This window comes from Chiloscyllium punctatum, chromosome 8 (assembly GCF_047496795.1).
Source record: "Chiloscyllium punctatum isolate Juve2018m chromosome 8, sChiPun1.3, whole genome shotgun sequence".
Classification (NCBI taxonomy): Eukaryota; Metazoa; Chordata; class Chondrichthyes; order Orectolobiformes; family Hemiscylliidae; genus Chiloscyllium; species Chiloscyllium punctatum.
In genome coordinates this window covers 66,895,350-67,148,735 of record NC_092746.1, presented here as the reverse complement: position 1 = coordinate 67,148,735, position 253,386 = coordinate 66,895,350, and the positions used below count along the sequence as shown (strand labels likewise).

Sequence of the window (253,386 nt, the reverse complement as noted above, 5' to 3'; positions counted from 1 at the left end):
CTGATCTTCCCTCTCTCTAACATCTCTCCTGTAAGAAACTGTGTTGGATTTTTCCTTTTTTTTGCCAAGGTGTGTTTATAGCGATTGTTGCAAGTAGTTGGAACAGCATCATTAAGTTGGGATATTCTGTGGAGTTTTTGGATAGGTTAAGTTATTCTGTATTTTGTTCTCTTTTGTTAACGTTACATTTGGTAATCTTGCAACTAAACACTGTTTTGTTTAACGTGTTAGGCCAGCTGCATCACTCCCAGAATATCCAAATGATACCTGCTTAAAACAACTTGCAAAGTTACTCAAAATGATTTGAGGGGGTCCGGCCTGGTCCATAACAAAAGAGGAGATGGTCTCGGGCTACAATATGATATTGACCTTCTGGCAAATTGGGTATAGCACTGGCAGATGGAACTTAATCCTGGTAAATGTTAGCTGATGCATTTTCGAAGGAATTACAGAATATATGGCAGCTCCCCAGGGAATACTGAGGAACAAAGATATGTTGGTGCACATGTCCATAGATCCCTGAAGGTGTCAGCAGAGGTGGACAGGCCAGTGAAGAATACATGCCCTCATTAGTCAGGGTGTGGACTACAGGAGAGGAAAGTCTTGTTGCAAGTTTACAGAATATTGGTTAGTCTACAGATGAAATACTGTTTGCAATTCCATTTGCCACACTATTGGAAGGACATGATTGTATTGGAGATGGTACAGAGGAGTTCCACCAGGATGCTGTCTGAGATGAAAAGTCAGTTAAGAGGAGAGGCTAGATAGACTGGGTTGTTTTCCATGGAGCAGAGGCTGAATTGGGGGAATCTGACTGAGATATTCAACATTATGAGAGGCATAGATAGGATAAATCAAAAAGAAATTTCCCCATGGCAGACATGCCTGAGATCACAGAACGTAAGTCGAAGGTGAGGAGCGAATGGTTCAGAGTGGATCTGAGGAAATACTTTTTACGCAGAGGGTGGTAGAAATATGGAATGCATTGCCTGAGAGGATGGGGGATGGCAGGTACTCTCGCAACATTCAAAAATCATCGAGATAAGCACTTAAAATGCCAGGGCATATTATGCAATAAGTGTAAGTACATGGGATTAATGTTGTTTGGTATTTGTTGGTTTGCGTTGAAATGATGAACCAAAGGAATTAATTTCTATGCTGTATGACTCTACCACTAATTGTAAATTCCTTCAGCACTGGAGAAAAAACTAAATCTGATCAGGGACTTATCAACCTTCAATCCAGTTAATTTTTCAAGTACTGCCTCTATACTAAAAATAATTTGTTTCAGTTCCTAGTTTCACAGATCCCTTGGTTGCTGAATATTTCTGGTTAATTTTCCATTACTTCTTCTTTAAAGACTAACTCAGAGTAACAAATAAAATAAATAACTGCAGATGCTGGAGATCGGAAGCAAAAAAAAATTGTTGGAGAAATTCAGTATGTCTGGTAGCATCAGTGAATAGAAAGCATAATGAATGTTTCAAGCTGGTAACTCTTCTTCAGAACCCTGCTTTCTTCTGACAGATGCTGCCAGACTTGCTGAGCAGCCTGCAAACCTGCCAATAATTTCTGTTTTTGTTTGTGAATACAGAATAACTGTATAGTTTCTCTCCTATTTCCATATTCCCCAGTATAAACTTTTCTATTGTCACCTGTATTGGGCTTCACCTTTGTTCGAGCTCATTCTTATTTGTTTTATTCCGAAAGACGTTTTTATACATTTGTGTTTTCCATTGGCTTGCATTCATACTGGTTTTTCCCTTTCTTAACCAGGGTTTTAGTTCTCCTTTGGTAGATTCTAAATTGTTCCCAATTCTCAGATTACTCTTTAGCTGGCATCATAGCAAATCACTTTTTTGATCTAATGCAATCTTTAGCTTCTTTTGTTAATCATGGCTAATTAACGTTTCACTTTTGGGGTTTGTGTTTAAAGAAATGTATATCTGGCTACAATGTATTATTTCTTTTAGTACTAGGCACTGGATGTCTGCTATTAAATCTTTTGGATTACTTTCCCAATCCACCATAGCCAAATTTACCCCTATATCTTCCCAATTTCCTTCCTTCAGGTTTATCACCCTCCTCATTTCAGAATAAATTATATCATATTAAAACATGGTTGCTATTTCCCAAAAGTTATTTATTAGTCTTTTCTCATTACACAACACACCAAGAAACAGGAAATCCTAATTGCCTTCTCAATGTGCCCAACTTGTACACCAGGAATGCATCCTCCACAGCTTACTGTTGATGTGGTTTACATGGTCTGTGTGGAAATTGAAGTTGCCCATTATTACTATATTACCCACATGCACCTCTAATTTCCTGATTTAAACTATACCCAAAATTACAACTGCAGTTTGTTACTTTATAAACAACTTCCCCAAGCTGTTTCTTAGCTCCACTGAAACTGATTCTACATTTTGATCCTCAATCTAAAACCTTCCCTAAAATCTTGTCCCTTATGAAGAGTGCTATCCCTCCTCCTATTCCTTTTTGCCTGTCCTTCCCAAATGTCAAATCTCCTTAGGATATTAAATTGTCAATGTTGGTCGACTCATCTCTATAATTGTAATTAAATTAAACCCTAATTTGTGTAATAAAATCATCAACCTTTTTGCAATAGGTTCTGATAAAATGCCTTTAATTTTGTTTTTCTGATTCTGCTTGTCATAGGGTGCCGAATCTGTATAAATATCAGTACATAACTATAGGTAGTTCTCCTAAAATAAGCATTTACTAAACGCGATCTGGTTGTTATGCAATTTGTGAATTGCAGACCTTTTTTTAATAAAGCGAACTCTCATTCGCTGTTACGCAATTCCATCCCCGGATGCAGGTTTGCTTGCTGAGCTGGAAGGTTCACTTCCAGACGTTTTGTCACCATACAAGGTAACATATTCAGTGGGCCTCCGGGCAAAGCACTGCTGATAATTCATGCTTTCTATTTATTTGTTTGGGTTTCTTTGGGTTGGTGATGTCATTTTCTGTAATGATGTCATTTCCTGTGGTTATGTTATTTCCTGTTCTTTTTCTCATGGGATGGTAGATGGGGTCTAACTCGATGTTTTTGTTGATAGAGTTGCAGTTGGAATGCCATGCTTCAAGGAATTCTCGTGCGTGTCCCTGTTTGGCTTGTCCTAGGATGGATGTGTTGTCCCAGTCAAACTGGTGTCCTTCCTTATCTGTATGTAAGGATACTAGTGAAAGAGGGTCATGTCATTTTGTGGCTAGTTGATGTTCATATATCCTGGTGGTTAGTTTTCTGCCTGTTTGTCCAATGTTGTATTTGTTACAGTTCTTGCATGATATTTTGTAAATGACATTTGTTTTGCTTGTTGTCTGCATAGGGTCTTTCAGTTTCATTAACTGCTGTTTTAGTGTGTTGGTGGGTTTGTGGGCTACCACGATGCTAAGGGGTCTGAGTAGTCTGGCAGTCATTTCTTAGATGTCCTTAATGTTAGGGGGAGAGTGGCTTTGGTTTCTGAGTGTGTTTTTTCTGCTTGTTTGAGTTTGTTGCTGAGAAATCGGCAGACTGTGTTCATTGGTGTTTTCTATAACATGGCATCACACAGGAACACAACTACCGTGTTACAGGAGAACTACCTGTAGTATGTTTAAAACAAAGATAACTAAATGCACTTATTAGATACAACACAATACATAGATTGAAACATAGTGAAGGTAAAAATAACTGCAAAGTTTTATATATATATAGATATATCTGCACCATATACTTTAAAAAAAAAGTAACTTCCTCCTTTAGTTGCTTAGGATAAGTCTAAGCCAATTTTATTCTGAAGCTGATGACTTCAAAGCTTCTTCAGGAACATTTGACCTGGATTTAAGTCATAAAAATGGATCTCTTCCAGGAGTATTAAAACCATAAACCCACGATGATACTTTTGATCTCAGTCATATGGCTATTCTCACTTAAAACAAAAATTTCTTTCTTTGACCACAATTGCTAGATTAAGCCAAATAACTAAATTTAAAAATTTGTTAAACATTGATATCCCTACAATAAGGCCAGTTGGGGCATTTCAGGTATTTACATGAATGTCCAAACTTGAATAAGGTGCCAGAGGATGTTGCCATTCCTCAGCACTGATCCAGTGATAAAAACAAATTTATATTCTGTGAAATATTGAGAAATAAAAATTTGAAAAGATTACAAGAGCAACAACAAACATTAATGCAATACCATAAAAACATTGGTCACTTATTTTGAACATCAACAATAAATCACAAATATAATTCTCAGAGTTTCCTGATTTTATTTAAGTTGCAATTTTGGATATTAGTTATCAAAGAATCATAGATGATACAACACAGACGGAAGCCATGTTGCCAAACTGCTCTTTCAAAGTGTTTCACTTTACTGCTTTTTCATGTTAGCTGAAAACTTTGAAATTGTGCATTGCACACCCAAACCCAGGCCATTGTTCTTGTTACATCAGATGTGAGAAAAATGGCAAGGATTACACAAATCTTTGTTGTGATGCAATTCATCAGCAATAGCCTGGAACTACAAGTAAAAGTGTTTCTTACAGGTGAATTGCACAGAACTATATGGTCTTGTGATAGGGCATATGTAACTATGATATGTGTTCTATTTAGGAAACAATACCAATTACAGGCTTCAATTACAATTGTAATTACAATTGAACAGGGATATAAACGCAATTGAAAAGTCCATTGGAATGTTTACAAATGACATGTCACGGCAGCTTAAATAACATAACTCTCAAGAGTCAGGCCATTGAAAAGTTGAACAAAGAACATTTCTTTCAACATATTTCAGTTGTGCTGTTGGTGGGTATGGGAATTCAAAGCTATTGGTGCTAATAAAACTCCATCTAGTGGCCAGAGTGAGCCAGATATGAGCATAGCTGAATGGGAGACAGAGGGCAGCAAGTGCTGCTGGGAGGAAGCAAGCAGAATGACATAAACACTAGAAATAAACGATTTAAGTCTACAATGAAAAGTTTTGAAAAATAAAAGTGAAGATTAGGCCAACAGAGGTGACAGAAGGAAAAGACATTTGCCATAGTTTAATTGAGAAAGATGGAAAACAATCAACAGGAGAAGGACAATAAGCAAACAATAAAAGGAATGTTTTATGGGAAATGTTATGGTCTGTGAGAGGTAACAAGGATAACTGTGCCAGAAGTATGTAACAGGCTGAGGCCTGAATCTATTTCAGAAGGCAATGTGACCTGTTACACAGAATAATTAAAACTAATCTCATTTATAGTTTTACATTGAAAATTAACACTGAAGAGCTTTCTGAAAGGGGAGAAGATGAGATAAATCCAAGCAATTTCCTTTCTATTTCTTTCCTCTATGTGAAAAGCTTGGAATTAAGCTTGTATGCTTTAAGAATTGTCACAAGTGTGTCACAGCAGCCTCTGAAGTATAGTTACTTTTTTAAAAATTCCATGAACATAGAACATAGAAAAGTACAGCTCACAAGAGGCCTTTTGGCATGTGATATTGTGCCAAGGATTAATCCTAATCTAAAATAAAATAACCTAACCTACGCACACCTCAGTTCACTGCTGTTCATGTGCATGTCCAGCAGTTGCTTAAATGTCCCCAGTGACTCTGTTTCCACCACCACCGTATTCCATGCATTCACAACTCCCTGCGTAAAGAACCTAACTCTGACATTTCTTACTAATATCTTAAAACTATGACCCCCATGCCAGTCAATCCTGCCCTGAGGAAAGGTCTCTGGCTATTGACTCTATCCATGCCCCTCATTGCCTTGTATACCTCGATCGGGTCTCCTCTCTTCCTCCTTCTCTCCAGAGAGAAAAGTCCGAGCTTAGCAATCTCTCTTCGTAAGACACGCCGACCAGTCCAGGCAGCATCCTGGTAAACCTTCTTTGTACCCTCTCCAAAGCCTCCATATCTTTCCTATTAAAGGCGACCAGAACTGGACACAATATTTCAAGTGTGGTCTCACCAGGGTCTTGTAGAGCTGCAGCAAAACCTCACAGCTCTTAAACTCGATTCCACTGTTAATGAAAGCCAAAACACCATATGCTTTCTTAATAACCCTATCCACTTGGGTGGCAACTTTGCACTTGAATACCAAGATCCCTCTGTTCCTCCACACTACGAAGGGTCCTGTCTTTAATCCTACATTCAGCATTCAAGTTCGACCTTCCAAATTGCATCACTTCGCATCCAGGCTGAACTCCATCTGCCATTTCTCCGCCCAGCTCTGCATCCTGTCTATGTTGCGTTGCAGCCTGCAATAGCCCTTGATACTACCAACGGCACCTCCAACCTTTGTGTTATCGGCAAATTTACTAACCCACCCCTCAACCTCCTCATCGAAGTCATTTATAAAGACTACAAAGAGCAGAGGCCCAAAAACAGAACCCTGCGGGACACCACTCACCACTGACCTCCAGGCAGAATACTTTCTATTTGCAACCACTCTCTGCCTTCTGTCAGCCAACCAATTCCGAATCCAGACAGCCAAATCTCCCTGTAACGCATACCTCCTGACATTATGAATGAGCCTACTATGGGGAACCTTATTAAATGCCTTGCTGAAGTCCATATACACCACATCCACTGCTCAACCTTCGTCATCCTGTCTCGTCACCTCCTCAAAGAACTCAATAAAACTTATGAGGCCCTGCCCCTCACATAGCCATGCTGACTACCTTTAATCATGCTATACTTTTCCAAATTGTCATAAATCCTGTCCCTCAAAATTCTTTCCAAAACTTTGCTGACCACAGACATAAGACTGACTGGTCTGTAACTGCCAGGGATTTCCTTATTCCTCTTCTTGAAAAGAGGAATAATATTCACCTCCCTCCAATCCTCCGGTATGACTCCCATGGAGAGTGAGGAAGCAAAGATCTTCACCAGCAGCTTAGCAACCTCCTTTTTCACTTCCCGGAGCAGCCGAGGATAAATCTGTTCTGGCCCTGGGGACTTATCAATCTTAATGTTTGCCAAAATTCCCAGCACATGAACTTCATCAATCTTGACCTGGTCAAGTCTGTTTCCCAGCTCCTCAAAGTTCTCATTCACAACAAGGTCCCTTTCCTTAGTGAAAACTAAAGCAAAAAAACTCATTTAGGGCTTCCCCTCCACACACAAGTTCCCTACGCTATACCTGACCAGCCCTACCTTCTCCCTGATCATTCTCTTATTCCTCAAGTATGAGTAAAATGCCTTTGGGTTCTCCCTAATTCCTCCTGCCAAGCCTTTCTCATGCACCTTCCTGGTTCTCCTCAGTCCATTTCTGAGCTCCTTTCTAGCAAGTCTGTAATCCTCTAAAGCTGTGTTCGATCCTTGCTTCCTCCACCTTACGTAAGCTGCCTTCTTCCTTTTGACGAGAAGCTCCTCTGTTCTCGTCATATAAGGCTCCTTAATCTTACCCCTTCTTGACTGTTAGCATTGTTGAGAAGCCTGTCATTTGTTGCCCATCCCTAATTGACAAGATTGTGGTGAGCTACCTAATTAAGTCGCCAGAATCCCTCTAGTATCGGTACACCCATAGTAATGTTGCATGTCACCAAAATACAGTCTGGGTATCACTGTAATACAAGAGTATGATAACAAAAGCTGCTCTGCACACTAGAATTTTTGTTGACTTGCGGAGCGCTTATCTCTATCAAGTTTTAAACAACAGGATCAATCAACCTGGTTTCATAACAAACATTATTATTAGTTTAAAATCAACATAAAATTTATTCAATAAAGATGCAGTAATATTAATATATAGTCAGTATTGTAGAAGTATAAACATGTATTCCTCCATATAGTAAAAAGTGAGGACTGCAGATGCTGGAGATCAGAGTTGAGAGTCTGGTGCTGGAAAAGGACAGCAGGTCAGGCAGCATCCGAGGAGCAGGAGAATCAATGTTTTGGACATAAGCCCTTCATCAGGAATGCATAAGCCCTTCATCATTCCTGATGAAGGGCTTATACCCGAAACATCGATTGTTCTGCTCCTCGGCTGCTACCTGACATGCAGTGCTTTTCCAGCACCACACTCTCTATGCTTATTCCTCTAAGTAGCCCCAAAATACATGGAGAAACAAACATGGAAAGAAAAATACAAACAAATTTACTGTGGAGATTGGCTTTCTGAAAAAGAAAAGACACTTTGGCAATGAGTAATTCTGAAAGGCAAAAGGACAAAGCATAGAATATTCTGAGATCAGATGCCATTTATTCTGGCTGGTGTGGTCAAGTCACAAATCACGCACATTCGTCTTTAAAGTTTTACAGATGGCTTGATCAGAAAATACAACCTTGCGCTATTTCTTCAATCACTCTTTCAAAAGAGCAAATGGCACAAGAGAAGAGTTTTCTTTTCAGAAATGAGAGCAATCAACCAGGCAGCATATTTCTTTAAGCAGGCTTTCCTGTAAATCAGCTTGTTTTTAACACACTTCCCTGCAACTAAACCAGATAAAACAAGAACATTTCCAATAATTTTGAATCATCCATTGCTAGTCTGACACTTGCCCTTATATTAAACCTGCTGAATATTTTTGCTTCAAGCTTTTTGTGGTGAATTACTGCACTTGCATCTTAGGACTGTAATGCTTTGCCTGTAAAACAAAGACTACCTCAATTTTGTGTTCAGGATGATTCTGACCACTAATGGTCTTTCCCTTCAATTCTGACTAAACTTAATAACATCTGATCTCCTTGGTGCTCTATTTAGTTGAATTATGCCTTAATCATAAGGGCAACTACTTCTATTTCTTCCCTGGCATTTAGAACTTCAAGTATAATTGGATCAAGATAGTGAAGAGGCTTTCACGAAACTGGGACTGAGCATCAGTGAGTAGGTTATTTGTTAATGGGTAGCAATCAATGGTACTACTGATGACTCATTTTGCTGAAAAGAAAGAGGTTGATTGGGTGACATTTGGCCAAATTATATTTCTTCTCAATTTTTGTGAGCAGTAAACGTCTGGCCAAATTCCCATTAGTTTGATGTACACTTTGTCTCTTAGAGATTAAGGTGCAGAACACATTCAGTATGTGAAAATATGATCATTCTTTCCTGAACACCAACATGAAAATAAAACAATAGGAAGCCGAAACTCCTGAATAATAGGTGTGTACATGTACATTCTATTTTTTAGGGGTCCTTTTTATGCCCATCATTTTTGGGATAAACTGCTGGTCTACAAATGAAATGATTTATCATACCCATTGCCGATTCCTTTTAGTGTTTGCTCAACTAATATCAGGAACTCATGTGATTGAATGTTGTGATAGCCAGAACATCTAACCTCATAAAGCCAGCATTGACTCAATCTGCCATTTTCACTCATTAATTTTAAAATACACCACACTGAGTGAGGAACTATGGCATCTGGTTGCTCTGTGCTGGACATCAGATCTATCATTACATTAATGTGCAATATCACCAGGTCACCTTCCAAATCAATTTGAAAATTATGACTCTTGGTATTACACTATGATTGACACTCTTTGGATTTTTTTATTTAAAAGCTTTTAATCATAAAGGTCCTTTTAATCTATAGTATTTCCTTGACTTTTAAATGGTTTTTCTGCTGAATGTACACCTGCAATAATACCTGGAAAGTTGGTTTGTTGTTTTCTATCAAAACCAGCTCATGCCCTATTCCAATTACGGTGAATGAAACAGCCTGAGTACACAGACTGTCTGTTTCCAGTGAGAGTGAAAAGCAAGAACTTCCAAGTGCCAGATCTCTGAATCTAAGGAAGCATGTATAAAACATAAGATTGAAAAGAAATGAAGTGCTTGCAAGTTATATATGGAATGAAACTAACAATGAATTAGGGCACGAACAGCAGCACTTTGGATAAACTCAATTTTATTGAGAGTAGAGTTTATTAGGTCAAACAGGAGTGTTAGAATAATCAAATCTAGAAGAAATATGCATAGGGGAATATTTCAGAGCTGAGTGATGCTGGCATTTTGAAGCCAAATGATACTGAAAAGTTGGAAGTGAATGATCTTGGTCCATTGCCAATTAAGTGATATATAACTTTTAGATTCCAACAGTACTGCCCTGCAGGGAAACATAACAGTCAACTTTCACATAACAGGATTCCACAAAATAAAATCAATGATCAAATAATCTGCTTCATTGATATGGGTTGAGGGATAAATGCTGTTTGGGACTGCAGAAGAGCTCACTGAGAACTGCATGGAAGTCAAGGATTCATAGAGATGTACAGCACAGAAACAGATTCTTCAGTCCAACTTGTCCATGCTGACCACATATCCTAAATTAATCTAGTCCCATTTGCCAGTATTTGGCCCATATCCCCCTAAACCTTTCCTATTCATATACCTATCCAGATGCCTTTTAAATGTTGTTTTTGTACCAGCCTTCACCACTTCCTCTGGCAGCTCATTCCAGATAGAAACCACTGTCTGTGTGAAAAAGTTGCCCCCTAGGTCCCTTTTAAATGTTTCCCCTTTCACCTTAACTCCATAGCCTCTAGTTCTGGACTCCCCCACACTTGGGAAAAGATCTCAGTTATTCACTCGATCTATGCCCCTCATGTTTTTATAAAACCCTATAAGGTCACCCCTCAGCCTCTGATGCTACAAGAAAAACAGCTCCAGCCTATTCAGCCTCTCCCTATAGCTCAAACACAACAACCCTGGCAATATCCTTATAAATCTTTTCGTAACCCTTTCAAGTTTCACAACAGTCATCTTATAGCAGCAAGGCCAGAATTAATCATTGTACACCAAACGTGACCTCACCAGCTGTACAGGTCACGTTTGGTGATCACATCAGTGACACATCTCTACAGTTGGTTAAGAAAGAAATGCCCCTGTTCCTAGTACTGCTAGAGACTCCCTAATATTCACATCTCATTAATAGCTAATCTTACCTCATTTCGAAGCAGCTCTTTATTCTCCTCTCCTTTCCTGAGAAACAGGACAGTACCAATTCTTGTCATGAAAGTCAGAATGGTTACCCCAGGCCACAGCTCGCTGTTTGCTTTTCTGGTGCTATATCCAGTTGCACTATCCTATTAGAGGGGTGCTATGGTGGCTTCCCTTCCATGTGGGTGCATACTGACAGCAGTTTGTCACCCTGAGATGAAGGGACACTTGGATTAAGGTCAAGATCTGTCAACCACCTCTTGCTTTGCCACTGGTGTTGAACATCAATTACTACAGCGATACAGTGCAGATCTGTGAGCATATCTGGCAGGTATTGAATGTGCTGGAGCTGTGTCTACATGGAAGTTACCAAACTGACTGTGGAGGCAGTCAAAGCATGTGTGTCAGAGACAGAACTGGACTGATAATGTTGGTGGACTCCTCCATCCTTCAATCCAGTTTACCAACTGCCTCTGATAAATCTGCCCGCTGTTTGCTGAGTCTTTCTGTGTGCTTTGACGAAGGCATGAATGGCCGAGACTATGGGGTTGTCTTTTGTACAGTGCAGGGCAAGTACCTGGTCTCTAGCAGTACTAGGAACAGGGGCATTTCTTCCTTAACCAGCTGTAGAGATGTGTCACTGATGTGATCACCAAACTGTGCTCCCAAATCTATACAGATGGAGAACCCACCAAGGTAAACATCTCTGAGCTGGTGGAGGGTTCGAGTGAAAACCTTGATGTTGCATCCTCAGAGGATTGAGTGGTTTCCTCTTCAGATGGTTGAGCTAAGTGTGGATGACATTGGCTTCTTACTTGCTCCACGTTGCAGGTTCACAGTAGTGCCTGCATAAGAGGGAAACAGTTGTGAAAAATAGGTAAGGCTTGTTCAGAATGAGTTAGCAATGGCATTATTGGGAGAACAGTGCAGCACAACACAACAAACCAAACTCAGTTGGTTATTCATGGAAGTCTCAGCATCCATACGTGAGCAGTTATCCTCTTCTCTTGTCAAGTCCATTTTTGTGTGATCTATGAATTTACTCATCAGACATTCCAGATTAATGTCCATTAATGTACACAATAATCAACAAAGAACTCAGTGTCAAACCCAATGATAAATCATTGGGACCTCTAGGCAAGAAATTAACTTTCGGTCATCACTGCCTACCTCCTATCACTAAACAAATTGCGGACACAATCATCCTTCTTTTCTCCAATGAGAAAAGACCTAGCTCCCTCAACCTTTCTTCATAAGACGTATCTTCCAGTCCAGGCAGCATCCTGGTAAATCTCCCCGACCCCTCTCTAAAGCTTTCACATCCTTCCTATAATGAGGCAACCAGAACCAAACACAATATTCCAAGTGTGGTCTAACCAGGGCTCTTTAGAGCTGCAGCATAACCTCGCAGATCTTAAACTCAATCCCCCTTCTAATGAAAGCCAACACACTATGTGCCTTTTTAACAATCCTTTCAACTTGGGTGGTATCTTTAAGGGATCTATGGACATGGGACCCCAAGATCTCTCTGTTCCTCCACACTGACAAGAATCCTGCCTTTAACTCTGTATTCTGTATTCAAGTTCAACCTTCCAAAGTGAATCATTTCATACTTTTCCAGGTTGAACTCCATCTGCCACTTCTCAGCTGAGTTTTGCATCCAGTCAATGTCTCGTTGTACCCAACAACAGCTCTCCACACAATCTACCACTTCACTAACCTTCGTGTCATTGTCAAACCTACTAACCCATCCTTCTACTTCCTCATCCAAGTCTTTTATAAAAATCACCAAGACCAGAGGTTCCAGAACCAATCCCTATGGAACACCACTGGCCATCGAGCTCCAGATTGAAGACTTTCCATCAACCACCACCCTCTGTCTTCTATGGGCTAGCCAATTTTGTATCCAGACAGCCAGATTTCTCTGTATCCCTTACCTCCTTACTTTCTGAATGAGCCTACCATGGGGAACCTTATCAAAAGCCCTGCTAATATGCATATACACCACATCCACTGCTCTACCTTCAACAGTGTTTCGTCACATCCTCAAATAATTCAATAAAGCTTGTGAGGCATGTCCTGCCCCTCACAAAGTCATGCTGACAGTTTCTAATCAAACTATAGTTTTCCAAGTAATCATAAATCTTCTGTCTCAGAATCCTCTCCAATAATTTGCCTACCACAGACGTTAGACTGACTGGTCCGTAATTCCCAGGATTATCCCTATTCTCTTTCTTGAACAAGAGAATAATGTTTACACCCTCCAATCATCTGGCACTTCTCCAGTGGACAGTGAAGATGCAAATATCATTGGCAAAGGTGCAGTTATCTCTTCCCTGACTTCCTGTAGTAACCTTGGGTATATCCCATCTGGCCCAGTGGATTTATCTCTCCTTATGCTCTTCAAAATTTCCAACACATCCTTCTTCTTAACATCAACCTGTTCAAACATATCAGTCTGTTTCACACTGTCCTCAGAAACACCAAGGTCCCTCTCAGTAGTGAATATTGAAGCAAAGTATTCATTAAGGATCTCCCCTACCTCCATCACTCCAGCTGCAAGTTCTCCCCACTATCCCTGATCTGGGCCATCCTGTTATTCCTCACATAAGTGTAGAATGCCTTAGCGTTTTCCTTAATCCTAACTGCTAAAGCTTTCTCATGTCCCCTTCTAGCTCTCCTAAGTCCATTCTTCAGTTTCTTCCTGGCTACCTTGTAACCCTCTACAGCCCGGTCTGATCCATGCCTCCTTAACCTTAAGTAAGCTTCCTTCTTCTTCTTGACTAGATGTTCTACATCCCTTCTTTCATCCTACCATCCTTCCTTGCCTCAGTGGGACAAACCTGTCCAGCGCTATCAGCAAGTGCTTCCTAAACAATTTCCACATTTCTGTCATGCATTTACCTGAGAACATCTGTTCCCAATTTAGGCACCCCAGTTCCTGCCTAAAAGTATAGTAATTCCCCCTCCCCCAATTAAATATGTTCCCATACCGTCTGCTCCTATCCCACTCCATGAGTATAGTAAAGGTCAGGGAGTTGTGATCACTATCACCGAAATGGACTCCCACTGAGAGATCTGACACCTGGCCTGGTTCGTTGTCAAGCGCCATATCCAACATGGCCTCTCCTCTCGTCAGCCTGTCTACATATTGAGTCAGGAACTGTTCCTGGACACACATGACTAAAACTGCTACATTCAAACTATTTGAACTAAGGAGTTTCCAATCAGTATTAGGAAAGTTAAAATCACCCATGACAACAATCATCTGGCACTTCTCCAGTGGACAGTGCCAGATGATTCCCTCTGCACCTTTCCAAAATCTGCCTCCTAATCTGCTCCTCTGTGTCTCTGTTGCTAATGGGATGTATGTAGAAAACTCCCAATAAAGTGATTGATCTTTTCCTGTTTTTGACTTCCACCCATATTGACTCTATAGACAAACTCTCCTTGGTGACCTCCCTTTCTGCAGCTGTGATACTATCCCTGATTAGCAATGCAGATCTACACATAGAGCCTCAATTGAGGAACCTTTGAAAATATCAGACCTCATTATTGCAGTAATTGACTCCTTGTCCAATGTTGTGACACCACCTCCTCTTCTCGTCCCTGCCCAGTTTTACCTGAACTTTCTGTCTAATGGTGACCATTCCAATTGCTTATTATCAGGAAAACTCCATCTGGTTTACTAATGTCCTTAGGGAAAGAAATATGCCATCCTTACTGGTCAGGCCTGCATGTAACTCCAGAACCGCAACAATGTGGCTGATCCCCATAACCTTTGATTCCCATACCAGTTAAAACTTGTCATAACTCAGCCTTGAATATACTTAATGTTCTTACCTCAAAAGCCCCCTGTGGAAATGAATTGCCTCTGCCTTAAATGAGTAACTATTACAGGGATTGTGTCCTCTGTTCTTAGATTCTTCCATAAAGGGAAAACAACTCCTCTGCAGCTATCATGCCAAACCGCAGAAATCTTATATGATTCACTAGGTCTCCTCTCAAATTTCTAAGTTCTAGTGAATACAAGCCCAGTCTACTCAACTTCTCCTCATAAGAAAATCCCTTTTTCACTCCCAACTCCCATTATCACCTTTTCCTAGCTATGACCAATTCTGAAGAAGGGTCACTGGACCTGAACATTAACTCTAGTTTCTCTCCATAACTGCTGCCAGACCTGTTGAGCTTCTCCGGCCCTATTGTTTTTGATACCGTTCACTTTCTTCAACACCTGTTGCACCTGCATGCTTCCTTTAAGCAGCTCGTGCATGACAATCTCAGGACTCATTACACCTCCCCCTTTCCCAATCTATCACCATTCAGGTAATAATCTGCCTTCCTGTTTCTGCTACCAAAGTGGATAACTTCACATTTATCCACATTATATTGCATCTGCCATACATTTGCCCTCTATTAAGTGTGTCCAAATCTCTGAAGCATCTCTGCATCCTCTTCATTGTTGATCCTGCCACCCAGCTTTGTGTCATCTGCAAGCTCTGAGACAACACCTTTATTCTACATCATTAACATATATTGTGGATAGCTAGTGTCCAGGCACTGATACGTGCAACACCTCACTAATCACTGCCTACCATTCGGAAAAAGACCTGTTTATTCCGACAGTTTATTTCCTGTCAGCCTACCGGTTCTCTCTCCATGTCAGTACCTTTACCTAATCCCAAGTGCTTTAAATTGTACATGCTAATCTTTTAGGTGGGACCTTATTGAAAGCTTTCTGAAAGTCCAAACAAACTACATTCACTGGCTCCCTCTCATCTCCACTAGTTACATCCTCAAAAGAATTTCAGTAGGTTTTCAAGCATGATTTCCTTAACCATGCCGTCTGATCTTGTCACTGTTTTCCAAGTGTCTTGCTTTAAACATTCTATAATAGACCATGGAAATTGTTTGATTTCCATTCTTGGATATGGTAATTTCATCTAATTTATCAAATTCTCCCTCTCCTTCTTGGTATCTTTCATACACCCTGCCCTGTATCCCACATTTTAAATTGTTCAACCACCAGCAGCCATGCTTCCAGTTTCCTTCATTCTAAACTCTGACATTCCCTTGCTAAACACCACCCTCTTTAGGCTGATATTACGCCCTGTGGCTCGGTGTCAACTTTTTAAAAAATAACACTTGTCAATCTCTTTTTAATATTAGGGTAGCTAATGTGACAATTTGTATAATTGGTAGTCACAGGTGTGGTGCGGCAAGACTGAAGGTTGGCTAATCTGGTACCACTATTTAAGAAAAGTGGTAAGGAAAAGCCAGGGAACTATAGACCGGTGAGCTTGACATCGGTGGTGGGCCAGTTGTTGGAGGGAATCCGGAGGGACAGGATTAACATGCATTTGGAAAGACAAGGACTGATTAGGAAGAGTCAGCATGGCTTTGTGCTTGGGAAATCATGTCTTACAAACTTGATTAAGTTTTTTGAAGAAGTAACACAGAGGATTGATAAGGGCAGAGAGGTGGAAGTGATCTATATGGACTTCAATAAGGCATTTGACAAGGTTCGTCATAGGACATTAGTTAGCCAGGTTAGATTTCATGGAATAAAGGGAGAACAAGCCATTTGGATACAGAACTGGTTTGAAGGTAAAAGACAGAGGGTGGTAGTGGAGGGTTGCTTTTCTGACTGGAGGCCTGTGGCCAGCGGAATGCTACAAGGATCGGTGCTAGGTTCACTACTTCTCGTCATTTATATAAATGATTTGGATGTGAAAATAAGAGATATAGTTAGTAAGTTTGCAGATGACACCAAGGTGTAGTGGACAATGGAAAAGGTTACCTCAGAGTACAACAAGATCTTGATCAGATGGGTCAATGGACTGAGGAGTGGCACATGGATTTTAATTTAGATAATTGTGAGGTGTTGCATTTTGGAAAAGCCAATTAGAGCAGGACTTATACACTTAATGGTAAAGTCGTGGGGAGTGTTGCTGAACAAAGAGAACTTGGATTGCACGTTCGCAGTTCCTTGAAAGTAGAGTCACAGGTAGATAGGATAGTAAAGAAGGCATTTGGTATGCTTTCATGTATTGGTCAGAGCATTGAGGGAGTTGGGAGGTTATTTTGTGGCTGTATAGAACATTGGTTCGGCCACTTTTGGAATACTGTGTGCAATTCTGGTCTCCTTCCTATTGGAAGAATGCTGTGAAACTTGAAAGGGTTCAGAAAAGTTTTACAAGGATGTTGCCAGGTTTGGAGGATTTGAGCTATAGAGAGATGCCGAATAGGCTAGGGCTATTTTATCTGGAGCGTCGGAGACTGCGGTTTATAAAATCATAAGGGGCATGGAGAGGATAGATAGACAAAATCTTTTCCCTGGGCTGGGGGAGTCCAGAACTAGAGGGCATAGGTTTAGAGTGAGCAAGAAAAGATATAAAAAGGACCTAAGGGGTAACCTTTTCACACAGAGAGTGGTGTGTGTGTGGAATGTGTTGCCAGAAGAAGTGGTGGAGGCTGGTACAATTGCAGCATTTAAAAAGCATGTGGATGGGTATATGAATAGGAAGGTTATATAGGGATATCAGCCAAGTGCTGGAAAATGAGATTACATTGGGTTGCGATATCTGGTCAGCATGGATCAGTTGTACTAAAAGGTCTGTTTCCATGCTGTACATCTCTATGACTCTATGTCCTGGACTATTAAGCTGCCTGGCTTCTTCTCCTTCAACCATACCTCTGCCTCTGTTAGCAATGGCATCATATCTCCATGTGTTAATCAGTTTCATCAACTGATCTGCCTTACTCACAAGACTCCTTGTTTTAAATAAACACCATCAGACCTTAGAGGTAAAAACAATGACTGCAGATGCTGGAAACCAGATTCTGGATTAGTGGTGCTGGAAGAGCACAGCAGTTCAGGCAGCATCCAAGTAGCTTCGAAATCGACGTTTCGGGCAAAAGCCCTTCATCAGGAATTGAGCTCCTTTGTGTCTTCACTTGACAGTGTACAATCTGCCAGACTGACCTGGCTTTTTTTTTTACATTTACATCATTCACTATTGTACTTCCACTCTATATCTCATTCTCCTGACAATTGAGTTTAAACCCCGCAAACAACATTAGCTCCCCACTCCCTGTAAGGTGTGGTTATGTGCAACCTGTTGGGCTTTTTCAAGTCCTATCTTTGCCAGAAGCAGACCCAGTGGTCCAGGAATCTAAAGGCCTCCCACCTGCACCAACCCTTTCACCACACATTCAACCACACTGTACGCAAATTCTTATCATTATTATATAGACTTCCACAAGGCATTGACAGTGATCTAGTGATTACAATCTTTGAGGAGCATCTAAGATTTCCCTCATACTCGAGGATGTGCAACACTCATGTCCTTTAGGGAAGGAAACTGTCATCTCTACCTAGTCAGGCCTACATGTGACGCCAGACCCACAGCAATGTGGTTGACTCTTAATTGCGCTTCGGGCCATTACGTACGGTTTGTAAATGTTGGCCTGGCCAGCAAAGCCAACAACCCATCAATGAATTAAAAAACACAGATGGGACAGAGCTCCTGTTTAGTTGAAAAAAAGCTCTTACACTAATTTCAGCCAAGTAGAAAATTAATTAAGTTTTCTTTTGAAAAGAACTGAGAACTCTTACCTTTCCTTACTACAGCTGTGAAGTGGGCAAAAACAACTCATCCATTACCTAACAATCAGCTAACCGCTTTGCATTGCTACCACTTGTGCACCATTTTTAAATTGTCGAGGTTTCTGTTGGCGTCAAGCTTCTGCTTCAACTGAGCTCGATTTGGACCTTGCTCCTCAATTTTATTGGGAAGCTCTATTGGTATTGTTCACCTTCAGGTTAGCTCCACTCCCCTGCCATCTTAACTGGCCCCTCTTCAGGTCAAAGTAGACTAGAGACTGGAAAAGTCTTATTTACATCCTGAGTCACTCAGGTCTGCTGTCCTAGTCTGGTTCACTGTAATTTGGACTTCTGATCCTTTGACCTTTTTCACTGGGCAGACTACAAAGAGTTACTAGGATGCTACCTGGAATAGATGGTTTTAGTTATAAGGAGAGGTTGGGACTTATTTCCAAAGAGTGTAGGATACTGAGGGGTGACCTTCCAGACCTCTATAAAATCAAGAGAGGTATAGATAATGGTAGATAGCCAACACTTTTTCCCATGATATGGAAGTCTAAAATTAGAAGGCATAGTTTTAAGGAGAGAGGGGAGTGATACAAAAGGGTCCAAAGCGACAAATTTTTCACACAGAAGGTGGTGAGTGTTTGGAATGACCTGCCATAAGTAGTGATGGAAGCAAATACAATTTCATCATTTAAGTAGCATTTAGACAGATACATGGATGGGATGGGTATTGAAGGATATGGACCAAGCATAGGCAAGTAGGACTAGTTTAGTTGGGAAAACTAGGCGGCATGGGCCTGTTTCCATGTTGCAGGCCTCTATGATTCTAAATAATGAGATATGACTTGATAATTGTCTTTGAACTGTTTTGAGGCTGCAGTTTTGGTTTTGGTAATGACAGGTTTCAAGAACGGAACAGAAGATATCTTATGCACTTCAGTTTTACTGAAGGTGAAGTAAATTTGGCCTCCAGCTGAGTATCCCGTTTCTCCTCCTTCCTCTTGGAGCAACTTACCCTGCTCTGTGTGACCTTGCTTCTTTCTCCCAGTCATGGCAGTTTCTCAAAGGAAGGTATACTAGCACATTAAAATAAAACAAAGGAAAAGAACGGTCAATACTGATGATCTAAAACAGTAGAAATCACAGGAGACGGTCTGAACTTAAGAATCCACTTAAATAGCACTGGTGATATTGGTGTCTCCTTCACTGAAATGAGGCCAATTAAAACTTAATTTTATTAAGATTTTTATTAAGTGGCAGCACAGGACTGAGAGCTCAGTGGCCGACTGCAGCACTTAATTCTCCGCTCATATAAGCTTTCTATTTTACAATTTGGTGGCTCTTCAGCGAGATGCTGTTCTGTGCACTTCCCATTGGAAGTATGCACATACAACTGAGATTTATTTTGACATATTTCATGGTTGCATGGTGCCTAAAAATGGTTACTACACAGCTCAATTTAACCCCTATACTGTTAAAAGTTAACAGTACAGAAAGTTAAAACATTCAGAAATCATAGTTCCTTGCACCATGCTTTTCAACTGTTGCCTGGTGGAGCCTATAAATTGACATCTTACATAGAACTTCTTCAAGCAGTGAGAAATAGAAGATAGTACATTACTGAAATGAGGAATGCTGCACAATAATTCTTCTGCCATCTAATAGTTTTGAGTATAAATTACATTGCAAAGAGCTGTTTTTCTTCATAATACTAATCTAATATATATTTTTCAAGAAATAAAGCTTATTAATTTTTAAAAATAATTAAAATTATTCTAAATAAAAACTGAAGTCTGCTTGGCCATTGAATTAGATGTGGGAAGCTTGGGACTTCCTGCCTATAAAGAACTCAAAATTAAGCATGTATATAAAATCTCTTAATATCTTCCCACTCTTAGTGCAAGCCCATTTCAACATTCCCCTCCTTTGACTCAAATGATCTGTTCTGAAACCTGATTGTTCAGATGCAGCAAAAATAAACTCAAGCAAACTATCTGCAAATCAAAAACCCTGAGAATTACGTGTTCTCATTTTGTAGATTGAAGGTGACCAATTAGCAGGTTCATGTAAAGTTAGCCTTTAAGTATTAGAACCTAATTTTTTTGTCTGTATATGGCTTTTATTGTTTTCGACAGCTCACTTACGAATTGTTACTTGCCAACATAGGACTATAAAGTGGTACCTGTGTCAACCTTCTGAATTTACAAACCTAGTAAAGAACTGGAAAAGATTATGAAGTCTTTCTGGTTGAATTCAAAATTATGAAGTTTAAATAAGGAAATGTAAATGTGAAATATTTTAAAAGAAATTCAAATTTACAATAAGTACAACTACTAAAGCTTAATATTATTTCTGCAGTATTTTTGTTTCTAGTATTGATTTAATTTAGATTACAGTAAAACCATTTCCATTACTTAAATGCATTTAATATTATATTTGGAACCAAATAATCTGGTTGAGAAATGTGTTTCCCTGAACTTCTAAGACGTAAGAAGTTCATTAGCCTGAGAATAATGGTGACAACAGCATGGTTAAATCAAACACCTTTATTAAATTATTAGAACATACAACAGTACAGTACAGGAACAGGCCCTTCAGCCCACCATGTCTGTGCCGACCATGATGCTACTCTAAACTAATCCTATCTGCCTGAACGTAGTCCAATACACCTTATTCTTTACCTGTTAATGTGTCTGTCTAAATGCATCTTAAACATTGCTATCATATCTTCTTCTATCACATCCCCTGGCAGCATGATCCAGGCACCTAACCTCCTCTTTGTAAAACACTTGCTTTGCACATCTTCTTTTAACTTTCCCCTTCTCACTTTAAAACTATGCACCCTGATATTTCACATTCCTACCCTGGGAAAAGACTTTCACTATCCACTCTATCCATACTTGAATCAGGTCACCATGCAGCCTCCAAAGTTCTAGCAAAAACAATCTAGGTTTGTCAACTCTCCTTATAGCTAACACACTCCAAACAAGACAATCTCTTTTGTACCCTCTCCCAAACTTCCACATTCTTCATATAGTGTGGAGATAAGAACTACACACAATATTCGAAATGGCTCTAAAGGTTTACACAGTTGCAACATGACTTGCCAAATTTTATACGTAATGCCCTGACCGATGAAACAAGCCTGCCATAGTCTTTGTTACCACTTTATCCACTTATGTTGAGACTTTCAGGGAGCTATGGACTTTGGACCCCAAGATCCCTCGATATATCAATGCTCCTAAGCATCCTGCTGTTTACTGTATACTTTCCTCATGCATTTAACCTTCAAAAATACATCACAACTCACGCATGTCTGACTTAAACTCCATGTGCTATTTCTTGGCCTAACTTTCCAAATGATCTATATCCTTTAACAACCTTCCTGATTATCCACAATTTCACCAATTTTCCTGTTGTCTGCAAACTTACAAATTGGATTGCCTATATTTTTATCCAAATCATTTATACGTATTACAAACAGCAAAAGTCTCAGCACTGATCATTGCGGAATGCCACCGGTCACAGACCTTCTGTCAAAAACACCACTCCACAACTATTTTGTCTTCTATGACCAAGGCAATTTTATATCTAATTTACCAACTCACTGTGGATCCCAGGCCACTTAATCATCTGACCAGCCTACCATGAGGGACCTTATCAAATGCTTTACTAAAGTCCATGTGGACAACATCCACTGCCTTACCCTCATCAATCATTTTCATCACTCCCTCAAAAACTCTATCAGGTTTGTGAGACAAAGCGTCCCCACAAACAAAGTTAAGCAGGCTATCCCAAATAAGTCTCTTCTTTTCCAAATATGAATAAATCCTGTCCCCAAGAATCTTCTCCAATAATTTGCCTACCACTGATATAAGGCTCACCAGCCTATAATTTCCTGGATTATCCTTGTTGCCCTTCTTAAACAAAGGAACAATATTGGCTCCAGTCAACTGCAGCTGAAGGGGATAAAAATATCTCTGTCAATGCCCCAGCAATCTCCATCCTTGCCTCCTTCATTATCCTGGGGTAGATCCATTAGATCCTGGGGAATAAATAATCTTAATGTTTTGAAGACATTCAACACCTCCTCCGTAATATCAATATGCCCCAGAATATCAAAATATCCCTCTCTAATTTTACCATCATCCAGGTCTTTGTCCTTGGTGAATACCAATGTACTCATTAAGGTCCTCACCTGTTTCCTCAGGCTCACACATAAATTCCTCTTTGGTCCTTAAGTGGATCTACCTTTCCCCTTGCTCCTAAGAGATGTATTTAATGCCATGGGCATTCTTAATCTACTTGCCAAGGACATTTCATGGCACCTTTTAGCCCTCTTAATTCCTTGTTTGAATCTTTTCTGCTTTCTTTATATTTCGCAAAGGCTTTATCCGATTTCAGTTTCCTAAACCTTACATTTGTTTCCTTTTTTTGACTAAAGCCTACTCTACTATTACTTTTTTTCCACCTCATTTTATTTCTCTTGTCATCTATGGATCTCAAACTTTGCCATCCTTAACTTTCATCCTCAAAGGACCAATATACAAACAATTTTAATATTTTCTAGAGAACATACAACTACACATCCGATGGTCAGCCTGATGACTGCAGATATCTTAAAAGTATTCTTGAGGGGAACCTTCTGGACTTGATGCACTAGGATTTCCCTGAAATGTTGGAACTTTCTTTTGCCATCACATTGCCTAGGGAATTTCCAGATTTTAGGTATTGTGCATGTATCCTTATCTTTACATATTTTAATACACTTTCTAAGATCTCATGCAGAATCTCATTATTAGGTCATATTGTACCAAAAGTGTGTGACAAACTTCATTGTCATGCAAAATTCCAAATGAGTTTTGATTAGTTCAACAATATATGAAAAGAGTGAGCACTTTATCACATTTGCAATGAACAGTTTGTTCAATGTAGTCTCAATCAAAACACCTTATAGGTCAATACTTCTTCCTGACTTGACTGAGTTTTCTGTCTTGGTGTTCAGAAACACACACTTATCAGTCATTAATCGTTTCCTTACCCAAATCTCCTTTTCCTCTAAAATACAATCAAATGCTGCAGTACTTGAAATTTTTGCAAGTTTGTATTTTATGACTGGTGTTTATAATTTAATGGTTTCTGTCATGCAGTCTACAATGCAAAACACAAAGAATTATAAATTTATCTTAAACTTCAAGAACGGTAGGGTGACAACGGTGTCAAACATTTATTCAGTACACCTAGAAAACAACAATATTTATCATAGAGTAATAACAGAGTAATCACAGAGTCATCAGAAAAATTAGCCAAGTACACTAATGCAGGTGGGTAATTATTATTTACTGAAAGCTTGAGATTTGCAGAAATTTCAACATGAGGAAGCTTGAGTGCAAAGATTCAACAAATAGTGAATGTTGAGCTGTAGATGAACTGACTAATATTTAGAAACTGTTGAGAAGACCAAACACAATCTGTGGAGAAGGAAACAAAGTCAATGTTTCACATTGATGACCTTTCATTACAACTCAAAATGTTAGAGATGTAACTGGTTTAAAGCAAACGTTCAGAAGCAGGGGTATGGGGGAGGGGAGTAAAAGAAAAATGGGAAGATCTTTGAGAAGACAGAAGATAGCAAATGAAAAAAGGATTTGGTATAAGTGAAAATTGGCTATTATCTTTCTTACATTTTCTGCTGGGTGTACAAAGTATTTTCACATTTTGTTTTTAACTCAAAATGAAGTTCAATAAAAGCTTTAGAAACAAGATTTCATCACCTGATTGGGCACTTCACAGACATCTCAATATTGACTTCAACAATTCCAGAATATAACTATTGTTCACATTTTTCAGATGCATCTGTAATGATTCTGCTTTTGTCATTTATACCTCCTCTAAACACATCTTTTGATTGTATACATGTTCCAATACCATCTATTTTTGACTTGTTGTATCATGCCTAAATTAATATGAAAGTCTAATTCTTATTTAAGTTAGAAATATAGAATCAGAGAATGATTGCAACACAGAATATGCTTGGCCTGTTCGTGCTGTCTCTCTTAGAGAACCTCAGCTTAGCCCACTCTACTATCACTTTTCTTTCGATCTCATTTTATTTCAGATGATAATCACAATTGCCTCCACTTTTCAATCTTAGCCACTTATCAGGAATGAAAGATTTTCCTAATGCCTCAATTGTTCTTTGCGATTCACTTTCTATCGGGTTCTGGACCCTTCTACTAAATACGAAGTTCCTCTCCACAAACTATACTCATTTGGTTTAAAGACTTCTTACACTGTTCTCTACTATAAGTAGAAATAACCCCAACCTCTCAATTATGAGATATGGGAAAAATAGTGTTACTTCTGTTGTGGTAGTAGTTGGGGTATTGGTGGCCATTGGCTGTTGTATCATACCCTGTATACGAGGGCTCACCCAAAGACTGATTGAAACAGCCTTGATGAAACAGATGCCCCTAAAAGGGAATCAGGCAGAGAAACTTTATCGACTAAATAATGAGGGGATGAGTGAGACCAAGATGGATGAAATCTCCGGAATGATGCTTGCGAATTTCGGGGGCGATGCTTAAGAGAAAAATTGCAGAAGATAACAAATGGTAATTAAAGAAAAAGGGGAAATTGTGGGATATGGGAAAAATAGTGTTACTTCTGCAATTCCATTTACTTATACAAAGTAAATGATCTCACACCAGTGTGTAATTGTTTTAGCCAAGAGCTGAGTCAACAAGAATGGAAACTATGTGGAGAAAATACATAATTGTTTTTGTATTAGCTAAAATTGTATGCCAGAATGAAACGTGACTGCAAAACAATGGTAGATATTACAGGCGAATAGATAAGATGCTGTGAGGGGAGGAAGTTAAGCTAGATACGCCTGTACAAACAGTAGGTATAAACATCTGTTTCCCACTTTTAAGAAACACAGGAACAAACCCCAATTAAAAGGGTCATAAGGATCAGGGGAAGGTACAGACGGGGGGAGTAGATAATGGTGAAGAAAGAATATGCCTAACAATGACCTATAGCGGGATGAGGTCAAACGGCCTTGTGAGGCCAGAAATAAGCATTTTGTCACAGACAAGGCCGGATAAGGCAAGAGATAAACAGGAGTAATGGGTGCCGGTCTTAGGGAAGTGGAAGATGTAAACAGGGGAGGAGCAATGTAAAACAAAAGAAACCAAATTATATAAATGTTGTGTATTAATTGAATTTGGGGTGTGTATGTCCCTTGCCTTATAGACACTGGACATCGCACCCTCTTGCAAGAGTAAAATAAAGGGCACGACTGATTCAGATTTTGTCTCAGACTGCAATTATTGAAGTGTGTGAGCTTTGTTTCTCATAAATGGGGGCTTGTCCGGGATATTCTTCCATCGCCAGGGGGAGCGGCTGGCCTTGGACACTGGGAAGACGCATCCTGTTCCCAATTGAGGAGCGGTCTCGTGTCCTGGTTTGGTCCACTCCCTTGGGCGACTGGTACAGATCCCACAAGAGAGACAGTGATAGGAGGTCGATAGAAAATACGGCGAAAAGGGGCTAGGCAACTCTGTGCACAGACCAAGGTAAGAAACCTGACTTTTAAGTATTGCCTTGGTGGCCGGGAAAAGGGGTATTTAGTCGCTGAGGGACTGGCGAGGGCCCCGGGAAATGGGGGTAGGCAGAGTAGCTGTCACGGAGTAAAGGAAGATGAAAAAGTCCCTGGTAACATTTCTCCTGAAAGTCCGTTGGGGAGGTTGTTGTGGGAATGGACAAGCAATACTTGTACAAGGGCAAAAGATAAAAAGAAAATGATTAAATATTGTTGTTTAGTATGGACCAAAGACCCAATCCTTCGTCCGGCTGTCTTCTGGCCAAAGTATGGCTCGGACGAGGATTGGGTCTGTCAGTATTTAGATTTGTATGTGAATTTTAAAAAAACCTTTTAGTCAAGAGGAGGCAGACTATGCATCCTGTTGGAAGGGCAGTTTGGGAATGATGGTAGTAAAGACAAAGGATTCCCCCTCTGCCCCACCTAGTTACTGGGATCCTCTTGGCTGTTTGCCCCCGCTGTACCATAAACTCAGGTTAGGTGAACATGGGGGAGGAGGAGAGACAGACAGACAGGGACAGGGAACAGATGATTCACAAGAGGAGGATGAAGGGGCGGTGGACGGGGATGTTGTTGTTCCTGACCCTCAATACTCAGCAAAAGAAAGGAAAGCTACAGTAGATGTAGAGGTGGCCTCTGGAGGATCTAATCAAAGCCTAAGGGGGATAAACAAAAAAAAACGGAAGAACGTAACGACTTAACCCCTTCGGGAGGTACTAATAGGGTTTGTAAGTGCCCCCATCACCAGTGGGGAGGTCAGAACATTTAAAAAGGAAATGAAGGTCCTGGTTGAGGATCCAGTGGGGTTGTCTGACCAAATTGATCAATTTTGGGGGCCCAGTCTGTATATGTGGGCTGAGTTAATGTCTATTTTGAATATACTATTTACTGGGGAAGAAAGGGGACTTATATGGGGAGCAGCCATTAAAATATGGGACAGGGAACACCCGATTGGAGATGTGGATGCTGGACAGGGAGAGGTGAAGTTTCCCCTCAGAGACCCCCAGTGGAAAAACCAAACCTGGAGCATAGAGAAGAAATGAGGGAATTGAAAGACCTGATTCTAAAAGGAATAAGAGAGGCAGTTCCAAAGTCACAGAATTTGACTAAAGCCTTTGAAGTTAGACAGGAGAAAGATGAGACTCCCTCAGCTTTCTTACAAAGATTAAGAGACTCAATGCAGAAATATTCTGGAATGAACCCTGAAGACTCAGTGGTACTTTTGAAAGTACATTTTGTGACAAAGGCATGGCCAGACATGCAGAGAAAGATACTGAAGATAGAAGGGTGGAGTGAAAAACCATTAGATGAATTGTTAAGAGAGGCACAGAAAGTGTTTGTAAAGAGAGAGGATGAGGAGACAAAAACAGAAGGTGAAAATGATGGTAGCTACGGTTGATGAGGTAGTTAAGAAAAGAATGGAACCAATAGTGAGCAACCGGAGGGGCGGGTGGCAGCATGTAGGACAGAGAGGAAGAGGGAGAGGGAGAGGACAAGGGGGAGCATTTGATAGAGGGTTTGAGTGACAGGGGCAGAGATAGAGGTCGCCACAGGCAGGATGCTATTATTGCGGAAAGATAGGGCATTTTAAGCGGGACTGTCCTGATCTACAAAGGGAAGAAAGGGCAATTCCACTTATGAATTTTGATGAAGAATAGGGGTGTCAGGGGTTCCTGCCCTCGGGGGCCCACCAGGAACCCTTGATAAACTTGAAGGTGGGACCCTATAGGGAAGAGATAGTCTTCCTAGTAGATACGGGGGCAGCACGGTCATCGCTGAATTTGAAACCAAAGAAAGTAGAACTATTGACACGGTCAATTACTGTTTCGGGGGTAAAAGGGGAAGGATTTACTGTTCCAGTATTTGAACCTATGATGATAGAAGGTCCTAAGGATGGGGTCACAGGGGAACTGCTGTATATCCCTGATATAGGAAGTAACTTACTAGGGAGAGACTTAATTATCCTCTTAGGACTGGAGATTGGAATTCAGGAAAAATAATTAGTTGTACAAATGGCAATGTTGACAGAAGATGTGGAGAGAGAGACGGACCCTATTGTATGGGCTAGAGAAGGGAATCGTGGAAAACTACAGATCCCTCCCCTTCTAATAAATTTAGAAAGGAAAGGGGACATTGTCTGTGAGCGACAATATCCCATTTCCACAGAAGGTAAACGAGGACTGCAGCCAGTAATTGAAGGACTGATTAGAGATGGACTGTTGGAGCCATGTACGTCTCCTTATAATACCCCAATTCTACCAGTGTGGAAATCTGATGGAACTTATCGATTGGTGCAGGATTTGAGAACATTAAATCGAATGGTACAGATCAGGCACCCAGTGGTGCCAAACCCCTATATGTTATTAAGTAAGATCCCTCATGACCACAAAGGGTTTAGTGTGATAGATTTAAAGGATGCTTTTTGGGCTTGTCTCTTGGCGGAGGAAAGTAGGAATTTGTTCGCCTTTGAATGGGAAGACCCCAAGACAGGGCGGAAACAGCAATACCAGTGGACTGTGCTCCCCCATGGGTTTACGGAATCCCCGAATTTATTTGGACAGATGTTAGAACAAATATTGGAGAAATTTAGCAGCCCCAAGGGGACTACCCTGTTGCAGTATGTAGACGACCTCTTAGTAACAGGAAAAAGAAGAGAAAGAGTAGTAGAAGCTACTAACAAATTATTGAATTTCCTGGGCCAGCAAGGACTGCGAGTATCTAAAAACAAACTACAATATGTGAAGCAAGAAGTGAAATACTTGGGACATTTAGTTAGTGAGGGAAAGTGAAAGATAAGCCCGGAACGGACAGAGGGAATAGTGGGGATGCCACTGCCCAGAACTAAACGAGAGTTACGCAAATATTTGGATCTAACGGGATATTGCAGATTGTGGATTGATTCCTATGCTCAGAAGACTAAGAAATTATATCTCAAACTATTAGAGGGGGAACCAAAATGTCTAAGCTGGGATGATGAGGAAAAAGAACTAGTTGAGGAACTCAAAAGAGATCTGATCCATGCCCCTGTGTTAGCCTTACCTTCCCTAGATAAACCTTTCCACCTCTTTGTTACTGTAGATAAGGGAGCGGCTTTGGGAGTATTAACCCAGAGGTGGGGAGGAATGAGACAGCCAGTAGCATATCTTTCGAAGCTATTGGATCCAGTATCCTGGGAATGGCCTGAGTCTGTGCAGGCTGTGGCTGTCACTGCACTGTTGGTGGAGGAAAGCAGAAAGCTTACATTTGGGGGAGCCCTAATAGTAAGCACCCCACCCACACCAAGTGAGAACGATCCTAAACCAAAAAGCTGGGCGATGGTTGACAGACTCGCGGATTCTGAAATATGAGGCAATATTAATAGAAAAGGATGATCCAGTGTTGGTCACTGACAATTGTTTAAATCCAGCTGCCTTTCTTTGGAAAGGGGAAGGAGACTCTCCTCAGAATCCAGGGCACGACTGCTTTGACATTATAGAATACCAAACTAAGGTCCGCATGGACCTGAGAGATGTTCCACTTCATGCAGGGGCTAGACTTTTTATAGACGGATCATCCTGGTTGACTGAAGGGAAAAGACATAATGGGTATGCAGTCGTAGACGGGACAAAAGGTAGTGTGGTGGAGACAGGAAGGTTGCCAAATGGGTGGTCAGCTCAGACCTGCGAACTCTATGCATTGGAAAGAGCCCTTAGGGCATTTGAAAATAAAGAGGGAATAGTATACACTGACTCTAAATATGCATTTGGTGTTGTGCACACTTTCGGAAAGATATGGCAGGAAAGAGCTGGGGGATCAATAGCTGGGGGAAGGAATTAGTATATGAAGAATTGATTAAACGGGTCTTGGAATCCCTATTACTCCCCCGAGAAATAGCAGTAGTGCACGTAAATGGCCATCAGAAAGGAAATGAACCAGAAGTTAGGGGGAATAGATTAGCCGATGAAGTGGCTAGGGAAGCCGCCCTGAACCCACAAGAAGTGGTGATTCATTCCCTAATACCTACTGTCCCAGGTCCTAGGGAAGCTCCTATATTTACTGAAAGTGAAGAAAAAGAATTGAGAGATTTAGGGGCTGTAAAAACAGTAGATGGGCATTGGAGGTTACCTGATGGAAGGGAAATGTTAAACAAAATGATGATGTGAGAGATTATGGCCATCCTACACCAAGGCAGTCATTGGAGTGTACAAGCAATGTGTGATTTAGTTCTTAGGGAATATGGATGTAAAGGAATATATACAATTGCTAAACAAATATGTGAGGGATGTGTAATATGCAGAAAGGTAAATAAGAAAGCCTTGAGAAAACAGACCCCGGGAGGAAGAGACCCAGGATTGAGACCCTTCCAGAGTATACAAGTAGATTACACTGAACTACCCAGAGTAGGAAAACTAAAATATAAATTGGTCATAGTAGGTCATTTATCCGGTTGGGTTGAGGCATACCCCTTAACTACTGCCACTGCGAGTGGGGTGTCTAAAACAATATTGGAGCACATAATTCCCCGGTATGGGCTAGTGAACCATATAGATTCCAACCAAGGAACTCATTTTACCTCTAAAGTGTTACAGGGGGTAATGAAAGGGTTGGGAATTTCCTGGGAGTTCCATACTCCATGGCACCCGCCATCATCGGGAAGGGTTGAGAGAATGAACCAAACACTCAAACGACAGCTCTCTAAATTGATAATAGAAATCAGACTCCCTTGGACCAAATGTTTACCTATAGCTCTCTTGCGAGTACGAACAGACCCAAGGAAAGATTTGGGACTATCCCCCGATGAAATCTTATTTGGATTACCTTACCTGGGAACGAATGGAGACTTGCCAATTCCTGAAACTAAAGATTTGTTTTTAAAGAAGTATATACTGGGCTTGTCCTCCTCTTTGTCTTTCCTCAGGAAACAGGGTTTATTGACACAGACTCCACCCCTTGAATTCACCATTCATCCCAGCCAGCTGGGCGATTGGATCTTAGTAAAATCATGGATAGAGACTAAATTGCAGCCGGACTGGGAAGGGCCGCACCAGGCTCTTTTGACTACCGAAACGGCAATAAGGACGGCGGAGAAAGGCTGGACTCATTACACTCGGATCAAAGGGCCAGTGGACCCTCCAGTTGAGGAAGAAGTCTGGACAGCCGAATCAACGCAAGACCCACTGAAACTCAGACGAAAGAGACTTTGAGTAACTGATTATACAGTGACGACGTGACAGCGGGATTATTTCTGAAAGATTGTATATTAAGTCTTTTTGTGCTTCAGCATGATGTTTAGAATACTGGGAATGCTTAGAGTTATGATGCTCGCCCTCTTATTATTGGGATTTTGTCAAATATCATTTTCATATGTACTATTAATGATTCCTGAGTCTGCTAATCCACAAGTAATAGACGCTGATGCAGGCAGCTTAGTAAATTGTGGGGATGTAGATAATCAGAGACAGTACCGCAGCTCTGAGATACATCTTAAGTCCTATGGGGATGGCTTTGGGGATGGTACTTGGTATAACAGTACACTGGGCCACCTTCTGACCAGCTCGCGATTGTCCCGATAAAAAGTGTAACCCAATATACCTAACAATAAAGAAAACCACATGGCACGAAGCAATTCTGGGGGGTGGGGGGAGGCACCTATGAGATACAATTAAATGAAACATTTGGGATAGAAATGAAAGCAAAGGGAAGGATTTCTTGGGCTGTTGTTTTCGAATTAGCATAGGACAGGGAAAATGGGTAGAACTACCGGGTAATAAGATACAACCTTTCACCCCTCCCGATGATCCTAAAGTAGTAAAAATTATAGAGGTAAAGGATTTGAAACAGTCAATTGAAATAGAAACTGGGTATGGGGATGCAAATGCCTGGGTTGAATGGGTAAAGCATATAAAAAGTCTGAACAAAAGCAATTGCTATGCATGTGCCTCCGGTAGGCCAGTGGCCCAGGTGGTTCGCTTTCCGCTTGGGTGGAAGCGAGACAGGAAGGGCATGAAATGTATGATAGCCCTGTATCAGGATGAGACTGCATAGAATGGTAGGAATTGTACCTCCCTATCTCTGATGTTCCCTCCCTTGGAGAAGAAAGATGCAAAAGTCCCCCCCCCACATTTTCTGCTGCAGTTGGAAATCATACGTCGTGTGTGCGTAGACGAGGTACAAGTTGGTCGAGAGATTTGGGGGAGCTGAAATTATGTACAGAGATTAAGAATGTTACTGAAATGGAGAAGGGAGGGAACTACTCAACACTAAAGGTTCCCCGAACGGATCTGTGGTGGTACTATGGAGGCAAAATATTGAGACCCACGCTGCCTCCGGATTGGAGAGGGATATGTGCAATTGTACAATTGGCAATTCCATTTACCCTGACATTTGAGAAGGAAAAGATAGTAGGGAAAAATGGAAGGGGTAAGAGATTACTGTTAGACACTTCTTTCGATGACAGGATTATCTCGATTCGGTAGGAGTCCCTAGGGGAGTACCTGATGAGTTCAAGGCTCGTAACCAGATTGCAGCAGGCTTTGAGTCAGCTCTCTTTTGGTGGGTAACAATTAATAAAAATGTAGATTGGATAAATTACATTTTCTATAATCAAAAGCGATTTATAAATTATACAAGAGATGCGGTTAAAGGAATATCAGAACAGCTTGATGTGACAAGTAGGATGGCATGGGAAAACAGAATGGCCCTTGACATGATTTTAGCAGAAAAAGGGTGTGTGTGTGTGTGTGTGTGATGTGAGGAGGAAGCTGTTGTACCTTTATTCCTAATAACACTGCACCTGATGGTTCAATTACTCGGGCCTGAAGGGGATTGACTACCTTAGCAGAGGAACTGGCTGAGAATTCAGGAGTAGACACAACTCTCACGGGATGGCTTGAATCATGGTTTGGAAAATGGAAGGGGGTGGTGGTTTCTATCCTTACTTCCCTGATAGCAGTAGTCGGGATATTGGTGGCCATTGGCTGTTGTATCATACCCTGTATACGAGGGCTCACCCAAAGACTGATTGAAACAGCCTTGATGAAACAGATGCCCCTAAAAGGGAATCAGGCAGAGAAACTTTATCGACTAAATAATGAGGGGATGAGTGAGACCAAGATGGATGAAATCTCCGGAATGATGCTTGCGAATTTCGAGGGCAATGCTTAAAAGAAAAATTGCAGAAGATAACAAATGGTAATTAAAGAAAAAGGGGAAATTGTGGGATATGGGAAAAATAGTGTTACTTCTGCAATTCCATTTACTTATCCAAAGTAAATGAACTCACACCAGTGTGTAATTGTTTTAGCCAAGAGCTGAGTCAACAAGAATGGAAACTATGTGGAGAAATACATAATTGTTTTTGTATTAGCTAAAGTTGTATGCACGAATGAAGCGTGACTGCAAAACAATGGTAGATATTACAGGCGAATAGATAAGATGCTGTGAGGGGAGGAAGTTAAGCTAGATACGCCTGTACAAACAGTAGGTATAAACATCTGTTTCCCACTTTTAAGAAACACAGGAACAAACCCCAATTAAAAGGGTCATAAGGATCAGGGGAAGGTACAGACGGAGGGAGTAGATAATGGTGAAGAAAGAATATGCCTAACAATGACCTATAGCGGGATGAGGTCAAATGGCCTTATGAGGCCATAAATAAGCATTTTGTCACAGACAAGGCCGGATAAGGCAAGAGATAAACAGGAGTAATGGGTGCCGGTCTTAGGGAAGTGGAAGATGTAAACAGGGGAGGAGCAATGTAAAACAAAAGAAACCAAATTATATAAATGTTGTGTATTAATTGAATTTGGGGTGTGTATGTCCCTTGCCTTATAGACACTGGACATCACACCCTCTTGCAAGAGTAAACTAAAGGACACTACTGATTCAGATTTTGTCTCAGACTGCAATTATTGAAGTGTGTGAGCTTTGTTTCTCACACAATGGAATCATTCTAGTAATTATTTTCTGTATCCTGCCAATGCCATCAAATTTTCCAAAAATGTGATGTCCAGAGACGTCGTCGTCGACGTAAAATTATAACTTCTCCGGCCTCCACAAATTGGTATTCGATCTGCTACTTTCAACATCTGCCGTTTTGATAGCAACTTCTGACATCAAGGTTTTTTTTAGACATTGTTTCAATTCTCATAAACCCTGTCGCTCTTCGCCAATTCTGAAAAGTTCAAACACTACAAATTAAGCGGCGATAAATCTACATGATCTACAAAAAGCAGCGCGGAAGGTTCAAAACTATCAGTGCCCCACTCTTGAAATTAGACCGACACCGAACATCAGACTGACACGTTCATAGCTCATCTTGAATTTTATATTTTATAATCTTTCAATCTAATCGCAGGGGGACAGCTCCAATCCTTAAGACTTCCGATTTTGAAATAAGGGAACAAGAGTGAACTTATTAATTCGGATCCCCATTCCAGGAACTGAGAATCCAGTGTTGGTACTGACCACTTTATTTCCCTCCCTCTCTCCCTCCAACTTTAAACATTTTGTCCGTTAAACGGTTCTTCATTCAACAAAATGGCGCCCTTCGCATTCCAACTTCACCCCACGAGCCTGTTGACTGAGAGAGCGGGCTAGCTTGGACTCTACCAACAAGGGATACACTGGCATCCGACACTTTATTAAAATTAAACAATTAGCATTTTGAATGGATGTTATAGTGTTTCACTTTGTAACACGTTTTTGGATTTATTATGAGTGCACTGACTACTTGTAGAGACGTTAAACAGTTATTAATCTTCGGATGATTTGGTAAAAGCGCTTGGACTACCCCTGCTGGATGGTGTTGAATGGATGCAGCATATAAATAGTAGGCGTGACGGAGGCGCCTCTCGCCGAACGTCTGGTTTGTTGGGCGGCTGTAGTGGATGTAATTGAGGAACATGGCTGAAATGGTAAAAGCAACAGGCGGGAAATAACTAGCGATCAGTCTCCATGTTGACTAGGTGGTTGCCATAATATGTTAGTTAACTTTTAATTTGATACAAGCTAGTAGTCGCACATCCTTAGAGCACGTGCCATGTTCTTGAGAGCCGCGGGAGACAGTGCCGTCTCTCGACGCCGTGAAATGGCGGTTTGGACTCGTGAATATTCTTCGGGTTCGCGACGATAAATTGTTGCGAGGCTGGAGGCTGTTGGGGAGATTTTTTTTTAATTTTGTACACATAGTCCCACCTCATTGACTTGAGGTTTTAGTTTAGTTTTGAAACTAGTTGTTCTCTAACTCTTGTAAATTTGTTACTTTTTTGTAACTTGTCCGGTTAGCCAGTGCCACGTCCATCATAAACACGTTCATAAATTGATTTCTGGCCTTTGAGGAATATCCAGGGGCCGCCGATTCCATCATGTTTACAAATGCAACACCGTTCACACAACTGGATTTGTCCTGACCAAGGAAGAGGGTTGAGAATAGGAATGGGGAGTCCAAGTTATTTAAATTGGATGACATAGATATTTGGTTTGTTTTATCCATCCACGTCGCTTTAAATCAAAGTGCGAATTCGTCCTGATGAAAGCTCCGCCTGGAGTCATTTTAGCTCACGAGAAGTCATTTGCCCCATGTCGACTCATCCAACAGGAACAGAAAACACCATTACGTCTCGTTATTTCTTATTGAGTGAAAAGTAGACTTTTACAAATCTGACGAAATGGAAGACCACAATGAGATTGCATATGATTTGGAAATTCTCACCTTCTGCTATCCATGCTCAGCCTTTGATATATTGGACATAAGCCAAGCAATTTTGTTATCACCTTTGCATCAAAGATTATTATTAACTGACAGAAAAGAGTACGTATGAATTAGTTTGGCAAGATGTGGTGAATGGGATTTTGTAGCTGTTTGTGTTGGGGTGTCTATTTTTTAAAGTATGCATCAGTGACTCGGATGGGGAGGGGGAATGTCTTGTAGATAAGTTTGCAGTTGACGCCATGATAAGTAGGAAAGCATGGTGTAGACGACATAAGATTATAGATAAAGATGGGTTCGGTAGTTGGGCAAAAAAGCTGGCAGCAAATGAGATGAGAAATGGTGAAATTATTCACTTTGGTAGGAAGAATGAAAAAACATAGTGTTACTTAAATGAGAGTGATTGTAGAATTCTGGTGTGCAAGTTCCAACATTAACATAAGATACAGCATATAATCAAGAAGGCTAATGGGCTGTTGCCTTTTATTACAAGAGGAATGGAACATAACTTAAAAGTAGCATCTTTGTTTTATGTAGAACATTAGTAAGAAAACATCTCATACTGTGTGCAGCTTTGGTCTTATTTAAGAAAGAAGGTAAATAAGTTGGAACTGGCAGGGAGGTTTATTACAACTGGAATGAATGAGTTGTCTTTTGAGGATGGTTTGAACAGGCTGGCTTGTTTAAAAGAGGGAGGTTAACTTGATTTGAAGTATTAATGATCCTGAACAGTCTCAATAAAGTAGATGTTTCCTCTTGGGTGAATCCAACACTTTAAAAAAAGGATTACCTTTTTAGGGTATTTTGAGGATTGTGAAACTTTGGAAGCAGGATTACTAAATATTTTTACGGTAAAGGTGTAAAGAGCAGGGAAATTGAAGGCTATTGTACTTAGTTGAGAATGTGGATTTTGAAATAAACAGATCAATTATAACTTTAATGAATGTCACAATAGGTTTGAGGGGCCAAATATTAAGGCATGCTTAGTCCTTGGGTGACATCTGACTTGTGCTAAGGCTTAGAAATATGATTTAAGCATTTATTTTTTCTGTGCTCACTTGTAAAGTTCCAAATCTATGAGCCCTTTTGACTACTTTTCTGTTGCTCTTGTAGTCATTTCTATACTTTCTGTAAAGCATAATCTTTCAGAGAAAACTATATCTCTTTCACAAATTTTTATCTCCTTTCGCCTGTCACTTATGTTGTCCAGTTTGCAGTTATCTACTTTTCATGCCTCTTGACTCTTTTCCTATATCCTAACTGAAATTGGTGTAGCCATGGTGGTTCAGTGGTTAGCATTGGCTGCCCCACAGCTCCAGGAACCCAGGTTTGATTCTAGCCTTTGGTGAGTAGCTTGGTGGAGTTTATATATTCTCCCCGTGATCTCTTCTGAGTGCTGTGGCTTCTTCCCACAGTCCAAAGATGTGCAGGTTGGGTGGATTGGTTATGCTAAATTGTGGAGAGAAAGTGAGGACTGCAGATGCTGTAGATCAGAGCCGAATATGTGTTCCTGGAAAAGCGCAGCAGGTCAGGCAGCATCCAAGGAGCAGGAGAATCGACGTTTTGGGCATGAGCCCTTCTTCAGGAATCAGATGAGTGGCGCTAACTGAACTGTAGTTTTAAAAGGTAATATATGGGGGGGGGGGGGGAGAAGAAGTAGATGCAGAGAGGTTTAACGTTTATGTGGCTAAAATTTGTGATCTAATCAAGACTAGATAGTGGATAAGAATTCAGGAGAGTTTGACAAGTGGGTATAGAGGTAAAATGTTGCAAGGCTGTGGAGAGTTTTAAAGATCGTGTAACTGATGGGGTGGGAGGGAGCAATGTTGAAATAGACTGAGCAAAAAGCATTCTAAGGTCTTCTTCCCAAACTTTTTTTCCTCATGAATCCATTTTGTTGCTTGAACGTTGTGAAAACCCTGCCAGATCAGTTCCACCATAGAATCTCTAGCAAAAATGCCATCCCGTATTCCCAATTTCTCCACCTCAGCCATATCTGCTCCCAGGAGGATCAGTTCCACCATAGAACACACCAGATGGCCTCCTTCTTTAGAGACCGCAATTTCCCTTCCCACGTGGTTAAAGATGCCCTCCAACGCATCTCGTCCACATCCCGCACCTCCGCCTTCAGACCCCACCCCTCCAACCGTAACAAGGACAGAACGCCCCTGGTGCTCACCTTCCACCCTACAAACCTTCGCATAAACCAAATCATCCGCCGACATTTCCGCCACCTCCAAAAAGACCCCACCACCAGGGATATATTTCCCTCCCCACCCCTTTCAGCCTTCCGCAAAGACCGTTCCTTCCGTGACTATCTGGTCAGGTCCACACCCCCCTACGACCCACCCTCCCATTCTGGCACTTTCCCCTGCCACCGCAGGAACTGTAAAACCTGTGCCCACACCTCCTCCCTCACTTCTATCCAAGGCCCTAAAGGAGCCTTCCACATCCATCAAAGTTTTACCTGCACATCCACTAATATCATTTATTGTATCCGTTGCTCCCGATGTGGTCTCCTCTACATTGGGGAGACTGGGCGCCTCCTAGCAGCGCGCTTTGGGAACATCTCCGAGACACCCGCACCAATCAACCAAACCGCCCCGTGGCCCAACATTTCAACTCCCCCTCCCATTCTGCCGAGGACATGGAGATCCTGGGCCTCCTTCACCTCCGCTCCCTCACCACCAGACGCCTGGAGGAAGAACGCCTCATCTTCCGCCTCGGAGCACTTCAACCCCAGGGCGTCAATGTGGACTTCAACAGCTTCCTCATTTCCCTTTCCCCCACCTCATCCTAGTTTCAAACTTCCAGCTCAGCACTGTCTCCTTGACTTGTCCGACCTGCCTATCTCCATTTCCACCTATCCTCTCCACCCTCTCCTCCTTGACCTATCACCTTCATCTCCTCCCCCACTCACCCGTTGTACTCTATGCTACTCTCTCCCCACCCCCACCCTCCTCTAGCTTATCTCTCCACGCTTCAGGCTCACTGCCTTTATTCCTGGTGAAGGGCTTTTGCCCGAAATGTCGATTTCGCTGCTTGTTGGATGCTGCCTGAACTGCTGTGCTCTTCCAGCACCACTAATCCAGATCTGGGATTGTGGCAGGGACAAAGGCTGCTTAGTCCACAGGATATTTAAGAAAAATGTGACTAACTTCTGTTGAGGTAAACTGTCAATATTTAAAAGGGCTTTGTGGCTGTTAGCAGTTGGTCAGAGTTTTATGGAAGTCATTGTTGTATTGGAGATTGTAACCCACTTTAGGAAGTTGCTGGGGAGAAAGGTGGCAGTGAGTGTGTGTTGGGCATTGAGATTGGATGTTGAAGAACAAATAAGACTTGATGTCACATGACCAGTATGGAAGTAGTTGAGAGAAATAACTTGTCTGTATGTATAAATGGAGCATTAATATGAGCATTGATGTAGGTGATGTCAGGGGACAAAATGGAAAGGACAGTTGTTGCAAATCTCCAGATTGATGCCAGAGCAAATTGAAAGAGTAAATAAGACTAGACAGTTGAATGTACAGTTCATAGTTTAGTATGGGAGAAATGAATTTTAATTCATGGGTTAATTTAATAACAACAGTGCTGGCAAAAGAGGGAGCTGTATTGTTATTGAGGCCTTTGCCTAAATTGTGCTAGGGCCTGTGTTCAGGTGAATAGAGCATATTTAAATATATTAAATGGTAAAAAGACAACTGTTTTAATGGAGAGAATTGTAGACTGTTGCTGAACAAAGGGATCTGGGTGTCCTTGTACGTAACCAGCAGAAAGTTGGAACAGTACGAGGAGGATGAAAATGAGTGGAGGAGCAATCTTGTTACAGCTGTACAATGTATTGGTGAGCCCATATCTAGAATACTGGAATTTTAAGGATACTTGCATTAGAAGCAGTTCAGATGGGGTTTACTAGGCTTATTCATGAGATGAGGGGCCAGTTGTATAAAGAGATCATTGAGTACTGCTACATGCACAGTCTTGTTAGGAATGGAGTTCCAGGACTTTGTTCCAGCAATAATGAAGGAATGGCAAGATAGTTTTGAGTCAAGATGGTATGCAACATGGTGGTGTTCTCAGGGAAAGACGAGACGAGACTTTCACCAGAGAATTTATGGCCTCTGACATGCTCTGTGGCTACATTATTTCTGTGGCTTCTCTAGTTTAATTTCTGGTCAGTGGTAGTCCACAGGCAAGTGGAGAGCTCTGTGGTAGAATTGGGTTTTATTGTCACATGTACTAGAGTATGAAAGTACAGGAATAATGTGAAAAATGTAGCATGTCACCACACACAGCACTATCTTGGGTACAAAGTGCCTGGTTACAAATTTTAGGTACAAAAAAAGAGAAATAAAGAAACAGCTAAAAATGCAACATTAGTTATTTATAAATTAGGAAAATAAAGTTAAAAGATCAACATTACTGCCCTTCTATAGCCTGCATTTGTTCCACACTGGGCTTTCCAGCACGTTAGGTTGACCCTACTAGACTTGCAAGCTGTTGACTGCCATCGATGACAGGCTGACTGCTTCAGGCCCCAGTCTGCTAGCAGCCCTGCTTGGTAATGTTGTAGAATGTCAGTGGATGATAGTCATAATTGGCACTTGTGTGGCATGAATGTTGCTACTTATGAGCTCAAACCCTGATGTTGTCCAGGTCTTGCTGTGCAGGGGCATAGTCTGCTTCGGTATTTGAGAAGTCATAAATAGTGCTGACCATTGTGCAATCATAAACAGACATCACCACTTCTGACCTTTATGGCGAGGAGGTTTGATTTGATTTATTGTCATGTACATAGTTCACTGAAAAGTTTTGTATGTTCAATGCAGGCAGATCATTACCATACAAAGTGCATTTAGGTAATAGAATAGAATGAAGAATACAATGTTACAGTTGCAGAGTAGGCACATACACAGCAAGTTCAACAATTAAATTTAAAATTTGAGCTTCATTCAGAAGTCTAATAGCAGGGAAGAAGCTGTTCTTGAATCAATTGGTATGTTAATTAAGTTTTTGTACTTTCTGGCTGATGGAAAAAGTTTGGAAAAGATTCAAACTGTTGTGGGAAGTATAGATGGAAGGCTAGTTTGCATGATGGACTGGGCTACGTTCACAACTCTCCTGGACAGAGTAGTTTCCATGCCAAGCTATGATGCAACAGGATAGAATGCTTTCTCTGGTGCATTTATGAAAATCTGTAAGTGTTATTGTGGACATGCCGAATTTCCTTAGTCTCCTGAAGAAGTTGAAGCATTTTCGTGCTTTCTTGACTGTAGCATCAACATGGGTGGACCAGGACGGATTGTTGGTGTTCATCACTCCTATGAACCTGACACTCTCGATCATCTCCACTTCGGTGCAATTGGTGTGCCCTACACAATGCTTCCTGAAATCAGTGACCAGCTGTTTCGTTTTCCTCATTGTTGAGGGAGAGGTTGTTGATGATGCAGGTGAAAATAGTTGGTCTGAGGATACTACCGAGGGGCTTTTGTAGCACAGTACCATTGTCACTACATCTGAGCCAGGAGGTCTTGAGTTCAAGTCTGACCTGCTCCAGAGATGTGAAGTAGCAACTCTGAACAAATTGAGAAAATACGTAGTTTCTCAAGACTAACTAGCTCCTTTGCTCTAAACCTTTTGATTGGAAGGTTTTAAAAAAAGAGTATTTGTTCCTTTTGGCATCAATTAGTGCTGCATGATTTTGACAGTAAGGTAAAATCATATGAGCATAAATTCAATACGATTTGAAGTTCAGGTTTATGCTAACGCAGTCATTCCAACAGATGGCAGTTTATTGACCGAAGCATTTCAACCTGGCCTGTCGGATTGACACTTGTTTGCTATAATTGTTTCAGAAAAGTGCCATTACTAAAGCTTGCTGTCTTCTGGGACCTAAAAAAAATGAAGGGATAACCAGATCTGAAGTTAAGACAGATAAATGTCAGGTGATGCTCTTGGGCAAAACAAAAAGGCAAGGTAGTACATGATGAACAGTACGACCCTGGGAAGCATTGCACAAGAGAGACCTTGATATGTGTATTCACCCTTCCCTTAAGATATCATGATAGGTGGATAAAGTGGTGAAGAAGGCAGTTGGTATACTTGCCTTTATTAGCTGAGGCATTGAGTTTAAGAGCGGGGAGGTTATGTTTCAGTGTATAAAACATTGTTTCGACCAAGTAGAGTGTAGTTCTGGAATCCTCTTTATAAGAGGAAGATGATAGAACTGTAGGCATTAGAAGAGAGTTACCAGAATATTGCTTGGTCTGGAGAGTTTATGAAGGGAGATTAGACAGACTGGTGCTGTTTTCCTTGAGAATGAGAGAGGATGTGATTGAGATGTATAAAACTGAGGTGCATAAAAAAAGATAGACAAACTTAGCTGTTGGTGGAAGGTCAGTGACCGGAGGCTTAGATTTAAAATAAGGGACAGAAAGTTTAGAGGAGATGAGGCAGTTTTTTTCACCATTTTTGTTTCCTCGTAATATTTCTTTTACATTAGATTAGTTTCCCTACAGTGTGGAAATAGGCCCTTTTGCCCAACAAGTCCACACCAACCCTCTGAAGAGTAACCCATCCAGACCCATTTCCCTCGAAATGCACCTAACACTATGGGCAATTTAACATGGCCAATTCACCTGGACTGCACATCTTTAGACTGTTGGAGGAAACTGGAGCACCTGGAGGAAACCCATGCAGACATGGGGAGTGAGTGAATGCAGAAGAAAGAGGAATGAGACATGATGAGCAAGTTGATACTGGGCCAGAACTTGTATCTGGCCTTGTGTTTCATATTGCTGTCCACATTTTGAAATGTTTACATTGGCTTCCTCCAAGGAATTGAAATCTGATTTATGTGCATTTCTGCACTGGGTCCTGCTTTTGAATATTTTTGCCATCTTGTTCATGTAAAATCTGATATGGAAGTTGCTCGGGACACTTGGTGTCAACTGCATAAATAGTTGAGTAGTTTGATTAGACGTGTAAACTCTCAAAGTGAATACAAGAAGACTAAGTAATTTGCACAGATTAAGTAATGGAGCAAGAATGTGGCAACGTTGAATATACTATGTGCAAGTGTGAAGTTTGCCACTTAGATAGGACTAATTGAAAAGCAGATTTCTTTGAAATTGTTGGGAAAAGTTACTATTTATGTGCAGGTTAGGGGCATTTCTTTTGTCTGCCTGTTCTGGATGCTTTAGCATATACATATTCTTCTTGGCCACCGTTATCCCTTCCGTGAAGTGGAGCTCATATCCGTATGATTCTTGGGCATCAGCATCTTCAGCTCTGGTGTTCTAGAGCCCAATCTCCAAATAAGGATTGGATGTTTAGGATCGAAGTTGTTCGCATTTCAATCGGGGCTGCAAATCTTTCCAGCCTGCCCTAGAGAGCTGATGAGTGTATCCAAGTTCGAGATTGATAGAATTTTATTATGTGAAGGGAACTGAATTGTGGAAAAACTAAGTTTAGGTCAAAGATTGACCATGATCTAAACTCACTGATGTAACAGGCTTAAACACCTCAATGACACATGTATACTCCTCTTCATTGTTATGCATAGCTCTTAATTGTTTCTGGTATCAGTTTCTGAAATTAGTGTCTGCATGGGATGCAGCAAAATGTATGAGGGCTTTCCCTAAGTGAGCAGGAAATGTGAAGCCAATAAATCTTTTTTTGTGGTGTAGTCCTGTAATTGTGACTTTGGAAATGGTATGGTAGTACTGTCTTATTTTTGTATATCCCTTTAATGTGTGATATCGTCAATGTCAAGTCTTTACAGGTGCCAAATCTGTATAATGTAGCTGATTTGGCACGTTGGGTGGTTGTTCTCTAGTGATCCTCTTGGCACCTATCTCAGCACTCTGGCTATTTTTCTTGCCGTTGTCTATATGTGCATACCCACATTTCTGTTGGTATCTCCTAATTGGTTTTAACTTCTGGTTCATTTTATTTGGCAATATGCCCTTTGGATGTTATTTTTCCTATGTGAAGCTGCTGCAACTGCAGAATACCACAGGTCAGTGTTAGGGCATCACCTATTTAAAATCTGAATCAATGACTAGGATATAGGGCTGAATGTATGGTATGCTGACAATGCTAAGGTGGTAGGAATGTAGAGTTGTCAGGAGGAGGTTGAGTGTTTGCAAAGGGGTATAAGTAGGTTGAATGCGTGGGCAAAACGTTGTCAGAGTATAATGAGAAGCAATGAACTTGTCCACTTGGCAGGAAAGGTATAGTATTTCAAAAGAGAGATTGCAGAACTATAGTACAGAGGGATCTGGGTGTCCTGATATAAATCTCACAAATGTAGTAAGTACAGAAAGTAATTGGAATGTAGATTCAAAGTTGGAGGTTTTTTTTGCAGGACAAAAAGAATGTAAAAGAAAATTTTACTGCAGCTTGGTGAGACTGCATCTGAGTACAGTTTTGGTGTTCTATTTGTTCTGTTTGTTCAGGGAAGGTTCACTTGACTCTTTGGGATTATCTACTGAGGAAAGATTGGACAGACTGGACTTGTACCCACTGTAATTGAGAGATGGTCTTTATTGAAACATAAGACACTGTGGGTGAATGCGTGAAGGTAGTTTTCTCTTTTGGGGAAGCTGGAGCCTGAGGAGACAGACAAGAATAAGGGATCTCCCTTTTAAGCCTAAAATTAGAATTTTCTAACTGGTGATCTGTGGAATTCTCTCCCCCCCCCCCCCCCCCCCCACAAAATAGTGGAGAATGTTATTGGATTTATACAAGGCTGAGAGAGATTTTTTTCATAGACCACAGAGTTGAGAGCGCAAAGATGATTTGAGACCGCATCCAAATGAGCTTTAATCCTACTCAATAGCAGAGTGGACTAGAAGTATTGAATGGCTTAAAACTACTTTAAAGTAATTTCTTCTCCTGTGTGTTATTACATGGGGATAGTCTGTGTATTTGAACAGATAATCAATTGTTTTTGCTTTCCTACATAAACTATTTTGCTGCAAGGCCACTGATTTCAGATTAGCTGACTGGATAACAGGAGATAAATTTGTAATTCCTTTTGCTGGCTTTATCTTGGATATTTGTTATTTTCCTGCTACACATTGTCAGTATTGAAACATTGGTGGATAATCTGGTATGAAATAGGGGAGAGCATTTTAATGTGGTCAACATGGATTTGCAAAGGAAAATTTTGACTAAAAGTTTGAGCCACAGGAATGTTTACATGAATTTTTCAGGTGCTATTAAACTCATTTATTGGACAAATGAAGGAATAAGATAAATAGAATGGAACTGCATGGTAGAGCGATGCTGAAAGGCTAATATGAATCATGACTTTTTTTGAGGTGATATTGTTACTGATTCCTTTTAAGGATGCTGGTGGAGAAGGGGCTAGGATGTAGAGTTAGCTATTGATTAGTGAACTTTGAAGAATAGAATGAATGGGTTAATTGCACTGAATTAGCTGCATCAGTAAGGATTTGATAGTTTGTGTAAACTATCTTGAGGGAAGACTGAGTGGTGGAAGCAACAGCCGACCTTTATAAACTGTCACTAATATTGAAAAACATCATGAGACATCTTAGAGGTATTACAGAGAAACTTTGACTTGAAGAATGAGATCTTAGGACAAGTGACAAGTGTTTATTCAGAGATAAATTTGATGGAATTTCTTAGATTAGAAGAAGAACTGAGATTTAGGAAGATGATTTGTGCTTGATGTCTAGACAGCTGAACACACAATCACCATAGCTGTGCTAAGCATCAAGAGCAATGCGAGTCTGGATGGTCTTGACTTTAATGCCAGGAGTGTAATCAGTTTGACTCATGAGTTAAAGATGTGAACTGACACATGGAAGTATGATCTTGCCATCACAAAACATGGTAGAGGGAAGGGTAGGACTGGCAACTAAAGATTCCAGAGTGGAAAATCTTTAGGTGGGGGGGAGGGGGGGGAGGAAGAAGAGAGAGAGAGAGAGATGATATAAAAGAGGTGGAATAACACTAAGGAATGATGTTTACTGCAATAAGAAGTGATATTTTGGAAGCATCTTCAAATGAAGCTTTGTGGTAGAACTTAGTAATGTGACTGCCACTTTAACATTACTGGGAATGTATTATAGGCCGCCCAAAATGTCAGCAGGAAATAATGAAGCAAATATGTAACCATTTCAGAGGTGTGTAACAATAATTATGGGGCAGTTATACTAGGGGATTTCAACTTTCCGAAAGTAAATTAGTATAGTCGTAGTGTTAAGGGTTTAGAGGAAATGGATTCCTTGAAATGTATCCAAGGGAGTTTTTCTTTGTATCAATATGTAGAAGGCCTAAGGGTTGGCTCAGTGCTAGATCTGGTTCTGCGGAACAAAGCTGGACAAGTATTTGGTGTGGCAGTGGGGGAGCATTTTGGCGATAGCAAAACAGTATGATTCAGATTTATTCTGGACAGGGAGAAAGGTGGCCTTCAAAAGATGGCTTTGGATTGGGGGCAGATTTTATTAAAATAAGGCAAGATTTGGCTATAGTTGACTGGGAACAGTTCCTTGTGGGTCATTGTACAGCAGTGCCATAGGGGAGGAGTGGGGAGTGTCTTCAAAAAAGAGAGCCAGGGAGAATACAGGTCCAACGTATATACTTTAGGGGGGGAATATATGAGCAATAAGTTCAGGGAACCCTGGATGTCCAGGACAATTTAAGACTGGTTGAGGAAGGAAAGAAAGCTTTTAGCAAGTAAGAAGGGAGCAATTTAACTGCAGTCCTGGAGGGATGTAGGAAGTGGTGAAGGGAACTTAAGCAATTGGAGCAGAAAGGGGGCATGACAAAGGATTTGTGAATAAGATTAGAGAGACTGCTAAGATCTTTTTATAAATACATTAAAAGTAACAGGTTAACCAGGGAAAGAATAAAGTAATAAAAGTAAAGACTGCAGATGCTGGAGATAAGAGTCAAGTGTGTGGTGCTGGGAAAACACAGCAGGTCAGGCAGTATCCAAGGAGCAGGAGAATTGACATTTTGGGCATAAGCCCTTCATCTGGACTGGCTGATGAAGGGCTTATGCCTGAAATGTTGATTCTCCTGCTCATCTAATGTTGCCTGACCTGCTGTGCTTTTCCAGCACCGCACTCAGGGAAAGAATGAGCCCATTAAGGACCAAGGGGGGCAATCTGTGAAGCCGCAAGAAATTGTAAGGGTGTTGAATTAATACTACTTTTTGTTCTTCATTATGGAAAAAGAATGTAGGTATGGAATTCAGGAAAAGGGACTGTGGGAAATGTGCACAATTTGACAGGAAATGGAAAGGTGTTGGATGAATTGCATCCTAGACTGTTGTGGGCAGCGAGGCAGGAAACTGCACAGGCTCTGAATAACTTTTAATTGCTCTCTGGCCACAGGGGAAGTGCCACCTGACTGGAGGACTGCTAATGTAGTTTGACATTTCAAGAAAGGTGATAGATATGAACCAGGAGATTACAGATGGTGTCTCCTGTCAGTGGAAAGGGAGCTATTGGAAGACATTCTGAAGGAGAGAATGAACATCCACTTAGAAAAACATAGGTTAAATAGGGATAGTCAGCATGGCTCTTTGAGGGATGACATGCCTAACAAATTGTTAGAATTATTTGAAAATGTGATCAAGTGTGTGGGTGAGGGAAGTTCAGTTGGTGTAGTTCATATGGATTTTATCAAACTTTTGACATGTGGAACTGAGAAGGTTCAAGCGCATGGCATTCAGAGAAACCTGGTGCGATGGACCAGAAAGTAGCTGCTTAATGTGATAGGGTGGAGGTATAAGGCTGTCCAAATGAATAGGGTCTGGTGTCCAGCAGTGTATCACCAGACTCCGTACTGGGATTGTTTGTTATATACATAAATGACAGATGAAAATTGTGTATGGGGGGGCGGGGGCAGTGTTAAGCAAATTTGTAGATGTCAATGATTGGCAGGATGGTTAATTGGTGAAGGAGGTGGTAGGTTATAGAAAAATATAGGTGGGGTTTGTCAGATGGCAGAGCCATGGTATTTAACCCTTGTAAATGTGAAGTGATGCACTTTGGAAAAAGAAACAAGATGAGAGCATATTTAATGAATGGCAGGACACTGGGTAGCTCAGAGGACCAGAGCGATCTTGCTAATTCGCAAATCCCTGAAGTTGACAGAGCAAGTGAAGAGGATAGTTAAGGAGGCATAAGGGAAAACTTGCTTTCTTCAGTCATAGCATACAGTGTAAGAGCAAGGATGTAATTTTGGAGTTGTACAGAGCGTTGGTCAGGCCACAAGTGGAGTTATATGATTATCTCACAACAAGAAGGATGTGAAAGCACTAGAGAAGCTTTAGAAGGAGTTCTTCAGTGTTTCCAGGAATGGAGCAGTTGAGCTCTAAGGTGGGACTAGATGACTTGGATTGTTTTCTTTCTAGCAGAGAAGGCTAAGAGGGGACATAATTGGGATTTTTAAGATTATGAAGGGTATGGATAGGGTGAATAGGGAATGACTGTTCCTCTTGATTGAGGGGTCCATCATGAGGGTGCATAGATTTAAGGTAACAGGCAGGAGATTGAGAGGACTTGAGAAAAACTCTATTCCACACAGTTGGTTATGGGAATCTGGAATGGACTGCCTGGGAAGTAGTGGAGGCTGGAAGCTAAACCTTGAAATAATATTCAAGGATGTGTGACATGTGTGCTTTTAGTGGTAGTTATTGTTGGTGGAGACTCAATTGGCTGAAAGGCCATTTCTGTGCTGTATGACTGACTTCATGACCATGGGGTGGGATGCAGGAAATCTGGGATTCACAAGAGGCCAGAATTGGAGCAGTGTAGAATTACCAGAGGATTGAACGGTTTCACAAAGGTAGTGTTGAAGGTATTGAAGGACTTGAACACTGATAATTTTTAAATTTAGGGTTGTGCTGAACATTGAATAAATAGAAATAAAAATATTAAGTGCTGGAGAAACTCAGCAGGTCTGGCAGCATCTCTGGAGAGAGAACAACAGAGTTATTGTTTCAAGTCCATTACAACTCTTTGGAACTCATACTGCAAATTTGACCCTGAGCTTCTGATCTCCCATTGTTTTAATTGTGCCTCACTCCCTCTGACTTCTCTGCTTTCTGCGGTGTTTTAGTAAAGTTTAGTGGAAGGTGGAATAACAGCAATTTCCTTTTATATCAAGCTCTTAACAAATACCTGGACTCAACATAAGCAAGCACTAATTTCAGGACATCATCTAAGCTCTCTTCAAATGTTGTTTATTCTATTTTTTTCCTATTATATCTTCCCAACCCATCTGTTTCATTACTTGCCCCATTCCCATCTCTAAGTACCCATGTCTTGTAACCTCACCAGCTGTTCATCCAACACAATGTCTTCGCATTTGGTTCTTAACCCCTTATGCTTTCCTGCTATCCAGTGCAATTTATACCTCATACTCTACCCCACCCTCAACCTTGGTCCATGCCACTGCACTTGCTTAAAATCTATTACATCTATAACTTTAACTCGTTCTGATGAATGAACAGTGGAAACATTGGGCTGAATTGTAAGGGTGTTTTTTTTGCTGAGTCTTTGTTGCGTCATAGATGTTTATCACAGTAGGGCCTAGTGGGTTTTCTTGTTTTACCTTGCCAAATTCTTCTTAAGTGCCTACCACTATGTAATGCCATGCCATGTGATTTCTGTTTCACCTTTCCATACACCATTCTTAGAACTCCCAGTGAAGAGCCCAGACAAACTCTTTCAGTCAGGAGTTACTCTGCACTGTTTCTGAAATTTGTCCTAGACTGTTATGTCAGTACCTTGCTTTGTGGTCAGTGATCTGGAGATCCTGCTGGATAGAATGGAGCTAAGCATGACTTCCTCTTTTCATCGTTGACTTTCCTCTCATTATCATTCTTCTGGAGTCCAAAGTGGGCTGATTATTAATCATTTGCCATTGTGAAGTTTCCCTTATTTTGTGAACTTTGAGGTTTTCCAGGTGAGAATTTAACCTCCATGGGGAACTGCTTTTGAGTTTCTCCTGTAACATCTCCTTTAAGATTATTGATGTTCCATTTCAAATTGGTGAGCTGAATAACCGACTGAATGCTATTTCCTTTCCTGTGACAAACCCTACATAGTCTGCCTGTTCTCTTTCGCAAGATTCTAAGTTTCTGCCTCTGTGTTGAATATAGTTTCCTTGAAACCAAGCAAATGGTCTGCTAGAAACCTTTTCTGTTGAAACATAACCTTATAATTTTAAGTGTCTGGAAATTCATCTTTATTTTCTCCTCACTTCTTTTGGTTTGAGTTCTAAGCAGGAATTCTTCACTTAACTCCAACCTGAATGGTTGAGTCACACTTTTCATCACCTCATGTTTCTGAAATTGGAATTTGTGCTTCATTGAGTTTTTTCACAGCATGAGTTTTCGTTCATATGCACGCACTCGTGATCTCCTTTCTTGAGTCTCCAATATCCAGTCAGTTCTTCAACAGTCCCATTCATTTTAGTTCCCAATCTCTTGTTAATTCATTTCACACAGCCCATAATCACCTTTTCAAAACTGTTTTAAGTCTGTGGTAATCCGATTTCTTTGTGCAAAGTCATTGATTTTGGGGTGAAGATAGATAATTTCTTTGAAGTTTGCTTCACATATAGAAGGTGGTTAAGGCATTTACAGCACTTGCCTTCATTGCTCAGACATTGAGTAGAGGAGTTGGGAAGTTATATTGATGTACAGGGTGTTGGTGAGGCCTTTTCTGGAGTACTGTTTGAGTTATAGTCACCCTGATGCTATAGGAAGACTATTATTAAACTGGAGAGAGTTCAGAAAAGATTTACCAGGGTGATTCAGAGTGGAGGGTTTGAGTTATGGGAGGAGACTGAATAGCGTGGGACTTGTTTCACTGGAGGGTAGTAGGTTGAGGGCTGACCTTGTAGAGGTATATAAAATCATGAGTGGTTTAGATAGAGTGAATGGCAGGTGTTCTTCTCTCAACTTAAACTTTCGGCCCCGAGTCTTGAAATCCCCCACCCTAGGGAAAAAAGAATTTAAAAAGAAATGAGGGGAAACGTTTTTACACAGTCATTAGTGTTTGGAATGAACTTCGTGGAAGTGGTGGATAATGGTTCAATGATGCAATATTTAAAAGACATTTAGATAAGTATGTGAATAAGGAATGTTTGGAGGCAAATGGGCCAAGGATGGGTAGGTAGGACTAGTTTAGTTTCGGGTTATGGTCTAATTGGCTGGTTGGACCGAATAGTCTGTTTGTGCTGTATGACTTTGACTCTAAAGCTGCCCATGTTGATTTCCCAGTACAGTGTAGCATACGTAAACCTGAAATTTTGTTTGTTTAAAAGTTGGAAAGTTCCATTGAACCTGTTTTGAATTCCCTGGATCCAAACTTGGCCCCCAACTTTGTAATGATCAATGTTGGGGAGCTGTAAACAAAACTAAAAAAAATTGTCAAACATTCCCTATACAAAGAAATTACCGAAAAGATTTAACTTTACATTTCTGTTAAATATAATCAGATTACATTTAAATTAGACATCAGTTAAAAGGTTAAAATATGGTCAGTACAAACTATAAAACCATACATGGTAGCACATAAAACAAGCCATCTTGTGATTACAAGTATTGGAAGCTCTCCTTGTACAAATATGACACCGCAGGTAATCTGTCTTTCTAATTCCGCCTCTGGTGAATTAAATCTGTTTTCTCACTGAATAGATTTGGTCCTCCCACCACCTGAAACAGCAGCTCCACTCCCCAATTTCTCTCTGGTAGGTTCACAACAATCTTGATGGTACAGATTGCCAAGGGACTCATTTTTAGCTGACTGCTTTAACAAGTTCTGTTAAACAGCCTGGTCTGTTTTGTCAAGTCTGGAACAGTAATAGAATTGTCCAATTCACGATCCCTATTCTAAACTAGTCTTACCTTATTGTACATACTGTGCTACACCACAACTTAAATCACTCTCCTGTCTTACCCTACTGTAGCTTATTTTTCTCTTGCTATAGAGCGACCCCTACCTCTTGGTATTGCTTTCAGTTCAAGGGTGCAAGGTTACATGACCCATGTAATCCAAGAAGGTTACAATTGATTTTGTTATAATTGATGCAAACTCTCTAGTTTAAGTTATTTTTACAATTACAGATTCCAGAAAATTGAGGTTTTCGTCGCCAAGAAGTTGGTCAGTAGTTACCATACAAACCGTTACCTCTGAAGTTGCTATCACTGATCACATCACATCTTTAAAAATAATTCTTTTGAATTCCTGCTAAACTTTTTGTTGAAGTATTCCTTATCCATTGTGCCATCAGCAAAAATGGGATCCCGTTTCTTTTGTTACTTATTCCAACTGCTCATAATCTTGTGAATTTCTACCTAATCTCCCATGTTCCAAGATGACCAATCACAAGTTCTCTAACATAACTTTGTAACTAAAATACTTCATTCTAGGGCCCATTATGTTCAATCTCTATTCTCTCAAGAAACTTCGCATCCTCCCTAAAACTTGATAGCCAGAACTAAATGCAGTATTGTGGACTAATTGAATCTTTCTAAAGTTTTAGCATAAATCCTTTGCTTTTCTTGGTGATAAGATCTGTGGTGCACAGGTTCAAGTTTTAAATTGGGGCAAGATGAATTTTGTTGGAGCTTTCAGGGGTTGATTGGATTAGATTGTTTGCAGGCAAAGGGACCTCCAAGTGGGAGGCATTTAAAAGTGAGATAGCTAGAGTTCAAGGTCGTCTTATTCTTGAGAGGGTGAAGGGCAAGATTGGTAGGAATAGGTAACCCTGTATAACTGGAGATATTGAGACTTTGACTAGAAAAAAGTAAGAGGCATATCCTGGGTACAGGTAGCTGGGATGAAGGGAATCACTGGAAGTATACAGGGGATATAGGAGTTTACTGAAGAAGGAATTCAGGAGGACAAAAAGGGGGCAAGAGTTAGCCAGGGCTGAGAAAATTAGGGTGAATCAAAAGGGATTCTTTACATATATTAAAGGAAAAAGCCTAACTAGAGGGAAATGGATCTCTCAAGGACCAAAGTGGACATGTCTGTGTAGAACTGCAAGGGATGGGTGAGGTCCTCAATGAATATTTCTCCTGTGTTCACCATGAAGAAAGATGAAAACTTGGGTAAGTTAGTGGTGATATCTTGGGGACAGTCTATATCACAGTCGAGGAGGTGTTGGACACATTAAAATATATGAAGATGGATAAATCTCCTGGACCTGACCAGATGTATCTAAGAACACTGCTAGAGGCTAGAGAAGAAATTTCAGGGGCCCCGTCTGATATTTTTGCATCATCGTTAGCTGCAGGTGAGGTCCTGGAAGACTGGAGGTTAGTGAATGTTGTGCTCTGATTTAAGAAGGGCAGCAAAGAAAAACCTGAACTATAGACATCTGTAGTCTGTAAGCTACTTGAGACGATTCTGAAAGATAAGGTATGCATGCATTTGGAAAGACTGGGTTTGATTAGGAATTGTCAGAATGGCTTTGTATGTGGGAGATCATGCATCGCAAATTTTGATTGAGTTCTTTGAAGTAACCAGGAAGGTTGACGAGGGCAGGGTGATGGATGTAGTATATGGATTTCTGTAAGGCCTTTGAGCTTTCACATGGAAAACTGCTCTGGAAGGCTACATCACATGGAATCACGGGGGAGCTGGCAAATTGGACATTAGGTTTGGTAGGAAGCAGAGGGCAATAGTGGAAGAATGCTTGTCAGACTGGAGGCCTATACTAGTAGAGTGCCTCAGGGTTTGATGCTGGTCCCATTACTGTTTGTTATCTATATCAATGATTTGGATGAGAATGTACAAGGCATGATTAATGAGTTTGCATATGGCATGTTATTGTGGACATGAGAAAGGTCATCAGTAATTGCAGCAAGACCTTGGTCAGCTGGGGAATTGGGCTGAGAAATGACAAGTGGAGTTTTATATAGATAAGTCAAATCAACACAGGAGTTTCATGATGAATAGTAGATCCATAGAGTGTAGTGGAATAGAGGGAACTTGGAGTTCAGGTGCACAGAGCCGTGAAGAAAGCTTTTGGCATGTTTGCCTTCAGTCAGGGCATCGAGTAGAAGTTGGGCAGTTATGTTGCAGTTGTACAGGATGTTAGTGAGGCCACATTTGGGGTATTGTGTTCAGTTTTGGTCATCTTGCTATAGGAAGGATGTTATTAAAGTGGAAAGAGTACAAAAGAAATTTACAAGGATGTTGCTAGGACTTAACAATCTGAGTTATGGGAGAGGTTGGATGAGCTAGGACATTTTTTTTTCTTTAGACATTTGTGGGGAGGGGTGAGAATCTTTAGAGGTGCATAATAGGGCATGGATAGGGTGAATGTACTTAAGTCTTTTTCCCCAGGGTTGGGGAATCAAGGATTAGAGAACATCAGTTTAAGGTTAGAGGGGAGAGAATAAATGGGAATCTGAGGTGCAATGTTTTTTAGAGGGTGGTAAGAATATGGGCTAAGCTGCCAGCGGAAGTAGTTGAGGCAGGTATGTTAACAGCACTTAAAATACATTTAGACACAATTGATAGGAAAGGTTTAGAAGGATATGGAGCAAGTGTAGGCAAAAAGGCTCCGCATGGATGGACATTTTAGTTGACATGGACCAGTTTGGACCAAAGGGCCTGTGTCAGTGCTGTAGGACTCTATGGAATTTCTGTCATTTAGCAGATTCCTCTAGTTGGGAATTTGAAAACCACTGTTTGGGCTCTTTGTTCCCATCTTCGGCAATTTCATAAACCATCAGTCAGTTGGCTGGCAGTCACTATAAATAAGCTATTTAGGGCAGCTTTCTGGATTTCTGGCCGTTTGAGCTAAAAGTAATTTGAATTCTGGCAGATTTCATAGATGATGATGAATCTGCCCTTCAAACAACTTTTTTTTTTGATAGTGTGATTGATAACTGCTGAAAACATCAAGTTTTAACTTTGTTTTCAAGAGAGTTGTGTGTTCTTAGTTAGGTTAGCATTAATTAGTTCTTGCTATTTTTCCTGGAGAATGTGGTGGTGAGCTGACACCTTTAACTGCTGTAGTTCTTGGTTGCACAAATTCAGAGTTCTAGAGTTTTGTCCCAGTGACTGAAGGAATGGCAATATATTTTCAAGTCAGAAGCATATTTTCAAGAAGTCAAGAAGCATAGTCTTGTAATTTTCTCGAATGTCAGGGGATATATCTTTCTTTTCTCCTCACTATATGTAAATACTAAACAGGAATTCTTCACTAAGTCAAAGTTCTGTGGATGTTGGAGATCTAAATCAAAAGTTAATTACTAGCGACACTTGAATGGTCTGGCAGTGGGCATGGGAGGAAATCAGAGTTAATGGTTAGTCTGATTCACTGGACTTGAAATATTTACTCTGCTTTCTCCCCGCAGATGCTGCCAGACCTGAGTTTTGTCAGCCATTTGGTGGTTTTGGAAAGGAACTTGCAACTGGAAGGGTTCCCATTGTTTGTTTGTTAACTTTTTGATGGTAGTGGCTCTGGTTTGCTGAGAACCTTGCTGAGATACTGCAGTGGATCATGTGGTTAGTACACAGCTGCACATGAGGGCTGTTGGTGGACGTGTGAATTATTTTAGGTATGAGTGTTGCAGCTGCAATCACCCAAGCAAGAAGAGAGTATTACTTCTGACTCGTGCCTTGTATGTGGTGGATTTTCTTAAGCCAATTGACAATAGTTACATGGTCACAGACAAACTTTTAGTTTTGGTGTTAAACTTATTTTAGCTTTTAGTTGCAGGATTTTTCTTGATTTCATGTTTGAACATAATGCGATGCTAGAATTGAACCCATCTCCCCACAAGCATTTAGCCTGAGATGCTGGATTACTAGTCCAATCACATTTCCACCACCCCACCATCTTCCCAGATTTATCTGGTCTCCACACCAAAACTCATCCAAAAAAGCTTCCATTCTAGTGTGATCACTAAATATGCCTTATACCACATGTATTGATTGTTGTCTGGGGTACTGGAATTGCAAACATCATGTGCAGCCAACTGTATCTCCTGAATAGCATCCTGAGTATAGTTTGATTTAAAAACTAAAGCTTTCATCAGCTTCACTTGCTAATAACAATCATTTTCTATCAATAAGAGGAATGACTTTTGCCTTGGAAAGTTTTGGTAAAATGTCTTCATTGGCTTGCATGAGGTAGTGAGATTCTTCAGAGTTTCATTGAGTTCGTTTGGATCAATGCACTGTTTTCCAGTTTTTCTATCCATTGTTATTGTATAGCTAATTTAGTTTATAGGAGCTGTTACTTCTATGATTACTCCTTTCTTTCTAGCTCTTCAGACTTTCAGGTTGGACTTGGTTGTAGCTGGAGCTGTACATACCCTCAACAAATGATACATTTGTCTCTCACTCTCATCTACTTCAAGATGATATTCACCAGGAAGATATCCAAGACATGTGAAAATAACTTGTAATCTTGGATGAATTTGATAATCAGTGAACTAGTGGACTGTAAAATGCTGTAATTATTTGCTGGCAAGTTAAGGGTTACTGGTCCAAGCTTTTGACTTGGTCCAGTTGAAGATTTTGATTTAATGTCTACTATTTGGAAGCCCCTATCTGTTTTTTCCCTAGTGTGTAGTGTTTATCTTGCTCTCTTGAATCTACATCCTATCATAAAGGGTGATAGGGTTCCATTTATAGATCATCTTAAATTACTTTGCAGAGATGTGTTGAAGCTCTTGATGTTGCACAGAACGTCAATGTCTCTCTGGCACTTGAACTTCACTTGATGTTGTTCTTTTGCAATCATCATTCTAACAGTAAGAAACCCAGTTATCACCTTTTAGACCTGATGAAAGCCACTTGCATTATGTAATTATCAGAAACATCAGCTGATATTGCTCCAGCACCTATCTTTATAGGTGGCATAATGTATCCAGGTGATGGTAATGCTGAACAACACAATCTAAAGTGAGACCTAACTTGGTGATATCTAATCATTTTTTAAATCTTTGCAATTTTGTTAAAGTAGTGGTCAGTAGTTCTTAAGCTGTCAGCGTTTCTTTATGAAAAGTGCATGTGTGTTATTAAGAAAATGACATATACCTGCACATGATAAGACAATTTGGAAAGATTGTATCATAAGTGTCAAAAATGATTCTCACCTTTGGTTCCTACATTTTTCTTTTATAGGCACTGAACCCCAGTGAAGTGTCACTTCTATTTTCATTTAATTTCCTAATGAATTGGCAAGATTGCAAATATCTTGTTGACTGAAGTTCTATACATTCATTAATTGTGGCTCTTCCTCTGTTCTGTTCTTTTCTTTCTCTCCGTTCTTCCTTCCCACTCCTTCCTTTTTATCTTTGGCATTTGAGGTTCAAAGCATGTCCACCCCTTTTTTTAAAAAAAAAATCTGCAGCTCCCTTTTTTTACTGCTTGATGAGATCTTTGCTGCAATTTATTTTTTTAGCCCTTTTTCCCCAGCAGTGATAGCAGAGTTGTAACTGTTTTATTTGTTCAGATGTTTTACATATCCTTGTAGCTAAATTCCAGTTTTATCTTAGCTGCTTTATTTTTCATTTCAACAGGAATAGAGATTGCCCAGCCATGTTGACTCTGTTATTCAATGTTGTAGACTGCTGTTTGTTTTACTACTTCCTTGCTATTCCTCTGAGTAAGGGCTGTCATCTTTGAAAATCCACACCATTTTTCAGCTGCATCATTCTGACCATAAGCAGAAATTAGCAAGGTTTGAGAAGATTTGTAGCTCAGGTTGAGGTTCTGGATGTAAGTTTGCTTGCTGAGCTGGAAGGTTTGTTAATAAGCAGAAATTTCCCACCCTCCGAATGGTATGGGCAGTGATGAGATAGTTGGAAGAATATGGCAAAATGCAGTTCTCGACTTTAAGGAAAAAACATGTCTGAAGCAGAAATAGGCAATCTATAAAATGTTACCTGCGGACCACAATTCACAAGTACAGTCCAAGGTTTCATAGGTTGCATAGTGGCATGCTGTTGCATTGCTCATATGTTGAATTCTAATTATTTCAGTGTTCTCCAGTGTGCACCAGTGTTGTGTTTCTCGGACAATAGTGTGGGGAGAGGAGGTGTCAATGATCATGCCACACTTCATCTCCTACTATATGTGTGCACTGTGGCATACAGCAGGATAAGGTATGTTTGTCAGGCCTCCATGTTCCAATGTATCAAGGGCTTATAATAAACTCGCGTTGTGACTGCTGACAAGAATCTACGTTGTTGTGGTTCTGTTCGCCGAGCTGGGAATTTGTTGCAAATGTTTCGTTCCCTGTCTAGGTGACATCCTCAGTGCTTGGGAGCCTCCTGTGAAGCGCTTCTGTGATGTTTCCTCCAGCATTTATAGTGGCTTGTCTCTGCCGCTTCCGTTGTCAGTTCCAGCTGTCTGCTGGGTCCAGAGAACAGCCAGGGAATTCCTAGAGGCACGGCACTCATCCACAGATTCAATCAATAAGCACATCGACCTGGACCCAATATACCGACCACTGCAGCGGACAGCTCGAACTGACAACCGGAAGCGGCAGAGACAAGCCAGTATAAATGCTGGAGGAAACATCACAGGAGGCTCCCAAGCAATGAGGACGTCACCTAGACAGGGGACGAAACGTCTGCAACACAAATTCCCAGCTCGGCAAACAGAACCACAACAACGAGCACCCGAGCTACAAATCTTCTCCCAAACTTTGAAGAATCTACATTGTTTCTGATAATTGTCAAATAGGATGATTTGAAACATCACCAAAGGATCTAGGCACTGCAGGTGTAATTGTGGCTGCTGCTTTATAAATGGTCTCAGATATTGAGGAGAACTGGACACATCTGCAGCACCAGCAACTGTAGTGGCTGCAATTAATGTCAAAATGAAGATATGCACTAGAAGGTTCCCTTGGGATGCGGAGAAAGTGAGGAGACTCCCAGTCTTGCCTTCTCTTCTATCAGATGAGCAAAGAGAAGTATTGCTGTCCAAAGAGGATGTCCTGAAGCTCTTGACAAAACTGTTACCCAAGCATTCCAGGTGCAGGCCCTAAATATTATATGCATTTTGTTGAGAGCTCTATATTATGACACAGCTGATCTATTTAATATGAAATAGCTCCATTTGGCTAATGAATAGGAAACACATTTTTGTGAAAAAGTGACATGAGCTTCATGTTCAGTAATGAGTGATATTAGGATATGGAAACTTTTACTTTTTATGTTCAATCTATATGTTGACAACTCCTTAAGTGGTATATTCCTCCAGTTCAATTTAGAATACAGAACCCACCTCTGTCCTGAGAATTCTTTATTCTTTAAAGCTTCTAAGAACTTTTAAAAATCTTGTTATAGTACAAGTGAATTTTTTTAAAAAAGTCTTGAAATTGCTATTTGCTCACTTTGATTTTGTCCATTTTAAATTTTCATTCATGTAATGATAGTAAAAAGTCAATAATTTCTAATGAAACCGGGAGGGTGCCATTTCGCATAGTCTTGAATGTAGATCTGAATGCATCTAAAATGGTAAAAGTCATTTGAATATCAGCTGAGTGTATAAAAGTACCTACTTAGTATTGAGTGTTTGCAGGTTTAGTTTTAATTGAATCATTTTCTAATTTACATTTCAACAGCATAAAATAAATTCTTAAATACTTAATATTGCTCATCAGTCTACTATGATTGAGGATTGGCTGTCTGACAGAAGGCAGAGAGTTGGGATAAAAGGTTCTTTTTTGGAATGGCAGCCAGTGACAAGCGGTGTCCCACTGGGTTGAGTGTTGGGGCCGCAGCTGTTCACGTTATATATTAATGATCTGGATGAAGGGACTGGGTGCATTCTAGCGAAGTTTGCCGATGATACGAAGTTAGGTAGACAGGCAGGTAGCACTGAGGAAGTGGGGAGGATGCAGAAGGATCGAGGCCGTTTGGGAGAGTGGTCCAGGAAATGGCTGATGAAATTCAACGTGAGCAAATGTGAGGTCTTGCACTTTGGAAAAAAGAATACAAGCATAGACTACTTTCTAAACGGTGAGAAAATTTATAAAGCCAAAGTACAAAGGGATCTGGGAGTGCTAGTCGAGGATTCTCTAAAGGTCAACATGCAGGTTGAGTCTGTGATTAAGAAAACGAATGCAATGTTGTCATTTATCTCAAGAGGGTTGGACTTTAAAAGCAGCGATGTGCTCCTGAGCCTTTATAAAGCTCTGGTTAGGCCCCATTTGGAGTACTGTGTCAGTTTTGGTCCCCACACCTCAGGAAGGACATACTGGCACTGGAGCGTGTCCAGCGGAGATTCACACGGATGATCCCTGGAATGGCAGGTCTAACATACGAGGAATGGCTGAGGATCCTGGGATTGTACTCATTGGAGTTTAGAAGGTTAAGGGGAAATCTAATAGAAACTTACAAGATAATACATGGCTTGGAAAGGGTGGACGCTAAGAAATTGTTTGTTAGGCGAGGAGACTAGGACCCGTGGGCACAGCCTTAGAATTAGAGGGGGTAAATTCAGAACAGAAATGCGGAGACATTTCTTCAGCCAGAGAGTGGTGGGCCTGTGGAATTCATTGCTACAGAGTGCAATGGAGGCCGAGACGCTAAATGGCTTCAAGACCGAGATTGATAAATTCTTGATGTCACAAGGAATTAAGGGCTACAGGGAGAATGCTGGTACGTGGAGTTGAAATGCCCATCAGCCATGATTAAATGGTGGAGTGGACTCGATGGGCCGAATGGCCTAACTTCCACTCCTATGTCTTATGGTCTTAAAGTACTAACTTTATTTTTGAGGGATAAGGAAAAATACAATGCAAGCCCATTGTTTGTTTCTGTTATGGTTTACCATTTTCCTTTTTAACGACATGAGCACTATCTAATTCTCTTGCGCAAGCCAGTTGTCCTTATGCCCTTTTTACAAGCTTGACTGAATTTAGTGCTATCATGTTGAATTACTATAGTTTTGCCTTATGGGCATACAAGTAAATGGTTAAGGCTGTTGAAGCTTTTTCACCCGTAAGACATTCGTAAACAGAATTTTGTTTTTTTTTAAACTTTAATCATCCCTTTGGTAATGAAAATGCTTCCTTACCCTGTTCGCTGCTAGATACTAAAAGGTTACCAAGATGAAAATTAAAGCCAGTTGTGAATTGAAGATCCTTACGAATATCTAAACAGCTTTCCTTTATTCGCAGTCCGGAAGAATCATTGAAGCACAAGACAGTGATGCCAGTCAGGAACTAGAGGGTCAGTCGTCCGCAGCACCCACAGTGAATCGCAGATATGTATTGCCAAGTGGAAGAATCATGCCCAACACTATTTTTGTTGGTGGAATTGACTTTGAGGTATGCTGTGATCTAATGTTTGTTTTATGTTAGTTAATAGATTGGAATTTTAATTGTGCAACAAATTGTAAACATGTTTGCGTTTGCGTTTGCATTTGCATTTGCATTGTTCTACAGGATAATGTACAGTTTAGTACCCTGTCGGGTTGTAAAGGTTTGTCTGCTTAATTCACTTACCTAAATTTTAGGGTAGTAGAAGTACTACTTCACACAACTGAAAAGTTGATAAGTACTTAATCAACATAATTGTGTATTATTACTTGCATGCAATAATTAGTATAAATATATTGCATGAAAGCTAGAGATGTAAAATTCTGTCATAACAAAAATACCCATTCAAAATGTTGAACTACTGAGCAGATCTGGCAGCATTGGTGGAGGGAGAAATGGAGTTAACAGTTTTAGGTCTGTGTTCTCACTGACTTGAAACAATTATTGATGTTTCTCTGAGTTGCTACCAGCTTAGGTAAGTAAGTCTGGTAGCTGAGCATTGTGGAGTATCTGTGCTATTTTGCTTTTTACATTTTAAATGAATAAGTCACCATAGTCCTATCACACTGTGTAGATGTATTGTCAATCAAAAGGGCTGTTTATCTTGGATGGTGTCAAGCTTCTTGGTGTTGGAGCTGCAGTCATCCAGAAGTGCTGAGAATTCCATCGCACTTCTGACTTGTGCCTTGCAGGTTGTGGCCCTGCTATAGGAGGGATGTTATTAAATTGGAAAGGGTGCATAAAAGATTTACGAGCATGTTACTGAGACTGAAAGATTTGATTATAAGGAGAGGCTAGTCTTTTTTTTTCCCCCTGGAGTGTAGGAGGTTGATGGATGATCTTTTTAGAATTTCCTAAAATCATGAGGGGCATTGAGAAGGTTGAACAGCCAAGGTCTTTTCCCCAGGTAGGGGAGTCCAAAGCTAGATAGCATAGTTTTGAGATCAAGGTGAGAAAGTAAAGATTTAAAAGGGTCCTGAGGGGCAACGTTTTCAAACATGGAGTGGTGCGTATATGGAACGAACTGCCGAGGGAAGTGGTGGATGTCGGTCTAATTACAAATTTAAAAGACATTTGGACAGGAACATTAATAGGAAAGGTTTAGAAGGATATGAGCGAAACGTAGGCAAATAAGATTAATTCAGTTTGGAAAACTTGGTTGGTTTGGACTGGTTGGGCTGACGTTGTTTTCATGCTGTATGTCTGACTCTGACAGCTTTAGGAAGTCAGAAGGTGAGTTGGTTGCTGTATTCTTAACCTCTGACCTGTTGTTGTTATCACTTCTTAGATGCTCATCCTTTTTTTTAGATTAGATTACTTGCAGTGTGGAAACAGGCCCTTCGGCCCATCCTGTTCAATGTCTGATGAATGGTAACTTTCAGGTGTTCATCATGGGAGATGGTCGCTGTCAACTGGAGATGGTTACTGTCTGCCATATGCATAGTGTGAATGTTATTTGTCACTTATTGGCCGAGCCTGGATAATGTCAAAGTCTTGCTGCATTTGAAACATGAAGCGCTTCAGTATCTGACGAGTTGTGAATGGTGTTGAACATTTATGTAATAATTGGTGGACATTCCCACTTCTGACCTTGGAGAGAAGCTGATTAGTGAAACGCTGGCGATAATTGAACCTAGGACTGCATTATTTAGAAAAAGTCCTGCAGAGATATCCTTAAGCTGAGATGATTGACCTCCAACAACCATAGCCATCTTCCTCTGTCAGGCATGACTTTGCCCAGCAGAGTTGTCCTGCTGATTCGCATTGACTCAGTTTTTGCTGGGGCTCCTTGCTGCATACTTGTTCAAGTGCAGTTTTGATGACAAAGGCAGTCACTCTTACCCCACCTCTGAAATTCAGCTTTTATGTCTTTTTGAACTAAGGCTGTAATGACGTCAGGAGCTGTGTCCCTGGCAGAACCCAAACTGGGCGTCATTGACGATGTTACAGCTGAACAGGTGCTGCTTGATGGGACTGTTGTTGACACCTTCAAATATTTAGCGATCGACTAGATTGGCCAGGTTGGATTTTTCCTGCTGTGTCTACAGGTCCTCTTGGGCAATTTTCCACATTTCAAAAAGTGTGGCACTGGAAAAGCACAGCATGTCAGGTAGCATCCGAGGCGCAGGAGAATCGATGTTTCGGGCATCAGCCCTTCATGGCTTATTCTCCTGCACCTCTGATGCTGCCTGCCATGCTGTGCTTTTTCAGTGCCATGCTTTTTGACTCTGATCTCCAGCATCTGCAGTCCTCACTTTCTCTTAATTTTCCACATTATCTGATCAGTGCCAGTGTTGTAGCTGTACAGGAGCATGTTGGCTAAAGTTGTAGCAAATTCTGGAGTGCAATGTTCAGTACTATTGAAGGAATGTTAGTGGCTTTTACAGTATCCAGTGTCTTCTGGTCAAAGGTATGCCCCAGATTGTTGTTGGTGGGCAAATTCAACAATAGGAACATCATTGAATGTCAAGGGAATGCAAAAAATGTAATGCGTAAACCAATTAACATTTTATATGTTTAATTTTGGAGTTAGAATTGCAGAAGAAAAGTTGAAGCTTTTCATTTTTCATACACCAGGACCGATACAAAAATGCCAGATTTGAAATTGGACAGTTTGTACTGCCTCCCTTTTTAAATACCATTTCTGCACGCAGTGAGAAAATTACAAGGGCATGTAGCAAATATAATGCAGTTTTCATGGTGAACTGCATATTTTTACAAACTTAAACTACATTGACAAACCTAGTTTGGAGAGTAGGTTCTTGCGATGCATTTGGAATAGCTTTCTGATACTAGCTCGGGCTGACTTCATTGTAATTCAGTATGGTGGAGTGGAAAAAAAATTATTTTGACTTAGCTTTACTTTGTGCAGCAACGTTTCTTATTTAAAACTATGAAATCCTGTGACTTCATTCTCTTGGGAAGTAATTGAGGTTTCTGATTTTTGTCCACTTTCAACACTTAATTGGCCCATAACTGGATCTAAATGTTGTTTGTGCTTTAGACTCTTCGACCAATTTTATTCAGGTACAATATTTGTGAGATAAATATAAAAGGTCAGAGTCAAATTGCAGTTCAAAGCAATTTTTCTTTTTCCATACACAATAGACACAAGGGGCCATGTGGAAGAATGTTATGTAAAAGTATGCTCCTTTTATGATTGTAAAAACTCCAGATTCTTGAATTAATCATTGTCAATTGCAGCATCGAGTCTTTGTCGTAATTGTTGTCTAAACTACTATTGGCTAATAGAGTAAGGCCAGGTACTATCCATACAGTATCCATGCAGTTTGGGGCAGCATGTTGGCTCCATGGTTAGCACTGTTGCCGCACAGTGTAGGGACCTGAGTTCGATTCCCAGCATGGGCGACTGAGAGTGAAGTTTGCACATTCTCCCAGTGTCTGCGTGGGTTTCCTCCGGGTGCTTACCGTATGGGTGAATTGGCCATGCTAAAATTGCCATATTTTCAGGGATATGTACGTTAGGTGCATTAGTCTGGGGTAAACGGAGAGCAGTAGGGGAATGGGTCTGGGTGGGTTACTGTTCAGTGGGTTGGTGTGGACTTGTTGGGCGAAGAGCCTGTTTTCACACCGTAGCAATTTTGTATCTGAAATCTGGCCAGGTTGTCTCTGTGTGTGTGTGTGTGTGTGTGTGTCTCATACTTGACAAACTAGTTGGATTTTCCAAGGCAAGTCTGGGCATGTCCTTGTGCAGATGCTTTATGACCTGTCCTGAAAATCCTACTTATTTTGTATTCAGGCCTAACCTTAAAGGTCCTGGGCTGTCTGACCAAAGTAGTAAAACTGTGGAAATCGTTTCCAAGATTATAAGTCAGTTCGTTTAAGAATGCAGAAATGGGAGTAGGCCATTTGGCTTGCCTCACCATTGTAGATTGGAATCATTTATCTCCTCTATTTCTTTTTTTGCCTTATCTCCATAATCCTTTTTAGTATCATTTGTCTCCATAAACCTATTGATTTCTGACTAGAAATAAAATCAGAAAATGTTGGAGAAACTCAATTGTTCACATCTGTGGGGAAGAGAGAAAAGCGTTAATGTTTTGAGTCTTTTATTACTACTTCAGAACTGAACGACGCTTAACTTATCACAGTGTGATGATGCATTATGTGACAATGATGGCTGGTAATTAAAATAGTGATTTTATGCAATTGACAGAGATGGAGGAGGAAAGTGGAACAGCTGGTGAGGATGCTCCGAGCAGAAGATGAATGAAGTACTTAATGGTGTTAAGGAAGAGATTGAGATGTAACATTGATGTGGATGATACATGTGAAATGGACAAAGTAGTCACTACAGAAAGAAAAGCTAACAAGATGCTGTCACTCGGGCATTGTAATCAAAATGGAGGACAAATTATGTTTTGGAGTATTTGAACTTAATGTTGAATACTAGACACTGTAAAGAGTCTAAGTGGAAAATGAAGTGGTGTTCATTTATGTTGTTTTGAGCTGTATTAGAACTGTAACAGGCCCAGAATAGAAGTAGTTGCGTGGAATTATAATGTATTGAAAGACAAGTGAATGGGAGATCAAGTTTGTTCTCGAGGTGTTCTGCAAGGTAATTATGCAGTCTGCATTTTGATCTTAACACCTTTTTAAAGGAGGCCACATTGTAAGTAGCACATACTTGTTTTTCTTTCAATCTTGTTAACTGTAACACGTTACTTCATTTGGAAGGTGCGTTTGAGGCGTAAAACCATGAGTATTATGAAAGTGAAGGCTGAAACTATACTTTGAGTGAATGCTGTTCTGCACTGAGAGCTTACAAGCACCTGTGTCATCTGACTAGATAAGTCTGAGTGTACTGGAAAATTGAAAATATGTAACGTCTGGCTGTGAAATGGATACCTGAGGTGGTGGTGGTTTTGACAACAATTCAAATTTAACCAATCAGTTTAAATTATGTCCCAGTTTTATGTTTGCCAACATTGAACCAATGAGACTATCAGATGTTGAGGGTATTTTCAAAAAAGGCAGGCATAAGACTGAGCAACTGCTATTCGAGAGAGACCCAAGACATTGAAAAATTCTCTATATCAAATGTACTTTTTCATATGAAACATACTCACAGTAGAAGAAAGAAGACAACCCAGGAAGATCTTCAGCTGGAAGAAGAAAGACACTGAAGATGACAGCTGCTGTGTGGTTTTGAAATTAAATTGATGTAATTTTAATAAATGTCTTATTGAAACAATATATTGTTGTAGAATTGGAGGTAAGTAATAAGCAGTTAAGAGAAAGGGGACGCTTAGAGTTGGGAATTGTTGTGTAGTGTTCACTTTTACAGTTAAAGAATAAATTGATATTTTCTTCAGTGGAATTTGGGTGTTCTCTATCACTCATGTTTTAACCGATACGAGGCAAGGTGAGCTTTTCTGGGTGTCTCATTTAATTAAGGCTGGTTCACCGCTGTGTCGTAACTGGATGAACAAGGTGATATTACACCTTTTGCAATTGCATGAGAAGGCAATGAAGGCACACAGGCTCTTGTTACATTGGCAAAGCCCCAGTTGCCCCCTGTATAAATAAATAATTGATAGGCAATTGACACTTGAAATGTGACATCATCAACTGGGAGGGTGTGAAGTCATTTGGTGTCATTGGAGAAAATTGCCAATACTTATCATTTGATGAACATGATGACAAGGTATTTCAAAGAATGTCAGTTAAGTCAAATGGATTGAGATGTGAAAAGAATGAATAAACAAACTATTTTTTATATTTGCAAGCTATAAATAGTAGATTAGCACAAATGGAATTCTGCTATTTTCTAATGATGGAACACTCTGAAAGTAAACCAAAAGGAGGACATAAAACAGCAGTTAAAGGATCTGCGCAGGTTACGTACTTGGGCGATGAAGTGCTACAGGCAAATAATGTCGGGGATGATGTAGAAGTTATCCACTTTGAGGAAAAAGGATTTTAGTTTTGAAAAAATGGGAGACAGCTAAAGAGGTTAATACTCAAAGGAATTTTGGGACTCCTTTTGTGTGCAAGGTTAATTGGTGTAGTCAATAACTTAGAAGAAAATAGTATGGTAGCCTTTATTGATTGGGGAATGTAGTATAAGAGTAATGAAGTCTTGCTGCCATTGAATAGAGAATAAAGCAGAACATTTTGGAAGTATGCAGTGGATCAAGTAATGTCAGAGAGTGGATTTGGGATGTTTCTCTCTTCCACTGCTGAATGTCTCTAGTATTTTCTGTTCTTATTTCAGATTTGGAGCATCCAGAATATTTTGTTTTGCAATTACATCGGCCTTTGGCGAGTGTACACCTGGAATATTAGTCTGTTTTTTTTTGCACAGAAAGAGGCCCTTTAGTACATTGTGGAAGTGTTTCCAAACTGAGATCTAGTGGTATAGATGCATAGTTTTTTGAAAGTGGAGTTGCAGGTAGACTGTGGTGAAGAAGACATTTCGCACACTTGCCTTCATTGGTCAGAACATGAGTATCTGAGTTGGAATGTCATGTTGCAGTTGTACAGGACATTTGTGAAGCCACTTTTAGAATACTTCATACAATTCTGGTCATCCTTCTGTAGGAAGGAAGTTGTTAAACATGAGAGGGTGCAAAAAAAAGGTTTACAAGGACGTTGTCAGGCCTGGAGTGTTTCAATTGTACAGAGAGGCTGAATAGGTTGGGGTCTTTTTCATTGGAGTGTCAGGCTGAAGGTTGATCTTAATAGAGGTTTATGCGTGGCAGGGATAGAGTAAGTGGCTAAAGTCCTCTTCATAAGGTAGGGGAGTTCAAGACTAGAGAGAAGGTTTAATGTGAGAAGGGGAAAATATAGAATGGACCTGAGGGGTAGCTTTTTCATGCAGAGTGGTACATTTCTGGAGCAAGCTGTCACAGGAAGTGATGGAGACTGGGACAGTTACAACATTTAAAAAAAAATCTGGATGGGTATATGAATAGGAGAGTTTAGAGGGATGCGGGCCTAATGCTGGCAAATTGGATTTGGTCAGTTTGGGATATCTGGTCAGTGTGGACGAGCTGAAACATAGGGTCTGTGTCTGTGCTGGTCAGCAGACCTCCAATTATTGTAATCCTGTTTTCAAGCAGTTGCCCCATAGCTTTGTATGGTAGGGTGTTTCAAGTGCTCTTCTAAATATTTCTTAAATGTCTTGAGGGCTCCTGTTTCTAACATCCTTTTTCAGGCAGTGAGTTCCAGATATCTACAGCCCTCTGGGTGAAGACATTTTTCTGCTCCCTTTGAAACTCCTGCACTTTCCCTAAAGTTGTGCCCCCTGCTTATTTACCCCTCTACTGAAGGTTTCTCCCTGTCTGTCCAACCCCTGTCATCTTAAACCATTCCTCTCCCCAGCATGCTCCAGCCAAACTTAAAGCTAGACTCACCTGCGAAACTGAATTGTGTCTGCTGTGTGCTCTATTTTATAGAGATATGGCTTCCTGCTGCTACCTAATGAAGGGCTCCGGCCTGAAACTTTGATATTCCTGCTTCTTGGATGCTACCTGATCTGTGCTTTTCCAGCAACACCCTCTCAACTCTAATCTCCAGCATCTGCAGACCTCACTGTCTCCCTACTGCTTCACCTGACTGTGCCTCACAACTTGAGGGTTTTGCAATCCACTGGGTAGACTGTGTGGCACCCTTGGGTAAGGCAAAAGGCAAAGAGGTCTACTGATCAACGCTGCTTGGTCCTCAGATGTGATGACCCTGGTGAGATACTGCTCCTTCTACACCTAGAATATCTCACGGTGAAGTACTGCCCCAACTATCTGCTGTGGGAGTTTACTTTTGCTATCCTGACAGTTTACATCCCATGCAGAAGTGAAGAGCGCGCTTAATGAAACTTACTCTGCTGCAAATATATTTGAGACGGAATATTGAGAGACCTTGTTCTTTGTAGCCAGTGACTTCAACCAGGTCAACCTAGAGTGTGCTATCAAGACATCACGTCCCTGTCCCATCAGAGGTGCAAACACCTACCACTCTATTCCTCACCTGCATTTTGATAAATCAGGCTACTAGGCTGGGCTCCTCTTGGCTTACAAGCAGAAACTGAAGCGTGAGGATCTGGTACAGAAGGTGGTCCAGAGATGGTCTCAACTAATAGAGGAGCTCCTATGTGACTCCTTGGAGTCAGTGGATTATTTCATGTTCAGGAATGCAGTGGTCAATTTAAATGTGTGCTACTTTGTCCAAGACAACAATCTCTTCCTCACTGTCAGCAAAATGAAAGAGATGGTCGTCGATCTTATGAGGTGGCTTGGAGAACATGCCCCTGTCTGTATCAATGGTGCTGAGGTGGAGGTGGACAAGAACTTGAAGTTGCTAGCAGTAAAGATCACCAGTAGTCTCTCCTAGTCCATCCATGTCTAAACGACTGCCAAGAAAGCACACCAACGCCTCAACTTCCTTAGAATGCTAAGGAAATTGTGTCCACAAGGACTCTTAGCAAATTTTAGAGATGTACCAAATAAAGCATCCTATCCCAATATATCACAGCTTGGTATGACAACTGTTCCGCCAAGACCATAAGAAATTAGAGTTGTGAATGTAACCTAGTCCATAATGCAAACCAGCCTTCATTCATTTTACTCCATCTACACCACTTGCCTTGGGAAAGCAACCAACATTATCAAGTATCTCTTCCACCCCTGCTATACTCCTGTCTTCCATGGAGTAGAAGATGCAAAAAAAAATTTAAAACTCATACCAACATATGTAAGAACAGCTTCTTACTTGCTGTTTCAGACTTATGGTTGGACCTCTTATATATTAAAGTTGAGCTTTCTCTGTAGCAGTAACACTTCATTCTGCATTGTGTTCTATTACCCTGTTGTACTTGTGTACAACATACAAAACAATACTTTTCACTGTATATTGGTACATATGACAATAATAAATCAAATCAAAATCTAGTCTGCCTTCATATATAAATTTCTCCAGGCCAGGTAACATCCAGGTGAATCTCTTCACCTTTAGTATAGTCACCATCCTTCCTATAGTTTGGCAACCAGAAATGCACAATGTGTGAGCATACAGCTCCATTACAACTTCCTTCCTCTTGTATTCCTTTGTTTTGCTTAATAAAGGCAAATGTGCCTTAAAGGCGGCAGGGCACTTAGATAAGATGTTTAAGGAGCTTTGGACATGCATACCAAGACCCCTCTTATCCTCTGTACTTTCTAGAGTCTTAGAGTTCCATGTGTACTCCATTTATCTCATTTATCCTCCAAATTTCATTCCTAATGCTTGATAATTTAAGGAACAGGTCCTCAAGGGTTATAATCTTGAGCCACATGCAAATTGGTTTGGGGATAAAATTAGAAAGTAAATACATGTCTAAGGTAGTAGTATGTGAAAGAGGAGTTGCATTTCATGGGGCATTGGCATCAATTTTGGAACAGGACGGATCTGTACCGATGGGCGGTTTCCAACTGAATCAATCTGGAACCAGTGTTCTCGTAAAAAGGATAAATAGGGTGGTCACTAGGACTTTAAACCGGTGAGTTGAGGGAAAAGGAAAGGGGGGAAATGGCAGGAGGTATGATGGTAAATAAGGTAAGCTGGAGTGTTTAACTAAAAGGCAGATTATGAAAGTAGTAAAAAGGAAGGATAACTCCGGAGATGATATTAGATGATGTAAATCATGGGGATATGATAACTAGCATAAGACACTTTACCTGAATGTGCATTTGTAACTAGGCTGATGAGTTAATGGCACAAATCATGAATGAATATGATTTAGTGGCAATTATGGAGACATGGTTATAGGATGGTCACGAATGGGAGCTAACTATCCAGGGGTATCTGACTATTTGGAAGGACTGACAAGAAGGTAAGGGAGGTAGTGTGGCTCTGATATTCAAGGATGTCAGGGCGGTGCTTAGAGATGATATAAGTTCTATCGAGAATAAATTTGAATCCATTTGGATGGAAGTTAGAAATTCTAAGAATAAAATGTCACTGGGCATATTCTATAGGGCCACCAAATAATAATATCACATTGGGGTGGGCAATAACTGAAGAAATAACTAATACCTGTAAAAATGGTATGGCAATTATCATGGGGGATTTTAATCTACATGTCGAATGGTGGAACTAGCTCGGTCAGGATAGCCTTGAGGAATTTGAGTGTATCAACAATAGTTATCTTGAACTGTATGTAATGGAACTGATGAGGGAGCAAGCTATCCTAGATCTGGTCCTGTGTAATGAGACAGGAATAATTAACAACCACATATTTAGGGATCCTCTTGGTTGAATTTAGCATAAAAATGGGGAGTATGAAGATAAAATCCAATGCCAGGGTCCTGTGCTTAAACAAGGGAGACTACTATAGGATGAGGGAGGACTTGGATAAAGTAGACTGGAAGTAACGACATTATGGTGGGACAGTTGACGAGCAGTGGATGACTTTCAAAGCAATTTTTGAAAGTGCTCAGCAAAAGTATATTCCAGTAACAAGGAAGAAAAAAGCTAATCTTCCATGCGTGTCTAAGGGAATAAGGGAGGCTATCAAATTGTCAGAGTAGGCGTACAAAGTAGTCAAGATCAGTGGGGAAACTAGAAGATTAGGAAAGCTGTAAAAATCAACAGAGCCACAAATAGAGCTGTAAAATAAAGAAAGGTAGCACATGAGGAAAAAGCACCGAATGTAAAGACAGCAAAAGTTTCTATAAATATATAAAACGAAAAAGTGGCTAAAATAAACATTGGTCCTTCAGAGGATGAGAAAAGGCATTTAGTCGTGGAATAGGATACGCACCAAGGCGCAGCTGGGGAAACCGCAGACTGAAATTGCGCAGGCGGCCAAGAAGACGGACATCCAGATCTCGACCAAGTTGGCACTCATCGCCCCCATGAAGGAGCTGAGGGAGGGAGAGGTGCCAAAAATAGTGATAGGATTCCTACATCATTGAGTGGGATCGAGCTGTGAGTTACTTGGACACTGGGTGGGAAGTGAGACTCTGAGGGCTGAGACTCGAGACATCCGAGCAAGGTGGGAGTGTTTGATGCAGGCGTGGCCTGAATGAGAACTCCAGCTTGTGTCCTTGGGCTAGCCACCTGTATGCACACGTTTGTGACTCAAACCCCACAAAACGTAGTGCAATCTGCTTGATTGCCTGGCTTGCTGATCCTTTTCCTTAGTGGGCAGCACCACTGCCTCACAGCGCCAGAGACCCAGGTTCGGGTCCATCTCTGGCGACTCTGTGAAGTTTGCACGTTCTCCCTGTGTCTGCGTGGGTTTCCTCCGGGTTCTCAGGTTTCCTCCCACAGTCCAAAGGTGTGCAGGTTAGGGTGGATTGGCTGTGCTAAATGGTCCTGTGGTGTCCAGCAGTGTGTGGGTTAGCCATGACGCAATGCAGGGTTACAGGGATAGGGAAAGGGAACAGGTCTGGGTGGAATGCTGTTTTCAGGGTCAGCATGTAAGGGATAGGATTTATGCACATCTGGATAAGAATGATGTGATCAAGGATAGTCAGCATGGTTTTGTGAAGGGCAGGTCGTGCCTCACAAACCTTATTGAATTCTTCGAGAAGGTGACTAAGGAGGTAGATGAGGGGAAAGCGGTAGATGTGGTATATATGGATTTTAGTAAGGCGTTTGATAAGGTCCCCCATGGTAGGCTACTGCAGAAAATACAGAGATATGGCATTGAGGGTGAGTTGGAGGTTTGGATTAGGAATTGGCTCTCTGAAAGAAGACAGAGGGTAGTAGTTGATGGCAAAGGTTCATCTTGGAGTGCAGTTACTAGCGGTGTTCCGCAAGGATCTGTTTTGGGACCATTGCTGTTTGTCATTTTTATAAATGACCTGGAGGAAGGGTTAGAAGGTTGGGTGAGCAAGTTTGCGGATGATACGAAAGTCGGCGGAGTTGTTGACAGTGAGGAAGGATGTGGCAGGTTACAGCGGGATATAGAGAAGCTGCAGAGCTGGGCAGAAAGGTGGCAAATGGAGTTCAATGTAGCTAAGTGTGAAGTGATTCACTTTGGTAAGAGTAATAAAAAGATGGATTACTGGGCTAATGGTAGACTACTTGGTAGTGTGGAAGAGCAGAGGGATCTTGGTGTCCATGTACACAGATCTCTGAAAGTTGCCACCCAGGTAAATAGTGCAGTGAAGAAGGCATATGGCGTACTGGCTTTTATTGGTAGAGGAATTGAGTTCCGGAGTCCTGAGGTCATGCTGCAGTTGTATAAGACTCTGGTGCGGCCGCATCTGGAATATTGTGTGCAGTTTTGGTCGCCATACTATAGGAAGGATGTGGAGGCACTGGAACGGGTGCAGAGGAAGTTTACCAGGATGTTGCCTGGTATGGTAGGAAGATCCTATGAGGAAAGGCTGAGGCACTTGGGGTTGTTTTCATTGGAGAAAAGAAGGTTTAGGGGTGATTTGATAGAGGTGTACAAGATGATTAGGGGGTTAGATAGGGTTGACAGTGAGAACCTTTTTCCACGTATGGAGTCAGCTATTACAAGGGGGCATAGCTTTAAATTAAGGGGGGGTATATATAGGACTGATGTTAGGGGTAGGTTCTTCACTCAGCGAGTCGTAAGTTCATGGAATGCCCTGCCAGTAGCAGTGGTGGAATCTCCCTCTTTATGGGTATTTAAGCGGGCATTGGATAGGTATATGGAGGATAGTGGGTTAGTGTAGGTTATGTGGGCTTTGATCGGCGCAACATCGAGGGCCGAAGGGCCTGTACTGCGCTGTATTCTTCTATGTTCTATGTGCTTGATGGGCCACATGGCCTGCTTCCACACAGTAGGGATTCTCCTTCTACAAAGTGCTGTTGTGGCGCAGTGTTAATGTCCCTGCTTCTGGGGCAGAATGCCTGCATTCAAATTCCACCTGCTTCAGAAGTGTATCATAACATGTCTGAACAGGTCGACTTAAAACAGGCAATACCTCTATCGTACTCGCCCAGCCCAGAGTTAACTTGACACTTCACCTAGGCCGCAGTCCGATAATATTTCTGAACAGAATGTTCTGGGTTCAAATCCCACCACTGGACTGGATGGAATTTTAAATTAATTGAATAGAATCTGGGGTTGAAAGCTAATCTCAGTAATGGTGGCCGTGACAACTGTCATCGATTCTTGTTTTTAAAAAAAAAGAAATCCATTGCAGGCTCTCTCAATGGGGTTGGACATCTGCCAGCCTTACCTGGGCTGTGCTTACACGTGACTCCAGACCCCACCGCGATAGGGCTGAGTCCTAATGGCCCTCTGAAATGTCCTGAGCTGGGCACTCAAGGGGCAATTAGGGACGGACACCGAATGCTAGTCTTGCCCAGTGATAGGAAGTGGTGGAGGCTAGTACAATTGCAATATTTAAAAGGCATCTGGATGGGTTTATGAATAGGAAGGATTTGGAGGGATATGGGCCAGGTGATGGCAGGCTGGACTAGATTGGGTTGGGATAAATGGTTGGCATGGACGGGTTGGACCGAAGGGTCTGTTTCCATGCTGTACATCTCTGACTATGAAGTAGCTGAGGCATTGAATATGTATTTTGTTGGTCTTCACAGTGGAGGACACAAATAACATGACAGTAATTGACAAAGAGATTAAGGTAGGTGAGGACCTGGAAACTGTCATTATCACGGAAGTAGTAGTATTGGGCAAGCTAATGGAGCAAAGGATAGGCAAGTCTACTGGCCCTGACTAAATGCATCGCAGGCTACTAAAGACTTGGCAGGAGAAATAGCAAGTGCAATAGCTAGTGAATTTTGTAATTTTCCAAACGTTGCTGGACTCTGAGCAGTTCCAGCAGATTGGAAAACAGCAGATGTGATGCCACAGTGGACAAAAAATGGAGAATTATTGACTGGTTAGCTTAGCTTCTATAGTAGGGAAGATGCTTGATTCTATTATCAAAGAAGAAATGGCAAGGCATCTAGATAGAAATTGTCTTGTTGGGCATGTGCAGCATGGGTTCATGAAGGGCAGATTATGCAAAACTAATCTTTTGGCATTCTATGAAATTATGAGCATAGTGAACAGCAGGGACCCAGTAGATGTGTACCTAGATTTGAAAAGGTCTTCAGGGTGCTACACAAGATGCATGGCATTATGGGTAAAGTATTAGCATGGATCAAGAATTGGTTGACTGACAGAAAGCAAAGAGTGGGGATAAATGATGCTGTTTGGGCTGGCAGTCAGTAACAAGTGGAGTGCCACAGGGATCAGTGTTGGGACCACAATTATTCACAATTTACGTAGATGATTTGGAGTTGGGGACCATATGTAGTGTATCAAAGTTTGCAGATGACAATAAGATGAATGGCAGAGTGAAGTGTACTGAGGACTGTGAAACTTTGCAGAGGAACATAGATACTTTGAGTGGGCAAAGGTCTGGCAGATGGAATGCAATGTTAATAACTGTGAAGTCATTCATTTTGGTAGGAGTAACAGTAAAAAGGGCTATTGCTTGAATGGTTAAAAAGTTGCAGCATGCTGCAAAGTAGAGCAACTAGGTGCCCTTGTGCATGAATCACAAGGTTGGTCTGCAGGTACAACAGGGCATTAAGAAGGCAAGTGGAATTTTACCCATCATTGTGAGGGGGGTTGAGTTTAAAAGCAAGGAGGTTATGTTACACCTGTATAGGGGGCTGGTGAGGTCACACCTGAAGTACTGTGTGCCTTACTTCAGAAAGGATGTACTGGCATAGAGTAGGTGCAGAGGAGGTTCACTAGGTTGATTCCAGAGTTGAGGGGGTTGGCCTGTTATGATGAGTAGACTGGGATTATATTCATTGGAATTTAGAAGAATGAGAGGGGGGATTCTTATAGAAACAGAAACACATAAAATTTATGAAGGGAATGGATAAGATAGATTTAGAGAGGATGTTTCCTTACTGGCAGGTGAAATTAGAACGAGAGCATAGCCTAAAAATTAGGAGGAACAGATTTGGGACTGAATTGAGAAGGAACTTATTCACCCAAAGGGTTGTGAATCTGTGGAAATCCTCGAAGTAGTTAATGCTGCATCAGTGAATGGCTTTAAAGCTAAGAGATTTTTTTTTGAACAATGAAGGAAGTAAGGGTTATGGTGAGAGTATAGGTAAGTGGGGCTGAGGCCTCAAATTTCAGCCATGATCTTATTGAATGGTGGAACAGGCTTGAAGGGTCAGAAGGCCAACTCCTGCTCCTCGATCTTATGTTCTTACTTAAAATGCATCATCTCTGATTTTTCAAGATTAAATTTCAATTTGTTGTTGTTCATACCAACTGCCTGGCCCATTTGTATCATACTGTTGTCTAAGGCTTGCTTCCTTACTATGTACTGCACCATCAGTTTTTGTATTCTGTCAATTTGGTGATCGTACCTTCTGCATTCATCTCGAGATTATTAAAGTGTACATCAAAATGCAAAGGCCCTAGCACTAAATCCTATGGTTTGACATTGAACATTGGTTACCAGTCACAAAGCAACCTTTTAACCATCATCCTCTGCTTCCTGTCACTAAGCCAATTTTGGATGCAGAATTGCCCTGGATCTCATGGGCTGTTTGTTTCTTAACCAGTTTGAAGTGTGAGAGCTTATTGAAGTCTACGTAGATGACACCAACTGCACGATTCTTGTCTATGCACCTAGTCATTACTCAAATATATTGAGTCAAATTTGTTAGAAGTAACATTTAGACAATTTTATACAGTTTGGATTTCTTCGGCTAAGGAAGTATATAATTCTCTAATGAGTCATAGAGTCAGAGATGTACAGCATGGAAACACACCCTTAGGTCTAACCCGTCTATGCCGACCAGATATCCCAACCCAGTCTAGTACCACCTGCCAGCACCCATCAATGTTGGGGAGATGGCTAAACAAATACTGCAGGAGACCTGGAAGGAGAGGAGAAAAGATCAACACAATCAACATCCCAGAAAAAGGGTCATTGCCTGAAGTGCTTATTCGAATAATTGAATGACTTATTGCTTTCACAACAGAGACGTTAATGTTATTCTACATCTACCCACTTGGATAGGTCTACTGTTCTCTTTAGGAAGCTACTGCCTTGCTCTGCTTTTCAGAAAAACAACAACCTCTGCTCTTTCTCTCTTGTTCTAATTTTTGGAATTGTTCATCTTGGTTACTGCTGCATAGATTTCGAAAAATATCTTGCCTACTTATCCTACCTCCCTCTCTGCTACATGGAAAATAATTACTGGATTAATTGCTAAGTTCTAAGTTGTCTTGATTGCATGGAGAATCCTATTAGTACTTTTGGAAAGAATTAAAGATCACTGTGAGGATCAGGCAGGAGACCAGTGTCATCTTTGCCTTACTACATTATAGGGTAGTATACCTGGAATTGCTTTTGTAAAAAGGGGTGCAGAAACTTCCTTGTTTGAATAAAAGTCTAGCTTTCTCTCCATACCATAGATTGCTATCCTTTATTGAGCATACTGTTTCCTAACACATGCCTCTTGAGAATTCCAATTTTGACCATAAAATCTGTGATTAGCAACATTCAAGATACTATACAGAAATTCTATTACCCCAAAAATTGGAATTCTGCTTTGGGTGGGACAGAAAAAATAAATTATGGCATGCTGAAGCATGGTATTTTGAAAATGTGGAAACTTAAGGCATATTGGTCTATGCAGTTTTTACAACTGAAAGCTAAGTAGATTCTCTACTTGACTGCCTGTTTGGGTGCAATAGTATCCAGGACCTGAAGACGTCATCCTGCAATGTTCAGTTTTCTTTCTTGGCCTTGAAAGTATTGCAGACCCCAAAGTTTAACAATGAGGTTATTTAATTTTGTTTTTTAGTAAAGCACAAATATTTATGCTGTTCTTTTTTTTTCACCAAGAATTCATAGAGTCTTCAGATGGAATAAACTATATTTTATTCTATTACAGATGGGTGAAGATGAGATGCGAGGTTTCTTCACTAGGTATGGTGCTGTGAAACAAGTTAAAATAATTAGCGATGGAGGTGGTGTTTCCAGAGGGTAAGATATTCATTAACTAATCAAATGTATTCTTGCTCATGAAGTTTTGTTTTAGTCCTTTAGTTTGAAATTTAATTTTGTGAATAGTTTGGCAAAAGTAGTTATTTGCCAGGTTTTTGGACTTCATCAGATTAAGATGCTGTTGAGGGAAAAAGTGATGGGCATGTTCATAGAATCTGCTATGTTCACTTTATACTTAGAGGATTAATTTTAATAGTTTCCCATGGTTTGAGCTGAATGTAGCTAATGGCCTAGCAACATTATCACTGGACAGTTAATCTAGAGACCCAGGCAATGTCAAGGGGAACCCAGGTTTGACTCCTGCCATGGCAAATGGTGGATTTTGAATTCACTAAAAATCTGGAATTAATTGTCTAACGATGACCATGAATTCATTGTCAGAAAAGCGTATAGTTCATAAATATCACTTAGGGAAAGAAACTGCCATCCTTAGCTGGTATGGCCTACATATGATTCCAGATCCACAATGATGTGGTTGACTAACTTGCCTCCGGATAGTTAGAGGGCGTGCTGTAAATGCTGGCCTAGCTAGTGATCCCCTTTTATCTCCTGAATGAATAAAATAAACTACATGCCTTGTTCCTCTATATCTGTAACCTTGACTGGATGTTATGAAAATATAGGACCAGAGTTAGAAGTCTCTGGGGGAAGAGGGTGGGGAGATTTCATTTGTTATGAACCCTGTAGGAAGCACCATTGAATAATGTTCTGCCACGGGAGATTGGGCAGTTAGGATTTGAATTTTTTAATATATATTTATATATATGAATCAGGTGTGCCGTTAAGCCCTTTTGAACATTCTCTGCCACTTGGTAAGATTGTGGTTGATCTGATTATATGTCTAATCCGCAATCTAATTTAGCCCGATAGATACTTTTAATCAATCTGTTCAGAAGTGTTGATTTCTGGAGCAGGTAGGACTTGAGCTTGTGCTTTCCAACTCCGGTAGGGACACTATCACTTCATCTAAGAGTCCTTGCTTACCCCTGATAATCTTTCAACTGCATGTTTAAGAATATAATCAATTTGTCTTTCACGATATTCAAGGACTCTGCTTCTTCGCTTTGGATCCGTTTTCTCAAATGTAGTGCCCTCTAGCTCCATACCAGTTAACATAACATTAAGCAGATATGAGAATTAACTGTTGGTCAGAATGTTGTGGAAAAGGAGAAGTTTTGAGAACTGGCAGATAAGGGGAGCAGATGGGAAAGAAATTGAACCTGAATATCAGCTGTGACTGTTTTGGATGCGAGACGAGGCTCGATGGACTGTATGGTTTACTCAATTTTCACGTGAGAGGTTTACTGAAAGTACTGTTTTTGGCTGTTAAGTTAATTTCTCAAATGTGTTGAATTATTCCCTTCATCAAGGTTTGAATAATAATGCGTTCTAGATTCCCTTTGCTTTCCTATTCTGGTATTAGCTCTAACATTTTACTTTTGTCTTCAACTTACTTTTTTACTAGCTGCAGTTTTATTCTGCAGCAATAAAATCTAAAGATGAGAATTTCTCTTGCATTCCGAGAGGTGGAAAGAATTTGAGAAGGAATGACCCGGAAAACGTTTTCAGATGTAGGGCCTCTTGACTCAGTTAAAGCTCCCTAACTGAGCAAGCAGTAATTACCTGTGCTTTCCAAATAAAGCAATGATTGTGACGTGATGTTATCTCCTTGGTTCATACCTTCATGTTCAGCAGTCAAAGTCAGCTTTGTCAGTGGTCAAGAAAGTTAAATTTCTAAATTTCATGCCATCAAATCATTCCAAACCATTGCTGCTGATTTCTTTCAAGATGAGGAGGAACTGGTGTTGGACAGTTAAAAATCACACAACACCAGATTATAGTCCAACAGATTTATTTGGAAGTATTGTCTTTTGGAACGGTGCTCCTTCATGAGGTGGTTGTGGAGCATAAGATCATAAGACACAATTTATAGCAAAAGATTAGTGTCATGCAACTGAAATGATATACAGAGGAATTTCGATTATCAGAATATCAATTATCCGAATTTTGGATTCTCTGAAGAAGATCTCAATAGAAACATTACATCAAAGAGGTATTTCAACACTGATTACGACTCTGTGACTCTAAAAGACGTAGAGATATACAGCATGGAAACACCCTTCGGTCCAACCCGTCCATGCTGACCAGATATCCCAACCCAATCTAGTCCCACCTGCCAGCACCCGGCCCATATCCCTCCAAACCCTTCCTATTCATATGTCCATCCAAAAACTACTAAAATGTTGCAATTGTACCAGCCTCTACCACTTCCTCTGGCAGCTCATTCCATACACGTACCACCCTCTTTGTGAAAAGGTTGCCCTGTAGATCTCTTTTATATCTTTCCCCTCTCACCCTAAACCTATGCCCTCTAGTTCTGGACTCCCTGACCCCAGGGAAAAGACTTTGCCTATTTACCTATCTATGCCCCTCATAATTTTGTAAACCTCTATAAGGTCACCCCTCAGCCTCTGATGCTCCAGGGAAAACAGCCCCAGCCTGCTCAGTCTGTCCCTGTAGCTCAAATCCTCCAACTCTGGCAACATCCTTGGAAATCTTTTCTGAAACTTTTCAAGTTTCACAACATCTTTCCGATAGGAAGGAGACCAGAGTTGCACGCAATATTCCACCAGTGGCCTTACCAATGTCCTGTACAGCCGCAACATGACCTCCCAACTCCTGTACTCAATACCTCTGACCAGTCAAGGCAAGTATATCAAATGCTGCCTTCACTATCCTACCTACCTGTGACTCCACTGTCAAGGAGCTATGAATCTGCACTCCAAGGTCTCTTTGTTCAGCAACACTCCCTAGCACCTTACCATTAAGTGTATAAGTCCTGCTAAGATTTGCTTTCCCAAAATGCAGCACCTCGCATTTATCTGAATTAAACTCCATCTGCCACGTCTCAGCCCATTTGCCCATCTGGCCAAGATCCTGTTGTAATCTGAGGTAAACCTCTTCGCTATCCCCTACACCTCCAATTTTGGTGTCATCTGCAAACTTACTGTCGTGGAAGTTAAATCTACTTGACTCAACTGTTAGCAAGAACAAAGAAAGGAGCTTTATTTAAATTCTGCAGAATTGACCCAGTGCATTCAGCTAGATGCCTCAACGTAAGGCGTACCTGAGCATAGTTCAGATACTTGCTTTATACTGTTTCTTATCATGCTCTCAAGGGCAAAGACTGGGAAAACTCAAGTTGTTCTCTCATCCCCTGGTCTTGGATATAACTGTGTCTCAGCTTTTGCTGAGTTCGACTGTCGCAAGATAGAGTTGAATGTTTACAAAATTCAAACTGAGACAAGCTGGCTGCAAACCTCAACAATGTATTGTTTACAAAGCTCAGCACAGCATTAAATTTTAGAAAAGCATTCTCTTTCAAATTTCACAGTAAATGGAAAATTAAGAAATTTTACATTACACTTACTCTTTGTACCTCTTATGCTCACATCCAAATCATTTATGTAAATGACAAAACGTAGAGGACCCAGCACCGATCCTTGTGGCACTCCAATGGTCACAGGCCTCCAGTCTGAAAAACAACCCTCCACCACCACCACCCTGTCTTCTACCTTTGAGCCAGTTCTGTATCCAAATGGCTAGTTCTCCCTGTATTCCGTGAGATCTAACCTTGCTAATCAGTCTCCCATGGGGAACCTTGTCGAACATCTTACTGAAGTCCATATAGATCATATCTACTGCTCTGCCCTGATCAATCTTCTGAGTTTTGTTTTGAGGAAGTAACAATCAAGTTTGTGAGACATAATTTCCCATGCACAAAGCCATATTGACTGTCCCTAATCAGTCCTTGTCTTTCCAAATGCATGTACCTCATGACCCTCAGGATTCCCTCCAACAACTTGCCCATCACTGACGTCAGGCTCACTGGTCTATTGTTCCCTGGCTTGTCCTTGCCACCCTTCTTAAACAGTGGTACCACATTAGCCAACCTCCAGTCTTCTGGCACCTCACTTGTGACTATCAATAATACAGATATCTCAGCAAGAGGCCCAGCAATCACTTCTCTAGCTTCCTACAGAGTTCTAGGGTACACCTGATCGGGTCCTGGGGATTTATCCACCTTCATGGGTTTCAAGACATCCAGCATTTCCTCTTGTGTAATATGGACATTTTGCAAGATGTCACCATCTCTTTCCCTACAATCCATATCTTCCATATCCTTTTCCACAATAAATACTGATGCAAAATACTCACTTAGTATCTGCCCCATCTTCTGCAGCTCCACACAAAGGCCACCTTGCTGATCTTTGAGGGGCCCTATTCTTCCCTAGTTACCTTTTTGTCCTTAATGTATTTGTTTTTGCAATTTTGCATTTTGATTGCAATGACTAAAAATGAACTCTGCTTACTCAAGTGCTGCTGAGAACAGTTCTGGACATTGATGGGAGCCCAGGCATCGTTTCCAAATGACGTGACCCCCTACCTTGAGAGGGAGGGTGGGGTGAGTTCGCGCACGGTGTGCTGCTGCCTAGATTGCTGAACGGGGAGCAGACGTGGCAAGTGCTCATTGTGTCAATCCCATTGACCTGATTTTGGGGGTGGGGGGCTTCAGCAATGCTGCAGGTCCCTTACACACAAGATTGTCTGCTCAGAAAATAACCCTGAGACAGCGGAAGCAAGGCGAGCAGAGCGAGGAAAAAGGAAACTGCAGAAAACTCTGAGCTCCAGAAGAGAGGCATTGAATCAATTGACCAAATAATCAATTATCTGAGCAAAATAGTGCCTGCCCATCTTGTTTGGATAATCGAGGATCCTCTGTACCGAACAAACCTGGATTGTTGTTAAGTCCGTCATGTTTTAGTATGGGTTGCAGGTTTTGGTTCTTAAATATTTAAATCCCAAACTACTTTCAAGTCACTTTCTTGAGAATTTAAGGTTTTATAACAAAAAGTGACATCTCTGCTCAAACGATGCATTGAAGGTGTGAGGTCACATTCTGTCTGCATCCCAATCTTGAGTCAGACTGGTTCTATTACCAAAGTGGAATTTACAAAATATTACATTTATTGACTGCCTGCAGATTCTGGTTTTTTTTTTGAGGAAAATAGAATGTGTCTGCAAACATATTCACCCTATAGACTTCTGTGTGCATGAGCAAGAGAAAGTGTGTGTGTGTGTGTTTGCATGTTTGAAGGCTTGGTAAATTGTGGGTGTGATGGGAGTCTAAGCCTGTCAGAGGGCATGGGTACAAGTGTGGCGGTTGCATGAGAGAGGGTCTGCATGAGTGTGAGAGTATGTAAGAACATGTGCTTGTGTGAGTGGGGTCACCTGTAGTGGGACATGAACCCAAGGTCTTGTTTGAGGCCATCTTCATGGGTACCAAATATGGCTATCAGCCTGTGCTCAACCACTGAGTTGTTACCTGTCCCAAAGTTGTTCTTGGAGGATGGTCACCTGAAGATCTGAGGCCAGATATCCCTCACTGCTGAAATGTTCCCTAACTGGAAAGGAACACCCATCTGATGGTGGTTGCAGTGTCCATTCATCTGTTGTTGTAGCGTCTACCTGATCTTACCAATGTACCATGCCTTGGCATCCTTGCAATCAGCGTATGAGATAAGCAGTGTTGACAGAGTCAAATGAGTACCTGGTGTATATATGGTGGGTGGTGTCTGAACAGTAATGGTGGTATCAGTGTTGACCCTGACACATCTTGCAATGGTTGACGTGACAGGATTGCTGAAGGCTGGGCAGTTTGCTGCGAACAATCATCCATTTAAGGTTTGGCAGTTGCTTTAAAAGGCGAAGTGGAGGTATAGGGAAGGTCTTGGCGAGGTGCTTATCCTCCTTGATAACGTGTTGCAGGCTGCGAGGAGCATGGCATAGTTTTTTGGCTCCCAGGAAGTACTGGACAACAAAGGGTACCCTGTCTTGTTGCAGCCGGCCTGTCTGTCTCCTGAGGAGGTCATTACAGTTTCTTGATGAGTTGAGCTACATATCCCCCTCTTATGAGGGCAGGCTTGAGCACTATCACGTGTCCATCACAGTCCTCTTCATCCAAACAGATCCTGTGTGCATGTAGGGTGTGTCTGTAGGGGATGACTGTTTTAATATGTTTGGGGGTAGAAGCTAGAGAAGAGTGGCATTGTGAGGTTATTCTTGGTAAGTCTGATGGGATGACTCTGGACTCTGAAGAGGAGTCACTGGAACAACTATGCAGTGATATCAACGAGTTTCATCCCATCATTAGACTTACCATGGACTACCCTTTAGTATCTGTCTTGTTCTTGGACACGTGCATCTCCATCAAGGATGGGCACACCAGTACCTCACCCTACCGCAAGCCCATGGATAGCCTCCCATTGATACACTTGTCTAGCTTCCACCCTAAACATACTAAAACAGCCATCCCCTACGGACAAGCCCTATGCATGCAGAGGATCTGTTCAGATAGGGAAGAATGTGACGGACACCTGATGGTGCTGAAGGATACACTCGTAAGAACAAGGTACGATGCTCAACTTATCGATTGCCAGTTCTGACATGCCTCAGCAAGAAATTGACCTCCTCAGGAGACAGACATGGATTGCAACAGATGGGGGTACTCTTACTTATCCAGTACTTCCTGGGAGCAAAACAGTGTTCTTTGCAGCCTGCAACATAATATTGACGAGGATGAGCATCTCACCAAGATCTTCCTTTAAACAACCATCAAACCTTAAACAGACGATTGTTCACAGCAAACTGCCCAGCCGTCAGGACAGCATTGACCACAGCACTGTATGACCCTGTTATGGCAACCACTGCAAGACGTGTCAGTGTGTCGACATGGACACCACCCACAGTGTACATGGCAGATACTCTTGTGACTCAGCCAACGTTGCCTATCTCATACGCTGCAGGCAAGGATGCCCTGAGACAGGGTTCATTGGCGAGACCAAGCAGATGCTACGGCAATGGATGAATGGACACCACACAACAATCACCAAACAGGGATGTTCCTTCCCAGTCGTGGAACATTTCAATGGTCAGGGACATTTGGCCACGGATCTTTGGGTGACCATCCTCCAAAGTGGACTTTAGGATAGGCAACAATGCAAAAAGGCTGTGCAGGGCCTGATAGCCAAGTTCGGTACCCATGAGAATGGTCTCAACCTGGACCTTGGGTTCATGTCACACTACAGGTGACCCCACTACATTACACGCTCACGCAGACCCCCTCTCATACATGCATATGCAACTCCCGCACTATCGCCCATGCGCACACCCTCTGACAGGCTTATACTCCATCACGCCCACACACACCTACTCATTTACACTCTTGTGCGCTCTCACACGCGGGCACATACACATACAAGTCTCTGGGTGAATTTATACTTGCCGATACATCCTGTTTTGCTCCACAAATGTGCAATCTGCAGACAGTTAATCCATGTAATATTTTATAAATTCCACTTTGGAAATAAAATCAGTCTGACTCAAGATTGGGATACAGACAGACTGACTTCACACCTTTAGTGCATTGTCTGAGCTGAGATGTCACCTTTCGTAATAGAACATTAAATTATCTCTGGGAGGTGACTTGAAAGAAGTTCTGGAATAAGCCTGCAACTTATTCTAAAAGATGAAAGACTTAACAACAATCCAGGTTTGTTCAATACATCATTTCAGTTGCATGACACTGTAACCTTTTGCTATAAATTGTGTCTTATGATGTTATGCTCCACAAACACCACATGAAGGAGCAGCACTCAAAGCTAGTGCTTCCAAATAAACCTGTTGGACTATAACGTGGTGTTGTGATTTTTACTGATTTCTTTCAAATAAGTCTATATGCTGTGATCTTAAAACAGTGATTAAAAAAAAGTTCTTGCTATTTCCTGTTCTCAAAAGCTCACAGATACCACGATACTTCACCAGATGCCGTTTTCCTGATTGCAGAGTATAGATGGTTTGCTGGTGCTCATTTGAGCACCTTACCCTTAACCCTTCTTAATTTTTAGGCACATTTGTTATCACTGTCCAGCCTGATGTTTTCCAACGCTTTTCCATATCTGTCTGGATTTATCCGAATGATTTCAGCCCCAACTAAGTGAATATTCTCAGCATATCTCCAGGAAATGTTTCTTGTTCCTATTTACCATCGTCAAGATATCCTGTGGACTTATCTTTGACCCCTTTCACATTATTCATTTTTGCACGTCGATAGTATCACTGCATGTACTGGTCACTTGCAGTTTGTTTGCTGATCATACTCCCCTTGCTTCTCTCAGTTTTACTCTGAATCCCCAGTTTCCTGCAGGTTCGCAAGGCTGCCATCTTGACTCCATGTCTTGCCTCAATTCCACTTTCCTGCCTTTCCCCCAAACCCCTTTATACCTTATTGATTCAAAATATGTTTATAGCCTGGAATATCCTAAGCAGTCCAACCTTAATAGTTTTCTGCAGAAAAGAATTTCATAGATTTACTACCCTCTGAGAGAAGAGTTGAGGAAGAATTTATTTTAAATGGGTGATCCCTTACTGAGATTATGCCCCTGGTCCTAAACTCTGTCTCATAAGGAGAAACAACCTCTACATCTGCATTGTCAAGCCCTTTCCAAAAATGCATGATTTCTGTCTCCCCCTCATATTCATTTCTAAAATGAATTGCACTGCCAATTTGTTCAAATTTATGGAGCCTTCAGGGCTTATAGAGGAGCCAAGTGTTACGGCCATATTATTGGGTCTGTTTATCTCTGTTACATAGTGGATACTTTGTTTAATTAAACAAGAACCGTCAAAAATCATTTTAAAAAGTACAGTCATAGAACAAACCCTTTGATCTAAGTAGTCCATGCCAACCATGTTCCTAAACTAAACTAGTCCCACTTGCCTGCATTTGGCCCATGCCATTCCAAACCTTCCTTCTTGATGTACTTATTTAAATGTCTTTTAAATATTTTAACTGTACTTGTATCCACCACTTTCTCTGGCAGTTCATTCCACATATGAACCATGCTGTGTTTTTAAAAAAGCAAAGTTGCAGCCCGTCCTTTTTTTAAAAATGTTTTTGCCTCTCTTTAAAAATATGCTCCCTAGTTTTGAACTGCTCCCACCCAAGGGAAAAGTCTTGCTATTCACCTTCTCTATGCTTCTCATGATTTTATAAACTTCTATAAGGTCAGTCCTCAACCTCGTATGCTTTAGTGAACAAGTCACAGCCTATCCAGCTCACCTTTATAACTCAAACCTAACATCTTGGACTGTTTTCTGAACCTTTTCCAATTTAATAATATCCTTCCTATAGGGCAATCAGATCTGTACACGGTGCTCCAGAACTAACATCCTTTACAACCTTGCCTTGATGTCCAAACTCCAATACTCAAAGGTCTGAACAACAAAGGCAAGCGTACGAAATGCAGCCTTAACCACCCCATCTACATGTAACACAAAGTTCAGCAAATTACATACCTGAATCATACCTGCACATTCTCCGTGTCTGCATGGGTTTCCTCTGGGTGCTCTGGTTTCCTCCCACAGTCCAAAAAAATGTGTAGGCTAGGTGATTTGGCACTGCTAAATTGCCTGTAGTGTTAGGTGAAGGGTTAAACGTAGGGGAATGGGTCTGGGTGGGTTGCTCTTCAGAGGGTCAGTGTGGACTTGTTGGGCCGAAGGGCCTGTTTCCACACTGTAAATAATCTAATCTAATCTAATCTGAATCCTTGGGTCTGTCTGACAGCCCTACCATTAATTGTATAAGTTCTACCTTTGCTTGCTTTATTAAAATGCAATATTTTGCATTTATCCAAATTAAACTACATCTATCACTCCTCAGCCCGTTGACCCAATTGATCAAGATCTGTTTGTAATCTTAGCCTTCAATGTCCACTGTACCACCAATTTTTTTGGTGTCATCTGCAAATTTACTGACTATATCTCCAAAGTTAAATCCTAATCATTTATATCTAGTAGAAAGTTTGTTTTCTGTCGCCCAGACTGGTTTGCAGTGCTGTCATTTTTATGTAAGGATGTTGGTCCATTTGTTTCTTATTAGACATTTTTCCTGAGGTTCTCAGTTTGGTTTCAGCCTTCCTCATAATCTCAAGTACTTGTTGGACACTAAGATCGCCAATTTAACTTATTTGCCCTGAGCACGCTATTTAACCATTTAGTAAATTTTAATCCAACTTTGATTCTGGCACCCATGATGATCATGACAGTTATTTACCTTTTGATTAAACCATGATGTTTAATGTTTCCAATTTTTGTCCCCAATTCCATTAAAGATAAGTGATTAAAAAAATCCTGGATATGATCTGACAGTATTTGACTTTCTATTAGAACTAGATAGTTAATTTCTAATATGTATTAAGTACAGAGGCAAGGAAAGCAGTGGAAAATTGGGGATGGGCGTATGTGCAACGTCTGTAAATGGGTCAAAAGCAGGACTGATTAAGATCAAAGATGCTGGTGCACAGTAAAAGACGTAATAAAACAAATGTATTTTGTGAAGTAGTTAGAAAAACGGAAATCACCAACAGCTGCCATCCCAAAAAGTAGTTAAGTTACAATTTGAAATTAGTGATGTCAGAAGACTGGAAGCAATAAAGTTGCTCATTTGGAATATGAGATACTATTAACATTGCTTCTGTTGAGCTTTGTTGGAAAATTGTTGCAAGTCAGGGACCGGAGTCTAGGACCTGGGTAGGTTGAAGTTTAAATTGACAGTATTAGAAGCTCAGGAAAATCCAGATTGTGAACCATTTACCCAGTTTGTGTAGTGCTTAGTCCCGATTGCAAAGGAGTGTGTATGTTTTGGACAAATTAATATGTGTACTAAACTGCAATATTTACTTGTTGAACTCAGTGTTTGGGCACCGGGATATGAGAAGGCAGGTGATTAAAAGGGCAAGTGCTTTATATCCAACACTTGCATGCAAAGATGTTGATGGAGGAGTGAACCACAGTCTTGTAGGAGAATCTGTCTTTTCAGAAGCCTGAAAAGCAAAAGGCTGATTTGTATGGTGTTGGCAATGGTCCATTGAGTGCAGAGGTGAGTAGGGCAGTGGCCTCAGGATTGCTTTTCTCTCTTGTCTTCAGAATTCCCAGTCCACCCAGACCCCTTTGTTTGGCCTCCTACCTTTTGGATATTTTTATTATGCTATCGGTAATTCTCATCAGCTAGTTCCACTTCAGTGGTCCCCTGTGAAATGTACATCTCTCTGAACTTGTAACACTGTTTTATTAGGTCCATCCCTGTCACCATTTGACTTGTTGTCGAGAGCAGCGCCATTGTTTACCAAATCCCCAATTTCTCTGAAAGGCTTAATTCCACTCTTGCAATATTTTGGACCATGACTCCTCCACTTAATACCATGCCATCATTTCTTTGACTCCAATTTTTTTTGTGAACTCTTCATTCATCTCCTGTTCTGGAGACTGTCTGTGTCTGTCTGTTCCCCAGCCCAGCCTGCTTGCTGCTGCTCCTCAAGCTCCAAGATTGGGGTTTCCAGAGTGCACTGATTTGTACCAGCTTGTTCTTATCCAAGAAAACTGACGTATCCCTATCTCAACTATTTTGACTTCCATTCGACAATTGGATTTCTGCTGACATCCTCTGCCACTTTAATATGTTCATCTATCAGACAATCGCCATTTCACAAACTCCGAGTGCTGGTTGGTTTATTGTGCAGCAGTTCCTTGGTTCTGACAGTTGGCTTATGTAGTGAGATGTGGTATGGTGAAAAATACAGGAGGCAGATGCTTCAGAGGCGAAGGAAATTCTGATTTTATTAAAACAAGCCCAATTGAAAGTATGTACAATAACTGAAAATAATGAATATTTCAGTATTACGGATCAAGTGAAGTAAGACTTATGACGGCTAACTAGCACCCCATTTATCCCCCTCAGCCCTGACTTGGTACTGTAGGTTTAAAATTAGAGCTTTTAATTTCTGGGTGATGGGAAAAGGAGGAGAAAGAGAAAACACTAATCCTACAGTCCTATCCTGCATCCCTTCCCCAGGGGTGCCCTGCACCATTGGTCCCAAAGCCCACCCTTCCTACCCTATCTGAGTTGGGACAGAGGGTCTCTGACCTTATGCTGACCCCTGAAGTGGCTTCTGTTGCCTTGGACGGTGGTGGATGTTGCTGGTGCTGCTTCAGTCATTCCTCTGCTCTCTGGTTGCCTCTCGTTGAAATGCAGAGGTTCATGGATGAGAAGATTGTTTACTCTCTTTTCCCGAATCTGTGATGCTTGGTCTGTGATTCACTGTGACTGGCTGTGGCTGATTCTCTCGACTCTGTGAATTGAAGCTCCCCAGCTATGCTGAATGTTGGTTCCCCTCATCTCCCATCAAATCTGGATTCAATTACTGAGCTGCTGTTCCTCTTCTTGGGCCTGAACAAGCCTCCTGATTATTAGATTGAGATATGAATGCTTCTCTGATTTAAAGTGAATGGGTTTCCAATAGTTATGAATGTTCAGTATTTGTCTTGGATGGATGTAGGATAAAATTTTACTGGTAGTGTGAAGACCTTCAAATTCAAGGCAGATATGTTTGCATGTAGTACAATGGTGTGGAATGTTGAGTATCTCTGTCTGAGCAAACTGATCAAAACTTGAATGGCTTTGTAATTTTGAAGGCTCCAGAATGTCTGTTGTTTGTTCTGCAGGCTGGTGTTCGTTGCCTTTAGCTGAGGTATTTGTGGGGGTCTTCCTTTAACTTTAGCTAAACTCTTGTGCCAGACAGCTTGCATATTGCCTAGTCTGTGTCAGCCAGAGAGCTCAATGAATCTTAGTTCAAATGTGAATTCCATGAACTCCTTCCCAAGTTCAAAGGGTTTTAGTCCAGGGTATGTAATGGGGACTTTTTGCCCCGTTTTACTCCAAAGACCAGCCTTTACACCTATCCACTATGACATCCTTGGAACATCTTCACTACTTCCTTAATTGAAAACCTCCTAAGTCTCATCCATCACCACACCCCAGTAGTGGCTGAAGTTTCCTTACTGAAGACCATCTTTACTTCAAATTAAGTGCTATTTCAGGACCTTGTGTGGTTCCTAACTTTGCATTAAATATTTTTTCTTCCAGCCGTGTTCCCATTTTTGCACTTGGGTTAATTGTATGTGTATCCCACCTTGCTCTTGCCCAAAGTGGAAAAAAGTAATTATTTTTGATCCAGTTTTAATGTTTTAGCTCATGATATGATTAGATTAGATTAGATTAGATTCCCTACAGTGCGGAAACAGGTCCTTTGGCCCAACAAGTTCACACCGACCCTCCGAAGTGTAACCCACCCAGACACACTCCCCTATTCCCTACTAATGCACCTATCACTATGGGCAATTTGTCATGGCCAGTTCACCTGACCTGCACATCTTTGGACTGTGGGAGGAAACTGGAGAACCCAGAGGAAGCCCACACCGACACTGTGAGAACGTGTAAACTCCACACAATCGAGGCTCCACACAAGGCTGTAGAATCCATATCTAACACTGTTTCCTTGACTTCTGTGCTTACAAATGGAAGGCTGAGCCTTTTGATCATTGCTTGCCTTAAACTTGTTGACTTCTGCAGCTATCTGGATTATACTGTATTTCATTTGCCTGGTTTCTCTGCCAGGTCTGTACTGACAATGTCAATTTACGAATTGTGGTTCAGATATGTTCCTTTTAGAGTCATAGAGATGTACAGAATTGAAACAGATCCTTCGGTCCAACTCGTCCATGCTGACCAGATATCCCAACCCAATCTAGTCCCACCTGCCAGCATCCGGCCCATATCCCTCCAAACCCTTCCTATTCATATACCCATCCAAATCCCTCTTAAATGTTGCAGTTGTACCAGCCTCCACCACATCCCCTGGCAGGTCATTCCATACCTGTACCACCTTCTGTGAAAAAGTTGCCCCTTAGGTCTCTTTTATATCTTTCCCCTCTCACCCTAAACCTATGCCCTCTAGTTCTGGACTGCCCCACCCCAGGGAAAAGACTTTGCCTATCTATCCTATCCATGCCCCTCATAATTTTGTAAACCTCTATAAGGTCACCCCTCAGCCTCTGACGCTCCAGGGAAATCAGCCCCAACCTGTTCAACCTCTCCCTAAAGCTCAAATCCTCCAACCCTGGCAACATCCTTGTAAATCTTTTCTGAACCCTTTCAACTTTCACAACATCTTTCCGATAGGAAGGAGACCTGAATTGCACGCAATATTCCAACAGTGGCCTAACCAATGTCCTGTACAACCTCCCAACACCTTTACTCAATACTCTGACCTATAAAAGAAAGCATACCAAATGCCACCTTCACTATCCTATCTACCTGCGACTCCACTTTCAAGGAGCTGTGAACCTGCACTCCAAGGTCTCTTTTGTTCAGCAACACTCCCTAGGACATTACGATTGTGTATAAGTCCTGCTAAGATTTGCTTTTCCAAAATGCAGCACCTCGTATTTATCTGAATTAAACTCCACCTGCCACTTCTCAGCCCATTGGCCCATTTGATAAAGAGGATTTTTCCCCTTGGTTGGATGTGGGGTGGGGGCGTCCACTTGCCACTTCTCACAATCAGTCCACTCTCTCCAAGAACTGTAAGTGACTCTCCTATGTCCTCGTTCTCCATATTCTGAGCTTCCTTGTTCATTTGATTATTTTCTGACAACCTCTGCATGAAACCACCAACAAAGACTTAACCTGCCCTTTTCCTCGACCATTCTGAAAGGACTAAACCCTCTGTGACATTCCAGTTCTTTCCTCGATTATTTCCAATATTCCCTCCCTGTCACTTGCAAGCACAGGAAGTTTTTTTTTAAATCTCCAGCCTTACTGCCTCCAAACACAGTTCAGATCTACTCCTTTCAGCTCACTATATTATATAATATCAGCAATGGCTTAGTTGGTAGCACAAGGGGGCATAGCTTTAAATTAAGGGGGGGTAGATATAGGACAGATGTTAGGGGTAGGTTCTTCACTCAGCGAGTCGTAAGTTCATGGAATGCCCTGCCAGTAGCAGTGGTGGACTCTCCCTCTTTATGGGTATTTAAGCGGGCATTGGATAGGTATATGGAGGATAGTGGGTTAGTGTAGGTTAGGTGGGCTTTGATCGGCGCAACATCGAGGGCCGAAGGGCCTGTACTGCGCTGTATTCTTCTATGTTCTATGTTCTATGTTCCTCTGAGTGGAGGTTATATGTTTAATTCATATTGCAGACAATTCACCATAAGAGTGCAAGTTGACAGACCAGTGTAATACCGAAGGAGTGCTAGCAAATATTTATCCCTCAATCGATATTCACCATCTAATTTTTATCACATTGCTAAAAAAAAGATGCATTTTCTTGAAGCTTTTTGACTTTGCTTCCAAATTGCCTTGATGACAATGCCCAAGTAAAGGGAAAACAGCATTAAGGCTGTGAGATGAGTATGATTTCTGAAGAAGGGCTCATGCCCGAAACATCAATTCTCCTGCTCCTTGGATGCTGCCTGACCTGCTGCGCTTTTCCAGCAACACATTTTCAGCAGATGAGTATGATTACCTGGCAAGTCGACACTTGGTAGAGATGTTACCAGAATGAATGTGCCAATTAATTGACAAATGTTCCTTACGTTTTAAATCAGACATGTTGACTTTTTTAATGCAGTTGCCAAAGGAATAAACCAAAAAATTCGGTTGCATTGAAACAGACCAGTGAATATGTTCTTTATTTCTGCAAAGAGCAATCTTCATGTATTAATATGCAGCTTCCAGTGTTGTACGACAAGCCTGACTGACTATCTTGAATTGGTTGTCAACAGAACCCTTTGCATTCTTGGACGACATTTGTTACATAATCCTAATAACCATATCACATTGAATGTTCAAGGTTTTTGCATATACAGTGTGTGGTTGAGTACAGTCAGTGCATTTCTTATTTCAAAATTTAAACTATGCATAGTAGATCTATTCTTAGAAGATAGTCTCAACAGCAAAGAGCTTTTTGTACACGTGTGTCTTGAATTTATAATAGCAAGAGTATTTTAGTTTTATTCCCAATATTTTGGAGATCACTAAACAAAAAAAAACCCAAAAAATGGATGCTGGAAATCAGAAATAGAAATTGCTGGAAAACTCAGCAAGTCTGGGAGCAGAATGTTGATGAAAAGTTTCAGAAAAGAAACTATAGGGAGTTGCTGGAGAGACTGAATAAGCTGCGGCTGTTTTGCCCGGGACATTGGAGGCCAGGTGACCATATAGAGTTTATAAAATCATGAGGGACATGGCTAGGATAAATAGACAATGTATTTTCCCTGGGGTGGGGGAGTCCAGAATGAGAGGGTATAGGTTGAGGTTGAGGGTGAGGGGAAAGGTTTAAAAGGGACCTAAAGGGCAACTTTTTCATGCAGAGGGTAGTGAGTGTGTGGAATGAGCTGCCAGAGAAAGTGATAGAGGCTGGTATAATTGCACCATTTAAAAGGCATCTGGATGAGTATATGAATAGGAAGGGTTTAGAGGGATATGGGCCAAATGCTGGCAAATTGGACTAGATTAAATTAGGTTATCTGAACATGGACGAATTGGACCAAAGGGTCTGTTTCTGCACTGTACACCTCTGTGACTCTATAATTGACGATCAGTCGTCATGAACTGGCATATTCTCTGTCGCAACGCCATTTCTAGTGAGCTTACTAGCCAACCAATCAGCAGTCTCCTTGTATGATAAATGTTGTCCTCCCTTTATTTCTTGAGAATTGTCCTGATGATGCAAGATGAAAAGCTTTGACAAAACTTATTTTTTAAACGATATTTAATTTGTGTGCTATTAAATGACTAGTCGTTATTATAAAGCATTTGCACTGCATGTAGGTTGAATTCTGTCTTTCCTTTATTAGAACAATCACTGTAGTTCAGAGCTGCTGAATTGGCTAGAAAGTTCTTTGGTCGTTATGAAGCAAACTTTATAAAGGTCTTTTATGTGTAGCTTACAGTATGAGCAGACTAAACAAATTGGGTTACTGCCTTTTGGAACACCACTATGCAGTCTACAAGTGTGATTTGAGCTTCCAGCTATTTCTGTCATTTTAATTTTTTGCTTCACCTATACCCTGGCCCCCATTGTCTCGTAGACTTCTAATGAAGATCAATATAGTCTCATCTGACCTTTTCATTTGGGCATTTTATTTCCAGACTTTACTCTGTTTAAACCGTTTCAGGTCATAGTCGCAGCACACTCCGCCCCCAACATTTCTCAGATGATAGTTGTTGGTAATTGTGCAATTTCCATTTATGCTGCCTCTCTGCATATCTTTGTCACTTTGCTTGTTTTCTCCCCTCTTATTCATCCCCTGTACCTTTTCCCTGTTTTATTAAAACTGGCTTTACCTATCTAATGTTTTTTCCCCCAGCTCTGACGAACTATTATTTACCTAAAATGTTAATTCTCTCCTTCTCTCCGCAGATGCTGCCTGGTGTACTGAAAATTGCCTGCATTTTTTCTGTTTTCATTTCAAAATACCTAATTGGCCGTGATATGTCCTGATGTTGTGAATAGTGCAATAACAATGCCAGTCCTTTCCTTCTCATGTAGTGTGTATTTTTATGTTCAGATATGGCTTTGTCTCATTTCACAATGATGTGGATATACAGAAGATTATTTCTGAAGTAAGTGGATTTTATTCCTTTAAAAATAACCATAATGTTAACAATTAACTGTGGTTTAAAAAGCCTAAGACTTGTTGATTTTTTTTGGCAAATTACTATAACATTGAAAAGCTTGTTGTTTGGTTTAATATTTTCCAGTGCCATCCTCATCAAGATACACTTTCATACAATCTTCAAATAATTTTACTTTGAACTTGCTTCCTCTGCGGACTCAGACTTGAGATTAGAGGCCAAAAATGGTAGCAAGAAAATTTTAATTTGATCAATTTGTCACTTTTCATATAAAAGGAAAAGAAATTATATCCAAATTCTGGTGGGAGTTTCCCACAATGCCCTTTGATGTATTTATGAGGGAATGTATAAGCTCATCTCAATTTTTTTTCAGAAGGAACTGGCCTTTCTATCAGGATGACTCAGATTTCTTCCTTTTTAGAAAGGATTTTGAAACTTTAAGGGATTGTCCATTGAGTCTGCTGGCCACCTGAAAATGCTGTCCATTTTATCCCATTTCCTGACTTTATTTTTCATATAGCCCTACAAAATATTCTCCCGAGTATTTATCACATTGTCTTTTACAAAAGACAATGTTTGAGTCTGTTTTCATCACTCTTTCAGAGCTAATGCTCCACACCTAATTTTTTTTGAGAAAAAGAGCCTCTGGTTTTTGTTTGCTAATTATCTTAAGCTTGGGATCCTTTGATTACTGATCCTCGTGTTCTGGAAATGCATTTTGAAAACCCTTCTAAACCACTTCATAACTTTGAACATGCCTGTCAAATCTCTCCTCAAAGGACTGCTCTTGCAAAAATGACCTCAATTACATGGTTTCTCTATTTTAAAAATAAATTTCCTCTGCACCTTTGCCAAGGCTTTGGCATCCATCATAAAGTATGGTGACCAGAATGGGCACACTACTCCAGCTGGGACCTCATTGTGTTTTTTTACTAAAGTTAAGCATAACTTCAAAATTTTCATTTTGAGGGCAGCATAAGCCAAGATGCATGGGGAAATCTGCTTCACCTTTTACTTTGAGTTTGTTTAGTTGCAGGTAACTCTCTTAAGACAGTTTAGTTACTTAAACGAGGTATAGCTCCAGTTGCTGTTTGGAAGCCTACTTGCTGTTTGGAAGTGAGTTCCAGGATTTTGACCAACTTAAGGCATGGCGCTGCAGTTTCAAGTTAGGATGGTTTGTGGCATGCACAAGAATTAGTCTAGAATTTTACAGCATGGAAAGAAAGCCTTAGGCCCATTCGAGTCCACATCAGGCATTAAACACCTATCGACTCCAAGTCCCATTTGCTGACACTTGGTCAGTAGCACACAACTTGCATGTTGTACTGGGTCCCATCTCTGCCATCCTTTCAGGCAGAGAGTTCAAGATACCTGCTGCCCTCCAGGTTAAAAAAATCTCTTCCTTTTTTAAATCTTCTCCTGCCTTTTGTCATAAATCTATGGTCTCTGGTTATTGATCCCTCCACTAAGTTTTTTCCAATATACCCAAGTTATGCCCTTCATAATTTGGAACCCTCTCTGTCTTGTCTGCCTATAAGAAAAAAACCAACGAGGCACAAGTGAGGACTGCAGATGCTGGAAACCAGAGTTTAAATCGGAGTGGTGCTGGAAAAGCACAGCAGGTCAGGCAGCATCCGAGGAGCAGGAAAATCAACGTTTCAGGCAAAGGTCCTTCATCAGGAAAGGGCTGATGAAGGGCGTTTGCCTGAAACGTCGATTTTCCTGCTCCTCGGATGCTGCCTGACCTGCTGTGCTTTTCCAGCTCCACTCTGATCCCAACTGCCTATCAGAAAAACCAATCCCAGCCATTTTATCTACTTTCGAAATTAATGTTTCAGTCCAAGCAACATTCTGGTGGATCTCCTCTGCAATCTTTCCATTATTTCTGTAAAGTGACAAGCAGTGGGTGGCATGGTGGCACAGTGGTTAGAACTGCTGCCTCACAGCGCCAGAGACCCGGGTTCAATTCTCATCTCAGGCAACAGTCTGTGTGGAGCTTGCACATTCTCCCTGTGTCTGCGTGGGTTTCCTTCCGGTGCTCCGGTTTCCTCCCACAATCCAAAAATGTGCAGGTTAGGTGAATTGGCCATGCTAAATTGCCTGTAGTGTTAGGTGAAGTGGTTGCTCTTCGGAGGGTCAGTGTGGACTTGGGCTGAAGGGCCTGTTTCCACACTAAGTGATCTACAAGTGAACTGCGCGGTATTCCATCTGTGTGACCTAACTAACATCTTTAGTAGTCATGTGTCTGTGGGAATTGTTCTTCTAATTAGCAGAGATTGTGGGTTTGGATTGTACTGTTGAAGTACCCTTACTGAGTTGCTGCAGTGCATTGTTTAGATGGTGCACACTACCATTTAAGGGTATACGTATTTAAAGGTAGTGGATGGGTTGCCAATCAAGCTTTATCTTGGATGGTGTCAGTTTTCTTTATTGTTAGAGCTGGACTCCTCTTGGAAGGTCAAGAGTTTTCCTTGTAAGAGTTGTTGGTGGAAAAGCGCAGCAGGTCAGGCAGCATCCAGGGAACAGGAGAATCTACGTTTCAGGCGGCTTATGCCTGAAACGTTGATTCTCCTGTTCCTTGGATACTGCCTGACCTGCTGCGCTTTTCCAGCAACACATTTTCAGCAAGAGTTTTCCTTCACAGTCCTGACTGGTATCTCTTATAAATGGTGTCAGGAGGCGAGTCTCTCTCTGCAGAATTCCTCACCTGTGATCTGCTCTTGTAGATACTCCATTTTTACAGTTGGTCCAGTTCAATTTCTAGTCAGTGATAATGTCCAGGATACTTAAGGGCTTCAGCACTGGTGATGCCATTCACCATTGAGGTGCATTAGTTTGACTGTCTTGTTGGAGCTGGTCATTGCCTAGCACTTCTATGGCAATGAAAGTTATTTGTCACTTAGTCCTAACCTGGATGTTGGAATACACACGAGCTGCTTAGTACCCAACTAGTCATGAACAGTGCTAAACATTGTGTAATCATCAGCAAACAGCCCCACATCTGACAGTATGTTGAAGGAAAAGTCATTGGACTAACTGTAGATGATTGGGCAGAGGGTGTGACCCCAAGGAATTCCTACTGTGATCATGGAACTGTGATGAGCCATCAGTGTACTTCATCAAAAGCAAATGCAGCTTTCCTTGAGTATGGTGATCATAGCTGCCCAATGGTCTATGTGTGGCCTTAACAAAGCACTATGTATTTGTAGCAAGATATTTGTTCCTATACTCCAATCCCCATGCAATGAAGTCATCATGACATTGTTCCTGATTGATTACTGCATCAGGCTGCTAACATTTTGTGTTCCTTATGAGGCCACACTTGAGTTTCTTTGACCATCTGTATCTAAAATTCCACAGCTTTTTGAAAACAGATCTGCTTTTGTAATCTCCCTATCAAATTGCATAAACTCTCACTTTGAAACATTTATTGTTTGTCTGTCTTTTTATTGCCTTGCTCACTTAACCTGCCTACACACCTGTGTACCTCACTGTGCCCTTTTTGACTGGTTTACATTTCTACATAGCTACTTATTGTCAGCAACCTTAAACAGAGATGGGGAGCAATGTACCAAAGTTATTCATATATTGTGTACAGTTGAGGCCCCAGCACTGACTCTTACTAGACTTCCGTTTTGCATGGGAATTGGACTACAGGAATAAATAAATTTTGGATACAAATATATAGCCCTTTTAGTGAGGCTATGCCTGGATCTCAATGCACAGTCTGACAACTTCATAATGCCCCAGTCCAGCTGGTCTTTGCCCCCAGTCCATTAACCAATCTTTTATCCACGCTAATTTGTTTCCTGTAGTTCCATGAGGAACTGAAGAAGGGCTTATGCCCGAAACGTCGATTCTCCTGTTCCTCGGATGCTGCCTGACCTGCTGCGCTTTTCCAGCAACACATTTTCAGCTCAGTGTAGTTCCATGAGCCCTTACTTTGTCAGTAATATTTTTCTGTGACAGCTTATTGAATGCCTTTTGGAATTCCAGGTATCCCAAGGATGAATAACTAGGGAAACTGATAAAAAGGAGTAAATATTAATTTTTCAACCCCTAAAGCGATGAAGGTTCATAACACAATTTTTTACGCCTGTGTTCAGTTAACCTTGTGTAACTATGATGCTTTACTCTTCCTGTCACACCATATATAATGCAATTCTGCTGCTTCAGCTAAGGCATGCTCACATGCTCTTGTTTGATGTCTTTTAAGTTAAGATGTGGAGGTGCCGGTATCGGACGGGTTTGGACAAGGTTGTATGATTTTTGGCCTTTTAAGTTTTATAGAGTCTCAAGGTCTTGAGAGAGACTGCTCCATTCGAACTTGTGCAAGGATGAATTCTATCATTTGCAGTGGAGGCAGTGTGTTTCCTTTCTTCACGATCTAGCTTGTGGGCCAGCTTCAGTTTATTGCTCTCCAGTAGAGCAATATCAGTTTGCTGATTTAGCAATGCATTCTAAGACTACAATACATCTGTAATGCTTGCAATAAGGTCAGCCAGCTGGACGTCATTAAATGAGTTTACTAATTGGAGTTATTAATCTAGTCCAATCAGGGAGCCCTCACTAACTCTCAAAGGCTGAGTGTCAGAGATACTAACACTCTGGTAAATGACTCTGAACGAGGCAGAACTAAATTCATCAATTGTTCATATTTAAAGAAAAGTGAGACTTTGTGACAAGATACTAGCCTCTGGGCAGTTATTTCAGTGGCGACAGGAGTAAAGCACGATCCTGAAGCAACCCTCTTACAGCAGTCAGAATTCGGGTAAGCATTTCTTATATCAATTTGTTTAAGAAGTTTGACTCATTAAACTTGCTTCCAAGGACTGGACATAGTATGTGGAAGGAATGCATTATCTTTTCTGTACAAACAATATTTTGGCAGATGAAAAGTGAGTAATTCTCCTAACAGCCTGTGGTGTGACAGCTTTATTTTTCAGGAGAGTAATGTTCCCTATGGCACAAGATACTAAAACATTTCAACAATTGATGGACCTAGTTAAGGAATATTATAACCCTAAGTTACCTCTAATTCTGAGACGCTACCACTTTTATTCAGTAATTTGAGATCCAGGGTAATCCATAGAGATTTTTGACTAGATTAAGATGATTGGCAGAAGCCTGTGACATTGGTTTAACCCTTGAATAAGATGTTTAAGACAAGGCAAGACTAACTGATATGTGGAATTAATGATGTAACTATGGAGTAGAAAAAATCCTACTAGTTTGAAGCTTAACTGGACTTCAGCAGGCACTAGATCTAGCTTTAGCATTGGAAAATGCAGCATATGGGTTGCAGGAGACCCTTGTCAGCCTGAGCTTGGGGATCACCACTTGAGTGCAGACAATTGCTTAGCCTCACTCCGGACATACCCTGATCAGAAGGACTGTAGGTCAGCCCACAACAATACCCCAAAACAAAGCCAAGTCTTAGCCAAAAGGTTAAAATTTTCTTCAAGATCTGGGCTGGTAAGCCATTGTTGTGTTGCCAGTATTATGGACTGAACAACACAAGAGTCCTATACATCTAAATTGAGTAAAATAACTCTGGCTGGTATCCAGGACAGTTCATATCCTGGTGAATTCGCCTGCATCTAATTTGGAACAGTTAAGTTACTTAGCATCATCAAAATCAGAACCAATCAAGATAAGCGTTCAATTAAATGATCATGCATTTCAAATGGAAGTCGACACCGTCTGTATCAGTGATCATGGAACCAGTGTTTAATAACACTGACTTTAGATGCCAGTATTTAACTTTGCACAAGGCCTTGACCAGGCTGAAGACCTGTACCGGAATCTTTACAGAATAAAAATATAACTTCAGTTCTGATCTCTTCTGAAAAGCATCTGGTCAGTTATCAGTCCTGAGCCTGATAGGGCAAAACCTGTTTGAGAGAGATTTGCCTCAACTGGAAGAACGCTTCTCAATTAGAAAATGAATGAGTTGATTTATTGTCACATGTACCTAGGTATTGTTTTGTTTGCAGTACAGGCAGATCATGCCGTAGAAAGATCGTAGGGTGATAGAACACAGCAAGGGATACAAAGTTACACAAAATTGTGCAAAAAGCAGGATCAGCATGAGATTTGAGAGGTCCATTCAGAAGTCAAATATCAAAAGAAGCTGTTGAAACTGTTAGTGTGTGTGTTTCAGCTTTTGTATTTTCTGCGTGATGAACGAGGTTGCAAAAAACTATAACTAGGGTGGGAAGGGTCTTTGATTACTTTGGCTGCCTTTTTGAGGTGACGAGAAGTGTACATGAAGTCAATGGGTGGAAGGTTGGCTTGTGTGAAGGACTGGACTGTGTCGCAATTCCAGTTTCTTATAGTCCTGGGCAGAGTACTTGCTATGCCAAGCCGTGATGCATCCAGATAGAATTCTTTCTACGGTGCATCTGAAGAAGTTGATGAGTGTCCTTATGGACATGTTGAATTTCCTTGGCCTCCAGAGGAGGAAGAGTCATCATTATGCCACCTTGACCGTTGCATCAACGTGGGTGGTCCAGGACAGATCTGTAATCATCGCACCTAGGAAATTGAGGCTCTCAACTATCTTCATCTCAGCTCTATTCATGTAAATAAGGATGTGCCCTCCTTGTTTCCTAAAGTCTATGATCAGCTCTTTCAGTTTTGCTGCTGTTGAGGGAGAGATTTGTTGTTTTTTTTTATACCATGCCACCGAGCGCACACTCTTTGCTGGATTCTGTCTCATTGTTTGAGATCTGACCGACAATAGTGGTGGTGTCAGCAAACTTGTAGATGGAGTTTGGATGAAATTTGGCCACGCGGCTGCAAGTGTACAGGGAGTATAATGGGCTGAGCACGCAGTCTAATGTGATGTTAGTGTTGAGCATTGTCGTGGAGATGGTGTTGCTTATTCTCACTGGGATCTGGGGGTCAGGATCCAGTTGCAGTGGTTGGAATAGAGACCTAGGTCTCAGAGTCTGGAGATTAATTTGGTTGGAATTAGTGTTGAAGGCGGAGCTGCAGTCAATAAGTACGCACCTGATGTAGGTATCCTTGTATTCCAGATATTCTAGGGATGACTGTAGGGCCAAGAAGATGGCATCTGCGTTGGACCTGTTGCAATGGTAAATGAATTGCAAGGGATCAAGCCAGGTTGGGAGACTAGAGTTGACATGAGCCATGACTAACCTCGCAAAACACTTCATAATTATGGAGGTCCGAACCATTAGGCAGTAGTTATTGAGGCACATTGCATGTGTTTTCTTTGGTACCAGGATGATGGTCTTGAAGCAAATGGGGACTTCACATTGTAGCAAGGAGAGATTAAAGATGTCAGCGAATACTCTGGCCAGCTGGTGTGCATAGCCAGGCACTCCATCTGGGCCAGTGCTTTCAGTGAGTTCACTCTTGAAGGCTGATCTGACAACTGCAGTAGTAACTGAGGGAGCAGATGCATCTGAGGCTAGTGGTGTAGGTGACACCATTTTGCTGGTCTTTTGTTCGAACAGAGTGTAAAATATGTGAGCGTATCAGGGAGGGCTATATTTTTGAACTGACTCAGTGTTTCAGAATTAATGACTGGTGCTGCCTATTCTACAAATTGGACTGTTTTACTCATTTGTTCATTTCCAGGTGCTCTGACTTCTGCCCGTAAGGCTGTGAAGTCCTCATTAAATACCCAGAAGATCTGAAGGGCTTTTGCCTGAAATGTCGATTTTACTGCTCCTCGGATGCTGCCTACACTGCTGTGCTCTTCCAGCACCACAAATCCAGGAAGATCAAAGGCCTAGCAGAGGAGTACGGCTACCTTGTGTTTTGACAAGGAAGCTGTTCCACAATTCTGCAAGGCCCACTCAGTGCTGTTTGCCTTAAGGGCAAAAATAGAGGCAGAAAGCTGAGAAGTGAAAGAATAATCACAGCAGCCCAATTTGCGGAATGGGCAGCACCGGTCATATTGATTTTGAAGCCTGATGGGTTGGTTCGCCTTTGTGTGGATTTTAAGCAAACAGTAAATCGCTTTTTGCAGTAAATACCTAATCCCTCACATAGCGGATTTGTGTACCAAAGCTGGCAGGGGATGCAGTCCTTCATGAAGTTGGACGCCATTTAGCCGAGAATTCCCAGAAGAATGCTGCAATTAATATACATACATTTGTATGAGACTGCCATTTGAGGTATCATCAGCCTGTTCAGTTTTTTAGCAGATGATGGAAATGTTTTACAAGGTCTACCTCAGGTTGTCATTTACCTATATAATGTCCTAATAGCAACGAACACTAATAATGAACACCTTGATATCATCCTAAGGTGTTTTCTGAAAGCAGGCGTATGCTTGAGAAGGGAATAATGTGTTCTAGACCTCACAAGTGACCTACTTAGGACAGAGTTGATAAGGCAGGGTTATGGCATTTAAAGATAAAGTTAAGGCAATGTAAAGGTGCCCTGGCTCCCACGTCTGTCCAGGAGTTCAGGTTATTTCTTGGGCTGGTAAATTATTCTGGAAAGTCATACATAATCTTGGTATCCATCCTGGCATCTTTGCATCAACACTCAAAAATGAGTCAGCCTTGGAAATGGCCGCATAGACAAGCCTGAGCATTCCATGAAGTAAAGAAACAGCTAGCATCCTCAAGTGTTTGCACGCCATGATCCCAAGAAAAATCTAGTATTGACATAGGATGCCTCCCTGTACAGCAACAAAGTTGTATTAACTCTGAGGTGGCCCAATGGAGGGGAACATCCTATAGTTTATGTATCCAAGACTTTGGCTAATGCAGCGCGTAAATATGCCTAGCTAGTCAAAGGAGGATTGGCAGTCATATTTGGAGTCAAGAAATGTCACCAACTCCTTTTAATATATGAAAATTTGTGATAATCATGGACCACAAATACCTGCTAGGTGTGCTTGAAGAGGACAAGACAGTCACCAACTCCTTTTAATATATGAAAATTTGTGATAATCATGGACCACAAATACCTGCTAGGTGTGCTTGAAGAGGACAAGACAGTGCAATCCAAAGCTTTGTGCAGTGTTCAATGGTGGGCTGTATTAAATGCTTCTAACTATAAGTTAGAACATCATCCTCTGGGAGGCAGAGTAATGAATATGGATGCATTGAACTGCCTCCTATTCACAGTTACGCCACTGGTGGTATCCCCAGTGGAAAAAAGCTGACAATATCTGACTTTGGACACAAAGATCCAGTCCCTTCAAAACTGAAACAACTGATATTGATGGGGTAAAGCAAAGGACTGTCACAACTAGAATTAAAACCTTTTTGGAACTGGAGAGACACTCTAACAGTAGAGGATGGCATATTGTTATGGGGAGCCAGAAGGATTGTTCTGAGTAAATGTTGCTGTCAAATATTGGCTGAACTCCTTCAGGGCCATTCAGAAGTTTCCAGACTGAAGATGTCATTGGCGGATAGGATCAAGGAAAACCCTAAAGCTTTTTTAGGTATGTCAGGAACAAAAGAATGGCCCTGATCTTACATTAATCAAGGATAGTAGTGGGAAGTTGTGGAGCCAGAGGAGTTAGGGGAAGTGCTAAATGAATCTGGTTTTTGTCAGTATTCACACTAACAAAAAAGACTGGTCAAGGAGAAGACTGAGATACATGCTACCTACACTAAACTGGATTGAGGTTCACAAGGAGGAGGTGTTATCTATTTTCACACTTTCCAGAATTGCTAAGTCCCCTGGGCCGGATGGGATTTATTCTAGGATTCTCTGGGAAGCAAGGGAGGAGATTGTTGAGCCTTTGGCTTTGATCTTTGTCGTCATTGTCTACGGGAATAGTGCCAGAAGACTGGAGGATAGCAAATGTTGGCCCCCTGTTTAAGAAGGGGAATAGAGACAACACTGGTAATTATAGACCTGTGAGCCTTACTGCGGTAGTGGGTAAAATCTTGGAAAGAGTTATAAGAGAGGGGATTTAGATTCCTCTAAAGGAATAATTTGATTAAGCATAGTCAACACTGTTTTGTGAAGGGTAGGTTGTGCCCCTCAAATGTTTGAGTTCTTTGAGAAGGTGTCCAAACAGGTGGATGAGGGTAAAGCAGTTGATGTGGCATATGTGGATTTCAATAAGGCATTTGATAGGGCTCCCCATGGTAGGCTATTGCACAAAATAAGGAGGCATGGAATTGAGGGAAATTTAGCCGTTTGGATCAGAAATTGGCGAGCTAAACAAAGACAGAGTGGTGGTTAATGGGAAATGTTCATCCTGGAGCTCAGTTACCAGTGGTGTGCCACTAGGATCTTTTTTGGGGCCATTGCTGTTTTGTCATTTTTATAAATGACCTGGATGAGGGTGTCGAAGAATGGGTTAGTAATTTCTGGATGACTCTAAGGTCACTAGAATTGTGGATAGTGCTAAATGATGCTGCAGATTACAGAGAGACATAGATAACCTGCAGAGCTGGGCTGAGAGTTCGCAAATGGAGTTTAATGTGGGAAAGTGTGAGGTGATTCTCTTTGGAATGAGCAACAGGAATGCAGAGAACTAGGCTAATGGTAAGATTCTTAGTAGTGTCGATGAGTAGACAGATCTTGGTGTCTATGTACATAAATCCCTGAAAGTTGCCACCCAGGTTGATAGGGTTGTTAAGAATGCATATGGTGTGTTAACTTTTATTCATAGAGGGATTGAGTTTCAGAACCATGAGGTCGTGTAGCTGTGCAAAGTTCTGTTGCAGCTGCACTTGGAGTAATTGCTTACAGTACTGGTTACCGCATTATAGGAAGGATGTGGAGGCTTTGGCAAGGGTTCAGAGGAGATTTACTAGGATGTTTCCTGATATGGAGGGAAGGCCTTCTGAGGAAAGGCTGAGGGACTGGAGGCTGTTTTCGTTAAAGTGAAGGAGGTTGAGAGATGACTTGAGACATACAATCAGAGGGTTAGATAGGGTGGACAGTGAGAGCCTTTTTCCTCGGATGGTGGTGGCTTGAATAAGGGGACATAGCTTTAAATTGGGGGTCATAGATATAGGACCAATGCCAGGGGTAGCTTCTTCACTCCGACTAGTACGTGTGTGGAACACACTACCTGAAACTAATAGACTTGCCAACTTTAAGGACATTTAAATGGTCTTTGGATAGTCATGTGTAACACAGAGGACAAAGTTTGGTATGGAATCACAGAAATGACCCCACAAGGCTAAGATACATGGTTGCATGAGGTCCAGACCAGTGACTGATAAAGTTTGGGTAAACGTGACTGTTCTGAACAAGATATGAACCATATGAAAGTTGTGAATTCACAGACTGGGGGAGTAAAATTGCCCTGCCCCTCTGAACCTTCAGAAAGGCTGCTGGAACCTGTGAGTACATCCACTCAGTGTTACCAAGTCCTCTGAATCCAAAATGGGCATGATGAAGTAGCCTTGGTCACCAGAAAAGGTGAATGAAATTCTACAGAGGCAGGCTCCTTTTTTTTTAATATGCCACCCATCTCAGATGCTGAGTTGGAGGAAACTGACCTGGTGCTAAAACTCCCCAGGAGGCTCTGCAAGAAAATACATGTCCTCTGTCTATGAATTTGGAGGGATATAGTGATTGTAACCAGGGTGGCATGGTGGCACAGTGGTTAGCACTGCTGCCTCACAGTGCCAGAAACCCGGGTTCAATTCCCGCCTCAGGCGACTGACTGTGTGGAGTTTGCACGTTCTCCCTGTGTCTGCGTGGGTTTCCTCCGGGTGCTCCGGTTTACTCCCACATCACAAAGATGTGCAGGTCAGGTGAATTGGCCATGCTAAATTGCCTGTAGTGTTAGGAAAGGGTTAAATGTAGAGGTATGGGTGGGTTGCGCTTCGGCGGGTCAGTGTGGACTTGTTGGGCCGAAGGGCCTGTTTCCACACTAATGTAATCTGTAAAAAATCTCTAATCTTTAAAATGAGTTCGCTGATTGAGTCTGTTAATCTGGTCCATTCAGTGGACTCCTGGATGACATAAAAAGATGACTATCAAAGATAGTACTGCTTCAGAGTAAGGTACCAGAGTGTCACGAAGTCAAAGACTGTTTACACTAAATGAAAAAGAGACTTGGTGACAGGATACTGACCTCTGGAGTTATGTCAATGCCTTCTGGTTAAGATGCACAGAGTAAATGGCACTCACTTAATTGTTACAATTAAATTTCACTGACTTGGCCATTTTGTGCATTCATATAGAGTCATAGAGAGGCCTCCCTTCGATGAAACACTGCTGACTTTACCCTATTTTATCTTATACAAAGAAAATTACAGCACAGGAACAGACCCTTTGTCCGGCCAAGCCTGTGCTAATTCAGATCCTCTATCTAAACCTGTCGCTTCTTTTCTAAGGATCTGTATCCCTCTGCTTGACTTAGAAAGCAACAACACCCCAAGATTTTGTGGATTACCCAAAGTACGCAAAGCAGACATACCGCTTGGACTCATTAGAGCACTCCCTGGAACGCCATTGTATAAACTGGCAAAATAACTTCAACAGAAACTGCAGCATCTTTATCATCGGATCCAAGCATTCCATACAATCATCATAGGACTTCCTTGACAAGATCAAGAACCTAAATGTCGACAAGGATGAAGCATTGGTCTCATTTGATGGAACTGCACTGTTCACTTCAATTGACAAACTCTAGCCAGGGAGACAATAGCCAATCTCCTGGATAAGCAGAACAGACAACATGGGGAACCGATCCACTAGGAATGCATACTCCCATTGCAAGTGTGCTTGACGGCACACTTCACATTCAGCCAAATATATGAACAGATCAGTGGCACATCTGTGGGCTCACCCATCTCTTGGCTCATAGCAAGAACTGATATCTTTGCAACTTCATCCGCAAATGCCTAGCAGACAGACAATGTGATGAGGATGTACCACGACCTAACTCATTAGCCACGCTTCCTTACATAAAAACATCTCTGAACTGACTGTCAAACTTCTCCGACCACTGTGATTAATGACAGCTCATCAACTGACAACCATGCTCCAATTCAACAGGAACAAAGACCCTATACCCACCATGTGTAAGACATATGCAATTTATAAGATTACATGCAAAAACTGCACGTTATATATGGAGCAAACAGTCCACTAGCAATCTGCATCCATGAACACCAACCAGTCACTAAATGCCACAATCAGCTCTCACTCTTAGCCGCACGTACATATGATGGGCTGCAAATTTGACTGGGACAACACAATGGCCATAGCACGAGCCAAACCGAGATCAGTCAGATAATTTCATGGCACTTATCAATGGACTCCATCAGCAAGCACCTGGACCCAGTATACCAGCCACTACAACTAGCAACTGGAAGCAGCAGGAACTGAATCAAATAAATTCCAGAAGAGAGAATACGCCAGCGCTTTACCAGAGGCTCTCAAACACTGAAGATGTCACCTAGACAGGCGACAAAATGTCTGCACATCAACTTCCCAGCTCGATGAACATACCCACAACTCCCACTATGGTCTTTCAACTTCTGTGGTTCCTCGATTCCACCCACGCAGATTCTATGCCATCTGATCATTGATTTCATTTCATTTTTGCTAACAATGGCAATCCCACCCCCCTGTCCATTTGTCTATCTTTTCGATAAGACGCGTATCCTTGAATATTCAACTCCAAATGCTGTTTGCCCTGCAGCCATTTCTCCATGATGTCCACCACATGATACCTGACAATTTCTATCTGCACCACAAGCTCATTTACCTTATTCCCTAAACTGAATGTGTTCAGATATAACACCTTCAGTCTGTATTAACCATCCCTCTTTTTGACATCAGTTTGTCCGGCGTGCTTGAAATTTGACTGATAACTCTTTCCATACACTGTCCTATTTATATCTGTGCTGGAGATTTTAACCTCTCCTGCGTTCTCTTACCACCTCCTTTTATTGCTGATGGAGATGAGTGTTCTCCAAAATACCATTCCCTAATTCTTCAGTGATGTTATAGCCAAATGGTGCAGCTGAAACACGCGTTATCTCAGAACTACATGTAAATGTTTTGAAATTTTTGTATTTTTTTGCCTGGTGCGTAAAGGGGAGAGTAACTGACTCGGGAGGGAGGCTGATTCAGTTGGCTGCTTTCCTGAGGCAGCGGGAAGTATAAATAGAGTTTGAATGTTGGCCTGGGCTGTGTTCACAACTCTCTAATACCTTGCAGTCTGGGGCAAAGCAGTTGCCATACCAAGCTTTAATCCGTCTGAATAAGATGTTTTCTGTGGTACATAATTAAAAATTGGTAAGAGTCATTGCAGACATGTCTTCTAATTTCATTTGCCTTCTAAGAAAGTAGAGGCATTGGTGTGTTTTCTTGACAATAGCATTGACTTGGATGGACAGAAAAGCTTGTTGATATTTACTCCTAGAAACTTTAAGTTCTCAACCATCTCCACCTCATCCCACTGCGCGCGCGCGTGTGTGTGTTTGTTTGTTTGTTTGTTTGTTTGTGTTTGTGTGTGTGTCAGGAGTATAGTAAGAGGCTGAGTACACAGCCTTGTGGGGACTGGTGTTGAGGATATTCGTGGAGGAGCTATTGTCACCTACTCTTACTGACTGCAGTCTGTGGTTCAATAAGTCAAGGATACAGTTGACTAGAGGGGAGCTGAGTCCTAGATCTCGGAGTTTAGAGATGAGTTTGGTTAGAATCATGGTGTTGTAGTCCAACGAATAGGAGTTTGATGTAGGTGTCCTTGTTATCCAGATGGTATCTGTCATGGACCTGTTTTGGAAGGTGAATCCTAGAGGATCAAGGCAATCTGAGAGGCTGGAGTGCCATTACTAACCTTTCGAAGCACTTCATAATGGATGTCAGAGCTGCTGGACAGTAGTAATTAATTAAGGCAACAAAAATAGAAATTGCTTGAAAGTCTCAGGTCTAGCATTATCTGTGGAAAGAAATCATAGTTAACATTTGTGTCCAGTGACCCTCCTTCAAAACTCTTATTAGTCGTTAAGGCATGCTGCCTGATTTGTCTTGTGTGCTCAGGTTGCTAGTCGTCGGCTTGAAGGTAATGGTTGTGAAAAGTAATGTGGTAGAGTTTGTTTAATATGGTCGAATGAGGAATCAATGGAAGACTACACACAAGTTGGACGTGAATGTGCAGATAAGTGTACTTACTCATGGCTTCAATGCAAAATTACATTAATGATTCAGTCAGAACAGGAAAAGCAGAAGACAATGCTACTATCATTTTGTTTTGTAACAGTAGGGTGTTTGTTTTCACTTGCTGACACCTTGCTGTACATCGATGCAGCAAACGTCGTTCACTCTTGCTTCTACTTCCTTCAGTGTCCAACCTTAGATTTGCCTTTTGAACTACTGGAATTTGCTTTCTATTGTGTGCATCTGCAATTTTGGATATCAAGCCACAAGTAAAATGGAGAATGAGCACCCTGCATTAAAATGTGATATTGGAGTCCTCCCTGCTCTCCATTTGCTTTGCAGTTAATGTGTGCCTGTATGCCTCTGTTTATCAAGTCATGGATCCTGTCGGCCTTTTTTAAGAATTATATAAACTCACCTTGCTACCTTTTAAAGACTGCTATGTGTGGACCTCTCTGATTCTTCTGTGTCTTATTCACAAACATACCATTTAATTTAATTGTCTCAACTTGTCATTTCTACCAAAATGGATCATGCACTTCTGTTTAAGTACACTAGCTTAATGTCTATTTCAACAACCTTTCTGTCTCTCCTTGAAGTTGATAAGGACAAGTCTGTCACTATCATCCGAAGTTGTTCATTACGTTTTAGGTTTTGTCGTCATCAAATCCGGGTCTTTTAAAATATCAGGGTGAAAATTTCTGTATTTTATCATTAATACTAATTGTTGGTGTTTAACTCCCAAATAAATGGGAATTTGGATTTTGATTGTGAGTTGTTTTCTGATGATACTTTTTCTCTGACGGTCAGTTGAATTTTCATTCTGATTTGCAGAAATATGCTGATTTCATCCTTCATAAAAGAAGGTTGTGACCTGAAACATTGTGCTAGATTTTCAGGTTGGAAGCGGAGGTTAGGAGATGGAAGTTTTCCTTATTGTGATCATGATTTTGTCTTGAAATTGCTCAGAGGTGAGATTTTGCAGGGCCCCAGCTTTTAAAAGGCTTAAAATTGGGTTTGCCACTTTAAAGTGTTAGCCTAAGGGGAAATAGGAGCACTTTGGTTGAGAGAGGGACAAGGTTGGTAGCTTAAAGTTCCATGATATAGGTATTTCAGGTAAGAGAGGGGAATGTAAGAGAGGTGGGGTAGGGGGCATGTTTGCGTTAATGATAAGGGAGAATATCACAACAGAGGGAGGACACTTTGGAGGACTCAACCTGTGAGGCCATATGGGTAGAGCTCAGGAATAAAAAGGTTGTAATCACTTTGACTGGATTGTACTGGAGACCTCCCAACAAGTGATAGAGGAACAAATGTGGACACATGGGAAAAGTTAAAAACAAATGGGTGATTTTAACTTGCCTTTTATTGACTGGGACTTTATTAGTGCCAATGGTTTGGATGGGGGTGTTTTTGTTAAGTGTGTTCAGGATGTTGTTTTAAAACAATAGGTATAGTCAAAATAGGGAAGGGGCCATAAAGACGTTGTATTGAGGAATGAGCCCAGCTAGGTGATCAAAGTTTCAGTGCCGAAGTATTTTGGAAACAATGACCATAATTCCATAAGTATTAAATCTCTTATGGATCAGAGCAAAGGTAGTCTTCAGGTGTAAGTATTAAATTGGGGGAAGGCTAGCTATCACAATATTGGGCAGGAACTAGGAAATATGGATTGGCTGTTTGAGGGTAAATACACATCTGTCATGTGGGAATCTTTGAAAGGCCAGTAGATTTAACTTCAGGACTAGCATGTTCCTGTGAAAGTGAATAATAAGGATGGCAAGGTCAGGGAACCTTGGATCATGAGAAGTTGCCGGGAGGATAAAGGAAGCACGCATTAGGAAACTGATGACAGACTGAATCCTTGAAGAACAAAGAGCAGGAAAGAATTCTAACAAGGAATTAAGGCTAAAACGGGCCATGAAATGTCTTTGGCAAACAGTATTAAGGAAAATCCAAAGATATTTTATACATGTACAGAGCAAGAGGGTAGCTAGGGAAAAAGTAGGTCCACTCTAGGAGAAAGGGAATTGGTGCATGGAGTTGGAGGTAGTGGGTGAGGTTTTTAAAGAATACTTTGCATCAGTATTCACAAAGGAGAAGGATATGGTGGATGGTAAGTTTTGGAAGAGGTACATTGATTTTCTGGGGCATGTCAATAGGAAAAAGGTTTCATTACTGTTACCTCAGTCGATGTCCAAGATGCAAAAGCAATGAGAAAAGATGCAACAGGGCTGTCATGCTCACTTGAATGAACATATGCAACTTGTATCACTTGGTGAATAGTGAAGGAGGTTGAAATTACTTCAAATTACTTTGTAAACTCATCTTGGCTCCAAGCCATTGTTCCCCCACCTGGCCCTCCTCTTCCCCCACCATGCTGCTATGTCAATGTCCATGAAAATTAACAAAGCTAACCATGACATTGAACTCAAAATGCTGTCATTTTTTTCAGAAAAAGTCAGGATTTCTGTCTTTTCCCTGATGTGATAGTGGCCTATTGTGGAAATGGAAGAGGAACTGCTGGCCACCCCACCCAACCTGTTTTTCCAGCCATGCCTCAGAGCCATGAAAATCCAGCCCATTACACACACTTGCTACAAACGCATTTTCTGTTTCTCCACATTAACAATATTTTGTTTGAGTTGGTTATCTTCGGGCACTTAATTTTGAGTTAAGTAATTCAAAAATGTGTACTCCTACTTCTGTTTTTGTATTGTAGCTTGTGGGTTTTTACACATTCTTGGGCTTAGATTCCTGTGGAGGTGTGGAGACTTGGCAAGCATTTGAAAAACGATGAGCAGGACACTATTAGGGGATGGGGTGTTATTTACATGAGGGAAACCCAAATTTCAGGCAATTTCAACTGCTGCGGCCAAACAACGTATTTTCATGTTAAAGTCCTTAACTTGCACTTTAAGAGTAAATGTAAATATTTCTGGACACAATGTCAATAGTGTAATATTTTAAACTGATGTTATTTAAATAGCCAACTGTTTAAACATTTGAAAAACAAATGCTCATATCGGTGAGAGTTGAAAATAATTAGTTATTGGTATATTTGCTCATCCTTGTTGCAGATTCTTAATGCTACTTTCCACAATCTATAATGGACAGGGCAGAGGGGTGTGGTGTGTGTGGAATTTGCTAGCTGTTTTTTTTGAAAACTGTGGATTGTGGCACACTATTCCACATCACACAAGTCTGACCAAGAGACTCTCCTTGTTCTTAATATTTACCATATGCTTATTTCAAAGTTAAAAATCTCACAACACCAGGTTATAGTCCAACAGGTTTATTTGGAGGCACGAGCATATGGAGCGCGCTCCTTCTTCAGTTGGTGGTGGAGGTTAAGATCATGCTCACAGAATTTATAGCCAAAGGAGTCCAGTGTCGTCGAGATGTGATACAGTAAACAATCTTAGATTGCAACTTTCATCTTTTATAATGGGATTTTCTGGTTTTTGTTCTTTTTGATATGTAAATTCCAGAACTACATTTAAATTACATTCTCAAGGTAGCTCAGGTTTTTAACAAGTGTGAAGTCTGTCTGTGTCCCAATGCTATGTCAGACTGACCAAACACTCTGCATAGTTCTACAGAGTTTTATATGGATTCATGCAGCAAAATAAAATGTAATTCTGCAAAAACAAGTTCACCCTATAAGCGTGTGTGTAAGCTTGGTTAAATGTGAGAGGATGTGTGTGTCGATGTGAGTACAGGGGTGTATGTATGTGCGTATCAGAGTTTGTGTATGAGGGAGGGTCTGTGTGGGTGTGTGAAGGAGAGTGTATAGTGCAGTGGGGTCACCTGTAGTGTGACATGAACCCAAGGTCCTGGTTGAGGCCATTCCCATAGATACCAAACTTGCTATCAGCTTCTGCTCAGCCAAGACTGAAGTCAGTCTTGGAGGATGGTCACTCGAAGGTCCAAGGCTGAACATTCCAGACTGAGGCCAAATGTCCTGTACTGCTGAAGTGTTCCCCGACTGGGAGGGAGCACTCCTGCCTGGTGATTGTTGGGCCATGTCCATTCATCAGTTGGCGTAGTGTCTGCTCCGTCTTGCCAATGTACCATGCCTCCGGGTATCTTTGCCTGCAGTGTATGAGAGAGACCACGTTGGCCGAGTCACATTAGTACTTGCTGCATACATGGTGGGAGTATCCCCACGTGTCATGTTGTTACCCGTGTCAATACTTTGACTCGTCTTGCAGTGGCTGCTGTGGCAGGGTTGTACGGTGGTGGTGGTCTAAAAGCTGGGTAGTTTGCTATGAATCGTAATCTGTTTAAGGTTTGATGGTTTAAAGGTGAGAAGAAGAGGTGTGGGGAAGGTCTTGGCGAGTTGCTCATAGTCATCGATAATGTGTTGCAGGCTGCAAAGAACTTAACTTAGTTGTTCAGCTCCCATGAAGTACTGGACAATGAAGGGAACCCTGTCTGTTGCAGCCTGTCATCTCCTCTCCTGAGGAGGTCATTCCAATTTCTTTCTATGGAACATTGGAAATGATGGTTGATGACTTGAACATCATACCCCGTTCTTATGAGGGCATCCTTGAGCACTTTCAAGTGTCATCACGTTCCTCCTCATCCAAGCAGATACTGTGTATGCGGAGGGCTTGCCTGTAGGTGATGGCTGTTTCAATATGTTTTGGGTGGAAGCTAGAGAAGTGCAGCATCGTGAGGCTATCTGTGGGTTTGTGGCAGAGTGAGGTACTGAGGTGCCCATCCTTGGTGGAGATGCATATATCCAAGAACGAGACAGGTACTAAAGAATGGTCCATGATAAGTATGGTGGTGCGATGAAACTCCATGGCATCACTGTAGTTGTTTCAGTGACTCCTCACCATGGGTCCAGAAGAAGAAAATGTCATCAGTATATCTGGTGTATAGTGCTGATGGATGTCCTGTGCAGAAAAGATGTATTGTTCAAATTTGTACATGAAGATATTGACATATTGGGGTGCAAATTTGGTCCCCATGGCCGTTCTATGTGTCTGGATAAAGAATTGGTTGTCAAAGGTGAAAACGTTGTGGTCTAGATAAAGCGGATGAGTTGTAGTATGGTGCTCAGAGATTGGCAGTTGTTGGTGTTGAGTACTGAGGCTGTTGCCCCGTTGCTATCATTGTGGGGGATGCTGGTGTAGTGTGTTGAAATGTCCATTGTGACAAGGAATGTTCCTGGTTCAACTGGTCTGTGGGTGCTGAGTTTCTGTAAGAAATCTGTAGTGTCGCAACAGAAGCTGGGGGTCCCCTGTACAATTGGTTTCCAGAGGTTCTCACAGCGGGTCCCATTGCCTGATATGATGGGACGTCCAGGTGTGTTGACTTTGTGTATCTTTGGAAGGCAGTAGAAGTCGCCTTCGTGAGATTTTTTTTTCCCAAAAATATACTTTATTCATAAAATAATTTGATGGCCTGTACAGTTGGTCATGCCATACATATATAAACACTTTGCATATAGAGATCAGAATTTATCATTTGTATATACAGGTCTGTACATTTATCAATCATATCCATATATTTTGCTGAGGCGTCAGCAGAGCCCAAATGACTGAGTGGGCCCCCTGTTCTTCTCAGACAGGCAGATATTACACGATGGTCTTTCCCCACTGTGCATCGGTGGCTGCTGCCCCAAGCTTCAGCGCATCCCTCAACACTTAGTCCTGGACCTTGGAATGTGCAAGTTTGCAACACTCAGTCAGGGTCAACTCCTTCAGCTGGAAGATCAACAGGTTTCGGACCGCCCAGAGCATCCTTCACCGAGTTTATGATCCTCCAGGCACAATTGATGTTCGTCTCGGTGTGCATCCTGGGGAACAGACCCTAGAGCACAGAGTCTTGCGTCATGGCGCTACTTGGGGCGAACCTCGACGAACACCACTGCATTCCTCCCCAGACTACTTCTGCATTGGCACATTCCAGAAGGAGGTGTATGACAGTCTCCTCTCCTCCCCCGCAGCCGCTTAGAGGGCAGTGTGCATTGCGGGAGAGAGCCCATGTGTGCCTAAAGGATCTCCAGGCAGATCTCTTCTCACCACCAGCCAAGCCATGTCTTGGTGCTTGTTGGAAAGTTCTGGCGATGAGGCATTCTGCCAAATGGCTTTGACCGTCTGCTCGGGGAACTGCTCAAAAGGATCCGCCCTCTCCTTTTCCCAAAGGGTCTCAAGGACTCTACGTGCTGACCACTTCCTGATGGACTTGTGGTCAAAGGTGTTTTTCTTCATAAACTTCTCCACGAAAGACAGGTGATAAGGAACAGTCCAACTACTCTGAGCGTTCCGCGGCAGTGAGGCCAGGCCCATCCTTCGTAACACTGGAGACAGGTAGAACCTCAGTACGCAGTGATACTTGGTGTTTGCGTATCGGGGGTCCATACACAGCTTGATGGGTCCATACACAGCTTGATGCAACCACACGCAAAGGTGGCCATCAGGATGAGGGTGGGATTGGGTGTGCTTTATCCCCCGTTGCCCAGATCTTTATACATAGAGTCCCTTCAGACCCGGTCCATCTTTGATCTCCATATAAATTGGAAGATGGCCCGGGTGACTGCAGTGGCACAGGTTCTGGGAATAGGCCAGACCTGTGCCACGTATAACAGCAATGACAGTGCCTCACACCTGATGACCAGGTTTTTTTCCTGCGATGGAGAGCGACCGTAACTCCATCTGCCCAGATTCTACCTCACTTTGCTGATACGCTCCTCCCAAGACTTGGCGCACGCCCCAGCACCTTCAGGTGGTCGGTCCTGACGGTGAAGGGGATCAGGGATTGGTCGGCCCAGTTCCTGAAGGCATGGCCTCGCTCTTGCCTCGGTTGACCTTGATCCCTGAGGCTTGTTTGAACTGGTCACATATGCACATGAGTCCGTGGATGAATTGTGGATCCGAGCAGAAAACGGCGACGTCATCTGTGTACAGGGAGGCCTTAACCTGCAGGCCCCCACTGCCGTGAATAGTCACCCCCTTCAGGCTCACATCCTTCCTGATGGACTCTGCAAACGGCTCTATGCAGCACACAAACAAGGCGGGAGCGAGAGGACAGCACTGCCTGACTCCAGATCTGACCTGGGAAGCTATCTGATTCCCACCCATTGATGGAGACTGACAATGTTGGTGTAGAGCAGTCTGATCCAATTGCAGATTCCCTCCCCAAAGTGCATTTTGGAGAGAACATCTCTCATATATGTGTGTGAGATCCTGTCAAAGGCTTTCTCCTGCTCCAGGCTGATGAGGCAGGTGTCCAACCCTTTGTCCTGCACGTAGGCGATCGTATCCCTGAGGAGTGTGATACTCTCCGCCATCTTCCTGCCCGGTACAGCACAGGTTTGGTCAGGGTGAATCACTGACCCTAGAGCAGACCTGACCCAGTTGGCGAATACCTTTGACAGAAGTTTGCAATCTGCATTCTATAGTGAGATTGGTCTCCAATTTGAGTTCCTCCCTCTTCCCCCTTCCGCTTGTAGATGAGGGTGATGATGCCTTTCCTCATGGTATCTGCCCGAAGCATACTGACATTCACCTCCAGCAGGTCCTGGCCAATCAAGTCCCATAGAACAGAATAGAGCTCGACCGGTAAGCCGTTGCTTCCAGGAGTTTATTCTTTGAGGGACTTGGTCAGCTCATCCAGAGATAGCAGTTGGTCCAGCCTCTCCCATGTTCTGTTGTCTAAGACCTCCGTGATCGAGGACTGGGAGGCCAAGCTGTCGGTTGGCTTCGCGTCATACAGACTGGCAAAAAAGGATTTGCTGATCCTCATGACGTCAGCCTGAGATGACGCTATCGAGCCATCTTCTTCCTTCAGGCTGCTGAGCGTGGAGCTCTCTTTATGCACCTTCTGGAAGAAGAAACGTGAGCATGTCTTGTCCTGCTCCACTGAGTGGACCCTGGACCAGAAGATTATCTTGGAGGCCTCTGAGCCAAAGAGCGAGGCTTGCTGGCCCTTCACCTCCTGGAGTTCCTCCGTGACATCAACCCCCATCGTCTGCAGCAGGAGCAGTTCTGCATACTTTCCTGGTGCTGAGACTGTTTTCCCCGCCCCCCCCCCCCCCCCCCACCTCCTGAACACCTTTTGAGGATGAAGAACCTCTTGATGTTCCGTGAAGTATATGGGATGAGGGCGTGTAGGGAACTCTGAAGGACTGGATCCAAAGTCCTGATCAATATTTTTAGTTCACTGGTGTGTGTTTTGGTCGGATCGACCGGTAGTTGCCTCTAGTGTTCCTGGTTGTTCAGTTGTTGGTACACTTTGCAGTAATCTGTTCTATTCTGAATGACTGTGGCTTCCCCATTATCAGCTGGTTTGATGACATTGTTGCGATTGGTCTGTAGAGCGTGGATGGCGTGTTGTGTTTGGGTGATGTTTTGCTCTTGTGGGTGTGGCTTATGAATCTGGCATTCAAACATTTCCTGACTGCGCATATGTGTCAAGCCCAGGGCAGCGACTTTCCAATGGGGTCCAAGTCAACGCCTCTTTTGGTCACTTCTCTGTGGATCCCTGTGATGACTCTTCTAGTTTGGTGGAGTCATTGAGATCACTGCTGGCATTTTGAAAGAATTAAGAGTTTCATTCATCTAATGAGTTCTTCTGTGTCTGCTGCTAGACTCATGGGGTCCATTTTTAGTGGTGCGGTAGAAATTGAGCCCTTTGCTATAAACTTCAATCTCTTCCAGTTGAGGGGTGTGGTCCGAAAAGTCTGCTAAGTCCCCTAAGTTTGTAATAAGATAACAAAGTTTTGCAAATTGATATCATAGATTATGAGCACCTCATGTGTCATGCAGTCTGCAGTTGGAGTTGAATCTGAAGGTTCTTGCTCTATGGCAGAGATGCTACATACTGCAGCCCAAGGTGCATTATTAAGTGCATGATGGGATTTTAAACATTGTTTGTTATTTATTCAGGGGATGTGAGCTTTGCTGTCTAGTGCAGCATTTTCTTTTTAATTTATTCACTCATGGGACATGAGCATCTCTGGCTAACCAGCAATTTAGTGCCTGTCCCTTGTTGCCCTCAGGAAGGTGGTGGTCAGCTACCTCCTTGAACAAGGAATTCCAAACTTTTGGCCCCTGGAACAGATTTATTTTCAAATTGCAGTGAGTGGCTTGCAGAAGAACTTTCAAGTAAGAGTGTTCTCTTGTATCTGCTTTCTTGTCCTTAGTGATGGTTGTGGTTTGGAAAGTGATGTCTAAGGAGTCTTGGTGAATTTCTGTAGTGTACCTTGATACCACTGCTGCTGTTGTGTTATTGCTGGTGTTGGGAGTTAATGTTTGAAAATGTAGGGTTGGCTATGCTCCGTTGGACTCTGTTGCTGCTCTTGTTTTATTGGAGTCTGTTAATTAGGCAAGTGGAGCATATTCGATTATATTTTGATATATGCCTTATGCATGTTGGACAGACTTTTGGAATCGGGCAAGTTGATGCGAAGTTCCTTGTCTCTGACCTGAGTCATGAAGTTATACAACATGGAAAAGGACCCTTCAGTCCAGCTAGTCCACGCCAGCCATGTTCCCAAACCAAACTAGTCCCACTTGCCTACACTTGGTCCAAATCCCTCCCAACCCCTCCTATTCAAATGCAGGTTGTTCTGCTATAAAGCAATAGTTGTGTTCCTTTGCAGCAACGTGCTATGGAAAACCACTACAGAAAAATCGTGTTGTAGAAGATCGCTAATAGACAATCACTATACCCGTTCAATAGAAAAGCTGCATTCCTGATGAAGGGTTTATGCCTGAAACGTCAATCCTTCTGCTCCTCAGATGCTGCCTGACCTGATGTTCTTTTCCAGCACCACACTCTCGACCTCGTTCAATAGAAAGGTTGTGTTATCCAATGTCCACAATTTATCAGTCACATGATAGCCAATTGATGCTGATGAAACCTGCACTACAGCAGAACAACCTGTACTTACCCAAATGTCTTTTTAAACCTTGTAACTGTACCTACATGCACCACTTTTATTGGAAGTTTATTCCTTTCACAAACCACTGTTTTTAAACACAAAATTGCTCCTCCTGCCTTTTTAAAATCTTTCTCCTCGCAAAATAATGCCTCCTAGTCTTGAAATCCTCCACTCTCGGGAAAACAACATCTGCCACTCAGCTTATCGTGATTTTATGAACCTGAATATAAAATCACCCATCAACCTGCTATGCTCCAATGAAAAAGGTACACGCTTATCCAGGTTCTTAACTCAAACCTTTCATTCCTCCTGACAACATCCTGATTAATCTCTTCTGAACCTCCTTCAGCTTAATAGTATCCTTCCTATAACTGGGTGACCAGATGTGGACAGAATATTTCAGAAGAAGTCTCACCGCTGTCCTTTTATATCCAGGACATAATGTCCCAACTCCTCTCCCCAAAGATCTGAACAATGAAGGCAACAATGCTAAATACTGCCTTAACCACCTTATCTATGTGATGCAAATTTCAAGCAGTTATAAACTTGAAATTCTAGGTATCTGTTCTACAACACTAGTCAAGGCTTACTTTTAATTGTAAAAGTCCAGCCCTTGTTTGTTTTACCAAAATGCAATATTTTGCATTTATCCAAATTAAACTCCATCTGTCACTTCAGCCTATTGACCCAATTGATCAAGATCTTTTTGTAATCTTAGATAACCCTCACTATCCACTGTATCACCACTGAGGATGTCACCTAGACAGAGGACGAAACGTTTGCAAGACAAATTCCCAGCTCGGCAAACAGAACCACAACAACGAGCACCCGAGCTACAAATCTTCTCCCAAACTTTGAACTGTATCACCAATTTTGGTGTCATCTGCCAACTTATTAACAATGCCATCTATATTCTCATCTAAATCATGTATATAAATGGCAAACAAAAGTGGATGCATCACTGATCCCTGTAAAATGTTGCAGGTCACAGGACTACATTCCAAAACACAAGCCAGGACCATCACTGTCTCTTGTCTTTGAGCCAATTTTGTGTTCAATTGGCAAGCTCACCCTGAATTCAGTGTGATCTAACTTTATGCATTAGTCTACCATAGGGAAACCTTGTCAAAGGTTTTACTGAAGTCCAAGTTAACAGCATCAACCACTGTGCCCTCATCAATCTTCTTGGTCACTTCCTCCAAGAACTCAAATCAAGTTTGAGACACTACTTCCCTCACAAAACCATGCTGACTGTCCCTAGCCATTCCTCTCCTCACCTCTCCAAGTGCATGTAAATCCTGTCTTTCAAAATTGCCTTCAATATCTTACCAACTATCAAAGTCAGGTCTACAGTTGCCAGGCTTCTCCTTTCAGCTCTTTCTCAATGAAGGCGCACAATTTGCGACAGGTTGTTCAGTTACAACGCGCATTTAGTCAATGCGAATTTGCTATAACATTGACGAATTGGGGATGTTGTTTCTAAAGCATAAACGTTTGAAATGTGTGTTAGCTGTAACGCGATTACATTGCCAACACTTGAAGCGCTGTTTCTAAAGCGTGATTTTTCTGTAATGCAGGGTTGCACAAGAGTGCAACCATCGTGTTACAGAAGAACTGACTGTACTCGCCAAACATTCAGCACCTCACCTGTAGTTAGAAATGATATAGATATTTGTGCAAGGGGCTATGCAATGTCTTGCCTTACTTCCCACAACCTTCTGGGATAGTCTAGATCAGGTCCCAGAAATTTATCCACATTTTGTCTAAGATCTCCAGCACTGTAATGTGAACTGTTTTCAAAACATCAGTATTTATTTCCTGGAGTTCTCTAGCCTCCATTTCTTCACAGTAGAAACTAACATAAAATATTCATTTACTATCTGTCTCATCTCCTGAAATTCAACACAAAGATGACCTCTTTGATCTTTGAGGGGTCCACTTCTTTTTCTCGCTCTCGCTCTCTAGTTGTTTGCTTGCTCTTAATGTACTTGTAGAATCTCTTTAGGTTATCCTTAACCATACATGCCAAGGCCATCTCATATTCCCTTTTTGCCTTCCTTATCTCCCTCTTAAGAATGCCCCTATACTCTTTACTGTTCAAGAGATCCATTTGACGTCCGCTGTCTGTATTTGTGGTTTTTAAAAATTCGTGACTAGCACTTCAATATCCTTCATTCATCTGTAATCATACGAGCTTTACCTTTCATTCTAACAAGAACATAATGACTGAACGCCGGTTATCACATTTTTGAAAGCCTTCCCCTTATCAGATGTCCCTTGACCAGTGAGCAGTTGATTCCAACTTTTGAAAGTTTTTTTTAATCATACCATTAAAACTTGGCTTACTCTAATTTAAAAACAAAACTTGAATTTTTATGGAAGGCTTATCTTTTTCCATAACTATTTTAAAACAAGTAGAAATCTGATTACTAGACTCAGTGTTCCCCTACTATCACTTGAAGGGCTTTTGCCCGAAATGTCGATTTTCCTGCTCCTCAGATGCTGCCTGACCTGTGCTTTTCCAGCACCACTCTGATCTAAACTCTGGTTTCCAGCATCTGCAGTCCTCACTTTTGCCTCAGTGTTCCCCTACTATCACTTTAGTCACTTGGCTTGTCTGTATTACACAGGAGGTCAGGTTTTGCTCCTTCCCTGGTAGGAACATCTACATTATCAGGTTTATTATTTACCTGTCTGCATCCACAGGCTAGGAATCCTATGGCAAGTATATCACCCCCTGGCTCCGCAATGGCTGTCCACTATGTATAAGACTTACATCAGGAGTGTGATGGAATAATTCTCACTTGCCTGCATAAGTGTACCTTCAAGAACACTTGAAAAGCTTGACACCATTTATGAACAAGTTGCTGGTTTGATTGGCAGTATATATGTAAACATTCTTTCCCTGCGTCACCAATGTTCAGTTGCAGTACTGTGTGCTATCTACAAGATATACTACAGTAGTTATCAAGGTTCCTTTGACAACAACCCACGGGCATTGCCATCCAGAAGGACAAGAGCAATGAATACATTAGAACATAGGCCTGTACTGTGCTGTTACATTCTTTCGGCCCTCGATGTTACGCCACACTATGAAAATATCTGATGCCCATCTAACCTAATCTATTCTATTATTATCCAGATGTATGTCCAATGCCCATTTAAATGCCCTTAATGTTGGCAAGTCTACTACTATTGCAAGCAGGCAATTCCACACCCCTACTACTGAGTGAAGAAACTACCCCTGATATCTGTCCTAAATCTATGTCCACTCATGTTAGCCTTCACTATCCAAAGAAAAAGGCTGTCACTGTCCACCCTGTCTAACCCTCTTATTATCTTACTCATCTGAATTAAGTCAACTCTCCACCTTCTCTCCACCCTCCATGTGTCACCTTAACAAGTGGGTGACAACTTTCAGGAACACCAGGATACCGAGATCTCTCTGTTCATCTTACACTGCCAAGTATTTTACCATTAGCTCAGTGTGCATTCCTGTTATTACTTCTGAAGTGAGCTACCTCACACTCTTTTCTGCATTAAACTCTATTTGCCACCCCTCAGCCAGCTCTGCATCTTCTGTATGTCCCTCTGTAACCCACAATATTCTTTGGCACTATCCACAACTCTGCCTACCTTTAGTGTCATCTGCAAATTTACTAACCCATCCTTTTATGCCCACGTCCAGATCATTGAAAATGACAAACCGCAATGGCCCCAAAAAAGATCCTTGCCCCTGGTAACTGAGCTCAAAGATGAACATTTCCCATCAACTACCACCCTCTGTCTTTGTTCAGCTAGCCAATTTCTGATCCAAACCGCTAAATCGCCCTCAATCTCAAAAGTCTGCATACTGTGCAATAGCCTACAATGTGGAACCTTATCAAACGCTTTGTTGAAGTCCATATACATCAACATCAACTGTTTTACCTTCATCCACCTGTTTGGTCACCACCTTGAATAACTCAATAAGGTTAGTGAGGCACGACCTACCCTTAACAAAACCGTATTGATTATCTCTAATCAAATTATTCCTTTCCAGATGATTATGAATCCTATCTCTTAACCATAAACAAAGTAAGGTTCACTGGCCATTAATTACCAGGGTTGTCCCTACTTCCCTTCTTTAAACAAGGGTACAATACTTGTTACACTCCATTCTTCTGCCACTACTCCTGTTGACAATGATGACTTAAAGAGCGAAGCCAGGGGCTCTACAATCTCTTCCCTGGCTTCCCAGAGAATCCTATCTGGCCACAGGGGTCTTGCCTATTTTCAGATCTTCCAAAATTACTAAAACCTCCCCTTTGTCAACCTTAATCCCATCCAATCTTGTAGCCTGTATCTCCGTATTCTCACTAACATTGCCCTTTTCCAATGTGACTACTTATGAAAAGTATTCATTAAGTGCTTTCTGTATGACCTCAGATTCCACACAACTTTCCACTACTATCTCTGGCCCTAATCTTACTCTGGTCATTCTTTTATTCCTGATATACCTATAGAAGGCTTTTAGTGTTTTCCTTGATCCTATCTGCCAACAGCTTCTCATGTCCCCTCCTGGCTCTTCTTAGCCCTATCTTTAGATCTTTTCTGGCTAACTTATAACTCTCAAGCCCCCTAACTGAGGCTTCACGCCTCATCCTCACCTAAGCCACCACCTTACTTTTGACAAGAGCTTCAACTTCTTTAGTAAACCATGGCTCCTTCTCTCGACAACTACCTCCCTGCCTGATAGGCGTATAATTATCAAGGACCTGCAATAGCTGTTCCTTGAATAAGCTCCATACTTAAAAGTGTGTCCATTCCCTGCAGTTTCCTTCCCCATCCTAAATCCTGCCTAAAAGCATCGTTGCCTTTTCTCCCAGTTTTACCTCTTTCCCTGCAGTACATACCTATCCCTGCCCATTGCTATTGTAAACATAACCGAATTATGGTCACTATTGCCAAAGTGCTCACCTACCTCCAAATCTAATACCTGGCCAGGTTCATTCCCCAGTACCAAAGCCAATATGGCATCTACTCTTGTTGGTCTGTCTGTATACTATGTCAGAAAATCCTCCTGCACACATTGAACAAAAACTGGCCCATGTAAACTACTTGAGCTCTAGTATTCCTGGTCAATATTGGGGAAGTTAAAGTCCACTGTTACTCTCACTCCTCTCTAGAATTATCTTTGCTATCCTTTCCTCTACATCGCTGGAACAATTTGGAGGCCGATAGAAAACTTCCAATAAGGTGACCTCTCCCTTTCTGTTTCTGTTAGTACATTACCTCTCTAAATCCTGTCCAAGGCATTCAATAGCCTGACTTGGAAATATTGTTGCCACTTCAATGTTGTGAAGTCATCATAGGGACGTGAATTGACCATTGAGTCCTTTGAGACTGTTCCATCATTAACGGAAATCATGGCTGATCTGTGGCCTCACTCCATATACCTGTCTATGGTCCATATCCCTCAACATCTTTTGTTATGTGAATTTACTGTAATGCAATTGACAAATTGAGGGGACTGTTTCTAAAGCGCCAACTTTTTTAAAGGCCCAATTAGTTTCAATGGCGTTGCTATTACACAAGTTTTTGTAATATGGGATTGCATGAGAATGGAACAACTGCAGTGAAGCATTACTGAACCTGTCTATCTCAGATTTAAAATTAACAACTGATTATGCATCTACTGCTGTTGTGGAAGAGAGTTCCAAACATGTACCACCATTTGTGTGTTTAAGTGCTGCTTAACATTTGTCCTAAACAGTCTGGCCCTAATTCTCAGACTATGCCTAGTAGTTCGACAATTACCAACCACTGGAAGTAGTTTATCTTCATTTATTCTGTTAATAACTTAAAGGATTTGATCAGATCACCCCTTAAACTTCTAGAGAAAGCAGGCTTAATTTGTATAATTTCTCCTAATAACTTAAAATCCTTTCAACCCCTGAAATCAAGGTATCATTCCGGTAAGTGTATGTTGTACTCTTGGAATACCCTAGAGTTCCCTTCTGGGCAGCATTTTGAGAGTAGTTAAATTACATGGACTGCAGTGCTTCAAGAAGGCAGGTTACCACTACTTCCCAAGAATTACTAGAGAAGGGTGACATATACTGGCCCAGCCAGTGAAGTATATCATATAAATGAATAATTTTTAAAGATCCTGTTTAATTAAGTGCACCTATTGAAGAAAAGGAATTTCCTGTCACTTCTGTTTGATGCAAAATATGTTGTGCCTCATTTAAATGTACCTTGGGTTATATTAATAGAGCTAATTTTTAAACAAAAATCTGTTTTTGTCATAACTTAGGCTTCAAGCTTGCTCCCTTCTATTTGACTTTCTGGAAATTGGTATTTTATGCAGTTCCAAGCATTGTGGAAGTAACTTAACATACTTGACACTTCAAAATCTTGGACTATTTAGCTTTCTTTTATTTGTAGAATCGTGGTGACGTTTAACCAGGCAAAAATTTAAGTTTGACAATACTGACTAAAATTTGATTACTGTGACCTTTTTATTGAATGCAAATCATCAGAATAGATCATCCATTCCTCGACAAATGCCATGTTTTGTGGTGCACTGAAATTATCGGTTGATTGGCTTTCTTTTTAGTCTCAGATCAGCTTCAAAGGGAAGAAGTTGAAGATAGGACCTGCAATTAGGAAGCAACAAGATTCATGTAAGTGGAGTTTTAGTTTATCATGGTGGCTGAAATTTAAATTGTTTTATTTAAAAGTGATGAAGACTATCACCTGAATCCTTGATTAGGATGAAGTGCTTTGGTCAAAGTAATGGTTTTGATTCAGACAATCCCTGCCCCTCTGTTTTGAAAGGTTTGCTACTGTTACTGTCTATCTCTTGGTAATGGAGTGTGCTGATCCCAACAATGCATCATGTAATAAAGTTCAAAGTATATGCATAAGTGGGTTTGCATCTTGTACATCAGGCTGCATGTTATGGTGTTTTACACTCCTTTGTTTTAATAAAAACATTCTTGATATTTTACTTATTTTTTAAAAAAGTGCTTGTTTACAGCAGTCTCTTATCTGACTGCTTTTCAACTCTTCCTGAGTAATAATGGAAGCATGCTCAAGTTTCTGTTATGGTCACTGGCAAAAGCTGATTTTCTGTTGTGATGACAGCTAGAAGATTTTTTGTTTGTTCTTTAACAGTAACTCAAGTTTATTACAGTTCTATTAAGCAATCAATTTTAATACACTTGGGTGAGCAAATAAACTGGAAAGGTAAAAGACAGATTTCCATGTTTCTAATTTAAAGCAGATTAAAAAGCAAGTAAAACAAATATTTGGTGAATTTGATAAAATATCTCCTGTATGGAATACACTAACTATGCCTCAGTGTCACTTGTGGGAATCATAGCATTTTGCTAACCTTATGAATTATATTCATACACTTTTTTTAATATTCATTTTTTCTTATCAAGATCCTATTCATTTGGTTCAGGCAAGACCAGCTCCTCTAATAACATCACCGACTCCTTGTGTGTGCCAAAATGCCGACACATATTTTCAATCACCTGGATTTCCTGGGTCAGCTCTTCAGTATGTACAAGTAAGTTAAGAGCTGTTTTTGTGTACAAAATTTAACTCCATTTGAACACCTACTGCTTTACATATGAATTTTGATTTAGGTAGTGTATTTTTAGAAAATAATTCTGGTTATATGATTGGAAGGGGTTTGAAAAATCCAGAAAAAATATTCTGCAAATGTGTGAAATGAACATCTTTATGATTCTGTTGTCCTTTATAATTCACAATTAAAGCACATTACAAAGTAAGTAAGCAAATATTTGGTGAATTTGACAAAATATCTCCTATATGGGATACACTAACTGTACCTCAGCATTACTTGTGGGGACTCGTAACATTTTGCCATCCTTGTATGAATTAAATTCATGCACTTTTAAGGTTCTTCATTTTTTTTCTTACCAAGATCCAATTCATTTCCCACAATTAATGGGAAAGTTTTTAATTCATGGTTAACCTGCATGTTTAGCTGATCCTAATTTCAAATGAATGTTTTCTTAACAGTAATTATGACTTAAAGCGCAGAATAAGTTTCGGCATCGAAGTAAACTCCTGTATAACTTGATTTTACATAATCATAATGAGAGCTAGTGTTCTTCACCCATATCAATGTGGCATTGTCTTGCTCACATTTAAGTTGTGAAGGATGGTAATGTAATGACAATACTTGTTTTATTTATTTATAGGATGTGGGTGATGCCTGCTAGGCCAGCATTTATCACCCTTTCCTAAAAGCTCAAACTATTGACTTGTAAGGCCATTTCAGAGAATAGTTAAGAATCAACCACATTGCTGTTGGTCTGGAGTCATATGGGAGTCAGGTGGAACAGGCTTGAGGGGCTGAACTCCTGCCTTCTATATGTAGAGCAGACCAGTAAGAATAGTAAATCTTTCTTTCCTAAAGGACGTTGATGAACCAGATAGATTCTTTAAAATAATGACTAGTGGTTACATGATTGCTATTAGTTGATTTTTATTTTTGAAGTTGTTTCACTGATTTTATAAAATTCAAACTTCTTCATCTCTCATGATAGGATTTGAATCCATGACCCCAGAACCTTAGTCTTGGGTTCTGGATCGTTAGTTTAGTGACATTCCCTTCACTCTTATTAATTACTATTTTCTATTTTTGTCATTTCATCAACATTTTAACTGAATTTCTGTAAATTATGTTGAATAATTTTTTCCACAGTTACTAGTGAACATAACTGTTTTTTTTAAAAAAAAAGTGCTGTCCGATGTATTCATTTTGTGGGATGTGGGTGTCACTGGCTGGCTAGCATTTATTGCCCGTCCCTAGTTGTCCTGGAGAAGGTGGTGGTGAGCTGCCTTCTTGGACTGCTGCAGTTCACCTGCTGTGGGTTGACCCACAATGCCATTAGGGAGGGAATTCCAGGATTTTGACCCAGCAGTAGTGAAGGCAATATATTTCCAAGTCAAGATGGTGAGTAACTTGGAGGAAACTTGAAGGTGATGGTGTTCCCACATATCTGTTGCTCTCCCCTTCCTAGATGGCGGTAGTCATGGGTTCGGAAGGTGCTGTCTGCGGAGCTTTGGTGAATTTCTGCAGTGCATCTTGCCGATAATATGCGGTGCGACTACTGAGTGGTGCTGGAGGGAATTGATTTAGTGTCAATCAAGTAGGCTTTGTCCTGGATAGTGTCAAGCTTCTCCAGTGTTGTTGGGGCTGCACTCATCCAGGCAAGTGGGGAGTTTTCCTTCACACACCTTATTTGTGCTTTGTAGATGGTGAACACATTTTCAGGAGGTGAGTTACTTGAGGCATTATTCCTAGTCTCTGATCTGCTCTTGTAGCCACTGCATTTGTGGTGAGTCCAGCTGAGTTTCTGATCAATGATAACTTCCAGGATGTTGACAGTGAGGGATTCAGTAATGGTAACACCATTTGAGTGTCAAGGGACAGTGGTTTGATTGCCTCTGATTAGTGATGCTCATAGCTTGGCATTTGTGTGGCACAAATGTTACTTGCCACTTGTCAGCCCAAGCCTGGATATTGTCCAGACCTTGTTACATTTGGATAAGGACTGCTTCAGTATCTGAGGCATTGTGCAATCACCTGTGAACATTCCCACTTCTGACCTTATGATGGAGGGAATGTCTTTGAAGCAGCTGAAGATTGTTGAACTGCAGTACCTTTTGAAGCCCTGCAGAACTCATCCTGGAGCTGAGATGACTGATCTCCAACAGCCACCACCATCTTCCTATGTGTCCAGTATGACTCCAACCACTGGTGAGTTTGCCCCGATACCTATTGATTCCAGTTTTGTCAGGGCTCCTTGATGCCACACTTGGTTCAATGCTGCCTTGATGTCAGTCACTCGTCCCTCTCCTCTGGACTTCATCTCTTTTTTTCCCCCATATTTGAATTAAGGCTATAATGAGGTCAGGAGTTGTGGCCCTGGTGGAACCCAAACTGGGTGTCAGTGAGCAGGTTATTGCTGAGTAGGTGCCACTTGATAGCACTATTGATTACACATTCCATTGCTTTACTGTTGATGTGAGAGTAGACTGATAGGGTGGTAATTGGTCGGATTGGATTTGTCCTGCTTTTTACATACAGGACGTACTTGGGCAATTTTCCACATTGTCGGGCAGATGTCAGAATTGTAATTGTACTGGAGCAACTTGGCTGGGGGAAATAGCAAGTTCTGGAGCACTACTGCTGGAATGTTGTCAGGGCCCATAGCCTTTGCAGTACCGAGTGCCTCCAACTGTTTCGTGATATCTTGTGGAGTGAGTCAAACTGGCTGAAGACTGATATCTAGAATGTTGGGGATCACTGGAGGAGGTAGAGTTGGATCATCCACTCTGGTTGAAGATTGCTGTGAAAGCTTCAGCCTTATCTCTTGCACTGATGTTCTGGGCTGTTCCATCATTGAGGTTGGTTATATTTGTGGAGCCGTTGTTTAATCATCCACCACTATTCACGACTGGATGTGGTAGGACTGCAGAGCTTTTAACTAATTCGTTGATTGTGGAATCGCTTAGCTCATTCTATCAAATTGGTGACTATTTCAGTCAGACCTAATTTTTAAGGCTATACTGACCAATTACTTGAGGCTGGAAGCATGAAGGTTTTGAGAGGTCACTAAGTGGTATTCATCTAATGAGAAATTTGTCTTCATGTTTAAGTTTGTTTAATTTAGTATTTTGCCTGTTCCAGCACTTCATGTAGGATAAGAAGTTGGAAGAGAGGAAGGAAATGCGTCTCTGGATCATTCACAGCAAGTGGCATCAGGTTGGTGCCAAGGGTCTGCTGTCAAGCTCATTAGAAAGTGATCATTGTGAATTTTTTTTAAAAGGCTGCTATACTAGTCTAAATCCAGACATGGAAGCAGAAATCTGTCAGCCAGGGAACCTGTGCAGTAGAAGGCAAAGTAACCAGGAATAGCAGTGATGAGGAGCTATTGCCTTGAGGTACCAGAACTGCTGAAATTACCTGGGCATGTTAAAGCGATAGTTAAAAGAAAAGGCTTAGACCCTCAAGACAAATGCAATTTACATATGCGGTATGGGTGTGGGGAGCTTTGGAGTTAAAACAGCCAACTATTGTTGGTAGCAGTGAAGGTGATAATGGTTTTAAAGTTTTTTGTGTGGATGTAACATTTTGGGTCTGTGGTGAGCTAACCTTTGTGAAATCACTGAAGAGAACATAGCAGGGCGCGGTTGATGACACTTTCCATCAGTTTACTAGTCAAGAGTAGGTGGGCAGTAATTGAGTTGGATTTGTCTTGCTTTTTGTGCGTAGAACATACTTGAGCAATTTTCCACATTGTCATGTTCACGCCTGGTAAATCATACCACGCCTGATTTGTGCCATGCAGATGGTAAACCAGCATTGCTGAGGCAGGAGATAAGTTACTCTCTGCAGAATTCCTAGCCTCTGATTTGTAGCCACAGTATTTGTATGTCTAGACCAGCTCGGTTTATGGGCAGTGTTAAACCCCAGGATGTTAATGGTGGGGTCTTGACAGTGGTAACACCAAAACGATAATATTGAGGGATGATGGTTTAATTTTCTCTTGCTGGAGATGTTTGTTGTTGGACACTTGTATGGTTTACTTGTCAGATCAAACCTGTATCCAAGGAGTTGCAAATGGTAATGAACATTTGTGCAATCATCAGTGAACATTACGTCTTCTGACATTTATAATGGAGGAGATGTTACTGAAGCCGCCAAAGATGTTTGGGTCCAAAGGAACTCTTGTAGAGAGACCTTGGAGCTGAGACTGACCTCCAGCAAACAAATATTTTTTTTGTGATTGGAATGACTCAAACAAGTGGAGTGTTTTACCTCCATTCTCAATGACTCTATTTTTTTTAGGAATCCTTGATGTGACACTTTGTGTGGCCTTGATGTCAAGTGCAGTCAGTCTCTCCTCACCTCTACAACTTGTCCCTTTTGTCTTCATTCATAGATGGATTTTTAAAAAAAGGTCTGGATCTGAGTGGCTATGGCAGAGCCCACATTGAGTGTCTGAATCCTGTCATCATATCTGCCACCTCCAGCAGGGTTCGACCACCAAATGCATGTTCCTCTCCCTTCCTTCCACTTGCAGCATTCCACAAGAACTGTTCCCATTGTAACACCCTAGTCTAATCCTTCTTTGTGCCATTCCTAATGCTGCCTCACCTTCCCAGGCAAGCACAGAAGGTGCAAAGTTTGGCCTTTCATTTCCTCACTTTCTATGGTCTCAAACATACCTTTCAGGTGAAGCAGTACATTACTTGTACTTCTTGCAATCTAGTCAACTGTATTTGCTTTACAATGTGTTTTCCTTTAGATTAGTGAGATCAAATGAAGTTTGGCTGACTACCAAAGCTTGGTAGAGCACTACTCTGTAAGAATGGCCCGAAGAACCAAAGTGAAGCACAGCACAGGAATAGGCCCTTCAGCCCTCCGAGCCTGTGCCGATCATCATGCCCTAACTAAATTAACGATACAAACCTGTTAAGGGCAGAAGGTTTTATGCCTGTATTCCCTCCCTATTCATGTAACCATCCAGATGCCTGTTAAATGTTGCTAACATTCTTTCCAGCTGTGTATTCCAGGCTCCTATCAGTCTTTGCATGAAAACCTTCCCTCTCTCATCTCTCTCAAACTTTCCCCCTCTCACCTTGAGCCCACGCCCCCTTGTAATTAAAAGTTCACCCTGGGGGAGAAAGCCTTTGACTATCTACCCTATCTATACCTATCATAATTTTGTAGACCTCTATCAGGTCTTCTCTCAGTTGCCCTCTTTCCAGTGAAAATAATCTTAATCTTAACCTTTCCTTATTGCCTGTTCTCATGGATATTGGCTACATTGTGGTGAACCTTCTCTGCACACTCCAAAGTTTCCACGTTCTTCTGATTTAGTTGTGGCAACCGGAACTGCATGCACTAATCCAAATGCGGCCTAACAAGGGTTTTACGTAGCTGCTGAGAGTGTGTTGCTGGGAAAGCGCAGCGGGTCAGGCAACATCTGAGAACTAGGACAATCGACTTTTCGGGCATAAGCCATTCATCACGATGAAGGGTTTATGCCCGAAACGTCAATTCGTCTGCTCTTCAGATGCTGCCTGACCTGTGCTTTTCCAGCAAAACACCCTCCACTCTGATCTCCAGCATCTGCAGTCCTCACTTGCTCCTTTTTATGTAACTGCAACATGTTTTGCCATCTTTTATACTCCATGCCCTGGCCACTAAGGCAAGCGTGCCATATGCTGCCTTAATCACCTTGGCCACCTGTGTTGCCACATTTCGGGAACTGGAGACCTGCATACCCAGATCGATCTGTATGTTAATGTTCCTAAGAGTTCTTCCTTTTCCACTATAATTCCCACCTAATTTTGATTGTCCAAAATGCATCACATTGTGTTTGTCTGGATTAAACTTCATCTGCCATTTTTGTGCCCAAGTAACCAATCCATCTATATCCTGTTGACCCTGATCTTCTATTTCATTGCTATTCGAATCAGCCGTCGCACACTCGTGCTAACATTTCCATCTTGGGTGTAATTCGGTTTTACAATGAAGCTCATTGCAAGCTAGAGGATTGGCACCTCATTTTGCATTTGTGTGTTTTTCAGTCTCCCAGACTGTGTATTTGGGTTCAACAACCTTTGTAGCATGATCTCTGCCCTCCATTCTGACTAAACTGTACTCACCCACCAGCATTTTGTATCATCTTCCAGCTCTGAAGAAGAGTCCTATCATGGAGTTCTAACTCCATGTTAATTGCTTCTGTCCCTGTAGATGCTTCCATTTTCTGTTTATATTCTATGTAAATGCAAGATGTTTTGTACTTAAAGTATTTTTAAATTTAATCATCCACATGTAGAATTTATTTTTCTATCCTGCAGACTTATTCATATCCAAGTCCTCCTGCAGTGGCATTACCACAAGTACAAATGGGATATCCACATCCTGCATATAATTATCAGGTGAAATTTAATATTGTACAATTTAACCTCTGTTTTGTCTAGTTTAAATGATATTTAATATCTGAACCTTTTGGCAATATAAATCTCAACAAGGGAAGCAGAGACATTTTGCAAAATAGATTTACTTGTTTTTTTTCTCTCCAGTTGCGAAACCATTACTGTGCCAGATTGGAGCCTGGGAAGGGTTAATGGGAACAATGGGGAGATGCTGGGTATCATGACTTTTTTTAGTGATTCAACCAAAGCTATTAGAAAGTGGAACAAATACTGAGAATGCTGGAGAAACTCAGCAGATCTAACAACATCTCTGGGGAAAGAGAGTAAGTTCATACTTCAAGTCCTGTATAACTTGTCAGGCTGTCTCTCTTCTCCATAGATACAGCCAGCTAAGTTTCTGCAGTAGTCTGTTTCGGGTTTCCAGTTTCTGCAGTGTTTTGCTATCTAATAGCAACGTGAACAAAATTATTGTGTTAATAGCAGAATATTGTGGATTGCTGGCGATCTGAAATAAATACCAATGCTGAGATTTTTGGCAAGTCTGACAGCATCGGTGGTTAGAGAAACCAGTTTTAAGGTTTTGAGTCCAATGACTTGAAACTGAAGGCTAGTCATTGGACTTGAAAACATTAACTCTTGCTGTGTCCACACAGGTGCTCTTAGACTTTAGTTTCTCCAGCTTTGCTAGGTGTTTGTTATCTGAACTAAATCTTAAATACCAATATAATTAGTTATTTAGAAATGGAATTTGTTTAGTTTTTGTTACTGGTCATTGGTATGGGTGGCATGGTTGCTGTGGAGGCATGTTGGATCCATGGTTAGCACTGCTGCTTCACAGTGCTAGGGACCCGGGTTCGATTCTCGCCTTGGACAATTGTCTGTGTGGAGTTTGCACATTTTCCCCATGTCTGCATGGGTTTCCTCCCACAATCCAAAGATGTGCAGGTTAGGTGAATTGGCTGTGCTAAATTACCTATAGCATTAGATGCGTTAGTCAGGGGTAAATATAGGGTAAGGGAATGGGTCTGGGTGGGTTACTCTTTGGAGGGTTGGTGTGGATCTGTTGGGCCAAATGGCCTGTTCACATACAGTAGGAAATCTAATCTATAGTTTGAACAATATCTTCTGAGCAGAAGAGTAAAGAGTATACTAAAATTTATCGAATGGTTTTTTTGAGAAATGCATTTATTGTGGACAGATTTTTGTTTTAAGAGTCTAGTTTTCCAACATTTTTTTAATCGAATCGTAGATGTTTATTCCACAGGAAGTCTGGTCTTTTTCTGTCTGTTCTTTGGTAGAGTAATTCTCCTTGTCTAATCTTTTTCCATAGCTTTGTATCTTTCATTCTTCAAATATTTAAATTTGCACAGAATCTAGTATTTAACCCTCATAGTTTTGTTTATATTTTTCAGGAAGTTTACAAAATGTTACTTTCAGTAGACTGCTACTTTCAATTCATTCAGATAAAATTTTATGGGTAGAATATTCAGGATCCACCAAAGGTTTTAGAGCAGATGGGGGAACGTAATTGAGTGGAACCCAAATTTTATGTTTCCCGAGAATGGGTTAAACTTCTGTTTATTGGTTCTCAAAGCTTTCTGGTGTGTTGGCCTTCCAAAACTATTGTAGGATCTGTTTTGTGTTCATTAACATGTCACGAATGCTTTTTAGAGTAATTCCAGCGTGCTGTGATATTCATAGATGTAATTTTGTTAGCTAAAAAGGAGAAGTGTTTGTATGGGTGTAGTCACATCTATGAAAATACAAGATGTGCACCTGTAGGTTAAACTGCTTTCTTCAAGCTATCGTTAGTAAAATGTTAATCCTTTACTTGGCTTCTTCAGAAACCAGTTTAATTTATGCAAACACTTCCAGTGCTGGGGGTGAGGATTTCCATGTTCAGCAGTCATGAGAAGATGCATTGATAGTCAAGCTTCTACATTTAAACACTTTTATAAAATGAATAATGACTGCTGCTAATAATTCACACATTTGAAACGGCCATTGGCTCAATGAGATAATTCTGACTGGCACAGATAAGCATTCCTTAACTTTAAAAAGGTGCGCAACCTAAAAAGTGGAGTCAACAAAAATTATTTGCAGAATAGTGGGCTGGGTGCAAAAGAGAGTAGGAGATTGCAGTTCAAAAGTCGTTAGTGAAACTGCAAGAATCCTGGAGGATGAAGGCAGTAGGCTGGGATAAGGAGAGAATCTCAAAGAATCTGGGCAACAGGGACAGTTAAGAATGGGCAATTTAGTGAGGATACTTGCTGTTTTAGGAAAAAAAAACAAATTGAATAGGGATGATGTAAAGGTGTGGCCTATCATGGGGATTTCTAATGGAATGTGACTGACGCATAAGAATTGGAAAAAGAGCCAATAGTGACAGGAGGATAGAGGGGACATTAGAAGTTCATCGGCCACTTTTTTGGGGTCTGTGTTGTAGACAGGAAAGAAATATATTCAAGCGGGAGGGTACAAGGGTGAGATAATTGAAAATAAAATAAATTCATCCATGTAGTTTTCTAATGAAGATGTACTGATAATGTGCAGTGAGCTGTTTGCACAACTTTAGCCACAGCAAACATCCCAAAGAAGGTACTACCAGTAACTGGAAAAACGTCTATTGTGTGACCATTTGTTGATGCCATTACGTTAAAGAGAAGCATTCACTACACGTTTAATGGCAAATAAGATGTAAAAATTAAGAATAGTAATTCCTCCTTTCAAAACTCAACTGGAAAATTGTGTGTCAACTCTATCAGCTGTCCAGAAGTACGTTTGAGTGTACACCACAGGAAATCAGTTTAGTTTGTCTAGATCTCCATGGAACAAGATAGCCACGCTGCCATAACTCAGGTTGACATTCATTGCTGAGTTCCCGTGGATTCAAGGAGCCATTGACTGTATGCGTATGATGTTCAGAGTTCCACGTCAGCATCCAGCCAGATTTCTGAAGTGGCAAGTATTGTACACCATCAACTTTCAGCTTATTTGAGGCCACAGACAACAATTCCTGAAGGTTTGCACCCGCTTTCCAGGGATCTGTAGTAGTCCTTGCATTCCGCACAACTCCTAGGTTCTTTGAATGTTTGCCCAGTGGCATCATCACTGAGTGACAAGGCATGCCCAAGATGGCACGGCTAACGACAGTTGCGAAAAACCCTTGAAATGATGGACAACAGTGCTGTCGTGCTGTTTCCTGCATCTACTAGAGTAATCATAGAACAATAAATGTGTTTTTCAAGATGTTTTGTTTCCTGAATCACGGAGGGTGCCCTGCAGCATTTGTTGGACAAGATTCTAGTATTGTCTGTTGAGCACTGCTCAATTTGGCTCAAAGACTTGTTGATAATTTAAGGTGGAGATGTAGCAAATTTCTTGGATTTTTTGGACAAGGGAAGAAAGGAGTTTCTGAAGGGGCAAATGCTGATTTTGAAGAAGTCAAAGGAAAAGTGAGACAAAGTAGACAGGCCTGTGATAATGTGGTTGTGGCTAGATTGCAAATTAATGTTTTTGTATTAACTTTTCTGAACATTCAGCAGTAATAGCCAGTTGGAATGCAGAGGTGTTCCTGCTTTACAGGAAATGCTTGTTTTCCAAGTGTGGAGCTTTCAGATATGGTGCTATACATATTCTGTTATTTCGTTCCTGTGTTACGAATGAATTCCTGTTCAGTTTGCTGGTCAGTGGACATCATAGAATCGTACAGAACAGACGATGACCTTTAGTACATTTGAGTTTCCATCGACAAAATCTGCCCTAAATCTACACCAGTACACTGCACTCTACACTTCCAGCACTTGACCCATATCCCTGCATATTATGAAATTTCGAGTGCTCGTGCAATACTTTTTAAGGTTGAGATTTCCACTTAAACCACCCTCCTAGGCAGGGCATTCCAAATTCCCACCACTGTCTGGGTGAAAGTTTCTTTTTTTTTTCACTCAAATTTCTGCCTTTCACCTTAAAGTTATGCTTCCTTTTTATTGACCCTTCAACTTAACAGTATGGAGGTTTGCAGGCTTGAGGACTGCAGGTAAAAATGCTGTTCTAGTTTCCAGTGAAATTCTGTACAGAGGTCGACATTTGTGTACCCAAAGTGACTTCAATGTTTGAATCTTTCTCTTCCTAATGCAATATTATGGTGCATCTTCGCAGCTGCACCTAAGCCTCAGATGACTTTGGTAGGATTTCTCAGGTTGCTCATACTATAAGCACTCTAGCTGTTAGGGGTCTCTTGCACACATGAAGGGGCTCCTCTGGATTGTCCCGAGAGGACCATCTCTGGGTGTCTCCATGCCGTTGAACAGTGGCACCTCCCTTCACCCTTGAGGGAGTTTAAGGTCCTTCTGCACTTGTCCCTAGGTCACTGACTCTTTGAATGCATTTATACTCGTGTGATGTATTGGAAGTCAGAGGATATATCTGACAGCTTACTGATTGTTCTGATATTTTTTGGCAGTCCATAGTGGCAGCCGCCCACTCCACAGAGACTGCTTCAGCATGCATGCTGGAGCCATAGCACCAGACGGAACTTAGGCAGATGCTTCTGTTTTTGTTCCAGTCCACGTGATCTCTGCCTCTGCCAGTGGTTCCACTGCTTGTCTGTACATCTCCATCAGCCCTTTAATGACAGAGTCTCAAGGTTTATTATCTGTACTGAATTCAGTAGGGGCCTGTTTGTTGTGAGAGAGACCTCAACCATTTCTATCTCCTCCACTTGTGAGCTTTTGTCAGTGCTGTGTTCGTAAGAATGTGACCCCAGACTACTCTAGATACCTTTCCACTGAATATCTCTGTCTCTATGCTGGCAAAAGATTGGATGGAATGTTGGTTTTCCTGAATATTCCTTTTTCTATTGTGCACTTTGCATGTGGGGCTGTGATCAAGAGGCTACAAAGACAAACAAGTATTTGAGTGTCACAAAATGCCCCTTTCACCCAAGGTTTCATTTTAAATGTTGCAGCTGGACAAGTGATTGGGAGTAACCTTTTATGGAGGAGTCCTACCTAGCTGTTGGTAGATATTCAATCTACCCTTCAGCACAGATGCACTCCCCTCTCTTTGCTGCCTGATTGTTGAAAGTGGTGAGGATCTTTGTCACCCATTCCCAATCTCCCCTTCTCCTTGCTATATGAAGGTATGAATAAAAGAGTTAAACCTTGCTACTTTCAATTTTTTTCCCTGTTCCTTCCCTCCTCCAATTATTTTAGCAAGCTGCAGATTAGTATGGCAGATATCATTTGAGGAATAAGATTCCACCATAAAATAAGTGCTTCTGATAAATTGAGATCAAATCTGTAGAATATGTGCTTTACACTGAAGTAAAAGCCAAGCTGTGTATGCTGCAGATGTTATATGAAGGAAGTGCGTACTAGAAATTCTTGGCAAATTTGGCTGCATCTGTGGGGAGAAAAGCATTGACATTTCAAGTCCAGCAATCTCCTCTTTGGAACTGAAGAGCGCTGGAAAGAGATGGAATATCAATGGTGATTCTGTTCCCTGATGTACTAACATTTACCTGGATGATGCTGAGCACCAGCTTTAACATTTGCTCCTATTCCTTGCTGGGCATGACACCATTGCTGAAAATTGAGTTGCTTTCAGGACTGTCACTGATCTCCTCTTGTCCTAAGAGCTTCCCATCTAATAGATGCAGTCTGTGTAAATTTGGAAACTCTCTTCACAAATCCTCAACTAGGACTGCCCTGGAAGATTCTTGCATTATTTCAGCCCCACTGAATTTATTTCTTCTCATTCAGTCTCTTCCCACAAACATTTGTGGTGGTTCTTGACACTTTTGCTGCTTCACAATTTCCAGATTCCTTGGCCCAGTTGCTACTTCGTTGCAATCCATTCAACAATTCCACATCCTCAGTCAGGATTGTCTGAAGGTTATTTGCTCCAACTTTGAAAGGAGGCCTGAACAATCTTCAACCATCTCCATCCCCTGCCAGTTTGAGCTTGTTCTCACTTTGACCAGTTTTCCCTTTCACTTGTCACTTTCTCTAAATCAGCTGTGTGGCGATAGATACTAACATGTCTATGGTTATGTGGAACATTTCTCTTGGGCCTTTTCTGGGCTGTAGATCTTGGACTCTATCAGCCCATTGTATCCACACTGGTCAAAAACAACCACCCTAAAGTATTGTATGTCTTGCCATCGTAAGTGTGCGTCTGAATTCTCAAATGTTACGAGATTTTCTGCTTCTACCACACTTGCAGGCAGTGAGTTCCAGATTTCCATTATCCTCTGGTTGAAAAAAATGCCTTCGCATCTCCTCTAAACCATCTGCCTCTTAACTCAAATCTGTACCACTGGCTATTGATTCCTCCACCAAGGGGAATGTTTCTGTCTGCCCGTCATAGTTTTATACATCTCAATCATGTCCCCTCTTGATCTCGTATGCTCTAAGGAAACCAAAATGAGTCTGTCCAGTCTTTTCTCAGAATTGAATGTCTCTAGCCAAGCAGCGTACTAGTAAATCTTCTCTGCATCCTCTCCAATGCTATCACATCTCTCTCCTAATGGTTCCACAACTACACTCAAACTCTAGCTGTGGTCTAACCAATGGTGTATACATTTCCAAAGTAACTTCCCTGCTCTTCATCTTGATGCTTCAGCAAGTAAAGGCAAGTATACCGTATGCCTTCACCACTTTATCGACCTGTCATAATATCTTTTAAGGGACTGGTATATATGCACACCAAGGTCCTTCTGAAACTTGGTACTTCTCAGAGTCATACCGGTCATGTTGCCTTGTTTCTTGTTCTTAAGTGCATCAACTTGCGTTGATCTGGATTGAATAGTCCCTTTTTTTTCTGGGTCATCTTTAGAAAAAAAGCAAAGTTATTAGTCAGTCCTTTGTAAACAGTGGTAGCAGACATCTGTCAGTAAGATTCCTGTATGAAAACTGATATTTTGTTTCCAGTCTTATCTGCAAATAGAGGAACTAATTTTGTTTATTCCCCAAAGCTGGTGAGAATTTGGAGTATGAATTTTCTGTTAATCTGGTATGGGCTTTGTCCACTTGAAGCTATCACCACCTCTCCAAATTGCCTAAATATGTTGTGTAAGTATAGGTTGGTAACACCTGAAGAATGTGTGCTCATCAATCTGGAGGTTATTTGGCCAAAATCATAAGAAATTGCCATATGGATTGCTTTTCTTTCTTCATCTAGTTTAATCTCTTGTACATCACATTGCTTTATTTAATTTTATTTTTTACAAGACTTTCAAGTTCCCCTTCTACGACCTGTTTTCATGCAGAAGGATACATAAAATCTTTGCTAACATTGGATACCCCATAAGTTTCATCCAATGCCTGTCCAACAGAGAACACCAAGAAGACACTACCTACCAACACACTGGTCACCCTACCCTGTGTGGAGAACTTATCAGAATTAACTGCCAGACTGTTACAACTACTAGGTATTAGGTAGCACACCAACTAACAGTCACTACTTACCAGGACAAAGAACCCCATATCCACAACATGGAGGACCAATATAGTATACAAAATCCCTTGCAACAGCTGCAACAAGCACTACATCGGACAAACAAAGAAAACTAGCCATCTGACTTCACCAACACCAACTGGCAATTGAACGACATGATCGAATCTCCCTCATGCAAACCTAGAGGGCAATCAATTCAACTGTGACAATGTCCCCATTCTCGGACACGCTAAACAGGGACACTCCATAGTGTTCTTGGAAGCCTGGTTTTCATTCAAAAAAAGCCATCAAACACACAGGCCCCGTGTACAAACCACGACAGAGAAGACCTGGAAGTGACACTCACTCCAATAGACTTGACCATACAAAAGTCAAGCAGGACAGAACAACACTTCGTGGAAGTCGCACTGGTGATGTTACCCAACGTGGTAATGAAACGTCTGCCTGATAACCCTGCAGCTTGGCGAGTTAACCAACTATCTGCGATATACAGACTATTAGTTTCTTTTGGCCTCAGTGCCAGGGACCCAGGTTCAATCCCTGCCTCTGGTGACTGTGCAAATTCCACATAGACATTCTCCCAGTGTCTGTGTGGGTTTCCTTTGGGTGCTCCGGTTTCCTCCCACAATCCAAAGATGTGCAGGTTAGGTGAATTGGCCATGCTAAATTACCCGTAGTATTAGGTGTATTAGTCAGGGGTAAATATGGGGCATGGATCTGGGTGGTTTACTCTTCGGAGGGTCAGTGTGGACTTGTTGAGCTGAAGGGCCTGCTTCCATACTTTAGGTAATCTAATTTAATTTAATGTAAATCTAATTACAGGCAGCAACACAGTGGCCACCAGGAGGTCAATGGAGATGGATGATGCCTCAGGTGATGGTAACTGATAAACTGGTTAAATTTTTAAACAAACAATATTTATTCACTTATGGAAGATGGCATAATTCTGCTGTTTATTTGTCGAGTTTATGGTAGAAAATAATTAGTTATGTCAGTTAGCTTAGTTACCCAAGATTGGAAGCTAGTTAAGTACAGGGATTATCTAATACATAAAGGTTAACATAGAAATAATATGTATTACGCTTTTTGTGTTAATAGAAAATTAGTTAAGGGTGTTGGCATTAGTTGCTCCCCATATTTCGAGCTTAGCTTCATTTCAGCGCTATGGAATGACTGAAGTTATGGAAGCCTGTTTATATTTATTACTTATACAGTTTATGTAGAAAATGGCAAATACAAGTAAACGAATCGCAATTGTAATACACTCATCTGGAATTGAATATATTTCATAACACTACATCATTGCATTTAAGTAAAATTGTGTTACTACACCACTAACTTCTAAATTGGGGGAAGGGCAATTTTGACAGTATTAGGCAAGGACTTTCAAACGCTGATTGGGGGCAGATGCTTGCAGGTAAAGGGACAGCTGGGAAGCCTTCAGAAATGAGATAACGAGATTCCAGAGAGAGTATATTCCTGTTAGGGTGAAAGGAAAGGCTGGTGGGTATAGGGAATGCTGGATGACTAAAGAAATTGAGGGTTTGGTTAAGAAAAAGAAGGAAGCGTATGTCAGGTATAGACAGGATAGATCGAGTGAATCCTTAGAGTATAAAGAAAGTAGGAGTATACTTAAAAGGGAAATCAGGGCAAAAAGGGGACATGAGATAGCTTTGGCAAATAGAATTAAGGAGAATCCAAAGGATTTTTAACCAATACATTTAAGGACAAAAGGGTAGCAAGGGAGAGAATAGCATCCCTCAAAGATTAGCAAGGCGGCCTTTGGGTGGAGCTGCAGAAAATGCGGGAGATACTGAACGAGTATTTTGCGTCAGTATTTACTGTGGAAAAGGACATGGAAGATGTAGAATACTGGGAAATAGATGGTGACATCTTGAAAAATGTCCAGATTACAGAGGAGGAAGTGCTGGATGTCTTGAAACGTATGAAGGTGGATAAATCCCCAGGACCCGATCAGGTGTACCCTAGAACTCTGTGGGAAGCTAGGGAAGTGATTGTTGGGCTTCTTGCTGAGTTATTTATATCATCGATAGTCACAGGTGAGGTTCCAGAAGACTGGAGGTTGGCTAACGTGGTGTCACTGTTTAAGAAAGGTGGTAAGGACAAGCCAGGGAACTATAGACCAGTGAGCCTGATGTCAGTGGTAGACAAGTTGTTGGAGGGAATCCTGAGGGTCATGATGTACATGCATTTGGAAAGGTATGGGCTGATTCAGGATAGTCAACATGGCTTTATGGGTGGGAAATGATGTTTCTCAAACTTGATAGAGTTTTTTGAGGAAGTAACAAAGAGGATTGATGAGGGCAAAGTGGTGACTGTGATCTATATGGACTTCAGTAAGGTATTTGACAAGGTTCCCCATGTGAGACTGATTAGCAAGGTTAGATCTCATGGAATACAGGGGGAACTAGCCATTTGGGTACAGAACTGGCTCAGAGTTATAAGACAGGGTGGTGGAGGGTTGTTTTTCAGACTGGAGGCCTGTGACCAGTGGAATGCCACAAGGATTGGTGCTGGGTCCTCTACTTTTTGTCATTTACATAAATGATTTGGATGTGAGCATAAGAGGTCCAGTTAGTAAGTTTGCAGATGACACCAAAATTGGAGGTGTAGTGGACAGCAAAGAGGGTTACCTCAGATTACAACAGGATCTGGACCAGATGGGCCAATGGGCTGAGAAGTGGCAGATGCAGTTTAATTCAGATAAATGGGAGGTGCTGCATTTTGGGAAAGCAAATCTTAGTAGGACTTATACACTTAATGGTAAGGTCCTAGGGAGTGTTGCTGAACAAAGAGACCTTGGAGTGCAGGTTCATAGCTCCCTGAAAGTGGAGTCGCGGGTAGATAGGATAGTGAAGAAGGCGTTAGGTATGCTTTCCTTGATTGGTCAGAGTATTGAGTACAGGAGTGGGAGGTCATGTTGCGGCTGTATAGGACATTGGTTAGACCACTGTTGGAATATTGCATGCAATTCTGGTCTCCTTATCGGAAAGATGTTGTGAAACTTGAAAGGGTTCAGAAAAGATGTATGAGGATGTTGCCAGGGTTGGAGGATTTGAGCTATAGGGAGAGGCTGAACAGGCTTGGTCTGTTTTCCCTAGAGCATCAAAAGCTGAGTGGTGACCTTAGGGGCTCACAAAATTTGAGGGGCATGGATAGGACAAATGGACAAAGTTTCCCTGGGGTGGGGAAATCTAGAGGGCATAGGTTTAGGGTGAAAGGGGAAATAGACCTAAGGGGCAACCTTTTCACGCCGAGGGTGATACATATATGGAATGAGCTGCCAGAGGAAGTGGTGGAGGCTAGTACAATTGCAACATTTAAGAAGCATTTGTATGGGTATATGAATAGAAAAGGTTTAGAGGGATATGGGCCAGGTGCTGGTAGGTGGACCAGATTGGGTTGGGATATCTGGTCGGCATGGACGGGTTGTACCGAAGGGTCTGCTTTCGTGCTGTACATCTCTATAATGAAATTTAATTACTTTTGTGCAGGCCAATTGATGGGATATGTTTTTCTATTGCTTACAAAGTATTTAGATTAGAATATTCAAGTGCAAATTTTATTGCTGAGAAAGCTGTTTGGTTATAATGGAGCAAGGATGTTTTCTTAAATTTATTCGTAATATGTTTTGTTTAAGGCCAACAGCATTCCATCCAAAACCTGTATGATTCTAATTATTTGGCATAGAAAATGAGTTGGTTTGACAAATTTTGGATTGGATATTCAAATAACTTCAAAGAGAGAGGCTATTTCTTTGTAGATGAAAAAAAGTCTGAGTTTCGAATTTACATTAGTAGAAATGAAAAATAGGCATCTGAATTACAGTTGCAACTTTGTTTTCCTCTTCAAAGTCCAGGGTTGAATTTGACAATAATCATCGTTTAATTTGGAAGTATTGAGTTCTTAAATTGATGTGAATAGCTTAAATTTAGATCATTTTAGTTGAACTTAATTTACTGTATAACAATTCCTTACATTGTTTCTGTGACTATACTCTAAGAATGCTTCAATGCAAAGAATTAAAGTTTATTTGTAATTTTCCCCCTCGTAATTAGCCTACCGCAGGGACCTATGTAAACACCCCATACCCTGAAATGATTAACCCAGGAACTGTGTTTGTGCAGAGAGAATGTGATGCACAACAGACTCCATCTTCACCTCTAGACACAGTTGAAAAGGTAATCAACCAACTACAATTTTTTTTTTTGAAGCAGTGTGTGTTTGATTCCTATGTGAAAATATTGCCAAAATTATATGGAGAAATTTCCTACATAGTTGATCATCTAAGTGTTGTGGGTAGGCTTCTGGGAGTGGAGGAAGTACTGTTTCCCTTTTTAAAATTTTTGTCCTGTTAATTTTTTACATAAGTTTTGCTGTAGTCTGAAGACTGGCCCACAAATAATGACATTTCAATCCAGATCAATCCATCGACTTTGTTGCCAACTACACAACAAGGGGAGATCCTCATACATGATAATATATTTTTGGTATGTACATGAGTATAGTGAAAAGTTCACAACTTGCCATTTATGGTGCCATCTTAGGTTCTGAGGTACCAAGGTACAGATTCTTGAGTAAAATTCTTGGGCGGGGGGGGGAGGAAAAGAAAAATTTCAGCATTACAGAATCTTCAAAAGTAGAAAATCATAGTAATAAATTAGAAAAATGGAGAAATAAAAAGTTCAGAATAACAATCCTTCCACAATGTAATTTAAAGTAAAGAAAGAAATTTTTAAAAAAGAGAATTTAATCTATTTCATGGCTCAGAGGAATCCTCCCACCCAGAGTTCAGATGCCAAGCTGCATCCCATCGATGCTGAAGAAAAGCCACAGAGTCGTAGTCTGACGCTGCTGAAAACCACCGTTAAAAGGAATCCCAGGCCTCCACCAAAGCTGCCAAAAGGAATCCCAGGTTGGTCATTTGAATCCTGGGCCCGAATCTACCTTGCCTTCAACGTCGCTACCAAAGCAGCATAGTTGAAGAACCCACCAGAATGTAGCCATGAGGAATGGCCGGATCGACATGGATTCTCCGCTGCAGTAGCTTTTCTGAGCTTTCTTCCTTAAACGAAGCCGCCAAGAGGCAGTAAGATGAACTTGATGTTTGAAAACTTTTTTTTAACAGTATGCAACAGGCCTGGTGATAGAAGTAGATGGACCAGTAGCCCCAACCCTTCCTACCATGCCGCTGGCATGCAGTTAAAGCTAGTTGAACCAAACTTGCTTCCATTTTTTTGTGACGAGCATTACTCTGGCATTGTTGAATTTCCTTTTTGATCTCCATGGTCTTCAGTTTTACTAGGATGGTGCTTATTGTGAATGCTATTTTGTCATCCAAGATAGATGTTTTCTGTTCTCTGGCATTCAGCTGTAGTGACCATGCATATCAAGATTGTGAATAAGTGTCTTGTGTTAGTGTAGGAGTGTTTTTCCCTGGTAGGGAATGAAGGCTCAGGAGGCAGGCAGGTGGAAGTTTATTAATGCAGAAACTGTTTAAAGCAAAGAGAGGTCCAAAGGATCTTCCCTGAATCTGGCCTCGATGTATGAACTCCATTATTTGCTTAATCTTTTGCTCAGATCAGAAGATAGATCAATGAAACACACACTTACTGTAAAAAGTAGTATTCTTATACATTTCTGTACTACAATGATTACGTACAATGGTCTAACTTCAGTCCTTCCCTCCTAATCCATGCACCCAATCTGGTAAAACACCTAGTCAGTAATAGACATCCATCTGACCAGTCTCGGCATCCATGACCACTAGGTGTTTACCAGCCATTCCAATGTCTAGTCCCTGGGATCTCTATATGCATCTTATTCATTCGCATTCCAATGTCACAGGCCATGTTCCCTTAAATCTGTTTCAGACTGGCTTATCTCTTGAGGACAGCTTGAATTCTATTATTGATTGTATTCCATTTAATTACTCCCTTTTACTTACCACTGTTTTAATCATACACGTAAAAATACAAAAGCCATTTAGTTTTAACTAGTTGCTGTAAGATTTGTAATATTGATTTCTGTTCTGAAGTTAGTTAAGATCAGGTGTAGCTATATTTACTCTTAGTACTCTTGTGATTAATGTCTGTGAATAATTTATTTTGTCCAGGGCTAATGATACTTCCTAAAGCTAATTAACTTTCACACATAGGCATAAATGTTTTGGTTACATGTATCTGTGTTTATGTTGGAGAATCTCTAACTAGAAACTATTGCTTAAAATTTCAGAGTAATCAAGGCATAACTGTTTACTATGAAATAGCTACCTGTTGTTGCAGTAGCTATTCAGGGCATTTAGCATGCTATTACCAGTTGCACCTGGTGTTCACTGCTTCGTGATGTAATAATTCTTTCATTTAGTTGATCTGAGAACATTAGCTTGTTTGTCTCAGGCATATTCTTATCATAACTGTTCAGGATGTATGCCACTCAAGGCCCCCTTTACTGGCTTTAGAGTAGTTTGTTCAAAGGTACCATTGTTTTCTTTTCTTAAAGGCTGGGACAGACTGTTAGTCTTGTTCATCTTCTTGCAGCCATCTTGTGTTTCTTTTGTAAATGTATTTATTAGCAAATGTTTTTTAACTTTACAAACATATAAAATTATTGAAAAATACAATCAATATCATATCAGTATAATAAAATGAAAAAAAACACCTTACAGCTACTGTCTACTAACTACTAATCTACCCTATAATATAAGCAACACCAAAAAAAAAGAAAAAAGGCAAAAAAACCCCACAAAATACAGAACAGCTATGCTCAGCGCAAAGCTCCTAAACAAAGGAATGGGAGCATTGTATACATACCCGTATTAACTCAGGAGACTCCCTCCAGGGCCTAGGGCTTGACAAATCTAACCATCCTGGTTAAACAAACACCCTAGTTAAGATAACTGACAAATCTATATCCAAATAACTCCAGGAGGGCTGCCAGGTCTTATAAAAATGGTCTGTTGTGTGGTGCACCATGTTTGTTAAAAAAAAGTCCGAGGAAATGTGCTCCATAATTAATTTTTTTGCCATCCCAGCAAGCCCGGCGGGTTCGCAGACGCCGAATTCATCAGAATATTCTTCCGTGCACAGTATGCAAGAATGAGTTTCTTCCTAAGCCCATCTAAAGATGGTAACTTTGGTAGACCTAAGAGGAGAGATATTGAGTCAACTTGACTTCAGTCCTCAATACTCTCCCTATCTTTCCTGCCACAGCGCTCCAATAAACATTGCTTCTGGACATGCCACCGGTTCAATGGGTAAGAATACCTACACTTATTTTGCATATGGGGCACACTGAAGTTGCCCCTTTTTAAAACTTTGCCAGACAGTCTGGTGCCAGATGAGCCCTGCGCAGAATTTGTAACTGCATAGCGCATGTCCTGTTATAGTTTGGGATCTTTCGACTATTCTCCCGTATGTTCTCCCATGTTTCAGAAGAGATCTCCACTCCTAACTCTTGCTCCCAGACCTCTCATAACCGGTTAATATCCTGCCAGGCCCTGCCACCTAGCAGGTGATAGAGGGCACTAACTGAAAGGGTGCTTCTGGAATGTAGCAACAACCTCTCTGTATCGGGCTTATAGGGCTTAGTGAGAAGCGTAGTCTTCTTCTGGATGAAATCCCTAACCTGAAAAAAAAACAGCAAAGATCTCTGCTGGGCAATCCGTATTTGCGGCTCAGTTGCTCAAAAGACATCATAACCTCCCCCTCAAGTCTCCCAAACTGGAAACTCCACTTGCTGCCCATAGTTTGAACCCTGAGTCCATCATTCCTGGTCGGAACCCTGGCATGCCAACTATAGACGTAAGTGGCAAAGTCTTAGATAAACGACCTTCACTCTTCAAGGCATCGCCCTCCATGCCTTGACTGTACTAATGACAATGGGGTTCTGGCAGTGGTCCATAACTGTCCTTATCCGTGAACAACAGGTTAATAAGAGGGCACTTTGCCTGGGAGGCCTCAATATCAAGCCATGTTGAGCCCGGATCGTTACCTACACAATCACAAAGGACAGCAGGGAACTCCATTGATATCTCCTGATGTCTGGGAAATCAACTCCTCCCTGTCCTTGAGGCAACTGCAATTTAGTAAGTTTGATGAGGGGCTGCCCATGATGCCAGACAAAGGAACTAAACCACCCCGTAAGCTTCTGCAGCATTGACCTGGGAAACATTATAGGGAGCATATGCATGGGATAAAGCAAACAAGGAAGAACATTAATTTTAGTGAGAGATATTCAGCCCAGCCGTGAAATTGGAAGAGCCTCCCATCTCTGGAGATCTCCCCTAATGTTGTTGAGCAAGTGAGCAAAGTTAGTCCGAAATAACAGATCAAACTTGGGGGTAATAAAAATGCGTAGGTATCTGAACCCTGCCCATGACCACTTAAGAGGGAACTTAAGACTACCTTCAACTTCTGGCACATTCTTACGGTTCCCCAAAGGCATAGCCTCCGATTTTGCAAAGTTAATCTTGTATCCTGAAATAGCCCCAAATGAATTGATACATTATACCGAATGGGGTACGGAGGTCACCGGGTTTGATGAAAACAGAAGGACGTTATCCGCATACAGTGTAATCTTGGTCCCACTTCCGGAGCGGTTATGTTGGCGTTCTGACGAATGGCCTCTGCCAGCAGCTCTATCACCAACGTAAACAACAACAGTAAGTGGGGGCAGCCTTGCTGACTACCCCTACCGATCCTAAAGTTCCCAGACATCACCCCGTTGGTGATGATCACGGCCAGAGGTTGGTGATATAAAACATCCACCCACCTAGCAAAGACTCCACCCAACCCAAACTGTTTTAAGACATAAAATAGGATCAAATGCTTTCTCTGCATCTAAGGAAATCACCAACTCCTAAATTGATCGTTGCTGACAAACTTAGACCATATTCAGCAACCTTCTCATATTATTAGAGGACCTACAGCCCCTTTTCAAGCCTCTCTGGTCCTCTTTAATAATATGGGGTAATATCAATTCCAACCTCAGTGCCAGGATCTTGGACAGAATGTTGAAATCCGAATTTAATAGAGAAATGGGCCTGTATGAGGCACAATACTCAAGAACCTTCCCCTTCTTAAGAATTAAGGAAATATTAGCTTCTCTCAAAGATGGTGGTAGGCATTCAGACATATAGGAGTGATTGTACATCTCCAGCATCAGCCCTGACAGAATCCCTATAAACCTCCTTATAAAACTCACCCGGGAGACCATTAGGGCCAGGCACTTTCCCACTCTGAATTGCCTAGCTGCCTCCTGTATTTCCTGAATTGTCAAGGGGACATTAAGGAGAGGGGTCTGGTCCAAGTTCTTTAAAGTCTCCATTTTAGCCCTCCTGTCCTTGCAACCTTCAGACCAATACAATTCAGAGTAAAAGCTCCGAAAAGCCTCATTAATCTTTTTTAGCATTGTATGTAAGGACCCCAGCGCTGTATCTGATTGCAGTAATGGATTGGGGAGCACGCTTTTTCCTAGTCAAGTATGCTAAATACTTCCCTGGCCTATCCCCGTATTTGAACAGCCTTTGTCCAGTAAAGGCAAGTTCTTACTTTGTGTTTTGTGTCAGTATTGAATTCAACGCAGCCCAAAGGGCCGTGATCTGTTGTAGCTTAGTCACCGAAGGCCGCGCAAAATGTGCTGCCTCGGGCAGCTTTCAGCCGTGTTTCAAGTAGACACTGCTGTTCCTCCTCCTGTCGTTTCCAGCTAGCCGAATAGGAAATAACTAATCTCCTATCAAAGGCCTTAGCAGGCTCCTGTAGCATAGACTGACTACTAACCATGCCTGAGTTGATAGTCAAGAGTTCCTGAAACTCCTTCAAAAAGTATTTCACAAATTTGGAATCCTTAAAGAGAAAAGGGTCCAAACGCCAGTGCCGCAAACCTAGCCCCTCACTCTTGGCCTTAACCTCCAAATATATATTGCCGCATGATCAGAGATAGCTATATTCCCACTTTTACAACCCATAATCAAATCCCGAAGGACCTAGGGAGCTAGAAAGATGTCAATCCTTGTGTGACATTTTATGTGGGTTTGAAAAAAAAAGGTGAAGTCCCTGCCGGTAGAGTGAAGATATCTCCAAACATCTACCAGCCCCAACTTCGTGCATAAGTCAACCACCTGCATGGCCTGCGAAGAAATAGGCATCCTGTCCACTGTCTGATCAAAAGACCATTAAAATTCCTCCCCCATAATAATGTGCTGTGTTCCAAAAGCACTCAATTTAGAGAAAGCACTAATCAAAAATTTGAGGGGATGCGCCAGAGGACTGTAGACGTGTAAAATGCCATATTCCTCCCCATGTATCAGGGCTTTAAGTATCACAAACCGTCCCTGCTCATCTTTCACCTGCTCTAATAATGTGACCAGAAGATTTTTCCGGATAAGTACCGCCACTCCTACTTTTAGCAATAAAGGATGAAGAGAATACGCGGTCATACCGCCCCCCCCCCCCCCCCAGCCGCTGTAATCTCAGGTGTTCCCCATCATCAAGATGGGTTTCCCGCAACAAAGCGATATCAACCCTTTCCCTCTTAAGGCTAGAAAGCACTGTTTTCCTTTTAACAGGCAAATGACTTCCCTTAAGGTTCCAGGTGCACCATTTTAATAAGACACTTAGCCGTATCCCCTTTCAGAGACCCTTGAACCCCTTGGAGGGAGAAACCCTACTTACAAAGCACCAAGCATAAGTAAATAAAGACTCATAAAGTCGAAGAACTATATCTACATGATTTTTGACCCCTTGTACAGCAGTGCCTGCAGATCTTTTTCCAGGGATCTGGAAGCTTCTGTGACATTTTTTGCTTGTCCTTATATGAATGGAAGTGCACTAGGACCTAGTGGGGGCAGTGCACCCAGCCCTGACCTTTTGCACTGTAATCTGATAAGCCCTTTCAATCCGCAGCCTGCTGGACTCTATGTGAAGGCCCAAAAACTTGGGCAGCCAGCTTTCAAAGAAGTTGACTGGCTGCTCACCTTCACCTTCAGGGAGCCTGACATTTTGGAGATTTATCCTCTGACCTCTTTTCAAGTTTGTCGATATGGTTTTGAAAGGCCCGCACCTCTCGCTCCAGCATCTGGATCCGACTGCACAAGGACTCCATCGCAGATTCCGAGGCCTTAGTTCGACCCTCCACCTCCTCTAGCCTCTCCAATGCCCTGGATCTCCTGCTAGTGCTTCTGCAGCATGGATGCGATAGGCTGGACCTGGGCACGAATCTCCCCACTGACCACCTCAATCGCAGCTCCAACTTTCAAGGTAAGTCTCCCCATCGTCGCAGCCAATTCCTGTGATTCTGTCAGGTCCCGGGGGGCTTCAGGAGAGGCTGCTGCTGCTGCTGTAGTCTCTGTGATAGGTGCTGCAGGGGAGTATCCTCCCTGCTGCTGTTTGCTCGCTTCTTTTCCCTTTGGCATCCTTCCCACTCCCAAATATTAACAAATATGTGTTCTTTAAGGTTTTAAACTAATAATGCCACCACATAAGTTGGCCAGGGATGGCAAAATGACACCAGTATGTCTTGGCTGTTCGGCAGAACTGTCCACAACAGTTCTACTGAATCGCCGCTATCTTGCTGAGTCCAGCCATTTTGTGTGTTGATGTTATTCTGGGCTATCCTTTTTGGCAATTTTGTGTGAGCAGACATTGGCCAGTTTGTTATAAGCAGATACAGGGTCATCCCTACAGTTGGCATTCTTAACTCTTTATTGATTATCATTATTGATTTAGGGGAAATTACTGGGGTTCTTGTAGCCAGGGCATATTGGGTCAGTCCTTTACATTGCTGGGTAGGTGCCACTGTCTTTCTATTTGAATAGATATGTGTACGACTAACTAAGCATTACATGGATTTAACTATTACAACCAGAGAGCTGGTACAAGTTCATTATCTTTGTGGTGTCAAAACATTAACAATGGTGCTTTATAGCATAAAAAGAAGTTATTCAACTGGTTTTTGCCTGTGCTGGCTGAAGGAGCTAGTCAGTCTGAAAGCCATCTTCCAGCTCTTGGTCTAAACACTTGTATGTTTTGACATCATAGATTTCATTTGAATTAAACGAATTATCTATAGCGTGGGGATCTTGAGAGGAGGCCAACTAGATCATCCATTTGGCATTTTAAGCTCAAAAAAAAACTTTTTTAACCTTTCACCTTTTGTCTTTGCGGTCACATGTCGGACTTCTCGAAGGTTGAGGATGATATTTTCATGGATGTCCCTCTTCCTGTCAGTTGTCTAATTGCTTTTGGTAGGGCTATCAAAATTAGTGTTGATCTGTTAGTTTCTGAACTACTTTAATTTTTTTTAGTTTTGCGATTTTTGAATCCAGATAGCATCTCGCTTTCAGCTGTGCCCACTGCTGTCATAGAGATGTACAGCCCGAAAACAAATACTTCAATCCACCTTGTCCATACTGACCAGACATCCAAAATTAATCTAGTCCCTTTTGCCAACATTTGGCCCATCTCTCTAACTCGTCCTTCCTATTCATATACCCATCCAGTTGTTTTTTAAATGTTGTAATTGTATCAGCCTCCTCCTCCATTTCTGGTAGCTCATTGCATACATGCATCACCCTCTACCTGGAAAAAGTTGTCCCTTTTTTTAATCTTTCCCCTCTCACCTTAAATCTATGCCCACCAGTTTTGGACTCCCCACCCTGAAGAAAAGACCTTGACTATTCATCCAATTCATACCCCTCATGACCTTAAACCTCTATAAGATCATCCCGCAGCCTCCGATGCTCCAGGGAAAGTAGCCCCAGCCTCTCCTTGTAGCACAAAACCTCCAATCCTGCCAGCATCTTTATAAAGCTTTTCTGAACTCTTTGAAGTTTCACAACATTTGTTCCAATTACAGAAAGGCCAGAATTGCATTCAGTATTTCAAAAGTGGCCTAAATAATATCGTGTACAGCTGCAACATGACCTCCCAATTCCTATACTCCATGCACTGACCAATAAAGCTAAGTGTACCACACACCTACTTCACTACCCTGTCTACCTGCGACTCTGCATTCCAAGATCTCTCTGTTCAGCAACACTCCTGTGGAACTTGCCATTAAGTGTATAAGTCCTCCCCTGATTTGCCCTACCAAAATGTAGCACCTCACATTTATCTAAATTAAACTCCATCCTTGCCATGCTATTTGTATCATTCTATGAACAAAAGTTGGTAATTTTGTTTAATGGAATTGAGAGAGACCTATCTTGTTGTGATGGTATTAATTCGTGGATGTAACTACCTAGTTTGATTTTCATGGGTTGCTTTCAGTCTGCTGCCCAGGTCAGGGTGACTGAAAAGGTCCTTGCTGTGAAAAGGAGATTAGTGTTTTGCAAGGCCTATCTAGTGGTTGCTTGTCACTGCAATTATAGATGGATGTGTCTGCATGGGGTAGGTTGGTGAGGATGAGGCGAGTTAGATTGCCTCATTATATTGGCTCTCACCAGGGGACAGTTTTCTTTTTTCATGGCTCCACTTGAGATTTTCTGGGCTACATTTTCGTTTTTATTAAGAGTCACATAGTAGTTGTATTGTTATCTAGAGTTTTGGGTCTCCAGTATAATTAGAATAACCCTCCATTGTCTCCATCAAACTAAACACAACATGCAATGAAAGCAGAAGTTTCCACCACAGCATTTCAGGTGGAAGAGCATTACTGAATAAGTAAATTTTTTTCAAAATAACTAAGCCCACAAGCACACGCACACATGACTCTTCTTTCCCCCCTCCCCATCTAAATGCCACGTCCTCTCTTTCTTCTTACACTTGTTGCCATCTTTAGCTTCTGTAAATTTATTTTTATTGAATACATTGTGTTTTCACTTCTACAGCTTTCTGTAGTAGAGAACCTCAAAGTTTCATCATCTTGTGAGTAAAGACATTTCTTCTCATTTTAGTTTGAAATGGGCAATAGCATATTGTGACACTGTCATACCTTTTTCTGGACTCCCCTTCCCAATCAAGGAAATATCCCTGCATCCAGTCTGTCTAGCCATGACAAAATTTAAATGAGATCCTCCCCGAGTGAATATGGATCCAGTCAACCTAAAATCTCTCCATACAATAAGCATACAGATCAGGAATTGGTCTGCTGAATCTTTGCACTTCTTATATGGCAAATGTCTCTTTTATTAGATAAGGAGACCAGAATTGGCCATGCCAAGGCCCTGTGCAGCTGTAGTAAGACTTCCTTGCTCCTTTACTCAAACTCTCTTATAGTGGAGGCCAACATCCATTTGCCTTCCTAACTGTTTGCTATACCAGCATGCTTGCTTTTAATGACCATTGTACAAGGATTCCAGGTCTCTTTCCTATTACCCTTTCCCGGTCTGTCCCTATTTAAATTCTACTGTACTCCTCAAGGAAGTTACTTGTCTTCTCCTGTGAAGTCCAAACTAATAGTGTGTTTATATTTTCTGCCATTTGTGCACTCTTCTTGACCAATTGCCCCACTTCAAATGACAAACCTACATTTTAACTTCACTAATTTTTTACAAGACCGTAAAAAGAAATAGGAGTAGGCCATTTTGCCTCATGAGCCTGCTTCACCATTCATTAGGATCATGACTGACCAACATTCCTCCTATCTACTCATGCAGTTTTTGCATAATCCTTGATTCCCACACTGATCAAGAATCTTTGTCTCAGCCGTAAACCTACACAAGGACTCTGCCACCACAGCTCTCTGGTAAGGAGTTACAAAGATTCTTAACCCTCAGAGAGACCATTCCTCTTCACCTCAGTCTTAACTTGGCACGGCTTTATTCTGAAACTACACCCTCTAGTCCTAGATCCTCTTAGGAAACTTCCTCTTAGGATTCTTAAAAGACTTGACAGGGTAAGTGCCTGTGTATGAAATCACCCTCACTCTTCTAAATTCCACTGAGTACAGTCCCAACCTGTTGTTTATCCTTTGGTCATAAGATCTGTCCAAACCAGGGATCATCCTCTGAACTGTCTCCAGTGACATTTTCCCTTGAATAAGGAGACCAGATTGCTCAAAATGCACAGGATGTTGTCTCACCAACAACTTGTGCAATTGCAGCAGACTTCCCTACTCTATATACTATAAACCCCCTTGAACTAAGGGTGAATATTCATTAGCTTTTCTGATTACCTGCTGCACCTGTCTGTCAGCTTTGTGCTTCATGCACAGGTCCCTTGTGTTGAAACTTTCTGCAGTTTTATTTTACTACTTCTGTTCTGCCTTCCAAAATGAACAACTTCAAATTTTCTTGCATTTCACTCCATTTGTCAACTTTTTGGCCTGCTGATTTAAGATTCCAATAGCTCTGTAAATTGTATTCCTTTCACAGCTTGTCTATCCACCTGGTGGTGTCTGCAAATTTGATTACAATACATTCACTTGCTACCTCCAACCCATTATACATGTTAAACAATTGTGGTCCTAGGACTGATCCCTGAGAAAACTCACCAATCATGGGTTGCCAATCTGAATAAGAACTCCTTATTCCCATTCTCTGCCTCATGGAAGGAAACAATTCTCTATCCATGCCAAATCATAACTCCAACACCGTGAACTCTTATGGCTTAGGTTTTTGAAAGGTACGTTGTCAAATGTCTTCTGGAAGTCCAAATAAATACCTTCTGACTTCCCTCTATCCACTCTGGATTTTTCTTTTAGAACTTATTGCAGTTTACTTTTATGTTCCTTTCTAATTTGCACTTGTATTCTACTTTTCCCTTTTATAATCAACCTCTTGGTCATATATTGCTGAATTCTAAACGGTCAATCCTTGGGTTTGCTTTCTTTTTAGCAACTTTATATGCGCAGATGTTTGCAGGTAAAGGGACGGCTGGAAAATGGGAAGCCTTCAGACATGAGATAACAAGAATCCAGAAAAAGTACATTCCTGTCAGGGTGAAAGGAAAGGCTGGTAGGTATAGGGAATGCTGGATGACTAAAGAAATTGAGGGTTTGGTTAAGAAAAAGAAAGAAGCATATGTCAGGTATAGACAGGATAAGACCATAAGACATAGGAGTGGAAGTAAGGCCATTCGGCCCATCGAGTCCATTCCGCCATTCAATCATGGCTGTGCATTTCAGCTCCACTTACCAGCATTCTCCCCGTAGCCCTTAATTCCTCTAGACAACAAGAACCTATCAATCTCGGCCTTGAAGACATTTAGCGTCCCGGCTTCCACTGCACTCCGTGGCAATGAATTCCACAGGCCCACCACTCTCTGGCTGAAGAAATGTCTCCGCATTTCTGTTCTGAAATGACCCCCTCTAATTCTAAGGCTGTGTCCACGGGTCCTAGTCTCCTCGCCTAACAGAAACAATTTCCTAGCATCCACCTTTTCAAAGCCATGTATTATTTTGTACGTCTCTATTAGATCTCCCCTTAATCTTCTAAACTCCAACGAATACAATCCCAGTATCCTCAGCCGTTCCTCATATGCTAGACCTGTCATTCCAGGGATCATCCGTGTGAATCTCCGCTGGACACGTTCCAGTGCCAGTATGTCCTTCCTGAGGTGTGGGGACCAAAACTGGACACAGTACTCCAAATGGGGCCTAACCAGAGCTTTATAAAGTCTTAGTAGTACATCTCTGCTTTTATATTCCAACCCTCTTGAGATAAGAGACAACATTGCATTCGCTTTCTTAATCACAGACTCAACCTGCATGTTTACCTTTAGAGAATCCTCGACTAGCACTCCCAGATCCCTTTGTGCTTTGGCTTTATTAATTTTCTCACCATTTAGAAAGTAGTCCATGCTTTTATTCTTTTTGCCAAAGTGCAAGACCTCGCACTTGCTCACGTTAAATTCCATCAGCCATTTCCTGGACCACTCTCCCAACCTGTCTAGATCCTTCTGTAGCCTCCCCACTTCCTCAGTACTACCTGCCTGTCCACCTAACTTCGTATCATCAGCAAACTTCGCTAGAATGCCCCCGGTTCCCTCATCCAAATCATTAATATATAATGCGAACAGCTGTGGCCCCAGCACCGAACCCTGCGGGACACCGCTCGTCACCGGCTGCCATTCTGAAAAAGAACCTTTTATCCCAACTCTCTGCCTTCTGTTAGACAGCCAATCCTCAATCCATCCCAGCAGCTCACCTCGAACACCATGGGCCCTCACCTTGCTCAGCAGCTTGCTCAGCACCTTATCAAAGGCCTTTTGAAAGTCTAGATAGACCACATCCACTGGGTTTCCCTGGTCTAACCTACTTGTTACCTCTTCAAAAAATTCCAACAGGTTTGTCAGGCATGACCTACCTTTACTAAATCCATGTTGACTTGTTCTAATCAGACTCTGCTCTTCCAAGAATTTAGAAACCTCATCCTTAATGATGGATTCTAGAATTTTACCAACAACCGAGGTTAAGCTGATTGGCCTATAATTTTCCATCTTTTGCCTTGATCCTTTCTTGAACAAGGGGGTTACTACAGCCATCTTCCAATCATCCGGGACCTTTCCTGACTCCAGTGACTCTTGAAAGATCTCAACCAATGCCTCTGCTATTTCCTCAGCAACCCCTCTCAGAACTCTAGGGTGTATCCCATCGGGGCCAGGAGATTTATCAATTTTAAGACTTTTTAACTTTTCTAGCACTATCTCTTTCGTAATGGCAACCATACTCAACTCATCCCCGTGACACCCTTTAATTTTTGGGATATTACTCATGTCTTCCACTGTGAAAACTGACGCAAAGTACTTGTTAAGTTCTCCTGCTATTTCCTTATCTCCCATCACTAGGCTCCCTGCATCAGTTTGAAGTGGCCCAGTGTCTACTTTTGTCTGTCGTTTGTTTCTTATGTACTGAAAGAAACTTTTACTATTATTTCTAATATTACTGGCTAGCCTACCTTCATATTTGATCCTCTCATTTCTTATTACACTCTTTGTTATCCTCTGTTTGCTTTTGTATCCTTCCCAATCTTCTGATTTCCCACTGTTCTTAGCCACTTTATAGGATCTCTCTTTTTCTTTAATACATTTCCTGACTTCCTTTGTCAGCCAAGGTTGTCTAATCCCTCCCCGGTTAATCTTTCTTTTCTTGGGAATGAACCTCTGTACAGTGTCCTCAATTATACCTACAAACTCCTGCCATTTTTGCTCTAGTGTCTTCCCGGTTAGCCTCTGCTTCCAGTCTATTTTTGTCAGTTCCTCTCTCATGCCTTCATAATTACCTTTATTCAACTGTAACACCATTACATCAGATTTTGCCTTCTCCCTTTCAAACTCCAGACTGAACTCTACCATATTATGGTCGCTACTTCCTAAGGGTTCCCTTACTTTAAGATCTTTTAAAGATAGATAGAGTGAATCCTTGGACGAGTATAAAGGCAGTAGGGGTATAGTTAAGAGGGGAACCAGGGCAAAACGGGGACATGAGATAGCTTTGGCAAATAGAATTAAGGAGAATCCAAAGGGTTTTTACAAATACATTAAGGATAAAAGAGTAACAAAGGAGAGAATCTGACCCCTCAAAGATCAGCAAGGTGGCCTTTGTGTGGTGCCGCAGAAAATGGGGAGATACTAAATGCATCAATATTTACTGTGGAAAAGGATATGGAAGATATAGACTGTAGGGAAATAGATGGTGACATCTTGCAAAATGTCCAGATTACAGAGGAGGAAGTGCTGGATGTCTTGAAATGGTTAAAGGTGGATAACTCCCCAGGACCTGATCAGGTGTACCCAAGAACTCTGTGGGAAGCTAGAGAATTGATTTGCTGGGCCTCTTGCTGAGATATTTGTATCATCGATAGTCACAGTGAGGTGCTAGAAGACTGGAGGTTGGCAAACGTGGTACCACTGTTTTAAGAAGGGTGGTAAAGACAAACCAGGGAGCTACAGACCGGTGAGCCTGACCTCAGTGGTGGAGCCTGACCAAGTTGTTGGAGGAAATCCTGAGGGACAGGATGTACATGTATTTGGAAAGGCAAGGACTGATTAGGGATAATCAACATGGCTTTGTGCGTGGGAAATCATGTCTCACAAACTTGATTGAGTTTTTTGAAGAAGTAAGAAGATTGAGGGCAGAGCAGTGGATGTGATCTATATGGCCTTCAGTAAGGCGTTCGACAAGGTTCCCCATGTGAGACTGATTAGCAAGGTTAGATTTTGTGGAATACAGGGGGAACTAGCCATTTGGGTACAGAACTGGCTCAGAGGTATAAGACAGGGTGGTGGTGGTGGAGGGTTGTTTTTCAGACTGGAGGCCTGTGATCAGTGGAATGCCACAAGGATCGGTGCTGGGTCCTCTACTTTTTGTCATTTACATAAATGATTTGAATGCGAGCATAAGAGGTACAGTTAGTAAGTTTGCAGATGACATCAAAATTGGAGGTGTAGTGGACAGCGAAGGGTGATACCTCAGATTACAACAGGATCTGGACCAGATGGGCCATGGGCTGAGAAGTGGTAAATGGAGTTTAATTCCGATGAATGCGAGGTGCTGTATTTTGGGAAAGCAAATCTTAGTAGGACTTGTACACTTAATGGTAAGATTCTAGGGAGTGTTGCTGAACAAAGAGATTCATAGCTCCTTGAAAGTGGAGTCACATGTAGATAGCATAATGAAGAAGGCGTTTGGTATGCTTTCTCTTATTGGTCAGAGTATTGAGTACAGGAGTTGGGAGGTCATGTTGCGGCTGTACAGGACATTGGTTAGGCCACTGTTGGAATATTGCATGCAATTCTGGTCTCCTTCCTATCAGAAAGATGTTGTGAAACTTGCAAGGGTTCAGAAAAGATTTCCAAGGATGTTGCCAGGGTTGGAGGATTTGAGCTATAGGGAGAGGCTGATCAGGCTTGGGCTGTTTTCCCTGGAGCGTCGAAGGCTGAGGGGAGACCTGAGAGGTTTACAAAATTGAGGGGCATGGATAGGGTAAATGGACAAAGTCTTTTCCTTGGGGTCGGGGAGTCCAGAACTAGAGGGCATAGGATTAGGGTAGAGGGGAAAGATATAAAGGAGACCTAAGGGGCAAATATTTCACGCAGAGGGTAGTACGTGTATGGAATGAGCTGCCAGAGGAAGTGGTGCAGGCTGGTACAATTGCAACATTTAAGAGGCATTTGGATGGGTATATGAATAGGAAGGGTTTTGAGGGATATGGGCCGGGTGCTGGCAGGTGGGACTAGATTGGGTTGGGATATCTGGTTGGCATGGACGGGTTGGACCGAAGGGTCTGTTTCCATGCTGTATGACTCTTTGTCTTTTTTGTTATCGATGATTGGTTGGGATTGTTTTCTGCAGTTTTCTTTTTGTCTGAAAGGGATGTTTATCTGCTGTAATCCATATGTTTGTCCCTTTAATAATTAACAATTTTTTGTTCCATGTTGTGCACTATAATGAAGAAAGCCACCTCATCCCTTTTACCATTGTTGTTGCGTTTGTTTCACTCTGACCTTAGTTTCAGATTGCTGTACTTTTAAAAAATCTGAATGAAGAATGCAACATGTTATGATCACTCTTCCCTCAAGAACCAGTCGCAAGATTATGAATTAACCCCATCTCATTATTCAAAGCCACATCACAGTTAGTCTGTTCCCAAGTTGGTTTCTCAATGCACTGGTCTTAACAAATTTATAATCCTTTTTACGCTGTTGCTCCAGCTGCATATTCACTTAGTTATTTATCCTACTCTTGTTCTTGTTAGCACATGATGGAAGTAATACCTTTTTTGCGTTCCTGATTTTAAAATTTATTTTCAAGCTCTCTTGTTTTCAGGACCCCCATTCCTTCTCTTTTTACGTAGTCCATGGTACAGACAGGGACCACATCCTCCTGCTGTACTCCCTCCCCCTTCAGAATGTCCTGCATCTGCTCAGTGACATCCTTGACCCTGACACCAAGAAGGCGCACACCATCCTGATGTCACACCTGTCTCTTCCCTTTTTATGGTTGTATCGCCTCTCACTATTCCTCTCCCACTTTTATTTTCTCCCCTCCCTATGCAGTCACACCTGGTTAGTACTTTGGGATTTATCTCCATAAGGCCATAAGATACAGGAGCAGAATTAAGCCATTCAACCCATTGAATCTGCTCCAACATTTGATCATGGATGATTTGTTTCTGCCTTCTCCCTTGTTACCATTGATCCCCATACTAACCAAAATCCTACTTAGCTGTGCCTTAATTACATTATGACTTGGACTGTATCTGCAACAATGAGTTCCACAAGTACTCTACTCTGTGGCAGAGGAAATTCCTCTTCATCTCAGTTTTAAAGGGTCGTCCCTTCACTCTGAAGCTGTGCTCTCAGGTCCTAGTCTCTCCCACTATTGGAAACATTATCTCCATATGCACTGTATCCAGTCTTCTGCTATTTCTTTGGTCACTTTCCTAGCCTGCCCAGGTCCTTCTGCCACCTCACCATTATCTGTTCCTCCACCTATCATACCTATAGACTGAGTAACAATACCTATAGTTCCTTTGTCCAGGTCGCTAATGATGTAATGAGGTGCTAGTGTTGGATTGGAGTGGTCAAAGTTTAAAAATCACACAACACCAGATTATAGTCCAACAGGTTTATTTGAAAGTACAAATTTTCAGAGCACTTCATCTTCGTCAGGTAGCTAGTGGGGCAGGTACATAAGACACAAGACACAGAACTTGTAAGTAAAAGAACAAAGTATCATAGAACTAATGCAATGTATTAGACAAACCTAGATGGCTGTTAGGTCTTTAATTGCTTGGAATGGGGATGCAGGTTTCGATTGACTAATGCGTAAATCCCAGATATTCTTTCAAGACACACAGCCCTGAAATAACTTAGTTTTATCAGTGGATTTAAAAAAAAGACATATCAGCTCAGACAATGTATTAAAGGTGAGGTTAGAGTCTTTCTATATCCTAACCTGTAGTCTGGTTTTATTTCAGAAGTAGGAATTTTTAAAATGTCACATTGACTGCTTACAGATTGTATGCTTTTTTTGAACAAAATAGAATGTATCTGCAAACGCAAATTCACATCATGGACACTTGTGTGCATGTGCGCAGGAGAGAGTATAGTGTGGTGGGGTCACCAGTAGTGTGATTTGAACCCCAAGGTCCTGATTGAGGTCGTCGTCATGGGTACCGAATTTTGTGATCAGCCTCTGCTTGGCGACACAGTATTATTGCACATCCCGAAGTCCACTTTGGAGTTTGTTCACCCGAAGATTTGTCTAATATGTCGCATCAGTTGTATTACACTTTGATCTTTTACTTATAAATTTGTGTCCTAAGTACCTGCCCCACTAGCTACCTTGTGAAGGAGCAGCACTCCGAAAGCTTGAACTCTCAGATAAACCCGTTGGACTGTAACATGTTGTTGTGATTTTTAACCAGGTTATTAACATGCTTGCAGGTTTTAAGAGTTTGATTGTCTTATCCCTGATTAGTCTCACAACTAAGATTGAACTTTCTCAGCTTCAAATGATCTCTTCTGGGCTATAGAGCATAAAGACTTACAGCACAGAAAAGGCCCTTTGTCCCATTGCGTCTGTGCCACTCAAAAGCAACCACCTAACTTTCCTAATCTCATTTTATCAGCCATTGGCCCATATCCTTGTATGCCTCGCATTGCAAGTGCACATCTAAATACTTGTTTTTGAGAGTTTCTGCTTCTACACCTTCACAGGCAGTGAGTTGCAGATTCTCTCAACCCTCTGGGTGGAAATGTTTTACCTCCCATCCTCTTTAAATGTTCTGCGTCTTTCCTTAATCCTGTGGAGCCTGGTCATTGATTGCTCCATCAAGGGTAAACGTTTCTTCCTGGATACTTTTATCTATGTCCCTTCTAGACCTTCTGGTCTGGAGCTCTTTTACATGAGGTAACCTATTTCTGACTTTTCTGAAGTAAATCCTTTATCAATATGAAACAGTTTCATGTGTCTAATTCAAACAGGACTTCTACGAAGTGGGACTTCTACCAAGTGAACAGAAAAGCTTCCTATGCTATGGCTTTTCTCACCTTTTTAGCAAAGAAAATCCTGATCCTTACAAACCAGAAATAAACTCCTTGATGTTTACTGTGTTGCTCACAAGTCTCTCAATGTAAACAAATTCCCATTATCTCTCTACCCCCCCCCCTAAAAAAAACCTGACTTAAAGAATATCATGGCTCCAGAAATACAGACAAGTTGATCATTAAACTTCCTCATACATGTAAACTGAACCCACATGCATTGAGTTCCAAATGCAAATTCTCCACACACCTCAGATCACATTTGAACTTTGTTACCAATGTTTAAGGTTTAGGGGAGCGTATAAATAGGCTAGACTAAACTTGTTTTTGTATAAATATTTTATAGCTGTGCAATTTTTGACGTGGCCAGGAGTTATCGATGTCATTGCTGTTCTGGAACAACTGCACTGGAGCCCGACAATTTAGAAAATTGAGTGGAAGGGGATAATTGTAATGCAAGTCTGCAGTACTATAACTGGAATCGACTTTGGTGCTGTAAAAATAATAGTTTTGACATCTTGATTAAAATATGCCAAGTTTTCCGAATCTTTAATTCCCCCTCATTCAACAAGGGGATTATTACTGATTTTATCTCTCTGCATTGATTTGAGGATGTGTTATGTCTGTCTTAGTGTCTAAATTGTATTACATTTAACTTGGTTTGGATTGAAATTAATTAAGTTTACTTGACTCTTGGTTAGATTATCCTTTTATCCTTGATCTGCAGTGTAACTGAACAAATCCCTTGTTGCCCTAATGTGAAGATAGAAGCTAGGCTACAAGGGAGGCATTAAGCATTATTGATCAGTGTTTAATACGTGTAAGCAGAGGTATCTCGAAGTTGAGCAGAAATCATTAATATGTAGTTAACTTAAAATATAAGCAAAGATTATATTGGCAATTCAGTGAATTACAATAACGCCACAGCACTATGCATTAAAGTATAGTTTTAAACTACAGATCAACATTCGAAGTTATAATTTGTGCAGTTACTTTTAAGTAATTATGTTGATAACTGATGCATTAACAATATTGACTAGCCAGTTTACTGAATAGGTAGTTTGTATGTGATAAATACGTTTGCTTGCGCTCAAGAATGCCATGATATAATCACTGTCACTCCTTGCATTTGAAAATCTAGATTTGAGTACAGAGTTGATGAGTACCACTTTGACAGCAGGATTATTATTTTCTGTGACTTGATCTTTACGTCCTCTAATATTTTAGACCTGTTAGTATACTTCACTGGATCTAGTATGCAAGTGTTCTTTAAAGAGCAAAGATGATCTAGTTGACTGAAGTCTGTTTTCGTGCTGTACATCTCTATGATGATGATGAAATGTTAAAGTGTAATCCAAAAAAAGAAATAAGGAAAGCCACTTGCTGTCTGTAGATTTATAATTGATTTAGGATGAAATTGATACCAGAAAGTATCTCTTCACTCCACCTTTGTGAGTTGAAGTGAATTTAACTTCCCTATCCAGATGCAATTCCAACACAGTTAGGAATTTGGTAGTATCTTTCCACTACTGTGTAGGCAAAATTAATATTTATCATTACCACACATCAAAACACTGAAGTATAGTGGATATTTTAAACTTCTGATTACAAAATGCATGTTTGAAAAGAGGGATAATGTAGGTAAAAAAGGCTGCAAATGGAAAATTAAGTGACTTGCTGAAGAAAGTCTAATGGAATCTATCAAAGCAATTTCAAACAAACTAGATTGTGATTTCTTGTTATGACAAAGGTAGAGTGACTGATGACCCCCTGTTTATGTCCAAAACTGTAGTTGTATTTTGTGTTTTCCCTTTGAAGAATACAAAGGGTAGGGGTGAATGAGCCAGTTTCAACTCTACTGGAAGGCATTGGTCAGATTGAATGAACCACCTGAGTTCAACTGTTAACTGGTGATAGCTGAGTTATCTCCGAGGCACGCTGTGTTGCAGGTAAGGAAATACTGAGTGCTGCAAGCTACGTTAAAGGTGACAAGACAATAAAATGATTTTGTTACTCTGAATACTGGAAAGACATCATTATAAAAAAAAAATCAGAATTGTAGAATCTCAACGAATTTGCGAAAGTAAGTCATTTGAAGCACTGTTCAACTATCAATATCCATGCTCTTGGTAACCTTCACTGCTAGGGATTCAATATTTAACTATTTGCTCTTAGCAGGTAATTCAGCGGTATCAGTATATATATCTTTTCAATTTCCATGTATTTGAACTAGCCTCTTATTGATGTACATGTATGTTATGATAATTCTTGCATTTTTACTGTTAACTCTGAGGAATCAGGAATGAAAGAATGACGAGAGCAAGATTAGGGCCAATCAAGGATAGTGTTGGGAGGTTGTGCATGGAGTCAGAGGAGATAGGGGAAGTGCTAAATGTATGTTTTGTCAGTATTCACACTAGAAAAAGAAAATGTTGAGAATACTGAGATACAGGCTACTAGACTAGATGGGATTGCCAAAGAGGATATATTAGCAGTTCTGGAAAGTGTCCCCTGGGCCGGATGGGATTTGTCCGAGGATTCTCTGGGAAGCCGGAGAGGAGATTGTTGAGCCTTTGGCTTTGAACTTTTATGTCGTCATTGTCTACAGGAATAGTGCCAGAAGACTAGAGGATAGTAAATGTCCCCTTGTTCAAGAAGGGGAGTAGAGATAACCCTGGTAATCATAGACCAGTGAGCCTTACTTTGGTTGTGGGTAAAGTTTTGGAAAGGCTTATAAGAGGTAAGATTTATAATTATCTAGATTAAGCATAGTCAGCACGGTTTTGTGAGGAGTAGATCATGCTTCACAAACCTTATTGAGTTCTTTGACCAAATAGGTGGATGAGGGTAAGACAGTTGATGTGGCGTATATGGATTTCAGCAAGGCGTTTGATAAGGTTCCCCACAGTAGGCTATTGCACAAGATATGGAGGCATGGGATTGAGGGTCATTTAGCGGTTTGGATCAGAAATTGACTAAACGAAAGAAGATAGAAGGTGGTGGTTGATGGGAAATGTTCATCCTGGAGTTCAGTTACTCGTGGGGTACTGCAAGGATCTGTTTTAACGCTATTGCTGTTTGTCATTTTTTTCAAATGACCTGAATGACGGTGTAGAAGGATGGGTTAGTAAAGTTGCAGATGACACTAATGTCAGTAGAGTTGTGGATAGTGCTGAACGATGTTGTAAGTTACAGAGAGACATAGATAAGCTGCAGAGCTGGGTTAAAAGTTGGCAAATGGAGTTTAATGTTGGAAAGTGAGGTGATTCACTTTGGAAGGAGTAACAGGAATGCAGAGTACTGGGCTAATGGTAAGATTCTTGATAGTGTCGATGAGCAGAGAGATCTGTGTCCATATGCATAGATCCCTGAAAGTTGCCACCCAGGTTGATAGAGTTGTTAAGAATGTGTACGGTATGTTAGCTTTTATTAGTAGAGGGATTGAGTTTTGGAACAGTGAGGTCATGCAGCTGTACAAAACTCTGGTGAGGCTGCACTTAGAGTAATTGCATGCAGTTGTGGTCACTATTATAGGAAGGATGTGGAAGCTTTGGAAAGCATTCAGAGGAGATTTACTAGGATGTTGCCTAGTATGCAAGGAAGGTCTTACGAGGAAAGGCTGAGGGACTTTAAGCTGTTTTGACTTACTTGAGACATATAATCAGAAGGTTAGATAGGGTGGATTGAAAGAGCCTTTTTTCCTCTGGTGATGGCTAGCACTAGGGAACATTGCTTTAAGATGAGGGGTGATCGATATAGGACAAATGTCAGAGCTATTTTCTTTACTCAGAGTAGTAGGGGCATGGAGCACATTGTTTACAACAGTAGTAGACTTGCCAAATTAATGGTCATTGGATAAACATATGGACAAAAATGGAATAATGTAGGTTAGATGGGCTTCAAATTGGTTTCACCTGTCGGCATAACAATCTAGGGCTGAAGGGCCAATACTGGACTGTAATGTTCTGTGTTCTAAATCTGATTAAATTGGCTTCTCAAAACAGAAGTTCATTTGAGCCTGGGAGAATTGTATCTTCAAGGAACGGGATCCTTTTTAAATTGACCTCCTTATAACCATCCAGGGGAGCGAATGAATTAGGAAGAGGAACTGGTTCAACCTTGGGCGGCACGGTGGTTAGCACTGCTGCCTCACAGCGCCAGAGACCTGGGTTCAATTCCCACCTCAGGCAACTGACTGTGTGGAGTTTGCACATTCTCCCCGTGTCTGCGTGGGTTTCCTCCGGGTGCTCTGGTTTCCTCCCACAGTCCAAAGATGGGCAGGCCAGGTGAATTGGCCATGCTAAATTGCCCGTAGTGTTAGGTAAGGGGTAAATGTAGGGGTATGGGTGGGTTGCGCTTCAGCGGGTCAGTGTGGACTTGTTGGGCCGAAGGGCCTGTTTCCATAATGTAATGTAATCTTTCTCATCTGGTCGCTCAACAGTTTGGGGCATCTGATCAGCAATTTGAAGAACCTCATCTAGGATCTGGTTGTAACACATTCCAGATTAATGGTTTTCATCAGAACTCCTTTCCTATGAAAGTTCATTGATCTGAAGCATTAACACCTTCTCTCCACAGATGCTGCATGACTTGCTGAGTTTTTTCCATATTTTAGTGCCTGTAATTTTTTACTTTTGTTAATCCTTTTAGACCCCAGATAGATATTGGCCAAGTAGCTTGCTTTGGAGATGATCTAACTTTTATGGCATAGTCCTACGTTTATGGAATAGTCGTGGTAATAAAAATGCAATTAATTTAAAGACGTTGCAGCTTTAAATAGTTTATGGCAGAATGAATGGAATGCTGTGCAAAGCCTAGTTGGTATGGTGAAAAGCCTAGTTTAATTTGAACTAATTTAGAACCTTGATCACAAGAGTCTATTCTTTAACGGAATGAAATTCATTTAGTGCTTTTTAATGTGACCAACTTTCAAATTAAAATGTTACTGAGACAAATCCCTCAGAACCCTGGTACATTTTAGCACTATACATGGCACTGATCCTGATAACGTTTCTGTATCCAGTACACTCATTCACATAATATTAACTGAGGTGAACAAGTTTTGTTTAACTGTTGTGACAACCTTGAGTGAATTACACTCCATTGAAAACAAAAAATGCTGGAAATCATGGTGTGTCAGGCAGCATCCATAGAAAGTGCAAGCTAACTTTTCAAGTCTAGCTGACGTGAGTTGTGAAGGAGGCAGCATCTATGCAATAGTGGGGGTGAGGGGGAATGGAGTGCTGAGGAACAAAAGGGGTGTTATTGCCGATTAAGTGATCGGAATGTGATGATGGCAAAACAGAGTACAAATGAGTGGGGGGAAAGGGAGAGGGGAAATGGTGACAGAATGTAACAAGTAAAACTAAAAGAAAGGGAAGGATTAGGAGTGGGTGTTGAACTCTATTAAACCCACACGGCCACCCAAAGCTGGAATTGAACCTGCATCCCTGGCACTGAGAGGCAGCAGTATTACCCACAGAGCCACCATGCTACCATTGTATTAACTATATTGTAATTTGTTTCAGTTCATTTTCTAGTATGACTTACCTGGTGCTGTGCTCAGCAACAATCAGTTTTCAATTGCTTTCATTATACTGTATCCACTCCAGCCAAAAATGCTTGGGACCAAGTCATTTCTGGATTTTGGACTTTTCTGCTTTGTGTAAACTGGAAAATAGCACAGATATTATGTTGCGGTTGTACAGGCTGTTGGTCAGGCCTTTTCTGGAGTACTGTATACAGTTCTGGTTGCCCTACTATAGGAAGAGTATTGGAGAGAGCTCAGAAATTATTTTCGGGATGTTGCTGGGAATGGAGGGTTTGAGTTATAAGAATAGGCTGGATAGTCTGGGACTTTTTTTTCATTGGAGCCTAGTAGGTTGAAGGAAGACCTTTTTATTGAGGTTTATAAAATCAAAGTGAATAACAAGGGTATTTTCTCTAGGTTGGGGGAGTTCTGTATATTTCTAAGGCGAGAGGAGAATGTTTTAATGACGAGAGACAACTTTTTTTAACACAGTGGTTTGTGTGATGAATTAATTGCCAGAGGCAGTGGTGAATGCAGGTACAGTTTTACAGCATTTAAAAGGCACTTGGATAAGTACATGAATAGAAAAGGGTTTGGAGGGTTTTGGGCCAAATGGAGACAAATGGGACTGGTTTGGTTTGCGAAAAAGGTTGGTGTGAACTAGTTGGACCAAAGGGTCTCTGTTCATATTGTATAACTCTGACTCTATAGAAGTATTTACCTGAAACACAAATGCAGATTTACACAAAACGTTCTTGAATCTTATGGGCTTGAGACCTATTGCCAAGGATTTAGTGATGCTATACTTAAGTCTTCAGCTTGAGTCTTAGCACGGAAAGAATGTTTAACTTTAGTTCTTAGAACGCTGTTTAAGTTTACTGGAATCAGTCCATTTGTAATCCGAGGGGAAGGAAAGAGTCTTCTAAAATGTACAGCAAACAGTTTTCTGGATCACTGGATTTCAAATCCATTGTGGAATGAAGCAACGTGAGATCTGATTCTGACAATAAAGTGGACAGGTGCAGTGTTTTTTTTAATGGGGGTGCATTTGGGAGGCAGTGATTGTCATCATTTAGAGTAACTCTTAGGCTTAGAATTTCAATATGACTTAATTGGGAAAGAATCCAAGGTTATCAGATGAACATAATAAATGGGAGGCTTTCAAGGAAGACTTGGTTCATATTCAAACGAGACGCATTGTAAGTAGAATTGTGCTTTAACTAAAAGAAATGGGTTAAGTTGAAACTGAAAAACATTTTGTGGTAGATAACATAATAGTCAGAGAGACATACAGCACGGAAATGGACCCTTCGGTTCAATGTGTCCATGCTAACCAGACGTCCTAATCTAATCTAGTCCCATTTCCCAGCACTTGGCCCATATCCCTCTAAACCCTTCCTCTTCTTATACCCATCAAGGTGCCTTTTAAATATTGTAATTGTACCAGCCTCCACTTCCTTTGGCAATTCATTCCATACACACACACACCAATCTTTTTTTGCGTGCAAACGTTGTCCCTTAGGTCCTTTTTTACATTTTACCCGTCACCCTAAACCTATGCTCTCTCGTTCTCGACTCCACGCCCCCATCTATTTACCCTATCCATGCCCATCACTATTCTATAAATGCATTTTTAAAAGTATAGAACTGAGCGTAAAAGCAAGTGCATGAGGACATGTGGTATACAGAGCTTGGGCGGAAAATACTTGGACCTGCACATTAGAAAAATAGTTTACGAACATGTAAAGTGGAAAATAATTGAGAACTTGGAAGAGGAGAGAATTGAAAAGTTTTTAATATGGGAAGCAGTCGGAAGTGGATATAGAAAAATTCAGTTGCATCTTAAAAACAGTTTGTAACATCAAATGTGAAAGGTGATGGGCTGTTGTGGTACAGTGGGAATTTCCCCACCTCTGAACCAGTATGCTGTGTTCAAGTCCCACCTGTTTCAGAGGTGTGCAGTAACATCACTGAACGGATTAATTACAGATAGCTGAAATGTGAAAAATTAGCATATGAAGTTGACCCTAAAAATTGGAGCTGCTCATGTCAAGGCACAGAGAATGTGGCTAAAATTCTAGGTGACTACATATTTGCTGACTTTGTGACCTCCGATGCAATGAACATTACAGTTAAAAGAAATCATGGACAGGATAATAACGAAGATATGCTTTTTTAAAAAATGAGCATTGCAGAAGTTTTAAGAAGGTAGAAAACATGGAGCAACTGCTGATGTTTCTGCCCTCATTGGATACAATGTTGGCTCTGGAGAATTAAACTTAATGATACAATTTTGAAAGATCTGCAGGTGCAGAACCTGGGCACAAATGTGCTGAAGGCAGGGAAAGTTTTTTTTAAAAGAAGCATACAGGATCTGGACTCAACACACTAAGGTAATAAAGTACAAAAGCAATGAAGTTACAAAGTCCTATATGACTCTGGTTTGGCCTCAGGTGGAGGATGATGTCCAGTTTTGGGCACAAATTTATAAAAATCTGAAGATTTCAGAGATGACAAAAAGGTTTGAGAATGATTCCAGAGATGTGGGAATTCCATTATTTGGATAGATTGGTAAAACCTGGAGGAGGTGACTTTTTTTTTTGTGGAGAAAGCATTCCCATTTGTTCAAGAATTGAGATTTGGATGACATTGGTTTAAAGTAATTAGCAAAGTATCTTGTTGGGACATGGGAAAAACTTTTTTATGCAGTGTGAGATTGCAATCTTTTACATTACTTAAGGGTGTGGTGGAGGCAGATGAAATCAAAGTTTCAAAAGGGAATTTGAGCACCTCAGGAGAGAAAAATGTGATATCACAGGAGCCCCCTATAGACTATGTTTAATGGATTTGCTCCTGCAGGTGTGAACACAGTGGGCTGCAGGAAAAAGTCCACTTTTGCCTTTTTTTTTCCCCCTTTATATACCTAATGATACTCTTGCAAGCTTTCCTAATGTTATTGGCTAGCCTGCCCTCCGTTTCATCTCTATTATTTCTTTCTTCATTGCCTTCTATTGGTCTTTATAGGCTTCCCAATCCGTTGGCTTCCCACTGCCCTTTGCAACATTGTAAGCTTTCCCTTTGCTTTTATGCTGTCCTCGAGTTCACTTGTCAGCCATGGTTGTTTCATTCTCCATTTAGAATGCTACTTTTTCCTCTGGATGATTTTTTTTTCCTGTGTCTCTCAAATTACTCCCAGAAACTCCTGCCGTTGATGTTCCATTGCCTTTACTGCTAGCTCCTCTCCCAGTCAATTCTGGTCAGCTCATGCCTCTGTAGTTGTCTTTATTGAACTGTAATACCGTTACATCTGATTCCACCTTCTACCTCTCAAATTGCAAAGTAAATTCTATCATACTATGGTCACTGCCTCCTAAAGGTTCCTTCACCTTAAGCTCCCTTATCAAGTCTGCCACATTGCACAACACTAAATCCAGAATTGCCTGTTCTCTAGTGGGCTTCACCACAAACTGCTCAAAAAGTCATCTCGTAGACATTCCACAAATTCCTTTGCTTGTGATCTGCTACCAACCTGTTTTTTTTAGGTTAACTACTTGGCCTAACCTCAGTAGTTGGAGAGATTAGTGTAAATAGGATTGAATGAACTGTTCCTTTGGAAAAGCATGGAGAGTGACATAATGTTATTAAACATAAATTAGTTCTGACTTTGAATCCTTTAGTGAAAACAGAAAATTGTAGTAGAAATGTACCTGTGTACTTAGAAGGAATTTGATCAGGTGCAACACAGAAATTGGGAGTTTAGTGGATACTGAATTAGTTTATTGACAGCGTCTAGGGAGTGAATGCAAACTGGGAGTTAGGTGCAATTGTGTTCCCCAAAGATGAATGTTGTGTGCATTCTCTAATTTTGATTGCGACCTGGAGATTATTTGGAAGCTGACTTAAACTTTACTAAATTTTGTTTCATCTATGATGTAAATAACCTGGAAATGTATAACTGCAGACTTTGAATGATAAAGGCTAGAGAAATGGACGGAAGCATGAGAGGTACGATTTAATGCAAAGTATGAAGCTGTGCACCATTGAAAGGCAGTGTATTGTAAATTACATGATTTAAAATGTGCAGATGACCAGGCACCCCTTGGGGTTGCTAATGATCTGTTTAAGAACATTAACAGAAAATCATGTTTTAACCATAGAACTATGTCAGAAGATTTCACACTTCTTTTAAACAAAACACAATAGTTTAATAAATAAAAGAACTAACTATCGTATAGTTTAGTTAACAATATGATTTATAATTACCTATGTTCTGCACATATTCACTTTATACTTTCCTGAAATATTCTCTTAAGACTTATCAATCTTAAATTATTCACTTGTATAGAGAGAGCTTAAGTCTACCATTGTTCTGTGGGTATTTTCCTTGACTCCAGTTATTTTCAGAAGTCAACTCTCTTGCTTATAGATCCTCCATCCGTCGCTCTAGTTTATTGTCCAATAATTACAAGATAATCTGCTTGTTCCTTTCAATAGCTGAAGATTATGTAGGGATCACTGCAGATTCTCCCACTAATTGCAAGCTAGGCAATCCACCGGCTTCTATTCTCCCTCAAAATTCAAAATAAGCATTACTCGTTTAGAGATAATTAGTGTTTGCTTACGGTAAAGGTCTAGGTAACTCTCATTGGCAAAACACACTCCATGTTATGGAGTTGCAAACAACATGGTGTCCATGCTGGAACTAAACCTCTCCCAGCAAACACCTGGATAAATTGAAACCAATTAACTTGTTTAAGCTCCACCATCGCTGTGATGACTTAGTCTGCTCTGGGCTGTTCTCAAACTAATCTTAGGTTAATTATCCCAGGTTTACAATTTATCTAGCTGAGTAATGCCATCTGCTGTTACAGCTCTATCTGTTCTATTCTAACTCTATTAAATACACAGGTAACCCTCTGAACTACCTTTTTCTAGTTGTTCTGGCAATCACTAAAGCCAACATTTTAATTAGCTTACCTTTGCAACAATAATTGTTTTAGTAAATTATTACCCACAGCTGTCAACATGTACTCTGAATTAGCTACTCGCAATGTTTGTGTTATTAAAAACTTAAAGGTAACAAAGCAAGTTGCAAGGTGTTTTTTGTTTTTAGCAAAGTTATTTGGATTTATAAATAGTGGCGATTCTGGTTAAGCCTTAGCTATATTATTCATTGCAAAACACTTGAAAGTTGTGAAAGGCCTCAAAAGCTATAGAGGAATTTCACCAAGATATTCGCAGCAATGGAGAACTTCATGAGTAAAAGTTGACATTATTCTCCTTGGAACAGAGAAGATTAAGAAGTGATGTAATTGTGGTTTTCAAGACGATCAGGGATTTTGCTAGAATACAGAGAGAAAGGCTGTTTCTTTGAGCGGATCATAGTAGAAAAGATCAATTTAAAGTAGTTGGATAAAGCTTGAAAGTGGAGATGAGAGAACGTGTTGATTTTAGGATTCTCTACAAAGTTGTGGAAATTAATTCCAAAAACAAATTTGAGTTAGAACAGTGTTTGAGGATGAGGGACTTGAAGGATTATTGGCAAACGTGGAGATGTGGGATTTAACACATACTTTGAACAGCTAGAAGAGAGCAATAAGTAGATCAACCAACTCGTCATGATGATACTTTAGCAGTCAAAGGTTGGGCTTTATTCAAGGCCCAAAATAAATTGTTCCATAGATGCAAAGGGCAAGTTAAGATACCGAATGAGCACTTTGGATCTGTCTTTGCTAAATAAAAGGTTGCTGTGAATGCCATTATAAAAGAGTACTTCCTCACACTTTCTACTTTGCTGATCTTTTTAAGTATTTCTTCATTTGTATCCAGTTCAATTTCTCCAATTTTTTTTTACACTGCGCCTTAACAACACTCTCTTCTTTAATGGAGCGAGCCATAATACACCTTTGGACATGACCTTTCCCTCCACTAGATTATTTCCAGATTAATTGGTAATGAAATATACCCTTTCACAGGTCAACATATATTCCATGTAGTTATGAATTTATTAAATGCAAAACATACCTGAAAATGTTTTATTGTTTTGATCCTGCATACAGGATTTTGGACTCTGTTTAAACAGAGTGTGATTATGAAATCAAGGGAGTTATGTTGTAAAATAATTAAACTTTTTAAATCATTGATTATCTTACTTTTGGAAACAAGGTCTTCCAGAGGGTATGGGGAGGAGATCCGCATAGCAATGCTAAGGATGAAGGAACTCTAGTTTTATCAAAAATGTGGTTACGATTGCTCTTGAAAGAGCAGGTTAAAGAATATTTTGCTTTCAAGAAGATACAGAAGATTTTGGTAGAGTAAATGAGGAGAAACGATTTCCATTGTAATGGGTTTCTGTAACTAATGATTGAAGGTAATTGACAAAAGAACCAAGAGGATACTGGAGGAGAGACATTTAGTGCATATATGGTAGGATCTGTAGAGTCTTGTGGGTGTCTTTCTGCTCCTCATGCCAATGTCAGCCTTTTAGACAGAGCTGGTAAATTTAGTCCTAAATGCCACTTTTTTGGCTGTAATTCAACAAATTAGTCCTCTTCAAGTCCACTTTCTTTTTGAAAGTTCTGTGGAAATTGCTTTCCCCGTTTTGATTGTTGCATTTCAAAGTAATAAAATTTGCCTTTGTCAATAATTTTATTATCTCCAGGTGCTAATCCACGTGATAGTGGAAAGAGAACAAGTTAGAAACTCCTCCGTGTCAAGTGCCTCCATTGTATCATGCCGTTTTCCTGCTGAAAGGAACAATCCAGCTTGCTCCACTCAGCAGGAATGAGGGCCTGTACATAGAGATGTACAGCATGGAAACAGACCCTTCGGTCCAACCCGTCCATGCCGACCAGATATCCCAATCCAATCTAGTCCCACGTGCCAGCACCCGGCCCATATCCCTCCAAACCCTTTCTATTCATATACCCATCCAAATACCTCTTAAATGTTGCAATTGTACCAGCCTCCTCCACATCCTCAGGCAGCTCATTCCATACACGTACCACCCTCTGCCTGAAAAAGTTGCCCCTTAGGTCTCTCGCCTATCTTTCCTCCCTCACCCTAAACCTATGCCCTCTAGTTCTGGACTCCCCGACCCCAGGGAAAAGACTTTCTTATTTATCTTATTCATGCCCTTCATAATTTCGTAAACCTCTCGAAGGTCACCCCTCAGCTTCTGATGCTCTAGGGAAAACAGCCCAGCCTGTTCAGCTTCTCCCTGTAGCTCAGATCCTCCAACCCTGGCAACATCCTTGCAAATCTTTTCTGAACCCTTTCAAGTTTCACAACATCATTCCGATAGGAAGGAGACCAGAATTGCACGCAATATTCCAACATGTCATTCTTGAGCTTTTCTAAAGACTTCTGGCTGTAACTAGCTATAAAGTTGACCAGAGGTTTGTAAAGGTTTTTAGTATAATTTTTTTTGATTGCTCCTTTTTACAAGAATGAATGTCTCATATGTTAAGCTGCCTGATCTGGAATGCACTGTCTGAAAGTGGAGGAAGCTTCTCAGTAGAATTGGAAAATACTTAAAAGAAGCCATTTGTTGAGCTATGGGGATAAAAGAGTGAGATTGATTGGATGACAGAATCAGCATTGGGCAAAAACCTCTTGCTTCCACATTGTGGCGTGCATGGTGGTGTATGATTCAATTAAAGAAAATTGTTTTGAACCTTCTACTGAGCTGGTATAGAAACACAACATACTACTAAAATAATTCTTCCTGTTTACTAGGCATATTCTTGTTCAGTGTTAACCATTATCTACATAAGTAAGGTATGAGCTGCTGACTCATCAAGGAAGGATTAGATGCTCCTTGATGGAATCAGTATTTGTTTATACTTGTTTTACTTCAATACCAGAATCACTTTGTCTTTACACTCCACCCAAAAATAAGTGCTTTGCTCTAAACATTTATTTTTCAGAACTATGTTGATCGTGGGGTGCAAACGCAGTCATGGACTTATTTGCCAATGAATAGGCACAGAACCCATCGTCGAGCATCAGATGATTATGTAAAGGCATGTTGTATTTACAATGTGAAGTATAGACATTCTTTATAATCTATTTATGGTGAATCTAAAGTTTTTAAAAAAAAATCTTTTTGTAACTACAGAGGTACATGACTATTTGAATAGAATTAACGAATTTGAAAAGGAGAAAAAAATCCATTTGGTCCAAAACCCTTTCTACTTATAACCCTAACAGTGCATCCTACTATACTCATGGTTATGTAGCTTCCCATTGGAGATTGCAATTTTCATATAACTAGTATTCAGAATTTTTTTCCCTGAATTCCTTGTTGGATTTATTAGTGTCTTATTCTTCTGAACTTTATTTTGGAATGCTCACAATTCGAATTCTCATCTGTTTTCCCTGTTAAAGTATTTTAAAAACTTCTGTTGGGCCATCTTTGCTTTTTCTGGAGAGATTCCCAAACAGTTGACTCTTTCCTAATAGGTATAACTTCTTAGTGGCTTCATTGCAGATCTTTTGTACCTTCTCTGGTGCCTTTTATATCTTATTTAAAATAAGGAGACTCGCTGTTGTACTAAATTTGTGGTCTAACGAGTGTCAACAAAATTTAATGTAACGTGAATACTGAAAACCAAAAATAAAACAGGAATATTCAGGTCAGGTAACATCTGTGAACAGAAACAATTGATCGTTCTTTCAGGTCAATCTTTCAGCAATTTAGAGCATTTATTCTATTTTTCTTTTTCATTAGATGCTGTTTGACAAGCTGCGTATTTAGTGTTTTTTTTCTGTGAGAATTGCAGCATCTACAGTATTTTACATTAACATGATTTGTTTGGCACAGCATTGAATAGTAATAGCTTTATCTTGTGTCTTACTCTAGTTCACTAGTCATCTTAGAGCCTCATGCAACATAACATACTTGTATTTCTGATGACTAACTTGAAAAATATAGCTGCAATGATGCTGTTCTGCTGAAACTGTATTTGAGACCTTCTCACAGATAATATATATATTTTATGTTTTGTGCTGTAGAGCTGGGGTGTAATGATGTCTAGTTGTCTGAATTTGATCTAAACGACTCATCTACATCCTTTTCAAAGACTTACACCACAATAAGAATGCATTCAGTCCAACATGCCTCTGTCAGCTGCGAGATAGAACCATCCAGTTACCATAGTTCATGCAGGATTCCTAGCCTCTGACCTTTATAGCCACAATATTTGTATGACTAGTTCCATTCAATTCTGGTTAGTTGTCATCCCTAGGATGTTAGTAAGAGCAGTAGAAGTAGGAACAGGAGTAGGCTATTCAGCCCTTCATGACTGATCTGACATTCCTCACATCCACTTTTCTTTGATTGCTCTGTAATGCTGTTCATCTACTCATCCAGAATCAATATATCTGTGCCTTAAGTATACACAACGACTCTGCGCCCACAGTTCTGTGGCAAAGAGCTCCAAAGATGCTCAAGAAAAAGATTTCTCCCTCATCTCAGTCTTAAGTTGACATTCCTTTATTCTGTGGTAGTGGGGAATTCAGTAATGGTCAAGACAGTGCTGTTATCCCAGTACCAAAGACAACTCGTACAGCATGTCTCAATAACTACTGTCTGATGGCTCGCATTGATCCCTTATAATTCACTTCTTCAAATTGCAACCGGTCCAAGGCAGATGCCATCTTCCTGTCCCTACACTCATCCCTAGAATATGTGGAATACAAGGATACCTACATCAGGCTCCTACTTATTGACTGCAGCTCCACCTTCAACACTATAATTCCAACCAAGCTAATCTCCACACTCTTGAGACCTAGGTCTCTGTTTCACCCACTGCAACTGGATCCTAATCCCCAGATCTCAATCAGTGAAAATAGGCAACAACACCTCCACAACAATCCTCAACACCAGGACCACGCAAGGCTGTGTACTCAGTCCCTTATTATACTCCTTGTACACTTGTGGGTTTGTGGCCAAAATTTGTCCAAACTCTCTTTGCAAGTTTGCCTGTGACACCACCATTGTTGACTGGATCTCAAAATGGAGACAGAATACAGGAAAGAGAGTAATTTCTCCCTCAACATCAGCAAAATTAAAAGAGTTGGTAATTGACTTCAGGAAGCAAGGTGAAGGACATGCCCCTTTCTACATCAATGGAGCTGAGGTGGAGATAATCAAGAGTGTCAAATTCGTAGGAATGATGATCAACAATCTGCCCTGGTCCACCCACATTGTACGGCGGTCAAAGCAGCACAACAATACAACCTCTTTCTCAGGAGGAAAAGGAAATTCAGCGTTTCTGAAAAACACACTTAACAGTTTTAATGGATGCACTACAGAAAGTATTTTATCTGGATGCCTCATGGTTTGTTATGGCAACTGCTCTGCCCAGGACTGCAAGAAAGTAAGAGTTGTGAACATAGCCCAGTCCATCACGCAAGCCAACCTTCCATCCATTGACTTCATCTATGCGTGTCTCTGCCTCAGAAAGGCAGCCAGAGTAATCGAAGATCTCTTCCACCCCCTTCCTTGAGCAGAAGATACAAAAGCTTAAGCTTTTGCGAACTGTTTCTTCCATACTCTTATCAGACTTTTGAATGGGCTCCTCAAATTAAATTTAATGGTGATCTTGGTCTTTGTGCATTTTCTCTGCAGCCATAACATGATATTCCTCACTGTTCTATTACCCCTACGTACTTTGTATGTTATGATCTGTCTATACTGCACACAAAACAAAACCTTTCGCTGTACCTAGGTACATGTGACAATAATACATCAGACCAAATCATTACATGTCAATGGGTAATAGTTTTCCTTTGGTTGGAGATGGTCATGGCCTGCACTTCTGAGGCACTAATGTTACTTGCCAGTTTTCAGCCCAAGCCTGAATATTGTTAGTGGAAAAGCACAGCAGATTAGGCAGCATCAAAGGAGAAGGAGAATCGACGTTTCGGGCATAAGCCCTTCTTCAGGAATGAGGGCATGCCATGCAGGCTAAGATAAAAGGTAGGGAGGAGGGACTTGGGGGAGGGGCGTTGGGAATGCGATAGGTGGAAGGAGGTTAAGGTGAGGGTGATAGGCCGGAGAGGGGGTGGGAGCGGAGAGGTCGGGAAGATGATTACAGGTCAAGAAGGCGGTGCTGAGTCTGAGGGTTGGGACTGAGAGGGTGGGGAGGGGAAATGAGGAAGCTGGAGAAATCTGCATTCATCCCTTGTCATTGGAGGGCTCCTAGGCGGAAGATGAGGCGCTTTTCCTCCAGGCGTTGTTTTGACATGGTCTGGCAATGGAGGCGGCCAAGTACCTGCATGTCCTTGGCGGAGCGGGAGGGGGAGTTAGTGTTCAGCCACGGGGCAACCCAACCACCCCGTGGCTGAACACTAACTCCCCCTCCTGCTCTGCCAAGGACATGCAGGTCCTTGGCCGCCTCCATTGCCAGACCATGTCAAAACAACGCCTGGAGGAAAAGCGCCTCATCTTCCGCCTAGGAGCCCTCCAATGACAAGGGATGAATGCAGATTTCTCCAGCTTCCTCATTTCCCCTCCCCACCCTTTCTCAGTCCCAACCCTCAGACTCAGCACCGCCGCCTTGACCTGTAATCATCTTCCCGACCTCTCCGCCCCCACCCCCTCTCCGGCCTATCACCCTTACATTAACCTCCTTCCACCTATCGCATTCCCAACGCCCCTCCCCCAAGTCCCTCCTCCCTACCTTTTATCTTAGCCTGCTTGGCACACCCTCCTCATTCCTGAAGAAGGGCTTATGCCTGAAATGTCGATTCTCCTTCTCCTTTGCTGCCTGACCTGCTGCGCTTTTCCAGCAACACGTTTTTTAAGCTCTGATTCCCAGCATCTGCAGTCCTCACTTTCTCCTACCTGAATATTGTTAGTGTCTTGCTGTGTTTGGACATGGACTGCTTCAGTATCTTAGGCAAGAATGGTGCTGAACATTATGCAATCATCAGGAAACAGCTCCTCTTTGGACATCACGATGGAGGGAAGGTCATTGAAGCAGCTAAAGATAGTTGGACATGGGAAGATATAATGAGGTATACCTGCAGAGATGTCATGGAGCGGTGATAACTCACTCCGTTTGACCATCTCACAACTTCCTATATTTCCACTCAAAATGACTCCAACACGTGGGGAGCATCACCCCAATGCCTTTTGACTTCATTTTGCATGGTTGCTTGACGACAAGGGCAGTCAGTCTTGCCTCATCCATGGAATTTGGATTTTTTGTACATGTTTCAGCCAAGGCTGTGACTATTATCAGGAGCTGAATGACCCTTGTGCATTTCAAACTGAAGCCAGTAAACAGGTGTACATATTGCTGCTCAGTGTCCAAATGCTGCATTATTTAAGACTTCAATTTTCATCCATTATCTTATCTTTAAGGTAAGACTGTACCCAAATTGCACATTAAGGCAGAAATGATAGATTTTTGTTAGACAGTGGAATCAAACATTGTAGTCAGACTCCTACAGCACAGAAACAGACCCTTCAGCCCAACCAGTCCATGCTGGCCATAATCCCAAACTAAACTAGTCCCATCTGCCTGTGCTTGACTCCTATCCCTCCAAATATTTCTTATCCAAGTGACTTTTACGTGTTGTAACTGTACCAACATCCACCTTTTCCTCTGGAAGTTCATTCCACACTCGAACCAATCTCTGTGCTTTTTAAAAAAAAAGTTACGTCTTGTGTCTCTTCTAAATCTGTCCCCTTAAAAGTATGTCCCCTAGTCTTGAATCCCTCCACCCTTGGGAAAAGACTCTTGCCATTCCTCCGATCTACAGAGGATCAATAATCTGGCACTTGGTTAACTGAATTTCGGAATATTCAAACAAGATTGCATGGTCCCAGTGCTTGGCTAATTTTTATCTGGCATTCGATTAACTGAATTAAATATTCCCTGCCCATGTCCTTTTGGATAATCGAGATTCCTCTGTATATCCCTTATGATTTTATAAACCTCTATAAATTCGCCCCTCAATTCCTAATCTCCAGTTTAAAAAAGAAAGTCCCAACCTATCCTTATAACTCAAACCGTCCATCCTGGTATTAATACAAACGTGGAATTCAAATCCCAAGTAGAGCAGCCACGATCTTATTGAATGGCCAAGTAGGCTTGGAGTGGAATTACCTTCTTCTGCTTTTAATTTAAAATGTTGGTTTGCAATTAGAGGCAGGTGATGACTTTAGTTGAAATGTGAAGTACGACCCAACTGAGGGTATAAATTATGCCTTGACTCCTGGTCTCTTGATAGTTTTTTTAAAAGGTGTTCGTTCAATTTTTTTTTAAAACAATACCAACTTTTTGAGGTGAACCCAGGTACTTTCAAATCCTATTCTGTTGACCATCAAAAATAGCACTTTTTTTTTTCAATGTAACAAAAATTTTAATTGCTTCCATGGCCAAAGAGTAGGTGGTGGCATTTTCATCAAAGTTTGTTTTTTAAATGTGATATTTTGAAAGCAAGCAAATCCTCTTTATTTGAAACTAGTGTGGGAGGAAGCAAAGAAGATGGTTTGCTGAAGGAACCTTGTCTCATCCAGACTCGCAAAGGAAACTAGTAGGCTTGTGATGGGAATTGAATTAATTGAATTTACGACGAATTGTCAAGAATGGTTGGAGCTAGGAAGAACATTGTGGGATGCAAGGTTTCTGTTGAGGTGGCATTTCTTTCATTAGACACACACACACCCTCACCCCAGAAGACTCAATAGGGCAAGGTGCAGAAATTAACAACCTAGCAACGGTCAAGAAAGGTAAGATCATGTTTTCTGACTCGCTATGTATGATATCACAAAGGTCAGTTGACGCAAAAGAATCTGCACATGATAATACCTTAGCGGCAATCAATAAATATTATAATTGTTATTGGCTGCAGTGTTTCTGCATATAATCTGTGTGAAACCTGTCCATGCACTAGGCCATCTGGCCAATAAGAGTGTTGCAGTCAATTTATAATCCCTTGTTTGTATATTCCTAGTATGGAAAACATATGTCTACAGGATGTGGCTTTATGCTGAGAAGCAGGAGCGTTGCCGCCCCCCCTTGTAAACATAGTCAGTCCTTCAGTCCTGTTTGGCCATCTGATGTGATCATGGCTGATTATCCAACTTAGTACTTTGTTCCCACTTTCTCACCATATCCTTTCATCCCTTTCTCCATGAAAATAGTCGATGCTTTGGCCTTAACCAGTCACAGAATTAGTTTGTGCGAGGTAATTTCTTATCTCAGTCTTAACTGGCCTATCCCATATCGTTAAACTGTGACCCCTTGTTTTGTATAGCCCAGGCATCAAAAACATCTTCCCTGCATTTACCCTGTCTAGTCCTGTTAGAATTCTATAGGTGAATATAGAATTTTCAGTGAACGTAGTCCTACCTGATTCAGTCTCTGTCAATTCTGCCACCCTAGGAATCAGTCTAGTAAACCTTGTTTGTACTCCCTCCATAGCCAGAATAGTCTTCCTCAGATGAGGAAACCAAAACTGCGCACACTACTCCAGGTCACACCAAGCCCCTGTAGAATAGTCACAAGACACCCCTATTCATATACAAAAGAACAAAGAACAGCACAGCTAGGAACAGGCCCTTTTGTCCACCAAGCTTGTGCGAACACATACCTTTTCTAAACTAAAAACCTTTTACCTCCAGGCGGTCCGTTGCCTTTTATTCCTTGCCTATTCAAGTTACTGTCAGGATGCCTGTTTGTGTTGCTATTGTATCAGCTTCTAAATTGAATGTACTTGAATCCTGTTACTATGAAGGCTGTTCTTGTTGAGGTTTTCTAACTCTTTATAGGTGCAACATTGCATGGGCTTCACACAGGACTTGCTGCAGTCACTGAATTTATATTTTCTATTTTCAATTTTCTATTTCCCCTGTAGCAGTTTTGTTATATTTTAAAAAGCCATGTATACTTTAGGGTTGTGATCCATTGTAATAATACTTATAAAATTTATAATGGATGAATGAAATACAATCTGTTCTCATTTTGTTACAAATGAGAAAAGAAAATTTAAAATTAATAGGCACATGTGCGCACCCATTCATTCTTCTAATCTTAGTTAATTAGCTTCTCAGTCATAGGCAGGTCTCTAGTTTTGAGCAGGGTGTCTCCAATCTTCAATTTTCTGGCAGTGTGGGTGATGTTTTAAGTGTTATGGTTAAGGATAAGTCACTTGTGCCTTGGTGAACTTAGTGTTTTGTGTGATTGGCCACCATGTCAGCTGACTATTTGCCGGAAGGGCATTTACGGTGGCTCTGTTTTTTCCCAGGTATTGCTCTATACCAGGCAGACATATCAGTAGACTATACAATTAGATATGTGTCATTGTTAGGCATGACTCGAGTGTTTTGGATAACCTGTCCAGAGTTTTGAAGGCAGAGGTTTTCTTTGTGCAGGCAGCCCAGGGAACTTGCCTGTACCCTATAGTAAATCGGTTTTTGGTAATGTAAGTATCAAGATAATGTAGATACCCTTAGGTGTGAGTCAATGGTGTCTTTGTTGTTCAGGATTCCTGCTCCTCCACCCAAACTTCCTTGAGTTCAAACTTTTCCCTGCTGTTTCCTGAAAATCTTTCTATTCCCTCTCTGCTCTTTTCTCCCTTCCCATTTATCTCCACTTGCCGTGTTCTTTGGGCTAACTAATAGAAGAGCTATGGGGACCATATTCAGCATGCAAAATTTAAGAGTTCCACCGATATCAGTGGTGGACCAACAGTTGTTATTTTACAATGTATTTTAATGACTTGCATGAGGGGGAATGTACTTTAGCCAACCTTGTGGATGACACAAGTGGTGGGAAGGCAAGTGGCGAGGTTGAAAGAATCTGCAGGGGAATATAAACCGGTTAGGTGAGTGAGCAGAAACATGGCGGATGGAAAAATCATGTGGGAAATTGAAGTTATGCACTTGGACAGGAAGAATGCAGAAAGCTACAGCAACGAGGATTTTGGGAAATCTTGTATGTAAGTTGCAAAAGCTAGCATATATACTCAGCAGGTACTTAAGATGATAAGTGGAATGTTGGCATTTATTCCAGAGGGAATGGGCAATAATTAGGGAAGTCTTGCTGAGACTATACAAAACACCTAGGATAATATGAATGCTTTAGGTCCACTTATCTAAGGAAAGATCAATTTGGAGGCAGTGCGGAGAAAGTTCCCTAGGTTGCTCCGAAGTAAAGAGGGATTGTCTTATGACGGCTTTTGGTAGGTTGGACCTGTCCTGATTGAAGTTTGGAAGAATGGGTGGCAACTTTGTTGAAAGAATGGATTCTTAGGGAACATTGGAATAAAAGCAAAATGCTGTGGATGCTGAAAATTTGAAAGAAAAGGTGAATTTTTATTCATAATTTTAACCTAAGATAAGGCAGTGTGTGTAGAACTGTACACTGCAGTTCACATAGGATGTGACCAAGACTCTTTGGTGAATGCCTAACTAGTTATTACCAAGCACTGTGATATTCTTGAAAACCTGTTAGGAAATAGAGTTATACTCAAATTTCCTGTTGGAGCAAAGACATTAGAATTGCAGCAAAATAAAAATATTTTCACTACGATGAATTCTATTTTTTTTTGTCCAACAGACCAATGTTAGATTGCAAACAGCACACAGAATATCCATTAATGTTCATCAAGAACATGCAGAAAATTCTTCACTAATTACAGAAATGTAGAAAGTTGGTGGATTAAATAAATGGATAAACTGCGTCAATGTTCAGTGTAGAGAAGAAAGGTGAATTTCTTTGGAATGTGGGTAGGTAAACTGGCGTATTTTCCAAGTGGTGAGAAACTGGGAACTGTAGGAGAGCAGACAGCTTGGGGATGTCCTCAGATTGCAAAATGAAACGTAATTTTCTTCCAATTCAGTTTAGAGCTGCCTTGATGAAGGTCATGTGTTTTTTTTTGTAGCTGCTAGCATTTTGTAATCTGAGTACCTCCAAGCTGTCTGCTTCATTACAGTTGCAAGTTTCTCACCACTTGGAAAGTACACCAGTTTACCTTCCCAGATTCCAAAAAAAATTCATCCTACTTTTCTACACTGAACAGTTTGACCCAGTTTACTCATTTATAGGTAGTTCTTTGATAACGTGATGGTTGCGTCCTTGTGCAACCATGCGTTATAGAAAAATCGTGCTTTAGAAACTGTGCATAGTGTTTGCGATGTAATCACATTACAGCCAACACTTGTTTTAAAAGTTCACGTTTTAGAAACCGTATACCCAATTTGTCAATCGTGTTAACAAAATGCACATTATAGCAGAACAACCTGTACTTAATCCACCAATTGTCCTACACTTCTGTAATTAGATGAGGATTTTCCCTATCTAGATAAACATTGGTGGATATTATGAGTATTTTTTGCAATCTAATATTTGTCTGTTGAACACTGAAATCTGTAATTAATAGTAGTGAAGCGATTTTTGTTTTGCTTTAATTCCAGTGTCTCTTATCATTGTGGACTCGGGTAACTTTATTTCCTAATATGTTTTCAAGAATACCACATAAAATGCTTGATAATAATTGGTTAGGCGTTCACCACAAAGTAATTGGAAGTCTGTCTTCAGAAGAAACTAGGACAGTAGCAATAGGTCTGTAAAAGATCTGAGCCAGCAAAGCTATTTTAATTCATACGTTGGAGGCAGTAGATAGTAAAGTGTCTGAAGAGAAACAAAAAGAACAGTGGGACTTCCTAATCACAAGTGAGATTGATAATGTGCACGATGAAATGAGATGAACAAAATTGAAGGTGACATCAGACGGTTCACATACCCTGCTCTTTACTATACTTAAAAAGCAGCCAACGAGGCAAGACGAAGCAAACGGAAAATGCCATGAAATAATTAGGATGAAGAGAACAAGAAAAACGAAAGATTTGTGGAATTCAGAAACACAAAAATTGTTGACCACATCCGTAGAAAGAAAACCGTTTAATATTTTGGGTCCAAGGGTCAATGGACCTGAAACATCTGTTTCCTGTCCTAGGAATAGAGCTGGAAGGACTGAAGATAAAAGACATCTAATGAGATTTTGGCCTTTCTTACTATTCTGTTTAATTATTTGATTTGAGTGTTGCAAACCTGCTAGGTACAATTAGCATTTAAAGAAGAATTACACCACCAGATTTCTGGAGCTTCTTCCCTAATGAAATTGTGGATCTATCTACCAAATATGAACTGCAGTGTCACCTCTGGCATCTGGGGATGGGCAATAAATGCTAGCGAAGTCAGCCATGTCCGCATTTCATGAACGAATAAAGCTTTTAAACTTTTTTTAAAAAATGAATGAACAGAATAAGCATTGGTAACACTTGTGTTTTAAACTATGTTCAGCTTTGTTTTTCCCTAGTTAGTCTTCCCTTTTTAAAAGTCTTGAGGTTAGTTCACTTTTCAACTCAAATGTTATGTCATAACTCTCTGGAATTCACTCTGATTTCTTTTTACAGTGTCAGTTATTCTCCAAGGTACTATGAGTATTTAAGGTGTTGTTTGGCTTCTGGCTAACAGCCCTCCAATTTCTTTACTGACCCACAACTGTGGTTTGATAGTTCCAACGTTGCCTCCTTGCAATTCTTGCACAATGCAACTTAAGAAAACCCCTTTGATTTCAATAGCTTGCAGCTATATTTTCAAACTGTAAAACCATGCTGGTTACTTCCACTCCCAACTGCAAACTCAGCTACTTTTTATTGAGGATTACTACACATCTCTTTAACTTCCAGGTAAATAAATCTTCCAGTTTTTTTTTTGCATTTCCTATTCTGCCTTAAAGAAAGTCAGCTTCCACTTGCAGACTGTATTATGAATGTTGCATTTACATTTAATTTATAAATCGATGCATTCACTCAACTTAGTGTATAGGTTGGCTTTATCTCTCAATTTCTGAAGAGCTACAAGCTAAACAATACCTAAAGCTGCTGCAGTATTTTTGCTGTTTCTTCCAACCGTCTTGCATGCTAACTATCCCCTAACTGAATTCATATAGATAACTCAATATTTCACTCGACTCCATCCATCTTAATGGAAATGCAACACACGTGACCTGTTTTTAAAAAAAAATAAGTTGTTGGGAAACTCAGCACGTCTGGCAGCATCTGTGGGTAGAAAGCAGAGTTAACATTTCATGTCTCGTGATCCTTCAGAAGCCACTGTATTTGTGTTTTCTGTCCTCTGTAAAGTTAGCAAATGTATGTTGCAGTCCTTGTCAAAGGATATGATACCCATATTTGAATCCATCAAACTAATTAAAAGTGGTGCAATCCATCAAGAGTGTAATGTCATTGATTTACCCATGTCTGTGGATGGCCTTGGTTGAAGAAATGTAAACCCACCTTGTCCTATACCAGATTTGGGGAGAATTGTGAAGCTTAAGGGAGGGAATTCTGTTGATTTCAAAATAATAATCAAGCTAAATTTTAAAAATGTTGAGCAGCAGGTGGAGCTAGAGGAATGTTTAGGGACAGGGTTTAACAGCGTCAGAATATTGACTTGATAGGCAGTTCGCTATTTTAGGCAAATGTGAGGACTGCAGATGCTGGAAATCAGAGTCTAGATTAGAGTGGTGCTGGAAAAGCACAGCAGGTCAGGCAGCATCCGAGGAGCAGGAAAATCGACGTTTCAGGCAGTTTGTTTCCAGCTCAGCACCATCCTCATGACCTGTCCTACCGTCAATCTTCCTTCCCACCTATCTGCTCCATCCTCCTCTCTGACCTATCACCTTCATCCCCACCCCCATCCACCCACTGTAATCTTTGCTACCTTCTCCCCTGACCCCCCCATCCCCCCCCCCCTTTCATAGGAGCCCTCCTTGAAATTTAATTTTTGTAAAATGTTTTATTGTGCACTTGAGAGGATTCCTGTGCAACATTTCTAGGGATGTATGCTTTGACTTTTTTTTTTAACAGTGTGGTTTTGGCAGGGGTGATGTGTGGCCAACACTATATGTTAAGAGCCAGAGCACCTCAAGATTTTTCTGATTTTAATGGCAATACCTCATTTTAATGAAGTTCTACTTGATACTACCTTGCTGGCAGGTGGTAGTGGAAATTCAGCTGCAACAGTGTGGGAATATATCCCATCAGTCAGTGGGACAATAGGTCTCAGGATATCAACTCCTTGGGGCTTGGGGTGGTCCACCAAGTTTTCAGGTAAGCAAGTACTTCTGCTGCTTTTAAAATTCTGCTCTCTTGTGATCAGTTGGCTTGTTCCAACATGATTCTGCTGTCAGTTGCAAATTGTGCAGTATTCCCAGGGTTGAGTTTAGATATTCCACAGACTTTGACTTTTTATATGTAGCTTGTCTGGCCTGCATTGATATTACAATGGTTGAAAACATGAAATGGAGGCAGAATTTAAAATTAAGGCAGTTGGAGGTGACTTTAAAATTGAGGCCAAAATATATAAATCTTCCATGTGATTGTTCATTGTCTCACAAGGTAAGCTCCATATTTATTTCTCATACTGCGAATTCTGCTTTCACTTACATTTCTTGTGTGTGGTTTTTAAAAAAGTATTTTTTGTTCTGTTTCTGTCGTTGTTTTTCTTGCCATAACATGAAAGATTATCGGTTTAATGTAGCACCTCGGAAAGAAAAAGCAGTTGTGGCAGAAGTGAGTGGAAACATTGCAAAAGGCATTGATAAGAAAGGTAGGAAACAACTTTTATGGTTGCAGTTGTGTCTTTGTGGCAAGAAGCAATACCAAATGTGGGCGATCCTTGTGAAAAGTTGTTGGACAGCTATGAATGCAAGACCCAGGCAAAGTAGTGGGACATAATAGGAACAGAAACTTGGGTTCAGGTGGGTGAGATTGCATGAGAGCAGTAATGAACATGAAAAACATCTTTGCTCCCTCCTTGGGCTGAATGGTGTGCTTCCACACTGGAGATTCTATAAAACAAGGATGCAAAGATGTTGGGGTAAAGTAGAATTCTTCACTGTATGTATGCAGTCTTAAGGCATTGAGGCTCTTAACCAGCCACTTAAGTGCCCTCAACCTGCTGAAATTTTGCAAAGAAAGGCAGAAGGCAACATGAAGTTCAAAACCCATCAAGTCTCGCTTGTTGGTCTGTTGGCAGGAACAGATGGTGGTACTTCCTTTTACAACTGCCCTCAGCCAATTGTGGTTGACACCACTTCCCCACAATCAGTCAGCACTGCTGGAATTAACAGATGTACTCTCAGTCAGGACTTCCTCCCTAGATGGACTCTTGCTCTGAATCACTTTGTGTATTGAGCATTAAATGGCTGTGGGAGGAGTCAACTGAAACAGGGTTAGAGTCTCAAGTTCTTTTGGTGACTTGTTTGGGCGGAGTACCTCAGTGCAACAACAAGTCTGACTGCCATAAGTTTCCCTCAGAGATCATTTGAATGTATATTTTTGTTCTGGACTTGAGTTATAACTTTTCCAATTTTTAAATTTTATGTCTTGGTGTCTCAGACCTTTTCTGACCTCCTGCTTTCACTTCCTCTCATCAAGTCCTGTTAATTTTCATTTAACCCAGCCTAACCCACCCAGCACTATGTTTTTCTGTTCCTACTTCTCTACATTTCTAGATCTTAAATCTTTTTTGAGGGCAACTTAACAGCTATACTCTAGCATCCTTCGGATGCCAGAAGTACCTGTTTTATCAGAGGCTACTCCACATTCCCAGTCTATTTCTTTTCGAGCGTTGGAGCTGTAGTTTACTACGGAATTTAAAGCACTTGTCAAGGGGAAGAAGAAGGCTTATGTTTGGATGAGATGTGATGGCTCAGTTAGGGCGCTTGAGTGTTAAAAGTTAGCCAGGAAAGACCTAAAGAGAGCTAAGCAGAGCCAGGAGGGGACATGAGAAGTCATTGGTGGATAGGATCAAGGAAAACCCTAAGGCTTTCTCTCGGTATATCATGAATAACAGAATGACTAGAGTAAGATTAGGCCAATCAAGCATAGTAGTGGGAAGTTGTGCATGGCATCTGAGGAGATGGGGAAACACTAAATGAATACTTTTCATCAGTTTTAGTGCCCATGCTATGTGGTCGAGAAGAAGACTGAGATACAAGCTACTAGACTAGATGGGATTAAGGTGCATAAGATTAGATTAGATTCGATTAGATTCCCTACAGTGTGCAAACAGGCTCTTCGGCCCTACTAGTCCACACTGACCCTCTGAAGAGTAACCCACCCAGACCCATTTCCCTCTGAGTAATGCACCTAACACTATGGACAATTTAGCATGGCCAATTCACCTGACCTGCACATCTTTTGGACTGTGGGAGGAAACCGGAGCACCCGGAGGAAACCCACGCAGACACTGGTAGAATGTCTGTGTGGAGTTTGCACAATCGCCCGAGGCTGGAATCGAACCTGGGTCCCTGGTGCTGTGAGGCAGCAGTGCTAACCACTGAGCCACCGTGCTACCCCGAATGGGGAGGTGTTGCCAATTCTGGAAAGTGCAAACGTAGATAAGTCCTGGGCCTAATGGAACTTATCCTAGGATTATCTAGAAAACCAGGGAGGAGATCACTGAGCCTTTGGCTTTGATCTTTGTCATCATTATCTACAGGAATAGTGCCAGAAGACTGGAGGATAGCAAATGTTGTCTCCTTGTTCAAGAAGGGAAGTAGGGACAATGCTGGAAACTGTAGACCTGTGAGCCTTGCTTCAGTTGAGGGTAAAGTATTGGGAAAGGGTAAAGAGAGGATTTATAATCTTAAAGGAATAAATTGATTAGGGATAGCCAACACAATTTTGTGAAGGGTAGATCGTGCCTCTCAAACCTTGAGTTCTTTGAGATGGTGACCAAACCGATGGATGAGGATAAAGCGGTTGATGTGGTGTTTATGGATTTCAGTAGGGCATTTGATAACGTTCCTTATTGCATAAAATACGGAGGCATGGGATTGAGGGTGATTTAGCAGTTTGGATTAGAAATTGGCTAACTGAAAGAAGACATAGTTGTGGTTGATGGGAAATGTTCATCCTGGAGTTCAGTTACTAGTGGGGTACCGCAAGGATCTGTTTTGGAGCCAGTGTTTATTTAAGTAACTTGAATGAGGGTGTAGACGGATGGGTTAGTAAATTTGTGGATGATGCTAAGGACGGTACAGTTGTGGATAGTGCTGAAGGATGTTGTAGGTTACAGAGAGAAATAGATAAGCTGCAGAGCTGGGCTGAGAGGTGGCAAATGGAGTTTAATGCAGAAAAATATAAGGTGATTTATTTTGGAATGAATAACAGAAATGCAGTGTACTGGGCTAATGGTAAGATTCTTGATCGTGTCGATGAGCAGAGAGATCTGTATCCAGGTACATAGATCCTTGAAAGTTGCCACCCAGGTTGATAGGGTTGCTAAGAAGGCATATGTTGTTTGGTTTTATTGGTAGAGGGATTGAATTTTGGAACCATGAGATCATATTGCAGCTGTACAAAACTCTGTGGCCACATTTGGAGTAATTGCATATAGTTTTGGTCACTGCATTATAGGAAGGATGTGGAAGCTTTGGAAAGGGTTCAGAGGAGATTTGCTAGGATTTTGCGTGGTATGGAGGGAACGTCTTATGAGGAAAGTCTGAGGGGCCTGAGGCTCTTTAGATGAAGGTTGAGAGGTGACTTAATTGAGACATATGATAATCAGAGGGTTAGGTGGGTTGAACAGTGAGAGCCTTTTTCCTCTGGTGATGGCTAGCACAAAGGGACATAGCTTTAAATTGAGGGGCAATAGATACTTAGCAGATGTTAGAGGTAGTTTCTTTACTCAGAGTAGTAGGACCGGGGAACGCACTGCCTGCAACAGTAGTAGACTCACCAACTTTAAGTGTTTAAATGGTCATTGGGTAGGCACATGGATGAGAATGGAATAGAATTGGTTAGATGGGCTTCAGATTGGTTCCACAGGTTGGTGTAACATTGAGTGCTGAAGGGCCTGTATTGCACTGTAATATTCTGTGTTCCATGTTCTATGAACTGGCCTTCATAAAGGAGGAACACCAACTTTTGACATTTCCTCCTACCTTCCCCATCATGCCATTGTTTTGAGAAGTCAGTGATCTCATCTTCTAAAGTGATATTCCATCCATGCTTTCCACTTCAGGTTTCCAAACCCATTATGCTTGGCTCTTGCCTCCTCTCTAATTGACCTGGTAGATATTATTTCAGATTTTTCCTGCCCCACTGAATTAATGTCTTCTTTCCTGAAAACCTTGTTCCCCTCTCCTTTGCTTACATCTGTGAACCTTTTTTGATGACCCCTTCACTTTAGAAATTTCCAATTTCTCGGTACTTACCATCTCCTCTTTACTATGATGTCCAATCTCTCTCAGACCTTCAGGCTGGCTGTCAACTTTGTTCTGAGAGTCCAATCAGTCTCCATCCAAGACTGCTTCTCTACCTCTTTACTCTGGGTATAGTTGCTAAATTTGCATAAAATGGAGGTATGTCATTAATGTCTGATCATACGGAACTGGAACCAGGGTCTGTAAGACCACATGCAAGATGCTCTTTCTTATGATTATATATAGTAATGATCAGTAAAGCCTGTTATGGTCTCCAGTGCAGACCTATTCTCTTTGCATAGTGGAAACAGTGTCCCGACCTGGGGTCTGGAGGCATGTTGTAACTACCTGAAGACCAATGATGGTAAACCATAAGATAAACCCAGCAAACCAAATCCAGTTGAAGCTCCAGTACAGATAGAGGCCAACTAGCGACAGACTTTTGAGCTATATTTAGTTACTGAACTTTGGAATGAGAGAGCTTGCACAGAAACTGACAGTGCATGAGAAGGTCCATTGCAGAGTGTGTGGTTAGTAAAAGGAAGAAATCTATTGGCTACAGTGAGCGATTATATTTTGAAAGTCATAAGCCTATAGAGGAAACAAAAAACTTAGACCCTCAGTGTAGAAGGGATTGGAAAGCTCATAATAGATTAACTTTCATAGCACACATTACAAATATCACTGGAAAAAGCCTTGTCTTTACCAGATCTGTTAGAAAAAACTGAGGGCCCAGGACTGACTCTATACTGGTAAATTGACGCTGATGGTTCAGTATGTACAATTGCAGCAAATGTCAATAAGAAGCCCAATAAAGGTCAAATCTGAATATCTGACATCTGCAATATTTTGCTTTTATACCAGTTCAGTATATAGCATGCAATTGGCAGCTGTGCTGATGCCATTCTTGCCAGGTAAGTCTCAGCAAAAGAAACAGCAATGAGTTCAGTCAATGTAAACAAGGGTTGATGGAAGCTAATGACTAATTGCTTGCAGATTGCCTGTATGCAAACTTGACAAACTCAAAATATCATTGGAATAAGTGTACACAATGAAGCTTGGTCACTTTTTGTAATTCAAAGATGTTCTTGAGTTACAAAAACAATGCAGCAGGGCAGGCAGGCTGATCTTGATGTTTTATCCTGGAAGCCGAGCATGTCTATGGAGTCAGACCACAGACTTCAACTCTGTCAAGTTCATCAAGTATAAAATTGCACATTGGCTGGGAAGGCAGCAATCCCAATTGGAAGTCTGCTCTTTTAGTCCATGCTGAGGTAGGAAAATCAGCATTATTACCAGTCTGCCTGGCCACTTCAGAATGCTGTACACATTATAGGATAGGTAATTTTAAGTTAATTGACCAAAGCAGCAGGTGGTTTTTGATCTATGTTTTGGAATTTAAAGGCAGTCCAGTTCGTACAACAAGTAAATTCCCTGAGGGATCCTGTTGGACAAGATGTAGTACTCCTGGGTGAAAAGGTGAAATGAATTTTAGTATGCAGACATTGTGATAAATGGCAGAAAAACTAATTTCACCGATGTTAAAGCACTTAGGTACTAGCACGGCTTTGTCAAGAATCAGACCTTCTCTCCCCATGAAAAAGCTGATAAAACCAGAAGTGAAAACCCCCAAAGAAAGTGGTGGCCATTTACCAGAAGGCATTCAGATGGTGGTTGGGTTTTTCAGAATACACCTGGACAGAGTTTGAGTTGCTTATTTACTTGAATCTGAAACTATGAACCTTCTTGAACTTTATGGTTCAGCTGATAGGTCTTGAAAATACAGCCCCCTTAGCTGAAACAATCCTTTCCACCAGAAGATGCAGAGGAGCTAACATCTGTTTTTTCTCTCAACCTGTCAAAGAAACTTATCATAGCGACTCTATTCGCATTTAAACAAACTATTCCTTCCACCGTGGGATGCTTGATCACTCTTGTAAGATGGATTCTAGTCAACCTACTCTGATGTTAGGACACATATCTGGAGCATGTTGGAATTGAATTCTGGCCTCCTGATTCAGAGGAGCACTATCATTGTGCCAAGAATAACTTTTGCAGTTATTATCTAATCAACTTATTCAGATGTTACTGCACACCTGAACTAAGTTGGATTTGAACCTGAGCCTCCTGGCTCAGAGGAAGGGAGGCCACTTCTATACCATAAGAATCATAAGATGGCTTTTCTAAGTATTTTTCTAAACAGTTTGTTCAAAGATGTTATTACACACCACTGGGCCAGGTGGGATGCAAACCTGGGCCTTGTAGACCAGAAATAAGGATTCTGTCCCTGCACCAGCAGAGACCTTAAGATGATTTTTGTAAACCTTTTAATTAATAATTCTTTAATCAACCTGTTCAGAGATGTTATTACAGACCTCTGAAATAGGTGGGACCTAAACCTCCTTTTACAGGGTAGGGATGCTAGTATTGTACCACAAGAACCCCTAAAGTGATTTAAGTCTCAGTTGGAAGTCAGCAAGTTTGGTCGATATGAAGATTGAACCCTTGGTATTAAGATGATTCTTGTATTTTCTTCGTCACAATAGAAACAACTGAAGATTGTTTTTTAAAAAAATGTCCATGAGACATTGGAGCACAAGGAGGCTATTTGGCCATTAGATAAAAACAAGATAAAAACAATGACTGCAGATGCTGAAAACCAAATACTGGATTAGTGGTGCTGGAAGAGCACAGCAGTTCAGGCAGCATCCACCGAGCAGCGAAATCGACGTTTCGGGCAAAAGCCCTTCATCAGGAATAAAGGCAGTGAGCCTGAAGCATGGAGAGATAAGCTAGAGGAGGGTGGGGGTGGGGAGAGAGTAGCATAGAGTACAATGGGTGAGTGGGGGAGGAGATGAAGGTGATAGGTCAAGGAGGAGAGGGTGGAGTGGATAGGTGGAAAAGAAGATAGGCAGGTCGGACAAGTCAAGGAGACAGTTACTGAGCTGGAAGTTTGAAACTAGGATGAGGTGGGGGAAGGGGAAATGAGGAAGCTGTTGAAGTCCACATTGATGCCCTGGGGTTGAAGTGTTCCGAGGTGGAAGATGAGGCGTTCTTCCTCCAGGCGTCTGGTGGTGAGGGAGCGGCGGTGAAGGAGGCCCAGGACCTCCATGTCCTCGGCAGAATGGGAGGGGGAGTTGAAATGTTGGGCCACAGGGTGGTTTGGTTGATTGGTGCGGGTGTCTCGGAGATGTTCCCTAAAGCGCTCTGCTAGGAGGCGCCCAGTCTCCCCAATGTAGAGGAGATCACATTGGGAGCAACGGATGCAATAAATGATATTGGTGGATGTGCAGGTGAAACTTTGATGGATGTGGAAGGCTCCTTTGGGGCCTTGGATAGAGGTGAGGGAGGAGGTGTGGGCACAGGTTTTACAGTTCCTGCGGTGGCAGGGGAAAGTGTCAGAATGGGCGGGTGGGTCGTAGGGGGGTGTGGACCTGACCAGTTAGTCACGGAGGGAACGGTCTTTGCGGAAGGCTGAAAGGGGTGGGGAGGGAAATATATCCCTGGTGGTGGGGTCTTTTTGGAGGTGGCGGAAATGTCGGTGGATGATTTGGTTGATGCGAAGGTTTGTAGGGTGGAAGGTGAGCACCAGGGGCGTTCTGTCCTTGTTACGGTTGGAGGGGTGGGGTCTGAGGGCGGAGGTGCGGGATGTGGACGAGATGCATTGGAAGGCATCTTTAACCACGTGGGAAGGGAAATTGCGGTTTCTAAAGAAGGAGGCCATCTGGTGTGTCCTATGATGGAACTGGTCCTCCTGGGAGCAGATACGGCGGAGGCGGAGAAATTGGGAATACGGGATGGCATTTTTGCAAGAGATAGGGTGGGAAGAGGTGTAATCCAAGTAGCTATGGGAGTCAGTGGGTTTGTAAAAAATGTCAGTGTCAAGTCGGTCGTCACTAATGGAGATGGAGAGGTCCAGGAAGGGGAGCGAGGTGTCAGAGATAGTCCAGGTAAATTTAAGGTCAGGGTGGAATGTGTTGGTGAAGTTGATGAATTGCTCAACCTCCTCGCGGGAGCACGAGGTGGCGTCAATGCAGTCATCACTGTAGCGGAGGAAGAGGTGGGGAGTGGTGCCGGTGTAATTACGGAAGATCAACTGTTCTACATAGCCAACAAAGAGACAGGCATAGCTGGGGCCCATACGTGTGCCCATGGCTACGCCTTTGGTCTGGAGGAAGTGGGAGGATTCAAAGGAGAAATTGTTAAGGGTGAGGACCCGTTCGGCCAAACTAATGAGTGTCAGTGGGAGGGTACTGTTGGGGACGTCTGGAGAGGAAAAAACGGAGGGCTTGGAGGCCCTGGTCATGGCGAATGGAGCTGTAGAGAGATTGGATATCCATGGTGAAGATGAGGCATTGGGGGCCGGGGAAACGGAAGTCTTGCAGGAGGTGGAGGGCGTGGGTGGTGTCTCGAACGTATGTGGGGAGTTCCTAGACTAGGGGGGATAGGACAGTGTCAAGGTAGGTAGAGATGAGTTCAGTGGGGCAGGAGCATGCTGAGACAATGGGTCGGCCAGGGTGGTCAGGCTTGTGAATCTTGGGAAGGAGGTAGAACCGGGCAGTGCGGGGTTCCCGGACTATGAGGTTGGAAGCTATGGGTGGGAGATCTCCTGAGGTGATGAGGTTCTGTGTGGTCTGGGAGATGATGGTTTGGTGATGGGGGGTGGGGTCATGGTCGAGGGAGCAGTAGGAAGAGGTGTCCTCGAGTTGGCGTTTGGCTTCAGCGGTGTAGAGGTCAGTGCACCAGACTACCACTGCGCCCCCTTTATCTGCTGGCTTGATGGTGAGGTTGGGATTGGAGGGCTGCGCGTTGTGAGGGTGAGAGGTTGGAGTGGGGGAGGGGGGACGACAGGTTGAGGCGGTTAATGTCCCGGCGGCAGTTGGAAATGAAGAGGTCGAGGGCAGGTAATAGGCCAGCACAGGGTGTCCAGGTGGATGCAGTGTGTTGGAGGTGGGCGAAGGGGTCCTCGGAAGGTGGGCGGGAGTCCTGATTGTGAAAGTAAGCTCGGAGGCGGAGGCAACGGAAGAATTGTTCGATGTCACGTCGTGTATTAAATTCATTGATGCGTGGACAGAGGGGGATGAAGGGGAGTCCTTTTGCTGAGGACTGATCGTTCGTCCTCAGTGAGTGGGAGGTCTGGAAGGATGGTGAAAACTCGGCAGGGCCGGGAGCTGGGATCTGGTGTGGGTGTGGAGCTGGGAGTGGGGTCGGAGCCAGTACCTGGAGTGGGTGTGATGGTGGGGGGAATGGGGGTGGAGGCATGAGCTGGGGTGATGTTGCCCTCGGGGTTCTGGGGTGTGGGGATAGTGACAGTGGGGTCTGTGGGGGGCGTGTCAGCAGAATGCAGGTGACTGGCGCTGTTGGAGGCGGAAGTGTTGGTGATCATGGCAGTAGGGGTGGCAGGAGTCACTGAGCATGTGGCATCAGCGATGATGTGAGGGCCGGAAGTGGCTGTGGGAGTGGCCATGATGTGGGCGGAAGTGACATCATCACTCAGTGTGGGGGTGGTAGCTGCGTCAGCCGCATGGCTAATGGCGTTTCCGAGGCCACTAGAGTCAACTCTACCATTGAATGAGATCATGGCTGATCTACTAATCCTTTACTTTCTTTCCTTATCTGTAACTGTTAATTCCCTTACTGCTAAAAAATCTAATTATCTCATCCTCGAATATACCTAATGACCCAGCTTTGACGACCCTATGCAATGAAGAACTGCACAGGTTTGTTATCTGTCTGAAGAAATTCCTCCTTATATCTTACCAACAGATTTAAGAACAGCTTCTTCCCTGCCGTTATCAAATTTGTGAAAGATCACTCTAATGTTTAGAAGTGATCTTTCTCTACACGTATACTGTAGCTGTAATACTGTATTCTGCATTGTTTTATTATCCTGATGTACTTATGTAAGGTATGATCTATCTGGATAGCACACAGAACAATACTTTTCACTATCTTTGTACATGTGACAATAGTAAATCAATTCGAATTAAAGTATGTACCTTTTACTCTGAGATTATGCCCTCTGGTTCTTGTTCAAAGTTATTGTAGAATCAAAGATATCAAAAATTATGAAGCTAGAAAACAATCTTCAATCATGCAAGGGAAAGGTCTCTGTTTCAAAATAAAGTCAAGACCATTGAAGCATCATTGAAGGTAGATGGTGCAATACCTGCATATACTACATCTAATTATATGCATCAAATACTTAGTCATGTTTAAAGAACTTCAATGCAAGCTTGACATGGTTAGAAGAAACTTCACTCAGTTCAATTAAGAAGTCATACAACAACTTCAAACAGCTACTAAGGACGTAATGGGAGTCTGGTGAACCCCCCCCCCCCTCAATTTTGTTTCCATGTCTTGCTATCTTCAATTGGAAAACTTCAACTTGGCATCTAATTTCCACCCTTCTGTTTCCAACTCTACCACCCTGTCTCCATTTCTGATTATAGACTGTCCAGTCTGTAGACTTCACATCTCCCTTGATTGTGGTTCCTCTCACTCCATATCCTGAAACAATACTTGTGTATTCTCCCAGTTCTTCTTTACCTGTTGCATCTTCCTCAGCAGTGCTTCTGTGATGTCCTCCATGGTTGCTAGGACCCTTTATTCTGTCCGCCCCACTTCCTGTACTTCTGCTCGCACACCTCCCAGAACAGGTTTCCCTCATCCTCATTGACCACCCCACCACCCTGTTTTCAACATATTGGTTTCTATTTAAATCAACGACACAATGCCATCGTCTTTCAGCTTCCAAAGAGATTGTTCTTTGTCTGACATCCTAGCGTGCACTTTTCACACACCAACACCTATCCCCTTCTCCCAGCTTTGCAAGGAAAGATGGTGAGATGTGACACGTGCCCTTTTTACTTCCTGTCTCTTCACAAAACTCCTTCCAGGTGAAGCAGAGCTTTGCATGTGCTACTATCAATTTTCCTCCACATCGGGAAGATCAGGTTAAGACTGGGTGACCACTTACGTGGGCTATCTTTGTTCTGTCCGCAAATGTGATTAGTTTCTGTTGAGCTGTCATTTTAATTTTTGATTCTCTATCCTACTACAACACTGACATTTCTGACCTTCATCTACTGCAGTGTTCCTATATAAGTCTCAGGAACAGCACTATGTTTCAGTGTGGCACTCTATGCTTTTTTTCAGAGTGGGCATACTTGTTTCAGTTTTTCTTTCAATTTAGCAGCAAACTTTCTCTAGGCTTTTCACTATTTCCTTTGGTCCTAATTTTCTTGTTATTGCATCATTGGAATGTCTATCTTTTGCTTAAATCCTCTTACATCTTTAACTTTTCCAAGTTCTGAAGAAAGGTCACAGACTTGAAATATTAATTTTGCTTCTCATGTGCTGCCTAACTTGCTAGTTGTTTCCAGAATTTGGTATGTTAATCTGGATGTCCAATATCTGCAATGTTCTGATATTTCCTGTCAGAATCTTGGATGTTTGTGAATTTGCTTCTCACTCTTGTAAACTACAGAGTAGGACCACTCTCATTCCAGAAACCAATCTGGCAAGCCTTCTCTGTGCAGCCTCCAAAGCAAGTATGTCTTCAAAGACGGAGACCATAACTGCGCATAGCACTCAAGATGTGGTCTCAACAAAACTCTCTATATAAATGACAGGACTTTCTTTACGCATTTTCTGTTTCTGCTATGAAGACTAACAATTTTAAGAGCTTTTTTTAAAACCATCACCACATTCTTGATGTTACAGTCCTTCTCAGGAACCAGTGTTTATTTAGGGACTCTTTTTTTTCTATACATAGAAAAAGCTGTTGCAATTATTTTCCTGGCTGATTTACACTAATTCTATTTTCTGTTTCTAATCAATTTTTTAGTGACATTGCACTGATTTCTAAAACATTCCAACTCTCTGGATTCAAACTAGTCTGCAACATTATAAGCCTCTTACAATGCTTACCCATCCATGGCTTAATAGATTAGATTAGATTACTTAGTGTGGAAACAGGCCCTTCGGCCCAACAAGTCAACACCGACCCGCCCAAGCGCAACCCACCCATACCCCTACATTTACCCCTTACCTAACACTATGGGCAATTTAGCATGGCCAATTCACCTGACCTGCACATTTTTGGACTGTGGGAGGAAACCGGAGCACCTGGAGGAAACCCAAGCAGACACTGGGAGAACATGCAAACTCTACACAGTCAGTCGCCTGAGGTGGGAATTGAACCCGGGTCTCTGGCGCTGTGAGGCAGCAGTGCTAACCACGGTGCCGCCCACCAAATAAAAAATGTCTTTCATGCTGAACTTTTTTTTTGTTGATTTCTGGGCTGTTAAAAGTTTTCAACTATTTATTTACTGCCATACCATTTAGGAGAAGGTACAGAAGCCTGAACACACACACACACACACACACACACACCAGCCAGTTTCGAAACAGTTTCTACCCTACTATTGTTAGAATACTGAATGGACTCTCAAACTCTTACCATTCACCTGTACCTGTGTTTTTGCTTTTGCAGCTGATCACCTATTATTTACTTATCAATGCTACTTAACTATATGATCTACCTATATTGCTTACAAGACAAAAACTTTTCACTGTGCCTCGGTACACATGATAATAAATGTAATTCGATTCAGTTCAGTTCAATTCAATTTCTTATTTACACAGTCAGCCGTAGCAAGCTTCTCCCTCAAATAAAACCAGGCCAATTGCATAGGTATAACGTTATTGTTTGGGGCTATGTTGTTATTGAACTTAGTGTGGAATTCTATTGCACTGGTCTAGATTTTCTAACTACTGTCAGATCAGGTTCAGCTGGTGGTCATCTTGGCGATTTTTTTTTCTCTTGCTAGAATTTAGAGTTCCAGATGTGTTCATTGGAGAAAATGTGGAGAAATCTACTCAATGCAGAAACAGCATTGTGGGTCAATATGCATCTTTTTCTTTATAACGCTTGCTGTTGTATTTTAGTAGTTAAATTATTCAAAGATGTTCTGTAGCCATTTAGATTCTAAAAGAGTGGTGAAATAAATAGTAGGGCTGATATGGAAAATAAAGGTGACATTTGGAGGCAGGAGGCATGGCTGTGTTAATAAATGAATAGTTGGTCTCTGTCTTTGCCAAGGAGGTAGATGCTATCTAGCCCATGGTGATAGAGAATACTTTATCACTAGAAGGATTCAAAATGGATAAGGAAGAAGATTTAAGTAAACTAATTGTTCAGGTTGTTCTGCTGTGATGCGATAGTGGTGTTCCTCTACAACCTCATTGTATAGAAAATCACACTATGCAAAACTGCTATAGAAAGTCGCGTTGTAGAAGATCGCTGTAGAAAATTGCTATACCCTGTGCAGTAGAAAGTTCGTGATATCCAGACATAGTCCACAATTTGTCAATCATGTTATAGCCAATTCGAGTTGACAGCACATTATACAAGAACAACCTGTATTTAAACTTGACAAGGCACTGGGACTAAATGTGATGGTTCTAACAACATTGAAAGAAGTGAGAGCGAAAATTGTAGGGAAACTGGCCATTATCTGTCTGTCCTTCCTAGACCCTCAAGGTACTAGAAGAGTGGAGATTTGTAAATACTACACCCCTTGTTCAAATATGGTTGTAAGGATAAACCCAGAAATTAAAGACAGTCAGTTTAACTTCAGTGGTGAGGAACTTTCTGTAAGTAACTATTCAGGATGTAATTATTAGTTGCATGTTAAAAAGTGAGTTCCTTAAGAAGAGTCAACATGGATTTCTAAAGTGGAAATTTTGTTTATTTAACTGTATTCTGTATGGTCCCAACATGCAACTCCAGACTGAGATTACTAATTAAATCTCGCTCATTGCATGATACTAGGTCTAAAATAGCAACATCCTTAGTTGGTTCCATAATAATGAAAATTGTCTCAACTTCTGTGAGAATTCATTTTCCAGGCTATATCTGCCAGCTTGATTTGAACAGCTTTTATTAGATTAGTTGCTCTCATTGTCTTTGTTACAGTCTCCATTTTTTTTTTGCTTGTTTCAACAAAGGACAACTTTACCTATTCACGGGTTGGATGTGGGTGTCCCTGGCTGGGGCAACATTTGTTGCCTGTCCCTAGTTGAGAAGGCAGTGGTGAGCTGCCGCCTTGAACCACTATAGTTCATGCATTGTAGCTAAACCCACAATGCTGAGAAGAACAGTGATATACTTCCAAGTCAAGATATGAGTGGCTTGGACTGGAATTTGCAGGTGATGTTTCCAAGTATCTTCTGCTCTTGTCCTTCTAGATGGTAGTCGTTGAGTTTGGAAGTTGTGATCTGAGGATCTTTTTGGCAAATTTCTGCAGTGAATCTTGTAATAATAAATGCTGCTACTGAGTGTTGATGGTGGAGGGAGTTGATGTTAGTGGATGTGCCAGTCAAGTAGGCTGCTTTGTCTGGATAGTATCAAGTTTCTGAAATGTTGTTGGCATTGCACTATCCAGGCAAGTGGCAAGTATTCAGTCACGCTCCTGTCTTGTGCCTCATAAATGGTGGCTACGATTTGGGGGATCAGTAGGTGAATTAGTTGCTGCAGTACTCTTCGCCTTTAACCATTGTAGTTATATGGCAGATCCAGTTGTTTTTCTGGTCATGATAACCCCAGAATGTTGAAGTGGAGGAATTCAGTGACAGTAACACTATTGAATATAAAGGGACAGTGGTTAGATTGTCTCTTATCTGAGATGACCATTACCTGGCATTTATGTAGCATGATTGTTCTTGCCACTTTTCAGTCTAAGTCTGGATATTGTTCAGGGTTTGTTGCATTTTAGCATGGACTGCTTCAGTATCAGAGGAGTGGCAAATGTTGCTGAAGATCATGCAGTCATTGGCAGGCATACCATTTCTGGTCTTATGATGGAGGAAAGATGAAGCAGCTGAAAGTGGTTGGGCCTAGGACAGTACTATGAAGACTTCCAGCAGAGCTGTCCTGGAGCTGAGATGACTGACCTCATCTAAAATTGCATGTCATTATTAACAAAAATAGATTGTGAACGAGTGACTCAAGTATCCTCTTGTGGAGTCAGTTCTTGTCAAGAAATGAATACCCTGTGTACAATATATCTTGGAAAAATGTCCAATATTTTTTTCTTTCCAAATACAATCAAACTTCACTGACACAGTTTTAATGTTTTAAAGTTTTTTTAATCTATTGACTATATAATCCAGTCCTACATTTTTGGCTGTCATCTGCAACTGAAACCTCAATTCGTGTCTTTTGAATAGTGAAATCTAGAGGCCTCAGTGCTGCCCTGGCTGGCCACTCAAGTTTACCCTTCATAAGCTTGAGGTCATCGCACACTCCGTTTGTATCTAAGCATGCACCAAGTCCATTCAATCAGTGACTAGGCTTGCTGACCTACTTTTGAACCTTGGTGAAACAATGTTTTGATTTTAAAATTGTGATCCATATTTTCAGATCCCCACATGGCCTTGCCCCCTCCCTGTACTCTCCAGTCACATGAACTTCACAGGTGCAAACACTGATCGATCTTTTGACCGTCTCTGATTTAATTACTCCACTGCAGCCATGCCTTCGGTTGCTGAAGCTCTGGAATTCTTCCTGTCCCTGTACCTTGTTTTTCTTCTTGATACCTGACTTAAAACCAATGTCACAGCAGTCTTCTGGTCATCTGTACTAATAGCTGTTCATTTGATTTGGTGTCTTTTTTTTTCCCCTGTAATGTACTTGTAAGGCACCTTGGGATATATCATTAAACTGAAGATACAATGTAAATATGTTCTTATAATTTGTCTTTGTACTGGACGTAGTTTTAAAAGCAATAAAATAGTATACTCCTTGAGTCAGTGCAAGATACTGCAAAAGTCTTTACAAGTGCAAGTTTACGTTTTAACACTAATGTCTTGAGTTAGTCTAATATTATTTAAGTACATTGCAGAAAGATAATGTCAAAACATATTTTAAATTTGCTAACTTGTTTTGCCTTTCTTTTTTTTAGGAGAAAAGAGTGCACAGATTTACAGTTTAGAAGTAGTAGTCCAGCATCTGAAGTGAAGTAACTGGTCCTGTTTACAGGGTGGATAAAACAAAGTGATCTTCAAATCTGATCTTTGCTAATATCTTTATTGTGTTGATCCTTAAGAATGGGCTACATTATTATTGTTGGTTTTGTCATATAGCACTTTTGATCATGTAAAACTAAAATCCATTTTCCTACTAGAAGCACTAAAAAGTGTGTTCTTGGTCACATTCCAGTTGAATCACTCTTGTCTCTACTTGATTGATAGTAGACCCACTTCATATTTCTCTGACATATTTCATTTCTAACGTACAAACTTAGGGTGAGTGTATCCTAAAATTATAACTTACCTTATAGGCTAACTACATTAGCTTTAAAAGTGAAACTGAATTGGTTTAATTATTTTTTTTTTCTTTTACCTTCTTTATGACCTACTTGAAGACTGAATTCAAAGAGAATGCTAATGCCAATTAAAAGCAGTAAATTTGCCTTTTGATTATAGTTTGATTAGAGAATATATATTTTTTCAGTCCCAAAGCTAAATTTTAAGAAAATGTAAAATTCTGGTATGTATTTTGTTTCTTATCTTGAAACACCTTTTCAAACAAGCTATTGCAACAAAAGAAACAAGATATATGTAGCATCTCAACAAGCATCTGTGGAAGGAATAACCATTTGCTTCATATTTTTTGTTTTTGTTTCAAATTTGCAATACTTTTCTCATTTCCCTCACACAATGTTTTTGATTTGATTCCCAAAGAGAAATATAGTGGTGTCAACTTGCTGTGAGCAATACTTGCAATATTCTTATTTAAAAATTCATGTCTATAACCAGCTACAGAAAAGTTTAAATGAAGCTTTACCATAACTGTAGGAAATATAGATTTTTATCATCATCGTGGTAGAAGATATCACACATTGTAGTAGAATTTCAATTATTTGTTAGACAAGGACAATGCCGTATCAGAATACTTGGAGGTCTCTTTACCAAATATTGAGATTTCACTACACAGTGATTCTGATCCTGTATTTTATATCCACACCATTTTACATGGATGAGCTGACTTTTGCCATTATTGGAGGGCTAAATACTTGCAAGATCACTTAAGCTCTCATTCAAAGCTCAGTTCTATCCAACATTTTTAACCTTCTCTTTTACAGTGTCTTATAGTTTCACTAAAAATTTGAACTGTGACCCACAGTAATTTAATGGGTCTATTTTTAATAAGTTGAAATTGCATCTTTTTAATTTAGTCACTGTAAGCTAGTGTTCTCAAATGAAACTAAAGGTTATAGCAACTTGTATTATGCAGAGAATATGTCCAATATTAAGTTGCTAGCACCATTTTGAATTGAAATAACTTGCATATTTGTACTCATCTAAGCATTAGCGTTTTTGTAAATTCTGTGTGCCTTTTATCTGTAAATTGTTTGAATGCTTTGCATTGCCTGAAACACCTGCATCTTGGGAAAATTAAAGATTGTCTTTGTCTTTCTCTCAGTGAAAAGCTATAGTGTACACAGCTTTAATTAATATCTTGAAAGTTCTGAATTTTAATTTAAAATTCTGTCCTTCTAATTGTCCATCTAATTCAAGAAGTATTTAATTGGTTTGTGTTTACAATTGATATTCTTTGAAACAACTATTGTGAGGAAAGTGCTCATTTTGAAGATTGTATTAGGTAAAATGGTGAATCTGCGATGAACTGAATATTGGAGTTCTCTGCTCCATAAAATATAGGTTAATTAGAGCTTTTCTTTAAAGTGTGTTTTAACCATGCTCGACCTTGTTTGGTAATCTGGCACCAACTTGGGCTTGTGATTTAATAGTGTGACACCAAAATAAAAATCATTTTTGTGTATAGAAAATAGTAAATGACAATTCCAATTTTAACTTAAATTAGGGATCACATTTTCCAGAGTTTAGCAGGGTCAGTACTTCCTTCATGTTAACTAGTGAAAAATCAATGAAAAATATAAGCTTATAAGATTTTAAAAATCTTAAACTTTGTTAGTGATGAAACTTAGTGAAATATTTCCTAAAACTAAAATAAGCTGCGTATATTGAAAGAAGAAATTTGTAATAAAGTATCAAATTTTCTATGTTTAAGGTATATGTACAAAATGATATTTTCAAGTTTCTTGTCCCTAGTTAAAATTTCGTGCGACTGTCATATTGTTTGCAAATGCTTTTCATGTTTAAAATGTGTGGTTCAGTTTTAAAAGTCCTTCATATTTTGTAAATGTTATGTGCCTTTTTGTTCTTTATACTAAACAGCATGTTTAGTACTGCCAGATATTCTGTTGTTCACTGTACATTTCTGTCCTGTGGAGATTTTTTGACCCATTGTAACTATTTGGAATGAGATGAGAGTTGGCTATCAACTAAACATATTAACTCGAAGACCATTCTGTTTATTCAACTGCAAAAATTTATTTCCGAATAAAGTATACTTTAAAATTTGAGAAAATATTTTAGAAATGTTTAACACTAACTGCGAGATGATTTCCTTTTGCAACACAAGGGATGCTTTGCTCATTAAGCCTCAGAAACTGCCAGTTTAATTACTGCATCTTATTTTTAACATCCTATCACACTCTGGTTTATTTATTATTTTCAGAATCTGAGGGTGGTTTGGGTTTTGAAAACTTCAAAGTTATTGAAGCATGCCTGCTTTTCAGTGTAAGGAGCACAGAGTCCATTTGGTGCTCTTGCTATTCCTATTTGTTTTCAATTTAGCTGTAACTTAATTAAATGACTGTCACTAGCAACACAAACTATTTATATGCAAAATTGTATGCTTTCAAATGTAAGTCAGCTCTGCGTGTAACTAGAAAGGAAAATTGCCAATACAAAAACTACAACACTATTTAAAATGTTATGGGTTGATTTAGTGGAGATGGAAGAAGAATGAAGAGCATGAAGACTGATAGTCTAACACAAATAAAAGATGAATAGCAAGATCAGAAAGGATAAGCCAATGCCTGAAGACGCATTCAGTAAAACACCACAAGAAACAAAGTTTGATCATCCTTTTCTGTACTTAAAACCATTTGTAGATTATCTAAAATAGAAAGCTCATTTTAAAAAGTTACTTCCATCAGTCTTTATTGAAGAAAATCAGATGAATCCTGAAGTATCTGAAAACCAGATGATTGGTAATACTATGAAGAAAACAAAACAAAGGGTTCATATGAAGTAGCACAGCTTTATGGGTTACGTTCTCAGATTGAAGGGGAGGATGATGCAGCAGTCCTGGAAATTGCTTTTCCAAGCTCTTGCAAGAGGGATTACATGGTGGAGAATGGAAAAAATGGCTATTTCAATAGCCAACTCTGAACAGGACAAAGAACAAAACCAAGTAACCAGTGGCTAATTGGTTTAATGTTTGAGTTAATTTTAGACTATTTAAAAAGAAATACTATGTCTAAACTAAAAGAAACTGGAGTAAACCAACATGGATTTTAAGGGGAACATAAAGATTGGCCGACACCGTAGTTCTTTAAGGGAGAAGTATTGAGAGAAAGGGTTAGAGTACATTGGCTTGAGGAAGCCTATGACCAGACACAGATTACTGGAGAAAATTAAGAGATTGGAGAAAGTTGAGGAATATAGAATTGAATATCATTGAAAGTGAATCTTTTTTCTTCTGTTCTTTGGGCCCAATACAGCCCATATTTTTGTAATTGACTACCTCGATTATAGGATGACATCTGTTTGGGATTTAATCGTCAAATTGTTTCAGCTTTGCATAATTGGTAGTAAACTCTCCCCAATCATTAATGTTAATGCTGCCATGTTTAAAGGAAAGTTTGTATATTTTTGTAGCAGTTTCTTTGCCTCCCTAAAATGTTGGGAATTTGAGAGTTGCAAAACAGGACCTGGCAAGGGAGACGAGCATCAGAGTGTAATGTGTCCAGTCTGTCATAGTTGGCTTTGCAGGAGTTTTGACTGAAATCTTGTAGAACTCTGCTTCGAGAAAGGTACTGATGTTGGTTTGATAGCCAATCTGTTGAAGTTGGAGAAAGTGGTGGAGGTGTTGGTAGTGGAAATTCTGTCGTGCTTTAGTGTTATTGATAGACATTCTACATTTCACCGCAATACAAGAGCATGGTAACAATTAAATTACATTAGGGATTTTATTGAGTTGCAGAGATCTGTGTTGTCGACCACTCTGCTGTAGCTCGTGGAAGCTTGTGCTGATACATCTCCAAGTTGATCCTCTTTGTCAATGGTGGCTTTTTGAGAGATGAGTTCAGAGGTATGGGAAACTCTCAATATATTCCTTAATAGGAATGTAAGGACATGTAGAAGTAAGCAATTCAACCCCTTGAGCCTGTTCCTCCATTTAATAAAAACCCGACTGATCGCCGTCTCCTTGACCTCGACTCAATGTTCCTGTCTGCTCCCCCTAACCCTTCAACCTATTACTAATTAAAGATCTATCTATCGGGAAATTCAAGATGGCGGCAACCCAGCAAGTCTGAGTCTGTAGTGCTCTGCCTAAGACTCTGGCAAAGTGGGGCACCTGCCTTCACCACACCTTGTTAAATAATTTAAAATAGCTTTTGCCCAGCATACTTAGTCATTTTGCATTAAACTTGAACAGTTTGGTGTTCTTAAAATGACTAAGGGCAAAAATTCCCGAAGTTCGCAACAGGCAGGGACCCCACCCCCTCCCACAGCAACAGAGATGTTCGCGTCTGCCTCGGGGACTTACCTGTGGAGGCAAACAACGCATCGGAGGGGTGGAGCAAAAGGCTGCAACCTCAAACTGCTGCCAAGTTGGCCGTGGACCGGGTCTGGGTTCTCGAGCAATAAGAAGAGCACATCGATGACCTCGACAATCGGGTCGTTGAAAAATATTCGGTTGCTGGGCCTTCCCGAATGGGAAGAGGAAGGCCAGCTTGCAGTTTTTTTTTGAGCAATGGCTCCCTCAAATATTAAAAGTTGGAGTTGGGATCAGGCCAGGTGCAGGTGGAGTGGGCCAGCTGGGTTGCTGTATGCAGGCCCAGGCCAGACCAGCTCCCCCGCCCAGTTTTGTTCTGGCTCCAATGCTATAAACAGAAGCAGATCTCCTCGGAGCCTCCTGAGTCCTGGGGAAGGATCCCCAGGTCATGATGCACAAGGGTTGCAGGATTGTTATTCCAGGATTTTTCTCCAGGCATGGTCTGCAAGAGGAGGGCATTTGATGAGGCGAAGTAGCATCTAAGAGACCTAAAATATCCAGTATTCCTTGCGTTATCCAGTAACTCTGTGCTTCAGCCATGAAGGATCCTTATACAACTTTGGATCACCAGAGAAGGCTAAAGAATTTTTATACTCTCTTAAATAGACTGTAAGACTCAAACCGTATGGATAATGATTTGACTTTGCCCTGCCCCTACGACGTTTATCCTTCCTTTCTCCATCCCTTTTTTGTTCATTACCTTCTTGAGGGGACAGGGAGGGGGGCTTATTTGTTATTCAGTGATTTTTTTTTTACAGGCTGTGTGGCTTATTTGATTTGTGTGGGTGGGGGGAGTTTGTTTTGTCCTACTTTGTTTTAGAGCAGGGTTCTCTTCTGTCATCTTACAATCCTAAGTAACTTTGTAGTTTTATATTTTGTATTATGCTTGCTAAACGCACCTAGGTGTTGGTGTGGGGAAGTGGGGATCACTCACTTTTAACTTTGTTTTTATAGAACACTTGAATTTGTCTACTCCATTTTGTAATGCCTGGGTTGAGGGTGGGGTACTAGTTGGGAGAGGTTACGATGGGGTTATTGATAGGTAGTTACGCCCCCTGGGAGCAAGGCGGAAAATGTCCTTTCAAATGTGTTTTGTATTTTTTTCTAACTTATCAATAATTTTTAATTGTATTGGTGTAAATGTCTTAAAGAATTTTAGCTTTTGTGAATTTTCCATGGTCTTTACTCCGGGTGTTTTGGGTGGAGTTCTCCCTCCTGGGGGGGTGTCGGGCTTGCCTGGATGATCATGGCTAGCCATTTGCTTAGGTGGTATACGTGGAATGTCAAGGGGAGTAACTCACCAATCAAAAGGAAGAAGATATTATCAAACCTCCAAAAAAAAGAAAGAGTTGATATAGCTCTTTGTCAAGTAGATGTGTCTCCTGTAAAAGAGCACTTGAAATTACAACAGGGTGGATTTGGCTAGGCCTTTTTCTCATCTTTTAGCTCAAAAAGTAGGAGAGTAGTCATTCTCATTCGGAAGAATCTTTTTAAAATCTTAAGCCAGATAAAAGATGACTCTGGACGGTATATACTGATCAAAGCCCTAATAAATGGAGAGGAGTATGGGATTTTGAATCTTTATTGCCCCCGGTACACCCCTTCAAATTTGTAACAGAAGTGTTTTCCAAGTTGATGGCTTTTTGTGCCCGCCATACAATTGTAGGAGATTTTAATTGTATTATGTACTCAGACAGATAGATACTCATAGTACTCAGGTATCCTATCTTAGATCCACACAATTGGCGGATCTGAATAAGGCGCTAGGGCTAGTAAATGTGTGGAGGTGTCTTCACCCCCAGCGCGGAGACTTTCCAGTCTAACCCACACTAGTGTCATACTAGAATTGATTTTTTATTGCTCCCTCCACCTTTTTGAATTCCATATTGTCCTGTAAAATAGGTAATATAGCAATCCCTGATCATGCCATAGTATATATGGAAGTTAAGATTAGGGATAATGGGGCAGGTCCCTGACATTGGCGTATGAATTCCTTCTTTAATAAAGGATAGCAAATTCATAAAATATTTTTCTCAAGAATTCAAAACCTTTTTGGAAATTAATTCTGGTAGGCTTATGTGCAAGATTTGATCATCTCCTAATCTGTGACCCAGAAAAGACAAAAGGGAGAACAATAGCGCCTACTCGAGGCTGGCTTGACGACAGCTGAGATAGCTTATGTTGATAGGCCCTCTATTACTAAGCTACAAAGAATCACAGCCCTTAGGACAGCCTTGAATACAGCACTTACCCAAACAGCAAAGAGGGAAATATTGCAAAGCAAAGTCTATATGAATATGGCGACAAGTCTGGCAGATATCTAGCATATCTTGATAGGAAAAGAAAGGCTCCTCAAGCTATCATGTCCATTAGGGAAAGTGCTGATACTCTGACTTGTGATCATAAAAGGATCAATACAGCCTTTAGAAAATTCTATTTTGAACTATATAAATCATAGGACTGTGAGGATAGAACTAAGATGGAATTCTTCTTTAAGAACTTGGCTTTTCCGGATTTTACCTCTGAGCAGGTGTCAGTCCTGAATGCTCCCCTGGCAACCCAGGAAGTACTCGATGCAATTAGACAGCAGAGTGGCAAAGCACTTGGACCAGACGGATTCCAGGTTGAATTTTATAAAGGATTCATAGGGGAACTGGCTGGTCCACTTATAGATATGTATGATTACTCACATCGTCAGGGCTGCCTCCTGCCTTTGTTGAGAGAAGCAAATATTTCTCTCATTCTTAAAAAAGGAAAGGCCCCAGAAGATTTCTCATCATATAGACCAATATGTTGATCCTTGCCAAATGTAGATTTTAAAATCCTTTCTAAAATGTTAGCCTATTACCATACATCATAAAAGAGGACTAGACGGGGTTTATCAAGGGCCGTAGATCATCTAACAACATTAGAAGTGTCTTAAATATGATACAGGCCTGTGAACAGGAAAGAATACTGGGCGTAGTTGTCTCCTTGGATGCAGAGAAGGCATTAGACCGGGTTAAATGATCATATCTTTTTTATACACTGGAAAGGTTTGGTGTTGGAGAGGTATTTTCTAAATGGGTCTCAATATTATACAGTGACCCCAAAGCAGCCGTGATTACCAATGGTTTAGGTTTGGATAGCTTCAATATGGGTGTAGGGGCTGTCGTCAGGGATGTCCTCTCTCTCCATTATTATTCACGCTAATAATTGAACCTCTAGTGGAAGCTATATAAACCGACTCTAACATAGTGGCTCCGCGGGTTGGTTTGGGTAAACATAAAAAGACACTCTATGCCGATGATGTCCTCCTTTTCTAAAGTAATCCTTTGATATCTGTGCCCCGCTTAATTTAAGTAATTAATCTATTTGTTATGTTCTTAGGCTATAAAATCAATTTTATGAAATCGGAGGCCATGCCTTTGAGTGGTCTCGCTAGTATATCCAATTTATCGGACGGATCGTTTTCCCTTTCTGTGGTTACTGGCGGGTTTTCTATACTTAGGTATTTTTATCACCCCACTATTTGGTCACCTGTATGAAGCCAATTTTGTGCACCTACTAGGAAAAATAAGGCAGGACTTTCAACGCTGGGGAGATCTCCCAATATCCTGGTTAGGCAGAGTAGCTCTAGTTAAAATGAATATTCTGCCTTCTCTCTCATATCCTATGAGAATGCTCCCTTTGTTGCTGAGACTGGCGTTACATAAACTACACGGCTGGCTTGGTTCCTTTATTTGGAATCATAGGTGGCCCCGTATCAAATTAGAAACGCTGCAGCTTCCACAAGCATGGGGAGGACTGTATTTTCCAGACTTTAGGAGGTATCAGTTGAGCTCTCTATTAGGCTGTGTAGCTGATTAGATCTCTTGTGACCCACAATCAATTTGGTTAGACAGCGAGACCTCCCAAAAAAAAGTGTCCCCTCATGAATCTTTTATTTTTAGATGAGAGCTATTATGGACTATTGTAAAAACCCCATCGTATTAAATATGATTAAAGCCTGGAGGATAATGCAGCAAGAAGGGGATAACTTACAAAAACCCTCCTTATACTCCTACAGTGGGAGCATGGGGTTTTCAGCCAGGGCTGACAGATGCTATATTTAAAACCTGAAGGTCCAGAAGTGTCTTGCATAGGGGATCTGTTCGATGGGGAGGTTATGATGTCTTTTGAGCAGCTGCACCAGAAGTTTGGACTGCCTTAATGGAGACCTTTTTCGGTATTTCCAAATATGAGATTATATACGGAAGAAGACCACATCATTAGACAGTCCCTACAAATCTGATAGGGAGAGAAGAGTACTATGGCCAATGGGTCCACCCTCAATCAGTACTCTTTATCACTCATTACATAACGAGGTATCAAAAGACATGGAACGACTGTTTTAAACATGGAACCAGGAACTGGGGTTAGAAATCCCTTCAAAAATGTGGGCGGACATCTGGGAAAATGCCAGAAAGATCTCTCTTTGTAATAGAACTCAAGCTATTCAATTAAAGATACTTCATAGGGCTCCTATAGCACTGGAACGACTGGCAAAATTTAGGGTAGGAGCATCCCCAATGTGTCCTAAATGTAAAATAGAAGTGGGCACTCTCACGCACTGTTTATGGACATGTCACAAGATCTGCAAATGCTGGGACAGAGTAGCGAATGCTCTGACAGAAAGCTTGGGAAAGGTGATTGGATTGGATCCAGTGTCTCTTTTCCTGGACTTTTCAAATCTGCCCTCCCTGGATGTGCACAGGAGGAAACTATTCTCCATTCTTTCTTTCTGTACAGGAAAAATATCTTAGTTAATTGGGTAGCTGAGGGCTCTCCAGGACTTTCGAACTGGCACAAGTTAATTATGGAATATATCCCCCTTATGGTGCATCATAAAACCGAAGTATTCTATAAAATATGGCAGCCCTTTCTGAACTATATAGACACTGATATTTCAGCCAATATTGTCAAGGGCTTTTGTCTGGCTGTGGTAGTGTTTCAGGCTGGTCTGGGTGCTCCCGAGGGGAGGAATTCTGTATAAATACGGGTTTTATTATGACTTGATGTTAATCCATTTTGAGTATATACTTAATTATTTAATTATTATGTTATTTCTTACTAGTAATGCAAGATATTTTATGCTTTGTAGGATAGATTAGTAGTTAGCGGAGTTTTTTTCTCTGTTGTGGTTTGGTTATTACTTATTTCTTTTATATTTAATTGTATGTTAGTGTTTATACTTGTTTGTATTACTTTGTAATTTTGTAAAAAATGTTTAAAAATGTCCTTTTTTCTTCCAATAAAAATACATATATATAAAAACTATCTATCTCAAATTTCCACAATGTCCTGGCATCCACTGTTCTCTGGGATAGTGAATTCCACAGATTCCCAACTCTTAGAAGTAATTCCTTCCCATCTCTGTTTTAAATCTACTATCTCATCCTAATGCTATAACTCCTTGTTCTAGTTTGCCTTGTGTGAGAAAATGTTTTCTCTAGATCTACTTTATCAATCCACTTTAGTATCTTGTATACTTCAATTAATCTTTTTCTTCTAAACTCCAGGGAATAGATGCCCAAACTGCTCAATATCCCATCCTAAAACAAGCCTCTCATATATAAAACCGATCTAGAGAGCCTCCTCTGAACTAATTCTGCTGGAATTGCATCTCCCTTTAAGTAAGGGACCAAAATTGTATGCACTACTCCAGGTGGTCTCGCCTTGTAAAGTTGCAGCAATACTTCCCCCTACTTTTATGCACTATTCCTTTTCTTTATGCTTTGTTCCTTTAGTAACAAATGTCAACCTTCCATTTGCCTTCCTATTACCTGCTATACTTGCATACGAGCTTTCTGCAATTCATGCAAGGGGACACCCAGATCCCTCTGCACTGAAGCATGCTAAAGATTCTCTCTATTTCAATAATAGTTATATTCCTCTGACCAAAATGGATAACCTTGCACATATCCATGACCTTGAACATGTGTAGGTGGGATATTTGATTGTGCAGGTCTGGGTTTATAGGAGGTTGGCTTTAGCAACAGGCATGGATGGTTGTATGCAAAATTGAAAAGTGAGTGGCTCCAGTGCAGAAGGAGCAATGGTACTACACTCATCCATATATTGCAGGTCAAGAATGTCTGTGAAAGTTGATTTTTGAGATGAATAGCCACTTTTCAGGTAGATTGTAAATATGGGAGCTATCACAGCTTTGCTTTGACACTAGTTCAGATTTTGTTTGTTTCAGATCTCCCACTCAAGAGAGTTATAGGATTGTGAAGAAGTTCTTAGACATCCAAATATCTAGGAAATAATTTAGTTTCGAGATTTACTGGATCAAATGGTTTGGCTGGGATGAATGCAGTGAAGCATTCCTGGTATTCTTGACATTTTTCTTGAAATTTTTCTTAGAATCTGCTTGGCAACAAAGACTATGTCAGATGTTCATCTGGAAGGCTTAAAGGTACAGGCAGTGACAGAATTTCACCAGCTAAACGAAGTAGGCAATTCAGATACATGTTGGGATTTTCCTGCCAAGAGCAACAGACAACCTTGGTAGATTCCACCAATGTGATTTATCTTCCTTGATAATCGTTATATTTCTGAAGTTGTGATGCATTGGGGTTGGGGTGGTCTTTTCCTAAGTCTGACTGCATGGATTCTTGATCTGAACAAAGGCTACCGTGGCAATCTGCCTGCAAGCTTTTTTTTTGTTCACTAATTTCTTGTTGCAACTCCCATTGATCGTGGTTGATCCATGTTCTCACCCATACAGAATTAGGGGATAGTGTGAGACTATCCCCTACTATTCTTAAGCTGTTGTTTTCAACATTTGAGGATTGGGACATAGTCATCCTTAAGGAGAGGTACCAATCCTGCAAGTGATGGGGGTTCTGTGCATTTGTACTTGATTAAATTAGATTCCGTACAGTGTGGAAACATGCCTTTCACCCCAACAAGTTCACACCAACCCTCCGAAGAGTAACCCACCCAGACCCATTTCCCTACTCATACACCCATCATTATGGGTAATTTAGCATGGCCAATTTACCTGGCTTGCACATCTTTGGGTGGAAACCAGAGCACCTGGAGGAAACCCACCCAGACACTGGGAGAATGTACAAACTCCACGCAGTTGCCTGTGGCTGGAATCGAACCTGGGTCCCTGGAGCTGCGAGGCAGCATTGCAAACCATTTGAGCCATTGTGCTGCCCTAGTTTTTAAGAGAGCACTCATTGCTATAGAAAAGCTTTGCATGTTGTGATTGTCAGCATACCTTCAGATTTCTTAAGGTTTCTCACTTCCCACCAATTGTCTTTTACATTCTGGACTTGTCTTTGGTTATTAGCCTTGAGCTGTTGGAATGCTACCTTCTCAAATTGTGACCTTGGGCTTTTTACTAGCAATGAAGGTTGCTCGTTTTTGTTCAAGGTGATCATGTATTTGATTTGTTTTTGTCAAACCAGTCCTTGTGCCAGTGAAGCTTCAACCCAGCGTTTTGGACACAGGTGCCTATTACAGCTGGCTTTATTGCGGCCCACTGTTCTGAAATTGAGTTGGGAGTGTAAAGATCTTCCAGGTTTGTTTCTGAGCTGCTTTTGAAATTGCTGTCTTTGGTCAGGCTGCTTTTGAGCTGAGATGTTAATCATTGTCCTCTTGGACTTCTTATGAGTTCTTTTCTGTTCTTATAACTTCATGCTAGGTGGAGATTCATTCGCATCAACCAAGTCAATGATCTGTCCAACCAGCAATAGTGCCCCATACGGATCACTAGCAAACTTTATCAGATGATTTTCCAACAGCAAGTTTTTTTTTTAAATGGTTCCTTTTGAGACATTAAAATCATGGGCAACTATGGCATTGAAGTACACCAGATACTTTAGGATGACAGGATGTGAAGTTCAGAATAGAACTTTTCCTTATTTTCTCTTGAGTCGACGGTCTGAGCATAAGCATAAGCATTAATGATTCTGGCGTTGATTATGGTTGAACTGGCGATGTACAGTCATGAGACCTTTTCATTTATAGTTGATGTTCTGGTGTGAATCCAAGATCCTATTCTGAATCATGAAATCAACCCTCGATGTGAGGGATCCTGTCAATCTTGCCTTTCCAGAAAGGTGCATTGTCTGTTTATTCCTTCACCTATCACTTCCAAGAGGTGGATCTCACTGACTGTGGTGATGCCAATTGTAATTATGATTTAGAGTTATTTCACATGATATGATTGCAGTTTGTCCTTACTGGTCCCTTTTCATTTTAAATCCATGAATGTTCTAGCCTGCTGTCATTAATCATCAATATAAGTTCACAGGTGACTAGCTATGCTCATATGTGAGCAGACATTCTTCAAAGGTGAAACACTAGTTACAGCTGATTCACTGGCAGAGTTCACACAAATTCAGTAGTGAGAAGGAAATGTTGGACACAAAGATTATTGTCAAAACGTGTGGTGCTGGAAAAGCACAGCTGGTCAGGTAGCATCCGAGGAGCAGGAGAGTCAACGTTTTGAGCATAATCTCTTCATCAGGAATTAATGTTTCAAGCATAAGCTCTTCATTAGCTCTTCAACATCCAGCTGCTTCGATGCTGCCTGACCGGTTGTGCTTTTCCAGCACCACAATTTGATTCATCTTAGCATCTGCAGTCCTCACTTTCTCCACAAAGATTATTGTCAAGATTAGCTTCATAGTATTCAACAAAAAAGTAAGCTCTGGGTTTGCTGTTCATAATGCAAAGATCATGCTTTCAGATTATGCCCAGGGACCTAGGGAGCTTTGGGTTTATGCAGGAGGAAAGTTTTTTTCCCCAGGGGTGGGGGGAGGTGAGGAGAGATCTCAAAATTGCAGTCAAGCCATTTAGGAGCAAAATCCAGTAAAGGAAAATTCCAGAAAAAGGGTAATGCAATAATGCAATAAAAGCTGTAATTAGTGGAACAATGAACAGAGTTTGATATTTTTATTTACAGATAACCTGTTATTTTAAAAACAGAATTATCAATCTGAGCTGCTGTATTTAACATGCACTGAAACTGGATGTTCAACTGCCTAGTTATCTTGCTCAATCTCCCTCCACGTAAACTCCCAAACTCATATCCACAGTCATCCCTTAAGTTTTGATATCCCATTTTACTTTGTTTCTCACATTGTATTCAGTCACAGGAAACTCTGATATCTTTGTATACTGTATTAATTTCCATTTGCATCCCCTTTCCGTACCCAAACTTGTTTCTTTCTGTAACATGCAAAAACAGAAATTGCTGAAGAAACCCAACCGGCCTGGTAGCATCTGTGGGGAGAAGGCAGAGTTGATATTTTGGGTCTAGTGAGCATTCTTCAGAACTGATTGCAGCTGGGAAAGGATGGTATTTATGCTGCTGATTTGTGTGGGGGGGAAGGAAGAAGGAGAGAATGTGTAAGAGGGAGTAGATAGGTAGAAGAGGAGCTCAGAGGAAAAAATGTCAAGTAAAGGGATTGTGATGAACTGGATTAGTGAAAATGGGGGCTGTGAGCATATTGAATGGTTCATTTAGTCATTCCACCCCAACAATTATCAAAGGGTTTATAAAAATATTTTTATTGAGAAATTTTTCTTCTGAAATTATAAAATTACAAATATAACTATAAAATTATAACAGTAATAACAATAAACTAGCTACTCCCCTACTCTACAGAGTGAATCCAAACCATACTCCTACAGATCAATCAACAAATAAGACCATAAGAAATAGGAGTGGAAGTAAGGCCATTTGGCCCATCGAGTCTGCTCTGCCATTCAATCATGGCTGATAGGTATTTCAATGCCACTTACCTGCACTCTCCCTGTAGCCCTTAATTCCTTGGGAGATTAAGAATTTATCAATCTTTGCCTTGAAGACATTTAACGTCCTGGCCTCCACTGCGCTCTGTAGCAGTGAATTTCACAGGCCCACCACACTCTGGCTGAAGAAATGTCTCCTCATTTCCATTCTAAATTGACCCCCTCTAATTCTAGGGCTGTGCCCATGAGTCCTAGTATCCCCGCCTGACAGAAGCAAATTCCCAGCATCCACCCTTTCTAAGCCATGCATTATCTTGTAAGCTTCTATTAGATCTCCCCTCAATCTTCTAAACTCTTAATGAATACAATCCCAGGATCCTCAGCCGTTCATTGTATGTTAGCCTACCATTCCAGGGATCATCCGTGTGAATCTCTGCTGGACATGTTCCAGTGCAAGTATGTCCTTCCTGAAGTGTGGGGCCCAAAACTGTGGACGCAGTGTTCCAAATAGGGCCTAACCAGAGCTTTATAAAGTCTCAGTAGCACATTCTTAACCACGGACTCAACCTGCAAGTCCACCTTTAGAGAATCCTGGATTAGTACTCCCAGATCACTTTGTACTTTGGCTTTATGAATTTTCTCTCAGTTTAGAAAATAGTCCATGCCTGTTTTTTGTTTTTTGTTTTCCCAAAGTGCAAGACCTCACATTTGCTCACATTGAATTTCATCAGCCATTTCTTGGACCACTCTCCTAAACTGTCTTAAGTTTTTCTGCAACCTCCCCACCTCCACAGAACGACCTGTCCACCTAACTTCATATCATCGGTGAACTTTGCCAGAATGCCCCTAGTCCCTTCATTAATATATCAAGTGAACAACTGTGTCCCCAACATTGAACCCTGCGGGCCACCACTTGTCACCAGCTGCCATTCCGAAAAAGAATCTTTTATCCCAACTCTCTGCCTTCTGTCAGACAACCAATCTTGAATCCATGCCAGTAGCTCACCTTGAACACCATGGGCCCTCACCTTACTCCGTAGCCTCCTGTGAGGCATCTTTCAAAGGTCTTTTGGAAGTCTATGTAGATAACATCCACTGGGTTTCCCAGGTCGAACCTATTTGTTACATCTTCAAAGAATTCTTACAAGTTTGTCAGACATGACCTCCCCTTTCAAAATCCATGCTGACTTTTTGTAATTGGACCCTACACTTCCAAGAACTTAGAAATCTCATCTTTAATGATGGATTCTAGAATTTTATCTACAACTGAGGTTAGGCTAATCAGCCTGTAATTTTCCATCTTTTGTCTTGATCCTTTCTTGAACAAGAGGGTTACAACAGTGATATTCCAATCATCTGGACTTTCCCTGACTTTTTTGATAGATTACAACCAATGCCTCTGTATTTCTTCAGCCACCTCCCTCGGAACTCTAGGATGTAGCACATCTTCACTAGGAGATTTCTCAATTTTTAGACTTTTGGTTTTCGAGCACTTTCTCTTTTGTAATATCCACTATATTCAGCTCTGCCCCTTGACTGTCCTTAATTGCTGGGATATTACTCATGAGAAGACTGACAAAGTATTTATTACGTTCTTCAACTATTTCCTTATCTCACATCACTAGCCTTCCTGCATCAATTTGGAGTGGCCCAATTTCTACTTTTGCTTCTCGTTTGTTTAAGAAACTTTTACTATCATTTCTAATATTACTGACTATCTTACCTTCATAATTGATCCTGTCCTTCCTTATTTCTCTCTTTGTTATCCTCTGTTTGTTTTTGTAGTCTTCCTAATCTTCTGATTTCCCAGTGCTCTTGGCCACTTTATAGGCTTTCTCTTTTTTTCTATGATTTCCTGACTTCTTTTGTCCGCCATGGCTGCCTAACCGCCCCCACCCCCTGTTAAACCTTTTCTTTGGGATGAACCTCTGTACTGTGTCCTCAATTACACCCAGAAACTCCTGCCATTGTTGCTCTCCTGTCTTCCCCACTAGGCACTACTTCCAGTCGATTTTCATCAGTTCCTCGCTCACGCCCCTGTAATTACATTTATTTAACTGTACCACCATTACATCTGATTTTGCCTTCTCTCTTTTCAACTACAGACTGAACTCTACCTTATTATGATTGCTGCCTCCCTAAGTGTTCCCTTTAAGTTATTTTATAAAGTCTGGATCATTACAAAGCAATAGGTCCAGAATAGCCTGCTCCCTTTTGGACTCCATTACAAGCTGTTCCAAAAAGCCATCCTATAAGCATTCCATGCTGGGAGGTCTGTACATAACTCCCATTATCGTTTTTCTTTTTGCCTTTGTCGTTCCTCAACTCCACCCACATAGACTCCATATCATCTGATCCTATGTCATTTAATGCCATAGATTTAATTTAATTCTTAACTAACAAGGCAACTCTGCCCACCTCCCTGTTTTTTTGATAAGTTGTAAATCCTTGGATATTTAACTGCTAGTCCTGAACCTCCTGCAACCACGTCTGTGATGCCTACCACATCATAATCATTCACGATGATTTGTGCTGTTAATTCATCTACATTGTTACGAATACTATGAGCATTCAAGTAAAGCACCTTAATGCTAATTTTCTTATCCTCATGATTTCCATCACCTCTAGTAGTATGACCTAAGTTATCATTCCTTTTTGCTTCATTCCTAGTTTGCTTTGAACTTAATCCCTGCACACATTCTACTTGAATGCTGCTTATCATTCTACTTAACTCTAAAGTCCCTGTTGCTTTCCCTTTCCCTCCCCCCCCCCCAACTCACAAGTTTAAAGTCCTAGTGACCACCCTATTTATCCTTTTCGCCAGAACACTGGTTCCAAATTGGTTCAGGTGGAGACCGTCCCATCGGTACAGATCACCCCAGTTCCAAAACTGATGCCAATGTCCTGTGAAATGAATTCCCTCTTTCCCACACCAATCTCTTAGTCATGTGTTTACTTCCCTAATTTTCTTATCCCTATGCCAGTTAGCGCGTGGCTCAGGCAGTAATCCAGATATTATGACCCTTAAGGACCTGTTCTTCAATATCCTTCCTAGTGCTTGATACTCCCCAAACAGGTCCTCCTTCCTAGCCTTACCTATGTTGTTTGTGCCAACGTGGACCACAACAACTGGATCTTCTCCGTCCCACTCCATTATCCTTTCAAGCTGGCACCAGGCAGGCAACACCTCATGTGGGACTCCCATTGTGAGCCAGATCGGATACTGGGTTAGTGGTGCTGGAAAAGCACAGCAGTTCAGGCAGCATCCAAGGAACAGTAAAATCGACGTTTCGGGCAAAAGCCCTTCATCAGGAATACAGGCAGAGAGCCTGAAGGGTGGAGAGATAAATGAGAGGAGGGTGGGGGTGGGGAGAAAGTAGCATAGAGTACAATAGGTGAGTGGGGAAGGGGATGAAGGTGATAGGTCAGGGAAGAGGGTGGAGTGGATAGGTGGAAAGGAAGATTGGCAGGTAGGACAAATCATGGGGACGGTGCTGAGATGGAAGTTTGGAACTGGGGTGAGGTGGGGAAGGGGAAATGAGGAAACTATTGAAGTCCACATTGATGCCCTGGGGTTGAAGTGTTCCGAGGCGGAAGATGAGCTGTTCTTCCTCTAGGCGTCGGGTGGTGTAGGAGGCCCAGGACCTCCATGTCCTTGGCAGAGTGGGAGGTGTCACAGGTGTGGTTGATTGGTGCGGATGTCCCAGAGATGTTCCCTAAATGTTCTGCTAGGAGGTATCCAGTCTCCCTAAAGTAGAGGAGACCGCATTGGGAGCAACGGATACAATAAATGATATTAGTGGATGTGCAGGTAAAACTTTGGATGTGGAAGGCTCCTTTAGGGTCTTGGATGGAGGTGAGGGAGGAGGTATGGGTGCAGGTTTTGCAATTCCTGCAGTGGCAGGGGAAGGTGCCAGGATGGGAGGGTGGGTCGTAGGGGGGCATGGACCTGACCAGGTAGTCATGGAGGGAACGGTCTTTGCGGAAGGCGGAAAGGGGTGGAGAGGGAAATATATCCCTGGTGGTGGGGTCCGTTTGGAGGTGGTGGAAATGTTGGCGGATGATTTGGTTTATGCGAAGGTTGGTAGGGTGGAAGGTGAGCACCAGGGGCGTTCTGTACTTGTTATAGTTGGAGGGGTGGGGTCTGAGGGCAGAGTTGCTGGATGTGGACGAGATGCGTTGGAGGGCATCTTTAACCAGGTGGGAAGGGAAATTGCGGTCTCTAAAGAGGCCATCTGGTGTGTTCTGTGGTGGAACTGGTCCTCCTGGGAGCAGATACAGCGGAGGCGGAGGAATTGGGAATACGGGGATGGCATTTTTGCGGGAGGTAATCCAGGCAGCTGTGGGAGTAGGTTTGTAAAAAAATGTCGGTGTCAATTCGGTCGTCATTAATGGGGATGGAGAAGTCCAGGAAAGGGTGTGAGAGATGGTCCAGGTAAATTTAAGGTCAGGGTGGAATGTGTTGGTGAAGTTGATGAATTGCTCAACCTCCTCGCAGGAGCACAAGGTGGCGCCAATGCAGTCATCAATGTAGTGGAGGAAGAGGTGGGGAGTTGTGCTGGTGTAATTACAGAAGATGGACTGTTCTATGTAGCCAACAAAGAGACAGGCATAGCTGGGGCCCATACAGGTGCCCATGGCCACCCCTTTGGTCTGGAGGAAGTGGGAGGATTCGAAGGAGAAATTGTTAAGGGTGAGGAACAGTTCGGCTAAACGAATGAGAGTGTTGGTGGAAGGATACTGTTGGGGACGTCTGGATGTGGTCTCCTCTACATTAGGGAGACTGAATGCCTCCTAGCAGAGCGCTTCAGGGAACATCTCTGGGACACCCACGCCAATCAACCACACCTGTGGCCCAACATTTCAACTCCCCCTCCCTCACCACCCAACGCCTGGAGGAAGAACGCCTCATCTTCCGCTTTGGCACACTTCAACCCCAGGGCATCAATGTGGATTTCAACAGTTTTCTCATTTCCCCTTCCCCCACCTCACCCCAGTTCCAAACTTGCATCTCAGCACTGTCCCCATGACTTGTCCAACCTGCCTATCTTCCTTTCCCCCTATCCACTCCGCCCTCCTTCCTGACCTATCACCTTCATCCCCTTCCCCACTTACCTATTGTACTCTATGCTACTTTCTCCCCACCCCACCCTCCTCTCATTTATCTCTCCACCCTTCAGGCTCTCTGCCTGTATTCCTGATGAAGGGCTTTTGCCTGAAACGTTGATTTTACTGCTCCTCGGATGCTGCCCGAACTGCTGTGCTTTTCCAGCACCACTAATCCAGAATCTGGTTTCCAGCATCTGCAGTCATTGTTTTTACCTTTCACAATGGATACTATCTGTCCCCAAATAAAATAATCCCCCATAACAACTACTTGTCTTTTTGATCCCCCCCTCCTCAATGGCCTTCTGCACCATGTTGCCAAGGCCATCTGGCTCATCCTCTCTACAGCCCTTTTCTCATCCATACAGGGAGCAAACATCTCATACCTGTTGGACAAGGTCGAAGGCTAAGGCTCCTCCACTCCTGAACTCAGAATCCCCCTACCTGCCTCACTTACAGTCACACCCTGTTGTTCCTGATCACTAACTGAATTTGAATTACTTAATCTACTAGGTGTGACTGGCTCCTGAAACAAAGCATTCAGGTAACTACCCCCAGCCCCCAGTATGCCACAGTGTTTGAAGCTCAGATTCCAGATCATCAATTCTGGTCTGGAGTTCTTCCAGCAACCAACACTTGCTGCAGATGTGGTCACTGCCGCTCACCTAAACAAAACCGAAACTCCAAACCATCGAGAGCGTTAATTATTACACACACCTTTATTCGAAATTCTTCCTCTCAGGGCATCAGGTTCACTAAACCAAACCATCATGGCTAAACGAAGGCCCTAATTAAAATGGCAGACAAATCTACTTCCAGGTAATTCAAAAAGGGCTGCCGTGTTTGATAAACACATGTTCTGTTTTTTTTGGGTGCACCATATTTGTAAGAAAGTCCAAAGGAATGTGTTCCATAATTAACTTATGCCACCCCAACAGACCCAGGGAGTTCTCAGACACTCAGCTCTTCAGAATGTTCTTCCTCGCACAAGAAGTGAGAATTTTAAAAAGCTTTTTCCCACGTACAGAAGAGAGACCGGGTCTGCCTCAACTTCAGTCTCCAAGACCCTTTCTATTTCTCCTGCCACAACGTTCCAATATCTACAAAGGTTGAGGCATGACCTCACAAACAGTGAGGGTACCTATTCTTAGTTTACACTTGGGACACATTGGCGATTCTCCCTTTTTAAATTTCGCAAGATGATCTGGAGCCCAAATGAACCTATGAAGAACTTTCAACCCCATGGCGTGTGTCCTGTTATAGATCAAGATCTTTCTTGCATTCTCGCAAATGTCCTCCCATGTCTTGGAGGAGATCTCAACTCCCAGTCTTTCTCCTAGACCTCACATTGAGTCATAGAGATGTACAGCACAGCCACAGACCCTTCGGTCAAACTCATCCATGCCAATCAGATATCCCAACACAATATACGCCCACCTACCAGCACCTGGCCCATAGCCCTCCAAACCCTTTTTATTCATATACCCATCCAAATGCCTTTTAAATGTTGCAGTTGTAGCAGCCTCCACCACTTCCTCTGGCAGATCATTCCATACACATACTACCCTTTGAGTGAAAAAGTTGCACCTTAGGTATCTTTTATATCTTTCCCCTCTAACCCTTAACTTATGCCCTCTAGTTCTGGACTCCCCCACCCCAGGGAAAAGACTTTGTCTATTTATCCTATCCACGCCCCTCATAATTTTGCAAATCTCTATAAGGTCACCCCTCAGCCTCTGATGCTCCAGGGAAAGCAGCCCCAGCCTGTTCAGCCTCTTCCTATAACTCAAATCCTCCAACCCTGGCAACATCTTTGTAAATCTTTTCTGAACCCTTTCAACTTTCACAACATCTTTCCGATAGGAAGGAGACCAGAATTGCATGCAAAGTTCCAACAGTGGCCTAACCAATATCCTGCACAGTCGCAACATGACCTCCCAAATCCTGGACTCAATAATCTGACCAATAAAAGAAAACATACCAAATACCTTCTTCACAATCCTATCTACGTGTGACTCCACTTTCAAGGAGCTATGAACCTGCACTCCAAGCTCTCTTTGTTCAGCCACACTGCCTAGGACCTTACCATTAAGTGTATAAGTCCTGCTAAGATTTGCTTTCCCAAAACGCAGTACCTCACATTTATCTAAATTAAACTCCATCTACCACTCCTCAGCCCATTGGCCCATCTGATCAAGATCATAGTCGCTTAATATCATCCAAGAAACTACCTTCCAGTAGGCGGTAGAGTGTACTAACCGAGAAAATGCTCTAGGCATGAAGCACTCTTTTCTCTATCGAATCTGTGGGATTTGGTCAAAAGCATAGTTCTTTTTTGAGTAAAGTCCCTAACCTGGAAAAAGCAATAAAGGTCTCTGCCAGACAATCCATACTCGCAGCTCCTTTGGTCAAAGGACATCATGATCTCACCCTCAAACAAAGTCCCCCAGTCAAGAGACTCCCCTAGTTGCCCAAAGTTTAAATATAAGGTCCATTATCCCTGGCCAGAATTACAGCATACCAACTATAGGGGTGAGAAAAGAGGTCTTGGGTAAATTGCCCTCACTCTGTCGCATTGCCCTCCAAGCTTTTGACAGTATTAATAATAATTGGATTCTGAAAGTATTCTGTAACTGTCCTCATCTTATCCATAAACAGCAGATTAGTAAGAGGGCATTTTACCTGGGAGGCCTCGATATCTAACCATATTGATGTCGGGTCCTCACAAACCCAGTCAATCTCAAAAACAGAAGTGAGCTTAGTTGGTATCTCTTAATATCCAGGAAGCCTACTCCCAGATATTAAGAGTTGCAATTTGGTGAGATTAATGAGGGGCCGGCTGTCATGCCAAATAAAAGTACTAAACTAGCCAGTAAGTCTCCGCAATGTTTGCCTGAGAAACGTCAGAGGGAACATTCACATGGGATATAGCAAACGAGGAAAGATATTCATTTTAATAAGGGCTTTTCAACCTAGCCAGGATATTGAAAGGGGGGTCCTCCCATTTTTTTTTGTAAATATATTTATTAGCAATTTTTTTTAAACTTTTAATCATGAAGGATATAGACAGGGTGGATAGAGACAAGCTTTTTCCCAGGATGAAGGATTCAATAACGAGAGGTTATGCTTTCAAGGTGAGAGATGGAAAGTTTAAGGGGGATACACACGGCAAGTACTTCACACAGAGGGTGGTGGGTGTTTGGAACACGTTGCCAGCAGCGGTGATAGAGGCAGGCACGGTCGATTCATTTAGGATGCATCTGGACAGATGCATGAGTAGGTGGGGAGCAGAGGGATACAGATGCTTAGGAATTGACCGACAGGTTTAGACAGTACATTAGGATTGGCTCAGGCTTGGAGGGTCGAAGGGCCTGTTTCTGTGCTGTAGATTTTCTTTTTTTTTACGAACATATAAAATTATTGAAAAATACAATCAATAATAAATATCAGTATAATGAAAAAAACACAAATTACAATACAACTACTCTCTACTAACTATTCTCTCATCTTTGAAGATCTTGTTTAATGTTGTCAAGCAAGTGAACAAAATGAGCCTTAAATAACTGATCAAAGGTAGGAGTAACAAAAATACCAAAGTAAAGAAAATCCCCCTGCCACCATTTAAAAGGAAATCCTGATTCACCTTCGATGTCAGGTATTTTGCTAAGACCCCTGTGAGCATAGCTTCTGACTTTGCAAACTTGATTTTATATCCCGAAAAAGAGCCAAATAAATTAATACATTGTCTTAAATGGGGTACAGAAACTGCCCGGTTTAATAAGAAGAGGAGAACATCATCCACATTTAATGTGATCTTATGTGCCCTTGATCCCACCTCCAGGACAGCTATGTTAGAGTCCCTATGGATAGTCTCTGCTATATGCTCAATCACCAACATAAACAGTAGAGGTAAGAGGGAACAACCAGGGCACCTGGAACAACCTTGCCGACTGCCCCTATGGATTCTGAAATTATTGGTTCTTACACCATTGGTGAGAACTGAACCAGAGGATCACTACACAGGACCTCCGTCCATCTGACAAAGATCTCACCGAGACCAAACTGTTCCAGGGTACAAAAAAGATAAGGCCACTCCGCCCAATCGAATGCCTTCTCAGCGTCTAAAGACTCCACTAATCCCTGAACCAATCACTGCTGACACACTTGGACCATATTCAGTAATCTTTTAATATTGTTGGAGGATTTGTGGCCCTTTATAAAACCCATCTGGTCCTCCTTAACAATAGAGGGCAACACTCTAATCTTAGTCCAAGAGTTTTAGACAAAAGTTTGAAGACTGAATTTAGCAGTGAGATGATCTATAGAAGCACAGTCCTCCGGGGTCTTCCCTTTTTTTAAGATGAGAGAGATATTAGCCTCTCTCAGGGATGGCGGGAGGCAGTCATGACTACATATAGTTGTACATTTGCCTTGACAATATATTTATAAATTCTTTGTAGAATTCACTAGGGAGACCATCAGGGCTGCGTGCCTTTCCATTTTAGAGCTGTCTTACTGTCTCCTGTATCTCTTGCACTGTCAAAGGGTCATTAAGAAAAGACGCCTGTTCAGAGTTCACACCTGGAAGGTCCAAGTTCTTAAAAAATGACTCCATCTTAGCCAATCTATCCTTATAGCATTCTGACTGGTATAGTTTGGAGTAAAATCTTTTTAGAGTCACAAGTAGGAATCACAGTGCCTTCTCTGATTAATGTAAAAGTTGGGGGGGCATTTTTTCTCCTGGCCAGATATGCCAGGTATTTGCCCGGCTTATCACCACGCTGAAACAGGTTTTGAAAGAGAGTTCTCTCCTAAAGAGAGTAACGCGGAGAGCTGTGACTTGCTGTAGTTTAGTCACCAATGGTCTATCAAAATATGCCATCTCGGCTGCCTTCAACTGTTCCTTGAGCAGACACTGCTGCTCTCCCTTCTGTCGTCTCCAACTGATGGAGTAAGAAATAATTATCCCCCTAGCATAGGCCTTAGCAGTCTCCCAGAGTATAGATGGGTTGCTAGCTGTACCCGAATTAATGGCCTGGAACACTTTGAACTCACTCGAGAAGTACTCAATAAACTTACTGTCCTTGAGAATAAAAAGATTCATTCGCCAATGTCGTGAACCTCAATCTTGAGCTCAAATATACTGCTGCATGATCAGACATGGCAACATTTTCAATTATACAGGACGTCACTGAATCCAGAAAAACCGAGGGGGGCTGACAAAAAGGTCAATCCTAGTATGACACTTGTGCAGATTAAAGTAAAGGTAAAGATCCTACCAGTGGAATGGAGACATCTCCAAACATCCACTAGCCCTAATTCCATGCATAAGTCAACCAGGTGCTGAGATTGTGGAGAGATGTTTGGGGGGCCTATGTGCAATCTATCCACTGTGGGGACCATGTGGCATCTAAAATCTCCCCTACGATAGGATACCACGTGCCAAGGGCAATTAATTCGGAGACTGCATCAGTCAGGAATATAAGGGGATGTGCCGGGGGACAGTAGACATTGAGAATGCCATATTCTTCACCATGTATTAAGGCTTTAAGGATTTCGAACCACCCATACTCACCTTTAATGTGACCTAATAACTTAAATGGGAGATTCTTCCAAACAAGTATAGGCATTCCCCTGCTCTTAGTGTTAAAGGAAGAAAAGAACACCCGATCAAACCCACCCTGCTGTAACTTTAGATGTTCCTTACCGTCAAGATGGGTTCCTGCAATCGGGCAATATCAACCCTTTCTTTCCTGAGACTCGAGAGTACTTTTTTTCTCTTGACCAGCAAGTGACTCCCCTTAATATTCCAAGTACACCATTTAAGAACACAATTAACCATATCCCTCTATAACAATGCTTGAACCCCCGAAAGGAAAAACCCTACTTACAATGCACCAAGTATAAATAATTAAACTCATAGAGCCTAGAAAATACACACACGAAAACTATGTTAACGAAACTTTCAAAAACTACATCTACTAAAAACCAACAAACTAAACCAAATATAAAATGCAAGAAAACACTTGATGGGAGACTCCACTCCCTGCCCACAGGGGACACTTACACTACCCACATACACCTCCATTTGTCCTTCTGGCTTGAGCCACAACCCAGAACAAAGAAATTAAAAGTGTGTATTCCACCCATCCCCAACCATACATTGACCTCAATTAACACTGGAAAAAAAATCCAACAACACTTCCTGTAATTAAAAAAAAGAGAAAGAAAATCAAAACCATTATTGTCCATGTCTACCTGCTCCACTAAGGCCCGCACCTGCTTCTCCGGTGCGTGGATCCACCCCACCAAGGACTCGACGCCATGGTCTGCCGCTCGATCTCCTCCATTCACTTCCCGAGTCCTTTCAGTTCCTGCTCATGCTTCTGTAGCCTGGCTGAGATCAGTTCCAGTCTGGTGTGATTTTCTTCGATCGACACTTCGATCTTCTCCCGGAGCTTCATGAACTCTGCAGCCAAGACTTGTTGAGTAGGTGAGTTTGTTGGGGTTTCAGAGGAGGCTGAAGCAGCAGTCACGGGCATGTCCAATGCTGCAGGGGAATATCCAGCATGTTGCAATTTGTTTGGTCTTTTGCCTCTAGTCATCTTCCCTTGCTGGAAAAAAAAGTATGTAGCAATTCAATCAATATTTAATTATTGATTTTCTCCAAACATCTTAGCTGGAGAGGGGGGGGGGTGGTTAAAGCACCAATTAGCCTGAGTTGTGGTGCAGAGCTCAGCAAGACAGACCTGTTAGATCTCTGTCATCTTGAATCCCCCATCGAAGAGCTTTTTGATGTTGCACTGGTGGGAAGTAAACCTCCAGAGTTCTAGAAGCTTCTTCATGTGGTGAAAATGGGTTGACTGTGCTGAACGTAACCCATGACATGATAGGATTTGGGGTGTGCGGTGGGTAATAGATATGGAAGGAGGTAGTCATGCTCTAAAATAATTAAACTTGATCAAGTCCTGAAGCAGTAATGTCTCCAAGCAGAAAATGAAATGCTGTTCTTCCAGATTGCATTGAGCCTTACTGGAGCACTGCAGCAAGCCCAAAACAGAGATGTTGGCCAGCGAACACATTGGTATGTTGAAGCAGAAAGCAACAGAAAGCTCAGGATCATTTTCATAGACGGTGTTCCCCAAAATGGTCACCCAATCTGTGTTTTGTCTCCCCAGTGTAGAGCAGACCATATGGTGAGCAGTGAATACAGTAGACTAGGCTGAGTGAGGTGCAGGTAAATCACTGCTTCACCCAGAAGGTATGTGTGGGGTCTTGGAGAGGGAGGAGATAACCACATGACCACATTATTCTCTTCACTAGTTAACATCAACTAGCTTCATCCTTATCGACTTAATCCTATTGAGTGAATGACTTGCAACGGCTTCTTTTCTCACTCTCACACCATTATTTCTGGTGTCTCCAGGGATTTATTCTTGCCCTATTCTATATTTCTCAACTAAACATTGGCCTTCGGTAATATGTAAACTAATGACACATTACCATATCTCATGACCACTCTCAACTCTTTCACTTGGACAATTATCATATTGCTCATTGAATATCCAGTATGTGGTATTCTAATGGACTGGTAATCCCAAAGATCTAGGTAAGATTCTGGGGGCCAGGTTTGAATCTTGCCAAGGCAGATAGTCGAATTAAGAATCTACTGATGACCATGAAATCATTGTCAGGAAAACCCAACTGGTTCACTAATATCTTTGAGGGAAGGAAATCTGCCATCCTCACCTGGTCTGGCCTCCATGTGACTCTGTACCTGGATATGTACTCTCCCACCAGAGGACAGACCCAGCGGAGATGGCGGCACAGTGATGTACAGTCATAGAGTCATAGAGATCTACAGCATGGAAACAGACACTTTGGTCCAACTCATTCAAGCTGACCAGGTACCCTTAATTAATCCATTCTCATTTGCCAGCATTTGGCCCATATCCCTCCAAACCCTTCCTATTTGTATACCCATCCAGATGTCCTTTAAATGTTGTAATTGTACTAGCCTCCACCACTTCCTCTAGCAGCTCATTTCATACATGCACCACTCTTTGCATGAATATGTTGCCCCTTAGGTCTCTTTTATATCTTTCCCCTCTCACCCTAAACCTATGCCCTCTAGTTCTGGACTCCCAACCCAGGGAAAAGACTTTGTTTATTTACCTTATCCATGCCCCTCATGATTTTATAAACCTCAGTAAAGTTACCCTGCAGCCTCCAACGCTCCAGGGAAAACAGCCCCAGTCTATCCAGCCTCTCCCTATAGCTCAAATCCTCCAACCCTGGCAACATCTTTGTAAATCTTTACTGAACCCTTTCAAGTTTCATAACATCCTTCCTATAGGATGGAGACCAGAATTACACACAATCTTCCAAAAGTGGCCTAACCGATGTCCTGTACAGCCGCAACATGACCCCCCCCCAACTCCTATACTCAATGCTTTGACCAATAAAAGAAGGCATACTAAACACCTTCTTCACTATCCTATCTACCTGCAACTCTACTTTGAAGGAACTGTGAATCTGCACTCCAAAGTCTCTTCATTCAGCAACTCTCCTGAGAGTCTTTAACAGTGACTCCAGACCCATGAAGTCTCATAGCTTCAGTTTAATCACAGGCAAGGAAACCTCCTGCTGATTATTACGTACTGTTCTCCCTCAGTTGATGAATCGGTACTCCTTCATGTTGAACAACACTTGGACGAAGCACTGAGGATGGCAAGGACAGAAAATATATTCTGGGTGGGAAAATCAATGTCCACCACCAAGACTAGCTCGTCAGCAGCACTATTGTTACAGCTGGTCAGGTCTGAAAGGACTGGGTCTGCAGCAGGTGGGGAGGGAACCAACAAAAGGGAATAAACCTACTTGACCTCATGCTTACCAATCTGCCAGCTGCTGATGCATCTGTCCATGACAGTATCAGTTAACGTGATCACCACAGTCCTTATGAAGACAAATTCTCATTTCCATATTGAGAATACCTTCCATTGTGTTATGTGACACTATCACAGTGCTAAATGGGACAGACTTCGAACAGATTGAAGAATTCAACTGGGCATCCATGAGGTGTTTTGGATGATCAACAGCAACAGAATTGTACTCCAGTGCAACCTTATAGCCCAGCATATACCCCGCTCAACCATTACTATCAAGCGAGGGAATCCTGATTCAATGGACAGTACAAGAGAGCATGCCAGGTGCAGCATGAGGCATACCTGAAGAGGGGGTGTCAACCTGATGAATCCACCAAAAGGACTACTTGCATGCCAAACAACATAAGCAGTAAATGATAAACAGGTAAGCGATCCCACAATCAATAGATCAGATCTAAGCTCTACAGTCCTGCCACATCCAGTTGTAAATGGTAATTAAACAACCCACTAGTGGAGGAGGCTCCACAAATATCTCTATCTTCAATGATGGAAGAGCCTAGTGCATCAGTGCAAGAGATAAGGCTGAAGCTTTCGCAGCAATCTTCAGCCGTAAGTGCCAAGTAGATGATCCATCTCAGCCTCCTCCAATGGTCCCCAGCATTAAGGTACCAGTCTTTAGCCAATTCGACTCACTCTACATGATATTAAGAAACAGGTGGAGGCACTGGATACTGCAAAAGCTATGGGCCCTGACAACATTCCAGCAATAGTGCTGAAGATTTTTGCTCCAGAACCTGTGGCTCCCCTAACCAAGCTGTTCCAGTCAAATTACAACACAGGCATTTGCCCAAAAATGTGGAAAATTGCCCAAATATGTCCTGTACATAAAAAGAAGGGCAAATCCAACCCAACCATTTACCGCCCCATCAATCTGCTCTCAATCATCAGTAAACCAATGGAAGGTGTCATCAACAGTGCTATCAAGAAGCACTTGCTCAGCAATAGCTTGCTGAGTGACACCCAGTTTGGGTTTCGCCAGGCCCATGCAGCTCCTTACCTCATTACAGCCTTGGTTCAAATATTGTCAAAAGAGCTGAATTCCAGAGGAGAGGTGAGAGTGACAGCCCTTGACATCAAGTCTGCATTCAAGTGTGTGGCATCAAGGACCCCTGACAAAACCGGAATCAATGGAAATCCGAGAACAAACTTTCCAGTGGTGAGAGTCATACCTGACACATAGGAAAATGATTGTGGTTGTTGGTCAGTCATCTCAGCTCCAGGACATCTCTACAGGAGTTACTCAGGGTACTGTCATAGGCCCAACCATCTTCAGCTGCTTTATCAATGACCTTCTCTCCATCACAACGTCAGAAGTGGATGTTCACTGATGATTGCACAATGTTCAGAACCATTTGAAACTCCTCAGACATTGAAGCAGTCCATGTCCAAATGCAACAAGATCTGGACAATATCTGGCAAGTGACAAATAACATTTGTGCCACACAAATGCCAGGCTATGATCATCACCAAAAAGAGACAATCTAACCACCGCCCCTTGACGTTCAATGGTATTACTATTGATGAATCCCCACTGTAAACATCCTGGGGTGTTTGTTAACTGTGAACTCAACCAGACTCACTACATAAACACAGTGGCTAGGAATACTGTGGCAAGTAACTTACCTCCTGACTCTTGAAAACCTGTCCACTATCTACAAGGCACAAGCCACTTGTCTGGATGAGTGCCGCCCAAAAACACTCAAGAAGCTTGACACTATTCAGGACAAAGCGGCCTGCTTCATTGGTTCTACATCCATAAGCATCCACTCCCTCTACTACTGAGACTCAGTGAGACTCCCTCAACTACTGAGACTACAAGATGCAATGCATAAATTCACCAAATATCCTCAGACAGCACCCTCCAAACCTATGACTATTTCCATCTAGAAAGACAAGAGCAGCAGATATATGGGAACACCACCATTTTCAAGGTTTTTCCAAGATGCTCACCATCCTGACTTTTAAATATATCACCGTTCCTTCACTGTCGTTGGGTCAAATTCCTGGGATTCCCTCCCTCATGGCATTGTGGATCAACCCATAGCAGGTGGACTGCAGTGGTTCAGGAAGCCAGCTCAACACCACCTTCTCAAGGACAAGTAGGGACAGGCAGTAAATACTGAGCCCTGCCAGTGATGCTCACATCCCGCAAAATGAATAAAGTTAACCATTGGAAACAATGTTGCTTTTGGTAGCTGCTCCAGTTCTATTCCTATCTAGAATCCTGGTAACTAAGACTGAACTTGACTGTTCACATATTGATACCAATTTTGACCACATATTTGAGAAAGGATGGACTGACATTGGAGAGAGTGCAGAGGTGGTTGACTAAGTTGATTCTGGAGTTGAGAGGCTTGGCTTATTGGGAGAGGTTAAGTAGACTGGGAATATTCTCACTGGAATTTAGAAGAGGGTGGATCTTATAGAAACACATAAAATTAGGAAGTGAATAGATAAGATGAAAGATGAGAGAAGTTGTTTCCACTGGTGGGTGAAACTAGAGCTAGGGGCATAGTCTCAAAATAAGTGGGAGAAGATTTAGGACTGAGTTGACAAGAAACTACTTCACCCAAAGGGTTGTGAATCTGAAATTCTCTGCCCATTGAATGTTTTTAAGGCAAGGATAGATAAATGTTTGAGTGGTAAAGGAATTAAGTATTACGGTGAGTCAGCAGGTAAGTTGAGCTGAATCCACAAAAAGGTTCAGCCATGATGTTATTGAATGGCAGAACAGGCCCAAGGTGCTATTTGTTATGTTCTTATATTTGTACCATCACAAAGGTCACCTGCTTCCATCTCTAAAATATTGCTTAACTTTGTCCCTGCCTCAGGTTGTCTGGTGCTGATACCTCATTCACATCTCATTTGTTGCATCTCGATTGAGAATTCCAATACGTGCTTAAATTGTATGCACTATAAATTTGATCTTACCTAAAACTCTGCTGGCTGTGCCCTATCTTACACCAAATCCCATTCACTTATCATTCCTGTGCTTCGAGACCTACATTGGCATCCAGTCAAATAGATCATGATTTTAAAATGATCATCGTTGTTTTCAAGTCTGTCTGTTTACTTGCCTTTTGCCATTTCTGTACTCTCACCCAGCCTCTCAACTTTTGTATGTTGCAGCACCAACCAATGGTACTTTGTGCAATAGGATAGCCTCATCCTGGGAGAACCTCCTTCTTGATCAAGGTGTCTCCCCTATCAGGTAAGTATTGGGTTGGAGTAAAGTGCTGTCGTTAATCCTCCTTTCTCTACTGTGTCTAAGAACCTAACTAATTAGCAGTGGCAGAAGGTAAACCACAAGTGAATCTTAATGAGAACAGACGCTTGTCTGATCATCAATGTAACTTACTGCATGATAGATAAGAAGTCATCATTACAGACTTGGTTAGGAGCTCAAACAATACCTGGACAATATCCAGGCTTTGGGTGATAATTGCTAGAGAGAATGCAACTATCTCCCCTTTAGATAAAGTGACATTACTAACATTGAATATAATACAATCAACATCCTGAGGTTTACTACTGACCAGAGACTGAACTGGGCCATAGAAATACTATTAGGCAAAGTGAGGACTGCAGATGCTGGAAACCAGAATTTAGATCAGAGTGGTGCTGGAAAAGCACAGCAGGTCAGGTAGCATCCGAGGAGCAAGAAAATTGAGGTTTTGAGCAAAAGCCCTTCATCAGGAATTCTTCTTTGCCCAAAACGTCGATTTTCCTGCCCATAGAAATACTATTGCCTACAGGAGCAGGTCAGAATCTGGGAATACCTCAAGATTGTAATTACCAATACCTTTAAGGAATTAGTCAGGATTATAATGGAACACAATCAAGATCTAACTTGGAAGAGATGCCAGTATTGTTCCACGAGCCATAATAAAATTTGCAAAATATAATTAAACTACTGAGGTGACCAATTTGTCCATCTGACTACTCTTCAGGCCAAAATCAATTCTCATCAGTTTTTGTCACTAACAGAAAATAACTCGGCTTTTGTACCACACTTAACTTTAACAAATGGCAGAGAATATAAAGGATCACTAACCTATGTCAGATTTAATTTGGAGATGCCGGTGTTGGTCTAGGGTAGACAAAGTTAAAAATCACACAACACCAGGTTATAGTCCAACAGGTTTATTTGGAAGCACTAGCTTTTGGACCACCGTTCCTTCATCAGGTGGTTGTGGAGAATAAGATTGTAAGACACAGAATTTCATTCACAGAATTCTGTGTCTTCTAAATAAACCTGTTGGACTAAAACCTGGTGTTGTGTGCTTTTTTAACTATGCCAGATTTGGAAGTGTTTTGCTACCCTGCACCCAGAGATTTACAGCAAACTGCAGTTCAACCAATCCGAGTACAGAGGTTAGCCTTTCCTTAACTCAAAAGCTCCTAGTGCTGTTCATTCTCAAAGTATCTTCCTGCTTTGAAAAGCAATGTTGACTTACACTGCTAAAAATGTTTACCACTTCATTTTTGCCAAGTTGTAAAACTCTCCTAGTATTTCAGCAATTGAGCTGTCTGACTTCCATTACAGTTTATAGTGCAAAAAGGCATCATATGTGGACCCATACAATATTTCCACTTGGTTGAATAATTGCAGCTCCAGTAACACTTCAGAAGGTCAACACTATCAGCTTAATGCAATCCATCTAACACGGTCAACGTTCACTCCCTCCACCACCAATGATCAGTAGCAGTAGTGTGTGCCATTTCCAAGATGCAATGCAGTAACCAATGAAAGCTTCTTCAGCAGCACATTCCAAACCCATGACCACTACCAAAGGAAGGACAGGGGCAGCATATGCAAGAGAACACCACCACCTGCAGTCGCCCCTCCAAATCACTCACCTTCTTGATGTGTCAAAATCTTGAATTTGTTGCCTAACAGCATTGTGGAAGTGCCTACACCAAATGGCCTGCAATAGTTCATGATGGAAGGCAACCACCACCTTAAAGGCAACAAGGACTGTGCAGTAAATAATGGCCCAGCCAGCGATCTGCACCGTTGTGCAAATAAATTTTAAAAATATGACATGACACATCTCTCTCCAAGTGGGACCTTGTGCCACACCATTTGCTGTTCACCCAGAACTATGTGACCTCTTCAGATCGGATGCAGCTTAATGTACCTTGAACTTGTGCAGAACTATTACCTTAAACATCAGTGATATGAGGGCAATGTTTTTAAAGCAAAGAATCATTAAGAAATGAAGTGCACTGCCTAGATGTGTTGGAAACAGGCTTAATTGAGGATGTCAAAAGTGAATTAGATCATTTTCTGAAAAGAAAGAAATGGGCAGGACTACAGGGAAAAGGCAGGGAAATGGTGCCAGGTGAACTGCACATAAAGAGATGAACAAGGGGTTTTTTTTGCAGCTATCTTCCAGTTTTTGAAACTTAGCTTTTCTTTTATCTTAATCTGGATGCCTTCAATTATTGCTTTTATTTCTCACTACCTTAAACACGTGACATCTGTGAACTGGCATTAATACCATCAAAATCACCTTCCCACCCAGACTCTTACTTTCCATATGGCATTAAATTGATTGACAAATGAATTATACTACTTAATCTCTCTTGGCGGAGAGTATTTGCTTCAGAAATGAGAAGAATTCTTTGAGCTTTATTATTGAAATCTCTAATCTGTCTTTTCAATTTTCATTAAATCAAGCTGTAATCATTTTGAAAGCTTCTTTTTCATGAACTCTGCAGTATTTTCAACATCAAGTTAATGGTGAGAGAATGTTACACTTAGTTTCATCATTACTGAAAGTTTTGGCGATTTGTATTTCCCTTGTGTCCATGCTTCCATGCTGTACCTTGGGTTGAGGTTTCTCAGTCTATTAAAGTGTGCTGAAAACATGGTCATGGCTTAAAGAATCTGTGGTTTGGAACCTGAAACCACAGAACCCATGTTTTTCATTTGAGTTACGTTGCGGAAGTCTAAACGACTGTTCTGGATAAAAATAAAGCACAACTTTTCAGTTCTTGTCTCAGACCACTGAATTATAAATAGCATGCCTTAGTGACCATGCCTCATTTAGCAGGGTGAGGTAATCCAAACATATTCCTGCCCAAGGTCTTAGCAAATTATGCCGCCTTGGTCCACTAAAATTCAAGAAGAGATTCTCAAAGGATCATAGCATATTATAGGATGCAAACAACATGATTTCTGGTTTTTCCATTAATTAGGAAAAGCATTTTTAAAAATCATTAGTCTTGGACTTTGCTGGCTGGACCAGCAGTTATTGCTCATTGCTTATTACCTTGGAGAAGTTAGTGGTGAACTGCTTTCTTGTACCGATGCAGTCGACGAGGTGCAGGAACACTCACAATTACATTAGGGAGGGAGTTACAGGATTTTGTCCCAAAGACAGTGGTACACCAACGGTCTATTTCCAAGTCAAGATGGTGAGTAGCTTGGAGGGGAACCTGCAGGTGATGATGTTCCCATGTATTTGCTGTAGTTGTCCTTTTAGATGGAAGTTGTCAGGGGTTTAGAAAATGCTGTCTAAGGAGCCTTGGTGAATCTCAGCAGTGCTTCATCTAGATAGTACACAATGTAACTACTGCATGTTGATGGTGGTGGGATGGATGTTTAGTTGATGTAGTGTCAAGCTTCTTGTGTGTTGTTGGAGCTGTACTCATCTAGGCAAGGGGAAAATATTTGAATGGTGCTCAACATTGTGGAATCATTGATGAACATCCGACTTACGACCTTATTATGAAAAGAAGGCCATTAATGAAACAGCTAAAGATCATTGGGCCTGGGACACCACCCTGAGGAACTCCTGCAGAGATGTCTTCGAGCTGAGATAACTGCTCTGCATTTTACTGATAGGGTAAGGTGATGTCTGTTGTATGAGGCTGAAAATACTTGATAAGGCTAACTGACATCATGAGGTAATGTCTGCCCATCAGGAAATAAAGGACTGGGAGGAGCTAACCAGTGTGTTCAATGTGTACTACTAGTAATCCAAGTCGAAAGTGAGGCTTTTGCCCGAAATGTCGATTCTCCTGCTCCTCAGATGATGCCTGACCTGCTGTGCTTTTCCAGCACCACACTCTTGATTCTAGTTATCCTTGTGCTGAGTCAATGTAGCAAACAGTAATGCTTACTTACTCTTAAACTGAGCCTGACATCTCACAAGACATGATCATGTATCTTAGATGTATCTTGGAAATACTTGTAATAAACCTTTATAGTTGAATAGGCTGGGGCTGTTTTCCATGGAGCGTCGGAGGCTAAAGGGTGACCTTTATAGAGGTTTTTAAAATCATAAGGGGCATGGATAGTGTGAATAGATAAAATCTTTTCCCTGGGTGGAGGAGTTCAGAACTAGAGAGCATAGTTTTACGGTGAGAGGAGAAAGATTTAAAAGGGACCTAAGGGGCAAGGTTTTCACACAGAAGGTGTTGCGTGTATGGAATGAGCTGCCAGAGGAGGGGGTGGAGGCTGCTACAATTACAGCATTTAAGAGGCATCTGGATGGATATATGAATAGGAAGAGTTTAGAGGGATATGGGCCAAATACTGGCAAATGGGACTAGATTAATATATCATTTCTGATAATGATAGAGAAGGACATAAGTCATATTGTTACATTGCTGGGTTAGCTATCAGAGTTAAACGGGTAGTACATGGGAGTGGATCAGTTTATGTCTCTTAAACAGACATCTAAGTGCAAGATAAAGTGTCCCTCAACCTGAGCACATATTTTTCCACTGGAAAATAGAGCCATAAAAATAAATCTATCTTCCTTATCTTTAAGATATATCTAGTTCATCTGGAAATATAATTTGTGCAAAGCTCTTGGATAAATCATATTCTAAGACAGAAATGAGCTCAAGTGGGTTTATTGGGTCTTCAGGGTGACCTTTAAAACCCCTGGAACATACAAAGACAAAAGAACAAAGAAACGTTACAGCGCAGGAACAGGCCCTATGGCCCTCCAAGCCTGAACCAAATCCAAATCTACTGTCTAAACCTGTCACTCAATTCCTAAGCATCTGTATCCCTCTGCTCCCCACCTACTCAAGCATCTGTCCAGGTGCATCTTAAATGAATCTACCTTGCCTGCCTCTATTACCTCTGCTAGCAACATGTTCCAGGCACCTACCGCCCTCTGTGTAAAGTACTTGTGTGTATCCCCCATAAACTTTTCACCTCTGACCTTGAAAGCATGACCTCCTTCACCCTAGGAAAAAGCGTATCTCTAACTACCCTGTCTATACCCTTCATGATTTTGTAGACCTCAATCAGGTCCCCCCCTCAATCTCCTTTTTTGTAATGAAAACAAATCTACCTACTCAACCTCTCTTCATAGCTAGCATGGGCCCATCAACTGGATATTGAAGATCTCGTGAAAGCCAAATATGACTACCTGCCAAAGATACTGAGAACAAATAACATTAATGTGTTTGCATTACGGGAAATGCATACCACTAATACAAACACATTGTTACAAGATCTGCATACTGAAGCCCTAAGACTGAGGTTGGAGTGGTTTTGGTTTGAAGACAAAGTAGGTTAAACAGTTTCTGTAGATTATCACAGTGTTAGTGGGTAATTTGCTGCAGTTTTGCATTAAGTAGAACAGGAACAAGAGGATTTGCATTGTCATTTACTTGTTTGATCCAACTCTTCACCGAGATAGGCTTTGTGGTAGTTCTGTTGGTGAGGATTAGGGTTTGCATATCATCATAAAGAGGGCAGAGCATGGTGACATATATCAGAGGGCAGCCAAATTTGAGGAGGATACCTCATAAGCCTTCACAGTTGAAATAATCAAAGGTTTTTGGCCGATTGTAAAATGCTACGTACAGTTAGTTTCAGTCCTCGCTTTTTTTCTTGAATTTGTTGTTCAGTGAAGACCATCTCTGTGCCTCTCAATGGATGGAATCTGCATTGCAACTCTGCAAGGACTTCCCTGACCACTGGAAGGAGTCAGTCAAGGAGAATTCTTCAATGATTTTCCTTGCCTTAGACAATACGGAGACTTACTCTTTAAATGCCATAATTGGACTTGTCTGCTTTCTTAAACACAGTCATTCACAGAATGTCCCTGACTTACTCCAGCATGTCCTCTTCCTTGAACTATGAGCCATGACCTGTACTGATGACTGCTGGATCAATTTATCACCTTATCTGATCTATCACCTCCACCCTGGCCCCCAGACCCTACTCTGTTATTGGAATGTTCATGATTCTAAAGGGGCATGATAGGGTAGATTTTGAGAGTTTGTTTTTGCTGGTCATCAAATCTAAAATAAATCTGGGGACAAATCTCAGGTTGAAGGGCCAATCAGTTAGCACTGAGATGAGGATGACTTCAGTTAAAGAATCAGTGGTGTTCTCTGCCCTAGAGGACTGTGGAGTCTCCAACATTGAGCATATTTAATGTTGGGATAGACAGATTTTGGTCTTTCAGGGCTGCAAGGAATATGGGGAGTGGGTAGGTAAGAGGAATTGAAGTCCAATATCAGCAATGTTTGTGTTGTAAGCAGCACCAGTTTTACAGCCTATATGATCTACTTCTGCTTCTGTTTCTTGTGTCTGTGAGTTCAAAGCCTCACTGTCAAACCCTCAATTATCAGGAGCTACAGAGTACCTCAGAACCTGGTCAAAACCTATAGTCTGCTAGAAAAGATCCTTGGACTCTTTACCAGGAAATATTGTGACTAGCTTAACAAAGACAAAGCACAAGAGCTACAGAAACCAATCGGGCTTAAGTATGAAGCTTTCATCCACTGTTAAATTTACAATGGCTTCAGGGAAAATCAACATTCCTGTAGGGAGCTGTAAGTTATAGTTCAGCGTGGGACCCATGCCATAAAGAACAAGGAATTGCCAGAAAGAACATGGACGATCCAACAATCTGCAGACACTAACAATGTGTGGGGTTTCTTCAGCAATCTCAAGATAGTCCAATCACTGAATGATCCATCCCACTGAGATCCAAACATGGAGGAGTGCTCCTCAAGGATAGGAAGGCAGTCAGTGCTCACTGGAGAGAATATTAACTCTTCAACAAGATTATGTTCAACTTGGACATCCTTAACTCCATTCTTCAATACCCACGTGGCCTGGTCTTGCCATGGTCTTGGTCTGGAGAAAGCCATTTGGCAGTTGAATAGCAACATGTGCCTTCAGGGCCAATGAATCCCTACTGAAACTCTGAAACACTGCAGAGATAAACACTTGCATTGGTTGCAAAAGACAATAGCAGGATACTATTAATAAGAATTAAAGATAATAAAGGATCAATCACACCAATGGGTGCTGTCTACACTTCATTTAATAGACATGGGGAGGTGGAGAAAAGAAATGCAGACAAACTAGAGAATGGAATAAATCACAAATAATAATAATGATGGGCAATTTCAATTGCCCTGATTTCTATTTAACAAAAGAGAGAGGTAAAGAAGACAAGAAAGGCAGTTTTAATGTGTAATGTTTCCAACACAATCCATTCAAGGTCCAACAATGGAGAATTTCCTATTCAATATTGTAATAGGAATGATTCTGAGCATATATGAGAAGTAAAACTAAGGGAACATCTAGGCATTAGTGACCATAATATATCATTTCTAATAACGATAGAGAAGGACATAACTATGATGAAAAACAAGTTAATAAATTAGAGAAGAACTAATCTCCAGGGGCTGAAATTGGAACTTGGAATTGAAAATAAATTGGGCAACAATCCTGTCAACAAGGTATAGTAGTAGGGACTATTTAAAATGGTGTTCAGCAGAGTGAAGGAAAAATCTAATCCACTAGAGGGAAAGGACAAACTAAATACTACAGAAGCACCATCGATGATAAATGACGTGAGGGAACATTTGAGGGAAAGGAAAGAGCCAGAGATTAAGTATCTGGGCAGCAGAGTAGTGCAGGATACAAATTCAAAAATAATACAGTGGGATTATGAGAAGGAAAAAAAATGAAGTAATTAGGCAGGCAAAGAAGAATTATGGAATTATCAACCAAAATAGGAAAATGTTTGTTTCTATTCACTCGAGGGACATGGATATTGCTGCCTGGGCCAGCCTTCATATCCCATCCTTACTTGCCCTTGAGAAGTGGTGATGAGCTCTCTTCCTGAATCACTGCAGTTCATTGGCTGTGGGTTGACCCATAAGATGATCCACATCCTTCAAGATGGTGGCAGAGGAGTAGCAGCATTAGGGTGCTGAGCCAGAGGTTCAGCAACTTTCATCTGCTTTTCTTTTCATTTTTCTTTTTACCTATATTTTTTGTGTTTTTTCTTTAAAGTATTTTCTCTTTTTGCTTCAGTTGCAGTGGCATCGGTGGCAGCATTGGCAAGAGTGGGGTCTGCACAGAATGGCAGACGAAGGTGGTGGCATAGACCCAGGAAGCAGCAAGGTGAGTGAATGTTGAAGGAGAGAGTATCTGGTGGCAGCAGCAGTAACGCCAGGATAAGATGGAAGGGGCTTCAAACGGCCCGAGGTCTCCCAGCGAATAGGAAGTGGGTCTCAGGCTTAATCCCCTGGTCCAGACTCACAGGCTGAACCAAGGCTCCAGATCTGCGGGTAGGCCGAGCGCCTAACCATGGAAGCGGTGAGTTTGGTTTCCCAGTGCAGAAACCTGCGGCACCGGCGATTGTTGCATTGGCAAGTTCGGCCCAGTGTGAATTAATGGCAGTGCCATTGGTGGAGGCCTGATGGTGCCGGAGATTGGCAACTCTTTATCAATGGCAGTGGCATGGTGAAGTGCACTTGCAGCAATGTTATCGGTTTAGCAGCAGGAACTCAAGACACCGGGCAGGAGGAGCCTGGATTCAGGCCCATGACTGAGCTAGCAGTGGGAGCTGTTACATAGACCACCAAACTTTATTGAGATAAGACTATAAGATGAACTTTATTGTTTATTTTTCTGGCTTTACGTTGTGTGTTTTGGTTTATTTTCTATATTCAAAGATGGCATCAGAGAGTGGCGACACTAAACAACACTTCACTGTATTTGTAATATAGTCTGTTCTGATATAATGTGGTAGTAGCTTTCCCATGCAATCCCACATTATAAAAAAAACCATGTAGTAACAGTTGCATTTAAACCATGGGACCAAAATCATATTATTGCTAATACAGACAAGTTCTACAGCTAATGGACTAAATTCTTCAATCGTGTTATAGCCAATTCGCATTGAAGAAATGTGCATTACAGCAGAACGGACTGTAAGTACACGTGACAATAAATAAATCAAATCAAATACCACCAGGATTTTTACCAAGCAGCACTGAAGAAACGGCAATACATTTCCAAGTCAGGATGGTGAGTGACTTGGAGGCGAACTGACAGGTGGTGGTGTTCCCATATATCTACTGCCCTTGCCTTCGAGATGGAAGTGGTCGTGCATTTGGAAGTTGCTGTCTTTCTGCAGCACATCTTAGTAGCATAGAATCCCTACAGCCACACCCACACCCACCCTATAGCCCTGCATTTTCTCATGGCTGATACACCTAACCTACATATCCTTTTACACTACGGGCAATTTAGTATGGCCAATCCACCTGACCTGCACATTTTTGGACTGTGGGAGGAAACCGGAGCAGCCAGAGAAAACCAACACAGACATGGGGAGAATGTGCAAATTCCACACAGGCAGTTGCCTGAGGATGGAATTGAACCCGGATCCCTGGCGCTGTGAGGCAGCAGTGCAAGCCACTGAGCCATCATGCTGCCCCTTGCAGATTGTACGTACTGCTGTTACTGAGCGTGGGCAGTAGAGGGAGTGGATGTTTGTAACTGTAAGACCACAAGACCATAAGACACAGGAGCAGAAATTAGGCCATTCAGCCTATCGAGTCTACTCTACCATTCAATCGTGGCTGATAAGTTTCTCAATTCCATTCGCCCACTTTCTCCCCATAACCCTTGATCCCTTTGATACTCAAGAACCTATCTAATTCAGTCTTAAATATATATTCAGTGACCTGGCCTCCACAACCTTCTGTGGCAATGTATTCCATAGATTCACCACTCTCTAGTTATAGAAGTGTCTCCTTATCTCCATTCTAAAATCTCTTCCCTTTATTCTTAGGATGTGCCCTCGGATCCTAGTCTCTCCTACCAATGGAAACATCTTCCCAACATCCACTCTGTCCAGGCCATTCAGTATTCTGCATGTTTCAATTAGATCCCCCCTCATCCTTCTAAATTCCATTGAGTATAAACCCAGAGTCCTCAAACGTTCCTCATATGTTGAGCTTTTCATGCCTTGGACCATTCTCGTAAACCTCCTCTGAACATGCTCCAGGGCCACTACATCCTTCCTGAGGTATGGGGCCCAAAGCTGCACACCACACTCCAAATATGTTCTGACCAGAACTTAATAGAGCCTCAGAAGGACATCCCTGCTTTTATATACAAAATAAATACCATCATTGCATTTGCCTTTCTAACGACTGACTTAACCTGCAAGTTTACCTTGAGAGAATCCTGCACTAGAACATTTAAGTCTCTTTGCACTTCAGGATTGTGAATTTTCAACCCATTTAGTAAATAATCCATGCTTCTATTCTTCCTTCCAAAGTGTATGACCTCGCATTTTCCCACGTTGTACTCCATCTGACACTTCTTTGCCCACTCTCCTAACCTATCCAAATTCTTCTGCAGCCCCCCCACCTCCTCAATGTTACCTGTCCCCCTACCTACCTTTGTATCATCTGCAAACTTAGCCCTCAGTTCCTTCATCGCGATCATTAATGTATAAAGTGAAAAGTTGTCCCAACACTGAGCCTTGCGGAACACCACTTGTCACTGGCTGCCATCCTGAGAAGAACCCTTTTATCCCCACTCTCTGTTTTCTGCCAGACAACCAAGCTTCTATCCACGCCAGCACCTTGCCTCCGACACCATGGGCTCTTATCTTCGTCAGTAGTGTCCTGTGTGCCACCTTGTCAAAGGCCTTGAAGTCCAAGTAGGTAACATCCATTGGCTCTCTGGCTGTTTTTTTCCTGGATGGTGTAAAAGCTTCTTGAATGCAATTAGAGCTGCTCTCATCCAGGCAAGTGGAAAGTATTCCATTGCACTACTGACTTCTGCCTTGTTGAAGATGGACAGTAGGATGAGGAGGTGAGTTACTTGCTGCAGTATTCCTAGCCTTTCACTTGTTCTGGTAGCCACCATATTTGTATAGTGAATCCAGTTGAGTCTCTTTTCAATGGTAACCACCAGGTTGTCAATAGTGGGGCATTCAGTGATGGTAGCAGAGATGGTCATTGACTGGCATTATGTGGCACAAATATTATTTGCCACTTATAGGCCCAAGTCTGGATATTACCCAGATCTTGTTGCATTTGAACACGGGTTGGATTTCTCCTACTTTTTGTGTATAGGACATACCTGGGCAATTTTCCACATCATCGGGTAGATGCCAGTGTTGTAATTGACATCTCTTCCAGATGTTGAGAGTGTAATGCTGAAAAAGCACAGCAGGTCTGACAGCATCCGAGGAGCAGGAGAATTGATGTTTCAGGCATAAGCCCTTCATCAGGATGAGGCTCATGGGTGGGGTGAGAGATAAATGGGAGGGGTGGGGTTTGGCAATAGGTAGCTGAGAAAGCGATGGGTGGATGAAGGTGAGGGAGAATGATTGGTCAGAGAGGGGAGTGATGGACAGGTCCGGAGGGCAGGGCCGAGTTGGAGGTTTGGGACTGGGATAATGTGGGGGCAGGGGAATGAGAAAGCTGTTGCAATCCACATTTATCCAGTACGGTTGCAGGGTCCCAAGGCGGAATATGAGACGTTTCTCTTCTGGGCGTCGGATGATAATGGTTTGGCGGTGGAGGAGGCCCAGGACCTGCATGTCCTTGACGGAGTGGGAGGAGAGTTGAAGTATTTAGCCATGGGGTGGTGGGGTTGGTGGATGCGGGTGTCCCAGAGATGTTCTCTGAAACGATCCACAAGGAGGCATCCAGTCTCCCTGATGTAGAGACCACACCGGGTGCAACGGATGCAGTAGATGACATTGGTAGAGGTACAGGTAAATTTCTGATGAATGTGGAAGGATCCCTTGGGGCCTTTAACGGAGGTGAGGCGGGTGGTGTAGGTGCAGGTTTTGCACTTTCTGCGGTGGCAGGGAAAGGTGCCAGGAGTGGAGTGCGGGGGTTGTGGACCTGATGAGGGAGGTGCGGAGGGAATGGTCCTTTCAGAACACTGATAGGGGTGTGGAGAGAGGTATATCTCTGGTGGTAGGGTCCGTTGGGAGGTGGCGGACGTGGCAGAGGATGATACATTGTATGCAGAGGCTGGTGGAGTGGAAGGTGAGGACTGGGGGGGGCTCTGTCCTTGTTGCGTTGGGTGGGGTGGTGTTCAAGGGCCATGGTCTGTGAAGTGGGCAAGTTGCACTGGGGGGCTCATCAACCTTGTGGGAAGGGAAGTTGCGACCGTGGGAGAAGGAGGCCATTTGGGACTTTCTGAGGTGGAATTGGTCATCCTGGGAACAGATGCGGTGAAGGAATTGGGAACAAGGGATGGCATTTTTACAGGAGGTAAGGTGGGAGGAGGTGTAGTCTAGGTAGCTGTGGGGGTCGATGAGCTTGTAGTATATGTCCGTGGTTAGTCGGATGCCAGATGCCAGAGCTTGGTAAGGCAACTGCTCTGCCCAAGACTGCAAGAAATTACAGAGAGTTGTGAGCAAAGCGCAGTCTATCAAGAAAACCAGCCTTCCATCCATTGACTCTGTCTATACTAACCCGCCTTGAAAAAGCAGCCAACATCATCAAAGACTCCTCACACACCAGTTATACTCTTTTCCACACTCTTCCATTGGGCAGCAGATACAAAAATTTGAAAACACATACCAACAGATTCAAGAACACCTTCTGCACTGCTGTTAGTAGACTTAGGAACATACCTCTCAGATATTAGATTTAATCTTTCCGTGCACCTTCTCTGTAGCTGTAACACTATATTCTGCACTCTGTTAAGATGGAGGACAGGAAAAAATTGTGGCTGTAAGAAGGAGATTTCCTCAAATTCCAGGAGCAGCAATTACTATTTGATATACTGTTGCATTGTTTTGGAACTTTGGAGAAAAAAAGTCAAAACAACAGCACTTTTAAAAGGAGGAAAGGCAGACAAAGAAAACAAGCAGATGGTCAGAAGGGAGAGAGAGAGAGAGAGAGAGAGAGAGAGAAACCTGCTAACTGACACAGCAGTGAATCTGCACAGTTATTGCCTTTGCTCTTTGAGTTCATGAATCCCTGGACATCAGAGTTCATCCAGAAAAACTTAATAAACAGCAAAATTCACAACTGATCTTGGAGGAACCAGGAAAAAATGAGGTCTGCAGATGCTGGAGGTCAGAGTCGAGAGTGTGTTGCTAGAAAAGCACAGCTGGTCAGGCAGAATCCAAGGAGCAGGAGAATCGATGCTTTGGGCCGGAGCCCTTCATCAGGAATTCCTAATGAAGGGCTTCTGCCGGAAATGTTGATTCTCCTGCTGCTCGGATGTTGCTGACCTGCTGTGCTTTTCCAGCAACACATTTGGAGGAATCAGCAAAGGAACAGATAAGTTCATAATTCTTAATGTGTTACTTTGCTGTAAGTCTGCAGTACTGAATAGAGTGGGGTTCTTTCTTGATTATATGTTTAATTGAAAATTGTCTCTTGATTAAATTTTTAAAAATATAAATCAAAAGTGCTAAGTTAGTTCAGAGCACTGATTTTCAGGGCAGAAAGACGGTGCTATTTTCTGGGTCTGTAGATTGTGAAGGAGCAAAGATGGCCTTTAATAGAGTGATATGCTCTTCTTGACAGATGTGGGAGTTTAGGGAAAGTTTCCATGTTACTAATGATTATGTCTGCAGTGAATGTGTTTGGTTGCAAATCCTATCAGATCACATGGATCAGTTGGAACAACCACTAGAATAATGAGGAATTTGCAAGAGCTAGGGGGTGTGATGGATGGCAGTAATAAGAAGGGAGAAGAGCTGCAAATACAGTAACATGGATGGGTTAACTCCAAGAAAGGTAAGAGAAGTAGGCAAGTAGCGCAGGAGTCTCCTGTGGCTATCCCCATTTCAAACAAGTATGCTGTTTTGGAAAATGTAGGGGGTGTGGGACTCTTATGGAAATGTAGCATGAACAGTCAATTTTCTGGTATCAAGACTGGCTCTAATGTAACATGGGGTACATCAGGTTCCAAGCGATCAATTGTGATAGGGGACTCTCTAGTCTGAGGCACAGACAGACATTTCTCTGGACAGCAGCAAAAAATCGGAATGGTGTGTTGCCTCCCTGGTGCAAGGATCAAGGATGTCTCCGAGAGGGTACAGAATGTTCTCAAGAGGGAGAGGGGCCAGCAGGAGGTCATTCTACACATTGGAACCGATGACATAGAGAGGGAAAAGGATGAGATTCTGAAGGGACAATGTAGAAAGTTAGGCAGGAATTTAAAGAGGAGGTCCTTGACGGTAGTAATCTGGATTACTCCTGGTGCCACGAGCTAGTGAGGGTAGGAATAGGAGGATAGAGCAGATTAATGCATGACTGAGGGGCTGGTGTATGGGAGAAGGGTTCACATTTTTGGATCATTAGAAGGGGATTAATATACTGGCAGGGAGATGTGGGGGTGGGGGGGGGAGTTGTGGGGGAGGTGGGACCCAGGGAGATAGTGAGGAAAGAGATCAATCTGAGACTGGTAGAGTTAGGAAAGAAAGTGAGTCAAACAGTCAGAGCAAGCAGGAACAAAGCAGAGAACAAGGTAGGACTGATAAATTAAACTGTATTTATTTCAATGCAGGAGGCCAAACAGATTTCAGTTATCTGTAAGAATAATAGGATGGTTATGGTAGAGGATTTTAACTTTCCAAACATAGATTGGGACTGCCATAGTGTTAAGGGTTTAGATGGAGAGGAATTTTCTGATTCAGTATGTGGATGTACCTACTAGAGAAGGTGCAAAACATAACCTACTCTTGGGAAATAAAGCAGGGCAGGTGACTGAGGTGTCACTGGGGGCCAGTGACCATAATTCTATTAGTTTGTAAAATCGTGATGGAAAAGGATAGACCAGATCTAAAAGTTGAAG

At 41.5% G+C, this 253,386-nt stretch overlaps 1 protein-coding gene across 2 annotated transcripts; it reads left to right on the top strand.

The window, feature by feature from the left end:
* The first annotated feature begins 34,948 nt into the window (after positions 1-34,948).
* Positions 34,949-207,090, top strand: dazl (deleted in azoospermia-like). Of its 2 annotated transcripts, none has more exons than XM_072574963.1 (10): positions 34,949-35,000; positions 60,953-61,102; positions 77,957-78,048; positions 95,602-95,656; positions 127,246-127,312; positions 128,078-128,205; positions 134,547-134,627; positions 142,908-142,958; positions 146,165-146,287; positions 206,774-207,090. In XM_072574963.1, exons 1-10 carry the CDS (start codon positions 34,989-34,991, stop codon positions 206,801-206,803), a joined length of 789 nt encoding a protein of 262 aa, XP_072431064.1. In that variant the 5' UTR covers positions 34,949-34,988; the 3' UTR covers positions 206,804-207,090. The 2 variants fall into 2 exon arrangements, with proteins under 2 accessions (XP_072431064.1, XP_072431063.1); XM_072574962.1 differs by having other exon boundaries at positions 142,908-142,964.
* The last annotated feature ends 46,296 nt before the right edge of the window (positions 207,091-253,386 follow it).

Bases quoted from the DNA above. Each gene is read 5' to 3' on its own strand.
- dazl (XM_072574962.1), top strand. The intron at 128,206-134,546 runs GTAAGTTAAGAG...TCTATCCTGCAG, and splicing joins CAGCTCTTCAGTATGTACAA to ACTTATTCATATCCAAGTCC. The intron at 146,288-206,773 runs GTAATCAACCAA...TCTTTTTTTTAG, and splicing joins CTCTAGACACAGTTGAAAAG to GAGAAAAGAGTGCACAGATT.